This window comes from Emys orbicularis, chromosome 5 (genome assembly GCF_028017835.1).
Source record: "Emys orbicularis isolate rEmyOrb1 chromosome 5, rEmyOrb1.hap1, whole genome shotgun sequence".
Taxonomy (NCBI): domain Eukaryota; kingdom Metazoa; phylum Chordata; order Testudines; family Emydidae; genus Emys; species Emys orbicularis.
In genome coordinates, this window is record NC_088687.1 from 54,860,309 (window position 1) to 55,148,666 (window position 288,358).

Sequence of the window (288,358 nt, forward strand, 5' to 3'; positions counted from 1 at the left end):
TACCCTTTTCTGCATTGCTCCTGCTGAGCACATCCCCAAAAGTTACTGCAGCACCTTGCCTTGCATAGAACAAGAAGCCCATGTCATGCCTCTACATAGGTTACCTATGAAAAGTGAATCACTCTGCTGATGTACATTTGTCTCAGCTGAACAGCCTCAAAGAAGAGCTGGTGTTGAGTTGAGGGAGTGGCGGGGGGAGGAAAATAGCATCATTTTATCTCCTTCCTCCCTGGCGTAGATTAGTTTGCTCTCGGGTGCCTCTGCTGCCATGCATTCCTATAGATGTTGATACCCATGTGGTCTGTAATACAATCTAATCTTTGAACAACTGCCATAGAAGAACCCAGTCTTGTGAGATGTTGGGTTTCTCCTACAAGGTGCTGAGCACCCAGAACTCCGATCAGCCACAATAAGAGCTGAAGGTGCTCCAGGCCTTTCAAGAATCAGGTCCCAAGTTCCTATGATTATTTAAAACAAACAAACAAACCACCCTATTTACTTGTTCTTTTAATAGTATGTTAAGACAAGAATCTATCTGGTCCTTTGTGTGGTGGCAGGGGCATGCTGGTATCGAGGCGGAATCTTGTGTGGCAGAATTGGTATTTGCATTATTCTGCACTATGGGCTGCCCACCTAAACCCCTTATTGCCTGGCTCCCATACTCTAAGGCAATTGTCTTACCAGCCTGTGAGTAGGCATCCTAGCAGATGGCCCTGAATGTAGACATCCAAGATACTATGTATGTTCATCAAGAGTTGTTTGTAAGGCCAGAACTCCCACCCTCCAGCCTCTGAAGAGCCAACTACTGTATATCTGAACAGCCAGTAGTTTTGGGTATGCACTAGCATGGGGGAGAGGGGGAGGCGCAGCAAACTTTTTGATCCCAGGGCCACATCTGGGTATGGAAATTGTATAGTGGGCCATGAATGCTCACAAAATTGGGGGTTTTGGTGCAGGAGGGCTCCAGCTGGGGGTGTGGGCTCTGGGGTGGGGCTGCGGCTGCAAGAGGGTGCTCCAGGCTGGGACCGAGGGGTTCAGAGGGCAGGAGGGGGAATCAGGGCTGGGGCAGAGGGTTGGGGCATGGGAGGGAGTCAGGGGTGCAGGCTCTGTGCGGCGCTTACCTCAAGCAGCTCCCAGAAACAGCAGCATGTCCCCACTCTGGCTCCTATGCAAAGGCGCGGCCAGGCGGCTCCGCGCGCTGTCCTTGGCTGTGGTTCCTGGCCATTGGGAGCTGCAGGGGCAGCGCTTGGGGTGGGGACAGCATGCGGAGCCCCCTGGGTGCCCCTACACATAGGAGCTGGAGAGGGGACGTGCTGCTGCTTCTGGGAGCTGTGCGGAGTGGGGCAAGACCCCAACCCCCGGCTGGAGCTCAAGGGCCAGATTAAAATATCTGGAGGGCCGGATGTGGCCCCCAGGCTGTAGTTTGCCCATCTCTGCACTAGCAGCCATCTGTCTGTGAGCATGAAAAATAAAAGCTTTTATAATTGCAAAGGTAGTTTGGAGTCAGCATGAATCAGGGCATTACGTTTGGGATGATAGACCATATTAAAATTCAGACCACCCCACCCCCCTTTTTAGTTCTCTTTGGGAGGCCCCTGTGGAACTGTTCAAAAACAACCTTCCCAAGGGGGAAGTTTCTGATTTGAAAACATCATGCCCTAGAAGGCAGTTTACCAAATGTCTGGGCGCATAAAGGGCTCTACTGGAGCCATTAGGTACATGAGCTACTAACATGACTGGAAAGTGGAGTGATCGAACTGTAGACTTGCATCCAGCTGTGTGAAATTTAGAGCAATTTAAGGATTATCTATACTTCCACCGACCAGTGATTTTCAAGAGAAATTAGAAGTAACTTTGAATCATTAAGGAGCTGCTTCTGTGTGGTGCTGATTATCCTCTACTCCTTCAGAAGCCAATGGGATGTGAGGGTGTTCAGCACCTCCCAGGACTGAGGCCTGACTTTATACTTGGGGCATATTTGAGAGGAAAATTCTTCGCTATGAATTCTAATGATTGGGGAAAGGTAATTTTAAACTGAATTGCCGTTTCTGCTATTAAGGAATTGTTTAACATTTGAATTATTTTTGGTTGAATAATGTGTCACTCACAGTCCTGTAGCTTTTTAGTGATGCAAATATTGCTTGGCAAATCGTATTAAGGATCCGCAGTTCCATGTTGGTATCAAAAGCACTTCCCCAGGACAGCATAGAACTAAGTACATTGATTTATTGCTTCTTGGTAAGTTTTAACATCATCTGTTAAATTCATTCAGATTTCCTATAGGTTGGCATGGCTATGTCAACCTATATATTCATAACAACTCTCAAGCCAGTACTGTAGTTAAGCAACTGAAATCCAGCACATTCAAGAGACGCAGGGTATGTGTGCGTTTTACTATAGCTACTCTAATATTCTCACGTCGCTGCCTCAGGCTGTGTGGGTTCAACATGTGGGGAAGGAAGGTGTAGGGAGCCTCTTCTGCTGCCTTCTCCCACTTGGGAGCCAGGCATAAAGGAAATCAGAGCTGAATTCAGTGCTGGGCAGGAGCCCTGGCTAACACATCTTGTGGCTCAAGGCATGTCCAGCCCTGCTCCCTCCTGTGCGTCTGTGGGCAAGCACTGGGTGTAGCACACACTGCTGCTTGTTAGATCAGCAATAAGAGGTACTGTGGAGTGTGTTGCCCACCATACAGGCAGAATTGCGCAGAGTGCTGCACAGGCACAAATGCTGAGGACACCTGCAGCTCTGCGCCAACCATAGTATCGCTCTAGCAACAAAGGCCAAAATGTAGCTCTCTGAGTGGGGTTTTTAATCCATGCTGTCAATGGTTATAATAGAGGAATTCAAGCTAGATGGGTGATGTTGTAGTTTTAAGTACAGTATACTTGCCTCATCCCCAAAGGTCCCACAGTCTGCATAATGTGAGAACTGGGTGTTCGTGCTGATGGTCCTGAATGCAAAGAAGAAAAAGGTGGTAGTAACATATCCTAGTGACTCCACCTGTGAGGTGGCTGTGAAGATGGGGGGGGGGGGGGAGGACCCTAACTTTTTGCTGCTGAAGCACAACAGGGAATGGTCACTGGACTGAAAGAATCCAGCCAACTGTTCTAAGGCCTCTGAGGCACTGACTGGGGAAAAGAGGAGGTAGGGTGGACAGAGTCTGTCAATTAACATTAAAAGTGCAATTATAGAAGTTTTATGAAAGACAGACAGACACTTAAGCTCTATCAGCTGGGATATTTTTCTCCACAGCAGGAAGCAAGAGAAAAATACCAGCTTTAGTGCTAATATTCTAAACTTATTTTAAAAATTCACATTAACATGTACAGGATTAGAAAAAGTTGAAATACCCAAAATAATCTTCAGTGCCAACTGATTAATACAAAAACCATTCTATAGTTTATTTTTTCCATCTGCTTTAAATAGTCTGAAGAGAAAAATACTAGGAATTAATATTTTATGTATGGATCTCAAAGCAGCTTTACAAAGGGGGATTAGCATAATCACTTCTGTTTATAGATGGAAGAACTGAAGTACAGGAATTATACCAGTACAAAGCCTGTGAATGTGAGGTCTGAATCAGGTCCAATGATTCTGGTCTACAAATATGAAAATCCCCTCCTCTCCCTCCCCCCCCCCCCCCCCAAAAACAAATAAAAAAAAAAAAAAGAAAAAGTTTTCTGCAATGAATCTATTTTTTGTTTTGGTTAATAACTAAAAAGTTAAATTGCCTGGTGCTTGAGCTAGAGAACAGCAAAACAGAGTGTTTTCTAATATCAAGGAAGAGTTGATTGTAGCTAGGAAAATGTCTGGCTTCACAATGAAAAGCCAAACAAAAGCAAATTGATGACGGCTGCCTTGATGTACAGATACAATTACATTTTTGTCCCACAGACTGTTTACACTTAATATGCCTCGTGTGTAGTTAGTCAGCAGACCCTGGAGCCACTGAAATGTATCTTTAAATTGCTCTGTTTTAACATGTGATAGGTTTGGACAGTACAAGTCTGATGTACATTTTCTCTTGTTAGTGGAGCGTAGCTCTAATAATTTCATGAAGCTGTGATATCATCTCCCTTCGAGATTAGCATCAATGCAGAAGAGAAACTTGTTGGCTAGAAGGAGACTGCTTTGTTGTCTGGGAAGTCTACCTGCTAGCATAACACAAATACCATAGTTAAATAATAACTATGGCAATACTCTAGGCAAATGATTTTTGGTCTCTGATCTCTGGAATGTCACTCTTCTGATTCATATACCTTTAAGGGCTACCATCTCTTATGCAAGACAACATTATCTTGTATCTAATAAATTATCATGCTGCACTTGCTCATACAAGCACTGTACCCAGGATTTTATAAGATCCATAGCACAATATTCCCACCTATCAGAGGGAAAAGGACCAAGGGGGTAGATATTAATTAATGTATGTTTTCATTGGTCATAGTCTGAAGGCAGGTGGGGGAGACTGACATGAGAATAAACTTGTATGCCTCTCTCAAAACATGGGGGATTTTCTGTGGGTAACTCCTGTTAATGCGAATAGGAATTACTCTTGCAAACCCTCTGCCCCACCCCTGCATTGGCAGCAAAATAGACCCTTTAGTCATAGTTCTTTCACTGCTGCAGACTGTGCAACAGTGGAACGTAGCACTTCAAAACAGACATACCAAATAGCGTGCATTAGGTGCATTGGAGGAACATTCGGTCATAACTCAGGTAAACTACTCAGCAATCAAACAGCTAATTAGCTCAGGGAAAACAGCATTTCACTTACCCTTCCGGTCATTTGCCTTCCAAATATCCACAAATGCACGTGCTGGGCATTTATTTCATACCTAGCAAGTATATGGGAAAAATAGCTGTTGTGGGGTTCTGTTAAGTGTTGTCTTCTAAGCCAGCGGCACCACTTCCATGGCAAGAGGGAAGAGAAAGCACTGCAGCATGAGGAGTGTGATGAGCAAGTTGAAGCAGTTGGTTGGTTAAACCTGTCAGATTACAAATGGCTCTAACTCATGCCTGCATCCTTTCAGGAGCACTATTTCGGATTTCTTGTTTCTTTAACGTGCTGTGGAGTCCCCTTCCCAAACTTCTATATAAAGAAACTGCCACATGTCAGTTCATGCAGGTGGATCACCAATGGCACATTGGGTGTTTCAGCAGCTGGTGCTATCTAGAACTTCACACAGCTTAACACAAATAGAAGAGCTGTTCCCTGGAACTAACAATAATGGTCCATGGCCTGGAAGGAGCCACTCTGAAAATCCACTCCAAAGTTCTGTGAAAATAAATTTTAAAAACAGAGAGAGCGCAAAGTGTGAACGTTACTAAGAGTATCTCACGTATACACAACCCCTTTCATTCAGTGACCCCAAATGCTTTAGGAGTTTGACCCCCCATATCCCAGCCACATTCTGCCTCTCCAGAGTACTTCCTGGGTCTATCAGATGTAATAATCTTTATAATTTCATGTCTTAAAAACTACTGGGTAGTATTGCTGTGGCTGTTAAGCAGCTGCCATATTTCACTGTAAAGATGATGTGATTCCTATGTTAAAGCTATACTTTTTCATTTGCATGTTGCATCAGAGAGTCAGAACTTGGCTTGGATTCATCAAGAGAGCAGTTAAGTATCTTGAACCCGAGTGAAGCAGGGTCTTTTTTCAAGTGAGCCTGGTATGATTATTGGTCTTGCATTGAAATCATACACAAGGGGGTTTCCTCACAGTTTGGTCTGGATACCAGGTGAAATCCAACATACGCAACTGAGCTTCACTTTGGGGTTTTTCCAACTCCAAATTCAATTCAAACTCATATTCAAACACAATTCCATTCCACATGGAGAAAAACACAAGCTGATTCCTAATCAATTTTAGCTAAACATAAATGAGCCACTTTTAAACCAGAATAAGAGGGTCCACACAAGAGGTTGCCTGATTTAAAATAATATCTGTAACTGGTGCTATTTTCTCATGCAATCAAGACCTATACAAGACCATCTTTTTGGTTTCCTCTCAGATACAGTTAACAGGCACTTTTCTCTTTACTCTCAGACAGTAGGAAACTCCAAAGAGTTTAGAAACTTACCCCATAACATTGCTTTTGGGCACTGCAGTGGTGATAGTGAGGGGCTGATGCTTCAAGCCCTCTGCTCTCAAAACTTCAATCAAACAAAGTTGTAGGTGACGAGGATGTGCAGACTCACACCCCAAATAAGTAGCTTGTTTTCCATTCTCAATAGGACAAGTGCACCCAGGTGGTCTAATTCTAGTCCTAAAACAATGCAAAGACACTCAGCTGCTAATTCATTAGCTCCCCAACACAAACACTAAAGTGAATGTGAAAAGTTAAACTTACAGGCTTCCTGGCAGTCCTCCCTGGATAACATGACTGTGGGAGCTTTGCAAATTAATACACAAATTGTTTACATTAAAGGAGTATCAGCATTAATAAGCACATTCACTCCAGTTGGGCACAACCACCAGTACCTAAAAACTTCTTAAGTCCTGTTGCAACATGCACTGGGTCCTGTGTAAAACCTGAAATGGACCATTTAGGGGTAGAGTCTACCTTGCATTTTCCAAAATCCTGGTCAGAAAGATGGAGGGGATTTTTCCAGATCATCACAATAATCATAGGGGGAAAACATGTCCCAGCACTTTGTGTGAGGAATTGGCTGAGGGTGAAATCTTGGCTCAACTGAAGTAAATGGTAAAACTCCAGTTCATTTCAATAGCAATTCACTGTGGTAATTCACTCTACTTTCTATTTCAAAAAATATTTCCCAGTTAGTTTCTTTTGGTGTCACACATATTTTCTGTGGTGGTTAGAGAACACCAAAAACAAGAACTGAACACAAACTTTTACTGAAGTGGAACTGGGATTTTACAGTCAGAAAACTTGTATAGCTCCTAGTAAATGGCCAGCGTACCCCATGCAAACAGGACATGCAATGTAATTGCTCTGTCAGATAAAACATGCACACATTTCCTGTCTCATGGAGTAACAGCAAGTCAGCCTGGGTATACAAAAGTCATTTTCTACCCTCCCAATCCTGAAGCCAGCCAGGGGCTGTTTCAGCTCTCAGCGTAATTTACAGCAGCTTCAGGGCTGCTCCTAGAATCTCATAAACATCTTCTAGAGCAGAGGTTCTCAAACTGTGGTCCGCAGACCACTGGCTCCATTCAGGTGGTCCGTGGATAGTTCCCTCTAAGGTGCGCGCCTGGATGGCCGCACACAAGAATGAAGGGCCACCCACCTAATTAATGGAGCTGTGCAGGCATGGTTCCACTAATTAGGTGCCTGGACTCTGGAGAAGACGGACATGTAAGGTGAGGTGGTGGCCTTGGGGGGATGAGGGAGTAGGTGGGAGGGGCAGTGGGGTGTGAAGAAGGAGTGGGGGGAATTTGGGATGTGAAGGGCTGCGGTGCCCAGAGAAAGAGACAACTTTCTCCAAGTCCAGAGCTGCAGCTGCCGGGGAGAGATGGCCCTCCTTCCCACCCTCAGCTCTGTGGCTGCTGTGGCGGGGGAGAGAGGGAGAGACCCCCCTCCTTCCCAGCCCCAGATCGGGGGCTGCCGCGGCAGGGGAGAGATCCCCCTCCTTCCCAGCCCCAGACAGGGAACATCCATCACATTAGAAAGGTAAGACTACTGATATTAAAATATGAGTTGTGCGCTTTTATTTGTAGAACAAAAAAAAGTTAGTTATTACATTTTTTTTATATAGCACTTTTATCCAAAGTGCTTTACAATAGTTAGCTAACGGTACAAACAACATTTTGAAAGATCATTAAGTGGTCCGCCGAGACCCTCAGCAATTTTCAAGTGGTCCACACAAAAAAACCCACCCAAGTTTGAGAACCATTGTCCTAGAGGCCTTTGTATTGGCTGTTAAGACATTATTAGGGTCCCCTTTGTGGTGCTGGAGTTTGACAGTGAGTCTGTGGCAAGTCATGTGCTGGGATGCAAAGCATAAACCTGCAATTGTCAATGTCAGCCACTAGATGTCAGTTTATATTAAACACATTAATTTTGCAACATACATGCTGTGATATCCTTATAGCAGGATAACTGTACTAAGAGTAACCTTGTTTCTTTCATATATATGAGTGTGATATCCTTAATAAAAAGCATTACCTTTTACAGTGCATAGTATTTCTAATTTTACTTTTTTTCTAATAAAAATAGATTGGTGCCTCTGAGTTTTTTTCTACACTACTATGCCTACGTGTTTGTGGGGAGGAAGGGAAAGACTAGACGCAGACACCCAGGTGAGTACGAGTCATATCTGCTGTACACTGAGGGAGAACCTGCATTCTAGAGCATTATGTTGTCTTAGGAGGGGGGACTAACTGAGCTCTTGATGGTTTGGTGGAGTGGGTGGGGAGTAGAAGAAATTAATACAGTTCCTGGCACAACTGACACGTTTGTATGTCAACATCAGGAGCGGGTTGGAAAGAAATCTCTTAGAGGCCCTCTCAGGCCTAGCACTAGAATAAAAATATTCCTTGTTGACTGGCCTGTAACAGCACACTCTGAGCCTTCACACAGTATGTTGTGGTGTCACCGGAGCAGGGAGAGCGAGTTCTGACAAGTTATGCATCTGTGGCTGGACGGAACCCGAGGTTAGGGCCCCAAACAAGGGAATGGCTGTTTTTTAAATTCTCCGCAAGAGAGAGCCAATCTAATAGCTTTGCAGAGGAGCCCGGAGTTACTTGTACCAGCTCTGGCATCAGGTAACCAGATTTTGTTTATTTAAGGCAGATTTCATAGAACATTCACAAACTGGTTTTTAGTATAGCCATCCAGAGGAATATTAATAGCTATTTCCCCCCCCTGCCCATATTTTCCATTTTTGGTCTCCCTCACTATGGCCTCATCTCATTCTTTCTCCACATCTGTCCCGTTCCCCCACGCAATCACCTGTATCATTCTTTGGTTTTTCACAACTAATTTTTTTCTCCATATCTGCTCCTTTTCCTCACCCTGTCTTATTTCAGCCAATCACTTTGCTTATTATTACCAAATAGGGAAACACAGCTGTTAAAAGAGAAACGGGGGGAGGGGGGGGGGACAATGGGTTGACCAAAGTAGTCTGTAAAAATACATTGCCATCAGGCATACCCATGTTTGGAAACCCATTACCCTTAGTTTCCTGTTCTCAGAATCTGCAATGTAAATATAATAAATATAATAAATATAATAAGTTTTAGCCCTGTGTGGTGCACTCTATGCTGAAGCAACTGTGCTTGGCAGAGTTGATTTCAATGACTTGCACTGATCAGCCTAAAAACTGAGTGAATTCAATTCCTATTTGCCTGCAGCATGGCTCTGTGTTTAGCTTTTTATGGAAATCTTTTGATCTGAAGGGCAAGAGAGCCCTCTGTTGGTGAAATTCTTACATATCGTGATAGTAAAACTAAATATAGCAGGTATTTCCTCATCTATAGGGAAACTGTTTAGTGACCTCTACAGCTACCAGCTTTGGGGTAATTGCTGTGCATCTCCTTTAACATAACTCAGCAATATATTGAAAAAAAGTTTCTTCTCCTTTACTGCTTTCTACTCACTTTTCTGAGGAGAGTCTTGTCCATATTAACATGGGGCAGTAGGTTAGGACGAGCTTACTGTTTAACAGCTGATTTTGTGACCTTCTCTAAAATACAGTTGTAATGGAAATGCTCCAGACTGAGCAACAAGTTTCACCTGAGTACTTTTAAAAATGTTTTTGTTTCTTAAATACCTTGGGTTCGCAGTGTGTAGTGCCCCTTATGCGAGCGAGCGTGACTTCCACTGCCCTGGGCTGGACGCAGGGCCCTCCATGGAGCCCAGCTGTGGAACTCACTCTCTGAGGAGGTCAGCAAGGGTCCACATGAGGCCTTTCAGTTTGGGTCAATTGGTCTTACTCATTTTGTCTTCCAGTGAGTTGCACTAACTCATTCTGGTTTTGTCATTTTATTTTGTTTTATTGCTTTGCCCTCCTTTTGGCCAAGGGGCTGTTGCTCACTGGGTTTTTGGGGCCCAGTTTCATTAGAATTGTTGTGACTTTTATACTTTTAAACAAATGTGCTCATGCTAGAGATGGGTCTGAACCAAATCACGGCATCTGGACTTCCCCAGTGAGTGCCAACCCCAAATGTTCAAAAATCTTGAATAAGGCCATGAAGTATCATGAGCTTTTAAAAAATAATAATAAATGTGGGGGTTCTTTTTATTTGCCTTCTATTTTTTGCACCTTCAGGAGCACTCAGTACACATTTTTAACATTTTCTCTGCAACCATAATGGGTAGAAACTTATTTTTAAAAAATGAAACCTGAGCTTCTCTCAATCACTTGCCTCCAGGCCCCGGGCTATAAGCAAAACCAGGGCCGGCTCTGGCTTTTTTGCCGCCCCAGGCAAAAAAGCCTCCGGCCGCCCCCCCAGCGGGGGGGGGGGGGGGAGGGTGGCCGGAGCCCCGGTGGGGGCTCCGCTCTCCCCCCGGCGGCCGGGGGCAGGGCGGCGAGCCGCGGCCGGGGCTCCGCTCTCCCCCCGGTGGCCAGAGCGCCGGGGGCAGGGCAGCGAGCCCCGGCTGGGGCTCCGCTCTCCCCCCGGCGGCCAGAGCGCAGGGGGCAGGGCGGCGAGCCCCGGCCGGGGGGAGGGCGCCGGGAGGGAGGGTGGCCAGAGCGCCGGGGGAAGGGCGGCGAGCCCGGCCGTGGCCCCGCTCTCCCCGGCGGCCGGAGCGCCGCGCCGCCCCCCTCCAGGTGCCACCCCAAGCACAAGCTTGGTGGGCTGGTGCCTGGAGCCGGCCCTGAGCAAAACATCAAATATTGTGAGACTTGCAATAAAATGACACGAGTTGATCATGCTACTTTCCTGAACTTTGGGGTAGGTTATATTTGGCTCTGAGCTCTTTGGCTCCTGTTCAGGGCTAATTCATGTTTGCACTTCAAAGTGCTTACACAGGTCACAGGCTCTTCTCAAAAGTTACGTGGGGGAGGAAGCCGAGGGCTTCAACCTGCAAACGTTTGCTACTAACTGTAATAAGTGGGTTTGTGGGGCTACCTCGCAGTGAGTGTGTCCAGGATTGGGCCCCCCAAGACTGGCTAAAACAGTGGAATCCAACAAGTCCATACTTCACCTAGGCCCTCCTCCCTTGTTTCTTTTGGCAAAGACATTTCCTATCTTTCTCCCATGTCACACAAAAGGAAGCACCAATCTGCTTTGCAGTCGTCTCTCAATACACGCATGCTATACAGCAAGCAAACCCATCCTTCCTCCTGCGCTGCAGGCTGGGATCCAAGTCTGACAAGAAGTAATGAAGAGACTGAAATGCTACACAGTCCATGCACCGTGTAGCCAGAAGCTCTGAAAGGCAGAGGTCATTGTACAGCATTCGGATGTTTGATTATTTGCTGTTACAGAAAGCATTCACTTCACAAATATTATCAAGCAGGTACGTATGCTGAGTCACAACTTTTGACCCTCAGTTTTGCATGACAGTCTTATGTTGTGTGGTGCTAATGTCCTCCCCATTGTTCCTTTTTAATTAGTGGACTGTTAATGATAAGGTTGTACGGAGGGAGAGTATTCCTTTTAACTCATGAAAAAAGATTATTTCATTAGTTGTTAAAGTTCCCTAAGTGCTTTAAGGCCCCAGTTCAGCAAATCACTTAGGCACATGCTTGACTTTAGCATGTGCTTCAATGAATTGGGGGTCTATAAGAAATTATATGTGTATAGTGACTGTGGGATATTTCTCTTCGTATTACAGGGCCTATAGTTCACAGTCTGTTCCAGAGAGATCCTTGCTTTGCTCTTATCTTTTGGTGCTTTTCATGAGACTCTCTATCAAGCAAACAGTAGCCCCTTTGGGGCACTATATGAATGTATAACACAAAGCTTTCTTTCTTTAATTACATATTCAGTATGTCATGTGAAAACAATGGGCCAAATCCTGCTCTCAGCTACACTGGTGTAAATTAGGAGTAAGTCTCTTTGGGCCTGATCCAAAGCCCATTTTCCATTGACTTCAATGGGCATTGGAGGCCCTTTTACATCATAAGGAGTCATAGCAGTGCAAATGTGAGCAGAATTTGGTCTATCACTTTCAGAAGAGACAATCAGAGAGGGAAGAGGTACATTTTTATGGTCATATTTTGAAAAAGGACTAAGGCCATATACCACAGATAAAACGTGATATAATCTAAGACCTACAGTATGTGCTTACAGCCTGGAATTAACAGCTCCACTCTCCTAGTTATTTTTAGATAATGCCATTCCCAGCGGCTTCAAATTGTATTGCTTCTCGAAGATATTTGAGATCGTCACCACCATAAGATCTATAATATCAATGACAGCTGTGTTGTGCGTGCAGCTCACATAGCAACTGAGCACAGCTGTCTGCCAAGGAAAGTTGGCTCTGGTTTCTCCCATGACCATTTATTAAATCAATGTTAAAAACAAAAGGAGTGAGGTGGGAGGGGACAGTGCGAGAAAGAGTGAGACCAGATTCTGTAGCGATAATACATATAAACTCTCTTAATTGACAGCGCTGGGTTTATTGTTATGATTATTGCGTCCATCCTTGGATTAGGAATCCAGAGTCTGTTACCCACAGTGGATGCAGTACCAGAGCTCTTGGGGAACTCCAGTGCTGTATCTACCAACTGGCCTACAACTGTAACAGTGATAGAAATAATTCCCAGCATTGTTGATAAAACCATATTAAATCATATGTGGCTTCCCGTTCTGCATCAACTCCTGCTTCATCACGTGAACAGTAACTGTAGGAGCTACTACTGTACAGTGGAATTTTCTTCCATTCTGACTGCGAACAAACAAGTATTTCTTTCCCCTGTTTTCCTGCCGTTTGCAAAGGCAAAGGTTTTATGATCACTTACAGCTAGACTGGCACCTCACAGGCTGCCCTGAATATTTATAGTTGCGCTGCCCTAGAAGTCACACTTTGGTTCCCACTTCTTCCAGCTTCCTGGCGCAACTCAGCTGTGCTGACTGGTGTGTTAAGGAAGCAGAGCCACGGGTGCACCCATTCCCTTCCAGCCTGTCAGTTCTTTGGCCTCTGTGCAGGAGGTGGAGCAGCTCACCTAGGGAGGCTGCTCCGCCATCCAGGTTCCAACCTGTGACATGGGTAGCCCTTACAGGGAAGTAAAGGGACACCTTGTGCTGCCGACTTCCCTGCCCAAATAGGCTGATTCACAACTGAGCCCCTAGGAAGAAATTTAGGCAGCCTGCTTTGTGCAGCATTTTGATTCTTATAGACTGAGGGACCAGGTGACTCAAGGCCAGTAATAAGAAATGGAGATGTTAATGTTTAGGGTACTGGTCCAGGGAAATTCACCACCTGGTGGTGTTCTGGAGGTCTGGGCGAAATGACCTCCATCCAATTTACGTGTGTTTATATCTCTAACTCACCACCACAACTGGAAGTAACTGGAATCTTTATTGGCAATCTCAGGAGAGACGCACAGAAAACGAGCAGCCTCTAAATTACTGCAGATGAACAGTCCAGGATAGGTGTGGTTAGGCAAGATGAAGCTTGGACTACCATTGATTGGGCAGTATCTTTTTGCTGGCTAAGCAGTGCTTCCCCTCCAGAGATTTCAATCTAGCTCTTTTCATATGTGCTAAAATCTCTTTAAGAAAATTAAAAGTGTAAGTAGTTTCTGCTCATGCCATGATTCTGTATGTAGCCAATATAACCCCTGTTAAGCTCTCCCACAGCTTTGCAGCCTTGAATCATGGGGGCACTGATCAAGGCTTCATGTCCATGGCTGTGCAAGAGAGGAAAATGATAACCAGGGCATCAAGCCAATTCTTCACTTTGAACAGACACATCACATCTTTTACTTCCAGACGGAAAGCATCTGGGGAGGAGAAAGTTCCTCAGTTTAACATCTTCTCCATCTGTGCATTAGCAGCATCGAGCCAGTCTGCTGAGCATAAACATGCTTTGATTATTTTAAAAATAAAAGCAGGGGCTAATTAGTGCAGTAGATTGCTGAATAACCCTTTCCCTCTGGAAAACCTGAGTTCAGATCTTACCTGTGTCACAAGTAACATGAATTCAAACTTCTCCCTAGTGGATGTATTTATCTGGTGCACAATTTGTAGTCTCATCAGAAGAATCCAAAGGACTGCAATAGCAGCAGTCGAGTTTAATCAGCAGAACTATTTATTTACTTTTGCCTAGTTGTAGGCTGTGCTACTGATTTCTCTGAACTCCAAACTCAGTTGAAGAAGAACTCAACAAGAAAGCATTAGAAATTTTCATATATCAACAAAAGCTGGTTTTACAGTTCTGTTTAGAAATATGAATGACACAGTAATCAGATCCACTTTTATTAAAAAAGTTGCAATAAAATTTCTTAGTATTCACAATCTTAACTTTTATAGCTGCAATATTTAACTAGTACATAACAGAGTCTCACATATTTACATTATAACCCTCTCACAAAAATAGCCAGGTGGTACTACTGAATGTTTCCAAATATCAGCCTTAACACTTCAGCATTTCCCCCAACTGTCTATGCTCTTAAGCATTTACAGTATATACTAAAGCAAAATAAAAGTTTGTGCCTCTTGATTTCAGGCAAATCCCTTTAAAGATGATAGTTCTCTGACTCCCATATTTTTCAAGAGATATAAAGTGCATTGAAGGGGGAGATGTATGCATAATAAAATAACAGCGAAGACTTAACTAAAAATTAAAATACATTTGCAATACTGTACAGAAAATAAAGCTTAGAAAAATGTCTTGCTTCACAAACCACTACTGCATTGTTTAGGCAGACAATTCACAGCTAGCAAAGAATGCGTAATTAAAAATTGTCTATGCAAATATCACCATGTAATTCCTTCATGGTTTTTCATTAGATGTTTCACATATCAAAGTGAGGTTGTTTGGATGATAGAAAAATTTCTTAATGCAGAGGTGAAGGGGTAACTTCCATTACAGCAAACATTGTAGGCTCTGCAGAAATGGATTGTAAAGCCAGCTAAGGAGGCTCACTGCAAAATACACCTTAATCATAGCAGGTCTTCAGCAAAACAAAACATACATTTTGCGTGTAGGAACAACAGCCCCTGCGTCAGCTTTTAGGAAGATATGAGAAGCAGGATTATGCTCTAATTTTTAATATTTCACTATTATAATACAGTTTTCTAACTGGAAATAATTTCAGTAAGATATGCAGGTCTTTCTCTGAAACACAAAATAAAATACACCAAGGAGTTAAATATTTTATTCTTTCCTTTTATTTTATTTTTTTTATTGGCATTTGCTGGTACTGGTCTGCTGGAATATACATCACTAGATAAAACTGTGGAGCCATTGCTGGAGACCGGAATATTTTTGCTCTGTTCATGAACTGCATGCTAAGTGGATGCCACATTTTTTTTTGTTTTTGTTTAAAAACTATTTTAAATAAAAATAATTATTTTCTGGAAATGGATGGAATGTATATTTTGACAAGTACAAAATCATTTTCAATGTTCACTAAATACAAGGAACATCTTGCTAAAAAAATAACAACCCCTCCCAACCCCTGTCCCCTCTTTATATTTCTAATTATAAAATGGTACAGCCATTTCAGGTAACTAACATAAAACAGGAAGTAAGGATGGGAGTATGTACACATACAAAACACTTGGATATTTCACAACTGTAATAACCTTTTACATTCATAGCAAAGAAGTATGTTGATTCTGATGCCTTTTTAAAAATTGTAAGCAAAAATGTTCTTTCTTCCTTTTTTTCTGCATTCACTCCACCGAATCACAAAGAACATATTTGAGAAACACTGAGTTTTTTTCAGGTGAAAAGTTCTTTCATTGGCTTTTCAATGAAACTTCACGGCATCCTTAATGCACCTTCCCCTTTTACATTGCTAAATATGGATCACGTTTTCAGTTGCTGAAGAACTAGTATTTTTATTGGTGACAAAAATTCCCAGTTGTTGAAGAATTATTGGTTGTAATGAGTAAGTCCTTTGAAAACTCTAGCTGGCAGATTAGAAGAGCTGCAGAGGGCGCTCTTCTCCCTAACTATCCACTTCATCAATCAATAAGTACCATCTGGTACATGAACAAATTCCAGACTAAAAAGTCCATCTGGTGTTCTTTTTTCAACTGCAAAAGTATCAATTAGTTCAGGCAACAATGTGCTAAACTAAAAGAACTAGTTGTGTTGGATCAACTGCTGCTATTAGAAAAAAGTCCACTAAAGTAACAGTGTCACCCTGTCCTTCCTATCGCTTATAAAATATTTCATTATTTAAATTATTACTCTAAGCAAATCAATTAAATTCTTTGACACTAATTGACCAATATATGGTTAAATTCTTTGGCTCTCTAAAATAAATTAGTCAATGCTCAGTTTTCCTTAACAATCCAGCTGTTAAGACTGTTTGCCTCATTAGTGTTGATATGAGTGCTTAGGTTACCCTGAAACCCTCAAACAACAAGGGCACTATCTTTTACTAAGCATTTAAACTTCATTATGTTGTAGACAAAGAAGACGCTCTCATTCTTGTTTACACTGAGGCCTCTATGCACTGCCAAAGTGGTATAAAGCAGCCTTAGTGTAAATAAAAATCAGGCCCTATATGCAATACAGGCCAGATCCAGGGGTGTGGGTAAACTTCATATAGCACATATCAGGGGTGCTATACAAAGTTGGCATAAAGCTCACATTTCCACTCTCATAATCTTGTTGCTATTCTGGGAAGATTAGGGCTCTTGTGATGAGTTAGAGCAACCTAATGGCTGCTCTAAATTATGCTGGCAACATCCACCAGGGCAAAAAATGCAGCTGAGAATTGGTGTTATCCTGGCCTTGCCCCCTTCCCTCTGCAACACAGAAAGCAGAGAGTGGGGTGGGCTAAGAGCCCCTATATCATCTGTGTGACGCTGGAAGAACAGTCTTACACTAGAGTGATTCCCTGTGGACTGGTTAAGATGCTGTAGGGCCAAAAATACACTTGGGGTATGGTGCAAAGTGGATGCATCATACCAGAAAATCTGGTGTTAAAATTTCAGTATGTAAAGTCAGAACAACTTGGATAAGGCATATATTCATGATGCCATGGCATCCCTATTGGATTTGCAACCTTCTCTTTTATAGATATCTGCAGAAACATCCCTATCAGGGGGAAAAAAACACTACTAATAAAAGAGAAACAAAAATCAGTAAATGATCATTTTCCAGTGCCGACCTTTATATGCCCAGACCACATGGCCATATCCTTATAGCTCATTCTGACCTATTTGCTTAGCCCTAAATTTTCCTAGGGACAGTTACTGGATAGGAACAAGCCACCTATAAATAATATCTGGGCAATTCACAGCTGCTCAGCTGAAATGCATTTGCGTTGGCTGTACATAACATGCATTGTCATTGCAACACTGACCAATTGTCAAGACCAGGATTTGCATCCTGTGTTATATAAAAGCCTGTGCCCTGATCATTGCCTTTTAATCACAAATTTTCCTGGCAGAAGTAATGCAACGTACATTAAACAGAGAAAATTCATAGGGATGTAGGTCTGAAAATCTATACAAATAAATTACTGCACTCTAAGGTTTCTACATTGAACAGAAACTGCAAATAAAATCCATATTCTGGAAAATCAGTAGCTGACGTTTGCTAATTAAGGGCACACATACATGTGTAAAGGAGTCTGCAAATGCCTGTCAGGGAAATTCAGCTCTGTTTGAATAATTGAAGAATTCATAATTAGACAAGATGGTTTTGATTCAGGAGAGGAGAAGGAGGGTGAATAAAACAACAGAAACCTGAGATGGCCCTAAACCAAATCTTGGTTCCTGACACCTTCAAATTTTGGGATAGTTCAAATTCCGATCTGGATCTAAAGTCTGTTACTTGGGCCCACCTCTATCAGAAATGAGAATATATCACTAACTATTCATGTAACAAGTGACAAGTTCCTATTAAAATACTAACCTCTTAAAGCCGCTTCCTGTGGGCCGGATCCATATCTCACTGAAGTCCATGGAAAACCTCTTATAAAGGTCCTAGGTCCACTTCCTAACAACACTATCACCTTGGTGATAGAACCAAGCCCTCCTCCTTGCTTTCACCATATACGAATTCAGTAGTTTTCAATTAAATTATTAAACAATTAAAAAGCTATTAAACTAGCTTTTTTGTGTCACTATCTCCAAATCAAAAACTGACTAAATTTCTATCTCCCTCTGTTTTCATTACAATTCATTCTTAAAAAAATCATATCATTCTGTCTGTGCACATACACATGTGGATTCAATACTGTAGAGACCAGGAAGATGAAATCAATTTATTCTGTCTACAAATTATTGACCTATGATTGTCCCAGTGCTCCCCCAAGTTCTAAAACTACTGTAAATCAGAAAAAAAGTAAAGTAACATTTCATGTCAATTTTTCAGCCCCTTGCAGAATGGGTGAGCCAGGAAGAATTGATGCACAGCTGGCACATGGCACAAACCCCATATTTGTGTTCACAAACTAGTATTTGCATGTGTAAATCGGGTAACCTGTGAGTGCATTTTTCCCCCCAAGTGCGGGGTTTTGTCCATGCACATTTTACATGGTTCATGCACTCAACTGGTCTTTTGGAATGTAGCTTAATTAAACCCACAAAAACCATGAGATATTCACAGTGTGGGCTCTGTCTGCCCAAATTGACATCTTCAGCTGCTGGTCCCTGAAGAGTCTTCAGGCTTCCTAAGTTACACAGCTGCAGAGGTTGCTGCTTATCCAAAGGAGAAACTACCCCCTCAGTAACAATCTCTGCATTGCATGGCTGCCCAAGCCTGGGCCTTCCCCAGAGGTGAAGTTACAGTCTCTGATCAGCTCAATGGCTTTTGGGAATGGTGCTGCAGAATACTGAACAAGGTCAGCAACTGGAAGACATTTTAAAGGGTTGTGTTAAAGGTATTATTCGGTATGAAATTCATCCAGGGAGAAGCTAAAGATTTCTCACCATTTACCCACATTGTGAATGGGAAATCAGAGAAACGCTCATGTGGATGAAAAGAACAGCAAGAGAGGGGAGAAGCAAGAGGATTCTCTTCCCACAATAGGGATTTTCTTTTCTTTGGTCTGGTCTACACCTAAAATTTAGGTTGATCTAGATATGCTGCTCAGCAGTGTGAACAGTTTATGCTCCTGAGAGATGTAGTTAAGCCGACCTAAGCCTCAGTGTAGACAGCACTAGGTCGGTGGAAGAATTCTTTCGTTGACCTAGCTACCGCCTCTCAGGGAGGTGGATTAACTACAGTGATGGAAGAACCCCTTCCATTGCTGTACCGAGTGTCTACACTACAGCTCAACAGTGGCACAATTGCAGTGCTGCATTTGTAGCGTTTCTATTGTAGACATATCCTTAAAGCATTGATCTGTCTCCCCAGCCAGTGACACTGTGCAGGAGGTTACTCTAGCCCTAGGAGTAGCTAGTAACTCCTATGGGCTTTGCAGCGCCAGCAGGTATGGTGGTGGTGGTGGTGAAGAGAAACAGACAGTAGACAGAGCATTACAATCTGATGGAGGAGGATTATTTCCATGAACATGCCACTTCCCTAGGGCAGGCTGACTGGTTTTCTGGATAGGAGGTAGGCTGGCTGTACAGCCAACATTTGAGGCCCAGAAGTCAATTGATATCCAATGCTGGACTGAGCCTTTAATACTGAACCCCAATATTAAACATAACGCTATGCAGGAATTACAGGGAGGTCCAAACAGAGGGTAATCTTACATAATATTCCCCAATCTTGCAAATTCTTATGTACATGTTAGTTTTACTCATGTGAATAGCCTCATTGAAGTTAATGGGCTATTCCTATGAGTAAAGTTAATTATCTCTATAAATATTTGTAGGATTGGGGCCTATATGTATTACAGTATACCACTGCACAGTACGCTGAGTTATGCAGAGTTAGTCTTAACACTAACTTCCCTGATTTTGTGGGTTTAATAACGTAATGTAATAATCTTTCAGCCAAAGATTCCCAAGGTGCTTGACAAATTTCAAATACAAAGAACACTTTATCAATCAGGTCCTGATTTAGGAAAGCATCCCCATTCACGACATGTGCTTAGCTTTAAACATATGCCTAAGTCCCAACCAGATCAAGGGGTTAGGGTTTTCTTTCATCCCTCACTGAAGTACTGACCTCGCCTGCCTTACTGTTTGGATCATCCCAATATGAGATGACTAGAGATAACTGGTAATGCTCACCCTTGACATTAGTTTAACAAAAGTTTTGTAATAAAATAAATGCTTTGAGTCAGCTAAACTGCAATCCATGCGCTGGCTTTAAGGATGATTCTAATTGTTCTGTCTATTCATAGTCTGCAAATATTTGATGTTAAGGGTCACAGTCAACTTAAACATCATGTTTCTGACAGAACATTTTTTTAACTTACTCTTGATCCAAGTAACTCCTAAGATGACTATAACTGGGAGAGATGAGTGAATTTTCTCTCTCTCTACTTCATCAGTTTGTTTACTTTGTGTATTGAGAGCTCTTTGTGTATATCAGTTTCCTTATTTCCCCTGTATAGCCAATTTAGGTGAATTTCATCCCTGTGCAGAAGGCCTATACATCACTTACATCCCATTTCAGTATTATTTCTAGGGCTTAAGTGGGGATTATGTGCTACCTTGTGCCCAGGGGTGCACTTCACTATGTCAGTCAGTCAGTCACATTCCCCTGAGGTTAGTGTGAATCTTTCACAGAGAAACAGCGAACAGAAAAAGTTAAAAAAATCTGATTATAAAACCACAAATATTGGCAATGGTGACCCGAAGCAGGTGAAGAGTCTGACATTATCTTTAACTTGCTTTTCAAACTGACTAGATTTCCAATTGACTATGTCCCTTTAATAAAACAAAAAGATATATTTTAAAAACTGTTTATAAAAAGGTAACGGTGTGTGCACCGGCCCACAGTTTTGAATTGTCATTAGCTTGGGTTATTTTGCTGAAAGCTCCTAGTTCACTTGTGTGGACTAAGAACACTCAAAATTTCATCTACAAAACGAAGTGAGTCATAACTGGACAAAAAGAGTCCAGCAAACTCTCTTTCTCCCTCCTCCTCACCCATCCTGTAATTTAAGAAAGAATCAACTAGCTTTAAAAAAAATTGTTAAACAAATTCCTCCTACTGTAAGACCTCACGTGCCATGTTTCAGCAGGGAGTAAATTTTTATAGTTAAAGTATAAATGCCTGAAAAGAGGAGATTAAAATGGCAATGCTGAAAGAACATAGTGGCATTTTGAGATTCTGCTATAATACAGTTAGGTGAAAATAGTTTTCCTTTCCTTGCAATTTGTATATGAGCCATGTGCTGTTGATTCTACTGACCTGCTCAAGAGGGGGTAATGTGATTTAAATCATTTGACTGTCAAAAGAAAATGTTCACTCTCTTATAAACAACAAGCTGAAAGTCCTCCTTTGCACTTGAATATTTTGACTGAAACATAAAATTGCCCCCTGAATAATTAGCAATAAGTGGTGCATTTCTGTAAGTTACAGTTAAAGACAGGCTAGTAATAGTTAAAGACTTCGGTTTTGGCATTCATACGATGCCTTAATTTTTAATCTATCAGCCAGAAAAAACCTGAATTCTTCTGTTTAAATTTTTTTCAGGTTCAAATACACCAGTAGCTCATCTGACTCCTATTGCCACATTCAGAGGTCTCTAGAAAGCAGTGAACTGAAGATTCACCTAAATCCTTGTGTTTGCTAACAATTATGTGCAAAAACTGCACTTAAAAATATGAAGGTAAACAATTTGTCCAACTGCTCTTGGTTTAACTATTTATTCTGGAAATTGACATTGTAATCGTCTTTACAGTTCAGACCTTTTCTGAAAGTATTTCCATCAGCTACAAATACCCACATGAGGATTACCAAGCGCCCTCTTGAAACTGCTCAGACACTCATTGGTCTGCTGATTTTTGTTTTTAAATTTAAGGAAGTACCTGATTTTAAACTAGATCCTGTTTTCCAGCTACTGAACAAGGATGTCACAAGGAAGGCCATTAATACCAGAGGCTGTCAATGGCAGAAAATATAGCAAGTACAGGATGAAGTTTAGTGCCATTATTTTTCTCTCTTACACATGTTACTGTCTGTGCATTTAATCGAGCTCTGTAAGTGGAAGCCAACATAATGCTGTTTGAAACAACAATACACCAATGTCAATTAATTGAGGGCTTCAACTCACATGGATAAAGGCCTCTTGAAGATATAATCTCCAAGACCCACTTTAAAGGTTTTAAAATCTTAAAGAAAATAGGCTTCATATTAATACAGAGTGCTGAAGCACTATTTCTTTTCAAAGCCATGCATACTTCATGCAGAAATGTCAAGGCAATAATAAATCCTGGAGACAGATCATGAAATGATCAGAGAAGAGGAATTCAAACTTCCAGACTGAACTCTTGGAAAAGCTGGGGTCAGTCAACGAAAAAAAAAAAACCCAGTGTCCATCGATAATCAACTATAAATAAACATCATCTTCTTTTAAAAAAACAATGAACAAGAGTAGAAAACACTCAAGCTGTCATTTCAGTTGTACACTTACGAGCCACTGAAGAGGTACAGGATTGCTTTTAAGCGTGTGGGAAAACAATAAGCTTACATCTTCCATGTGAACAAAATAGACACATGTAGATGATGAAACTGCATCCAGGTAGACACAACTGTTGCTATTGCTTTTTCATGACCATCTCAGAATGGAGTGCACTGGATTGATAGTGTTCTAGAGGGGTGTATGTGTGTATGTGTGTGTGAGAGTGTGTATGTGTGACTGGTGCAAATTCTAGAAAGCTGACTCTGTCCCTGCCCCTCATGCATACCCTTTAGTTTAGTAGGGTTTTCTGCTTGTTTTTCATGATTTCACCTCTTCGCAGTCTTGGTCAGTGGAAAGCTCCACATCAGACAGTCCCACCTCCATCGCCATAATCAATGATATATCAGAATCACTGCTGACTGCTGGCTCCTGTTCACCTGGAAGAAGACAAGAAAAGGGACTAATGTTCAAGTCTTTATGTCAGTTTACCACAGATATTTAAATCCAGAGAGAAGCCCACGATCTAGATCCAAACTTCCCCAATGTTTGGATCCTGGAGTCTCGTTCTATTCAATCTCTGTCTAAGATGTTTTAGAAATCAACAAACTCCGGCCAAGAGTGAAGTAAGGCTAAAAAGGGCCTTGATAACAAAAACTTCTGCCAGACTCTTCCACTTCTGAAAAGGTTCCCATAGAGCTGCTAGTCTCCATGACCTTCCTGGTATTCTACTGACACTTCCTCCGAATACATATCAGCTACCCCACATCTCTCTCCTGCTCAGTCTTTCAGGTGTACTCTGGCAGCTCCTGACTCATCGGTCCCAGGGTTTCTACCTTAATTCACCTTGATCCCAACTAAATTTAGAAGCAGATCAATTAACCTTCACCTGACTGCAAGTCACCTTATGCTCTATGTTTAGGAAGAACACCACCTTTTTGGTATGATCTTGCAGCCCATATTGTATGTGTATTTCAACACTGATGAAGCCAATGGGAGATCTGCACACCAAAAGACTGCAGGATAAAGCTAATATTTTGAGGACAAATAAGAAAACCATCATGTCCTGGTCGTTAGGAGGGGACGGAGGGGACAAGGGAAGAGGGACTTCCAGAGGCAAAAGGTCACTTGGTGGCCAACTCCGATCGACAGTGTGGATCTTTCGCAAGGCTGCTGTTTCATAATTGTGACTATAATTAAACAGATTTGACAGTGTTTCACTGTTATGATACAGTGTAGTTAAAGTTGTGGTAGTTCTTCCTTTCTAAACTTCATTTCTAGAGCTGATGACTGAACCACAGAATCTGAGCTAGACTGAAATTGAAAACAAAAAGTCTAAAGGTGGATGTGAGATTGTCATGAGGTCATGAAATGATACCTCAATCAAACCACAAAAGCAAAAAATACAGTATTATTTACCCTAAAGTAAACAAGTACGATCCCTTTTCATCCTCCTCACAATAAGTGCAAGCTTCTAACTGTGATTATTAAAGAAAAGGGGTGTCTATTGTTGCTTGTACCACCATCAGACTTGATAAATTGGCAAGAAAAATAAAGAACAGCTGGGTTAGTGCATACTCAAACAGTTACTGCATGCCATTTCCTTCCTGCAACTTTTCACCTTCGATGTTTATACACGTTGTAATTGTAAGACAAATAGTCTGACACACAAGTATATCTATCCATATAAACTCATCTCCATCAATATCACGGTAGCCAAAAGCTTAAAACTATTGCCTTGGCTATAAATATTACTACCGGAGGGAAAAGGAGTACTTACTGAATGAATAATCTAGAATGCAAACATTAATGGACTTTAATTACATTAGATTGTTGGATTATTTGTTAGATCAAACAGTGAAAAAGTATAAAGGTATATTTCACTGAGACCGCAAACATCATCTTTATTAATAAAAACTGCCTAAGCCTGAAAGAAACTTTCCAGACTACTGGTATATTAATGTATGTTTCAAAGTTTAGGATTTTTTAAAAATAAAATGATAATCAAAACAAACTGATATAATATATTACATTTTACATTTAATTGACAATATATTCCATTGTTCATATGGTTTAACCACATTAAAAGTCAGCTGGAGGATTCTCAAGACAAAAGTAATTTTAATCTGAACTAGATGTGAGGTAAAGATGAACTAGCTGATTTACACCACCTATACACAGGTATTCTGAACAACCATGCTGACCCTTCCATAGAGATGTCACATCATCATCTAATAAGTATTTCTGGTGCTGTTTTTTCCAGGGAGAGATGGTAGGACCTTGGCAGTGTCCAGAGCAGGAAGACAGAGCAGTGATGATGGTAGCGCTATGACTTACCTACAGACTTCCTAACATCCTCATGTTCAGAAGTGTGAGAAATCTTTTCAAACCTGTTCACTTCTATTCTGTAATAAAAGACTTATTTTCCTTTGGCAAAAAAATCACAGTAGGAATTGAAACACACTGGGTAAAATTAATCGTTGTTTAAAAAACAATAAGCTGCTGTCCAAGTACAGTCATTTTACAATGACCTTCCTATTATAATTAGAAATAGAATCCAATCAGACTAGTGACGCAAGGGGTCATAATAATTAGCACTTGGATAGCACTTCAAAGATGTAAAGTGCTACGTAAGTGCTGTGTAGCATTAATATTTCCTTTTTCATTCTTTCAGGGGATTAGCTCATCTGCGATCAAAGCAGAAGTTAAAAAACCTAAAGCCGTAGCCGCCCATTTCAATACAGTGAGAAGAAGGTGGCAAGGAAGAAATTAAGGTTGTGGACAGCCAAGATTTTTGTCTAGTTTCTTCACAGTGACACTGCATTCCACTTAATGGGCTCAGTGCTGAACTTCCTTTGACAGGTGAGAACAATGCAAAAGAGCAGATGTATCTCTAAGCATTTAGTGCCTGCTCCTGCTCCTGCTCCACTAAAGCAAAGAGGGTTGCAGCCATTGACTGCAATAGGCATTGGCTCAAACCCTATAAAGTCAGCATAAGATACACCAGACACCGCTTAGTTTTGGCTTCTCTCTCTGTACAGATCTGGCTGTGAGCAGGGTTTCTGCATTGATGCTTTCTATGCCAATATGGTCAGTGCTCCACTCAGATCTGTGACCATGTATAAGTGTCTCCGGAAATATTTGTTGTCTACCAATTGCATCATTTGGGCTCCCCAATGAAGCATGGACTTCCTAGCCATTTCTTTACCAGATGTGCAATAGCACTGCCAGTGAGTTTTGCAGAATGAGGGAGTAAACAACTTTTGCCTTAACTGCATGCTCCAAACAGCTTAGTAGCATTTGTGTGTCCCCATTTCTCATGTCCTATTTGTGACTACCGTGATCCTAAGTCACACATAGCCCAATTTACTAAGAGTATTTTTGCATTAACACAACATTATTAGCACAGCTTTATGTGCCTGACGCAGTGTTGCCAACTTTCATGATTTTATTGCAAGTTTGTCATATTTAATACATTTTCTTAAAGCCCCAGCTCCTAGAGTCAGGTGAGAATCTTAACTTTCATTTAAAAAAACAAGTAAGTTTCTATCCTTATGGTAGCAGAGAAAAACTTGAAAATGTGAATGCTAAAGGCTCAAAAACAGAAGGCAAGTAAAAAGAACCCCAATTTATTATTTGTAGGCAATCTCATATTTGGGAGGCTTGCCTCATGATTTTTGCCTGCTTAGGGTTGACAATTTTGCTTGCCAATGTGCACTGTAACATTTTACACTTTAAACTGCAGCGTTTTGTGACTGAGGCATGCTGCTGTGTGAAGCAAAAGGCACCTCACAAGCTGATTTTACCACCTACAGTGGGTAATGGTAGACCTCATTCAGAACACCAGTGTCACTTTCCTTTCACTTCCAAGAGAAGTAAAGCTACATGTCACAGCATGCTGCCTTTCCCTGCCTAATTCTGTATAGGCAATTTCCATTCAGTTGTGTTCTCTGACACATGATGCTATGAAAAAGAGGAAATAAAACCAAAGAATGTTTCTAACCTATACTGCACCTGACTTCACTTTGCTGTTGCCCTAATGATATTGCTATGTATGATTGCATATGGCATGGCTGGCCAAACTAATTGACCCACTGAGCGGCATATGACAATCTTCAGAAGTTTGAGAGCTGGGGCGTGCCTGCTGGGGCTTGAGGCTTCAGCCCTGGGGGGAGGGAAGTCTTGGAGCTTCAGCCCCGTGGGAGGTGTCTGCCCAGGCTCGGGCTTCAGCTGCTTTTGCCGCTGCTTCTCCCCAATGAGCTAAAGCAGAGGCCCCTCCCTGCAGCACCCAGCTGTTGGTCACTGCTTACACCAGGGAGCTGAAGGGAGAAGCTGCTGAGGGAAAGAGGGGAGGGTGCCTGGGGTCATGTGACTCAAGCTGTTGGGAGGGCTGAACCTTTAAATTGTGCCCCCGTCTCTTAGCAGGCAGGAGTCATCTCTGGCAGAAGTCCCTAGCCCCATGACTCCGCTGCAGGGCAGAAGCCCTGAGCTCCCGCCCCCTTCCCCAGTCTGTGAGCCGGGAATGATGAGGTGTGGGGGGCTCCAGAAGCCACGGTTTGGCCACCCCGGTATATGGCTTAGTTAATATAATAGTGATGCAGCCTTCATCTGTTTGCAAAATTATTAATAAAAATAGTGGTTACATTTGTTAGTACTAATTGCAAGCAAACTATGAACCGATAATATTTACTTTGGTGGTTTAAAAACAGGAAAATTGCAGATTTTGCAGTCTATTCTAACCCTATGGTTAACAATGCTTAGCCATTGTTAAAGATTTGCCTAATACTTTGAATATTTGTATAGATTTTGAGGGAAAAACTATTAGTAAAAAGAAAGTTAGAAATATGGGTTTTTAAGGATCTGTCATAGCTCATAACATTCTGGGATGGAACGGGACAAACAGTCAATTGTGGGCATAAGGGTGCATTTACAAAAAAGACCACATGTCCACTGCCAAGGAAGAATCTCATGTGCTTGCAAACAGACATTCATAGTCACAGATCTGGGACTTGTGTAATTATCCAATCCATGATCAAAACCAAATGTTTTAGTCATGCAAACGTGGTAGTTTTTGCACAAACGAAGGTAGATAGGTCCCTTTTGGTTAGCTCCAGTTGATACGAAGGGGACAGAGAACGACCCTAATAAGGCAGCTGGGAATCCCTGACTGGTTTAAAGCTGTTGTAGCTAACTCTACACCACCCATTCCTGACCCCCTCGCATAGTAGCTATTCATGGAGTCTGGCTGGAGCATTCCACTCAGGCAGTCCTGGATCTCTGAAATAGGCCTTAAGGCAGGGGTTCTCAGACTTTTGTACTGGTGACCCCTTTCACACAGCAAGCCTCTGAGTGTGACCCCCCTTATACATTAAAAACACTTTTTTATATATTTAACACCATTATAAATGCTGGAGGCAAAGCGGGGTTTGGGGTGGAGGCTGACAGTTCGCAACCCCCCGTGTAATAACCTCGCGACCCCCTGAGGGGTCCCAACCCCCAGTTTGAGAACCCCTGCCTTAAGGGATCCTTCTAACCAGTGCAAGCTAGGGCAGCCTACAGGCTACTCCTACATATACCAGGGGCTATGCCATCCCCAGCTGCCCCTAAGTTCGGTGGGGTGGAAAGGTAGCAGAACCTGAGTTTTGGACCCAGTGGGAGCATGCACATTTTTTGCCATTATGACCAGTGAGTCCACACACTGGAAAAATGGCCCCAAATACTATATACCAGAAAACTTAACTACTATAGGTTGTTCTCTATGCTAAAGGTTAGATAGATAAATCTTAAGATTTTTGCCATTTTCCCTTCTCCAGGCTTTCAGGTAGCACTCTGTTATTATACCCTCTCTTGAGGAAGCAGGGGAAGTATTGTTTATTACACTTTAAATGAAAGTTGTCACCAAGGGTATAATTCATCTGCCAAATGAGTAACTCAAGCCAAACTGATTTTTTTCTTGTGGATTAAAAGCTTGGGCCACAGCAGTAAACTATTCAGTAGGAAGTTGATCTCCATTCCCTTATATTTTAGTAATGGTCCATGAACTAATTCAGCTTACTAAGGAGTCCAATCTTTCATGCACACAATTAAACTGATGGCACAAAACCTACTGGGGGCTAATGATTTTTTTTTATCGTATGACAGTCACATGAATTAGAAAGTAAGAAAAAACGTGTAGGAGGCAACTTACTTCTAAAATTATGTGCAGGCAATGCTGCCTACCATAAAATGTAGGCTTTTATTTGTGCTAAATACACTTTTCTTGGGTTGTCCTCTGATGTTTTAATTAATGTTGCAATTCCTGACAGAGGATAATAAATGTTTGACTTTGAAGGCATATTATATATATATATATATATATATATATATATATATATATATATATATATATATATATATATATATATAAACACATTGATTTCATCATCCAGTCAGACATTTTACAACTACAGAGTTTATTGCATTATTTAGGCCAGGTCTTCAGCTGTATACATTGATCACTGAAGTCAATGGAGCCCTCATCTAAAAATCTAAAAATACACTGTATCTGACAGGATCTCATACTGCCATCTCATGAAACCTCATCCAATTTCAGAACTGTTTATTTTATACAGGGGTGGAATTAAGCCTGCACCCAGACACTCTCCAACTATGGGGAAGTTTGGATTCAGAGCTAGACAGAGATCCCAACTTTGCAGCTTCTGCCCATTTCTAATTTGCGGCTCAAATTTAGCTTTAAGGCATTACCTCAGGTTAGGTGACGTATGGAAGCACCCTGCCCCAAAGGGAAATTGTAGACAGAATTGCCTCCTGGAGTCCTGGGGGCCAGAAAATATGGCTGCTACACCAACCTTTGTCCACTGTTCTCCGTGTCTGGCCAGCTTTTCTGGCTGGCGTAAGGAAGAGTGGATGTTGACCTGCCCTCTTTCCAGAGGTTAGCTCTAATAGCATTGCTAACTCTGCAGTCTCCTTGGCCTCACTGAGCCACATTCTGCTCAGTATAAATCCATATTAACTCTGCTGATTTCAATGGTATTATTCTGGTGAAAATCTGAGTAATCTTGATGAAAATCTGATCTATTGTGTTTGGCCACCAAGCAGAGAGGTAGGACTGGGAAAGGAAAAAAATACTCAAGTCCTCTCCCTCCTTTTCATACCCAGAGAGGGGCCAAGCCCAAATTAGTCCTTTATGTATATTACTGTCACTCCTCTGCTGAGAAGGCGTAGATATTGGGGTCTTGCATGTTGGTTTCCTGTTGCAGAAGATTGTCAGTCCCATGGAGTTAAGGTATTTTCTTAGTGTACATTATATACTCTTACAATATATACTCCAGTCCTGCAACAGAGGTGGTCACAAATGGCACACAGGCAATCCCATCTTTCAGAAATCTTAACCAAGGCAGCAATGTCCAGTTCCCAGGAGGAAATTATGTCTCAAGAACTGATTTTTGTTAGTGAGATTAAAATGAGAGTTTATTGTTCACCACTCTCAATGCAACTGCATCACAAAACTAACAACTATACCAGACTGTACCCTGCACACATGCTAAGAAAAAAAATTTGTAAGAGTATGCTTAACAGTGCCATCTGGTGACTCCTCCACAACAGTAGCAATAATGAATTTAATAAAACTGCATGTTAATGAGCTGTTGGTAAAGGTCTCGGTTACAAACTTGCCCTGGGGTATGTGTGAGGGGGAAGTATTATAAAACTTCAAACAACATGTTTCTGTACACTGGAGCTAACAATGTTGATGGAGACATTTAGATGTCTATAAAAGGAGAGCAAAGGAGTGGGGGAAATGCTTCAGAATCCAAGATACTGAGGAAAATGCTGAAGCTGCTATACAACCTCTGAGATAGGGGATATCAAAAGAATCTTTTCGATGGTAGGGAAAATATCAGGAAAATTAGCAAGAGATATTGAGGTGGAGACTAGAATCTTTTCCATACAGAATGAGACTGAGATCTAATTGAATGTAACTACCCACAACAAGGCTCTGGCGCAGGGGTGGCCAACCTGTGGCTCCGGAGCCACATGCGGCTCTTCAGAAGTTAATATGCGGCTCTTTGTATAGGCACTGACTCCTGGGCTGGAGCTATAGGCGCCAACTTTCCAGTGTGCCGGGGGGTGCTCACTGCTCAACCCTTGACTCTGCCACAGGCCCTGCCCCCGCTCAACCCCTTCCCACTCCCTTCCCTGAGCCTGCCGCACCCTCGCTCCTCCCTCTCCCCCCCAGAGCCTCCTGCATGCCATGAAACAGCTGATCGGGAGGTACGGGGAGGGAGAGGGAGGTGCTGATTGGTGGGGCTGCCGGTGGGCGGGAGGCACTGGGAGCAGCGGGGTGGGGGGGTGGTGGTGACGTATTACTGTGGCTCTTTGGCAATGTACATTGGTAAATTTTGGCTCCTTCTCATGCTCAGGTTGGCCACCCCTGCTCTGGAGGATAAAATGACCTGTATAGATGACTGAAAATAGAGGGTGCAAAAAATAAAATATAAAATTGTGGGCATTCCTGAAGGAATGGAACATAATGACCTGAAACAATTCATACTAGGTACAATCTCATACTACCATCAACTCTTTATGTTTGACTCGAGTAAATTTCTGGGAAATTGGGAGAGTCCATAGATGGGCCTGGTGAGTTTCCATAAAGAGATCAAATATGTGAGTGAGCCCTCAATACAACCAGGGAGCAAAAATATACCGAATGAGAAGAGACAAGACTATTTCTTCCACAAATCCTTGCTATATATGAATCCTTGATATAATTTCTCTCTCTCTCTTTTAACTAATATAGTCTATATCCAAGACATACAGCCTGATCCCAACTATGATATACCAGTTTTATGCCAGTATGATTCCACTGAAATCAGTGTTGTCAATGCTGTCGTGGGCACAGACTGTTAATTAAAATACTTCCTTCTAAGTGTAGTAGACACCTGAAAGACACTTTCACTTTCAGTGTGTCCGATGTAAACTTGATAAGGAGTCATAATACAGGAGTAATAATTTCCTAGTAAAATCAATATGCTGTATATGGAACCATTCTGGCAATTTTTGATTAAGTTGAAAAACATCTGTTGAATCCCTGGAAGAAACATCTAAAGGCAAAAAAGTTTAGGAAGTGTTCTCTTAGAGTTTAATTTACATTGGAAATTAAGCTCTAGGGATTCAGAATGCTCCAGAAGTGCTGTATAATATGTTACTGTGCAGCAACCATTTATATGCATGCAATATTCTAAGGATTTGGATTAAGGGTCCCAGAACCAATTTCTCACTGTTTTAATACTGGATTAAGGCCTGATTTTTTTCTCTGTTCTTAAACTTAGTTTCAGCTATCTCCATTTTGGGTTCCAAATCCAATATCTGTAAAGGAAAACAAATCAATTTTCTTCTACAAGGGTTAGATTACCACATACTGCAATTCTCAGAGGAATTATGTCCACGGGTTATAGCTGTGATTACCGCATGAAGTACATTCTACACTATCAAAAGAGCAATGTATTGATGCCAGACACCACACAATCATGTCTTTCCTGTTGTCCCATCAGAATTTGTGACTGAAAATGTGCCCATATTGTCTTTGTATGTTCAGTTTTACACCTAGGGTGAAATCCTGGTCCCAATGAAGTCAATGGCAAAACTCCTACTGATTTCACCCTTAGTCTTTATTTACTAATAACATGATGATGACGCAATAACACTCCTTCCCCTGCAATAAACTATGTTCAACCTGCAGAATTGGAGGTAAGTGAACCTAAAGAACTTTAGTTCTACTGTTCTCCACAAAGATCCATAATCCTGACCAGGAATTCATCCCACAGCTATTCTATCTGAAAGGGCTAGTGGAGCATAGGGATATTTTCTTCTGGCTGGCCACAGGGGGAGATGGCTGTCTTCTTCCCACTGTCCACACTCCAGCAATGGGCTCCCAGAATGCGGGGTACTGTGATGTGGAGACAATGATGATGCCTGTGCTATGACAAAAGTGTTTATCTCAAATTCAATGTTGGGTTCATTTTGAGGGATGTAAATACAAATGAGTTGGACAGATTCATGTTTACACCCTAATCTTTCACTCAGTCCTGGTAACACTATGGGATAATCTTATCAAATGATGGTGCTACGTCTAGAAGAATGGTGTTGAGGAAGGGTACGTGGAATAGGGGGAAGCCAGGACTGTTCCCCAACCCATCTTCCCTCTATTCCACCTAACCTTTCTCAACACCATTCTTCTAGGATTCATCAAATCCTGCACACTGTGGCCAAAATTTTCATATCTAAAGTTAGGTTCAAAAATCCATATATAGGCCTGTGTTTTATCTGCGGCTCCCAAAGGGATTTGTGGGTGCTTAGCATTCATGAACCTAAGGCTACTTATATTTAGGACCCTAACTTTAGACTTTAAACTATTAGGCCATGTGTTACATTGACTCTACCCCATTGCCCACCCAGATTGATATATTCCGCACAAATTTAGTGACCCACCCTAAATATTTAAATAAATGAATGTATTTTCCTCGATAAGAAATGTCTAACAGTACAAAAGGATAATCTTTTACACAGATGCTTAATAACTCAGGCAAGCATGTTTCTAGGTCAATTGCCAGAACAGTCCTGATGTACTACTGTGTGCTGCCATCTCTAACAATAAACATCAGCATTACTGGTCCTATTTTAAGACAGTCTCTCAACAGTGAAATACTTTTTGTTATTATTTTCAGCTATGGTTGAAAGATAGTGTCAAAACTGGATCCCTTACTCATGGAAATAGTCACATCTGATAACCATGGGACCTCTCAAGTGTGTAAAGGAAGCAGGCTTTAGTTTAAAATCCACCCCTTCCTCAGGAAAAAGAAGTTCTGCAAAAGTCCTACTGAGACAGAAGTCAGGTGCAACACTGGGAAAAGTTACATACATTTGTTCCCCACGTTGTCCACAAAAGACTTCAAGAATAATTGCACGGGAACGCATTTTATTGTGGAGAGAGGATCAGTCCGGCCCTTCCTGAGCATACCGAATTATGGAATATATTTGGCATCAACTATCACCTACCAGCTGCTAAAGGGTATTGTACAGATCTCTTTCATGTATGCTTTCTTCTCCCTCAGCCATCACAATGCCTTCTCCCATGCTGTGTCCTATGCCTGGAATGTCTTCTCTGATCATTGATGCCACACTATTCTCTTCCCTCTTTTCTTGTTCAAGTTGTGCTTCAAACTCACTTCTTTCCAAAAATTAGTCACTTTCCCACCTTCCTAAGACATTCCCCTTTCTCATATATGTGTGTGTATGTGTGCGCACAATATCCTAGGTTTTAAAAAAATATCTTAAAAACCAGAAATTCCATCACATGGCATCATATTGACACCCATATGGGTTGTTAACAAGGTTGGAAACTTTAGATCCACCACACCCCCCCTGCCACTTGAGCTAATGGAGTAATTGATACCAGTAGTATGGCATCCTCTATGTGGACCAGCACTAGAAGGGGATGGGACACTTTGGCAGTAGGTTTCAAAGATATTTGCTGACAGCAGAGGAATGGCGAGACCTAGTGGGCACACACTCTTCTGCCCCTTTTCCCCATGTTTTATCCCTTTTGCCCCATAACCTCCAAACTGTCCCTGTCCCAGTCCTGTCTCTTCCCCACCCCAGCTCCTTGTTCCAGCCCCATTCTCCTAACCAATCCCAGTTTCCACTCCTCAGACTTCTTTTCCTAATCCCTATCTCCTTGGCCAGCCAGTCCTAGTATTCCCATCCAAGTCCCCTGTCCCAAGTCCCAATCTTCCCCCCTCCACATTTAGTGTCTTCCCCTCCCCACATCCAGTCCCAATCTCCTTGCCCAGCTAGTCTCAGTTCCCGGCCCCTTCTCCAATCGGTCTCTCCTCTCCTTGCTGCTCTGGCTCCCAGTCCTGGTCTTCCTTCCCGGGCTCCTCATTCAATCTCCCCCCTGCCACTCCCTCGCAGGTTCTCTTGCCCAGCCCAATCTCTTTGCCTACCTAGCCAGTCCCAGTTCTCCCCCCCGCATCACAGCTCCTTGTCAGATCTGTCTCCCCTCCCACTGTTCCCACCCACTCCAGTTCCTAGTCTCCATGTCCTTCTCCAGCAAGTCCCAGTCTCCCCTTCTCCCCCAGTTCCTCATCCAATCTCAGTGTCCCCCCAGCCAACTGGCTCCCAGTCTCCCCTTGATTCCAGTTTCTCTTCTCTCTCCAATCCCAGTATCACCACATTGAATGTTCCACTCTACTCCCTTCCCTCCCCACTGCTCCACTTTTTGTTCTCTCAGCGTTTGTCTAAGGCAGCTTTCTCATCCATTCTGCCAAGGTACCAGCAGGGGTGGGGTCTCTGAGCACACAGAAGAGATAGGCTGCCTGTTCTCAGTTCCACTGCCCAGCCTCACCCTGGCCCAGAACAGTTACTACAGCTGGCTTTGTCCCTGTAGCCTTGGGCTGTATTGTGCTCAGTTGCTCTGTGCAAATGGCACATGTGCAGTCTGGTCACCTAGGTTACCGAAGGAGGTGGTGGAATCTCCTTCCTTAGCATTTTTTTAAGGTCAGGCTTGACAAAGCCCTGGCTGGGATGATTTAGTTGGGGATTGGTCCTGCTTTGAGCAGGGAGTTGGACTAGATGACCTCCTGAGGTCCCTTCCAACCCTGATATTTTATGATTCTATGACATGTAGGATCTGTGAGGGGATGGAGCATGTTCTCTGAGGATGGAATCCTAGGAAATTTTAGCTGTTAAACTCTAAGAAGTTTCTACTGAGCATATGCAAATTGTGATTCTTCAAAGTGTTATTTCTAGGCCAGGGGTAGGCAACCTATGGCATGCGTGCCGAAGGCGGCACGCAAGCTGATTTTCAGTGGCATTCACACTGCCCGGGTCCTGGCCACCAGTCCGGGGGGCTCTGCATTTTAATTTAATTTTAAATGAAGCTTCTTAAACATTTTAAAAACCTTATTTACTTTACAATAGTTTAGTTATTTATTATAGACTTATAGAAAGAGACCTTCTAAAAACATTAAAATGTAATACTGACACGCGAAACCTTAAATTAAAGTGAATAAATGAAGACTCGGCACACCACTTCTGAAAGGTTGCCGACCTCTGTACTAGGCCAAATTCAGGCACATTTTCATAGGGATGGCAAAGAGGCTGCTCATTGCCAAATTTCCAGTCCCTGCTCCAAAGCCTGGGGGTGCTATAAATGCTGAAAGAAAAGGTCACCAGACTTTTTTAGCATGGGAAAAACAAACAGCTGAACCATTTGGGCTGAAATTTTCAAAAAAATTCAACCTGAGGCAGATACCTGGCATGTAACATTTCATCCCAAATGGTTGAAGTTTGGCAAAGTTTAAGCAACTGACAACAGGGTCTTATAATAGGAAGTGTTGGGCAATCTTAACAATCGGAGATGCTACCAGCCCCACATATAAAATCAGGAACATACATAATGTGCAACATGTGATACAAGAAAACCTGCTTTCTTTATTCTGTGTATATTTCCATCCTTCCTTTCCCTTTGCCAAATGTATTTTTTCCCTGTGGCATGGCAACATCCCAGATCCTGCAAACACTTTACATATCTTTGTAATGTTGCTGAGACGCATAGTTCCATTGAAGTTAATGGGATTACTCATGTGCATGAAATTATCCACGTGCTTAAGTGTTTGGAGGACTGAGGCCCTAGAGCAGGACTGTGCCTAACCTCTCTATACAGTACACCCAGGCACACACATTGCATGGCCATAGACAGAAATGTCAAATGTTAACGGTTACAGGTTGGGCATGAACACCAACCGTTTTGTCAAGAAAGACTGGTGCCTTATTTGCCATTTTTTTAAATGAATGGCCGGATCAGCTAGGTGGGTCTCCTGAACACAGAGTGCATGTCTGGAAATGCCATCTTGGAAACAGAGCACAGCTGGTCCACTTAGCAAGCTGACAGGCTGCCACGACGGTTCATCCCTAAGTACTATATAATTCACTTTCAGCTACTGCACTGGTGTAAAAACCTTCAAGATATTGACCTATTTAGGCTTATCTAACTATTGCTGTGTCATGTTCTAACATTTCATCGACAGCTTTGTCAACAGTAATTTCAGTACATTTATATACATATTATATACACGCATGCACACCACCAACCGCATGGAGAGAATCAAACAGATGCTATTGAAATCAGACCATTTTAATACACAACTTTGCAATTACCTAAGAAAGCTGAGGGATGGGGATCTGAGGGCCCAAGAGGGAGGGACTTCTCAAACACTGAGTGTGTCGTAAGAAGCAGCTGCTGAGTTACACCCATAAGCTGGGATGTGGGAAGCAAAATGCCATGGGCGAGAGGATCCTGCAGGAGCAATGGCAGGGAAAGAAAGGAGCACCTTTTATCCCCCACTCTCTTTTCTGCTGCCCCCTCCTGGTCCCCTCCCACACTCTTATCAGCTCTACTGTAGCTCCTCAACTCTCTCCTCCTCCTCCACTCAACACAGTGATCAGCTCAAGCAGCTCTTCCAGTGGGTAGGTGCCCAGCTACACAGCCTCCTGGGGAGGCAGTGCCCCCAGAGTTGAGTGTTGGGTCAGCAGAAGCTCCATCGCCAACATACCTGGCAGCTAGGCCCAGCCCCCCACCCAGAAAGAGCCTCCAGCAATAGCCAAACAAGCCACAGCACCCTATCCAGTCACAAGAAACAGCCATCTAGCTCATTCTCCTAGCCCACTGCTTGGACCATGTCACCTTTCTCCTTTCGTCCCTCCACTGGCTCCCATTTCTCTGTTGCATTGAATATAAACTGCTTGTCTTCACTTTCACGTTGCCCATCTGATCCTATCATCTCTCATTCCCTGACGAGAGGTCAACTCCTGCCTCCAGTTGGACCAAGATGCCAGCCTCCATTGCTGGCTTAAATATTAAACAAGCACCTTCGTGCTTTCTCCCAGGCTGTGCCTCACACTTGGGAGGAGCTCCTCAAACATCCACAACACTACCTCATTATTCTCCTTAACACTCTCCTTTGTCAGGATGCCCACAACAACCTTGACAATGGTTATGTCACTGGTGTGCCTACACCACTGCCCACCGTGCTGACCAAAATGGTCTCCTTGTTTCCTAGTATTCCCTGTCAGTCTGTCTATGTATCTGTTGACTTGTGTCTTGTGCTTAGATCGTAAGCTCTTTCGGGCAGGGACCATCTTTTTTGTTCTGTGTTTGTACGACACCTAGCACAACGGGGTACTGGTCCATCGTTAGTGCTCGTAGGGGTTATGGCAATACAAATTAAAAATAATAATAAACCTATGTGTAGTGGTTGGTCATAGATTATGAATCATTCATCACTATATTACAAACAGTGCAAGGATTACTACAATAACTAAGTTAAGAAATGAGTACATGTGTATGCCCTGTAGAAAGGGAGTAGAAATCTCTAATTGTGATGCATGCCACTTAAAAAATATCAGTGATAGGAAGAGCGAAATAAAGGTAGTGATTAATATACATATTCCCATATGAACTACTAGTATATAATATATGCTACATAATCTATAGTCTACTGCTAGACTATTATAGAAAAGATTTTTTTAAATCCAAAAGTATAAGGTTCCAATCACAGTTTAATATGTGTTTCCCAAGATCAGAAAGATGAATGCTAATTGCTACTGTGGCTATTTTATTTTATTTATCCTTCTGCAAACACGAGGGGAGAAGGTTCCTGATCAAACAAGTTTACAGTCTTGTTCAGACACAGCATACATTGCATATTGGACTGAGTTTAGGGTGGCAAAGGAAATTTTTTTTTTAAAGGCTTCATGGAAGAAGCGCTTTTATAGGAGGCTTGGGAGAATGAGAAAAGAGGCGCTAGGTGCACAGGTAGGTGGACACCAAGCACATAGATGAGACAAAAGGAAGGATACATACAGGGCTGTAAGGAGGGAATCTTGGGTGAACAGTAAAAGGGTGAAAGTAATGTGATACGTCTGTGAAAATGTGATGGAAATGTCTCCTGCATTACATTCTGGCTATGGATCACGAATGGTATCTTTTTTCAAAAAGAGGGCCACCACCAGCAATAGTCTATAGAATGTCAATTTTAATTTAAAAATTAAATTTTGACTACGTTATAGTTCATGTATGGTGAGAAGTCATTTTTATCATGTAAACTTTAAGATTGCTGTGGCAAGTGAAAACAGAGCCCTTTTTGTTTAACCTCTGTGATTTGTCACCTTGCCACCCCCCAGAAAATGAATAGCTTGTTTTGAGGGCAATTCTTATTAATTCTTAAACTATGAATGACTATAAGAACTGTTAAATCTGGTCATGTAAGCTTCTCTTGGCAACGTGCCAGTGATTTTCAAATCTGCCTCAGTGAGTATATTTTACTGCATAAACTCTCAACAGCTAAGGTCACTAGCAAAGTATTATCCAGGAAAATAATGTACCGGCTTTTCAAGAGCAAGTACAGAGAAGGTCTCACGCACAAACACATAATGGAAGCATGTGTGGATCATGGGATTTAGTGTGGTAATATGTACGAGCAGAGAATAATATTACCATTGGTGGTGATGCTGAATTGTTCCTGATTCAAGCAAACAGAATGGAAAGAAAAAAAATAATTTATGAGGAAATATATCTATGTTGTCTGAAACATGGCATGAGTGTCATCTCGTTCCCAGTATTGATCCCACATACCATCTCCTGTATTACTAACAAGAAAATAAGGTAATTCCAATATATATTAACTTAGGGGCAAGTTCTGCCCCTTTCTTTACAGTGTAAAAGGCCTAACATGCAATGGAACTGACCAGGTCCTGCTGTACAGGGAGTGTATAAAAAAATGGAAGCAGTGATGGGGATGTGGAACATCTGCAAGGTGTGCAGTCAAGAACCCTGTGTAGCTGTGCTTGGGAAGGCTAGGCAGGCTGGATATGTGGTCAGGGGGAATCCATCGGTACACAGATTCACCAGCTATTTATTACCCATGCAGCACATGTTTCAGGCAGAACAGAAATTTACTGCAGCCTGAAAGTTGTAGTAACAGCTCTGCCGCTGAGCTGCGGCCTCCTTTTCTCCCCGCCCCAACTGTGATAACCATCACACAGCCCTCTATGGGCTACAGGCTGATTTGCAAGATTAGGCCCTGGATGTAGAATGCATATATGATTCACCACATCTGACCATTTCAACTCTCTATCTTGTAAAAATGTCACTCATTAAATGCGCTTAACCCATTATACAATAGGCAGGCATAACAAAAAGAAACTGGAGTCATTTGACTAAAGTACAGTATTTAGATTAAAGGTCAAGAGTCACAAGTCCATAGAAAAAGAAAACATACAAGGGAAACCTTAATGGTAGATGAAAAAACTAAAATGAACAATAATGAACATTCAGTTTGCCATAAGGGGGGAGATTGTTTCAGCCATCAATATGTGCATTAGCAATGAACAAAAATGGTTTAACTCTCTGGTCTTTCAACTCTTATGGAAAAGTCCTGTAGACTTTAATGAGGATAAAATTAATAGAGTATAGAAATTACTTTGAAAATCTATAGTATTTCATAAAGAGTGATCTTTCTATTGTTTTTTTTTATTTCTATGGAATGACTATAATTTGCATTTAAAGGCTTTAGGATGATTCAAAAATTCTATAGAATGGTTATTATATATAAAGGAAACCTCACTTTGAAAATTATCTATGCTGGGTTTCTTGGTATTTTCAAAGCGTATAATTCCTTCTCTGCATGTGCACAGCCCACCCACTCACACCTGGAAATGCAATCTTGGCTCATGATTACAGATAGGAAAGTGAAAGAACTCCAGATCGACATGTCTAAAGCTAGCACACTGCCTCTATTGTTCATTAGCAAACACTGAAATGACACACCACCAGGCAGTGCTGAAAGTATAGTAAACACATCCCTGAAGGTAAGTGACCTGAAGTTGCTCATTTTCATATTTTTCATTTTCTCCAGGTTCCAAACAATTTTTTTAAACAAAGGAAAACTCAACTATGTTTCAAAAGTAGCTCAGAAGTTGAACAAGATTTTTAAGCTGTGAAGTATATTTCCATTCTTAAGGAGAAAAATATGGATATCTGGTAGCAACTAAAATCACCCACTGTTTATACCCAGTTTAGGGAAAAAAAATTAACTTATGTCATCCATCCCTCTGCCAGTGCAGACTGACAGCTGGGTGTCAGCTAAAAGCTACAGGAGCTTGTTCACAAAAAAGAAAGAGGAAGAAAAGGAGTTTTGGCATTCTAGAGCTGACTAATCAACCACATCTCTCTTCTGCCTTGATGTCATTCACAATCTTTCACACCATGCAATAAGTTCTACATTCCAGCTCATTCATATAGATGTAGAACAGAAATGATCCGAAATCTGAACACACTAGTAACCCACTTGATTACTTAAGGTTTTAACCACCCATATCTTGCCTGCCAACCAACTTTTAATAATGCTACCAATAGTTGTTCTAGCACTGAAACTTATGTTTTTGGGTTTGCTTCTCACTAAAGGTGAAGTTTACCCCTTTGCTGATGGCCTATGCATCACTTAAGGCCTGTATCTCTTTTGAAGTCATAAGTGGGACTTAAGTGGTGCATAGGCTTTGTGTCGGCCTTCTGCACAGGGTGAATTTCACTGAAAGGTTCTTGTTTGTTGGTGTCCTTTCAGTTTTGAATACCCCTCTTACCAATACATGTCGATTAGTTAGAGTTACTCAAACTCACTTTAGGGTTTCTATTTTTCTGTTTTGTTTTGTACGAGGGATGGTTAAGCTGCGCCAACACATAGACTAACAGGTTAGACTTTATACTGGCAGCTATGGTCTATCCAGGAATCTGGTACATGCAGGACTGATGAATAGGAAGGGTAAAGTAAGTCAACACAGCCGGCAGCACCCTTTCTTCTTAAGTATGAACATTTCCTAGAGAATTTTGTAAATACAGTACAGTGTATGTAACCAAGACCAAAGAGCACACAACATCACATAAAATCCCAGGTCAAAGGACATTTAGCAATCCTGAGGAGCTATAAAGTTTAGGCTTTGCAGGGCACAGGAGTAAAAGACAATCTACATGGCAAAGAGCTGTTTTTATTAGGACCAGGCTTCCTTTCATTAGGCCAGAAAAAGAGGCTGTATCAAAACCTTTCAGTTTTGGACAAAATAAAGCACATTAATTGTCCTCTGGGTGTTCTTTGGGGAGCTTTTAAAAGCATGTGGAAATATTTCTTGATTTAAGCAAAACACTGAGTTAACGTTATATAGGAAAAACAGGCAATTCTAAAAGTAATTATGTCCAGATGAAACTGCAAATAGAATAGGAGTTAGACAAGAGTAGAATGATGTCTAATTGGATCAGAATTCTTCAAGATTTTATTATCTCTTGCAGCAGTGCTAATGTTAGTGGACAAAATTCTAACATGTATGTATGTGTGTGCACATACATGCATGACTATTAAATAGCAGCCTAGAAAAGCACCTCCTATAAATCAAGCTCTTTCTCCCATGTCCTGTCCAAATAAAACCTTTAAAATCATTTAAAGTACATCTCTTTTGAAATGGGACATGTTCCTTAATAATGCTGAAATGATGAAATCAAACTTATTGAACTATTAAAAAAACAGCCTTTGCCTTCTAGACCATGTCTCTTGGAGTCAAAAGCTTATTTAAAGGAGTGCTTGTAAAGCTGACTTACAGAAAGAAAAATAAAGCCAGCCCTTCTGTTGTTTGATCTGAAATTGAGGTAACGAGCATTTCAAATAAAAGATTTTTCAAATGATTCAACTTTAAGGTAAAGTTAAGTTTTTAAAAGTTGAAACAAATCTATTAAGTCATTTAACTTGACCTGATCTGACGAAATGTCAGGCCAGGTTCTTTATTTTACCATCTTTAAACAAGTGATTTTTTTCTTCTTCTTTAATGAGCTTCTTTCACTTTCTTTCCCCTCTATTAACATAAATAATACAATGAAAGAAGAAAAAAATTCCACTTGCCTGCTCTAAAGGTGCTAAGGAGATGTGACAATTACAAACCGAAGGGAGGACACAGCGACAAAAAGCAGCAGGGCTAGTGCAGTGGAGATAGTTTCAGGTCACTGATCGAAACCCAGCCCAGTCCAGTAGTGATGGAAAGCTGTTACCACTTGACAGCTGTTTGGCAGCCTACTTAAAATAAGTGTACCATCTCAGTCCAAGCTTTCACATAACAAAAATATCCATTATACTTGGCACTAACTAGACTCCTTAGAAAGGCCAAGGGTTGAGGCATTGATGGATTGCTGTACCTGTGTGGAACCTCTGTGAAGTCAATGGGGCTCTGTACAGGTGCAGCACTCCGCTTGTGTGCAAGAGGTGGCTGTGCCTAGGGTTGGAATTTACCCTGTGCAGAAGACCAGCAAAAGGCCTATGCATGATTTAAGTCTTCAGAATAGGGGGCTAGTGGGACTGAAGTGGTGCATAGGTCTTGTGCATAAAGGCAAATCACAGCCATAATGAACAAGGAGATTTTACTGACTTTTGACTCTATGAGGAGGCCAGCTCAAGATCAGCTTTAAGGCTCATTGGCCAGGCAGAATGGGAAAGCCTATGTTATTTCTGTTCTATTGAGAGGATTTCAGTTTGCAGGTTTTTTTTTAATAAGCAGTATATCAAAAACAAAAACAAAACCACTGGAAAGGTGAACAAATTCTTTAAAAATGTGAGGAGGATATTCCTAGAAAACTAGATCATCTGGTCACTCAAGGTGTGCTATTAACTTGCTGCTATGCTGCACACAAACCTTCTAACAGAAGCAGCCATATTAAGTCTACTGAAGTGTTAGTATCCAATTTACACCAAGACAAAAACTCATTTTTGAACACTTCATTTGAATTGAAAAGCTTCTGGCTCTATTCCATTCATTTCAATACATCTTTAGTTATGGAAAAGGTTTTTTTCCAGATTTTTAAAGAAATACCTCTGTTCCCAATTTATCTTTACAGTTTTAAAAATCATTTTTAAGTTCTGAACCTTCACACACGTTCTTTGGGAAGAAAGAACGAAGGCGACTTGCTATCCTACCCACAGAAGGGAAGCTAAGATAGCTTTGTTATTTTATCTTTCAATGATCTGACAACCAGGAAAGTTACTCGTGAAACCTCTAAATAAATAAATTTATATATATACAAATAAATACAAGTACCTTTGCACCACTAATTTTAAATCTGTGTTAGTATGTCCATCGTTAACACTGCTATAAAAATAGTGTAGCCATTTTTAAGATATAAAATTTAAAAAATAAACTCTTAAAAATATTTTAGTTGAGCTCCACTGACCTAAAAAAAGGCTGTTTTTAAACTGAAAGTTTCCATATGGCAAAAGAATGCCTTTGGGGATCTGCAAAACATTAAAAAGTTAAAATATGGCCCAATTATTTCATTTAGAAATAATATGAACCTTCTGAATCAGAATAAACATCCTTTACATGCACAGAATTCCACCGGGAAGGCAGACTTACGTGCACGCATTAGTCCAATTCTTATTAATGGGACATAACCTGAAGTGTTTATTTGCCACATCTATTTAGCATGATAGAGAAAGAAAGAATTCCTTCAAACAAACCCAAATGCATCCAACTAGTGGGTGGAAAGTACAGTAATTAGTAGTATTCCAGGCTGACCAGTCCAAAAGATGATCTCTCCATCCCAGCTTTCCCTGGCACCTTTTCCTTTAAAATGTGTTCTCAGAATGGAAAAGGCTATCAACCTCTGAACAGCTGGGAGAACAGGCATCAGAAATTCCAGAGCAGGATTTGTTTAGGGTCGTGTTTTCTAAAAACTCTTATTATAAGAGTATTGCAGCCCTAATGGTTGCTGGCTTCTCACGTATTAGAAAGACATTTTTAAAGGTATCACTAATATTTTGAAAGGAACTTATATATTTAGGACCTTGAATGTCTCTTGAAGCAGAATTGACACAATGTTTAGCAAACATAGTTCCTAAGTAAATGCCTTAGCCTTGTTAAATATACCATGCATGTTGAACAAAATGCACCTCAAGTACTGCCTTGCATGTCTGATATGTTACTTTGAAAGGGCCATGTTCCAGTGGAATATTCAAAAAATACTGTCTCATTTTACAACTTCATCAGGAGAAATTTTTAATTTTTGTTATTTTTTTTTTAACTAACTTTGCATTTTGGTTCTTGAGATAATGCTATCTAAGAAATCTATTATAAAAGCATGTTCATCATCATCTGATAAGCTGTCCTCTCTTCATTAGTAGACTTCAGGACATTTTGGTACACAGGTGCTGACTTTTGTTTTTGCTGGTGGGTGCTTTTGAAGAAGTGTGTCTGTTTGGGGAGGGGCTCTGCCAGTTTTGGGGTGAGGCTATTTTCAGCATATTTATACACTTCTTTCATATTCTAGTTATTGAATGTGTGTCTATCATTGATATCTTAATTTAATCATTATTAAACTACATAATTACATTATCATGAATTACAGTACATTAAAATCATTGCACTCACCTACAAGCTGTCTTCACTAACGGCCCAGTTTAAAGACATTACATCTCACTGTAGCTTTCTGGATGAAACTGTCAGCAACACAGTGGCTCACAGGTGCTCGGTAACGGGTTTACAATGGCATCAATGGCGCCGCACCCACATGCAGAAGGGGCCCCAGTGTCTGGTCCAGGCCCCCACCACCACCCGCCCGCGCTCTGCCCCCACTTGTCTTCTTCCCCCTGAGGCCACGCCCTCTCTTGCTCCTCTCTGCCCCTACCCCCTCTCCTCCTGCTTGCTTCCCACCCTGTGTGAGCAGCAGGTAGGGCCTTGGGGGTGGGGGGAGGCTGAGTGGAGGGCGGAGCCTTGGGGCAGAGCAGCAGGCAGGGCCTCGGGGGAAGAGGCTGAGCGGGGGCAGGAAGAAGCAGGGGGCGGGACCACGGTCTGGGTGCCAGGGCCCACAAAAGATTAATCCAGAGCACCCCCTATTTTTTTCAGTGGGTGCTTGAGCTCCAGAGCACCTATGGAGTCAGCGCCTATGTTTTGGTATCTTGTTCTGCATCTTTTCCATACATTTTCTCTGCTTGCAGCACTTTTCTTTGTTGTCATGCAGCACCATGCTAATCAGAATGTGGCAAATATAAGAAAAACACTTCCACCACACAGATTCCCAGATATGTTTCTGTACTTGGTACAACGTGTCATAACATAGGGTCTAATTATTGTCACAACAGAGCATATCCTCTTGCTCTCTCTCCAAAGAGAAGTGCCTCAGACACATTAATCTAAGTGAAAACGAGGAGAATGTCAAATAAGCCTGTTGGCGCTATTAAAAACTATAAAGCCTAAAGTTGTGTGTATATTTCACAAATGTCTTTCTGGGCACTTTCGAGGTTGAGTGTGTTTCACGCTCTGGTCTGGAATAAGGCAATCCAGAGCCCTGAGCACAACATACTACAGGGCCCCCCTGTGGCCCCATCACTGTGCTATGGTGGTGACAGGAGTGCCCCTGGCCTCCCTGATTGATAAATAGCATGGGGTTCCCTTTTTCTGCATCCAGGAGTGACAGGAGATGCCATTCTCCCCTTTACAGAGACTTGGTTGCAGCAGAGTATTTTCCCCCCACACCCTCCGGATACTTATCCCAGCAGCTGGAGTGTGCCCGGGTGGGTGGTGTGTTGGCCTGCTGCACTCTTCTCCCCTTGCCACACACAGAGTCCTCCACTGCATGGGGCAGTCTCCCCTCACAGAGCTATACTTTCAGGCTGGCTGCAAGTTCAGGCAACCATTTTGAGATTCCTAAAACGTGTGTTACATTGGGGGGGGGGGGGGAGGAGGAGAGAAGGTCTCTCTACATGTCCTGATTTTGGCTGGAACACAAAGTGCCACGATAACTAGGGAAAAGCTGTTTTAACAGTACGCTGCAAAGTAAAATATGATCTTGTGATGAGCAGGTATTACCATGAAAAGATAAACATTACCACTTTTTTGCTGATCAGGCTGAAACTGGTAAGTATTGAAAATTTTACAAGAAAACCTGAATTCATGAGCCCAAAGTAATCTGAAAAAAGCTTCTGTTAAGCAGGGCCGGCTCTAGGCACCAGCAAAGCAAGCAGTTGCTTGGGGCGGCAAATTTGCAGGGGCGCAAGAATCCAACATAGGAGCTGAGAACCAACCGGGGTCCCTGGGGGCTGTAGTTCCTTGGTTAGCTCCCTGCCTAAAGAGCCAGCCCTGGAGCAGGGAAAGAACTACATTTCCCAGCGTTCCCTCGGCCGCAATTAACAGGAAAGGGAGGGGGAAGGAGTGTGGAACTGAAACCTCATGCTGCAGCTTGCTGTGAGTGGTAGGGACAGAGCCAGCTCTAGGTTTTTTGCCGCCCCCCACCCCAGCCCTGGGTTCCCCCTGCACCCCCGTGTTGTCCCAGCCCTGGACTGTCCCCCGCCAACACCCCCTGCTGCCCCAGCTCTGGCCCCCACCTGCATGCCCCTGCTGCCCCAGCCCTGGGCTCTACCCCCCACCCGCACCTCCTGCTGCCCCAGCTCTGGCCCCCATCCACATCTCCTGCCACCCCAGCCCTGGGCTCTTCCCCCCCCACACACACCCGCACCCTCTGCTGCCCCAGCTCTGTCCCCCACCTGCACCTCCTGCCGCCCCAGCCCTAGGTTCTCCCCCAAAGAAAGAATTGGGTGGACTAAATGGACAGTGCCCCTCTCTATCTGAAGCCTAGCAAGGGAGGTACGTGGATCCCATTAGAATTTAAAATGAAAAGTAAGGGAGGGGAGGCTCTGGACCTGGGCAGCTTTAGATACAGTACCAGGCATGTAGGAGGATTTCCACTTCTGAGCCATGGAAGCAGAAATTGACTTTTCCTTTCCAGATTTAGCTAATATTCAGAAAGGGAATCTAGCACCTGCCTTCCCGATTTGAACACCCTCAAAATTCAGGAGTGCTCAAGCGCAATTTGGGCAGCTGTTACTTCATTTCTCCCAAATTAAATATACTGATCCACTGTAACTTGCTGTAGAAAAAGTAGAATAAATTGAGCAAGAAATGCTTCCCAGTGGTTATTAGGACTGGAATTGCTATTTTCAACAGCCATTGCTTTTTTTTTAGTTTTAGTTTTATTTGTTTAAAAGGAAGACAGTGATATTGCATTGGCAAATTCCCCATAGAAACAAAGAATGGAACAAAAGAATAATAAAGGCACCTCAACTTTTCCTCATTTATGTAGGACAGTCTTATAATATGCATCCAGATATCCTTCAATCACAGAAGCTGAAAATTGTTCCACTTTACTGCAGTTCTGTAACCATATGGGAACCAATCCTGTCTGTGTTCTGTGCACATCCAAAATTCCTGCTGAATGACCCGCCCTGGGAGCGAGTTACCAGTGACCCAGGGCTGGGGCGGCAAGAGGGTGCAGTTGCGGGGGGGGGGGGGGGGGAGGAGGGAGAGAGAGAGAGAGAGACTGGGGCTGGGGGCGGGGAGCTAAAATTTTTTTTGCTTGGGGCAGCAAAAAACCTAGAGCCGGCCCTGCTGTTAAGCACATTGTGACAGGTATGATGAACGCAGGCCTATCTGGAGAGTACTGTCTTTAGCATTATGAAATTTTATCTGTATGTTAGAGCCAGGCCTTGAAAGCATGAAAACTTCAAAAACCATTATACGAAGATGAGACAGATGATATGAGCCCATGGAATATTCATAGGCATTTGTATGAATACATGTTATATACATTTGTGTGTTCCTAGCTCACAAGGCATGCGGGGAGACTTCCTGTGGAATCTGAATTCACTAGGGTATGATTAATGCAAAATCCCAAGGCTGGCTATGCAGCTATCCAGTCCTTTAAGCCTTGGGCCCCATTGGCGGTGGAGGGGGCAGGAGAAAGGGGACAGTGATTGGCTTCTACCTGTTTTCAGGAGGCTGGGAGACAAAGTCTATTGGGGACAAAGGCTGACTTTAAACACACTTTCAGGGGTCTTGTTTTTGATTCAACAAATGGATATGACCTTTTGTCCAAAGGGGGATCCCACTATGCTGAAAGGTTTAAAGGACTGAAACTTGTCAGGGTCCCGATAAGGCTGATGGACAACTTCTGGTACGTTTAGTAGATGTTTAGACCTTTATATGTTTTCTCTGTATGTTTCTGTTCTTAAATAAAGAAATTCTGCTTTGAAAGAGCTGAGTGGTTCCTGGTAAATCACTGTCCTTGTCCTTGGAGAGAAACTAAAGAGCAGGGGGCTGAATGTTTGTTAGACCTGCTTAGGGAGAATCACAAGGAGACTGCAGTGTAAAACCCCTGTTCAGAAGGGAGTGGATGAGGGTCTCTGCCCAGAGAGATGACAGTTAAGGTATATCTACACTACAATTAAATGCCCACAGCTGGCCCACGTCAGCTGACATGGGCTCAGACTACAGGGCTGTTTAATTGCGGTGTAGCTAAATCCACTGAGATTTTGCCCAGATTTGTTGTTCATGAGGCATTATTCATCTTTTTTAGACTGGTTACCAACCTGGGAACGCTGAGAGAAATCTCTTACTTTTGAAACAATGCAGCTAGCAAAATTTCCTGTAAACAGAATTAAATAGAATTTGTTGTTGTAACATGTATTTGCCATAGGGGGCTGAAGAGTACCTTGCTTTATAATAGTCCTATAACTTGAAGAAAATAGAGAACATTCAGTTCACCTACTCTGGTCCTATATCTTGTCCTCATGAACTTGTTTTGCCTTAGGTGATCCTGTTGTTGATGTCTGCATTAGACCTCCCTTCCCCATTGTCTGTTAGATTTATTTGCATGTTACATCTCGCCTTGCCTGCAAATTTTTCAGGGAAGGATCCATCTAGTGCTATGTGTACGTAGAGGGCCTAGCACATTGGCATCCTGACCCTGATGGGGCCTGTGGTGTTCAGTGATCACTTAATGCTTAAGGAGCTTGTCACTGGTCTCTCTTATTCTGTGTCCAGTTCCAAATGACTGTGCATAACAACAAGAGCTTCACAGAGCACTGCCATGGCACCTAAAATATCAATGTAAACCAATTCAGTTCTCCCTCGCCTCCTTTCTTGGTATTCCAGCCCCCTCTCCCACACGGATCCCTTGACTAGCTGAGGGGCTGCCATGATATCCAGAAGAGGTGGACAGGTCTCACAGAGGTGGCTGAGCCCTTCTGTGCAGGAAAAGAGAGATCCATGCATCAAGGGTCCGCTCCAGGCCTGGAGCTGAAGGGCCTGACCCATGCCATTGCTATACATTTTCCCTAATGTTGTCAGAGACGGCAGATTTTAGACAAATATTTGTCTCAATCTTTCCAATTTGTCTACTTTGTGCATTTGATAGCACTTTCTGTACTGTCAGTTTCATTGTCTGCCATATAGAGACAACTTGTGCTTTGTGGGTTACACACACCAACATGAAAAGAAGAAGAAAAAAATTTTTAAATAGGAAAATGTCATTGTGAAATCACAAACGTTGGCAGAGGGTCAAGGGCAGGTGTAGCAACCAACTACTTTAACTCACTTTTTGGAAACTGATGATTTCACACTGGTGGTATTCCTGTAAGAAAGTCATCAGCCTTTCAGACCAGCAGTGTTATGCTGGCACTGGTACAAGTCTTAGGGCTTTTTGACACCAAGCAATTAGTGCTCATCAACTTGAGTGTAAATTTTAGTCTGGACTAGCATATCACGCACGAAGGGACTGCATGGACCCTGCTGCCACATACTAAAAGTTCCTTCGCATGCGTTATCTTAATACCATCTGAAACAAGACTACATCAATGACACAAAGGAACTTTTAGCATGTAGAAAGGGGTCCGCCACACCAGATACTGCATGGCACGTTGCTGTGGACCAGAATTTACACCTCACCAGTCGCGCACTAATGCACTGTGTAGACAAGCCCTTAAATTAACAAATCCAGGACCTCAGACCACTGTAATTTTCAGCACCTGCTAATTGTCTAGTTTTGCATCACTTTGGAGTTTTAACAGGGCTTTAACACACATCGTATCTAAGGCACTTGGGACCCAATCCTCTCACTTTTTGAGAAAGTGGATCCCATGAGTATTCCATCTCCGGGATACAAGTTTGGTGTTTCAATGCTTTCACCGTTAGCTTGTGCAGTTGTCACATGCTTTTCTCCCCTCACATTACTCCTCAGAACAAACTACTAACTCAGAAGAATCGCCAAGTGATTACAAGACACTAGTAGATAAGATTCTTATAATATATTCTTTTTCAGCACCAGTTAAGGGTGTATCTTCCACACACACATTTAAAAATGCACAGCTCAAAATCATTTTAAGGAGTTTTTATTTTAATAAAGTAACTACCCAACTAGCGTGAAAGTGTCCTGACAATCTAAGTCTTTGGAGCTTATCCCCAAAACAACAAAACCCAGGAAAAGAAATGTACTGCAATACCTATGTGAAAGACTTCACAATTGAACGGAGGGTGAAATTGGTCAGCTGAAACTTTTTTTGGTGAAAACTGCTGATTTGGTGACATCAGAACATTTTGAGAATTTGTGTTGGTTTCACCAAATTGTTCTGTGTAAAACAAAGAAACAAAAAATCGGAAGAAGTTGGAATGTTTCATTTTGACATTTTCGAAATTGAATGCTTCAAGTTTTTGGTTTGAAATAACTTTTCATTGAGAAATTTCCTTTAATTCTATCAAAACCCTTTAAAATGGTTGAATTTGAATGAAATGTTTTGTTGAGAAGGAACTATTTTGTTTGACTTGTAGCAATTTTTCTTCTACTTTTTTGGAATTGCCAATGAACCAGAAAACACATTATTCACGTAGCCCTGCTTCACAGCTTCAGGTCCACATAAAATCTGTGGACCTCCCAGGCTACCCAGCTGTCTTCAGGCTGAGCACAGTGGTTACTCCAACTCAGGACCATCTCTTTTTCTGGAGTTGCCTTGGGAGCTTCCAGAGTTGGGGGAAAGGGGAGTTGAATTTAGTGGGCTCTTTGCAGCATGCCAATCATTCTCTTAAACAGGTGGAGTCAGTACATATGTCCCTTTGGGGCTTGTAAAGCTTGAAAGGCCAGAGTTATTTATAGGCCTGACCAAGAAATAAAATATGAACAGTGAATGAAGCCTGAAAATGCACACACATTAACTGTTACCAAAAATAGCAAACGTGTGAACTGGGAAATGTCCATATGATCATGGATGAAATAAAAGTTCATGAATGCTTTATATTTCTCCAAATGCCAGATTTCTAGTGAATACTTATACATATAGATACACACACATACACAGACTCTAGCTGCTCTTTTCATAAGAGAACTACAGTATTTTTAACCCAGACACTTAATGCTTGATTATAGACTCATAGACTTTAAGGTCAGAAGGGACCATTATGGTCATCTAGTCTGACCTCCCGCATGATGCAGGCCACAAAAGCTGACCCACCCACTTTCCCTTAACTCAGCTGTTGAAGTCTCCAGATCGTGATTTAAAGACTTCAAGTCGCAGAGAATCCTCCAGCTTGTTACCCCTGCCCCATGCTGCGGAGGAAGGCGAAAAACCTCCAGGGCCTCTGCCAATTTACCCTGGAGGAAAATTCCTTCCCGACCCCAAATATGGCGATCAGTAGAACCCCAAGCATACAGGCAAGATTCTCCCGCCGGACCCTCATTTTACCAGCGATGGCACGTTATTGCCTAATTGACTAAAATCATGTTATCCCATCAAACCATTCCCTCCATAAACTTATCTAGCCTAATCTTGAAGCCAGAGAGGTCTTTTGCCCCCACCGTTTCCCTCGGAAGGCTGTTCCAAAATTTCACCCCTCTGACGGTTAGAAACCTTCGTCTGATTTCAAGCCTAAACTTCCCCACGGCCAGTTTATATCCATTTGTTCTCGTGTCCACATTGGTACTGAGCTGAAATAATTCCTCTCCCTCCCTGGTATTTATCCCTCTGATATATTTAAAGAGAGCAATCATATCTCCCCTCAGCCTTCTTTTGGTTAGGCTAAACAAACCGAGCTCCTTGAGTCTCCTTTCATAGGAAAGGTTTTCCATTCCTCGGATCATCCTAGTGGCCCTTCTCTGTACCCGTTCCAGTTTGAGTTCATCCTTTTTAAACATAGGAGACCAGAACTGCACACAGTACTCCAAATGAGGTCTCACCAGCGCCTTGTATAACGGAAGCAGCACCTCCTTGTCCCTACTAGAAATCCCTCGCCCAAGCATGAGTGCGGGAAGGAGCCTTCTTTGGAAGGAGCTGACTTTGGGCATTCTATGTAAAGCCAGGGATAATTGCAATTTCTATGCTTGTGGAAATGCAAGTATTCCATGCTCAGAGGAACAAATTGCTCCAAAGGGGGTAAGGAGGGGAGGAGAGATGGCCTTGAACACTGTCTGCACTAACTCAAGGAGCTGGCAGTCTCCAGAAAGGGAAGCATGCTGCACCATTCAAAGGGACATTGTCATGTGTACATTCCCCACGTGCTCACCAAGGCAAAACCCTCCTGCAGCTCCCCTGGGGGCAATTCAGCTCAGCATCACCCCTTATTCGAGGCTGTGGCTAAATGCCACAATCTAACCCCTGCTGTACCATTTACATTTGCATGGAATTGCTCCTGCTCTATGGTGCTATGACATTTCCAGATATGATACACCTCTACCCTAATATAACACGACCTGATATAACACGGTAAAGCAGTGCTCCGGGGGGGGGGGCAGGGCTGCGCACTCCAGCGGATCAAAGCAAGTTCGATACAACGCAGTTTCACCTATAATGCGGTAAGATTTTTTGGCTCCCGAGGACAGCGTTGTATCGGGGTAGAGGTGTAGCACTTATTGCAGAATAGCCCACTAATAAAAAACAATGCAGTGTGACCATTACTACAGGTGAGGGAATGGGAAAAGAGATTTGACACTTTGCAGACCTTAAGATTAACAGGGTCGCTGATTCTTGAAACAGAAAATCCATAGCTGAGCTGAATATAAAACTAAAGAAATTCTCTCTCTCTCTCTCTCTCTCTCTGTCTAATCTTAAAATGCGATATCAGCTGATACATGCAGATATTGAAAAAGGATTTAGCATACAAATCCTATTATTAACAACACCTAACAAACATTTCCTTGAAGACTGGGGCCCCACTGTGCTGGGTGTTGTAATGAGATTGGTTGAGCATATCTCCTGGTCCTTTACTTAGTGCTCTGAGCTACCATGCAAAAAATCTGACCTTGATTTTTAATAAGGGGTGGTAAAGGTAGATTCTACAATGAGTTCCATCTAGCTCTTCATGGCCAGGAAAGTTACTAAGGTTCTTGAGGAAGAAATTCTCCATTCAGAAGAAGAGGAAAATGTCCTCTGAGCACATTCACAAAAATAAAGTAATAGTACCGGCAAAATAGCATGGATGAAATCTTGGCCCCAATGAAGTCAATGGGAGTTTTGCCATTAACTTCAGTGGATACAGGATTTCGTCCCATATATGCAGCACTATGAAAATGTCCTTCCTCCAGGCCCACTTTGGGAGGGTCCCTGCCTCTGGATCCTGTCAGGAAATAAAGAAACCCCCAACCAGTAACAGAAAGAAAAACCAACAGCACTGTGGGATAAGCACAACAATCCACAGCAGCTACAACAGTGGCAGCAAGTGCAGGGTTTGGATGCAGCGTACTCTGTACACACTGCATGGCTGCAGCTTGCACAGCTTCAATCATAAGAAGAAACCACGCAAATCTCCAGTGCAGACTCAGCCCAGGAGCATTCTCCTGTCATTAACGGGGAGTGGGGGTAGAGGGGAAGAGAGAATCGAATATCTCTGCAAAGATTCCTAGCAGCAGCCAGAGACATTATTTGTAAAATCAAAAGACAAACCAAGCTCACGTTGGGGTGGGAAGGGGGGAAGTGGGGAAAAGCTCTGTGGTTCTAGGTCTTTGACCACACTGGAACTATTCAATACAATTAGTGAATCCAATTCTGACATAATTCTTGTTGTTTAAAGCCATATCTATAATACAGCAATAACCAAGTCAGTTAAACCGTGGTTGCCCTCTGACCCCTTATACCTTGGTTTAAGTAGGGTTACCATCCGTCCGTATTTCCCCGGACATGTCCGGCTTTTGCATCTCTAAATAGCCGTCCGGGAGGAATTGGTAACAAGGTTAAAATGTCCGGGGGTTTTTTCTCCCTCGCCTCCCTCCCTCCCTCCCATGCAGAGTGTGGCTGCTGATTGGGCGGCTGGGCCGATTGACCCACTCCCATTGGCCTCCAGCAGCCAGAGCCCTCCCCTGCTCCCCCCTTCCTCTGTCTGCAGCCCTGTGTAACACACAAACCGACCCACCAGGCAGCGTGTTTTGCAAACACGTGGAGCCAGAATGGTAAGGGGAGTCCGGGGGGGGGGGCAGTCAGGGAGCGGGGGAGTGTTGGATGGGTCCCCGGCCTCCACCTGCCACCCCCTCTCCTCACGTCGTCCCCCCCCCCGTGCCCTCTCCCCCGCCTGCCTCTCCCTTGTCTGCTGCCCCTGGGTCCTAGTGTCCCCCATCTACTAATGGGAAGACAGGCTGCCCTTACCCTGCCCTTCCACCCTAGCCCTGAGCCTCTCCAACGCCCCAAACTCCTCAGCCCCAGCCCTCATCCCCCCACACCCTAATCCTCTGCTCCATCCCTGAGCCCCCTCCTGAATCATGAACCTCAGACCCACAGCCCTCACCCCTGCATCCCCTCCTATCCCCAAACTCCCTCCCAAACCCTCTCCCCACTTCCCACACACCCCCTCCTGCCCTCAAACTCCCTCCCAAAGCCTGCACCCCCTCCCTTTGCACCGCCTCCCACCCCCAAACTCCATCCCAGAGCCTGCACCCCTCACCCCCTCCTGCACACTCACCCCCTGCCCCAGCCCAGAGCCTGCACCCAGCACCCAAACTCTATCCCAAACCTGCACCCTGCACCCCTCCTGCACCCTAATCCCCAGCCCAGAACCTGCACCCCAGACCTCCTCCCCCCACCCAGCCCCCCTCCCAGAGCCTTAGGCAGGGTGGGGGTTGGGGGGTTCTGGGCACCACCAAAATTTCTACAACCCTGCCACCCATGCGAGTGGATAAGGGTCGGGGCAGTCAGGGGACAAGAAGCAGGGGGGCTTAGGGTTCTGAGGGGGGCAGTCAGGGGGTGAGAAGAGGGAGGGAGTGGATGGGGCAGGGGCGGGGCTAGGGCGCGGCTCCTCCCCCCCCCCGTGTCCTCTTTTTTGATTGTGGAAATATGGTAACCCTAGTTTAAGTTGTAGTGTGTATTGGCTGTAACTGTCCCCCCCCACCTGGGTTAAAACTGTGTTCTGTTTGAGAACTCTAGGGCTTAATTTCAGAGGGGCGGAACACTTGCAGCTCCCACTGAAGTCAATTGGAGTTGTGCATTCTCATCACCTTCGAAACTCAGGCCCCTAACTCCCAAACGAACACGAAAGGGTTAGTTTACTGCCAGCCCTTTGCAGAATGTACAACAAGGTCCAGTTGCTGAATACTATTGTGAATCAGACCATATGGATGCGTTCTTGAGATGATGTAAGTTTGCGCACCCGACCATGCCAAAAAATTGTCAAGCATTAAATGTAATCCTGAAAAGAACAAAGTCTAATAATCATGTATAACTAATAAATAATATTGCTGCTCAACCATTATTAACTGAAAAACCAAGCACCAAATCAGAATACCATGGATGAGATTGTGTGCTAAGTGCAGGACATACATATTCAGCCCAGGGCGTTGAAGCTGGCTAAGGCGGCTTTAAGCTTCCAGTATGCCTTCCTGATTCTGGTAGTTCTGAGGGTTGATGCAACTGCTCGATGCACTTAGGAGCTGCTTAAGTTACACAGCCAATAGCTGCCAATAGGCTGCAGCACCATCCAGAATCTCCACAGTGCTATAGGCAGTTATCCTATCAATGCAGGTGCTTATGAAGGGGAGATTTCCCGCTGCCCAGTTCAGGGCCTATTCTGGTTCTTTTCAAAAGTCGCAGCAGCACTTCCTTCCAGTGCCTTGCAACCAGCCCCGGGCTCTAGACCAGGAGGGAGAATCTCTCCCCTTAGCTTTGTTTTCTGGCTTTGCCATTTTCAGTAGGATTCTCTGATAGGGATACATTGCCTCTGCTGCTATTAGAATGATGGAAAGCAACATCAATAGATTCATGCTGTATAGTTATCCTGTGCTGGGTTTTTTTGTTAATGAGGGATAAGGAACTGACTCCCTAATATGAGAACCGCAGAATCTAAATAGGGTGGATGAGTGGGTACTAGAGACCCAAAGCACACTTCCATGCTGCTTTAGTCAGTTGAAGAGTTCCTTTTGTGTAGTGGAATCCCCCAGTGGTGTAGATCCAGTGTAGCTGCGCTGACATCAGTTCCCTCCAAATCCTTACAGGATACTTATTGAGAGCAAGATGGGAGGAAAAGGGGAGTGGCTGGCGCACTGCTACACTCTCTGGCTGGTGTAATGGCCCCTTAGCAGCTGTCACAGCTGAATGCAAAGTAGAGTAGCTGTGAAAATGCTCTATATTGTGTTGGGGGCCAACATGGCCCTTGGACAGCCACAGAACTGAGGGACACAAATGTAACATATCCCTGTGTTGAGTCCTGTGCCTGATCTGTGTATCTAGCCCACTGTTTGTAGTACAACCAAGTAGGTCAGTGAAGTAGACCAACAGAACAGAACTGAAGAAATTCTGCACTCCTCTCAAATGGGTATCTGACATCCCATATTATTTTATGATAAAATGAAGAACAGTGGGGGTAATTCAATTACATACAATGATATACATCTGGAGTAACTACTGGCTTGAGTGGTGTTACTCTGGTCTTAAACCAGCAAAACTGACATCAGAATACTGCTTAACATCCTTAGTAAAATTCCAAATAAAAATCTTAATGTCACCAATGAAATCAATCACGAGAAGCACAACAACATTTAACAGGGGCACTGTCAAGATACAAGGGAACAAAATGTTACTAATAAAATTTTACTAACTTAAAACTAACCACTCATCTAAAATATCTCTCATTGATTAAAACTGATCAGCCCAACAAAACGAGGCCAGAGCAAGTCTTCACACACGAGCTCTTGGGCTGGTACCATGCATGTGGGAGTCTGTGTATGCACATAACGTTGTCTCTGCTCTCCTGCTGGTTCCATGATTTTGATCATGCAAAGAACCAAAACTAAGGTGAGTCCTTTTCTTTCAGAAAGACTAGGACTTCTTCTCCAGAAAGAAGGAAAGTTGTCATTTTAAATCCCTTACTGGATCACAAGAATGGAGCCAACAGAGACCTGAGGGCCAGTATGAAAGGCCATGGTGAGACCATTTTTCTCCTCCACCCTGAATATTGCGCCACTTCCCCTAAATCCTCTGTTTCCTTGCTATGATGCCGTGCTCAGGTGAAAATGACTAACAGCTCACTCCATGAAGTAATAAAAGTCAGCACTTAGGAGATCAGAAAGTTAGTTTCATTGGCATTCCAAGCTGACACAACAGAGCAGTGTAGCTGACTCATGCAGAGTGGTAATAAGAGAAAGAACTAAAGGAATTAAGACAACAAAAAGGAAGAAGAATCTCTGGGAAGGCCATTTAGAAACAGTCCTCTCCACGCTCATCTTATCTTGTCTCTCTCCCTTCATGTTGTTACTTTCCTTTCTTTTTCACTTACAGAAAAGTGATAAAGTTCAACGACCATATCCCACTGGAGCAGCATATAGCAATGTTAAGTAAACATAGTTAAATATCCAAAATTTCTTAGGACCTAGGCAAGTTTCACACCCAAACCAATGTTTTGTCATATTATTCTATCCCATATCAAGTACACATGCGGGTGTTACTTTTCTGTTCATATGCCCAACAACGTGCATATACATGCTTCAGTCATGTATATACAAACTTTCCAGTTGTCTGTTATTTTTGCCTACAAGTGGCATTTGCAGACTGAGACAGCCCTCATTTTGGAGAGCTGACAATCATTTTCTTAAACTGTCAGAGGAAGATTCTGAAAACAAAATGTTACTTTTAGTGACAGGGTAGGGATGACATTTTGGGATTGTCAGCATGAACGGTGTCCATTAAAGTAGTAAAAAAGGACCAACACTCCTTTTGAAAAACTAAGAATAGTTTTCAAGAAATAAAAAGTAAAGCTTCCAGTGATGTAAAGAAGACAATGAAAAAGCACAAAAGGAATCCAAATATACTTTTTTTTTCTTGATTTCAAGGAAGTGTCCTACAGTAAGGCAAGTGACTATAGCTTTACCTTTTATTTATAAAAATATACATTGAGGAACAAAATATGTAGGCCATATTTATCGGATGGGGACTCTCTTCTGAGAAGCAGTGACTCTGAAAAAGATTTGGGAGTTTTGGTGGATAATCAGATGAACATGAAGTCCCAGTGTGATGTTATGGCCAAAAGAGCTAATGTGATCCTTGGATGCATAAACAGGGGAACCTTGAGTAGGAGTAGAGAGGTTATTTTAGCTCTGTTCTTGGCACAAGTGTGACTGTTGCTGCATAATTCAAGAAGGATATTAAAAAATTGAAGAGGATTCAGAGAAGAGCCATGAGAATGATTCAAGGATTAGAAAACATGGATTAGAAAATAGTGACAGACACATGGAGCACAATCTATTTAGCTAAACAAAAAGAAGGGTAGGGAATAACTTAATTGCAGTCTACATGCACCTACATGGGGAATAAATATTCAAAAATGGGCTCTCCAATCTAACAGAGAAAAGTATAATATATTTCAAAGGCTGGAAGTTGAAGCTAGACAAAGTCAGAATGGAAATAAGGCGTAGATTTTTATAACAGCGAGGTAATTAACCATTGGAACAATTTACCAAGGGTTGTGGTGAATTCTCCATCTTTGGCAATTTTAATATCAAGATCGGATGCTTTTCTAAAAAATATGCTCTAGCAATTATTTTGGGGAAGTTCTCTGGACTGTTTTATACAGGAGGTCAGACTAGATGATCACAATGGTCTCCTTTGGCCTTGGAATCTGTTAATCTATTTTATGTTCTTGAAGCAAGAGTGAAACTCTGCATGTATAACAATAAATAGTACATCGAAGAAAGGCAGACCAGGGGATAAGGACTAGCCAAACTCGGCAGACAAGGGCATCCAACAAATGAATTTAACAAAGGAGCTGGGTTATAGGTGGAGATTATCAAGGAAGGCCTTGGTAAAAGGATTCACTGTCAAACAACATGTGAGGATGTCTATAACTCTAGTCTACTTTGTGTTAATAGAAAGGGCCTATTTCTACTTAGTCTAGAGTATTCTTCCATGCATTTCACTTTGCTATTCTATCAGATTCAATCCATTTATTTGCACATTGGGTTCAGAGTATCTGTGATACAGTAATACTCCATGATAATTCAAAGGTGCCATTTTAAGCCAAGTTACTTATCCTCTAGATTTCAGTGAAATTTAAAGTAGTAAAAACAATATTCCAAGCCCCACACATCTATACATTTCTTTGTGATTCAGGTTTCTGCATACTATTTTCAGGGCAAACTCTGCCAGAAGGAGAAACTTACTACTTGTTGTGAAGTTACCCTCCCCAACCTGGGGAAGAGGATCTGCATCCTGGATGACTTGTAGTACTCCCACAGTCCGGACAGGAGGATCCAGAGCTACAGAGCTTTCATTCACGGTTATATCACTAGCTCCTGTAATCTGATTAGTTGGCGGTCCTCCTATGGAAGCTTCAAAATCTGGAGGTATATCATCTATGCAATCCGCATTTGGCTAATGGAAACAAAAAGAAAAGTCTTTGAGCTTCTATTCTACAGAGAAAATATTAAGTACTATAGTTACAAGAAAGAAGCTGGGTAAAATTTTCAAAATCTCTTAAATGATTTACCATTCATCTTCATTGAGACATTGGCTGCTAAGTGCCTAAATCACTTAAAAATGGGACTCAGGCTTCTGAAAATTTTAGCCACCTTACTTTAGGAGCAAACTCTGCCTTCAAATATTTGTTTGGCTCCTAGTGATCTAGTTGGAATTATGCATATATTATATATGACCAGAAATGGACCTCTTAACTTTAAACATAAGCAAAAAAACCTTAGTGTTCTTTATTTTCATATTAACATAAGAACATAACATAAGAACAGCCATACTGGGTCAGACCAAAGGTCCATCTATCCCAGTATCCTGTCTTCTAACAGTGGCCAATGCCAGGTGCCCCAGAGGGAATGAACAGAACAGGTAATCAAGTGATCTGTCCCCTGTCGCCCATTCCCAGCTTCTGGCAAACAGAGGCTAGGAACACCATCCCTGTCCATCCTGGCTAATATCCATAGATGGACCAATCCTCCATGAATGTATCTAGCTCTTTTTTGAACCCTGTTATAATTTTGGCCTTCACAACATCCTCTGTCAAGGAGTTCACAGGCTGACTGTGCATTGTGTGAAAAAAATACTTCCTTTTGTTTGTTTTAAATCTGTTGCCTATTAATTTCATTCGGTGACCCCTAGTTCTTGTGTTATGAGAAGGAGTAAATAACACTTCCTTATTTACTTTCTCCACATGAGTCATGATTTTATAAACCTCTATCTGTCTTCCCCCCTTAGGTGTCTCTTTTCCAAGCTGAAAAGTCCCTGTCTTATTAATCTCTCCTCATATGGCAACCGTTCCATAACCCTAATAATTTTTGTTGCCCTTTTCTGAACCTTTTCCAATCCCTATACATCTTTTTTGAGATGGGGTGACCACATCTGCATGCAGTATTCAAGATGTGGGCGTACCATGGATTTATATAGAGGTAATATGGTATATTCTGTTTTATTATCTATCCCTTTCTTAATGATTCCCAACATTCTGTTCACTTTTTTGACAGCCACTGCACATTGAGCAGATGTTTTCATTCTCTGAAAACAATGACTCCAAGATCGCTTTCTCGAGTGGTAACAGCTAATTTAGACCCCATAATTTTATACGTATAGCTGGGATTATGTTTTCCAATGTGCATCACTTTGCATTTATCAATATTGAATTTCATCTGCCATTTTATTGCCCAGTCACCCAGTTTTGAGAGATCCTTTTGTAGTTCTTCACAGTCTGCCTGGGACTTAACTATCTTGAGTAGTTTTGTATCACCTGCAAATTTGCCACCTCACTATTTACCCCTTTTTCCAGATCATTTATGAATATGTTGAATAGGACCGGGCCCCGTACAGACCCTTGGGGGACACCACTATTTACCTCTCTCCATTCTGAAAACTGATCATTTATTCCTACCCTTTGTTTCCTATCTTTTAATCAGTCTTAAAGGAAATAACTGCTCTAGATTTTCTTCCTGAATTTATACATAAGTGGTTCCAGTTAATTAATTTAGATTTTTTCCCTCTCACCCACTCCTTTTAGGGCCCTATCCTGCAATCACTTACTATTATGTCTTGTGCTTATTACGGATGCTTCACTGATTTAAATGGGACTACGATAAATATTGCAATATTGGGCCCTTAAATGGTAATATCCAATAAATACACAGTTTATTTGTTTTCTATATACCTGGATCCTCTTAATAGTATTTGTAGGAAGACTATCTTGAAGTATGCAGAGGAAATGAAAAAGTCTTGCCCAGAAAATTGATGTTTGCTTCCTCACAGAAAAACAAAAAGTTTGGGGGAGTGTGTCATGGAGTAAATGAGCACATATATTGATATGATCTGCCTGAGGTAGGCACACTGCTGAGTCAGATTATGAACATAAACACAGGCAATAACTGCAGGGGATTTTGTACCTTTTAAGTCTTAAAATATACATACTATAGAGCTGATATCAGAGACTTAAGTGAAGGCGGGGAACTGATAAGAACTGCATGTGTGCACATTTGTATGAGGGGTGGAAAAGGGGTGTATATAGCTATTGCTAAGAGAAGGAAAATGTTTTCAATATTAAAAGACTTACATTTTGCCTATACTGTACTTCATTTCTTATAGCTGAAAATAATGAGAAAGAATAAAGAATTCATTGTAATGGGAATTTCAGGAGTCTTCCCTGTATTGTGGTCCCAGAGAAACCAAATGAATTAAAAAACAAAAGCAAAGGCAAAATGACTGTTTAGCTCAGAATTAAAACTCATGCCTATAAATGCACATACTCAGTAAATTCAGGGCTACTGGAAAAGTGATTCAGATGCATTTAAAGCAGATGGTTACAGAGCTTGTGTGTTTTGGTGCCAAGACCTCTTAATATCCTCTAGATAGCAACTCACTGGTCAAGCTGAGATGACCAAATTGCAGTAGAATTTACTGATCTTTCAAGTATTTCTGTATTGGTTTATTTCCTGACTGTCAGACTGATTATTTCTGGAGAGTTCCCCTCTGAACACTAATGGCAATTGTGTGAGTAAATTCCCTTTGCTGTACATGAGAATGCAGACTCCCCTAAGCCTTTCAGCAAAGGTGTCAGGTCTGCTTTCTCCATAGCAGGGAGAGGTTGAGCTTGCACAGCCATTTCAGAAATAACGCCTTAAGGTTAGGCCATAAAATAATAAAAACAAGGAAAATTCAAAGATTAGGGTACCGTGTGCAAGGTGTTCAACAGCACCTGTAAGCATAAAGGGGCATATTCAGATAGAACTGCAGTTACACAAATATCCTGTTAGGCCTAAAAAAGTTAGCAGACACTATAGGGCAGATTTTCAAATGTATTTAGGCGCCTAATCTGCTTAGACACTTTTGAAAATTCCACTAGCTGAGCATCTGCATCTATAGTCGCCTAAATACTTTTGAAAATCTGATTCAGAGGCCCTGATCTAGCGAAGCATTTAAACATTGTTAACTTCAAGTATCTGAGTAGTCCCACTGAAGAAAATGAGACAGCGTATGTTTTTAAAGCTAAACCTGTGCCCAAGTGCTTTACTTGATCAGTCCTTTAGCCTGTTTCACCCTTTCCTGTGAATTTCCTGTCTTTTGTTGTTTCATGCCAGCATAATGGACTTTAAAAAAGTGCAGACTTTAACAAACTCAGACAGCTGACAGGTAAGGTCCCATGATAAAAAAATCTAAGGGAAAAAAGTTCAGGAAAGCTGCCAGTTTCTCAAAATGACACTATTAAAAGCACAGCAGCAATCTACCCCGATGCAAAAGAAAGATAAGAGTAGCAGTAAGAAGCCAACATGGCTCAATCAGGAGCTCTTTCATGGCCTGAAATAAATCTAAAAAAGTAACCTACAAAAAGTGGAAACATGGATAAATTGCTAAGGATGAATAGCAAAGAACAGCACAAGCACATAGGGACAAAATCAGAAAGGCTGAGGCACAAAATGTGTTACTCCTAGTAAGGGATATAAAAGGCAATAAGAAGAACTTCTATAAATACATTAGGAGAAAGAAAAAGATGGAGTGTATAGGTCCAGTACTTAGTGGGAAGGAGAGCTAATAACAGATGACATCAAGCAGGCTGTAGCATTTAATGCCTATTTCGCTTCAGTCTTCACTAAAAAGATTAATTGTGACCAGATGCTTTACACAATTAATATTAACTAGGGGGAAAGAACACAAGCCAGAATAGGGAAAGAGCAGGCTAACGAATATTTAGATAAGTTAGATATATTCAAGCCAGCAGGCCCTGACGAAATTCACTCTTAAGGTACTTAAAAGAACTAGCTGCAGCAATCTCAGCTCCATTAACAATTATCTTTGAGAACTCATGGAGGATGGGTGAGGTCCTAGAGGACTGGAGGAGGGCAAACATAGTACCTATCTTTAAAAAGAGGAACAAAAAGGACTCAGGGAATTATAGACCAGTCAGCTGAACTTTGATACCTGCAAAGATACTGGAACAAGTTATTAAACAATCAATTTGTATTGCCCAATTAGTGGATAATAGAGTAATAGATAATAACCAACATAGATTTGTCAAGAACAAGGGGAAAACAGTAGATGTGATACATCATGATTTTAGTGAGGCTTTTGATAAAGTCCCACGTGACATTCTCATAAACAAACCAGGGAAACGTGGTCTAGATGAAATTTTTATAAGGTGGGTGCATAACTGGCTGAAAGATCGTACTCAAGAGTAGTTATCAATAGTTTGCTGTCAAACTGGGAAGATGTATCTAGTGTGGTCCCACAGGGTCTGTCCTGGATCCAGTACTATTCAACATTTTCCATTAATGATTTTGATAATGGAGTGGAGACTAGGCTTATAAAATCTGTAGATGATGCTAAAGTGGGAGGGGTTGCAAGCTTTTTGGAGGGTAGGATTATAATTCAAAATGACTGTGACAAATTGGAGAATTGGTCTGATATCAACAAGATGAAATTCAATAGAGACAAATGTAAAGTTCTTCACTTAGAAGGAAATGTCATATGTACAAATAGAAAATGGGGAATAACTGGCGAGGTTGTAGTACTGTACTGCTGAGGAGGATCTGGAGGTTGTAGTCAATCACAAATTGAACATGAGCCAACAATGTGAAACAGTTGCAAAATAAATAAATAAGGGAGCTAATATTCTGGGGCATATTAACAGGTTTCATATATAAAATACAGGAGGTAATTGTCCAACTCAGCACTAGTGAGGCCTCAGCTGGAGTATTGTGTCCAGTTTTGGGGACCACATTTTAGGAAAGATGTGGACAAACTGGAGACAGTCCAGAGGAGACTACAGTAATGAACACCTAACCTATGAGGAAAGGTTAAAAAACGGGGCATTTTAGTCTTGAGAAAAGAAGACTTAGAGGGATCCTGACAGTCTTCAAATATGTTAAAGGCTATTGTAAAGAAGATGGTGATCAATTGCTCTCCATGTCCACTGAAGAAAGGACAAGAAAGAATTGGCTTAATCTGCAGCAAGAAAGATTTATGTTGGATATTAGGAAAAGCTTTCTAATTATAAGGATAATTAAGTATTGGAATAGGCTTCTAAGGGAGGTTGTGAAATTTGTGTTAGTAGAGGTTTTTAAAAACAGGTTAGGTCTAGGCATACTTGGTCCTGCCTCAGTGGAGGGGACTGGACTAGATCACTTCGAGGCTCTTTCCAGCTCTACATTTTAAGATTCTATGTTACAAACTTAGCATTATTTTAAAATGGTTCATAATAAAAGAATATATTCATTTAAACAATCCTCAGATGATTTTGTGTTCACAGACTAAAGTATAGAATGTAATCAGACAACAAAAAACCTAAACCACAGTTTGGGGGCTTTAGAGTTGGGGAAGAGACTAAATAATAGTTGGCATGAAGACAGTGCATCTGCAAGCATAAAAAATTCTAAGCAACTTTGAGCAAAGAAAAGGCTTTATCCTGCAAAGTCATGAGTCCCATTGAACTGGGAGTATGCATGTGTGAAAGCTATGCATATGTTTACTTACAGGACAGGACCGGGGACAAAAATTGCTGGGCACAAACATCAACATATTTTTCCATTAGATTTCTTTTCAAACAGTTGTTGGAAGCCTTTGAAAGTTCATTTTAAAATCAAATTTGGTTTTGAGGGTTATACAACAGTCTTATAACCATTATATAACTAAGCAAATGTTTAAATGTTTTCCCCCCCAGTTAGCCATTCGCTCTTCTCGTCCCTTTTGTTTGCAGTTTTTGCTAGAATGAGCTTTTGACCAATTTTTAAACCCTTAAAAATAGGAGATAATGGAAAGCCCAACAAAATATTAACTAAAGCAGCACAAATGTCATGGTTCAATTTAATTGATCCCTTTTTACATGCAGGTTTAATATCATTTTACTTGGAAAAAAACTAAACAGTAGACTTCAATCCTAATGATATCAAATATTGCTTTTTTTAAATTACTATTTATACCTTTTACTGTCAGAGTGACACAAATATATTTTGATAAATTTTGTTATTTACCCGGTATATTAGTTTCTCTAGTTCTCTGTACATATGTGCTTTTAGGGCCCGATTCTAAAAATGGGAGTCTTTCCACTGACTTGAGTGGCCTTTCCACCAGGTTCTTAATGAAAGACTCCAACTCAACCAATCTAGTAAAAAAAAGTGCAGTTGTTTGCATGTTCAGACCATGTTTCTAGAGAAGGGGTAAGAACGGAAGGGAGATTATTTTACTTGATATGATCATCCCAACAATGATGTAGCTCTTTGAAACTGAAAGAAAAAAAGTTTTCCCTTTAGACACCAAGACCAGAAGAAGCTAAGCTTTGTGGGCTCAATTCACCATTAGTGTGCCAGTGGAAGGACTGAGGCCAGACATTTGCTTCTGTAAATGGTGGCGGAATTGGGTGGAACGCTTCCAGGGGACCAGGCTGCCTCAGCAGAAAGGAGATACATCTTAATGGGAGCTTCTGGGCACTCACCACTTTTGAAAATCAGGCTAGTTATTTACATGCCTAAATAGGCTTTAGTTCTAGGCAGCCATTTTTAAAAATCTTGACTATGAAGTAAACTCTGTGACGAAATTGCCAAATTGGCATGCACTGACTTGAACATTTAGATCTAGTTCTTTTAGAACAATATCAATTAAAAACTATTATACATTCCTCTTAAAATGGAAATGTAATGCCACATTCATAATCACACAAACCAACTTTTTAATGTACACCACTAAGGTAAGCATACAGCTGGCATGAAGACATTCTATATTATAAATGGAGCCAGTTGCACTGTCTATAAGCCAAGATTTCCCGACACTTTCCATTATAAGACTGTTTTCAGTTGCTTATAACTTTGCCAGACTGCAACCATTTGAGCTGAAGTTTTCCAAGATGGGTGTTTGCCACAGACTGATTTTTTTTTTTTTTTTTTTTTTAAGAGCGGTGGGGGTAGTTTCAGTTGCAATGGTTCAGCAAGAATTGAGAATGAGGTTAGGGAGGGAAAATATGTTTTGCCCATGTTAACAACATTCATACAACTGTTTCATTGAGAAGCTGTAGTGGCTTCATGCTTTGGAGCAGGACTTGAAATTGGGAAGGAGGGTGACCTTTGTGTCATAGATTGTGCTTTTTCCAGTCGCTGTGAAATTCCGCTCAAATTTGGCCAAGTTTGAGCCTCTGAAAATATCAGTTCACACATGCTCAGTTAAGAGTTTGGCAGCTACGTTCTCTGAAGATTCCATCAGTACCAAGTGTGCTCCAGCTCAGCGGACACAGGAGCTGAGCAGCACTTTCCTGCAATTGTTCCCCCTGGCAGCCAAGGTCTGCTGCGGCATAGGAAGCCAACTGAGAGGAGGGAGACTGTCTCTCCTGTGCTCTTTTTATGCTCCTCGTGCTGGGGCACAGGCAGCAAGGAGGAATCAGCCTGACTTGAATGCAGAGGGGTGAAAAGCAGTGGGACGGGAGGAGATGTTGGGGAGGGGTGATAAGTTCCTGTCCCCCATAATCCTAAGGGGAAAAGGGATAAAGGGGCTGGATCTTGGGGGGCAGGGAGTTAGGGAGCAGAGGGGACAGAGACAGGCTAAGGGCAAAAGAGCACACTCCCCTCCGGAACCTGGAACTGAATGCAGGAGTTCTGAGTGGTTTCTTTGCTGTCAGCAATAGCTGTGAAACCCACTGGGAAAGTGTGTGTCTCATCCCCCTCTAATGGCTGGTCTGCATGCAGCGTAACAGCCTACTACTGCTGCAAGTTACTTGGAGATCTGTGGTAGGGGTGGATCTTAAGGTCCTAACCCTGCTGAGGACCCACGTGGAGGTCAGTGGAAAAATAGTATGTGATGATGGAATTAAACACAGTATTGTAATGCATACTAGGGGGCTGAATGAAGGTTGAACACACACACACACACACACACACACACACACACACACACACACACACACACACACTATCAATCAAGAAGCCTAATTATAATATATCATTAGAATTATATTATTTGCTTCCTTTTGGCTTTATAATTGTACTAAGTTAACGGACACACCTGCATGATTATTTTATTATTGTGCTATTTCCTAGAATAATAATGTCAGCACTTGTATCAGACTCTTTTTTCATTTCAGTAATTTGTTTGGATTATATGTCCCCATGTCATTTCACTGCTCTTGGGGGTAACTACATTAGCTGTCCTCATTTGTTCATCTGGTTGGTTTTTGTCTCATCTCTCTTGTGTAGCGCTCAGATATGTAATGCTGGCATGCTGCTGCCTCAGCTTGGGGACAGTGTATTTACAGCAGCTGTTGGCATACCAACCACCACTGGCTGTGTTGAACTTGACAGTCAGGAGATACTTTTTCACATAGCATAAACCTTGATTAATTTCTTGGTGGAGAAGACACTGAACTGTGAGATACCTGTAATTTAGGGAAATTCATTGCTGGTCGAACATGTACTAAGTATATTTGACAATACAATCCAAAGAGTTAATTGGCAAGTTTTGGCAGGTTTCTAAACAGAGCTGAATTTACCAAGTGACTAACAATCTAACATTTTCTTATACTGTAATCACATGAATCTCATGTTTAATCATTTGGGGAAAATGTTATGTTTCATGACTAGAATTATGAGCGCATGGCCTGCTGACATGCAATGATGCTTTAAGAGAGGGGACGGAACCCGACAGAAAAGGCAATGACTTTTGCAATCAGAATCAGAGGCAAGTTGCCTTAGAATGATACACCAGGAGAGTTTTTATTTGTACACCCTTTGCTTTGAGGCAACAAGGAGGAATGTAGTTAAAAAAAATCCATCCCTGATGTAAAAGAGTAAATAGAAAAGGTTTGTATGTGAATGTACAACCCTGCCACAATTACTTAAAAAAATCCAACCCCTCAATAAACCAACCAAGCAACACAGACACACACACATACACCCTCCTAGCCAAAGGGGAGGGGGGGGGGGAAAGAGAAAAATAGACAGATGTCTGCTTGTGTTCCTGTTAATAAATCAGTGTACCATGGTGATGAATGTGGTATGAGAATCTAAATAGCAAACAGATGGGCATGTATACAGGATGGAGGTGTTCTCACTCTACTTTGACTAGCCTGTTGCATGACATGCTTACCGGAATCCCTAGAGCTTTTAGAATGTTCATTTTACACATAGGGCAGGTGCGATGGTCTAGCAGCCACGGGTCTACGCAAGATTTATGAAAAAGATGCCTGCAATAAAAAGCAAGATATTTTAATTCAAATCCATCCCAGTGTAGCTTAGAGCTGTTCAGTCATTCCCAAGAGTTGCTTCTGAATGTAGTAAAATCGGGAGTTTTGAAAGTGTTGTTTTCTGGTATATGATAAGGATTATAAAAGTGCATAGACAGGAGTATAAAATCACTGTACTAAATCTTATTCAGATAAGCCACCGTTCCCTGCCTGTTAGAGTTCACTGACAAGGGGCAGAAAGTGAGACGTACAAAATTAGACACCAACAATCAGAAAGCCAAATGTACGTGTAGCAGCAAAGCCAACTTTCTTAAAATGCTATAGACTGCCAGCTGTAACACAGATCAATGAAACTCAGCTTTTGGTAAAGGTCAGATCATGTATATATCTATTGTTGGTTCCATAACACAAAGCTGACCCCACCACAGTGACCCAGAACTTAAAAAAACTGTAACATGAAGCCATTTTGCAGCTGTTATTATTTTGTAGGATCATGACAGAGTGTAGGCAGAAAAAAAAATTCCCTCCCCCCCCCTTTTTTTTTGAGAGAGAGAGAGAGAGAGAGAGAGAGAGAGGGTGGCCTTCTGGGTGAGGCTCCCCCCCCCATTTTCCTGCCCCTCAAAAGCCACCCATGAGAATGAGCGTCTCTAGACAAACATTTCTCACTCTGGAACTGGTTGATACTACCCCTTCAGCCAATGTGAAGTGATCATTAGCAAGATAGTGAAGGTATTCTGCCTACATATTTATCCAGTTATGGGAAATACAGTTTCCTAGCCACAAGTGTCAGTTGTCTAAAGTTGCTTGAACAAACTGGAGGTTGCATACTCAAACATTTAATTTATGCACCTCATTCATTCTTGCGAGGATGTTCTGTTATGTTGCATTTGACAGGATAAGCACCTCAGCAGACTCAGAGTACAGAGAAAAGTCCTGCAGTTCTGCAGGGTGAAGAATTTAAGACATGCTGGGAGAGGAAATTAAGAGAATTTCTCAGGGGGCTCAGTTAAGAGACAGGGAAGTTGTTTGCTGTCTTTGTGCCTCAGCTGGAGCGTCCCTACAGAAAACAGCTCCCAATTTCTTTTAATCACTGTAGTATATGGAGAATTATGGCCAGATTTTTTTAGTTATTTGTGAGTACTTCAACTGAGGAGAGGGGATATACCCAGGTGCATAGACTGCTGTGAGGAAGAGCATTCTGGAAGCCTGACTGCAGCTGAATGGAGTATTGTTGGTACAAAGAGTTGGTCTCCAGTGAGACACTGGAGCAGAGATTTCCTCTCCTCTATCCCATGGATTTTGTGAAAGCTTGTGGTTTTTCATTATTCATCTGTGGATTATTATTAGAATAATTGTTGGTTTGTTTCCTGTTAATAAACAGTCAATTTTGCAACATCTTGGACTTTTAATTCATTTAGCCAAGTGTAAGATTAATTGACTTATATCACATACATGTTTGTCGTCCCCTTGAACATGCCCTGTGGCTCTATCCGCTCTGTAACATTTTGTACGTACACCTTTGGTCCAGCTACATTGTTTCTGAAAAACAGGTACAAAGTTTTCTCATGTAACCATAGCCTCAGCACCTAAATCTTTGTGTAGAAGCCTGAAAATACACTCACCCACCTACAAGCATGATTTAAGCAAAAACCAGAGGGCGCTTTTATTCTGAAATAAGAGTGTCCATACTCAGATTTGCATCAAAATAACAAAAGCTGTGAATTAAACATATTTTGGTTATTTCAATGCAAATTTATGTGTAGAGCAGTCCTAAATTCCTTTTCTCTAGCACATAACAGATGTGCAACATTGTGTGTGTCAAATTTCAGCTGAACATTTACAGTTGAGGTATTATAAAAAAGCCCTGCCAACTGGAGTGTTGATAAGTCTTTTACTGTATGTAGGTCTATATTTCCCTGTGCCTTCACTAGCCCTTCCCCATTTGCATTTCCTTTATATGAATGCATACAAAGCCACCAACTAACAGCAGTAGGGCATGTCTACAAACTGCCTTAATGCTAGGTACTGAGCTAGTAGATCAATAGTATAAATTCTCTCTCCACAGCAGATGTTATCTCTGTGAGAAATGCAGAATCACCTTACATACCCAAATAGTTATGTTTAAATATTTAAGAGCACTGCATGCAAAGAATAATTTTGCTTTGCTATTCCATCACAATATTTAAAAAACAGCATCCCACACATAAAGATATATCCATCCTTCCAGTTAGTTGGAAGAGACAGAGGTACATTCTCATGAATGTTAATTTTTAACGTATGTTCCATTGAACTGTCTTTCTAAGTGGCATCATCCCATTCACTAGCTGGATTTAACACTAAACAGTATTAGAAATACAAATCTAAAAATGTCTGAAATCTCATCAGACCTTATTACTCACTCCACTTGGCTCCCTTTCCTACTACTTCTACAGGAAATTGATTGCTGGGAATAAGAGTTACAAGGAAATTACAGTATTCCATTTTAAACCGACACTGACTTCGCACAGCTGTGGCACAGAAAATCTGTTCTTGGAATCTGAAACTAGTCTAATTATATCACTTGGCTGTAATACCAAAGTTTGTCAGACCTCATCCGATACTGTATGTCAACATGATTAATGTAAATGAAGCACCATGATACTTAAAGTTAAAACCACCACTTTACTAAGGTTACTAAGGTTCACAACTCCACTTCCAAAACAACATTTACGTTGTTGGGTAAAGAACACAATGCATCAAATTTCCATCTCTGCACTATATTAACCTCCTTCCTTCCCCTTCTCCCAAGAGATATGTATTCAGCATATCATCGCCAGACAAACATTTTGAGTAAGCAAGCGATATACAGATTACACATAATCCCAAGTAGCTAGTTTGTGAAACAATGACTAAGAAATATTTTACATTTAAAATGTGTAAATAAAATACCTTGAATGTGTTGATTTATGCAGAATATTGAACTGAAAGTCAATATCTTACTTTTCAGCTATTTGAAGAAACAATTTCAAATATTCTTATAGTGTTGATTTTTTTTTTTTTAATAGTGTGCCCATGCTCATAGGCTAGTATACGTTTAACTGCCAACATTTAGGGTTGATTTGGGCCAAAATAATCAGTGCAAGCTTTCAAAAAGCTCAGATATTAGCTATGCTCTTGAATAATGGACAAAAAAAATCTGTTTCTGATCAAGAATATATAACCCGAGTGATGTGTAAAATCAGATCAAGTCATTCAGGCATAGATGAGAAAGGCCCCCTTTGTGTTCAAGTTCAAGCTTTGCAAGCCTTAATCAGGCTGCAGATCACATTGCAACATTTCATAGTGTTTGTTAGTCAGATAGAGTGTGGAATTTTCATGCTTTACAGACATTTACCTCAAGTTTGGCTGTTCCTAAAAATCAATTGGTTTGGAGGAAAAATATTCTAAAAGGAATGCTATCAATGTTGAGAAATTTAAATCCATTACCATGACAGGTTAAGTCTCCTTGCACTTCAAAATATTATATTAACAGTGTATTATGGTTTTAATTTAGTATGTCTGAGTTAGTTTGAAGGATCTTTTTTATAAAATAGAAAACCACAGAAGAATGAATGCCAAAATTAGATAATCTAAGGACTAAAATTACCTGTTTGTGAGTATGTACATATTTTGTAGGGGCATGTGGTAAATCCATTTTTGCCAATTTGAATTTGAAGGTTTGTTTTATTCGCTGTTATTTATATAGCACCATAACATGCATGGTGCTTTATAAGAATTAACCAGGAATCCCTGCTCTGAAGCATTTACAATCTAAGTTAAGACAAGAACAGGAGGACAAGATGACAGAGTGGGGCAGGAGGACAACAACAGGATCATGCAGTCACTTGGGGAAAAGATGTAGATATCTTTAGGATTAAAAAAAATCATCCACACTTCAGTTTATATACCTCCATGGGGAATTGAGTTTTTAAAAGGGATGCAAAGAAGGAAGAAATGAAGGTGCTGTGGGGGAGTTCAGAAGCACGGCGGGCAGTGAGAAGGAAGGCACACAGATGGTCTTAGAAGGAGGATATGAAGACTGAAGTGTGAAGAGAAGTTTGAGCTAAGAGAAGAGGACAGGTGGGGGAAAGGAGACAAGAGCAGACAGAGTGGGGCAGGAGGACAACAACAGGATCATGCAGTCACTTGGGGAAAAGATGTAGATATCTTTAGGATTAAAAAAAATCATCCACACTTCAGTTTATATACCTCCATGGGGAATTGAGTTTTTAAAAGGGATGCAAAGAAGGAAGAAATGAAGGTGCTGTGGGGGAGTTCAGAAGCACAGCGGGCAGTGAGAAGGAAGGCACACAGATGGTCTTAGAAGGAGGATATGAAGACTGAAGTGTGAAGAGAAGTTTGAGCTAAGAGAAGAGGACAGGTGGGGGAAAAGGAGACAAGAGCAGACAGAGAAGTAGATTGTAGATGGCCTCAGTATAAGAACATACTGCTAGAATTTGATGATAGAAGCAATAAGAAGCTAGTGAGAAGATTTTAAGAGGGACTCAGAGTTACAGCATCTAGCAAGGTGCTTTTTTCTTTTTTTGAAGAAGTCTGGATAGGAGGAGAAGGAGGTATGCAGACATGCAGGAGGCAGTCAAAGGCAAAGAAGAGGTGTTGAGAGTTGTAGTTACGAGACAGAGTGGAGGAGTACAGTTGCTTTTCAAGGAAGACTTCTATACTGAATAAAGAGGATGGACCTGTAGTGCAGTAAATCTGAATGGTCTCTGGATTTTTTTCCTCTCCAGAGCCATTCATCAGTCCTGGAGTCAGTACAGAAAAAAGGGTGGGCACGGAGAAGTGATGGAGATGATGGTTTCCTCATAGGAGACTAACACAAGGAAAGGAAGGAGGAGTTGGAGAGCACCAGTGAAGTCAGAGTTGTTAATAGATTGGAGATTATGGAAGGAATGTGATACAGGAAGAGGTACCAGAGCATGGTACAGACAAGGTTGAGAGAATGACCCTGACAATGAGTCTGGAAGGTGACACAGAACAGGAAGATGAATGGAGAGGCTAGTCAGAGGAAGACAAAGCTAGCAATATCAGCAGTCTAGGAAGAGAAAACAAGACAGATGAGGGGTTGTAGAGTAAGGATTTGAAGATGGAGATGACAGAGGAAGGTGAAAGTGGGAGGAGGACAGGTGAAAACACACTGGGAACACTGGAACATCGTTACATTCAACCTTGTGTCAACGCCCTAGAAACCAATTTTAATTATATTTGCTATTGTCAACGTTTAAAGCTGGGTATGAAACTAGGACTTATTTCCGTCAAGAGAAAAATGAGCACAAGATGCAGCATCAAAAGGCACACTACTTTAGACCTCAGCCTGATCATTTAAATTCTGAGCTTTTCAGAATGAAATTTAAAAACACAGGAGGATGGTGAAGGGAATTCTAAAACTCAGGGCCTCATGAAGAACATCCTGCCAGCAGTTCCTCCTTTTTTCAACTAAGGAGGCTTTTGACTGGGTGCCACCACTGATCAAAGCTGTGGCAATATCGTGTGGAGAGGGAGAGGCAGTTTCTCAAATATGCTGACCCTAAGGCATACATGGCTTTACAGGTCAAAAGAAACATCAATCTTCACCTGCATACCAACAGGCAACCAGTTCAGATCACTGAGCACTGATGTCATGATGATACTGACTTTTAGACAACTGAGAAATTAGAAGTTTCAATAAGGTTTGGTGAGAATCCAATGTCTTCCCTGAACTGCAGGCTGCTATGCCAATGCCCTTCGTGTACAAGGTATATACAGTGGGCATACACTGGGGATGACAAAGAACAAAATATGTATTTGCAGGTCTGTCTCTTCCTTTTGCTAATCATGAGTGCAAAGAGTGCTTTTCCATCTTAAGAGTATAAGGTTTCCCTATTAACTTGAAACTGATAAGAATTTATCATCAATATTCTTTATTTCCTCTCAGCTGCCCAGTGCATCCTATCTTGTTGGTGTTTCTTTATAGATTGTAAACTCTCAGTGGCAGGAACTGTCTTTATTTTTGTTTCTTGTATAGCATTTGGCAAACTGTTGGCATTTAACCAACAATAATAGTAATAATAATAAACACCAGCACCTATAGTGGTGTACAAAAACTTACAAATCTGTAAAATGTTACCCTTCATAACTTGTACAGTAGGGAAGATAGTTTCAGTAAAGTAGCTACTTGGGAGGGAACCCCTCAGCTCTCATAATTCAACAGTGCCAAAGTTCAAAATGTGCACTTTACAAGACAGATCTGTTGCTAACCTTTCACTTGAGCCATTTCCAAGTAACCTTTTAAGTCAGCCAAGAGCTGATCACCTGCTAACTATGTGTTTCCGATTCAGTAGGCCTTATTTAATACTACACACTCTCATTTAACCTTGTGAACAACACTGAGGGTACGTCTTCACTACCCGCCGTATCGGCGGGCAGCAATCGATTTATCCGGGATCGATATATCGCGTCTCGTTAAGACGCGATATATCGATCCCCGAAAGCGCTCACCGTCGACTCCGGAACTTCACCAGAGCGAGCGGCGGTAGCGCAGTCGACGGGGGAGCCGCGGCCATTGATCCCGCGCCGTCTGGACCCCAGGTAATTCGATCCAAGATACTTCGACTATAGCGTAGCTGAAGTTGCGTATCTTGGATCGATTCCCCCCCCCCAGTGTAGACCAGCCCTAAGCATGACTCTGTGCTGGGTCATTTGTGAGAATGATACAAGTGAAAGTTGGGGTTTAGATGTATGTGTTCCATATAATTACCTCAAAGAAATATCTGTACCTTTAACACAAAATTTCCAAACTTTGGCTAGGGCTCCACAGGAACATACTAGGAATTAAGCCCAGTTCTAAACTGTATACATTTCCCATTTTCTACACTCTTAGCTGATGAAGCATTGTGCTTGTGTCTGAGTTTGACGAGAGTACATGTGCTGTGTGTCAGAGTTGGGGGTTCTATAGCTGGCCCAATTTATGATTAAAGTATTGCTTTGTGTTTGCCTTTTAATGATGGCAGTAAGCATACAGATCCAATGGCTCACAAGAATGATCAGAGATGGCGAGCACTTAACATTTAAAATATCTACCAGGGAAGCCTATTATTTATTAAATAGCCAAAAAGGAACAAATATTTCAGTTCTTCATGTCAAGTAAAGATGACACTTTACGTGTACATGCTTTTGCTATTCCTGTTCCCAAGGAAAGCAAGTTGAGAAATGAAATATCTAGCTATCTTTGATGGAAGCCATCCCAGATATGATTTGTGTAAGGTTTCCTTCCCACTTTATTTACACAGCAATTAAAAAGAAATTAAAGTGAAGTTAAAGTTCATGAAAGGTGCTGAATTTCAGATAGCTGTTCTGTGGACAACTAACAGTATAGGAAATGGCAATGCAAGTGTCCCCACGCTACCCTGCCAATGGACCGCAACCCTGTCCTAGAATCATTATTTCTATTCCTCATACCGCTTTAAATCAGGAGTAACTCCTTTGAAATCAATGGAGTTAAACTGGTGGAAGAGACAGCAGAATCGGTCCCCCCCAAACACACACTCCCTCCCTCCCCCCCGCCGCTTTTTACTGAAGATTTTGTAATATTTCCAAATTCCACAGACTTAGCAACTGGGCTCTTACATAAAGTATTACCCCCCAACACTCTGCCTCCCTGCCCAAACCTTCTGAACACTAGGCTACCCTAAAACATAGCCTAAATCCCACAACCATTCTTGTTACTAGAAAATATCGTCAGCCAAACTGCCCTTTCCTGGTCAGGCCAATATTAATGGTTAACCAAAAAGCCTGACCAAGTAAGATTCCCTTATACCATGCCAAGCACGAACATAGCTAGACTCAGGCTCTGATGCTAAATGGCTCATCACCCACTGCAGGTATTATTTTAACTTCAAATACATCAGAGTAACATTTCAAATCTTTATGGAATAGTTTTTGAGTACAGAAAAAAAAAATCCAAAAACTTAACGGTCTCAGATAATCTCATTTCAGGAATTTGACAATTCCAATTTTGCAGTTTTACACTAAAGGACAGAGACTTTAAAAACCAAGAACACATTAGTAAATGCCTCCATACATTGTATTAACTTACCTGCATGGTAAGATCCTGACAACATCATTGGGCTTGTAACCTTCAATACAAACTGCACAGTTATCAAAATCTGGCTCAGTTTCCTATGGTAAAGAGAACATTACATTACATTTTTATTTTATTTTGTGGGTTAATCACTTCAAACAAGAACCTAAGTAGCAGAGTGAAGTTCAAATGGTTAATGACATGTTTAAGCATGACAATGTATCTTAGGAAAAATGTGAGAGGCGTTCATTAGGGATCCAGTCCTGCAATTCCTATGCTCAGGCAGCAAAGGTATGTGCATGCGTGGCGTATATCTACACTTGAAACTGGGGTTGTGAATCCCAGCTCACAGAGACATACTTTAGCTCAAAATAGAATGTAGCTGTGGCAGTACAAGTGGTGGGAAGGGCTAGCTGCCTCAAATACGTGCCTAGGGTCTCTCATGGGCATGTCCTCGGTCAGCTAGCCTGTCCCACTGCTGCAGCTACATTAGCGCTCTAGCTTGACGAGACCTAGTACAAGCATGTCTCTTTGAACTGGGAATTACTCTATATACAGTAGTACTCCCACTACTGACAGTGAGAGTTTTGCCTGAATGAGGACTAGAGAATTTGGCCACAAAATTTGGTTTGCAAACTCTAACAGTAGCTACTTTAATAGTCAGATTAAAATAACTTTACTGTATCTTTATTTAAATTTCCCTTCCCTTCCTGTTCCATTTCATCCTTAAGTTGCTTACCAGCACCTTTCCCCTGGCTGTGGGGTATTTACTAGTATAAAAAGCAACTGCCACTCCCCTCCTATTTCCCTCTCCTTGGCAGTCTGAGAGGATCCTCACTGCAAGGTCTAGTTTGAAAGGAAAAAAATTACCTTGTCACCTTTCCTGATTGTTCTGACCTGCAGCTTGCTGATTGCTTTCTTTGCAGCATCTCCAAGACGGCGCTGAAAATGCAAAATTGTCCTTTAGTAAAGAGTATATCTTTATGCAGAAGCCATCACCTTGTTTTTCTATAGCTAGTTAATAATCTGAAGCAGTTTTACATGAAAGAGAGTAAGGTTCTGTGTAAATGTAAACGGACAGGGTTGCTGTGGGAAATAGCATGCCATCCTTTTTTAAAACAAAAATGCTGCATGGATTAAAGGCTCCTCAGTTATCTAAGTTTCATTAGGCAAAGCAGCTATAATGCTAATCCAGTGAAGAATGGACACTGGCCTATGACAACACTAAACTATTGCATTACGGGCATTACATGAAAGTAGAAATAGATATGCATTAAGTCTGCCTGTATGCTCTCAATTGTAGGATCAGTGTTTAAGCTTTGCAGTTATATGTCATGAACAGCAAATGAGTCCTACAGTCATGGCTTGGTCATCTACTTTCATTTGCGTTTTTCTTGTTCCTTGTCACCTTTCCCTCCACACTATATACTGAACTTCTTTCCCGGTGAAATTTCATAGTGTTTTTCTATTTCTTCTGATACCTAGCCCATTTCTGATCTCACTTACACTGGTTTTACAATAGTTTATTGATTTCAATGAAGTTTATTGATCTCATTCCTGATTTACACCAGTGTAAATGAACTCAGCCTCTGTGTATGCACATATGACAGCTACTTCCAGAAGAAGTGCAGTGTAGGGATGGGGATTTAAGAATGGTGGTGACTGTGAGGACATTGCACTTTTAAGGTCTGGAACATTCTGTGTGTCAGAGTCAGGGCCGGCTCTGGCTTTTTTGCTGCCCCAGGCAAAAAAGCCGCCCCCCGCCCCCTGGCGGGGAGTGCGGCAGGGGAGGGCGCCGAGCCCGAACGCGGCCCAGCTCTCCCCGGCCGGCCGGAGCGCCAGGAGGAGGGCGGCGAGCCCGGCCGGGGCTCCGCTCTCCCTGACCGGCCGGAGCGCCGGGGGGAGGGCGGAGAGCCCGGCCGGGGCCCGGCTCTCCCCGACCGGCCGGAGCGCCGGGGGGAGGGCGGCGAGCCCGCCGCGGCTCCGCTCTCCCCGACCGGCCGGAGCGCCGGGAGGAGGGCGGTGAGCCCGGCCGGGGCCCCGCTCTCCCCGACCGGCCGGAGCGCCGGGAGGAGGGCGGAGAGCCCGGCCGCGGCTCCGCTCTCCCTGGCCGGCCGGAGCGCCGGGGGAGGGCGGCGAGCCCACTGTGCCTCCGCTCTCCCCGGGGGCCGGAGCGCCGCGGGGAGGGCGGCGAGCCCAGTCGCGGCCCCGCTCTCGAGCCTGAGCGCCGCCCCCCTCCAGGTGCCGCCCCAAGCACATGCTTGGTAGGCTGGTGCCTGGAGCTGGCCCTGGTCAGAGTTCTAAGAGACATGCCAATTGGAAGCAAACTCCAGCTGGAGTTGGTTAGAAAATGAACCCAAAAATGACGTGAGTCTCTATGTAGCTTGTAAATAGGGACCCACTCACGAAGCAAACTTGATCAATATGTTTCCTTTTTTCCTTTGTTGTTATTCTGGTCTATGGCACATACTTCTCATAGCTTTCCTTGAACAAAAGAATCTGACAAGGAGTTGAAAACGTTACTTGCAAACTATTTGTTTCTTTAATGTAAATCAAAGGCAGACAGCTAATGTCAAATAAAAAACGAGACATTATGTAGTGCTTCTGGAATTTTTTTTTATTATTTATGTTAATGAAATGTCTTCTCTTTTTTTGTATATTCTTCAAGAGAAGAGGACAAGATTAAAGACTGGTTTAAAACTTTGATCTGTTTGTTTTCATGTTTGCCTTTTCTTATCTAACTTAAATGCTGACAACGTTTTTGCTTTCAATGAAAATTTGATCAGGGTGTTTTGTTTCTTTTTGTTAAGGAATCCTGTTTCATTGGTATATGCTGGAGGAAAAACCATACTTTTGAAGAATCCTTTCTTTAAGAGAAATGCGTGCTATCAATAACCCAACACTGCCCCCAAAGAGAAGTGCTAACATTATAGTGTTTATATGTTTGAAGTGGATCTTCGGGATTTATGGTTATAAATCTCATAATCTAATTAACACTAGGACATTCAATCTTGTGCTAGTCAGAGTTACCACTCCTTTGGTGTGGAGGTCCTGCCAGTAAGGGAGGTCTAGGGTGGCTAAACAGAAGGAGTGGCACTGTGGCAAAGAGCCTCGTGCCAGTCCTGGAGAGAGAGTGCTAGCCGATGGTGAGTAAGAGGGGTAAAGGGACACCTGTTCTCTCTCAAATTTATTTCCTCCCAAATTTCCTAGTGTATCCTGTTTTCTCCATGTGTGCCTTTGAGGCTCTCTTTTAGCTTTCCAGGGCAGCGATTGTCTTGATCTTTGTGCCTTGCACAGCACCGAGCATATCATCAGTGCTGAACAAATTATTTGTGAGTTCAAAGACAAGACGGGGGCATACTTTAACATACTTAAAATTTCCCAGACAAGCTAAGAGAAACGCCATCTGACGTGGTGACGAAGTTCACAAAGCTCATTGTCTTGGGAGACTACCACATTACAAAGAGGATACCTTTCATGCGATGGCCCAAAGCTTTGTATTCAAGCTTTCTGCTTTAGGTCTCTCACAGGTAACATACACACGGACAGCATGATGGACTGGATCCTCATACTGAATGTGGACACAGGAAATAGAAATTCTCCTCATTTGTGAACAGAGCAGTCCCTACTGCAGGCAGAAGTCAGAACTTGCTCCAGCGTCTCCTTGCCTGATGATATCTCATCATGGTCCAGCCATTCCCCAAAATATCATGGAGCCCACAAAGTATCAAAACTTACTTACAGCCAACTCCTCCCTAACAAGAAAGCAGGGAGAAGAGGAATGAGTAACAGACAACTTCTGCTATATACTGCTATCAGCTGTCTGGCACTGAAGCACCCTCTCGTATCCCACATGACACAGAGCAAACTCTAGAGATGATGGTGGAAAATGTAGTTTGCCAGACTGACACAGGAATTTTTATTAACCTATGTCATTGCTGTGAAGGAGGCAAAGAGAGCTGCAGCAGCAGAAGTAACTCTGCAGAATATTTCCATAACATAGTTTTGTAATCCCAAATTGTTTCTACTCAGCCCTACAACCTAATGTCTCTTGATGCAAACAATTCTCACTGCTTTTCACAGAGAAGATCTCTTGCATACAGGATGTCCATTCAGGACAACAAGTTGAGCAAAGAACCAAAAGCTACAATGACTTCCTTCTAAGAATTCAGTTCATTTGCACAAGCGGCAGCATGGAAGTACAAACAGGTATCAGGACAGCCACCTGGTTCCTGCCCTTGCTGGCTGATAAAGAGTAGAGCTTGGACACTTTACCAGGAGGACTGTCAACACCTATATTTTACCATAAACCATGCCACAGTCCAACAAGTACCAAGGACAACAGTTAAACCTGTTCTTTTCTTCTGGGGTAAGCATGACTTTACATTTTGGGAGCCTGAAATTTAAACTAGAGGCCCAAATTTTCAAACAGATTTATGAAAATGTGATTGCAAATATGATTGTCACACATAGTTGTATGCGCAAAAGCCCACACTGGCAGATGTTTACATGCACACATGGATAACTGCCTGGATAACTGCCAATCTACATACACAGTTACCCATTGGTAAACACACAAAATAGTAATGTGCACATATTTTGTGGGACATGTAAGAAACTGTAAATTTCAACCAGAAATGTAATTCACAACAGAGAGGCCATGAGGGAAGAGCCCTCCATTTTTCTGACTGTTGATCATGACATGGACTTGTTGCTCTCTGGATAGATCACAGTCAGTTCCTTCTAGAATCTGAGCTCAATCCCACCAAGGCAGAGCTACCAACTACCCTGCATGTAGGAAGAGGGTGGGCCTGGGAAAGAAGGCCACAATGAAAGGAAAGGGGAGACTCCTGAGAAGTAGACATGAGGTGGAGCACATTTGTCAGGGAGCGAAGATCTAGTGCAATGGGAAGAGGATTTAGTGCAGGTGGATCTGTGGGGAAGGTAAGGAACAGGGGGAGGGGACCAACCGGGATAGTGGATTGGTGCAATCAAGCGAAGCAATTCAGAAACCCTCTCTTCCTACAACAATATCACAGCCTTCATACTTAGAAGGTAATGTCACATCCTTCAACTTAATGGTCAGTTGCTTCATCCCATTCCTGCTATGCAGTGCCTGAATTGCCAATTATAAAGGCTCCTCCTACAGAGAGGAGGTCTGAGCTGCTCTGGGTAGCCTAGCTAGTGAGTTGGCAGCTAACCCTAGAAACAGCAAATATGAAAGATCTCAGCACGGATAGTTGGCCTCGGTAGGTCTAGGATTTTCTGTGACACAGAAAATGTGCACAGCCCCTGGTTTAAATGCACTGGATTTTAAAGGCTTCAAATCTGTTTTATCAAACCCTAGTTAAATGAATCTCAGTCACAGCTCTTGGCATTTTCAAAGATAGCCAGCCAGTCTGTAAAGCCAGCCTTTATTGTACTCTGAGAATACTGCCTTTTCTAAACTGGCCAACTGGTTGGTTCCCCCTTCATTTGAAACTCTATTTATCCAAAAGGTTATGGTTGTGACCCTAGCTCTTTGGATAAATGGGACTGTACTTTATTGGACTAAACGAAATACAAATAGAAAAAGCATACTTCTCAAACTTGGCTGATGATGCATGTGCTACAGGATATACAAGGCTTTCTACAAGTAAGCACAGTATCTTTGTACAAAGACACGGACACACACAATGATTATAATGGGAAAAGCCTTTGAGCACCACGACAAAAAGGAGTCAGATTTAAACTCTACCCGAGCAAAGAAAAACAAGCTGCTGCTCTATCGTACACGTAAGAAGATACAGTATCTCAGGACATGAGTGTTGCTAGCATATCCCTGTACCACAAACAAAAATGTCAAAGATAAGAAAAATAGAACATTAGAAAAACTGAGATAACCCTCACAGAAAGGGCAAGTCTGAGTTGTGCTCTTTTGTCAACTCCTTACATTAATGATCGCAGGAGGCATGAAAGAGAAAAACAATGAAGCAGGCATGTTGCTATGGTTTCCTCTGCCCAAGTGCCAATGATGTAAAAACTTTTCTCTCTCCCCATCTGTGCTCTCTCTTTCCCTATCTTCCTGAGGATTTTCCACATTTTTGAAAACCTGCAGCCTCTTCTATCTCAGCTGACCAACATCTCACTTGCTACAGGCATGCTTTGGCTGCTGCCAGCATGCATGGACTCCCCTCTCTTGCTACGGAGTGTGACATTATTCCATGTCCAAATCCCCAGTCCGAGAAGGAGAAAGAAATTGGAGGAAGAAAGGCAAAATAGTCAGAGAGTAAAATAGAGATGAGAGAGTAAGAGATCAGTTGCCTGAGGAAACTTTGCTTCTGGGCCTCAACCAAATACATTGACATGCCATGTTTATGTTATACCTTAATGAGATATTGATTTATAAATTAAAAAAACTCACTTAATCTGATCTGCCTAGGATTAAATAACAATCACAGACCCAATTTGAGGCTTTTGAGACTGGAGGCATGCTACACACTTCTGCGCCGGCAGACCCTGTACTATGTTGAATCAATATATGTTGCTGCAATAGTGGTTGCTGAGAAGAAATCAACCTATATGCCACTGTCCAAGTAGCAACATTAGCACTTCTTCTCTTTACTTCAAAACCTTTTTGGTGTACTGCTATCATCATCCTAGCATACCAGCTGGTACTGCTTGCCTAAAACTCCAGCCCTGTTAGCAGTATTTGATTGTTGGGAAAGGGTTAAGTGGGTTCTGCTGACTTATTACCCCACTTGGATAAAAGGGAGATTGGCCTAGCCCTGTCCAGAGGGAATAGTCCTTAGATAGGACCATTAGAAGCAGTCAAGCCTGGAAAGTAGTTTTGAGCCAACCTTTGATAGCTTATTGTTAATTTCTATGCTAATCAAACTAAAGCTCAGTAAGTGGGTGAGTTTGGACTCTCCATAGTGTGTGGGCTATGGGGAGGGATATTTCACCTACCTCTGACATGAAGTCCCCTGAGATGGAACATGGCAGTTATCTTACAAACAATGCACAATGGTTTACAGCAGAACTCGAAGAATACTGTATCCTATTAAAATTGCAGGGAGAATTTATTTAGGCAGAGGGTAATTATTTCAGTTGGTACTAGGCCACAGCTCCCAGGATAATCAACTCCTTATCTTGTAAACAAAATGTCATGGGATCTTTAATGACCACAAACGGTCAGACTTAGTTTTACTTCTCTTATGAAAGATGGTAGCAGTAAATAAGAACTACTAAAGGGATATAGCGTATGTCCAGCATAATATGGTAAAGCAAGCTCTTAAAAACAAATTCCCTGACAATAGGAAATAGGTGGATCTTGCCTTTGGTTCAATGACTATCCATTGTCATCATGAATGTCAAAATGTTTTGATTTGAAGCTTTTCCAATACTTCCATTCACTGAAAGTTTTCAAAAAATGCCATTTTAAGTTTGACCCCAAAATGAACATTTGTTTTAACTTTTTACAACTTCCAGCAAACCAAAAAACCCACTATTTGCCCAGCTCTAGACAAGAGCTGTTTGTAATACCTCAAATGCTTGGTTCCCAAGAACGGTGACAGTTTTAGTGGATCAAATTCGTAAAATGAATTTTTACTTTGTGCATAGCAACCTCACAAAACCCTTGAAAAGTGTTTATTGAAATGAAAATCTGTGTTATAGTTCAAAATTGATAGGTTTGTGGGATGGAGAGCAGCTTCTACTTAGAAATGCAAAGAATAAATTCTCCACTGAAAATACAGTATGGAATTTTGGGCAGTAAGAATGTAATTATCTCAGCTGGAATTTAGACAGCACACCAAAGACAATGGGTTCAATATAGGCATAACATGTCTGTTTTTCAGAAGTTTGGGCATACTAGTGAATATGCTCCTAGTTTATGCATGTGGGTACCATCACTGTGCATGCAATCAAATAATTACACATGGAATCCCATTCATTTCAATACCATACCTGCAGACAATGATTTACTAATAACCAACATTACTTCATTTACATGTTCAGTAGTCAGTGTCAACGGCTTGAGAGGGGAATAGATGTCTTTATGCAAAGACCCTTATGGAGAGGTTTTAGTATTTTTTAATAAAATATGTTAAAATTAAAACACTTTTCCATTCTTTTTCCCCTCTTCAGTTAAGGCACACCCTTTTTTTGTGCACAAACTTACTGTTCTGAAGTCACCTTTGACTAGGGCTTAAATTCATTTATATGCATTTCTAGGTCACTTAGATAAATGTACTAAGGGAATCTTTCCCCTTAGATATAATATTATCTTTCTGATTATTTCTTGGTGTGTGTGTGTGTGTGTGTGTAAGTAAATGCCAAATGTACACAAATATTTAATTCTCTTTTCATTATTTAACATCAGTTGTAGCGATGGTGAGAAGAAATGAAAACTCATGGCCTTTAAACATCTTGCTTCCTACCCCACTGTCTATGCAAAGAACATATTTATATAGGTTTCTCTTCCTTGAGTACTGTCTACCCTTCTGGAAGTCTTTTGATTTCCCAAAGATATTGGCACCTCTACCACAACCCATTTCCCTTTTTGTTCTTTGCTACCTCATATTAGTGCTTCCCCCAAGAGCACATTTTTATTTAAACTTTAAATCACATGGTGATGCTCTGGGGAAGATAAATGGCCATTTTAAGCAATGCAGGACAAACCCCAAAGCCCATTCACATGTTCCTCACCTGGTTTCTGTCTCTGGCATTTGCATATCGGAATCTCTGGATATAATAGAAGACCAGCCATGCCAGGGAGATGATCATCAACACGATGAAGGAGATGGAGACAAACACCACTGAGGTACGGCTGACGTACTTCTGCAAGTTGCGTGTTCCAATTGTTATATACATCATCACAGTAACATTCCTCTCCAGCAGACTCACTATCTCTTTTCCTTTAGGCTCAGGAATCATTATTGCTACAACATCTTCTACACCTGTGAGATAGGAGGGGGAGAGGGAGAAACAATAAGAAAAAACAGGAACAGCAGCAGCCACAAAAGAAAATGAGTCAGCCATGGCACAGTGAAAAGAGCTCAACAGTGACAAAATAAACCCTTCCCCTCATTCTGCTGCATGCTGTTTTTTATTGCGAGGTAATCCAGACAAAATCCAGCAGAAGACTTTGGTTTCAGCTGTAACCAGTTACACAATATGGTCCAGCATACTGAGCCTCAAGGGTGGTTGTGTGACTAAGGGAAGTTCCATGGGTCGGCACAAACACAGGTTTTCCACCGCTATTGAGGCTTATACAGAAGATATAGCCATGGTATAAATACAAATAGGAGTAGTTGTGTGCTACAAGCACAAATACATGTATTGTGCTCTGCCTGCATGCTGCACACTTTATGGGTCTGTAAAAGGAAACAATTAAAATGTTTTCCCTCTACATCCAAGAACTCAAACAGGAATTCTTAAAACATATGTTCAGGTCCTGGGATCTGATCTTTCTGCCTCTGGTGTAGCTCAGGATGGCATAATGTGTGTGAGAAAAAAGTACGCAGAAGAAAACTGTTTAAGCGACCAACGGAGCAAAATCTGCTCTTACACTAGTTTAAAATTTAGATTAACTCTACTGAATGGAGTTACTCTGGATTTCCAATGATGTAACTGAGACCTAATGTTGTCCAAAGGCATCTGATGCTTTTGGAGAAAGCAAAACAGTATTGTCAGGATGATAGCCAGGTGACGTTAAATGTTCCACATTCATTCTCAGCAACATTTCCAGCACACCGTCAATGTAAAGCTTGAAAATGAGTGAGAGATTAGGAGGATAAGGGACAAAGGAAACAAGCATGGTAAGATTCACTACAGGTCCCTTTTACCAGGTGATTTAAAGATGGATCCAATTACATCTTTTCTTTCAAAAATATTACAGGTTAGTAAATTAACTATCAACTTTACTCTCTTTCCATCTGAAATACATTTTTGTTTTATTACTCTACTTTAGTTAGAGGTGTCAGACCGTTGGTCTACTTGATGTATTAATTCAGTGCCCATGATAGATTCAGATTCTAGCAAATACAAGCTTTCATAAATAAATAACAAAATAAAAAATTTCTAGCCCCTGTGGTTGCAATGATAACCTTCTGAATGTGATCTGTTGTGGTGTAGGCAGCCCGAAACAACAGCTCAGGGGGTGTGAACTGATTCCATTCATCTTAATGGGGAATTTATCTAATAAGTGGTATAATTGAAAGTGTAATTTGGCCTTTCCCACAGAATGCATTTGACATGTTTGCTCTAGTGGCAAAGGGCTCTTTGAAATAGAAGGGACACTGTGTAAAGGTTTGTAATGGGAAAAAAAAGAGACTCATTAATTAACTTTTGCCTTATCTCGCCAAATGGAAAAAGGCAGCAGTCAAATGCATTTGGAAAATGGTATATACATCTCATCAAGGGTTCAATTGTTCACAATATATTGCTGATGACCCTCAACTTTGCTGCTCAAACTCATCTCTTCAAATGTTTCCTGTGCGCTTTGGATTCACCAGTCAGAGCACTGACAACACCACAGGAGACTGGACTCCAGGCCCATGCCTTTGACAGAGAACCTAAGCTGCACATGTGGGCTCAGTGCTCCCCACCCACTTCTCTCATCTCTCAGGGGCTAATCAATAGTTTAGCTCTCTTTGGAATGTACCTTAGTAAATTATCCCAAGAACCGTGTAAAATTTGACAGATTGCAAAAAACAGTAAAGCAGCATATTAGGAAACTGAGATTAAACAACAGGTAAATAATTCCAAATACTCCTCAGCGTGAACTCAGTTTCACCTAAATAGGTGAAAACCTTGGAATTTTATCAGGCAAAGAGACTGAAATGCTCACCTCTTTAGAGATCACTGGTTATGTCAGTCACTCCAGGCTGTTAAATTCTTGCTATTTCTCTCTCACCACCAGCTATGTTTCACCCTTTCAGGTCAGCATGCCCATATTTCTGTCAGCCCTTTTTCCCTCCTCAGGCCTCTACTATGAATGCCTTCCATTACTGAATCAGCCATGAAGCCCATGTTTTATTGGCATAAATATAACGTCTGTGCAGATGTCATATTTTAGGAAAAGTAGTATTTTCAGTCCCTTTGCTCTCAAGCCCCCTAACATCTCAAAAAACTCCTTTGATCCTCTTCATATACAGTTATCTGCCTTCTGTGCACAATAGTCTTTTCTCCAACTGACAATGGACCATTGATTTAGAAATATTTCTTTCAGATCACATTAATATTCCCTTTTCTGCAACAAAGAATTGGTTCATCTCCTGCTCATGCACAGTAATGGGAACCACAAGCAGTATATACATTGCTTCACATTTTCAAAGCACCATAGAAATATTAATTAATCAATTCCCACAATACCCTAGGTAAGTACTGTCTCCATTATACTGATGGGGAAAATGAGGCATAGAGAAGTTAAATAATTTAGCGTCACAATGTCAGACCTAGCATAAGGTCTCAGGAAATCCTGGTTCCTATGCCTGGACTAAGACCACTAAGCTAGTGGGAAGAGGCGTGATCTAGTGGTCTTAGTCCAGGCATAAGCTAAGACCACTAGATCACGTTTCTTCAGAAACAGCTTCTCTGATCAAACAAAATGAAGCACTAGAATGCATAAACCACAAGTAGCTCATTGTGTAAAATGCACGCAGCTCTTAGGAAGGGACAGAGCTGAGATGTACCACTCCTGCAGAAGTTTAGGGTATGTCAGGACTACAGGTGCAACGGAGGCACAGATGCAGTGCTGTAGCTAGGCTGCTGTAGCATAGACACTTACTTCAGTGATAGAAGGGGTCTTTCTGTCTCTGTAGTAAATTGAGCCTCTCAGGAGGTAGCAACTAGGTCAACACAGCTGCATCTACAGAGGGGAATGGGTCAACTAACTACGTCCACACAGGGCATGACATTTTTCACAGCCCTGAGCGATGTACACTAAGTTTTAAGTGTAGACCAGGCCTCAGAAATGAACTCTGCCTTGCTGAGGCAGAATGCCTTCTGGAATTTTCCAGAGTGCAGTGGGAGTGCCAATTCTGCTCTATGGAGCAGCACAAAGATATTAGAGGGGAGTCAGGGCGGAGGGGAGGAGACAGGAACTGCATTAGAGGACAAGGCTCTATGATTTCTCCAGCTGCGTAAAGTCCTGTTAGAAGCTGTCCCTAAATTAGCAAAATAAAGGAAGAGCTTTAAAAAAGCCAAGAAAAGATGGCTAGAGAAGAATCAACCTGAGAAGAAAGGCAGGCACAGAAACACTTTTGGCCATAATGGACCAGATCCTTAGGACCAGCCATTTGGAGACTATGAAAGCTAGCTGATTGTTGGGCCACTGCACCAGTCTTGAAGAGCAACTTACAGCAGCCTCAGGATATACCTTGAGCTCTTTCGAGCAATTTTCAGGCTCTCTGCACAGGTAGTACGGTGGAGAATGGTTTGGAAAAGTCATCTGAGGGAAGGGATCAGAAGGAGACCCCATCGACCAGAAGGCATGGGATGCATTGTCCTAGGGATGGGGGTTCCACGACCACCACTCCCAAGAGAAGGAGATGGGTGGTGGTGGTCAGGGACTCCCTCCTAAGGGTGACGGAATCATCCATCTGCCATCCAGACCGGGAAACTCGAGAAGTGTGTGCTTGCCTGGAACTAGAATTCAGGATATGACAGACTGTGTGCTGAGACTGATCAAGCCCTCGGACCGCTACCCCTTCCTACTTCTCCATCTGGGCACCAGTGATACTGCCAAGAATTATCTTGAGCGGGTCACTGCAGACTATGTGGCTCTGGGAAAAAGGATAAAGGCGTTTGAGGCACAAGTTGTGTTCTTGTCCATCCTTCCTGTTGAAGGAACAGGCCCAGGTAGGGACCACTGAATTGTGGAAGTAAATGCGTGGTCACACAGGTGGTGTCGGAGAGAGGGCTTTGGATTCTTCGACCAAGGGATGATGTTCCAGGAAGGAGGATTGTAGGAAGAGATGGAATCCACCTAACAAAGAGAGGAAAGAGCATCTTCGGAGGCAGGCTTGCTAACCGAGTGAGGAACTAGGTTCGCCGGGGGATGGAGACCTAAGCCCTAAGGTAAGTGGGATACTGGAAGGAAACACGAGAAGGGTGCAACATACTCAGAAAGCAGGGCAATCAGCCAGTTATCTTAGGTGCCTGTACACAAATGCAAGAAACCTGGGAAACAAGCAGGAAGAATTGGAAGTCCTGGCACAGACTAGGAACTATGATGTGACTGGAATAACAGAGGGTAACTCACACGACTGGAGCATTTTCATGGATGGATGGGTATAAACTGTTCAGGAAGGACAGGCAGGGGAGAAAAGGTGGAGGAGTTGCACTGTATGTAAGAGAGCAGTACGACTGTTCAGAGCTCCAGTACGAAACTGGAGAAAAGCCTGTTGAGAGTCTTTGGGTTAAGTTTAGAGGTGCCAGCAACAAGGGTGATGTCATGGTGGGCGTCTGCTATAGCCCACCAGACCAGGAGGATGAGGTAGACGAGGCTTTCTTCAGATAGCTAACAGAAGTTTCCAGATCGCAGGCCCTGGTTCTCATGGGGGACTTCAATCACCCTGACATCTGCTGGGAGAGCAATACAGCAGTGCACAGACAATCCAGGAAGTTTTTGGAGAGTGTTGGGGACAACTTCCTGGTGCAAGTGCTGGAGGAACCAACTAGGGGCCATGCTCCTCTTGACCTGCTGCTCACAGAGAAGAATTGGTAGGGAAAGTAGAAGTGGGTGGCAACCTGGGCAGCAGTGACCATGAGATGGTCAAGTTCAGGATCCTGACAAAAAGAAGAAAGGAGAGCAACACAATACAGACTCTGGATTTCAGATAAGCAGACTTTGACTCCCTCAGAGAACTGATGGACAGGATCCCCTGGGAGTCTAATATGAGGGGGAAAGGAGTCCAGGAGAGCTGGCTGTATTTTAAAGAAGCCTTATTTAGGGTGCAGGAACAAACGATCCCGCTGTGCAGAAAGAATAGCAAATATGGCAGGCGACCAGCTTGGCTTAACAGAGAAATCTTCGGTGAGCTTAAACACAAAAAGGAAGCTTACAAGAAGTGGAAACTTGAACAGATGACTAGGCAGGAGTATAAAAATATTGCTCGAGCATGCCAGGGTGTAATCAGGAAGACCAAAGCACAATTGGAGTTGCAGCTAGCAAGGGATGTGACGGGTAACAAGAAGAGTTTCTACAGGTATGTTAGCAATAAGGTGGTGGTCAGGGAAAAAGTGTGGGACCCTTACTGAATGGGGGAGGCAACCCAGTGACAGATGATGTGGAAAAAGCTGAAGTACTCAATGCTTTTTTTGCCTTGGTCTTCAGACAAGGTCAGCTCCAAGACTGCTGCACTGGGCAGCACAGTATGGGGAGAAAGTGAGCAGCCCTCAGTGGTGAAAGAACAGGTTAAGGACTATTTAGAAAATATGGATTGGACAATGGACCAGAAGGTGGATAGAAAGCTGGCTAGATCGTTGGGCTCAATGGGTAGCGACCAATGGCTCGATGTCTAGTTGGCAGCCGGTATCAAGCGGAGTCCCCCAGGGGTCGGTCCTGGGGCCGGTTTTGTTCAACATCTTCATTAATGATCTGGATGTTGGGATGGACCGCACCCTCAGTAAATCACGGATAACACTAAGCTGGGGGGAGAAGTAGATATGCTGGAGGGTAGGGATAGGGTCCAGAGTGACCTGGACAAATTGGAGGATTGGGCCAAAAGAAATCATATGAGGTTCAACAAGGACAAGCGCAGAGTCCTGCACTTAGGATGGAAGAATCCCATGCACCACTACAGGCTGGGAACCGACTGGCTAAATGGCAGTTCTGCAGAAAAGAACCTGGGGATTACAGTGGACAAGAAGCTGGGTATGAGTCAGTGTGCCCTCGTTGCCAAGAAGGCTAATGGCATATTGGGTGGCATTAGTAGAGGCATTGCCAGCAGATCGAGGGAAGTGATTATTCCCCTCAATTCGGCACTGGTGAGGCCACATCTGGAATATTATGTCCAGTTTTGGGCCCCCCACTACAGAAAGGATATGGACAAATTGGAGAGAGTCCAGTGGAGGGAAAATGATTAGGGGGCTGGGGCACATGACTTATGAGGAGAGGCTGAGGGAACTGGGATTGTTTAGTCTGCAGAAGAGAAGAGTGAGGGGGGATTTGATAGCAGCCTTCAACTACCTGAAGGGGGGTTCCAAAGAGGATGGAGCTCGGCTGTTCACAGTGGTGGCGGATGACAGAACAAGGAGCAATGGTCTCAAGTTACAGTGGGGGAGGTCTAGGTTGGATATTAGGAAAAACTATTTCACTAGGAGGGTGGTGAAGCACTGGAATGGGTTACCTAGGGAGGTGGTGGAATCTTCATCCTTAGAGGTTTTTAAGGCCTGTCTTGACAAAGCTCTGGCTGGGAAGATTTAGTTGGGGTTGGTCCTGCTTTGAGCAGGAGGTTGGACTAGATGACCTCCTGAGGTCTCTTCCAACCCTAATCTTCTATGATTCAATTGATTAGGAAGGTTTCTGGAACATTTGCATGCCCCAGGGCTAAATTCTGCCCTCAAAGATACCCAAAGAACACTGTTCAAATCCATGGGAGCTCTGCACCTGTTCCTAAGGCCCTTAATCCTGAGGGCATTCTGTACCAAAAAATTAAAAATTATGCACATATTTTAAAATTCTGCAAGTTTTATTTGTCAATAAATAAATGCAAAGGCTCCAGCATGGCGGGGGGAGCACAGGCCATTGGCTGCATGATGGTGGGATATCACCTGCACCACCCGCCCCCCCAGGCCATGGACTCAGCAGTGAGGCTGCACCCGACCCTGACACAGGACAAGGCCTGGGCCTGCCCCAGAAACACCCTGGGGCCCTGCCCCTCTGCGCCAGGCACACCAGGTGTGGGGCAGGCACGCTCAACCAGGCAGGATCCAAGTGTGGAGGGGCTCAGTGGGGAGGGATCCAGGTGTGAGGTGAGAGGATTCTGTGTGGGACAATCTGGGTGCAGGCAGCTCAGTAGGGGGGTCTAGGTGTGGGGGGATCTGGATGCACAGAGGCTTGTTGGGGAGGGGGGGTTCCAGGTGCAATGGGACTCTGCAGGGGCTTCAAGGTGAAGTGTTGGAGCTCAGCAGAGAGGTCTGGGTGTGGGGGTCTCAGCATGGGGTTCTGGGTGCTGGGGGAGTGGGGCTTGGTGGGGTGGGGGTCTGGGTGCAGTTAGTTGGGGGTCAGTGACATGGGGTCGATGAGAGGGCTCAGGGTGGGGCAAGGGCATCAGGGTGGGGGTTTGAGTGCAGAGAGCTCAGTGGGGGGTGGTCTGGGTGCACGGGTGGTCTGGGTGCACGGCTGGGGCTCTGGGTGCAGGGGTTGAGGTTCAGTGCGGTGGGGTTTGGGTATGGAGGACTAGGGGTGTTCTGGATGTACTGGGTGAGGCTTGGCAGGGGTGTCCCGATATGGGAGTTCTGGATGCACAGAGGTTGGGTGGATGGGGGAGCAGCTCCCCGTACAGTGACCCCTCCCCCTCACAACTGAGGAGCGATGGGGGCAGAAAGCAGAGGAGGATGCTGAGCTTCCTGCAGCTGGGGGAGGTTTCTGGGGGTGGGTCTGACACAGCCCCAGACACTCCTTGCAGGAGGAGAGGAAGTCCCATCCTCCCCCGCCTCCAACCCAGCCAGGACTAGCAACTGATCCTGGCTCAGGATAGGAGCCAATGGCTGGGGTGTCCCCAGCCCTGCGGTGATTTGCCTCTCCGTCGACTGCCTGAAATGATGTTACTGTGCTGCTAGGGAGTGGTGCATGACTGATCTTGCAGCTTCCCTTTGCTTCCCTGTCAGAAAGTTATTTTTCTGCGTGGAAGCAAAGAAATCTGTGGAGACATGAATTCTGTGCATGCGCAATGCTGCACAATTTTAGGCGTATACAGGCAGAATAGCACTTACAATTTTGTATACTTTTAATCCAGAGGTGGGGAAGCTACAGCCCGCGAGCTGGATCCGGCCCGCTGCTTCATTTCATCTGGCCCGCAGCAAGTCTCAGTGCCGTGGGCCAGAAGCTCCAAGCCTCAGTGCCCCCAACCACGGACTGGAGCTGCAAGCCCTGCTGTGGGGGAAAGCTAGGGCTGCCAGGCTATTCCAGCTCCTGGAAGTGACCAGCATGTCCCTGCAGCCCCTAGGAGCAGGGGCAATCAGGGAAGCTCTGTGTGCTGCCCCCGACGCCGGCACCCCAGCTCCCACTGGCCGGGAGCCGCGACCAATGGGAGCCGTGGGAGCGGTGCCTGCAGGCATGGGTAGCACAAACCACGCAGAGCCCCCTGGCCCCTCCACCTAGGGGCCGGACATGCCGGCCACTTCCGGGAGCAGTGTGGAGCCAGGGTTGGCAGGGAGCCTGCCTGAGCCCTGCTGACCGGAAGCCACCTGCGGTAAGCGCTGCCCGGCCAGAGCCCGGACCCCGAACACTCAGCCCCAGGTCAGAACCCTCTCCTGCACCCTAACACCCTTCCAGACCCTGTACCCCGAGCCCCCTGCCCCAGGTCAGAACCCCTTCCCGCACCCTAACACCCTCCCAACCCCCACCCCCTGCCCGAGCCCTAAGCTCCCTCCCACTCCCAAACTCCCTCACGGAGCTTACACCCCAAACCTCCTCCAGCACCCCAACCCCCTGCTCTAGCCCTGCCCACTCCTGCACTCCAAACCCCAGCCTGGACCCCCCTCCTGCACCCGAAACCCCTACCTCAGCCCAGAGCCCTCCCACACCCTGAAACCCTCATTTGTTGCCCCACCCAGGAGCCATGGGGACACCCTGAGCCTCTGTGCCAACTCATCCCAGTGCCAGGGGAAGCCCCGAGCCTCCGTGCCCCATTGCGGGGCTGTGTGTGGCCTGCGACTCATTTTTTCCATGGGTCAATGGCCCCTGATAGAAAAAAGGTTCCCCACCCCGTTTTAATCAACAGCATACTTATGCTTGAGCACTTCTGTAGTTTATTTAGTCCCCTGAATTTCATATTAAGGGCATTCATGTGCTTTTTGTCCTTGAAATGGCGTATTTTATAAATGCAATGGGCATCTGTGGTCTGACATTTTGTGAGGAATTACAGCTGTTGGGTAGACTACGAGTCACACATGTTATGATTTCCCTTGTGCATTATCTTGAGACAATCACTCACCTTGATTGTGTATTAGTTTCTCTCTTTACACAGTGTGTATTATTCTGATTTTTTCATTTCCTTTACATGATGCTCTTTTGTTGTTCTTGTATTATCTGTAACTTATGTACAGAGGTCTAATAATGGGCTTGTCTAATGTATAGGGGCTTTGTAGTTAAATTCCCTTCTAATCAATTTGGCTCTACAGTTAAGCTGTATTGCCATTGGCAATCACTATTAATGATTTTTTTTTTTAAAAGATTTTCTTTCCTATTGTTCCATTACAGGGGGCATAGATAATCTTAAGATTTCACAATGGCATGTTATGCAGTGGCATGTATCCTGAATTATATGAAGTGGGTAAAAAGTAACAAAGCTCAGTTGAATTTGAAAACAGGCTATGTAAAAATATTATATAAAATTAGCATAAATTGAAGTTTAAAACGGGTGAAACAAACTCAATGTGTTTAAACTAAAAGAACTTTGATTAGGAAGTTTCAAAGTTTCCAGTCAGGCCACAAATCATTTTTAGTAATAGACCAACATTGTACTGGAATAAGAGCAAGTATCCACAACTGGGGGAGATATGTGTTTTGATCAATTTATTTTAATATGACAAGTTTGCCACCTGGGTTTGGACACTTTTTCTGGGGTTACTTAGCAACTTGTGGAGGAGAGAGGGGAAGAAGGACTCAATCAAACCCCTTCCGGTCCCTGCAGCATAGCATCTGAACACCTCACAATCTTCAATGTATTTATTCATTAACACCACTGTGAGGTAGTTGTCTCCAGATCAATAAATTAAACAGTAATAAGTCACCAGGACCAGATGGGATTCACCCAAGAGTTCTGAAGGAACTCAAATATAAAATTGCAGAACTACTAACTTTGTACCTAACCTATCACTCAAATCAGCCTCTGTACCAGATGACTGGAGAATAGCTAATGTAACACCAATTTTTAAAAAAGGCTCAAGAGGCAACTGTGGCAATTACTGGCCAGTAAGCCTAACTTCAGTACTAGGCAAATTGGTTGAAACTATAGTAGTAAACAGAATTACTAGACACTTAGATGAACATTGTATGATGGGGAAGAGTCAACATGACTTTTGTAAATGGAAATCATGCCTCACCCCTCTATTAGAATTCTTTGGGCATGCGGATGTGTGTGATCCAGTTGATACACTGTACTTGGACTTTCAGAAAGCCTTTGACAAGGCTGCACACCAAAGGTTCTTAAGCAAAGTAAGTAATTATGGGATAAGAGAGAAGGTCCTCCCATGGATCATAACTGGTTGAGAGATAGCAAACCAAGGGTAGGAATAAATGGCCAGCTTTCACAATGGAAAGTGTTAATAGTGGGGTCCCCCCAAGGAACCATACTGGGATCTGTGCTGTTCAACATATTCATAAATGATCTGGAAAAAGAGGTAAACAGTGAGGTGGCAAAGTTTGCAGACAATACTAAATTACTCAAGATAGTTAAGTCCAAAGCTGACTGCGAAGAGATACAAAGAGATCTCACTAAACTGGGTGACTGGGCAACAAAATAGCAAATGAAATTCAACATTTATAAGTGCAAAGTAAAGCATATTGGAAAAAATAATCCCAACTATACATACAGAATGCTGGGGTTTAAATTAGCTGTCATCACTCAAGAATGAGATCTTGGCATTATCATGGATAGTTCTCTGAAAACATCTACTCAGTGTGCATTGGAAGAATGTTAGGAACCATTAGGAAAGAGATGCAAGACAGAAAATATAATGCCACTATAGAAATCCATGGTACACACCTCACACCTTAAATACTGCACGCAATTCTCGTCACCCCATCCTGAAAAAGATATATTAGAATTGGAAAAGGTACAGAGAAGGGCAGCAAAAATGATTAGGGATATGGAACAGCTTCCATATGAGCAGAGATTAAAAAGACTGGGCCTGTTCATCTTAGATAAGAGAAGACTAAGAGGGGATATGAAAGAGGTCTATAAAATCAAGAATTGTGTGCAGAAAGTGAATAGGGAAATGTTATTTACCTCTTCACATAACACAAGAACCAGGGGTCACCCAATGAAATTAATAGGCAGCAGGGTTAAGGAAATACTTCTTCACATAGTGCATAGTCAACCTGTGGAACTCGTTGCCAGGGAATGCTGTGAACACCAAAAGTATAACTGGGTTCAAAAAAGAATCTGGTAAGTTCAAGGAAAACAGGTCCATGAATGACTATTAGCCAAGATGGTCAGGGACATAACCCCATGCTCTGTGTCCCCCTAAACCTCTGACTGTCAGATGCTGGGAATGGATCACTTGATAATTATCCTGTTTTGTTAATTCCCTCTGAAGCATCCCTCAGCACCTAAATACCTTTCAAAATTTGGCACTAAGGGACTTGCCTTCAAAGGTCACACAGGAAGTCTATTGCAAAGCAGGAAATTGAACCCAGGGCTCCCATTCTTCCTCTAAAAAGATTTACCATCACATTGCTCTCTAGATCTTGAAGTGTCCTAACTAAAGCAGGAAAGGAAAGGGAATCACGTGACATCAGTACCTCTATTAGGTCAGGTTACTGCTGTTACCCCTCCATAGAATATTGCTTTCTTTCCCCAGCTTAATTCTTCTACTTCTTTCCTATTTTTCCCTTTTTGCCTTCTGACTAATAAGAGCCCATCTTAACCAGATAGGACATGTTTATCCTTGGAGCATTCCTGTGACCTAAGAAAGGTAGGGTTACCATATTCAAACATTTAAAAAAGAGGACACTCCACGGGGCCCCGGTCCCGCTCCCGCCCCAACCCCGCCCCTTCCCTGCCCCCATTCCAACCCCTTCCCCAAAGTCCCTGCCCCAACTCTGCCCCCTCCTCTGAGCATCCCGCATTCCCCCTCCTCCCTCCCGCTCTGATCTTGGTTGGGGGTTGCTAAGTGCTTCCCTGCTCCCCACTCGCCCTGCAGCCCCTGCACCCCCCCGCCCCTGCAGCCTCTGTGCCCCCTGCGCCTGCAGCCTCTATGCCCCTGCCTGCCCTGCTCCTCGTCGCCCTGCAGCCTCTGCACCCCCCCGCCTGCTCTGCCCCTGCAGCCTCTATGCCCCTGCCTGCCCTGCTCCTCCTCGCCCTGCAGCCCCTGCACCCCCCGCCCCTGCAGCCTCTGTGCCCCCTGCTCCCCACTCGCCCTGCAGCCCCTGCACCCCCCCGCCCCTGCAGCCTCTGCGCCCCCCGCCTGCCCTGCCCCTGCAGCCTCTATGCCCCTGCCTGCCCTGCTCCTGCTCACCCAGCAGCCTCTGCACCCCCCCGTCTGCCCTGCTCCCCCCTCACCTGGCAGAGGGAGAGCTGCGGGCTCCACGTGGACCCAAACACTGTGCCGCGCTGCTCTGCAGGGGAGGAGGGAGCGGGAGAGGGGGAGGGACTCTAGCTGCTAGAGGCCCCAGTGGCTGCAAGCAGCTTTCAATCAGGCCCAGCCGTCCAATCAGCCGCGCCGCACTCTGCATGAGGGGAAGGGGGAAATCCCGGACATTTCTACTTTATTAGAAATCCCCCCCAGACGGCCATTTAAAGCTGAAAAAGCCGGACATGTCCCGGGAAACCCGGATGGATGGTAACCCTAAAGAAAGGTATACTGAAAAGAAAGACCTACCAGTCTCGTCAGTTTGCTAGGGTTCAAGGTGGATAACGAGGGCATGGATCACATGCCATACCTGTAATTTTCCAAGCCAACATGTAAGTAAGAAAGACAGATAGAAGTTTCACTTTTATCTTTTGCTGTTCCTTTCTTGCTGCCCTGTGTGCCTTCATCTTGTTTTTATTTAAAAACAAAACAAAACCACTGCTCAAAATGAAGACACCTCCCGCTCAGAACTGGACTTCAAAAACTACCCCCCAAGAGCTACCATTATAACTAACTGTCTCATTTCTCCAATAAGGGCATTTAACATAGTCTTTAATACCACCTGGAACACTATGAGAAATAACTTTTCCTTTTAAAGGCCTCTATAAAACCAATGGGAAAGGTAATAAGAAAGACTTAAAAAAAAGATTAAATTTCTAAGTGTAAATACTTTAACTGATTCTTATCTTTTTCTGTATTTATTAAAAGTTAAAATGTATTTTATGGTGGCTGTACACAATGGAAGTAGGCCAGATATAATGCTATACACACTCCGGACCACACTTAGGTGTTTAATTCTGCATCAGTAAAACAAGAGTTCTCCCACAAGATTCTCTCTCCATTTATAAGTACAATGGGCATTCTATGCTTTGTGTATTCTTATAACAATAAAATACTTGAAGACGGCACAGAGAACATCTCCTAATTCAAAATCTCTGTAATTATTATTTTTTAAAAGGGCATTTTCAGAAAAATTTGGCTGTTTTATTTCTTTATTCTAGGGTGGAGGGAGGAGAAACTATTTTCAGGGTCTTGTCCCAACTTCCTCCACCTAACTCTCTGATCTCAGTTCCACGCACCAGCCCTCAACACTTCCAAATTTTATGCCCACTGCTAATCATAGCTGAGCATCACTTTTTCATTTGTGTTGCCTCCACCTGTCAGAAGATGGCACTTGCATTTCCTCCCACAAGCCTCTCTGCAATTTCCCCCCTTCATATCTTGCTTCAAAACTCCTTGTGTCTGATTGCACCTACACGTTTTCTTTCTTCATTCTTGCATCCTCCCCTTTTTCTCTGTGTGATGGTACATGCTATCACAAACTCTTGCCATTACAAAGCACTCTGATATTTTGCAGCAAAGATGCTACATAAATACACTGCAGGAAAAATATACTGAACACACCTACACTGTGTAAAAATGGAAAGTCAGAAAACAGCTGTAGCAAAACATGAGCATATAGAGTTTTCTGAGACAAATAACCTGAATGCCTGGCTTAACATTCAAGGTTTGTTTAAAATTCCACCGAGTTACTGATCAGAGCTCAAAGGCACAGTAAGGATTATTGTTCAATTGATTGGATCACTATACCTGGATTTTTATTCTCAAATATCATATTGCAAAGAAAAGAGAAATAATGAGAGCTTTATGTTCACATTCCCCCCTTCTCTGCTTAGAAAAATATTTGTTTTCTTTTAGTTTCATATCAAATTACACATGGCGGGGCCCAGCCAGTGGGAAACCCATTCAAAGCAGAGGAAAAGAGAATAGTCACAACTAATTAATGTAGGTATTCTATTGATATGTTCCAGTGTAGTTTAACCATTATGTTTAAAAGCATATCAGATAATATACAAAGATGTTTCTCTTGAGAATTTGCATGTGCATTAAATGTAAAAAGACATCTCTCATTGCCATATCTTTAACAACAACTGCAATGCCCTAGAGGCAGTTTATTACCTACGTATTTTTTTCTATTTCTGTCCAACATCAGTGTGGAGTTTGCCATGAATTTTTAAGCAGTTGTCAGGGTGAATCACAGTGAATCATGAATCAAAACGATTGCAGGCTGCAATGAATGGATTTTTTTTTGAGGGGGGCCCCTTAGGAAACATTTAACATGTCAATGCTCCCCTCTTTGTGTATCAATCATAAAACAAGTTAGGTAGAACTTGTAGGGCTTTGAGTTGGTTTAAATCACTTTAATTTGCTGAAACACACTTATCTAATCAAATGTGTTTGGGTTGAGTGAATTGTGTGATGTGTGGCCAACCTTTCAGCAACTTTTCTGTTTCAAAGCAGACTTGACTTTAGGATTACACAGGAGTGCCAATCACATTGTGTCAGTGGGTAATCGATGGAACTGGGCATTGTGATTGGACAGTGGCAATACAGAAAAGATGTGTTCTGGCTTAGCCTCCAAAGAGACTCTTTTCTAATCAGTGGTCCAAATACATCCCTGGTACATCTTCATTAATGTTAATACAGTTACACCAAGTGGTACTGACTCCATTCATTCAGCAGAGTTAACCAAAGATGAATTTGGCCCAAAATATTGAGAGTTACTCTTTCTTCTCCATCCCAATCTGCAGGAGAAGGGGTCCTTCTCATGCAGAGCTTCTCTTTGCTACTTGGAAAGTGGGCTCAAAGCCTCTGCAGCATGTCCTCCTTATGGCGATGCTCTTCATCCAGTCCTGGGTCTGTGTGGAGGAGAGGATAGAGTTGAGGAGGAGGAAGAAAGCCAGGGAAAGAGTGAGTGAGGTGGGTGCAGGGCTCAGGATGAGGGAAAGGTTCTCTCCCTCTGGCCTCATGGAAATTAGCTGGAAAAAGTTAATACAGCCTTAAAGGCAGGCAGCGTAACTTTATTACTATCCAAACAATTTTTCCAAATCTGGCCATGAACTTACTCCTCAGGTACAGTCAGTAGCTCAGGCCCTCAGGCAGAGGCTGAGCAAACGGTTGAACAGCAAACCCCAGGCTCCTGGCTTTGAGCAGCCGGGGAGAGGGGGAGACTGTCACCTGCGAGGTGGGTGGCAGGGTGGGGGACACAGGCCCACACACTCCACTGCGTCCCAGCCCGGGGTCCTAACAGTGGCAGACGGCCAACTGCTGTGTTAGTGGGGATCCTGACAGCAACACACGGACATTGGCTCTGGCAGTGTTGCAGCCAGACTCGGGTCGGCTGCCCCCAGGCTACTTCCTACCTCCCCCTCTAGAGGTACCTGGGTCCGGACGGCATTCTCCACGGGGTCACACACCATGAGCTCCTTGGGGTAGCTGGCGAGCGGTTGGTTTGGCAGCTCCTCGGGGTAACTGGCAAACGGTAGGCGTGGCAGTTCCTAGGGGTAACGGGCAAGCAGTAGGCTTGGCAGCGTCTCTGGGCTCGGGCTAGCATCAGGCGTTGGCTGGTCTGGCCAGCCCTCAGGTCAGCCGCCCATCGCCGTGGTCTCCCCACCGGGAGCTACGCCACAGGCGTCTGGTTGCTCCGGTGGCTGAGTTCCAAGTGAGCTCTGGGGTCGGGCTTTTATAGTTCCTGTCCTGCACCTTGACCTCTGAGGGGCGGGTGCAGGGTTTGCTGGCGCCGCCCACTTTGGTGTCCAGAGAGGCTCGTCCCCCTCCGGGACGGCGGGGAGCCAGACTGCCTTGCTACAGAGACATTAAAATGTGACATACCAGATCTGTGCGAGACTTAGGGCCTGGCCCACACTACCAAGTAAGGTTGATGCAAGTCATCTTGAGTCGACCTATTTCTGTATGCATCTACACAAGTTTGTCTCTCACTGACACAAGTGCACTGTTACAGACACACAGTAAAGCCACCTGCCTGAACAGCACTGGGCCATAGCCAACCTACTGAGGTTGACACAGTGCGAGTGTAGACACTATGTGAGCTATGTCGATCCTAACAGTCCTCCAGTAGCTGTCCCACAATGTCGCATTCCCTGAGACTGTGACCACTCTGGTCACAATTTTAAAAGTCAACTGCACAGGGATCACACAGACCAGAAGCTACTCCCCATCCCCTTTAACATTCCCCCCGTACTCCCGTGTATTTTTAAATAACTTTTCCTGATTGCCCAGCTTGGCAAGCACACCTAGCAGCTCTCCCTTGTTGCATACAACTGCCCATGCCAGCTCCACACATGCTAGACCAGGGCCGGGCAAACTTTTTCGCCCGAGGACCGCATCAGGTTTCATAAATTGTATGGAGGTCCGGTTAGGGGAGGGGGTTGTGGCCCGGCCCCTACCTCCTATCTGTCCCGTCCCCCGCCCGGGACTCCTGCCTCATCCAACCTCCCCTTTCCCCCAACGGCCCCTCTGGGAACCCGGCCCCATCCACACACCCCCGCTCCCTGTCCCCTGACTGCCCCCGGACCCCCGCCGCCCCTCCTCTCATTCCTGACGGCCCCCCAGGACCCCTGCCCCATCCAACCCCCCCGCTCCCTGTCCCCTGAGTGCCTCCAGAACTCCTGTCCCTGACTGCCCCCTGCCGCCCCATCCAACCCCCCCTCCTTCCTGACTGCCCCCAGGACCCCTGCCCGCATTCAACCCCCTGTTTCCCCCCCAACCACCATCCACACCCCCGCTCCCGACCACCACCCTGAACTCCCCTGCCCTCTATCCAACCCCCCCGCTCCCTGCCCCCTTAGCACGCTGCTTGGAGCACCAGTGGCTGGCAGCACTACAGCCACCACCGCTGCCACCACCACGCACCTCAGAGCACCGGGTCAGGCCTGGCTCTGCAGCTGCGCTGCCCCAGGAGCTAACAGCCCCGCCACCCAGAGCATTGTGCTGATGGCGGAGCGAGCAAGCTGAGGCTGCGGGGGGGGGACAGCAGGGGAGGGGCCGGGGGCTAGCCTCTCGGGCCAGGAGCTCGGGGGCCGGGCAGGACGGTCCTGTGGGCCAGATGTGGCCTGCGGGCCGTAGTTTGCCCATCCCTGTGCTAGACGCACTTCTGCCTGGAGTAGATAGGAAGTATTGGATCTCCTGGGCCTGTGGGGAGAAGAGGCTGTGCAAGCACAGCTATGGACCAGCCATAGAAATGTGGACATCTATAAATATATTGGATGGGGATGCAGGCAAACTGGTACAGACTGGGATCAGCAGGAGTGGTGTGTGAAAGCAAAGGAACTGCAAGAGGATGCCCTGTAAATCTGCTGCTTTTACAACATGCGCCATACCATACTTGGCAGAGACCTCACCAGCACCACAAAGGCCACTGTGAACCAATTAGAGGAGCCCAAGACAGAGATCCCTGCTATGAAGTGTGTGTGGGAGGAGGAGGGAGAGTGGCTTCAGCCATGTCATGAGCCAGGACCTGTTCAAGATTCTGCCACAGCGTAGCCAGCCTTGCCAGATGAGCATGGATGACTCAAATGAAGGGGAAGGGACATCCAGTAAGTGTATGCATGCAGTTTTCCTTACATTTAAGTTGTAAGGGTGCCTTGCCCATTCCCAATTAACACAACACAGAAATCGACTTTTGCTTGTTTTACTCATACAAAACGAGGTGGAGATACAACAAACAGAGGTTGACCTGGCATCTGATTTTTATTCCCCTGTTGGGTTAGGTAGGAGGGCCATGAGGAGCAGTTTATGTACATAGGGTTGTCCCTTTTAGGGTGACAAGATGTCCCGATTTTATAGGGACAGTCCCAATTTTTGGGTCTTTTTCTTATATAGGCTCCTATTACCCCCAACCCCCATCCCAAATTTTCAAAATTGCTGTCTGGTCACCCTATTCCCTTTTATCCTCCTGAGAGATATGGATGAAAAACCTCCATGGAAATACTCTGCAATCTTCTCCCAAAGGTTTCTAGAGATGGCTGCTTTATTTTCTCCTTTGCCGTAGGACATTTTTGCACGGTACTCTGCAGTGAGTTTGGCTGACACCATTGCAGTCAACAAGCTACTGGCATTTGGGCCTGGCAGCTTTGAGATAGTAGTAGCAGCTGTGTGCTCTGTGCCTGTTACCCTCAGGAGTGAGATATCAGCTAAAACCACCACCGCTTGTGGAAACAGTGCCAATATTCAGTACCACTGCCCTATACTTGTACCCATGAATAAGGATCAAAGTCACCCCACCCTACCCTAAACTCATATGGGAAGAAGGGAAGGAGTTTTGAAAGCCTACTCTCCTTTTCCATTGTGACTGTGAATCCAGTGGTACCTCTGCCTCTTTTTATCAGCAGCATTTGACATGGTAGCCTAAACGGGTGCCCTCTCCCCACTAGTGGAATGCCTGACCCTGATGAGGAGAAGAAAGAAGAGGAGTAGGAAAGACATGCTCACCAAGATCTTGCAAGGCAGTGCTGCATCCAACTGCAAACAAAAGGCTTGGAGGGCCAATATGACTGATAGCACGGAGAAGGAAAGAGAGGACAAGAGCAAGGATGAGGAGTCCCAGCAGAACAAAGAGAGAAATGCATCAGGACATAATGGGGCTTCTCAGGCAGTAACTGAAATGCTCCAGACCCTGGTTGACCTAGGTCCAGGAATCCCAGACTCTCCACCCTTAGCAGTCCTTGGAGAACTCTCTAGTCATTGCTCCCTACCAGTGTTCCCTCTAGTTTTTCCCACCCATGTGCGGTATGAATTTTGTTATGTGCACCAATAATGAGGTGATGTGTCACACATCACCTTCAAATTGGTGCACATAACAAAATTCATGGGGTGGGGCCGAGGGGTTCGGCGTGTGGGAGGGTGTTCAGGGCTGGGGCAGAGAGTTGGGGAGCAGGGGTGTCAGGACTCTGTCTGGGGGTGCGGGCTCTGGGATGGGGCCAGGGATGTGGGGCTCAGGACTGGGGCAGAGGGCTGGGTGCAGGGGTGTGAGGGCTCCGGCTGGGGGTGTGAGCTCTGGGGTGGGGCCACAGATGAGGGGCTCAGGGCTGGGGCAGAGGGTTGGGGTGCAGGGGGTGAAGGCTCTGGGGTGGGGCCAGGGATGAGGGATTTGGGGTGCAGGAGGGTGCTCAGGGGATACAGCAGGGAGAGAGGACTCTGCCCAGCTCTCTTTCCCCGCAGCAGCAGCACCTGCGCTGGCGGTGGAGAAGCACCTCTACACGCTGTGGCAGCTCTGAGGTTGGGGCTGCAGGATAGGCGCCCCTCCCCCAGCCCCAGCAGGTCCGGGCTGCTCTGGCCGGGCTGCCCTGGCCACGCCTGGGGCCGTGCCACTCCGGCCACGTCACCTTGGCCTCGCCTGGGTCTGGGCCGCTCCGGCTGCGCTGCCCCAGCAGGGAGAGGCGCCCCGGCAGGTTTGGGGCCAGGCTAGGTGGGGGTCAGGGGAGGAGTGCCCCTCCCTCGGCCATGGCAGGTCCATGGGCGAGTTCCTTCAGTGTCCTAAATAGGCTACTGCATGGCCATGCAACTTAAAAGGGAACTTAGCTCCTTATATCCCCCAACATACCATGTGGTATCATGGGCTGCATCCTTACCCACACCACTCCACATTGGGAGACAGCAAGGAAAACCACAGCTTCACACACACTGACCTGTGAGAACTATGCCTGGTGTACGTGTAACCACAACAGGCTACATTTGTGCACTGAAATGGAGAGAAACGTTTGCTGCCTTTCCAATTTTAAAGTTCCACTCTGTTAATTTATATGTTAAAAATTTGTATTACGTTGCCTGCAGTTCTCTGCAAATTGTTTTTCTGCACTGTTTTTCCCACTCAATAAATTTCTATTTTTGGAAAATACAATTATCTTTATTAGTTCACAATATATTTCAGAATGCATTGTGGTACTCAAAGCACACAGTACTTGAAAATGTACAGCAAGCACCACATAATCCATAAAGTCAGAAAAATAACCAGTCATATTTATAAATGTCCTGCAAGCACTATACAATTCTTTGCAGCACCCAAAGCTCTGGGTCCAGAGCACAGTCCAGCACAGAACAATACTGTGGCTGACTGCTAGAGTGCTCTTTCAAAGTCTCCCTCAAATACATAGCTCCATGTTGGGGTACTGCAATGGAATTGTGTCTGCCTGTTCAAAGTCAGCACACAGGTCGCTCCCCCTCTGACCTCCACCCTAGTGGCAGGTTTTCCTCCCTTGCCTCACAGATATTATGCCAGACACAACAGGCAGCTATAACCATTGGGATATTTTTCTCCCTGGGATCCAGTTTAGTGAGCATCCCTTCAATCTATCAAAAGCACATTCAGCTGTCATTCTGCATCTGCTGTACTGGTAGTTGAATCTTTCCTTGGTGCTGTCAAAGTGGCCAGTGTATGGCTTCATCAACTAGGGGAGCAAGGAGTAGGCTGGGTTCCCCAGAATCACTACAGTTATTTCAATATCACCCATAGAATCAGCTGATTGGGAAAGTCCCGGCTTGCAGCTTTCTGAACAGTCTTGTGTTCTTAAAGATTCAAGCATCATTCATCTTCCCTGATCAGCCCACACTGATGTCAGTGAAGCATCCCTGATGAGTCACTAGTGCTTGAATAACCATAGAAAAGTAGCCTTTTCTGTTGATGTACTCTGTAGCAAGGTGGGCTGATGCCAAAATAGGGATATATATGTCATCTATTGCCTCACCGCACTTTGGGAACCCCACTGCTGCAAATCCATCCAGTATGCCCTGCACTCCGTTGAGAGTCACAGTCCTGCATAGCGGGAGGTGATTAATGGCTCTGCATGACAATGGCCTCCACTGTTGATCTTCCAACTCCAAAATGATTTCTCATGGACTGGTAGCCCGTTGCAACCTTCCAGAGTGTGATTAACAGTGGAGAAGCAAATGGCAATGCAGCTCTTGTTCTGGTGTCCCTGTGCTGAAGGACTGGGGCAAGCCTGGCACACAGATCCAGGATGTGGCGTTTTGCATCCAAATGTTCTCCTGTCACCACTTTACAATGCAGTCCCAGGAGTCAATGCTCATTTCTCAGGCCCAGAAGCGGCCCTCTGTCTGGACCTGCTCTGTGAATACCACGAACAAGTTTGAATTGTTTTTCACTATGTCCCTTAGCAAATGGTCCTTGAAGAAGTAGTCATGTCCCTCATTGTTGTACTTCCTGAGACTTTGCCAATACAGGAGAACAGTGTATCCTATATTGCAATGTTCATGAGGTTAGTACAGAGCTCTGCAGGCTCCATGATTCTCTCAGAGAAGGTGAACACCAAAAAGTGCCATGTGGGTTTGCGGGATTTAAAAAAATAATGTATGAAAAGTTTGGGATATGGATAACATTATGGGATGGAGAAGGCTGCATGCTGGGAACTTGACTCCTAGCTCCCAGAGATCCCCTATCCCATAGCAAAAGTTTCCCAAAAGGTATTTTGCTGGACAGTGGCACTTGGGGACACCTGCCCATGGCGCACTGCACGTTGCATCAACACAAGCACAATGAATGAGTACGCACAGCATTGACACAAGCAGTTAAACATACACGTGCTTGAGTAATGTACAAACTTCGGTGGCTGAATGCAGACTTAACTTGCACTGACCAAAGTCTGTGGTATAGATATGGCACTAATGTTATGAGAACAGGAACTTTTTTCTATTTAAATCCACAGTCTTTGTCTTGCAGTGATGGAGGAGTTCTCCATTTAAATTTTTTTGTTTTTTAAAAAACTAAAAGAAAAATCCCTTCACTTATGCTCTCTCCCCCTCATTCCTCTTTGACCCTCCTTTCAGCTTTTATCTCCTTGGTCCCTTGCCCCTCTTCCAGTGCTTTCTCCTGAAAATGCAGGAACCAGTGCACAGTTAGGTGATACATTCTTAGGAAGTTAGTCCTTTAAGGGGGAAAATCTATTACTTACTTTATTAATTTGCTATAGGTTTCGATCCTTTTGCCATGAACCACTTTTCACTCCAGCAGCATAAGTGTTTAATAGGATAATTCATATCAATGGAGCTCTTCTTTACTGGTCATTTAATGACTGGCTACAATATTAAGCAACTGAAATGACATTTTTCTACTTGGTCATTAAATGAACAATAAAAACCTCCAGTGGGCCCATTGTTGGCTAATTAGATTTCTTTCAATGTTATGATTAGACAGAGACAAGATGTGCTGGCTGTGATCTTTCCAATGAGGCACAGTCTAAGCCACTGTTTAGAAGGACAAAGACATTTCTGCATGTGTTGCTTTAATCAATGTCAGTCTTGCCAAAGGCCCGAATAAACTGTGGCAAAACAACAAAACAAAACCAGTGCCCAGTGGAAGAAGTACATTTTTCCTGGACTTTGTTTTCCACAAAGAACTTCAATCCTTTAGTTAGTTCAACTAACTACCATACCAATGAACTGTAATTCTGTTATTTATTTTTTATCAGATTACAAATGCCATAAAAGGTGCTGTAAACATCTAGGAGTTAAAGGTTCCATCAGACTCCATTAAAATCTTTCCATAGTTGCTATCATAGCCAGTGAAGTGCTAGTAATTTACCCTGATGATCACTCTAGAACTCTCCTTTGTTTTCTAATCTATACACACCTTTAATGGAACAATTTACTACCACTATAAATTCTTTTGCTATTCTACTCCCAGCTTAAATTCTGAGACTCAAGTTTGACTTTGAGAAAAGTCTTCAGATTGCAATCTATACAGTTTGATCTTGCCATTGATAGCACCCTTTATAGAGACTTTACAACGATGGCATGCTCAACATAATAGTAAAACACAAAATTGCTAAAAGAATAATGTATAATTTATTATTAAAATATATCTATTCAACATGACGGGTCATAATCAGCTCTAGTCTAAGCAGAAACAACTCGATTGACTTCAATGTAGCTATGCTGAGGCTGAGGGAAATTTAACTTTACATCTTCATAGTACAGTAAACACACACAGCACTGTTATACTAGATAAATATTTTTATCCCCATTTCGCAAACAGGAAAATTAAGGCAGAGGGGTTAAGTGACTTGCCCAAGGCCACACAGAGAAGAGTGGCACAGCTAGGAATATAACACAGGAATATCTGATTCCAAGGCATGTCTTGGACTCCATGCAGGTCCACATAAGCAGCAAAACATGTGGGGCAGGAGGCGGGTATGGAATGGCCCCAACCAGGAGGCAGAGGTATGCATTCTCAAGTGCGGAGATGGAGGCAAGGAGCAAGCACTGCTGCTCCTCTAACAGAATGGGAGAAGAGAGTGAGAGACATGAGTGGCTAGAGCTTCTGCTATTTTCATAGAATGGGAGGGGGAGCCACTGCTCCTTTAAGAGTGAGAGAAGGAGTGAGAAGCAGAGGGTCATCCCAGAGGAACTGGGGTGCTCAGGACTGAGGCTAGCAGCAGCAGTGAAGCCCTGCCCCCCAAAAGGAGATGGCGGAGTGCAGGAGAACAGAGCTGATTTTGCTGATGGGGCAAGAATTGCTAGTAAGAACTGAGTAGAGAAGGAAGTGATTTATTCAGTTGATTTTGGGGATAAGAACGGACTGGGCCAGAGATGATTTCTGACAGAGTGAACAATTACCAATGTAGTAAAATGTGTGGATGTGGGGGTGTGGTTTTGGGAGAGTGACAGTGCAGGCATTTTTCACTTGTGCAAGTGGATGTTGGGGAAGTTATTCAAGTTCTGTTCTTACTCTTACCCAAGACCATATGAGCAGTGGACAGAAACAAGCTGTGCCTCATCAGCAATGGAGAAACCCAACACCTGATTCTGCTAGATCCAACCCAGACAGTTTGGGGTTGCTTGCTGGCCCTCATTCCTTGCAGGGACAAAAAGGTGGGGGGGAGAGAAGTGGTGATATTTGATGTTCAGTTTTTTTCTGGTGACGGTGATAGGGTCTGGATCCTATTTTCTAAGCCCTTATCTACATTGGCAATTTTTGGGGAAATCCCTCATTGTTGCATTACCATGGTGCAGGTTCACCAATGGAAGTAAGATCAAGAGCCCTAACATAGACAGATCTCTGGCATTTTTACATCTAGACCTGCAGATTCCATGACTTTCTGTGACCTCTGTAACTTTTGCAGTGGTCGGTGCTGGCTCACCTGGGCCAGCAGCAGAAATGTGGGTGTGTGGGAGGGGGCTCAGGACTGGGGCAGGGGGTTGGGGTACAGTACTTACCTTGGGGGAGGGACAGCTCCCCGGCTCCCACTGGCATGTCCCTGCAGCTCCTAGGTGGAGGGGCCAGGGGCTCCGCACACTGCCTGTGCCCACAGGTGCCGCCCCTGAAGCTCCCATTGGCTGTGGTTCCCGGCCAGTGGGAGCTGCGAAGCCAGCACTTGTGGCAGGAGCAGCGCGCAGAGCCCCCCCGGATGGCCTGCTCCCCCAGAGCACCCATGGCCCCCTAGGCCCACATGTTAGCTAAGGGTATATAGCAGGGGTCGGCAACGTTCGCCAGCACATCGCTCGCCCGCGCCGCTTCTCGCCGCCCCCATTGGCCCGGGATGGCGAACCGCGGCCAGTGGGGGCCGCGATCGGCCGAACCTGCCGCGTCAGCAGGTAAATAAAACTGGCCCGGCCCGCCAGGGTGCTTACCCTGGTGAGCCGCACGCCGAACGTTGCCGACCCCTGGTATATAGTAAAAGTCATGGACAGGTCACGGGCCATGAATTTTTGTGTACTGCCTGTGACCTGTCCATGACTTTCACTAAAAATACCTGTGACTAAAACATAGCTTTAATCATGAGAGATGGAGTCAGGCCAACGATTCCGGCCCATAGGAGAAAATGAGGGCAGGAGATACCCAAACTACAACTCCAATGAGGCACTGCAGCACTTTAGGCAGATGAAGTTTCATGATGAACTGACTTGGAATTAAATACTTTGTTTTGACTTTTTTTGTAAAATTGAAATTTTCTCATGGAAAATTTTGATTTGTGGAAACTGTATTTTCCATCAAAAAGTCATTTCAAAACACCCAACCAGCTCTAATGGACATTCAGTCTTGCTGTGGCACACTTCACTCTTTGGAGTTTTGCTTTCATTGCTATTTTATGGCACTTTTAATACAGGTTTTATCTTATTGAAATAAATGCTTGGGAGTATGGAAGAATCCTAAAGATGGAATCCTCACAAAAGGCCTCATGCTAATCAGTTTTCAGAGATAAACATGTATGGATCTAGGGTTACCATTCGTCCGGATTCCCCCAGACATGTCTGGCTTTTAGAGTTAAAAATAGCGTCCGGGGGGAATCTGTAAATGTCCGGACTTCCCCCCCATGCAGAGCGCGCGTGGCTGACAGGGCAGCCAGCCGGATGGTGCCACTTACATGGGGCTCCAACAGCCAGAGAGAGCCCCTCCTCCGCTTCCCCCTCCTCTCCCCTGCAGCTGAGAGCACTCCCTCCGGCCGTTTGCACCGGCAGTCTGGAGCTCCACCCCCTGCTCCTCCTCCCCGGCACACTGGTCTGAGCGGCAGGGTAAGGGGGCCAGGGGGTCGGAGAAGGGGCAGGGAGGTTCTGGAGGGGGCAGTCAAGAGACGGGGGGGGGTCGGGAGTTCGGGGGGGGGGCTTTCTGGAGGTGGGGGGGTGGATAAGGTTTTGGGCAGTCAGGGTACAGGTAGAGGGTAGGGTCTCAGGAGGGGGCAGTTAGGGGACAAAGAACAGGGAGGCTTAATGGCTCTCTTAATGGCTCTCCATGCGTCTCTGGACCCTCTCAGCTGTCGGGCTTGGACGGAAACATTGCCTGAGGGTAGTGAGAGAATGGGTTATCGGTGAGGTGGGGGTGGGCGTGAGCCCGGTCAATAGGGGCAACCCCTACCAAGATCTGAGCCTTTTCTCACACGCCCATTAGAGCTCGACATTATGCTGTTTGGGACCCCTCTTCGAGGAAAGCCTCTGGATTGCAAGTCCAACCGCTACCTCCTCGTGGTGAGAGTCGGTAACTGGCTTGGATAGCCAGGCGGATTGCGGAGGACGAACCCACATCCCACATTCAGTGGGGTGTGGGACGGGGTTGGGCAGCCCCATATGGTGCCACATGGATGCCCCCCTGGTAAGGGTAGCCTCCCCCAGGTACGGGTTGACTCCCCCTGGTAAGGGTTAGATTCCCCCTGGTAAGGGTAGTTTCCCCCAGGCACGGGTTAGTTTCCCCCTGGAAAGGGTAAGTTTCCCCCAGGTACGGGTTAGTTTCCCCCTGGAAAGGGTTAGTTTCCCCCTGAGAAGGGTAAATCTTTTAGCTATGGAAAAAAGTAATTTATATTTTTATACCGGATTGGCGCTGGACCGGGTTAATAACGCCCCCGCTGTTGGCTTTGATGCCCCGGCTGACAGTGTTAAATATATTAGGGGTGTGATTAGGGTCGCTGGACCAATGGATAAAATGGTGTGGACTATAATGAAGTCTCATGAGCATGAGAGTGAGAATCAAGTCCTCCCAGTGGAGCATGGAGAGGAGGTAGAGGAGACTGTTTGTGATGATCATGGTGAGGAGATTTTATCTATCTTACCGATGGTTTTTACAAGGGACACTTTTAATGATTTAACTATGGAAAGTTTTAATCCAGATTTTAAGTATTTAAGTACATTTGATGATCCATATGTTAGTGAATCGGGATATCTTAATGCTCATTTAGTTAATGGGTCTAGTTTATTAAATAGTTTTAGACCAAGTACTGATTTTAATAGGGATCGTAATAAGGATCTTAACAGTACTGGTAGTAATATAAATATATTAGAAAGTAGTTCGTGGAAGGATGGGGTTTTTTATTTAGAGTATCCCATTGATAGTTTTAATTGTCCAATATGTCCCCAGATATTACAAACATTTGGTAAATGGGCCAAACACATTAATGTGGTTCATAAAAGTAAAGCCATACGAGTTGTATGTAGTAAATGTGGAAAATCTTCTCAATATCATAATATAGCTTGCCACTACCCCAAGTGCATACCCAAGAAGGAGGATACCCCAATGAAGAGCCATACGTGCTCGGTCTGTGGGCTTGGTTTTCATACTAGATCTGGATTGAGCCAACACTGTAGACATAGACACCCTGCTGTGAGGAATGAGCAAAGAAAAGAAGATATGGCTGCTAAAAGTAAGATCAAAGAGGGATCGACTAGATCTCGTATATGGACCAAAGATGAGGTTGCGCAGCTTATACAGTTGGAAAGGAAATATATTGGGGAAAGGAATATAAATAAATGTATTGAGAGCGAGATGAGGACCAAAACGAATAAACAAATATCAGATAAAAGACGAGAATTAGCAAAGAAGAAGTTTGTGGTAACAGGAGATAGGGAGGAAGTGACTGAGGTAGAGGACATTAGAGTAAATATATTAGAAATTCCGCCCCCAAGAGAGAGGATTTTCCCACTAAAAGGACATCCAGAAGTGGATTTAGTGGAGAAAATATGTAAACGGGGAAAACAAAGTAGGGAGGGAAGAGAAATAATAAATAGTTTAGGGGAAATTGAAGGATTATTAAAGGAGGATTTAACAAAAGCTCTCGGATGGGCAATGTTGGAAAAATTATGTTATTCATTAGTAGAGGGAAAGGACCCTAGAAATGAAAGTCAAATAGAGTTGAGGAATAAAGGAAAAGGGAAGATGAGAAAGGAGGGGAGAAGGAAGCAATTTAATGCAATTAGAAGATATGCTACAAAGAAAGCTAAGTATAAATTCTATCAACAATTATTTGATAAGGATAGAAGAAGATTGACTCGCATTATAATGGGAGAGCCAGATAAGGCTAAGTGTGCTATCCCTATGAAAGAAATTGAGGAATACTATGTGAATATTTTGGGAACAATTGGACATGGTAATATGATAGGGTGGCCATCATCCACAGAGAATGCGGATAATGATATATTAATGAGTCCGATCTCTGTGGATGAGATTAGAATAGCTTTAAGAGAAATAAGAAAAGATAGTGCTCCTGGCCCAGATAAAGTAAAAGTGAGCAATTTGTGGGATATTTTTAATTTAGACTCCTTAATACTTACAAAAATTTTTAATATATGGTTTCTAAATAGACAGGTACCAGATGAATTTAAGAAAAATAGAACGATTTTAATACCAAAGACACAAGATGAGGAGGAAATGAAGAAGTTAACATCTTGGAGACCATTGACAATTAGGTCAGTTTGGATTAGAATCTATACCAAAATATTAGCAAAAAGACTGGTGGAAACAGTTAAGATATGTAGTAGACAAAAAGGGTTTATATCCGCCCCTGGGTGTGAGGAAAATATTGCTATATTAGATAATTTGATTAAAGGGGCTAAACGAAATGGGAATGAAATTGCAATAGTGTTCGTAGATCTGGCTAAAGCTTTTGATTCTGTGGGACACGGACATATAATAGCCGGGTTGAGAAGATTTGGTATAGATGAACATTTTATAGATATTATTAGGGACCTTTATGATAATTGCACAACTAGGGTATGGGTGGGTGATGAAGTTACTGAGTCTATTTTAATTAGGAGGGGGGTCAAGCAGGGTGACCCGTTGTCCCCAATTTTGTTTAATATTGCTATGGATCCCCTTTTAACTAGATTAGAAGTAGAAGGAAGTGGTTTTTATGTTAAGGGCAATGGTGTCACGTCATTGGCTTTTGCCGATGATGTGGCAATTTTAAGTAGCTCATATAAAGGAATGATTAAAAATTTGGGTATCTTAGAGGAGTTTTGTAAAAATACTAATCTCTCTGTTAATGTGAAGAAAACGAAAGGCTTTCATATTTTAACTAAACATAAAACCTATGTAGTTAATCCTAAGGATAATTGGCAGATAGGGTCAGAGGAGATTGAATATGTTCAACCAGGGGATTTTGAAAAATATTTAGGAGCTAGAATAGATCCCTGGATAGGTGTAGGGGGACCGGTACTTAAAGAAAAATTGAAAGATTGGAGTGAGAATTTAATTAAGGCCCCATTAAAACCGGCCCAAAAATATTAATTTTACAGACATATATTTTACCGAAGCTATTTTATAATCTTCTTTTAATAGAACCCCCTTTTAATCTTTTAGACGATCTTGATGTGTTAGTTAGAAAAATAGTTAAAGAGATTTTACATTTACCTCAGTGTACCACAGATGGGATATTTTATTCTAGAGGTAGGGATGGTGGTTTAGCTCTCACTAAGTTTAGTGTGCAAATCCCAAATATGTTAATTCGTAAATGGAGGAGACATATTGTCTCGAGAGATGATTGGATGGACCTATCTTATCTATATGCAGGAGAAAATCTTGTGGATAAAATATTGTCATTTAGTGCAGTAACATCTCATCCCAAGAAATGGAGGGAAGAGGAATTTTTAAGATGGTCGGAACTGAGATGTCAGGGAATAGGGATAAAATATTTTAAAAATGATTTAATTAGTAATTCGATTTTTAGAAACTCTAGTAAAGTTAAATCGTCAGCGTATATCGCAGCATTGCAGCTTAGGGCAAATATTTATCCTACTAGGGAGACATTAGCAAGAGGAAGAGGAGGTGTGAATGCTCTTTGTAGATGGTGCGGTAAAGTGCGGGAGACTGTTCCCCATATCTCAGGACAATGTTATAAGACTAAGAATGCTAGGATAAAAAGGCATAATAGAGTAGTGTCTGCAGTTGTAGATAAGGTTGGTAAATTAGGGTGGAAGGCAATGATAGAGCCCCATTTGAGAAATAGTAAGGGTGAGTTAAGAAAGCCGGATATTATATTTATAAAAGGAGATACAGCAGTGGTGGTTGATGTTACAGTGCGATGGGAGGATAATGCCGGAAGTTTGGAACAAGCCCACAGTGAGAAGGTGGCTTATTATCTTGAGTTAGAGGAAGAAATTAAAAACTTAACGGGAGGTAAAAATATTCACTTCTTTGGTTTTGTGCTTGGGGCGCGTGGCAAGTGGAGTGAAGGTAATAATGATTTGTTACAATTATTGGGAATGGACAGAAGTAAAAATTTTAAGGAGAGTATATGTAGACTTGTTTTATATTCCACTATTGGTATGATGGCTATATTCAGTGACAGGTAAAGATCCCGGAGTTTCCATTCCGTGTATCTTGCCAAAACTAAATTTTAGCTATTTTGGTTTCCATGTTCTAAATTTTCAAATTTTTAATATTGTTTTGAACATTAATTTATTTAGTGTTATTTAATATCTGTCCTTCAATAGAATGGTTTTAATTATATAATAAATACTTATTAATGGATGAAATTCCAATTTAAATTATTAGTTTATTTAATTACTGGATGTGGATGCGGACTGGCCACGTATAATAACCAGGAAAGGGCAGGTAGTCACGCCTGTACATAAATAGGGGGTGGGGTTCTGGAGGACAGTTAAGAGCAGGGGTCCCAGGAGGGGGTAGTCAGGGGACAAGGAGCGGGGGGAGGGTTGGGGGTTCTGAGGGGGGCGGGAAGTGGGAGGGAGTGGAAGGGGCAGGGGCGGGGGCGGGGCTAGGCAGGACGGGGGCGGGGCTAGGGCGGGGCTCCTCCCGTCCTCTTTTTTGCTTGCTGAAATATGGTAACCCTAATGGATCTGACAGTAAAATTTCACTATAAAAATAATCCAAACACATTTAATTCTAGAGTTGCATGTCTACTGCATTTTCTGATGGTGGTTTGGCCCAGAGAGGGCATTTTTAGCACAGCATCTCACTTGTTCACTTTGTCTTGTCTGAAAATCACTTAACTGAAGTCCATGTGATATTCAACATCTAAGGTACAATAAATTGCCCTCCACATCCTTTTCTAATGAAAGTAATCTGGACACATTTCTCCATTAAGTGAAAATGTTCAAATGCAAATACCTGCAGCCAGGGAGTTCTGGATAATCTTAGTCATGCATTAGGCTCTATACATTAGGCTCTATATGCCAGCTCCTATATGCATTGTGCTACGCAACATGAATCTATAGCTGTATGCCTTAGCCAAACACACAAGCTTCCAAAGATAAGAAGTGACTGACCTCATGAACGCAATCAGGTCTTGAGTAAGAATATTTTTTTATATATTGTATTGGGAACTGTCAACTAGGATTAGAAAAAAATAAATAAAAAAAAAGAGTAAAATTTCCCTTGAAGTATTGATTGTGTGTTACTTCGAACACTAGGCTAGCTATTGGTTGAGCACTAACCACGCACCTGCAAATCCCTCCACCTTCAAATCCACACACTGGAAATATGTATACGATAGGGCTGAATTTGGTAAAAATGCAACCCTTATGAGTGCAACAAGCTACTGAAAATTCAGAAGCAAAATCAGTACTGGCAATGTTCAGCTTTATTGTGTTGTTTCATTAACAAATCTGTTATACAAAATTATATCTTGTTTATTATGATTAAATTTGTCTTTTTCCATTTGATTTTAATGAAAAAAATTATTGACAATGAAAAAAAACAAGGAAACAGGAATTAAGGATGAGAAAAATTCAAATATAAAAATTTATCCCTTAGTATGCAAATTAATATTGGCTTTGCAGCTCAATATGTAGTCAGAAACAACATATTTTTACTAGGAGGCCACATCCTGTTTACTTTACTCATGCCACTCAGAGGAGATAAAAGATGACACTAAAATCAGTGAGGCTGCTAGCATGAGCAAAGCAAATAAGATTTGGCCCTAGGGTGCTACAGTCATTAGGAACTTTCTGAGCAATACAAAGTTGATTCATGTGCAGAAATCTTATTTAAAAATTAAATAATTCAGTTTTTAAACAACATTTTCAATCTAGTTAATGCAGGTCAGACTACCTCTAAAACCCTTCTGGCCACCATGGCTGCAACCTCAACTTCCCCTTTCTTCTTGTTGCTTCACTCCCACTCCGTATGCTCCTTCCCCTCCCCCCCGCAGGCAGGGCCACCCGGAACACAGGGGCTTTAGGGGCTGCAGGGCCCTGGGCTAAGGGGGCTCCGGGGCCCTGGCCTGTAGCTCTAAAGCGCCTTTCGGAATGCAGCCCTGGGAGCACGGGCTGGAGGACTCAGGAGGAGCAGGGCAGCCGCGCAGCCAGTGGCCGGAGAGAAGCGTCACTTTCCCCTTCAAAGCACCGCTTCTCTCCGGCCAGCTTTGAAGGGGAAAGCGTTGTGGGTGGAGCATACCAAAGCCCCATGGGGTGGTGCCTGGGGATCCCTCAGCTGGGCAGGAGGCCCAACCCCAGGGTAAAATCCCCGGACGAGGAAAGCGAGGCCGAGGAAGACCAGGCCTGGCACCAGCTTAAGGGGGGAGGTGTGTACCAGGGTGCTGGTGCAGAGGCACCTAATTAGCCCCTGCTCAGCCAGCCCCAATCAGGGGAAATAGATTGGGGCTGAGGAGAAGTCTAGTGCCTGGCCTTTAGAACTGGCTGCACCTGTGGGCCTGAGGGTTCAAGGGCTATAAAGGCTGTCTGGCAGCCAGAAGGAAGGGGGAATGGCCAGGGGAAGGTCAGTCTCCGGGCTGGCTCTGGGTGGAAGTGGAGATTGTAAGGCCTGCAAACTGTATATAGTATGTCACTGGTGGTGGGAGAAGTCTGTAAATAAAGCCACGGGTGCTGTAGAAGGAGAAGCCTCTCTGTGCGTTATTGGGGCAGCCAGTGGGCCCCAGGAAGAAGGCCAGGCAGGGGACCTGTTACAGCCAGCTACAAAAATGCCATGCAAATGCCTGTTCTCACTTTCTGGTGACACTGTAAATAAGAACAGGGCAGCATTATCTTGTGTAAATATAAACAAACTTGTTTGTCTTAGCGATTGGCTAAACAAGAAGTAGGACTGAGTGGACTTGTAGACTCTGAAGTTTTACACTGTTCTGTTTTTGAGTGCAGTTATGTAACAAAACAAAAAAAATCTACATTTGTAAGTTGCACTTTCACGACAAAGAGATTGCATTACAGTACTTGTATGAGGTGAATTGAAAAATACTATTTCTTTTGCTTATTTTTACAGTGTAAATATTTGTAATCAAAAATAATACACACTTCAATTTAAATTACAACACAGAATACAATATTTATGAAAATGTAGAAAAAAATCCAAAACATTTAATAAATTTCAATTGGTATTCTATTGTTCAACAGTGCAGTTAAAACTGCGATTAATCGTGATTAATTTTGAGTTAATCGCATGAGTTAATTGCGATTAATCGACAGCCCTAAAAATTATACATATAGGAAGAAAGAATGAAGGCCATATCTACAGAATGGGAGACTATATCCTGTAAAGCAATGACCGAAGTATTTAAGTGGTCATAATGAACCAAAAACTCAGCATTGCATTGGGAGCTCATGGTGTGCCAAGAAGGGCTAATGCAATCTCCAGATTTTGCCTTTGTATATGGCACTGGTGAGACCAATACTGGAATACTGCATACAGACCAGGCGTCCATTTTAGAAAGGATGTTGAAAAACTGGAGATGGTGCAGAAGAAGAGCCACAAAAGTCTGAGGGCTGGACACATGCCTTTCAGTGAGGGACACAGCACTCAGTCTGTTTAGCCTATCCACAAGAAAACAGATTACAGTGTACAGATTACTGATTATAGTGTATAGTATTTTTATGGGAAGAAAATGCCAGGTTCTAAAGGGCTCTTTAAGCTAGCAGAGAAAGGCATAACAAGAACCAGTGGTTGGAAGCTGAAGCCAGACAAATTCAAAATTAGAAATAAGGCACTTTTAAAACAAAAGAAAAAAGTGAGGGTGAAAAACCACCGGTACATACTACCAAGGGAAGAGATGGATTCCCCATCTCTTGGAGCCTTCAAATCAAAACTGGACACCTTTCTGGAAGATAGCCTAACACAAGTTACTGGGCTCAGTACAGGGGAAAAAGCACAGGAGGGCAGACTAGATGATCTAATGTTCCCTTCTAGCTTTAAAAATCTTATTTGTCCACGATTCATCAATTTTCACAATGTGCATCCTGACTTTAAAAAAAAAAAAAAATCTGAAAACTAGGGATGATAAATTCATTTTGCCCAATTTCAAACCCACTTGCATACAATGGCATTGAAATTTGACTCAAACGTGCAAATTAATCTTTTTTTCACCCTTTAGGTGAAAAAAGGAGCAGTGTATGTGTAGTGTAGTTAGTAGTACTTTCCACAGCAGCAGTAACTTCCAGCTGGGATTCAATTTAATATAACCCACATTGGTGATACTTGGAAGGTAGCCTGCAAACAACAGTGCCAGCGAGAAACAGATATTATTGTTGGTGTCAGTCTCACCAAAGAGCCCCTTTAATATTCATTATAGTGCTTTCGCCATAAGGACAAGACAAGGAGAGAGAATGACTGCAATGTAAAACTACAAACCACCTGTAGACAAGCCTCTCACCTCCAGAGCACTTCCAAGTGCTCAGGCGCAGTGTTTCAGGATTTCTCTTTTCAGTTTAGCATCCCCATTAGCTGATCTGTTGTTTTTTCTGGCCTAGCCCTCCTGCAAGGTCACTACTGAATCCATTCCTCCTCCAAGAGGGAAAGAAAAGGTCATCTCCCAACATCTATCTGGAACACGGAATTTTTTCCTCAACACCCATGTACACCCTTCTTGGTCTGGGGAAGAGATAAAGAAACCCAGGACTGCCCTCTCCTTTGGGTTACAGTCCAGGGACCCTATGGCAGATAAAGAGAGTGTTCCTTTGATCCCTCTGCCACTTCTGAGATGCACCTACCTGTATCCTGTTTGTCAATGTTTTCATCAGGTCTTCAATGCTATCCCCATGTGCATCTATGGTTCCTCACAGCTTCTCCTTAGACAGCTATGGAGGAGCCTTCTTGAGCACTGTTCCCAGCCCTTTTCTGAAGCAGCTGAGTTCTATTACAAGACGTTCTCTGTCTATCACCTTTAGAGCAGTCAATATGTCCCTCCTCCAACCAGTTCTCCCTCAGCCCTCTTCTTGGAGCTGGGGGTTTGTGTCTCAGGCCTTTTGCCTTGGAATAGTCAGCTGCAAGACTTCTGCCAGCTCCCTTCATCTGAACAGCCTCGCCAATTAACCTTCCAGTTTAGAGGCTTCAGCAGGCCAGCCTTCTCCTGCAAGCATCTGCCCTTGCTCTGAGGGAGAACGCAGCCTTTATGCTGGCCTCTTTCTCCCAGTTCATCTCCCAATTGGTTGGGGAAGAAAGGAGCCTTGCACTGCGCACTCTGCAATATATTCCTGAGGTACAGTACTGGGAGGGGGAGAGAAATTTGGCTGGTGCCTTTCTCTGTGTGATTCATGAGTGGCTCTGGGAGCATTCATGCAATATAGCTGAGTGTGGGGCTCCACATGCTGTTGTGCTGAGTGATCACAGCACCTGGAGGGGCTTGCGGCTAGTCACTAGCAAGGCATTGTAAGAGACAGCCCAGGCTGGAGAGAGTTAAGGGAGCACAGAAGTCCCACAGTCCCAAACTGCACGCTGGGGGGGATCCCGTCACAGTATGTTTCATGACTGAATGGTGCAGAGAATACATTAATTTTTTTTAAGATTATGTACAATGCTTCTAAACCTTTCAGACACTTGAATTGGAAATGCAGATTATAGAAAACACAATCCAACTTGAGTTACTGCTCTTTTTACAGTAAGAATTTCAGAATAGCTATACATGACTAAGTTTGTGTTAGTATATAATAATGCTAAATTAAGATGTTATGACATCACATAAAAAGAAAGAACAACTATTTATAACAGCAAACGAACCAGAATAAACCCCTTTTAGTGCAAATGGCAGGCAAATTACTTTGTCATTTAAGGCATTTTCAGCTTCCCTGAAAATGTGTTTTGTATATTTCTCCTAACACTGTCTATATTCAAATGCTTCTGAGGCTATCCTCATTTTTGTCTAAATGTTCTTAGAGATTTAAATAAAACCAAATAAAAAAAGCCAAACAAACAAACAAACCACCACCTTGCTAGACCCTCCCATGAGGAGGTGCCCTGGACTATCAGGCAACTAATACTTGTTACCTTTTGATTAGCTCGCTTTCATGAAAACAGTCAGCTGTGTGACTTGGTTCAATTACACGCACTGAAGACATATTCATTATCCAGTATTCAATAGATAGAGGGCTTCTAGAAGAAGGTAAATGCTCCTTTCTTTGTCCATTTGGTAAGATAAAATAAAGTCCTGGGGATCATTGTGCAATATCAATGTAACACAGATATATCCCTTAAATACACAAACATTCTGAGCCTGTCAAACCCTTGAGGTTCTTTTACTGTTGAAGAGCTAATGCTCAAAAATATGGTGCCAAGACCTTTTATGACAGTAATAATATGTTTTTTCTGTTACCTAAAGCAGAACAAAGAAACTGATCTACTATCAAAGAGATTGAGGGAGACAAGGACGGGGGGAAACAGAAGAGGTGATGAAAAAGGAGAGCACGCCTGCATGTGTTATAGCAGTAATGGATTTCCATTCAAACCCGATCTGCCTGCTCCATATTCTCTCATTGTCCTGGAAGTACACGTGCCAGAGATCTTTATATTTCAGAGTATTCATTGCTGCTGACTTTAACAAAATGCTATTTGTTTCAAGCCATAGAAGCCTATTGTTACTGCTTTACCTTGATTCCAAATCAGCAAAGCACAATCACGGAGTATAGGAAGTTTCTATTTAAATAATAAAATATAACAAAAGTAAGTAATAAATACTTAGTACTGGTTTGTAAACAATTATTCTGTACAACATCCCTGTATGATAAGTATTATTGGGCCAAACACTCTGCTTGTGTAATTCAACTGGCTTTAACGGCCCAAACTCTCTGCTGGTGTGACTCAAACTTTAAGGCCAGAAGGGACCATCACAACCATCAAGTCTGACCTCTTGCACCTTGCACGCCACAGAACCTCACCTGCCCACCTCTGTAATAGACCCCTAATCTCTGTCTGAGTTACTGAAGTCCTCAAATCATGGTTTAAAGACTTCAAGTTACAGAGAATCCACCATTTATACTAGTTTAAACCCACAAGTGACCCATACCCCACATTGCAGAGGAAGGCGAAAAACCCTTAAGGTCTCTGCCAATCTGACCCAGGGGGAAATTCCTTCCCGAACCCAAATATGACAATCAGTTAGACCCTGAGCATGTGGGCAAGACCCCCTAGCCAGACACGTATGGAAAGAATTCTCTGTAGTAATGCAGAGCCCTCCCCATCTAATGTCTCATCAGCAGCCCATTGAAGAATCTGCTACTAGCAGTCGCAGATCGGCTACATGCCATTGTAGGCAGTTTCATCATAACATCCTCTATAAATTTATTGAGCTCAGTCTTGAAGCTAGGGTTACCATTCGTCCGGATTCCCCTGGACATGTCCGGCTTTTTGAGCTAAAAATAGCGTCCGGGGGGAATTTGTAAATGTCCGGACTTCCCCCCCATGCAGAGCGCGCGCGGCTAACAGGGCAGCCGGCCGGATGGTGCCACTTACATGGGGCTCCGACAGCCAGAGAGAGCCCCTCCTCCGCTTCCCCTGTAGCAGAGATCACTCCCTCCCTCCCTGCATTCGCAGATCGCCTCCGGCAGTCTGGAGCTCCTCCCCTGCTCCTCCTCCACTGCTGCCCAGCGTGCCGGGACGAGCGGCAGGGTAAGGGGGCCAGGGGGTCAGAGGAGGGGCAGGGAGGTTCTGGAAGAGGCAGTCAAGAGACGGGGGGGGTCAGGAGTTCGGGGGGAGGCTTTCTGGGGGTGTGTGGATAAGGTTTTGGACAGTCAGGGTACAGGTAGGGGGTAGGGTCCTGGGGGGCAGTTGGGTGGGGGGGGGGTCTTAGGAGGGGGCAGTTAGGGGACAAGGAACAGGGGGGGTTGGGAGTTCTGGGGGTGGGGCTGTCAGGGGGCAGGAGTGGGGAGAGGGATCGGAGGAGTCAGGGGACAGGGAGCAGAGGGGTTTAGATGGGTTGGGAGTTCTGGGGGGGGCTGTCAGGGGGTGGAGAGTGGTTGGATGGGGCGTGGGAGTCCCAGGGGTCTGTCTGGGGGTGGGGGTGTGGATAAGGGTTGGGGCAGTCAGGGTACAGGTAGGGGGTAGGGTCCTAGGGGGCCAGTTAGGATGGGGGCAGGGGTCCCAGGAGGGGGCAGTCAGGGGACAAGAGGCAGGGAGGCTTAGGTAGGGGGTGGAGTCCTGGGGGGCAGTTAGGGGCAGGGGTCCCAGGAGGGGGCAGTCAGGGGACAAGGAGCGGGGGGAGGGTTGGGAGTTCTGAGGGGGGCGGGAAGTGGGAAGGGCAGGGGCGGGGCTAGGGCAGGACAGGGGCGGGGATCCTCCCGTCCTCTTTTTTGCTTGCTGAAATATGGTAACCCTATTGAAGCCAGTTAGGTTTTTTGCCCCCACCTGTCCCCTCTGACATGTGAGAAAACTGAAATAAAGAGTACAATCCTTAAATTCTGAAGCAAGTAGCAGTTCCTCATCTGAATAGTGCCACTGTCTTTAGTCATTTGTTGTGTGACTAAGGCTTTCCAAGACTGGGCCCAAATAGATTGATGCTAGAATTTTCAAAAGCTTACACAGGTACAAGAAACCTGCTGCTAACTGCCAACAGGGTTCAGTGTACTTTTGGTCATATGGGATTTTCAGAACAGCTTGTTAGTTGTGCTCAAGTCCTTGGCGTAATCTAGGAGTGAGCTTCAATAGGGCAGGTCTGAGAAGTGGCTAAGGGACCAAAAGGCTGCTATGCCCTCAGCCGTCTGCTTCTTAGTCATGTGAAGGACATGATAGTTTGTGTCCACTGGCTTCAAGTCACCAGGCACCAGCTGTTCATTGGTTAGAGCAGTGTCTACTTTAAAAAAAAAAAAAAAGAAAAAGGATTTTTTAAAACAGAAAGCAAGCTAAACTTGAGAGATTTATCTCACTGTGAAATCCTAGTAGAGACAAGGCAGATGCAGGTTTTTTACCTCGCGGTAGCAAAACTCAACTACACACCTAACACGAGGCCCTGATCCTTGACTGGGGAGGTGACAGACATTGCAATTCTATGCAATATCTTTGGTGACCGCATTGTATTAAGTTTATGTATCATGGCGGGCCAGGGATTGTATGCAAGTCCAGCAGGGAAGATTATCACAGTTCCCCCAAGAACCAAAATCAGCGGTGGGTAATTAAAGTGAATCACTTGGGATTTAAACACCTGAAGAGGTACCACCACTCCCTGGGGAGGCTTGCAGATACTGGTTCAACTGGATTTCCAAGATACCAACAGACCAAAACCAAAAATAATTTTAAAAAAGGACTTTTGCTATCACACAGCTGGGTTTAAACTGACTCAGGGCCTTCTTTATGATCCAGCAAATGGACAGGACCTTCCGTCCAAGGGGGAGCCCCAACTGTTGCAGAAGGGTTGGAAAAACTTTGGCCTATGACCCCATAAGACTGGTGAGTGACCTCTGGTGTGTTTAGTAGGTGTTTAAACTGGTTTATTGTTTATCTCAGGGGTTCTCAAACTTCATTGCACCGCAACCCCCTTCTGACAACAACAATTACTACAGGACCCCAGGAGGGAAGAACGAAGCCTGAGCCCAAGCCCCACCACCCGGTGGAGGAGGAGAGAGCAAAGCCAAAGCCCCACTGTACCAGGCTGGGGGTACAAAGCCAAAGCCCAAGGGTTTCAGCCCCAGGCAGGGGACCTGTAACCTTAGCCCTGCCGCCCAGGGCTGAAGCCCTGGGACTTGGGCTTTGGCCCTGGGCCCCAGCAAGTCTAAGTCAGCCCTGGCATCCCCATTAAAATGAGGTTGCGACCTACTTTGGGATCCCGACTGACAGTTTGAGAACCACTAGTTTATCTGTTTTCTCTATAATGCTTTTATCTTAATAAAGAAAGTGCTTACTTAGAAAGAGTGGTTGTGGTAACTGGTAACCGCTAGCAATACAGTAGTCACAGCCCTCACATCACCATCTAGACCTGGCATGACCAGCAGTGGGACCAGAACTTTTGCATGAAGAAGCAGCTACATTTCTGGAGCTTTGTGAGCAGCTTGTCCTGGCCCATCAGCATAAAGACACATGCATGAGGCCACCCCTGCCAGTCTAGAAGCTTACATAGCCGCCTGGAAGCTGGCTACCCCAGACTGCTACAGGTCTGTTGCAAACCAGATTGGTGTTGGAAAGTTGACTTTGAGGAAAGTGGTGGCAGAGATTTCTGGGGCAGTCAGGTGTGTGGTTTACCCCAAAGTGGCAGGCGTAGAAGTAGCTGAAGCAACTGCTGGCTTTGAGAGAAGGGGGTTTCCAAACTCTGCTGGGCCATTGACGGGACTCACGGGCTCACAGATCGCCCTCTCAAGGAGCCCATAAACTGCAAAGGGTACTACTGCGTTGTTATGTAGGCTCTCGTGTTTACAGACCCATTTTGATTCAAATGTCATCAATACTGTCTGCATTACTGTGGCTTGCTGTGCTCTTCACAATCTTTGTGAAGCCAGAGGTGAGCCATTTCCCCCTGTATGGACCTATGATGGCGAGGGGCCACTGAATCAGAACCCTCAGCCAGAAAGTGCACCTATCACAGCTGGAGCTGGATGCACCTGGGGCAACAGAAGTCAGGGATGCTTTGTGCTCCCACATTATGGGCTTGCCTGGGCCAACGGAAGAGGGGGAATAGTACCTCTAGGAATGTGCTTGGGGGTGTGTGTGTGTGGGGGGGGGGATGGTATAGGGGCTCAATTATTGGGGGCTCAGTGCTTGGGGAGGGGTGTGGAATTTTAGTGCCATACAATGTACTTATGAATGACATGACCACCTATGAAATGGGAAAGAGAGGCGGAGGGGTTATTCACAGTATGGATTGATGTAAGGAAGTGACTGAAGTATAAATTGCTAAATAACTATACTGAGGGATAGTCTTTGCATATTAATTCCTAATTGTCCCTGATGTCGCGTTTACCTTTATTTTGAATACATATCTTATGATGCAAAGCAGTGATAGAAAAAGTTTATTTAATCAAGAAAGCTTATTTATAAATATGTATTAGAATAGAACAACATTCACCAATTCCCAGGCAGGATAGATGCCAGTACCATGCCAAAACACAGGTAACAACACAACCTTACAGAAAAAAATAAATAAAAACAAAATGCATGAACAAGTTCAAACAGTGAAACCACATACAATACAGAAACACCCTACCATGGGCACATCCCCTGGCCACCTGTTCTCCTTTCCCCATTTGCCATATACGTGGCACTGGGGGAGGGAGGTGGAGGCATCCACAGGGGAAGGGATCAATACGGAGGTCTGAATGGGTAAGGTTGCCCTGCCCAGACACTCCTGGGGCCCAACTGCAGGTACCACCCAGCCATGGAGTCTTCCAAGCTGCTTCTGGACTGCAGCATGGGGTGCCGCACAGGGGACTCAGGCTGTGGTGCAGGGGATGCAGCAGAAGCCAGTACTTTTACTGATATGAACCACTCAAACAGCTCTTTCTGCTGAGCTCTGTCCTCCTCCCTTAGCTGCCATTCCTGTTCCAGGAATTGTGAAGCAAGTGCCTGCTCTCATGCTGAAACCATGTTCTCACACTTCTCAGCCAGCCTCAGCCTTTTCTCTTGCCTTATGGCATGCCTCTCCTCTAGCCGCAAGTCCCTCTGTCTTTGGTCCTGGACTTGCTTGTTGGTCCTCTCCAGAACTTCAACCATAAGCTCATAACGGAAACGCTTCCTCTCAGAACGATCCATGAAAGTACATTGGCCCAAGCTTCTGCTGTGGTGGGGGTGAGCTGTGGAGGTACTGCAGCCAGCAGAGGCCAAGGGACCTGGAGCAGGATAAGACACAGAAGGTTATTAGCTCACTGCTGGAGCACAGAAAAAATTCTTGTGGAATTTCAAGGACATAAAATGATACTTTTCAAGCTGAACTTCTGTGCTCAGAAGTATCATTCTCACAATATACTGCAGCTCCCTGGACACAGCCTGGTTAATCGCAGTGAAAGAACTGCTGGCACAATGGCAAGTTAAAAATGCAACGATACTTTTTTGATGGTAGAAAATTGCAGAATTACTTGGGTTTGGGGGGAGGCAGGGACTGCCATCAATGGCTGTGCTACAAATGCTTTTTTAGGATTTCAAGCCTTCCACATTTTCGAGGGCGTAATGGTTCTTGTAGTGCCCAACAGGCAAAGGGAGATGTTAGTCCAAGCAGCTGGTGAGAAACATGCAGTTTATGCAACAAAAGTATTCAAACATACAGTGACTGAACAGCATGTCTATGAGTGGCGTGGGCTGATCAGCTACTGAGGCGGCCCTGGAAAATATGCCCTCCCCTGAAATGTGGCTACTTGTCTGCAGTTCCTGATTCAGGAAAAGTCTGCAGCTATCAGCACCGTGTTGGGACAGAATTCATGAGGCAAACAACAAGATGCTGTGTTAGCTCCCCTGTGACTTACCTATTATGACTGCATGCAAACACACAGAACCCCACAGCCTTCCCCCTCCCCACCCTGGCACATTTCTGGACAAAATTTCAAATTGCAGGCATATTTGGGGCAAATGATTTTGTCACCTATGGACTGCCTCTAACTGAAATGGACTAGATTTGTGAATGGAACACATTTCCTCAAACAGAGTTCACTGTTTCCAGGCGGTTTGATAGATCATAGATTGGTTACAGAGTGGCATACTTACAGGCATGGCAATGTAAGGTTATTATTTTTAAGTAACAGGAATGGCCTTAGCAAAATCTGTGCCTTTCTCATAAAAAATACACTTTGAAGGTGTTTTTATTGTTTGCAGGTCCTGGTCACCTGTTTGAACTTCATGTGGCAGGGCAGGGGGAAGCTATGCTGCTGGAATGCAGTCCACCATTAGCAGATACACACTGCTAACTGGGGCTTCTCGTAACTCTTGCATTGGTTCACAGAGTGGAAATCCCTCCTATTACTGTATTATCAACATTCAAATGGCGCCACAAACTTACCGGGCTTAGGGGCAGCTTCTGTCCCATCTGTGTCTGCTGAGGCTCCGCAGTGGGCTGTTCCTCGGGAGATGCATCAGCTCCCCTGCCTATGGCCCCAGAATGTGCTTCTGATGCTCCTGCTCCAAAGCCTACTCTGGAACCAGTTTCAGCAACAGAGTGACTTCACTGTCCTCACTCAGGGCCTCCTGCTGGCTCCCATCAGTCCCCCTGCTGGATTCTGGGACCAGTAGGGCACCATCCCAGCAACCCCGTCATCATACACTACAGTTGGCTCCATGCTGGGTGCATTGTCTAGCACCCAGTCAAACTCTTCATAAAACGGGCATGATTTTGGCAAGTTGTTTAAGGTGCAGTTCTGGTCCCTTGTTTTTCAGTACCCGCTCTTGAGCTGCTTAATCTGCTCCCTGCACTGGTTGCTAGCCCGGTAAATTTGCAAAGTATGTGTGGTCTTCCTGGTACTCTTACTAAAGTCCATAGTTTTGCTGGCCTCGCACCAGAGATTTACAACACCAGTCTGTGCTCCCATGACTGTGAAGCAGCATGCTTTGCAAAAGGCTTGTTCTGTTCAGTCTCCATTGCAAACCTGGAAGGCTCTCAGACGGTGTGTTTGCAGTTCAGTCATCCGAAAACAATGGAAGGATTAACGCTGATTTACTGAGCTGCTGCACCACACCAAGGATGGTTACTTCCATTTTCAATAGAGTAGATTGAAGATTCATGGGATAAAGAGGACAAAGGAAGTTGGCCCATGGGATTGTGGGATACTTTTTGGAAGACTCCCAGGATGAGAGTCAAGTGGGGCTGGGGCTGCATCTACACTATAAAGCAATAGGGTTTGAACCCTGAGTCAAGGCTTGACCTGGGCTCAGACCCTGCACCCTCACAGAGTCCTGAGACCCTAGGTTTGAGTCCTGGGTTAGTGCAATGTGTGTGTCAACAGAAGGAGGTTAGGCCTGAGCTTACATTTATTTACATTGCAGTGTAGATACATCCTGATAGAAAGCAGAGCACATGCCTTTAGGGAGACTGGCTTGCTGGGGATATCACATTGCAAGGCAGGGAGCTATGCAACCTGAACATCCAGGTCAGGAGGGAGAGACACAGGTCTCCAGCTGGAACAAGTCATGGCTGGGAGCCAGAAACCTTAAGTGGGTGCCCTTGAGAGACTATGGAGGAGGAATACAGGTGCAGTTACCCTGAAACTGATGGCCCCCTAGATGCTACTGCAATAAAAAATAATAAATAAAATGGGGGAGGAGAGACTAATAGCATTTAGACCATTACAGGTTCACGCAACATCAACTATACCCATCCCTTGAGTCTTCCTTGTCCTCTATTTTGGTAACAATAGATGTCTACAACAAACTTGCATTATTCATTCACTGGTACTGACATTCAAACCAACATGTGCTTTGTGGATGTTATATCGTATCATGATCTACCACTTATTGCAACAAGCGATAGGAATGGACTTGACTGAAATAAGAGGAAGACAATGCAATGAACAGTGCTAAACTGAAGTTTGGTATTCCCCTTTTATTTGGGATGGATTTGCTTTGTGGCCTGAATTTGCACTGTTAGAAGTAATTATTTGTTTTTTATTTTCTTAAAGCAGGAAGCTAAAAGCAACATTTATGAGCACCAGCTCATTTCGGAATTATCTAGTATGCAGTAAGAGGGAAAACTCATAAGAGAGGGTTGTTTTTTTAAAGTCATACATACAAGGGTTGGACATTACTGAAAAGGTGGTGAGGGGTAATCGCAGAACCACAGTTTATCAAAAGCAGCCTACCTAGGTTATTTTTCAATTCGGTTTTCTTTTCAAAAGGGAATTTGAGGAGAAGAGCTAGCGAATGTGATGAAGGCATCACCTGTTAATGCCAGGTTCCATAGGCAACCATCTGAAATTTAATCCTACAAATCAGTAAAAGGAAGGCATTTGATTGAAACAGCTTGCTCTCAAAAGTGATTTCCACCCCCCTCAGAATCTGTTCCTGAATGAGCTGCTGCAGCTCAGCGCCCTTCCTGAACACACCAACAAAACAGATTAACTGTTAGGTAATCTGATTTAAAAAACAACCTCCCCCACCAGCCATACTTTATTCTGATAAAAGCACACACCAATAAGAGTCATGAATGGGAAGGCTGAATATTAAGTTCTTCCTGTTGTTTTCCGAACCTGCATACTAAAGCTCTTCTCAAACTCCACCTCCCCATAAAAAATGCAAACAGGTTTCATATGCTATCACCATGCTTTTCAAAAAGATGCAAAGAGCACACAGAAGAATATACTGTACCTTAAATTGGGATGAGATTAAAAAAAAAATAGTAAATCAAAATGGAAGGTACTACTCTAGTTTATTTTAACAGAAGAACAAAATAATGTTGGTTGTTTAAGACAATGATACAGACTCCAATATACCCCCAGAATTTTTCATTTTGCTAACTGGAGTAGCTATACATCAGTTAACCTTATTCTCCCTTTTTTTGGTCTTTTAAAGGAGTTTATTTAATTTCTTGGCATTCAGTCTATATAAATGGCAGCTGTGGACTTAAAAAGATCTTTTCTTTAAAAGAAGCCATTTAAATTATAAAGCACCTTCTAGTAAAGAGGCAGGAAACAATGCCTACAGCAGCTGCTCCTTTTCCAGAGCTGCTGGAGAGGGCCATGCTGAAAAGACATAGGATTACACTAGCCTTTCAAAAACTAGGTACTAAATTTGCTCCTCCTCAATTTCTCTTTGTTAATTTGTAAAGGTATTAAAATCTTTGTTTTATTCAACCTTTAGAAAAAAGATGATTATCATGACACTTCAATATTTTATAACCATATATAAAGTACTCCTAAAGATAATGCTGGCATATCAACTACATTCATGCACGTAAAAAAGAAAGTCAATCCATACAAGAATATTTGGAAGGTTTATTATAAAAGTAACATCTTGGACTCCATACTACATTTCAGACCTTATGGAGGATTTATTGGTTTAGACTGGGCATGAGGGGGCATCACCTCCTCAAATGGCACCAAAGTTCCCTTGTGAATCTAGCCAAATTTAAAAAAAAAAAAATTATTTTTGGCAGGAATTATTTAGTGAATTTATGTCAAATTTGCAAACAGTTGCGGTCAACCTGAAAGTGAATTTTTCAGCAAATAAACTATTCATCTGAAAAAAAAAAATCTGCCCATCTCTTAGTACATCGTGGTATATAGTCTCCGAAATGCTTGCACATTTTTATTTGACAATGTTAACTAGCACAGAACAGTAAACACAACCAGGCAGTTTTAGGTAAGGTTTAGAGAATTGATTTACAGCATATGTGGGGCCACTAGCCTACTGACTGATACAATGTTGACATCCTGCTCTGTACATCATGTACACAGCATTGAGAAACAAGGATTGAAAAATAGGCTGCAGGATAAATCATACACTGTCCTGGAATCTGTGCAATTGTCCATCAAAACATCACTGATGGAATGTGAAAAAAAGACTAACAGGCACACATTTGGTATTCATTAGTGGTTGGTATTAGTCAGAATCCTTGACCACTAATCCAGGATATTCATGGCTAAAATGGTGTTCAGTCATTTAGCCAGATGTTTCTTATACTGCTTTAAGAAAATTGCTATATGCTTGTCTCAAAAATATTTGAATGGTTTAGTCAGTCAACCAATGCTACTTGATTTAGCCAACAGATTATCACTAAAAGACAAAAAAACCAAACAAGCATACCCACCTCACTTACTTGGCAAATGTTGGCCTTTTGCCACAATTATTACAGACAATACTCAGTGAAGTTACACTGTTTCAGAGCTTGTACTTAAAGGAGACATTAATTATACTGTCACAAATATAGCACTGAAAACAGTAATTTTTTTTGTACTGGCAACGTACTGCCAAAGGTCTCCTTTTATAAGCAAGTTTTGTCTGGGATTCTGTAAATCATTTTCACTGTAAAGCCTTTTAGTATTTAGAAATACAGTCTTAGTACTACTGGGATTATTGCAGACAATAAAATGGTACTTTAAATTTAAACACACTACAACCCCCCCCCTCCCCCCCATTATCCCAGGTCACCTTACCCCATTTCATATTTTTTCTAGCAGTGACAATACATCATCCCAAGTAAAGAAGGTTGATTATTTTAAGCAAAGCTCATATACTAATAGAAAACTATCAATTTAATATGCTAATCTTTAACACAAATATTTATTTCCAAAGTTAGTGGGGAAATTGGTTCTATACAGCATTGGGCCAGATCTTGCTCCTCTTGGAATAAAATGATGGACTTTGGAGGGAGAAGAATCAGACTCACTGACTACAGTGTTTCTTCCAATACAGAATATTTTTTTGTCTGACGGATTTGCTCATGTATATAGTCTTTCATACCTGCCTGCAAAACTCCCTCAGATATCCAATGAGTTTGGAACCTGTAACAACTTACAAGTAGATTTAGATCTGAACAAAACCTTGTAGCTGAACACTGCTAAACTTTGCAGTTTGATCCATCTCAAGTAGAAAGAACAGACTATACTCAACGGAACCAAATGTACAAGAGGGGCCTAGACTAGATTTTAAAAGTGAGTTCAAAATAACGTCATTGTTTGGAGAAGAGAAAAAAAACCCAAAACAACCACCTTCAATTTTGGCTCAAGGTCCTCAAGGTTTACTATGGTTGCTCATCTTTAAATATCAGCACACAAACTTCAAAATCTCTCAAATATACTCAAGACAAAGCCTTTTCTTCTTCTTTTTTTTTTTTACTGCGCACAAAAAGTGATTTATAAAACGAAGGATACACCAAATATAGGGCAACCCCCCTTGCTCTCCTACTGCATATAACTCTTCACTTCCTACACAGTAAAGTGCCTTTTTGTTTACACCACACTATAACAATCAGTTAATTGCTGAGGCTCCGAATATCTTTTTCTTTGCAAATAGCCATTAAAACGTCTTTTAATTACTATACAAGACATGACAAAGAATTGTTATTTTTAACACCATCTCAAATAAATAGTAGTCTGAAAGGTACCAGATTGCCAGCCAAAAAGAATTAGGTCTTCTGTTTAGATGCAGAACAGGAACAGCATGGACAGTAACAGTTTAAGATCAACACTGCCCTGACAATCTGAAGAAATGGCAGTGATTGACAATTTGCAAAATGGAGTACCAAAACTACATATAGTTTAACACACTAAAAATATACAGATTTTAAATATAATTCTATGCCCAGTAACGGATTTTGAGACTGACTCATTGCATCAGTTATAAGTGGTACACTGGCACAGCAAAATGTTGAGTGCCACTATCACAGGAAAGGAAAAACAAAATGGGGGTCTTGCCAGAAAGTGTGAGGGGGTGGGGACCAGCAACAAAGTAACAGACTGCTACTCTAAGACAATATTTTAGCTGTGAATGAAGGATTTTATGTTTTACCTTCAGTTGTTACTAGACAAGTTAATAAAAAAAAAGGGAATACAAAATCCATTTATGACCCAATATTAGATGCAGAGGATACTAAAAAAACAGATCACTTCACTTTCCCTCATATTTTACTTGTGGCAACTAAAATGAAGTAGTGCATGGATCTTAAACCAGACACCGGTAGCTGGTACAAATTATTTCCCATCTTCTTTCATATCCTGTATAATAAATAATGACAGATGGGGTGAGAGAAAAAAGTGAGGTGTGCACATAAACTTTGGTTAAGATGATCAATGAAGCTTTGTTAATCTCAGATATTAATAGATACCATGGTAATGGAGGCCGGCTATATAAATATAACATCGGTTTGTGAAGGCGTTTGAGAGATACGAAGTGATGAAAACTCTATTCCACTGTTGTGTATTATTTTATATTAAACTTTCTAAAAATGCTCCATTTAAAATATGATTTTTTTATTTTACTTTTTAATCCTCTTACAATAAAGTTTGGGGATTTTGATTAAAGGTATGAATTAGTCGAGAAAGAATTTGTATCTAACATTAGGAGCCAAAGCACATACCCGGCAGAAAAAAAATTTCCCTAGATTTGTAATTTGATTATGCATTTGATGGATGACCTTGATGTCATCATAATTTAGCCATTGTCAATATACCTGTTCTTTGAACAGGTTCCTCAACCAGTACCAACATATTTGATGTACCTCTCTTCAGTAAGATTGTATTTGAATAGATGGCCTAATTATCTTTTTCAGAAACAAATGCTATTCGTGCAAAAGCCTTTGATGTAGGATGAAAGATTATCAAATGATTAGTCTCCATTTTAAATTATAAGGTTACATCCAGAGAGAACATAGATTTCAATTCAAAGCCCAGGCCTGATTCTGCCTCATGTATTCATGCTGAGTAGTCCCTTGCTCTGTGAGCAGGTTTGCAGAGTAAGGTGCTACTCAGCATGAAATGTGGCAGAATCAGGCCTTCCATGACCAGGGTGGATAAAAATCAATGATTTAAAAAAAAAAAAAAAAACAATAAAAATAAATCTGATTTTTTTGATAAAAACTTATCTAAAGATAGTTTTAATTAAGTTGGTAAACTTTTTTATTTCATACTTCTTTCTTAAGGACTGCCTGTCTTCCTTCTGGACTATTCTTGAATTCTCATGTTTGAGAAAAAAATATAGTTGTTACTCTATGGTACTATCATTTTAGATGCGGTTGGGATCAAAAATGAATAGCTGAAATAGGCAGATCTTCCTTTAACAATTTCACCTTTAAAGTAGTACTGAGTGTCAGTGAATGCAATGAGTAATACTAAATGAGCACTATGGTAATAATAATTAAATAACTGCATTAACTTATTTTGTTTAGGAGAATCCATCCTCAACATACAGGATTCTGAAGACTATCCACCTTCAAGATCACCATCATTTTCTATAGTTTGGAGTTCTGCCAATGATAATGTTTCAGTCACATCATGTATGTCACATAGCCACAGTATATCACCTGTAGCAAAAAGAACAAAAAAATCTCCATCATCCAGAAACAACCATAGATAAGTTTGTGATAAGAACCAGCAGATTATAAAAAGAGGTAATTGATGAAAAAAGTGCTTGGTTTGTTTATGCAACAAACTCTCCTTTCCGTATGATTGAGAACCTACACTTCATTAATATGGTTCAGTCATTAAGGCCAGACTACAGTCCACCCAGAGCAGATGTCGCAGGCAAATTGCCGGATAAAGCGTATGAAAGAGAAATCGAGCCATGTGCAAAAGGTCTAGAGGGTGAAATAGTTAATCTGAGTCTTAATGGGTGGAGCAATGTTCACAATGATCCTGTTGTATGTGCTTGTGTGACAACAGAAGAAGGGAATGTCTTCCTGACAGAAACAACTGATACATCAGGAAATGCACACACAGCAGAATACTTACAAGAAGTAACAGTAAAAGTTATAACAAACTGTGAAAAAAATATTCAAATGTCTAGTACGCAGCTTGGTCACAGACAATGCTGCAAATGTATCCAAAATGAGAAGAAATTATTTAGAAGAGAGTCCCAAGCTAATAACATACGGCTGCAGTGCTCATTTGATGCACCTCCTAGCCAAAGACTTCAGTGTTCCAGAAATAAAGGCTAATGTTGTTGAAATTGCAAAATACTTCCGTAACAACCACTTTGCAGCAGCTGATCTGAAAAAAAGTGGGAGGAACCAGGCTAACTCTCCCACAAGGTGAGCGATGGAACTCAGGAGTGGACTGTTTTGAGCACTATATCAAGAACTGGCCTAATCTGATGACAGTTTGTGAACAAAATCATGAAAAAATAGATGGCATTGTCACAGCCAAAGTTCTCAGCATTGGGTTTAAGAGAAATGTTGAATACATGATGAGTACCCTGAAGCCTATTTCTGTAGCCTTGCACAAAATGCAGGGAAATAGCTGTTTTATTGCTGACGCTGTTGAAATTTGGAAGGAACTGAGTGAGATCTTAAAAAGAGAAATATGCATGACAGAGTTAAATTACAAGTATTAAGAAAATGAATGGGACAAGCTCATCTCCAGCTCATTTTCTTGCAAATATTCTCAATACTCGGTACCAGGGTCAAACCTTACATGCTGAAGAGGAGGAGTTGGCTATGACATGGACATCCAGCAATCATCCCTCCATAACGCCAACTATAATAAACTTCAGATCTAAGGGTGAACCATTCAAGAAATATATGTTTGCTGATGTTTTAAAGAAAGTCAGACCAGTGAACTGGTGGAAAGTCACTTAAGCACTTGGATTCAGAGACTGTTGAAGTGATAATCTCACTTTTAACAGCAGTAGCTACTTCTGCCAGTGTAGAAAAAATATTTTCTTCCATTAGACTAATTCATTCCAAATTGAGAAATCGTTTGGGACCTGAAAAAGCAGGAAAGCTTGTTTTTCTTTTCCAGGTTATGAACAAACAGGAAAATGAAGGTGAAGATGACTGAGTTAGCTGCAGAAGCCAATATTTTAAGTTTCTCCTGTTGACTTGGCTGACACAGTCGATTTAATTTTTTTTTTAAATATTTCATTTAAATATTTTAGTTAAAAACAATTTTAACAAAAACAAGCCTGATTTTAAAAAACTTGAATGTTAAGCATATGAATTTTTGAATTTAGTTAGTTTTGCTAAAATATTATATGTTTGCTGTTGAAGAAAAAAAAATACAGAATACATAATGTTGTTGTTTTAGTTAAATACAACAATTTAAATGTCTGTTTGGTGATGTTCTCCGCCTAATACAGCATGGCAAGAAAATCCTCCAAGTATTAACGATTAACCTGTTGAATTGGAGATAGTTCACCTCCCAATGATTTCATAACAGGAAATTTTTCTACTGAACATGATCTGCAGTTATCAAAGATTTGTCATGTTGGTAAAGTAAAACCTTTCCTCCCCTCTTCCCTCCCTGACCAAACAATGGCTTAGTTCTCATTGGTGACCAGGTACATGACATTTCAAACATTAGCAATTTTTCTCTAGCCCTGCTCAGAAGAACTATTAGAAATTATTATTGTTGGTTTTATGCTGGGAAAAGTACTTTTCAGTTTTCGACATCTAAAAAATGGCTAAAAGGGACATTGTTCAAATTTTCCAAAATCAATTAGTCTCTGAACTGAGAGAAAGCATGGGTAATGTCAGCTCAAGAAGTACCCCCTTTGGAAACTCATGATCATGTAAACACAGAACTCCATTGGAAGCTGTTCTGCAGCCTTTACTATGATGGCCACCACCTGCAACTGATACAATAAGAAATGCAACACACACACTAGGATTGCCAGTTCTGGTTGGATGTATTCCTGGAAGTCTCTCATCACATGACAATCCTGGAGGATTGGCAACCCTAACACACACAGGGAAGGAGTGAGTGTTACAATGTTTCATTACTTTATGTTCTAGTTGCAGGGAAATAAATATTTGCATCTGGTATCTAGTATGAACTGAGACTATTGAGCAAGCATGAACCATAAATCAACAAAGAAGAAAGGACAGTTTAGAGTAAGCTCCTCCACCAGTATATTTGTAAACATCAGAGAGCACATAATATGAGTAAGAAATAACCTTCTTCAGCAGGAAAAAATAAAACCCAAAGCAATGCGTAATGGGATATAACCATAACTTGATTGTAGCTTACTTGTATTAGAAATTCCAACCACTTTTCCTAGAAATTACAATTACTGACCTTAAAAACTGAATGGCTGCATGTGACTTAAGAGAAATAAAAATCCCCAGTGGAATCATCTTCAATTCTGAAGTGAGTCACAAAAACCCAGGATTTGGGGAGATTGTGCGGAAGAAGACAAGACTTCAAAACCTTATTTTGGAACCTTGAAGTTAGTTTATACCAGGGTGCACAAAAAGTTTTCATCAAAATAAATCTCACAATCTATTTTATTTGTAGTTTTGATTTTTCTTCCAAAATAATTCTTTAGAGTAATAGAATCTGGACTCCTGTCAGGCTTAATACTTGGAGGGGGGTGGTGAGGCATCTCAGTGTTCTCTTTTGTCAGGTTTCCAAAGTGTTCTTGGTTAAGACAAACTAAATTAAAACATCAGAACACCTGTATCAGACAGACAGGCACAAAGCCAATACTGTTACAGACTTCTCCCCCATAATTAGGTCCTCTCTTCTTAGAAACTAATACCAGACTGAACAAAACTAGCAGGTCAGTCCCCAAAAGCAGAAAGGAGATTTCAAGTATGCATAGCCAGTGGATTTCTCCAACATTGTTACCTATCATAATGTGTTCAGATGCAGAAGCCTATTAGTTTATTTCTTTAAGAAGGGGACAGGCAAAAAAAATAAGGCAAATAAAGGAACAGGTGAGGAGAAGAAACAGTTACAGGTTAGTAAAACAAAAGAAAGCAGCTACCACGCATGGAACTCAATCCTTAAATACTACCAAGCATATGTTTACTGCCATGAGCAGAGCCATTAAAATCAATGGGACTATCATGAAATTACAATTAAGCATGTGTATGAAATCTTTCCAGGATCAGGGCCTACATGTGGTAGTATCTGTTGCAGGATTGGACATACAGTGAAACCCCGCTATAACGCGATAATTGGTGTCCAAAAAATTAGATCGCGATAAATGCGGGGTTGCGAACAATTTACCATTTCAAGCCGGTCAATTTCTCTTGGGCAGAGAGCAGGGGAGATGTGCAAGGGGCAGAGGAAGAGTGAGGAGCAGCTGGGGAGAAGAATGGCTCTTCCCGCCAAAAGGAGAAGCAGGGGTAATGGGGGAGAGGCAGTGGGGAAGGCACGTTCCTTTTTTTGTTTTGTGTTTTTTGATTTGGCGGCGCTCCGGCCAGGTTTTTTTTTTTTTTTTTTGTGCTTCGGCGGCGCTCTGGCTTTTTTTTTTGAGTGCTTTGGCGGTGCTCCGACAGCTTTTTTGTTTGTTTGTTTGTTTTGTGCTTTGGTGGCGCTCCGGCCGGTTTTTTGTTTGTTTGTTTGCTTGCAGCGAGCAGGGGAGATGTGCAAGGGGCAGAGGAAGAGTGAGGAGCAGCTGGGGAGGAGAATGGCTCTTCCTGCTAAAAGGAAAAGCAGAGGTAAGGGGGAAGAGGCAGTGGGGAAGGCACGTTCCTTTTTTTTTTTTGGTGCTTTGGCGGCGCTCCGGCCGGTGTGGGTTTTTTTTTTTTTTTTTTTTGCGCGCTTGGGGTGGCGGGAGCCACCTTATGATCGCGTTATATCCGAATTCGCATTATCGCGGGGCGCGTTATAGCGGGGTTTCCCTGTATTTGCAATTTTAGGATCTCTTCTCTGGGAAAAGCAATACAAGAACTAAAGCCATAGGACAACCTATGCATCTATTTTTTGTTGGTGTGTTTGATTTCTGAGGCTTTTAGCTGAAAGTTTCTAATCAGTTCTGAAACAATTAAAAAAATGCCAAAACTCTTCCTTATGCTGTCTGCTTTGAAAATGGAGTTTCTCTGGTAGATGAGCTCTTAAAGAGGATCGCTTCATCTTACAAGGGACCTGTACATTTGTAAAGCCTGCAGGATTTCACTAAATTGTTTGTTGACAAAGAGCCTTACCCCCAAGGACAAGAGGCTATTTCCATATTTAATTTGGAAACTTAGCTTCTTCTTCAATAGATGACGTGGTTTAGAATAGAATGATTTCAAAGAAACATGAAACAACACAAGGAAAAAGGCAGGTTGAAGACATACTGTAGTTACCAATGACATGGGGAAGGGTAGGAGAGAAGTCCTGGAGGCCAAATTTAGACTGCTAGGGAAGAGACTGAAATCCAAGACCTCTATGGTGGCATTCTCAGAAATGCTTCCAGTTCCATGCACAGGGCCAAGTAGGCAGGCGGAGCTTCAGAGTCTCAATGCATGGATGAGACGATGGTGTAGAGAGGAGGGGTTTAGATTCATTAGGAACTGGGGAAACTTTTGGGATGGGGGAGCCTATACACGAGGGATAGTCTCCACCTAAACCAAAGCGGAACCAGACTGCTGGCACTTAACATTAAAAAGGTTGCAGAGCAGTTTTTAAACAAAGAGATGGGGGAAAGCCGAGTGCTGCAGAGGAGCACGTGGATCGGACAGAGACTTCTCTTAGAGGAGAGTCTATTGATAGAGATTCTCTAGGTTATAGTCAGGGGGAGAGGACGGAAAAGGATAAAGTAGGGGCCAGATCAGACAAGAAAAACATCAGAAAAGGGCAGACAAATAAACAGTGACAAGTTTTTAAAGTTCTTGTACACAAATGCTAGAAGTCTAAATAATAAGATGGGTGAACTAGAGTGCCTCGTGTTAAAGGAGGATATTGATATAATAGGCATCACAGAAACCTGGTGGAATGAGGACAATCAATGGGACACAATCATTCCTGGGTACAAAATATATCAGAAGGACAGAACAGGTCGTGGGGGGGGGGGGGGGGGAGAGAGAAGAGGAGTGGCACTATATGTGAAAGAAAATGTAGAATCAAATTAAGTAAAAATCTTAAGTGAATCCACATGTTCCATAGAATCTCTATGGATAGTAATTTCATGCTCTAATAAGAATCTAACATTAGGGATCTATTATCGACCACCTGACCAGGACAGTGATAGTGACAATGAAATGCTAAGGGAGATTAGAGAGACTATCAAAATAAAGAACTCCATAATAGTGGGGGATTTCAATTATCCCCATATTGACTGGGAACATGACACCTCAGGACGAAATGCAGAGACAAAATTTCTCGATACTTTAAATGACTGCTTCTTGGAGCAGCTGGTACAGGAACCCACAAAGGGAGAGGCAATTCTTGATTTAGTCCTGAGTGGAGTGCAGGATCTGGTCCAAGAGGTAACTATAACAGGACCGCTTGAAAATAGTGACCATAATATAATAACTTAACATTCCTGTGGTGGGAAGCACACCTCAACAGCCCAACACTGTGGCATTTAACTTCAGAAAGGGGAACTATGCAAAAATGAGGGGGTTAGTTAAACAGAAATTAAAAGGTACAGTGACTAGAGTGAAATCCCTGCAAGCTGCATGGACACTTTTCAAAGACACCATAATAGAGGCCCAACTTAAATGTATACCCCAAATTAAAAAACACAGTAAAAGAACTAAAAAAGAGCCACAGTGGCTTAACAACCATGTAAAAGAAGCAATGAGAGATAAAAAGGCATCTTTTAAAAAGTGGAAGCCAAACTCTAGTGAGGTAAACAGAAAGGAGCATAAACACTGCCAAATTAAGTGTAAAAATGTAATAAGAAAAGCCAAAAAGGAGTTTGAAGAACAGTTAAACATTTTATTACCTTTTGAGTTTTTGGCTAAGTACATCAGAAGCAGGAAGCCTGCTAAACAACCAGTGGGGCCCCTGGACGATCGAGATACAAAAGGAGCACTTAAAGACGATAAAGTCGTTGCGGAGAAACAAAATGAATTCTTTGCTTCAGTCTTCACGGCTAAGGATGTTAGGGAGATTCCCAAACCTGAGCCAGCTTTTGTAGGTGACAAATCTGAGGAATTGTCACAGATTGAGGTGCCACTAGAGGAGGTTTTGGAATTAATTGATAAAATTAACAGTAACAAGTCACCGAGACCAGATGGCATTCACCCAAGAGTTCTGAAAGAACTCAAATGTGAAGTTGCGGAACTAACAACTATGGTTTGTAACCTGTCCTTTAAATTGGCTTCTGTACCCCAATGACTAGAAGATAGCTAATGTGACGCCAATATTTAAAAAGGGCTCTAGAGGTGATCCCGGCAATTACAGACTGGTAAGTCTAACGTCAGTACTGGGAAAATTAGTTGAAACAATCATAAAGAATAAAATTGTCAGACACATAGAAGAACAAATTATTGGACAAAAGTCAACATGGTTTCTCTAAAGGGAAATCATGTCTTACTAATCTATTAGAGTTCTTTGAAGGAGTCAACAAACACATGGACAAGGGGGATCCAGTGGACATAGTGTACTTGGATTTCCAGAAAGCCTTTGACAAGGTCCCTCACCAAAGGCTCTTACGTAAATTAAGTTGTCATGGGATAAGAGGGAAGATCCTTTCATGGATTGAGAACTGGTTAAAAGACAGGGAACAAAGGGTAGGAATAAATGGTAAATTTTCAGAATGGAGAGGGGTAACTAGTGGTGTTCCCCAAGGGTCATTCCTCGGACCAATCCTATTCAATTTATTCATAAATGATCTGGAGAAAGGGGTAAAAAGTGAGATGGCACAGTTTGCAGATGATACTAAACTGCTCAAGATAGTTAAGACCAAAGCAGACTGTGAAGAACTTCAAAAAGATCTCACAAAACTAAGTGACTGGGCAACAAAATGGCAAATGAAATGTAATGTGGATAAATGTAAAGTAATGCACATTGGAAAAAATAACCCCAACTATACATATAATCTGATGGGGGCTAATTTAGCTACAACTAATCAGGGAAAATCATTGGAGTCATCGTGGATAGTTCTCTGAAGACGTCCATGCAGTGTGCAGCGGCAGTCAAAAAAGCAAACAGGATGTTAGGAATCATTAAAAAAGGGGATAGAGAATAAGACGGAGAATATCTTATTGCCCTTATATAAATCCATGGTACACCCACATCTTGAATACTGCGTACAGATTCGGTCTCCTCATCTCAAAAAAGATATACTGGCATTAGAAAAGGTTCAGAGAATGGCAACTAAAATGATTAGGGGTTTGGAACGGGTCCCATACAAGGAGAGATTAAAGAGGCTAGGACTTTTCAGCTCGGAAAAGAGGAGACTAAGGGGGGATATGATAGAGGTATATAAAATCATGAGTGATGGGGAGAAAGTGAATAAGGAAAAGTTACTTACCAGTACTTGTTCCCATAATATAAGAACTAGGGGCCACCAAATGAAATTAATGGGCAGCAGGTTTAAAACAAATAAAAGGAAGTTCTTCTTCACACAGTGCACAGTCAACCTGTGGAACTCCTTGCCTGAGGCAGTTGTGAAGGCTAGGACTATAACAGGGTTTAAAAGAGAACTGGATAAATTCATGGAGGTTAAGTCCATTAATGGCTATTAGCCAGAATGAGTAAGGAATGGTGTCCCTAGACTCTGTTTGTCAGAGGGTTGAGATGGATGGCAGGAGAGAGATCACTTGATCATTACCTGTTAGGTTCACTCCCTCTGGGGCACCTGGCATTGGCCACTGTCAGTAGACAGGATACTGGGCTGGATGGACCTTTGGTCTGACCCAATATGGCCATTCTTATGTTCTTATACTAAGGTTACATCCCTATAAATTCAAGTAATGACTTTCAGGATTATGTAACTACTGCAGATAATCCTCCTGCCTGAAATATTGACAAAGAATAATGAATAAAATGAACATAAAAGCATGACAGTATTCTAGGTCTGACTCAGTTATAATAGTGGTAAAGATCAAGGGAAACTCTTAGAATAATGAGGTCTCACTACGACTGGCCAAACTGATGAAAATGTTTAGCAAAAATTCTTGCAAAATTTTAACTTGGTTTGCAATTTCCCCTTGAGAGACTGAACAGTTTTTTTTTTTTTTTTTTTTTTTTTTAAAACAGTGATGTATGTGAACACACACAAAAAGTACCTTTTGCATGAAAGAAATTTTTTTTACAAAAAAACAAAACAAAAAAGAAAAAAACAAAACACACACCACATTTTCATTACATTTGAAAGAGGAGAATTAGTTGAGTTTGCAAGAACAAACTAACAAAAATTCAACAAGAAGGCAATGTCCTTAAAAGGCAGGTGGTCTGGTGAAATTATATAGGTGGGCATCCAAAGAGTTTACAAGCATTACATTTACATGCAATTAACAGCGACAAGCACTGTAGTAGGGAAATATCACTATCTCCATTTTACAAATGAGAAAATGGAGGTTCAGTGACGTCATTACCTTTCCTGGGTGACACTGGGCGTCAGTGTTAGGGCCAGGATTGGACCTCTATATACAGTACTTTAACTTGCACATTGAGCAGCTGGAAAATGTACGGTACACCACTTTAGACTGCAGTACATATTGGTACAGAGTGGACTAATTTACACCACTTTATTTAACACCTCTTAATTTGGCCCCATGTTTGCTTGTTTTTTTGGGGGTAGCGAGAGTAAAGTGGTATTGCCATCTTCTCCACTGGTAGTTTTTTCTAAATTTACACTTGTGAATTTAATTAAAAAACTTTTGCAATGAATACTTTGTCCCACTGTAGTCCTTACAATATTAGAAAGACAGGGTGGGTGAGGTAATATCTTTTATTGGACCCACTTCTGTTGGTGAGAGAGACAAGCTCTCAGTATCTGAGGGGTAGCAGTGTTAGTCTGGATCTGTAAAAGGCAACAGAGAGTCCTGCATGCATCCGACGAAGTGGGCATTCACCCACGAAAGCTTATGCTCCAATACATCTGGTAGTCTTAAAGCTCTCAAGCTTGTACAGAGCTCCTCTTCAGGTCTGGGAAATCTAGTAGTTTCCCAGACCTGAAGAAGAGCTCTATGTAAGCTTGAAAGCTTGTCTCTCTCACCAACAGAAGTTAGTCCACTAAAAAAATATTACTTTACTCTCCTTGTCTCTCAAATATCCGGGGACCAACATAGATACACCACCACTCCTCACAATATATCAGTTTCCCATAGCAAGGATATCTGATGAAGGAAAGTGCTTCTGTATACTACTCAAAAGGAAAGCCTGAGAATTAGTGTGAATTGAACAAAAAGGGCTCTTTTTTCAAAAAGTGACCTCGAAGGTTGCACATAAAATCCCCACGTGCAAAGCTCATATTGATTTAAGTGGAAGTTGGGTAGTTAAATGCTCATTTATGTGTTCTGCATGCACAAATGCCTATTTCCACATTTGCATGCAGATTTTTTTCATCCCCAAATTGCTAGGAAGCCTTCCCAAAGATATGTGAATTGAGTTAGGTTTCTTATCAGAACTCAGACTTACACTAACAGGATCTGCGTGTATAAATTCTCAATTGCTGGGATGGGAATATGTATCACAGGACATGCTCACCTGACAACAATAATCAGCAGCAAGGAGACAGCTGAACTAACACATTTGCAGTGCTAGACTCTATCCCCAGACAGCACCTCTTATGGCCTGTAAACAAATCTCAAGGAAGGTACATAATCTTCAAGTAACACTAATCCATTATTGTAACTTTAGCCAATAAACCAAACTTGAATATTGCTTCACAGACTATTTGGCAGGAGAGGAGCAGCTCCAGCTTGGGAATTCTTCCTACAGGGCTAGAGCCCCTCTTAAAACCATCTTGGAGAAGACAGGAAGTGAATGTATCCTTTTTTTTTTTTAAAGGGACAAAATGAGGACATTCAGATCAGTGAGTACAGATCAGCAGTTAGTAAATGCAAACAATTGATTCAGGAAACTAACTAATACTGTTACCAGTGAAATATCTATGGCCAGTAAGGTTAAGGACAAAAAGAAGGAATTCTTTAAATATATCAGGAACAAACAAAATCCTAACCATATAGGTCCAATACTAGGCAAAGACTGTAAAATTTTCAATCTGATGCAGAAAAGGCAGAAGTATTCAGTAAATATTTCTGTTCCGTATTTGGAGGGCAGCAGGATGATGTATTCTTGTCTTACAGCATGGTTTTCAACCTGTGGTCCATAGACCCCTGAGGGTCCTCAGACTATGTCTAAAGGGGTCTGCAAAAGGCAGGTGTTAACATAGAACAGTGGTTTTCAAACATGTAGTCCATGGACCCAGGGACCCATGGATGCTGGGGGATCTGCAGACTATGTCAAGATTTCCAGAGGGATCTGCACCTCCATTTGAAATTTTGTAGGGGTCTGCAAATGGAAAAGGTTGAAAACCACTGCTTTACAGCAGTAAGGAAATACTGTCTATTTCATCAGTAATTAGGGAGGATGTTAAAACTGCAACTATTAAACATTTTTAAACCAGTAGGACTGGATAACTTGAACGGAAGAGTATTAAAAGAAAAGACTGAGGACCTCTCTGAACCACTAATGTTTATTTTTAGCAAATCTTGGAGAAGTTCCAGAGCACGGGGGGAAAAAGGCAATGTTGTGCCACTATTTAAATAGGGTGAGAGGATGACTTTAAAGCCTAACACTCATCTTGTGCAAAATCATGGAAAGGCTGATATGGGATGCAATCAATAAGGAATTAAAGAATGGTAGCATAGTTAATACCTGTCAGCATGGTTTGATAGAAAATAGGTTTTGTCAAACAAACTGGACACTGTTTATTTTTGTTTTGAATAGCATTACAAGGATGGTTAATAAAGGCAGCTGTGTGGACACAATATACCAAGCCTTCTGGAAGTCATTTGACTTAGTCCTGCATAACATTCTGATAAAAAATGAGTAAGCACTAAACAAAATGAATGTAGCCTACAGAAGTAGTTCTCAGCCTGGGGTACACCTCCCGCTGGGGGTACGCAAAGGTCTTCCAAAGGGTACATCAACTCATCTAGGTATTTGCCCAGTTTTACCACAGGCTACATCAAAAGCACTAGTGAAGTCACTACAAATTAAAGTGTCATACAGACAAAATGAGAAAGTAAGCAATTTTTCAGTAACAGTGTGCTGTGATACTTTTCTATTTTTATGTCCGATTTTGTCAGCAAGTAGTTTTTAAGTGAGGTAAACTTGGGGTACACAAGACAAATCAGACTCTTGAAAGGGGTTCAGTAACCTGGAAAGGTTGAGAACCAGTGGTTAACTGAAGTCAGACTGCCCTCAGAACAGTGAAAGGCTTGGTTCTTGGTCACATGCTTCCAGTCATAGACTCTTGCATTTATTCCCTCCACCTGGGGAGGTGGGCAAAGGCAGGCAGAGCCAGCTAACCTATTCCCTGTAGTAAGTAATCTTTCCTTTTATCTTTAAAGTCAGATTCTCCCTTCTTAAATTTTGCATAACACTGTAATTAGAAGTGTGAAGAGATGAGGAAGAAAGAATCTTTTGTCTTGTGCTGAAGGAACAGGAAACATGACGACACTATATATCCAGCTGTTTTATCCAGTAAAAAGAGTTCAAAACACTGACTCAGATGGAGTAGCAGCAGCAATTTCAGCTGTTCATTCCATAGATAAAACAATCTGCAGTTTTGTTCCTGTGATCTATTCAACAAATAGAAATTGTGCTGCAACAAATCAGAAATTGTGCTGACATATACCTCAGTGGATACCAATTGGATTTAAGATTTGATGTGCTAATTGGCTAATCTGCTTAATTGCAAGAGTTTTAATCAACCACACTTCCCTTCCTGGCAAAGGCTTACCAATCACTGTAGAGACATGACATCTTGTTTATGTAAATATTGGCATTTCACAAAACTCCTTTCAGTGTGTTAGTATCCTATGCATCTATCTTATTTAGATATAGGAAATGAAAGACTCCATGGCCTGACATCCAACAGGATTCTGCACAAACAGACAACTGTATTAATATATTAACAAAAGCTGTCAAAGGGGATGGTGACAGAGCGTTGAACTATTGAAAGGGAAGAGTATGCATGGAATAAATAAATGACAAAGGGAAGAACACCCGATGGGAGAGAAAGGAACTTGAGACATGTGAATGGAATTGCAAATACACATTATTTTTCAGAAAGAGCGGGATTGGGCCCCATGTGTTCTTACTGTAGTCCAGGGGTAGGCAACCTTTCAGAAGTGGTGTGCCGAGTCTTCATTTATTCACTTTAATTTAAAGGTTTCGCATGCCGGTAATACATTTTAACGTTTTTTAGAAGGTTTCTCTCTATAAGTCTGTATTATATAACTCAACTATTGTTGAATGTAAAGTAAACAAGGTTTTCAAAATGTTTAAGAAGCTTCATTTAAAATGAAATTAAAATGCTGATCTTACGCCGCCAGCCTGCTCAGCTCGCTGCCAGCCTGGGGTTCTGTTCACCTAGGCCGGCAGCAGGCTGAGTGGGGCCTGCGGCCGGGACGCCGGCTGGCAAGGGGCCGGCAGCCGGGATGCCGGCTGGCAAGGGGCCGGCAGCCGGGACGCCAGACCTGGGGGGTGGTTCAGGGGTCAGGGCAGAAGGCTGGTGTGTGGGGGGGTTCAGGGGTCAGGGCAGAGGGCTGGGTGTGGGGGGGGGGAGTTCAGGGGTCAGGGCAGGGGGCTGGGGGATGTGGGGGTGCAGGGCAGAAGGCTGGGGGATGTGGGGCAGAAGGCTGGGTGTGGGGGGGGAGTTAAGGGCAGAGGGCTGGGGGATGTGGGGGGTGCGGGGCAGAAGGCTGGGTGTGGGGGGGGAGTTCAGGGCAGAGGGCTGGGGTGCTCGGCTCATGGGGGTGCTCCCAGTACCCTGCCCTGAGCAGCTCATGGCAGGGGGCTGGAAGGGATATGCCCTGTTCCACCCCCCTGCCCTGAGCAGCTCATGGCAGGGGGCTGGAAGGGATATGCCCTGTTCCACCCCCCTGCCCTGAGCAGCTCATGGCAGGGGGCTGGAAGGGATATGCCCTGTTCCACCCCCTTCCCCAAGGTCCCGAACCTACCTCTTCTCTGCCTCCTCTACGGAGCAGCAAGCACACTGCCACTCCTCCTCCTCCCCCTCGCAAGGGCCATCAGCTGATTGGCCAGGGACAGAGGAGGAGGGGCAGGAAAGCACTGCTGGGGGAAGAAGCGGGGGAGGGGGAAAGCTTGGCTGCTGCAGGACCAAGCGTCTGCCTCCTGCCCCTGCAGGGGAGAGCGGTGGGCGGGGGGGCTGAGTGGGGCTAGGGGCCAGACCGCGGCAGGCAGCAGCGTGCCACTCAAAATCGGCTTGCGTGCTGGGTTTGGCACGCGTGCCATAGGATGCCGACCCCTGCTGTAGTCCAACAGTAAAACTACCACTGACTTCACTGGTGCAAAATCAGGCCCACTGGAGGATTAAAAGTTACCAATTAGCTGGATCTAGTTGCTAACCAACAAGCATGCTGAAGCTGCTTCCTCACTTCAGTAGCATCTCCAATAAGCTATTAAGTTTCCTGCTTACAGTTTGTGAGTAACGGATCCTTTCACCAAAAGGTCCATCTGTACTAGGAATCTGATCCATCATGTTATATTTTTTAAAAAGCCACACCCCACTCCAGAACACTATAAATAAATAAACATTTTGCAAATTGCTAATGGGAACAGACCTATGGAAGATTAAAAACAGATTTTGCTACCACAAAAGTAATGTCCCCAACAAAACAGAGGCACTCTTAATATTGTTTCTTTATATAATGCCAAAACAATAATTCTGACTTATTGACTAGTATAGCTGTGTGAATGAATAACTGATTTTTCAAGTCACCGTTTTAAAAAACAAACAAACAAAAAAAAAACACCTAAGGTCACCTGAAATGAAATTTTAAAAAATATTTGGCAAAGCGAAAAGTCAGAAAAACGTTCATTTCAGGTTGAACAAACATTTTGTTTAACTTGAGCTTCTTAATTTTTTTTTCCAAATAAAATTGCAGTAAACTTCTAAACAAAGTCATTTCAAATAAAACAATCAGTATTTTGTTTACAAAAAATGCTGAAGTGAAACATTGATTTTTTTCTTCTCTATTTTTGACCAAAACAATTCTGGAAAAATCTAGTGTGTGTGTGGGGGGGAGGGAGTATTGGTCAAAAACTCCCCCCCGGCTACCCTAACTATATACTGTTGGCAAAAATCCATGTTAACAGAATTCTTAAGGACTCATTAATTCCATGTCTTTGCCTAAAATACATGGACAATTATTCCCTTTTGAACACTTCTCACAAGAGTCACCTACTGATCATTCAAGAGGTCAGCTCCTCTGACCATTTAGTTTATATTTACTTTTTAAAATTTGAAAGCATCATTCAGTACAAAAATCGGTCACTTGCTGCTCTACAGTACGTGTACATTGGATCTTTTATTTTTTAAACATGGCCTAGTTGTTGGCAGAATAGTTTATAACAATCCTGACTATTCCTAACGTATTTTTAACTCATCTCCCTGACTTTAGACTTTCTTTCAATCCCCCTTTATGCTCAGATCCGCCTCCTTTCAGACAATTTTGAATGTTCAGTCTGTTTTATTCAGTGTCCTAGCAATGAGAAACAATGATGCTGAGGAGTGTCAGTTCTGTATAGCACAGTACTATATGGTACCTAATTGTGTGGTTAGATTGTAAACTCTTTGGATATTAATTTTCATTTGTTTGGCACATCTTACCTATTGCACAGAGCCATATACAAGGATGAAACAAATATAACTGAGGACGGGAATGCACTGTTGAAGGATATAGATAATTATTTTCTCTCTTGTTGCAATAATAGTCAAGATTCTTAAAGTGAACTTCAGTTTTTCTAATGTCATGCTGTACATAGTATAGTTTATTGTTTGAGTGTTTCTACTCATCCCGACTGTGGCACAGGCACCCGCCTCCCAAGAGCCCCCTGATATCCAAAGGTCACTCTACAGCACCCTGCCTGTTTTCTTCCCCTCTTCAGAGTCCTTTAAGAACTCAGTTCAAAAATAGTGCAAACAGTCCTCCTCTTGGAATCCAACTGTCCAGTCCTGTGGTGCATACAGGCCCTGAGAGAGATGATGTCTGGCCATTAGTCTTTCACATGCTTGTGCAGTGGTCTCTCCCAGTCCCCCCTGCCTGGAGAACTTTCTTCAGCTTCCCCCTGTTGACTCAGGGGCCTACAGGAGCTTTCTTGCTGCCAACAGTGCCTCCAAATATAGCTGAGGCTAGGTCTACACTACAGCGGGGGTCCGACCTAAGATACGCAACTTCAGCTACGTGAATACCGTAGCTGAAGTTGCGTATTTTAGGTCGGCTTACCTGGCGGTGAGGACGCGGGAAAGTCGACCGCTGCCGCGCTGCCGCCGACTCCGCTGCCGCCTCTTGCCGAGGTGGATTTCCGGAGTCGACGGCAGAGCGATCAGGGATCGATTTTACCGCGTCTTCACTAGACGCGGTAAGTCGATCCCCGATAGACCGATTGCTACCCGCCGGATCGGCGGGTAGTGAAGACATAGCCTCAGTCTCCTGGGCTCCCCACTACAAAATTGCAGGGCTGCCAAGAGGGGGGGGGCAAGTGGGGCAATTTGCCCCGGGCCCCACAGGGGCCCCGCGAGCCCTGGCTGAGAATCCCTTCCCTGGCTAGAGGCGCCTTTTTAATTTTTACTTACCCGGCGGCGGTCCGCGTCTTCGGCAGCACTTCAGCGGCGGGCCCTTCAGTTGCTCCGGGTCTTCGGCGGCGGGTCCTTCAGTGCTGCCGAAGACGCGGAGCGAGTGAAGGACCCACTGCCGCCGCAGACTCGGAGCACTGCCTGGTGAGTACAAGCGCCGCAGCGGGTGGCGCCTTTTTTTAATGTCCGCTCCCCCGCTTTGCCCAGGCCCCCTGAATCCTCTGGGTGGCCCTGCAAAATTGTGATCTTTTAAAAGGGGGTGGGAAGGCAGTAATCACCCCGATTCACCCAGATGTGGCTCATCCTGTAATCAGGGCTGGCTTAGCCCCTCGGCTCTCAAGCCCACAGGCAAGCCGCACTGAAATATGGATGTTTCTTATTTCTTCCTCTTCTCTCCCACTCCAACTTTCTGTTTCCATATCCGCATCAATCACGCATCCCTTTGCATTTATACAACTCTTGTCATATGTTTTCAATGGCCAATATGGAACCTTCCCCGGCTGCTTCTTCCATTAATTCTGATAGCATTCCTCCTTTTGGGGGCAGAGGGGAAGGGCGTACCAAAAGTCTCACATTACTGGCCTGGAGAATGAACACATAAAATCACCTCAGAAATACGCTCCGCCTGAGATATTGAGTGCAATCCACAACAATGTCTACTTTATAAAGGCAGCACAATGTGCTTTTCATTGGCCTTGTCACCATCAATCTCTCATAGATATGTCTGTCTTATCAAAGCTAAAAGAAATGTATTTCCAGAATGAGCTTTAAATGTCAACTTTGAGTTAGAAGTGCTGAAGACAGCTGTGAACATATGCTGTTGAGACTCTCTATGTTAAAAGCCCCTTACACTTTCCAGATTTGTATCAGGAGGATTTACTCTGTGCATGTTCCAATAGCTAATCTAAGCACAAAAGGACAGGTATGGTTATTTACAACACTAAACTAGCCATTGAAAATAAGAAATACCCATTGTCAAAATTCCACATAAAAGTATGACATCACTCAAAAAAAATTCACAAATCCTCTAGAATGCCTACAACATTTTCGGATCAAATCTGGTTCTTTAAGTACAACAGTCAGCCAGTAGAGGTCAGATTTTCAGTTATTTGAGTATCTAGTGGGAGTCACAAGAGTGCCTAGGCACCTAACTCCCATTTAAAAATCAAAGGGAGTTAGGCATTTAGGTGCCTTTGTAAATCTTAGGAGACACCTATCTGCATCTTTAGGTGTCTAGAAACCTTTATAAATCTGGCTTTAGGTGTCTCTTAGCCTAAGTTTTAGGTAAATAATTTTGGTTCAAATATCTGTCTCCCCAAGACTTGTACATGGTTTTCTGTCCTATCCATTGTTCCCAATTTCATCTAAATGATCCTCTGCAATATATTATAAAACCAGTATTCGCTTTACATCGTCTTTCAGTGAGGAAAAGGTACTTGGCATATGCTCTACTTTAACCATAATAATTTCAAACATTTCACAGTGTGGTGTATTTTACTCTTTAGACAACAATAATATTAAGAAACAGGGATGGCTGGTTTCCACACAATCATGTTTATTAAGTCTATATAGACATTCCAGGCTTCACTAATTATGTAGTGCAGCTCTGTCTGGTTTCTAAAACATGGAACTGAGTGAGTACCACTACAGTGCTCACAACTATTTAAAGGAATGATATCCTATTGCTATACACTACTCATGTCAGAATTAATCACTGAAGAGGAGTTAGGAGATAGCAGTTCTATGTCAGAAGATGGTGCTGTTAAGTGGTTTACCAGGCCTGAAAAATCTGGTTGGTGACTTTACTTTTGTTTGTGGGCCTTTATTGGGCCACACAATTTTTTTTAACTTTAAAACTTATCTTGCATATCCTTCTTTTTGACATGTGACAACTGCATTATATTTTTGTTACTTCAATGACTTACAATAAAGTAGTGTTCTCAAATCCGGAGCCTGTTGACTCCTTACTGTCAGAGTACATAACAGTAAGTTGGAAAACAAACATGCAGTGAGTTGAAGGATACAATATGTGGAAATTAGGTCAGATTAGAGTCCTGTTATTAACTTATTGTAACTGTCTTAAGAACTTCAGAAAGAAAAGCCTCATAAAAAAAAAAATATATGAAGGACCAGGGACCATTGTGGGGGCATCACACTTCACTCAGGTGAGCAGCTCTATGGAGGGCTGACTCCCCCAAACAGTTGCTTTGTGCTGATTGCCCCTGAGGTAACTGTGATTGTGATCACTTATTCTGAGTCAAGAGCTAGGGGTTCTATCATATGGGACCCTTAAGGGTGGAAATGAGAAAAATAAAAGTTTAGGAATGGGGGAAGGGGAGGGAACAGACTAAGGATTCCCTCCTTCCCCACTTCAAAATAAATGTTTGAATACTGGAATTTTCAAAAAAACATTATATTTTCTTTTCCTATATGAAGAGTGAATGAGGGTGAAGCAAAAAGTCACAATTTTTACCAGGGAAATGAAGAAGACATAAAAGTAAAAGTAGGAGTTCAGTGATTAATGGGGGAAGGGGAGAAGAACACAAAGATGTCTGATTTAACTTTAGATTAAATAAAATAGTAAAAGCAATTTTCTGACAGTGCCGTTGAACATAGATGACATCTTTCAACTTAGGGTGCTTCAAAGCATCATCTCTTTGGCATAGAACAGCAGCTAGAGGGCCTGCACAGACTATGGCCCTGATCCTGCATACTAATCTGAGTAGAAAGATCTCTGAACCTGCTGCACATAACCTGACAGACTTTAGTGGATCTCTATGCAGGTACAGCAATCTGCCTGTAGGATCAGGGCACATTTTAGCACACAATGAAGGGTATAATTAATTTACTAAAGCACGGCACAGTGACAGATCAGTTAAAGAAATAGGCAGGAAAATATACATCATATCTCTGTTTACATTCATCTGAAATGGGTTAGAGAATCTCCATATTTTCAGCATATTTCACTTTCTTGATTTATATTAGTCACCTTTACCCAGTGCCATCCTTCCCTTTTGGGGAGAGAGGGGTCTGAGGCCCAAAAGTCAATAAAAAGGCCAAAAAAAAAAAAAAGATTCAGAATTGTTATACTTCATTTCCAGCAGGCTACAGATGTGTTCCTTAAAAAACTGTCTGAAGCATAAGTATGGAACAGAAGCGCCAAACCCATATCATTAGGAGCCACACAGGAATCCTCATTAGCAAATCTATTAAACAGTAGCAAAAGAAGCCCTACTATATGTCAATTATACAATTATCCCACTGACAGTCTCCTTTAAGTGAACTGGAAATAAATATATGAAAATAAACATTTCCTTTGTATGTACCTGTGCATCTCTTAAGCATAAACATTCCTCTAATCTCATGTGATAGCTTTTGCTTTCTCTTCCCCCATTATTTCTGTGTTTTAAAAATAATTATATTTATTTCAAAATTATTTACAGAATACTCAAAGAAAAACATCTATTTATAGCCAGGAAGAAATTACCATACATGCCAAACACAGTGCAGTAACATAAAGGAGAAAAATTATCAGTATTCCTACTTGCTTGTAACTTTTGTCTATCTAGTGAGAAGGGACAACTATAATGTAAGAGATATTCTAATCACGACATCCAGTTACAAACAAGGGTAATCACCTTTCCAATGAGATTTAAGTGTCTTAAATAAAACAATAAAACAGATTTTTCCATATCTGCTGATTTTCCCCGGGGTCTAATTGGATCAAAATGGACCATAGATTTCTCCAAATAGATAAGCCACTGGAATATTTTTCATTTCCTCTGGCCACTCTTCTCCTTTCCATTTCCTCCTCCTCCTCTCACCTCAGGAGAGCTTCCATAGCTTAAAAAGACATATAGCCTGGATTCTCTAGCTTGATTAGATCTCTTTCTGCCTGCAAAACTAGCCTGATGTCCCCTGCTGGAGTTTCCCCCATTGTCTGGGAGATCCCAGTGTGCGCAGCCAGCTTCTATCCTACCCTCTTCCTCTATTTGTGTGTGGCCTACAGGGGCAGGGAGGCATGTCTGGAATGCGCTGTGCTTAGCAATCCCTGACTGGCAGATAGCCCTCTGGAGGCACTAGCCAGCTTGAATCAATTAGAGCCCCCTCCAACGTGTTCTAATTTATGCTAGGATAACATAGAACTGGCTCCCCTGTACTCCCCCTTCCCCATTATGCTGCACCCAATGAATTCAGTAGAGAACCTAACCTTAATAGTCTATTCTATTCAGTCTGTAGCAGTGTCTCCATGTTCTTTCTTTGTAACACCCCTTCTGGTAGGTACTAATGCTGGTTCGCCCAGTCTACAGGAAGCATATTAGCAGATAAGCAAAAAGTTGACTGTATTTGGCAAGGAGTTGGATACAGAGGAGGGCTACTGCTTGGGGAAGAGGAAAGAAGGCAGTTTGGAAAACTGTAATATAGGTTCTGGTAAGTTATGTTATTGTCATATTTGGGTCAACAACTTTTTATTTTCAAAACGAGCTAGAATCACACACACACACACACACACTTTGTTTACACAGTCCACGTCTCATTACATAGACTGAAACTACAGCTCATATTTTATATTGCATTCATCCAGTTTGGCTTAAAAAAAAACCAAGTGCATGCTATTATGCTTTTTTAGACAACCAATCCACCTTTGTTCTCAAAAGTTGTGTTAAATGGGCCCTGCTTCCACACATCACCTAAAACAAAAATGTGCATCTTGTAAGGAACACATTTATGACAGACGCAGCATACATCTTCCTTGTCCAGATGAAATATTTCCTTGGGAAGATGGAATATTTTGTGGGGAATAAAATCCAGATTTTTTTTTTAAAGTCTGTTACAGAGACCTTCCAGTAACCATCCTATTTTATTGCTGCGGTAGATAATTCATTTAAATGATCCCATGTTGCATTGCTAATAACATTCTACCTTTGTGATTGACAAAGTTAGGTCTAAACTATTATTAAATGCAGACTATTTTAGCTTTAATAGGAACCCTCTGTGTGACAGGTAATTATGTATGGTTGTTGCCAGAGTTGATCTAATCAGTATGATGTAGCTATTAGCTCCTTTATAGTCAGGCCTGAAACAAAATGGACACACAGATAATAAAAGTAATTGCTCATCAATATATTCACACAAGCAAACTCACCTGCATATAAATCGCATGACTATGAAGAGAACTGAAATCACAAGTAACACTGCTGTGCTCTTATACCAGCATTAAATAAGTTACACCTAGAGTAGTCCACACTTTTATAGACATAGAAGCAGCCATTTAATTACCCCCAGAATATACAGTCAGCTTCTTGCTGCACTTATTAACAAAATTTCTTTCTAGTTCATGTGTAAGGCTTTTAAACTTGAAAATTACCTTCATAAAATTTATGTGCTTACTTGATTTATAAACTCTGAAAATTACCCTGATTCAGAATGGCTACCACAGCCAGGCTGATAGGACTCATTCATTTCTATGATGCTATCAGATTGGTTGCCTCACTATGCATCATCATTATGACATACAGGGGTTTTTAATTGCTACCTTTTAATAATTTAATGTATTTCTGGGAGGGGTATTTTCATTGGCTTTTGTATATTGTATTTACTTCTGTTTGGGTTCTTTGGGGAGGGTGGCAGCAGATTTTAAATGGACTCTTTGAAATGAATCCCCTCCCCAGTCAAAGATGGCACTAGCAGGCTTTGGGGGTGGGGGGAGGGACCAAAATGTAGACTGGAGACAGAATCCTCCCCTAACCTGAAGCCAAGGGACAGAGAAGTCACAGAGCCATTCCATGGACAGTACTACCTCAGGATCTGCCAGTGCAAGACCCTGCCATCATGAGGAGTTCCACTGAGATCTCTGACTCTCCACACAGGAGCAGGAATCTATACTAGGAGATCCTAATGTAGGAATGGGTCCTAAACTGGATTTTTGGGCAGTGGATCAGTGTGTTCACAGACCCACTGGTCATAGGCCTTTCCCAGAGGTGAAAGTAAGCTGGTACGGTGTACTGGCAAGAGCCAGTATTCCGTGCCGGACCGGCTTCCCCAGGCTGGTGATTTAAAGGGCCCAGGGCTCCCTGCAGCAGCTGGAGCCCCAGGCCCTTTAAATCGCCGCCCAAGCCCGGCTGCTGGAGCCCTCGGGTAGTGGCGCCAGGGCTCCGTCAGTGATTTAAAGCGCCCGGAGCTCCGCTGCGGTATCGGCGGCCGGAGCCCCGGGCCCTTTAAATCGCCCCTGAGCTCCCAGTCGCCTCTGCAGCTGGTAGCTCAGGGGGTGATTTAAAGGCCCCGGGGCTCCCAGCCACAGCCAGAGCCCCTGGGCCTTTAAATCTTGATTTAAAGAGCCTGGGTAGTTAAAGGCCCCGCCTCTTCCAATTGAGGCTAGACCTCTTCCGGTTGAGGCCACGCCCCCTGCTCAGGACTCCGGCGTACCGGTAAGTCCTTTAAGTTACTTTCACCCCAGCCTTTCCCCAATAACTTTGCTGCCTTGAAATAAGCAGGAAGTAGAGTCCCTCTGTAGCTCCTAAACGTAGCCCGTTTCCCTACAACACAGGTAACAAAATGACTTCTTTAGCTCAAGCGGTAGAGACCTTTTCCTGCTTATGGTCCCACATGCAGTTGCCATTGATGATCCATGGTGGAGTTTGTTACATTGTCACTGCAGATGGAAAAGTGTAGAGCATAGTAAAACAAGAAAAAACAAACAAACAGAAAACAGTCCTTAAACTATTTTGTAACAACCCATTTAAAAACCAGGAATTTTAACTCCCTTGAATGCAATATTAGTTCTTGTTTCCCTGGGTAAGTGTTTGTGACATGGAGGCTACTACTCTCAGTTTACTATTGATGCAATACTACCCCTTGTCTTGTGGTCAAAACATCAGTGTGTAAAATGGTTGCTTGAAGTGCCATCACCACCACGACATAGGGACACACTATCCACCAGCAAAGCCTCCTGGTGGGTTTCTGTCCTTTGGACTTTGTGGACAAGAGGTAAATGGCAAGATTCTTTTTCCCCTCTCTTCTACCTATTTCTCTGTTCACCAAGTCCCTTTAAAAAGTCACTTAAGTATTTATCAATGCAAGTCCCTAATGAACCCAGGATAGTATCCCTGGATTCTCATAAGCTTTTGTAAGTCTTGGGTTATTTCTGGTCTTTTTCGCTTTAAATATTAAATGGCATCACATCCTGAGGATCATCCCAATATCCTTCACTTGATATTAGTTTCCCAAACTATGGGATTTCTTTTTTTAAAGAGGTCAAACTTATGGAGTTTTAATTTTATTTTAATTCCACAGTTTTGCAGTTAAGCACTTTCTTTATATTTTCCATATGCAGTCAAATCCTTGCTATGCAACAGGATGTTGTTTAAACATGGGATGCACATGTAATCCAGGAGACTCCTCAGACCTTAGTCAATACAACACTAGAAAGCTGTTGGTGCATGCTCCATCCTGAGAGGAATGTAGACCAAGACACACAATCATCATGTTACAAATCTGGTCTGTTTCTGAACATCCACATTTATGAACCCATCTCATCCATAAACCTCACCTCTGCAAAGCAAACACTGGGAAAAAGAACAGGTTGGTAGTGGCAACACTGCCCAGAGAAGTTCCATCTGTATTAAATGACAACAGAGGGATAGTCCAGAAAATATGGTATAGACAGGACCATATATGAACAATTGTAATTATGGACATTCTTCCAACAAGAATATAAAAACATTTATTTTCTACTTTTCTTTCATATTAAATCTCTCGCCTTTTAATTGCACGCCCTTTATTTTCTTCTGTGGAGCGGACTCTAATGAGTAATTTAAAAGAAAAACTGTTCCTACCATAATCCTTTGCATATCCTCCAGTCCATTTGGACCTTTAGGTTTTAAACTCCTCTGCACTGTTAGATGAAAAGAGTTAATTTGCTTATCCACAGTAATGGTGGCCTTTTCTGAGTAGCTCGGGTGAAAATTATTCTATCGTGGTAATACGCCATTATTTCACCAATGCCACCAAGCACATTCATCATGAATGAATAGCATTAAGGAAAATGTGCTTTGGGAGAGGAGGGAGGCCGGGAGGGAGTTCATTCCAACTGTTGTTGAGAGCTTACTAGAAAGAATTCCATTTTAAAAGTTTTTATTGTTTAATATGATATTATTAAACTTAAAATTGGAGCGAAAGGAATTTGTTGGGTAGAAAGGCCAGCCTGGCGGGGCTTCCACTCTTTGCAGAAAAATCATGTACATTTAAAAACACAAAACTGTAAGCTCCCCATTGTAAACTGGAGTTCTTAAGCTTACATATTTAAGCTTTTATTTTTTGTTAATTTGAAATGCTGTCAAGAAATGGACTTTTAAAGATCATGTAGCTAATTTACAGTACGTTGGCGGTCTCATTTTCTCAGGTACTGGGCATGCACTTTCCATTAAAGTCAATGGAAATTGTACATTAATGGCCTATTTTCACAGACAATTCAACTATTAAAGGATTTTACTGTCAAATATCTGCAACATTTCATGCCAAATTAAACAGATTACACATAAGCCTGTAAATTCTTCAAATGAAAACCATGTGAAGTAATTATGTTTAAAAGGACATGTTACAACTTACAAATTGCTGAGAGTAGCTAAAGAAAAACAAATGAAGACTTATACCCACTCTAAAGCCATAATTATGACAAACAATGATATAACAAATTTCCTGCAATTACACTAAATACATCTAAAAAAATTCAAGATACAAATGTTATTTTTAATATTGTGTGTTCTAAAAAAGATATTCAAAAAAACAAACTAAATTAAAAAACGTATACATATGCAGAACTAAAGAAGTGAAGAAATGTGCAGTTAAGCATTAAAGATCTGACATCATTTTAGGTGCTATACAACCACTTGTAATGGTATCTTACTATGCACTCTTGGGGTTTGCCTCAACCACTTTAAGAACAAAAGCTACACTCCATCAACATTTTTAAAAAGCACTGATGGCATCAGAATTTGCAATACAATTATATACTAATTTAATGGCATTTGTGTGAAAGACCTGGTATTTTTAAAGGCTGTATGAGTGTTTCAGGGATCCCTTACCGATACAGTAATGCATCTGAATTTAGTCTAATTTTGTGGCACATTCATTTTTCTTTAGGTCATCACTGAAAGCAAGTCTCTAGCCCTATAGTTCTGGCTCTTAGATCAGATTAGATCAAAACTAAATAAAAACAAAAATCAAAGAAAGGTTCTTATTACTACATCTTTCTGATATTGTTTCAGAGAACAAAGCTGTTGAAGAAACAAAGATAACCACTCCTGTTTATTCAATTCAAAGTAACAGATAAACACTGAATAGAAATGGTACCCATAACCGGCATAAACTGGTTAAACCCTAGAAATGTTGCAATTTGACTCCTGTAGATACAGGCTGTGCCGCACGCGTGCTACAGTGATTTTGCCTTTCCCCATCTTCAGTTATCCATGAAGAAGACTGTAGCAACCACTGCAGAAAGCATGCCTCATCTGCCCTTCCCCAGTCGGAGCCAGGTCAGCTTCGACAGCAGTTTCCTGCCTCAGTGGAGGAAATGAGGAACAGTATGAATAAAACATAAAGGAGGATAATTAGAAAAAAAACCACCAAAACTATATTATACAACAAAAATATTACTGCACGTGAACCTCTTTTAACCAAAGATCTGTGGATCTAGCACAGCTTTTATTTCCTGAAGCTACCCAGGCTGAAAGAGTTCACTATGGCCTGGTCTACACTAGGAGTTTATGTCGAATTTAGCGCCGTTACATCGAATTAACCCTGCACCCGTCCACACCACGAAGCTATTTAGTTCGACATAGAGCTCTCTTAAATTCGACTTCTGTACTCCTCGAAAACGAGAGGAGTAGCGCTAAATTCGAAATGGCAATATCGAATTAGGCTAGGTGTGGATGGAAATCGACGGTAATAGCTCCGGGAGCTATCCCACAGTGCACCACTCTATTGACGCTCTGGACAGCAGTTCGAGCTCGGATGCTCTGACCAGCCACACAGGAAAAGCCCCGGGAAAATTTGAATTCCTTTTCCTGTCTGGGCAGTTTGAATCTCATTTTCTGTTTGGACAGCGTGGCGAGCTCAGCAGCACTGGCAACGATGCAGAGCTCTCCAGCAGAGATGGCCGTGCAATGTAATAGAAAGAGGGCCCCAGCATGGACTGATCGGGAAGTCTTGGATCTCATCGCTGTGTGGGGCGATGAGTCCGTGCTTTCAGAGCTGCGCTCCAAAAGAAGGAATGCAAAGATCTACGAGAAGATCTCTAAAGCCATGGCAGAGAGAGGATACAGCCGGGATGCAACGCAGTGCCGCGTGAAAATCAAGGAGCTGAGACAAGGCTACCAAAAAACCAAAGAGGCAAACGGACGCTCCGGATCCCAGCCCCACACATCCCGTTTCTACGAGGCACTGCATTCCATCCTAGGTGCGGCCGCCACCACTACCCCACTACTGACCGTGGACTCTGAGGATGGGATATTGTCCACGGCCGGTTCCTCGTCGGAAATGTTAGCGGACGGGGACGATGAGGAAGGAGATGAGGAGGACGAGGCAGTCGACAGCGCTTGCACCGCTGATTTCCCCGACAGCCAGGAGCTCTTCATCACCCTTACCGAGATCCCCTACCAACCGTCCCCATCCGTTACCCCAGACACCGAATCAGGGGAAGGATCAAGCAGTGAGTGCTTTAAACATCTAAACATTTATTTTTAACATAACTGGAATATTTATATTGTTAACAATGGGGTTTTCATTCACTCATTTAAACATAGAAACTTTTATTTATAAGACAACAGGAATATTAATAATATCAGCAATTGGGTGTTCATGATTTCTTTGCCTTAGGCAACTATTTAGTCCCAACTATGTAAAAAAAAATCAAATAATGTCCGGATTTTCATGATTAGGCAACCACAGGACGCTCCACTCTGTAGTCCCTTCCAGTGCAGTTACACCAAAATACGGTCTATATGTCCGGGAATTGACACAAAGTCCTCCTGGGAGAGCTCAGCATAGCTCTCCTGGAGGTACTGCTCAAGCCTGCGCATCAGGTTCCTTGGCAGGGCGATCTTGTTAGGTCCACCATGGTAGGACACGTTCCCACGCCATGACTCTATCAAGTAGTCCGGGATCATAGCACGGCAGAGCATGGCGGCATACGGCCCGGGCTTCTGCATGCTCTCCCGAAGCATCCATCCCCTGTCGCTCTCCGAGATCCTCATCAGCGTGATATCGCACATGACGCCCTGCTTTGAATTAAGGAGGGGAATGTTAGTATTGGGACTGCTTTACAGCCACGCGGTGGAGGCGGCAGAGGGGCAGCATACAGGGACCTTTCCCTGGGACAGCCGCGAGGTGGTGGGACAGGGGCAGAGCTCATGCTTCCCTGATTGCTGCCAGCAGAGAGTGGCATTGCTTTCAGTGCGAAAGGAGCCCAGTGCTACTATTAAAGTTTTAAGCTGCCACAAGTCTACGGCTTACCATGTTTTCCTGCTACAAAAGTAGAGGTGTCCTGCCACGCTTCTCAGATCGCAACTGCAAGACCCCAGGCACTGAAGGCGAGGGCCGAAAATTCGACCTTGTCCTGAGTGCGCATGTGAAAGGTGCAGTGCATGGTGTTGTTCACAGAGAAAGACTATGTTCTTTGTTAGCAACTTCATTTATCTGTCTCAGGAATTCACTCCCTTTTTCCCATTCCCACAGACACATCTGCGACTGTCTCCCAACCCAGCCTGGCATCACACTCCCAGAGGCTAGCGCAGATTAGGAGGAGGAAGAAGACGACGCGTGAGGACATGTTCTATGAACTTATGGACTGCTCACGAGCGCAGGCAGCCCAGACGACACAGTGGAGGGAGAACTTGTCACAAATGCACCGAGCAGTCATGGAACGGGAGGAGAGGTGGCGCCAGGAAGACCAGCAGGCTACTCAAACCCTGCTTGGACTAATGAGGGAGCAAACGGAGACGCTCCGGCGCCTTGTGGATGTTCTGCAAGACCGGAGGCAGGAGGACAGAGCCCCGCTGCAGTCTATCTCTAACCGCCCTCCCCCACCACAAAGTCCCACACCCCCCTCACCAAAAGTCCAAAGAAGGAGGGGCGGCAAGGGCCGTTAAAACTTTCAGTCAACCCCTGCAGACTGCTGTTGCACTAGAAGGCTCTCGTTCTACAAAGTTTGAAATGTCCTTTCCTACCCATCTCACACAAGCCCCCGTCCAAGTTTTCTCCCCCCCCTTTTCATGTGCGGTTCATAATAAAATATTTTTTTCTGTTAAGTACTGTTTCCAAGATTTTCTTTTAGAGGAGATTCTGTCTGAAGGGGGGGAAGGGGTTTGGTAATTGGACAGGACAGTCACCTTAAGGAGGCTACAGAGGCGGGGGCAGGTCCAGCATCAGGACACATACACAGTGCAGTCACCAGTTACCCTGGTGAGTCTGGGAGGTGGTTTTCATGTTCTGGGGGGCGGGGGGGTTGATCTGTGACTTTGTGGCGGGGGAGGGCAGTTAGAGAACTTATGCCGCGGTCCTTATCCTGGATCACAGAGCCACGCAGCAAGGGGTCTGTAACCCTCCGCCCCCTGCCAGAAAGTCACTTGGCCGACACATACACGCAGTCCAGGGCAGGACTGCTGGCAGGCTCCGTTGAAACAACCAATCCACCACTGCGGAGCCTGTCATTCCCGGAGTTTTGAAGCATCATTTGCATCAGAACACTAAACCCGCCCCCCGCCACAGTCTGCGTCCCCGGTTTAAAACATTCCCGTGAAAACAGTAAGAAAGAGAACGTTGTTCATTAACAAAACGGAACAGATTTTATTTGTTGGGAAGGTGGTGAAGGGGGTATGTAACTTGGAAGGATAGTCAACAGTAACTGGGTAAAGAAACGGGGGCAGGTTCAGCATCTGTGTCCACAAACTAAACAGTCACTGGAGACCCTGCTCAGTCAGGAACCTAGCTTTCAAAGCCTCCCTGATGCACAGCGCGTCCCGCTGGGATCTTCTAATCGCCCGGCTGTCTGGCTGGGCGTAATCAGCAGCCAGGCTACTTGCCTCAACCTCCCATCCCGCCTTAAAGGTCTCCCCCTTGCTCTCACACAGATTGTGGAGCACACAGCAAGCAGCTATCACAATGGGGATATTGGTTTCGCTGAGATCACAGCGAGTAAGCTTCTCCATCTCCCCTTGAGACGGCCAAAGGCACACTCCACCACCATTCTGCACTTGCTCAAACGGTAGTTGAAAAGTTCTTTTTCTGAGTCCAGGGCGCCTGTATAGGGCTTCATGAGCCAGGGCATGAGCGGGTATGCAGGGTCCCCGAGGATCACTGTAGGCATCTCCACATCCCCAAGACTTATTTTGTGCTCCGGGAAGTAAAGACCTTCCTGCAGCCGTCTAAACAGACCAGAGTTCCTGAAAACACGAGCGTCATGAACCTTGCCCGGCCATCCGACGTTGATGTTCGTAAAACGTCCCCTGTGGTCCACCAGTGCTTGCAGCACCATAGAAAAGTAGCCCTTTCTGTTAATGTACTGGCTGGCCTGGTGGTCCGGTCCCAGGATAGGGATGCGAGTCCCATCTATAGCCCCACCGCAGTTTGGGAATCCCATCTCGGCAAAGCCATCTATGATGAGCTCCACGTTTCCCAGGGTCACTACCTTTGATAGCAGTACCTTGATGATTGCCTTGGCTACTTGCATGACAGCAACCCCCACGGTAGACTTGCCCACACCAAAGTGGTTCGCGACTGACCGGTAGCTGTCTGGCGTTGCAAGCTTCCAGAGGGCTATGGCCACTCGCTTCTGGACAGTCAGGGCTGCTCGCATCCGGGTGTCCTTTCGCTTCAGGGCAGGGGACAGCAACTCACACAGTTCGAGGAAAGTCCCCTTCCGCATGCGAAAGTTTCGCAGCCACTGGGATTCATCCCAGACCTGCAGCACTATGCGGTCCCACCAGTCCGTACTTGTTTCCAGGGCCCAGAATTGCCGTTCCACAGTATCCACAAGACCCAGTGACACCGAGATGTCCTGGGCGCAGGGTCTCGTGGTTTCTGAGAGCTCTGAGCTACTCTCCGAATTCATGCCCTCACGGTGGTGCCGTAGCCTCCTCTCCTGATTTCTCTGCAGCTGCCTCTGGTAAAGGTGGATGAGAAGCTGCGAGGCGTTGAGAACTGCCACAACTGCAGCGATGGTCGCAGCGGGATCCATGCTCGCACTGCTGTGGCGTCCGCGCTGTCACTGATCAGAAAAGTGCGCGAACTGATTTCCCGCCGGCGCTTTCAGGGAGGGAGGGAGGGAGGGCGGGAGTGACGGACGGATGACGACAGGCACCCAAAAGCACCCTCGACACATTTTTTTACCCAGAAGGCATTTGGGGCTCGACCCAGAATTCCAATGGGCAGCGGGGACTGCGGGAACTGTGGGATAGCTGCCCACAGTGCACCGCTTCCAATGTCGACGCTTGCCCCGTTAGTGTGGACTCACAAAGTCTCACAAAGTCGAATTACTGTCCTTAGTGTGGACACACACGTTCGACTTTGTAATATCGATTCCACATATTCGATTTAACTAAAATCGAACTACTCTCGTAGTGTAGACATACCCTATGATTAGCTGTTCCACATAGATAGCTTCAACTCCCACAACTTATTCTTTTTGGCACATTCAATTTCATTCAGCTTTTTTCTTATTATTTTTTATTTATATCACCCAAGTGCATCCATCCCTTAACTCAAGAGACCCAGTTGTGGAGGAACAAATCAGCATGAGCTTCCTCTTGCAGCTAACCTTCCATTCTTCATGACAACTTCAGCACGGACTTGAAACAAAGTTGAATGAAACATTCAATTACTGGAGGACAAGCCAAACATCCATCTACTGAATCACCCTGCTTTCAAGCATATTCCTCTATTAAAATAAAGAATGATCTTGTTACACAATTAAAAGAAAAGAAACCTCAATGCCCTGTGCACCATTTTAATGCATTAAAATTGGAATTAATTTATCACAAGCACCTATCTGCATATACTATAAACTCAGAATGCTCTAATCTCTCTCTCAGCAAGCTTTCCTCTACATTCTGGCAATCAACTAAAGTGAAGAGATAGGCAGGATCTTTTTATGGTGAGGAAGTGAGTGCACTGGCATTCAGACAGCACATGCTTAATCTGGAATTAAAGCCTGTGTGTGTGTGTCCCTTAAATGCCACTTCCTCTTTTAGGTTAGGATATTTTTCTAAAGCTTTTTTCTCTGGAGCAAATATAACAGATTTTGACAATCAAGAAATTACTGCGCTCAAAGCTGAACTACTTTGTTTTAGTATCAGAGGGGTAGCTGTGTTTTAGACCAGTTTTTTGTTCTTGTTAAAATATGCTCTGAACACTGAAGCTACATAGATAAACTACCTAAAATAGTAGCGGTCATAGCAACTGTAATGTCTTACAAGGGCAGAATGCTGTCTTTCCAGTAAGAAGTTCCTGTTGAAAAACATTTATGATTGAAATAGACTCCAAGACGTTTATGGCTTGATTTGGAGCTACAGGTGCTCAGCACACCTGAAAATCAGACTATTTAAACATAAAACGAAGAATGAAAAGATGATTCTACCCATTTAATTTCTAGATTAAAATAAATTTTTAAAAATGTACTGAGGCTGTTCATAGAGAGTGTTAAAATTCTTTATCAGCATATCTCACTCAGTATTTTCATAAGGCATAGATGCGGATTATTTGTTCAGGTCAAAATTTGAGAAAAGCTCTGGTTAAAGTATATAAGATCAAAACAGCAATAGTATTATAGTATACAGCACTTATGAGATATGTATGTATCTCAGTATATTTTTTTAAAAGTTAGTAGAAGACTAGGACTGTAGTACACAATATTTAAGTGTTTTTAACTTTGTATACCACATTTAAAAAAAACACAAAAATGTCAGAGACTTTTCTTCAAAACCCAAGTCCATAGGAGGACAGAAGCTCTTTAAAAACAAGGTTGGGTTTTTTGTTTTTAGTTCTGAGGAAAAAGAAAATAACTGTCACAGTTCAAAGCAATTGAGCTCTGAGTATTTCCCCTCAGTGGTCCGGCAAGGTCACCGACACTGGCTTCTGGATCCCCAGCCATTGCTTCTTTTGGGTGGAGACCCATGTGTCTCTCCCTTCTGACTGGAGTATTTCCAAGCAGAACAGTCCCCTGGCTTCACTGTGTTATATCCCCAGCGAAGGACAGTCTGCCTAAACAGGTCTGCACCACTTCTCTCCTCAGAGATGGTACAGGATGCAATTGTAATTGTGGTTATAAGCTACCACACAGCTCTTTCTAAGCAAGTATTTTTTTTATTCTGAAGGTAAAAGCACTACAGAGAAAACATATTAAAAACAATTAAAAGAATCTACACATATGCTCACAAGCTTACCAGAGCTCATCCCCTCCAATATGGGCTTTGGCAGGAGCAGTCCTTCAAAACCCCGCCAAGAGGTTTCAGGTTCATCACACACACTGCTCAGAACATTAACAACCCATGACTCTGTGAGTCACTCATTTATCCAATTTGGTTCTTTGAAGATACTGTGAATAGGTCATCAGTCAAACAGTAGGTCTCTGCTCAAAGTGCAGCTTCAAAAAGATGGATCTGAGGCAGGTTATTTGCATTTCCTTCACACACATCCCTCCCAAGTATTAATAATAAACCTACTCCCCAAAAGTATTGTACTGTCCCCAAAAGTCCTTTGAAGTTTCTAATATCGCCCAGAGATTGCATTAGTCATGCCCTCCTCCCAAAGAAGTTCCACACAATCCCACAAATATCTACATTTTCAATAAGATGAACTCCCAAAATACCCAAACTCAACTCAGTAAGATTTAGCCTAATTCCATAAGGTTTGTCCAGGATATTGCAAGATATTGTAATATCTGTCACAGTAATAATAGCTTGTGAGTATTTTTAAGGTGCAGCTCTGTTCTGAAAACTGATGTTAGAAAAATGGCATGGTGGGGTTCCAATGTTTTATGCTTCTCAATACTTTCCATATTAAATTTACAACTTGTAAGTAAAAAGATGTTTTTCCAACTAGTATTGATGCAAATGTAGCCTCAGAGTCAGTCTTAGTTCTTTCTATCTCTCTCATGACTACCAGAGGCCAAATTATGTACTCAGTTATAGCTGCACAACCCCCTTGTCTTCACATTAGGCTCTTAATGACCTGTAAAACCCCATGGCTTTCAATGGGTTTATATAGGTGCAACTGATTAGATAAATTTTTTGTTAATGATGGATAATATGGAAGAGATTCTGTCTCCCTTAATATTAACTATGTTGGCTATTCAAAGCCAACAGGAGTAAAATTCAGTAGAAAGCTGATTTTTCTTCACTCAGATGAATAGATGTGACTTTGAATACACACAAGTAGCTGATTTGTGGAGTGAGAAAATGCCATGTTTACAGTCACTTTTCAGAGTAGAAAGTAACAATGCATAGGGGGAAATGGCACCCTTTTTCTTCAGCCTAACTGTATAGGCTCCACTCCTGCAAACAAACACTTAATTTTATGCAAGTGTATAAATCTTTCCAGGATTGGGTCTGCATTCACAAGATAAGGTGAACTGGTCACCAGGAATAAATGGAGAAATATAGCTTTTTTAAAATTAACTAGAGTTGGCATTTCTGAGACCATTACTGAAGATATCCATATTACTAAAAAAATATGGGTTTGTGGGTTTTTGTTTATTTTTGACAGTTATCATGGGAGCACCAGATAAGTGACTGGAAACTAAAGTTTCAAATCAGCTTTAATCATGATTCAAAACAAGCATAAAAAATTCTAATTTAAAATGTTTAATTTTAAAAGCTGTAATAATTTATAATATGTAAATCATGATTAAGTATGTGAGGTGAGCCACGTGGCCAGACCCCTCTGCCTAGACAGAGCCCATTAATTTCAATGGAAATATGTACAGGCCTGAGGGTTCACCTGCACTAGGATCAATCTGAAGAACAAAAGGCAAGGTAGAAGGTTGTTTATAGCATCTTCCAACAGACTCTGTGTCACAAATTACATCACTTTGCAGCAAAACAAGTACCTCCAGAACTAGGATCAAAAATGCCAACTGAAATTGAAAACTTATGTATTTCACAGTTCATTCACGGTGATAAGGGCTTTATGTCTTGCAAACTCCAAGACTGTTGGGTTGAGAAAAATAGCTGTATTCTTCCTTTAGCTGGTGAAAAAAATTCCATTCTTAAAAAAAAACCTCTCATAGTTCAAAAATCGTCAGATAGAATTTTTAAATCAAACTTTCACAACAAATTCACCTCTGGGCTAAAAATAAGCATGATAAATTTAACCCTAAAAAGGTAAAAAAAATTTAGAAAGTTATAAGAAGCATAAAACTGGAAGTACCTTCTCTACCATAACTATACCTGAAGCATGATGTTATAATTAGCACTGAAATTCTAATCAACATGTAAGAGGCTAATTTTTTCCCTTGTACACTGAATTGCCATCCAACACATTTACCCAGAGTACAGTAATTGGAATTGAAATAGATTATAATTGAAGCTCTTGTTCATCCAGAATGAAAACCGATTCCACACTACTAAAATCTGACAGTATGATATTGGCATGTACAGGGAGGCTGACAGCTGAAGCATTAGAGTGCATTTCAGATCACTGCATTACTGAGCTATTGTGTATTTTTTTCATAATTCAGTGACATTTAAACTCATTTTCTAGTATTAAACAAATGTACTGTATTTACAAATATGCAGTCTTCAAAAGCATGTTTTCTTCCCCTTCTCTTGTGGATGGTACAGAGTCTAATATGACATGTGTCAAAATACTGTGAAAGGTGCATACACTGCCTTACACCCAGAGAAGATAGACAGAACAAAAAAAGAAAAAAGATGTCTGCCTAAGCGGTTCTCAAATTGCAGATTGAGAAAAAAAAGTGTCTTCTTACAGAAACCTCAGCCTCAAATGAAGGACTAAAAAGGTGTCCCTTTATGGGACTGAGATGAATTCAGGGTAACAGCTTACATGGAGCCAAGATGGCTGGCAGTACTTATTCACTACTGTATTTTTGTAAAATGTATTTTATTTCTTCCTTCTGGGGAAAATATGCTTTGATGAAACATCTCTTCTTACAGGGACCTCCCAAGGGGAATGCAAGTAATATTGCATTACGTGATTGAAGCTACAATGCTACATATAAAGCCCTGTTGTTACAGACCCCATTAGTATCAAATAAAACAACAAGTCAATCATATGTTACAACAAATGGCAATCACGTTTCAAGACAACCATCAGTTTAAACAAAACACACTGTGACATGCTTTAATTTAAGGAGACAAGGTATCCCAGGAAGCTATGCCCTTATCGAAAAGTGTCTCCTACCTATTCAAGCACAAATGTCAACAAGATAAGAACTAGTTCTTTAGAAAATGTACTATAGACATTATGTTACTTACTATTTTTGAAAAACCTTCACTTTACATGTCTGTCTTTAGGCTGCCTACTGTTATCTCCAAACAAAAGCAGCATCATACAACTCTCTTCTAGAGACTGCAGTGTTAACTGGTCTACAGTACCATTTTGTGTGTATTCAAAAGCATAAAAGACAAAAGTAAGCTGGAAACTATAATGGATATTTTTAAAATTAAAGAAAGTATACATCTGGCACTGGCATCCCCTGATTCAATGCTAGCATTACTGCATGACATAATTGTTGATTATTCTTGTAGTTCAAAAAATAAAATAATAATAATAATGCCTTAATGCTATATGAAGAAGATAGCTCAATGGTTTGCAAATTTAGGACATGATCCTGCTAACGTTTACTTACCCACTGAAGTCAACATGTTTATTCACAAAAAGTAAGCACTGTGGCCCAAATCCATAAAAAGGACTTAGGTGTTGCTGAGTGTTACAATGCCTAACTTAGGCACAGAAAGCTGCCTAAGCTAGCCAATGGGAGATGCTGATGAGAGAGAGAGAGATGTGTCCTAAACCACACACATTTCTCAGAGACAGGTGCCTATCTCTGCTAGCGATTCACAAACAGGGGAAGATAGACTCATTATTTACGTCATGTGCAGGGCCTGATCTGGTAGGTTTGCTCAGAAGCTAACTGAGCAAATGGGGGCAGGGAGGAGAAGGAGGAGGATGACAAAGATCTCCCTTATCACCTTTAGCCCATTTGTTAGAGCACTCACCCAGAATGTGGGCGAGCAGCAGTTCAAGTGCTTCCTCCTCCTGAGGAGAAGAATGGATTTGAACAGGGATCAGCCACCAACCAGCAGAGTGCCCTCACCACTAGATTATGGAATATTCTGATGTGGGTCTTCTTCCATCTCTCCTATTGACTATGTTCCACTTTGATTAAACAATTGAATAATTAAATATCATCTGGGCCAGTGAAAGAGTTAAAATGACTTTGTAGCCCAGGGGTTGGAGCTCTCACTTGAGAGGTAGCAGATCCCTGTTCAAATCTCTTCTCCACATGAGATGAGGCGTGTCTCTCCTCTAATAACTGCTCTAAAAGGTTATCAGGGAGGTCTCCTCTTTTCCCAGCCCCACCCATTCTGCATGAATTTAGGTTGTCTCTAAGCATGCCTACCAGATTGGGTACCAGATGAACACCTGTCTCTCCCCCAGTTTGTGGATCACTCTGGGGGCAAGGGCAGGGGGATAGGTGCCCAGATGCCTAGAGGAAGGCTGCAGTGCGCATGTCAGAAAGTCAGGTGCCTAGGGAATTTGTACTGCAAAAACATCAGTGGCAGCTAGGGTGATCTGATGAGAGGAAGAAAATATCGGGACACCGGGGGGGGGGGGGGTGTCCGTCCGCCAGCGGAGCAAAAAAAAAAACCTGCCGACAGAGCGAAATATCGGACAAATTGCATCCCGATCAAATCCTGATCGGTCGGGACGCAGGACAAACACCTACAAATCGGGACGGTCCCGATTTTATCAGGATGTCTGGTCACCCTAGTGGCAGCTGAGTGCGGTTTTATGGATTGCAGTGGTGCCTAAAAATGGGATTTAGGCATGTAAGTACATCTGTGGATCTGGGTCTACAAGCATGAGCCAAATATCCATTACCATCAACTGGCTTTGGATAAGGCCCCAAAACTGGTACTAAATGCAGGAGTAGGCCATAGTGACAAAAATAATGAGGGTAATATCCTCAGCCCCATTACTTTTGTTTTTCCCTGGTCTGGGTTAAGTGGGAATTGATTGATAAAATTAACTATTAAATAAACAACCATACACAGTAAGAAAGCGAAACACCTGCAGTAGCAAGACAGAATGTTCCAACAGCTATCATGGGCCGTAAGAAGGAACTAAGAGTAGGTCTCTACTGCAATCACAAACTTGCAGCTGGCTCATGCCAGCTGACTTGGACTTGTGGGGCTCAGATTAAAGGGCTGTTGCCACCGGACTCCTTGTTGTTTTTGTGGATACAGACTAACTACCAGGGCCGACGAGGGGGGGGGGGAAGCCGGTACAAATTACTGGGGCCCAGAAGGGGGCCCGGGGCCTGGCTTCCCCTCCTCTCGTCGGCCCTGTTTAGCCGGTCCGCCCTTGCTGGGGGGCCCGAAAAAAAGTTTTCACCAGGGCCCAAACCCGCTCTTGGCAGCCCTGACTGCTACCCCCTGATAATTGTGGTATAGACATTCAACGTCTACCCGACAATTAAACAGCACCTTTTCCAGAGCCTTGTGAGCTCGAGTCAGCTGGCATGGGCCAGCCACGGAGTCTACTTCCAGCGTAGATATACACTAAGAAGAAGCAGGGTGGCTCTGCCCTTTACTGTATAGCATCATGCAGCAGCATGAAGCAGCAGAGGGCACACATAAACCAGGCCATATCAATTGATATAGCAATATCAGCAGACAGAGCCATAAAAAAGAAACAATAAGGAAAGACAGCAAAGTATGATGAACTATGCCACAAAGTGGAATGATTATTGAAAACAAGAGCAAAGACTATCCCAGGGATTACTGGACCACTTGGAGAGATCCCTAAGGGTACAAATGAGCAGCTCAGGAACAAGTTAAGAATCATAGGACTGGAAGAGACCTCGAGAGGTCATCTAGTCCAGTCATCTGCACTCATGGCAGGACTGTTATCTAAGTCATCCCTGACAGGTGTTTGTCTAACCTGCTCTTAAAAATCTCCAATGATGGAGATTCCACAACCTCCCTAGGCAATTTATTCCAGTGCTTAACCATCCTGACAGTTGGGCATTAGGAAAAGCTTCCTAATCTAAACCTCCCTTGCTGCAATTTAAACCCATTGCTTCTTGTCCTATCCTCAGAGGATAACAACAACAATTTTTCTCCCTTCAATACTATAAACATTCAGTTTCTAAATTTTGGTGGTGATGGGGAAGGAAATTGTTGGAGAGCTGGCTCTATGTCACTTGGCATGTCTCCATAGAGGAATTGGCACAAAAAGATAGCAGGGATCAGGATGTGACCCAGGATTTTTATCTTGACAGCATCCCTTTATTTTTACACCCATTTTCCTTTTGTGACAGCTATTAGTTTATTACTTTTTCTTTCTCTAACAGTTCACGTTTTAGTCTTCTGGCTCTCTGAAGATCTTCCTCTGTAGGTTGTCATTCCTGTAACAGTTCTTCTAGGGTTGCCAACTTCCTAAATCGCACAAAACCGAACACCCTAGCCCCACCCCTTTCGAGGCCCTGCCCCCTCCCCACACCTTCCCTGAAGCCCCGCCCCCCACTCACTACATTCCCCCTCCCTCAGTGGCTCGCTCTCCCCCACCCTCACTCACTTTCACTGGACTGAGGCAGGGGCTTGGGGTGCAGGCTCTGGGGTGGGGCTAGGGATGAGGGGTTTGGGGTGCAGGAGGGGGCTCCAGGTTTGGGGGGGCTGGGGCAGGAGGTTGGGATGTGGGCTTACCTCAGGCAGCTCTCCATCAGTGGTGCAGCGGGTGGGGTGGCTAAGGCAGGTTGCCTGCCTGTCCTGACACGGCGTGCGTGCGAGCTGGAAGCGGCAAGCAGGTCCAGCGCTAGTAGGTGGGGGGGAGCGGGTGGAGAAGATTCTGCGCGTGCTGCTCTAGCCAGTGCTCGGGGTGGGGGCAGCACATAGAACCCTGTGGCCCCCCCGCCTAGGAGCCAGAGCTGCTGGCCGCTTCCGGGGCGCAGCACGGTACCCCAGGATAGGTAGGGACTAGCCTGCCTTAGCCCTGCAGCACCGCCGACCAGACTTTTAATGGCCCGGTCGGCGGTGCTGACCAGAGCCACCAGAGTCCCTTTTCAACTGGGTGTTCCGGAGAAAGAAAGAAAGAAAGAAAGAAAGAAAGAAAGAAAGAAAGAAAGAAAGAAAGAAAGAAAGAAAGAAAGAAAGAAAGAAAGAAAGAAAGAAAGAAAGAAAGAAAGAAAGAAAGAAAGAAAGAAAGAAAGAAAGAAAGAAAGAAAGAAAGAAAGAAAGAAAGAAAGAAAGAAACAAACAAACAAACAAACAAACAAACAAACAAACAAACAAACAAACAAACAAACAAACAAACAAACAAACAAACAAACAAACAAACACCTGGTCACCTTACGTTCTTCACTTCCCTCTTCGTCTCTATTCACCCTATTTGGAGTTCAGAATAGCTCTGCAACATGTGCACATGCTTTTTCATTAGATTATTCGCCTGGCAGTAACAGATGAAGTACAATGTTGGCAAAAAGCCTCCAATGAGTCAATGAAACTGTGAAATGATGGCATAGCACACGCAATTTTGTTCTACACAACAAGGAAAGCCAGCAACTTGCTATTATGCTTTTTCATAGGGCTTCCTAGCACAGACCCTAATTTAACAAGGTACTTGAGCATATACCTAACTTTAGGCACATGAGTAGTCTTAGTGACTTCAACTGGAACGACTGCATATGGAATGAGGCATATGCTTAAGTAACTTGCGGAATTGGGCCTTTAACATGGGACTTAACACACAGTAGTCAGCTTTACTGATCAATTTGCACACAGATGTGAAAAATAAATTACTGGATCAAGAAAAACAGTACGAATATCATCATACAAATAGCTAAGAGCATTGTGGAGCATTATACATAACATATTCTGTGGAAATGGCAACAAGAAACTACAGTAGCATTACTGAAAGCAAAAGGGGAATAAGGTCATATGATAAGATTTAGTAATGCTCACTCCTTGCCTTCTTAATTTAGCATTATTCTTCCTTTTTTTCCTTGACCCAATGCCAATTAATGCATTTTTCTTGCATTAAGATTAATTGCAAGAAACTATGTGGTTTTGACCATATTGAGATTCTGTGATAATAGATATTTTTCTATGACAAACTGACAGTAAACCTAAAGTGCCACTCCATAGGCTTTTTTTTGTTTACCCCGTCACTCATCCTCTTTAACCTATGACGTTAAATATTGTTCTAGTCTACATGATTAACATTTGATATTATGAATAGCAATATTTAATAAAGGCAGCTGTCATTCTTTGTAATATCAGAAACTGACAGAAAATAAAAAATCCACTTGATATAAATTATGTCCAGCATTCTGTACCATGGAAGATCAAAAGAGCCACAAAACCAGAATGTGTGTGTTTATGTAGCACAGAAGCCAAACACATTGATGCTGCAGTTATCTTGCTTTGCTGTTGCCTACCCAAGTGAAATGTGGAAGAAAACACAGCAGCATTTCTCACCCTTCTAAATTCATTGAACTTAAAATCAAAAACTAACCTTTCATTGCCCTTTTTTCTTCCAGATAAGAAATGTTTATTCTAATTTTATTGTGGTAAATATTTTCAAGATTTCCCTCTTTTTATAAGAGAGCTGAATCTCTCACTAAAATGTTAAACTCTGCCAGGCCTGCTAGCAAAATTATAGAGGAAATATGTTAACAAATCTGTGATAAAGAAACAGCATAGGATTAATGATGCAGTCTATAAATGGATTTTATCACTTCAAATGTATTGAAAAAAATAACCAGAATCCACTCAAATGCTCACACATTGATTATTATCCGTTGGATATTGCTTTATAATTATACAGTGTTTGTTTCCAACCTTTTTTAAAAATTGATTTATGTCAAGTTATAACAAGATTCACTTGTTATAAGTTAGAGATGCCTAACTGAATGTGAAAAGAGATACGGAAAAAGGTTAGATAGCATTAATTTTCAGTGTGGGGCATAGGGGAAATTTAGTCATACAGCTCATTAATGTTTGTTGAAGTTGTGTAGCTGGATACCCACATGCTGGGCTGAAGAGTACCTCGCTCTGTGACCCTATATAAAAAGGTCTAACATGATTTTAGTGCTATATTGAGTCAGAGTTGTATTAATTTAGATATAGTCAGACTAACAGAACTCTATTAGTTCCTATTAGAATGAATACAACTAATAGTGAGTATGAGTTTGGGATCACTTTTCAAGAGTGCAGGCATGGTTTACAGTGTGCAAAGGTCAGTTACAGAAGTGGGCCCTCATTGGTCTAATTTGTATCCATACAAAGGAGACTGATGAAAATGGGAGGCTGGAGAGAGCAAAATGAAATTGTTCCCTGAACCTAAGGGTATGTCTACACTACGAGAGTAGTTCGATTTTACTTAAATCGAATTAGTGGAACCGATATTACAAAGTCGAACGTGTGTATCCACACTAAGAACAGTAATTCGACTTTGTGAGTCCACACTAATGGGGCAAGCGTCGACATTGGAAGCAGTGCACTGTGGGCAGCTATCCCACAGTTCCCGCAGTCCCCGCTGCCCATTGGAATTCTGGGTCGAGCTCCCAATGCCTGCTGGGGAAAAAAAATGTGTCAAGGGTGGTTTTGGGTAACTGCCATCATTCAACCATCACTCCCGCCCTCCCTCCCTGAAAGCGCCGGCGGGCAATCAGTTCGCGCACTTTTCTGGTGAGTGACAGTGCGGACGCCACAGCACTGCGAGCATGGAGCCCGCTGCGACCATCGCTGCAGTTATGGCCATTGTCAACACCTCGCACCTTATCATCCACCTTTTTCAGAGGCAGATGCTGAGAAATCGGGCGAGGAGGCTACGGCAGCGCGGTGAGGACATTAAGTCTGAGAGTGGCACAGACCTCTTGCAAAGCACGGGACCCCGCGCCGTGGATATCATGGTGGCAATGGGTCATGTTGATGCTGTGGAATGGCGATTCTGGGCCCGGGAAACAAGCACGGACTGGTGGGACCGCATAGTGCTGCAGGTCTGGGATGAATCACAGTGGCTGCAAAACTTTCGCATGCGTAAGGGAACTTTCCTGGAACTTTGTGAGTTGCTGTCCCCTGCCCTGAAGCGCAAGGACACCCGGATGCGAGGAGCCCTGACTGTCCAGAAGCGAGTGGCCATAGCCCTCTGGAAGCTTGCAATGCCAGACAGCTACCGGTCAGTCGCAAACCACTTTGGCGTGGGCAAATCTACCATGGGGGTTTTGCTGTGATGCAAGTAGCCAACGCAATCGTTGAGCTACTGCTCTCAAAGGTAGTGACCCTGGGAAACGTGCAGGTCATCATAGATAGCTTCGCCGCGATGGGATTCCCAAACTGCGGTGGGGCTATAGATGGAACTCACATCCCTATCCTGGGACCGGAGCACCAGGCCAGCCAGTACATTAACAGAAAGGGCTACTTTTCAATGGTCCTGCAAACACTGGTGGACCATAGGGGACGTTTCACCAACATCAACGTCGGATGGCCGGGCAAGGTTCATGACGCTCGTGTTTTCAGGAACTCTGTCCTGTTTAGACGGCTGCAGGAAGGTATTTACTTCCCGGACCACAAAATAACTCTTGGGGATGTGGAGATGCCTATAGTGATCCTCGGGGATCCTGCCTACCCGCTAATGCCCTGGCTCATGAAGCCCTATACAGGCGCCCTGGACACTGAAAAAGAACTCTTCAACTACCGGCTGAGCAAGTGCAGAATGGTGGTGGAGTGTGCTTTTGGACGTCTCAAGGGGAGATGGAGAAGCTTACTGACTCGCTCTGATCTCAGCAAAACCAATATCCCCATTGTTATTGCAGCTTGCTCTGTGCTCCACAATCTCTGAGAGAGTAAGGGGGAGACGTTTATGGCGGGGTGGGAGGTTGAGGCACATCGCCTGGCTGCTGATTACGCCCAGCCAGACAGCCGTGCGATTAGAAGAGCCCCGCGGGATGCGCTGTGCATTCGGGAGGCTTTGAAAGCTAGGTTCCACAGTGAGCAGGGTACCCTGTGACTATTAAGTTTGTTTAAAGAGAAGCTGAACCTGCCCCCGTTTCTTCACCCAGTTAATGTTGACAATCCTCTCCAGTTACATACCCCCTTCACCTCGTTGCCCCCCTTCCAACACACCTTTAAAAATAAAATAAATGGAACTTTGTTCGTTAACACCGTTTTCTTTATTAAGGGTTTCGTGGTAAAGGGTTGAAACTGGGACGCAGACTGTGGTGGGGAGCGGGTGTAGTGATGGAAAGGACGCTTCTAATCTCGAGGAATGACAGGCTCCTGCTCCTAGAGCGGTCCGCAGTGGTGGACTGGTTGTTTCAATGGAGCCTGCCACCCCTCCTTTTCGGGACTCTGTGTGTGGGGGCTATGTGACTTTGTGGCGGGGTAGGACGGTTACAGATCCCCTGCTGCGTGGCTCTGTCATCCAGGCTAAGGACCGCTGCATAAGATCTGTAACCGCCCTCCCCCGCCACAAACTCACATAGCCCCCCCACACAGAACATGAAAACCACCTTCCAGACTGACCAGGGTGCCTAGTGACTGCAATGTGTGTGTGACCTGCTGCTGAACCTGCCCCCGTGTCTGTACCCTGGTAAAGGTGACTGTCCTCTCCAATTACCAACCCCCTTTCCCCCCTTCAAACACACTCTCCTCTAAAAGAACCTGACGGACACAGTAATTAAAAGAAACGTATTTTTTATTAACAACTACACAGGTAGGGGATGACATTGGGACGGGGGCTTGGGTGAGGTGCTTTTGGAGTGAAGGAAAGGACTTATCAAAACTTTGGGAATGAGAGCCGTCTGGTACTTGAGCAGTCTGCAGGGGTGGAGTGACTGTTTTCACGGCCCCTGCCGCCCCTCCTTCTTGGGACTTTGGGTGAGGGGGGATGGGACTTTGTGGCGGGGGAGGGCGGTTAGAGGTAGACTGCAGCGGGGCTCTGTCCTCTTGCCTCCGGTCCTGCAGAACATCTACAAGGCGCCGGAGCGTGTCCGTTTGCTCCCTCATTAGTCCAAGCAGCGTTTGAGTCGCCTGCTGGTCTTCCTGCCGCCACCTGTCCTCCCGTTCGCTGTGTGATCGCTGGTATTGAGACATGTTCTCCCTCCACTGGGTCTGCTGTGCCACCTCGGCTCGGGAGCAGCCCATAAGTTCGGAGAACATCTCGTCCCGTGTCCTTCTCTTTCGGCGCCTACTCTGCGCCAGCCTCTGGGAGGGGGATGCCGGGGTAGGTCGGGAGACACTCGCAGCTGTGGGATGGGAAAAAGGGACTGAATTCCTCACAAAGATACATTTTTGTGAACAATGAACATAGTCTTTCTCTGTGAACAAGACCATGCACAGCACTTATCACATGCGCACTCAGGACAAGGTCGAATTTTCGGCCTTCCCATTCAGTGCCTGGGGTCTTGGAGCACAGATCACACAAGCGGGGCAGGACAGCGGAATTCGGGTAGCAGGCGGACATGGTAAGCCGTAGACTTTTGGCTGCTGAAAGCTTAATTTATAGCAGTGCCCTCCTTTCACGTTGAAAGCAATGCCCCTAGCGTTGGCCAGTTCCTGCTGCCGGCAATCCGGCCAGCATGAACTCTGCCCCGTCCCACCCCCGTCGCAGCTGTCCCCGGGAAAGATCCCTGTATGCTGCACCTGTCCCACCTCCACCGCATGGCTGTAAACCGCCGGTTACAGTTCTGTAAAGGAACAGGCAATCAGTCCCAATACTAACATTCCCCTAATTTAAAGCAGGTCACCATGAGTGATATCACTCTGATGAAGATTTCGGACACTGAGAAAGACCGCATGCTGCGTGAATGCCAACAAAAACCAGGGCCGTATGCGGCCATGCTGTGCGAGGCACTGATCCCAGAGTACTTGCTGATAGCCTGGAGCGGAAAAGTTTCCTACCATGGAGGACGCAATAAGGCCGCACCTAGAATGGAATGCAGTGCCTCGTAGAAACGGCATGTCTGGGGCTGGGATCCGGAGCGTCCATTTGCTGCTTTGGTCTTCTGGTAGCCTTGTCTCAGGTCCTTGATTTTCACGCGGCACTGCGTTGCATTCCGGCTGTATCCTCTCTCCGTCATGGCTTTTGAGATCTTCTCGTAGATCTTCGCATTCCGTTTTTTCGATCGCAGCTCCGAAAGCACGGACTCAACGCCCCACACAGCGATCAGATCCAAGACTTCCCGATCAGTCCATGCTGGGGCCCTCTTTCTATTCTGCGATTGCATGGTCACCTCTGCTGGAGAGCTCTGCATCGTTGCCAGTGCTGCTGAGCTCGCCACGATGTCCAAACAGGAAGTGAGATTCAAACTGGCTAGACAGGAAAAGGAATTCAAATTTTCCCGGGGCATTTTCTGTGTGGCTGGTCAGAGCATCCGAGCTCGGACTGCTGTCCAGAGCGTCAACAGAGTGGTGCACTGTGGGAAAGCTCCCGGAGCTATTAGCGTCGAATTCCATCCACACCTACCCAAATTCGACCTGGCCATGTCGAATTTAGCGCTACTCCCCTTGTCGGGGAGGAGTACAGAAATCGATTTAAAGAGACCTCTATGTCGAACTAAATAGCTTCATTGTGTGGACGGGTGCAGGGTTAATTCGATTTAACGCTGCTAAATTCGACATAACCTCCTAGTGTAGACCAGGCCTAAGAGAAGTAAGTAGAATTGATACGGTATGTAAAAGAGGTCCTAGGGCATGTATCCTCAAAATATTTTTTCAGATTCTTTATTGAAGTCTCATGGTACAAAAAGAAATCCAGGAGCCTCTTATGACTTATATTTTGATATTAAAAACATACACACCCTGGGGAAAGGGTTTTGATATGTGTGAAGTTTATCTTCTTAGTACCAGTAAGTTGTTATAACTTTTCCTCTGGTTTAGCAGTGCATGCTCAGATTGGAAATGGGGCTTTTCAAATCAGGGTGGGCAGAATGGAAAAGTAGAAACTACACTCTAAATAGTGCTACTAAAACCTAACCAGGAAAGACAAGAAATGTGGCATAAATAAAATGTTATGGTGCAGTATAAAAGATTATGGGCCAGATCTTCAGCTAGTATAAGTGATCTATGACTTCAATGAAGCTATGCTCATTTACAGATGAAGATCTGGATATTCATTTTAATCTGATTAGGAAGACCTGTCTAGTTTATTTGTGGCTCCACCCGCCACCATTTGTGCTGATTTTCCAAAACAAGAAGAAAAAACATGGAGTTTTAAAAACATTATTATTCTAATATTTGTTTTTAGAATAGAAAGGCATAAGCTCAGAGTGGCACTATTGTATGTTAGAGTCCTGTTAGGTATTTCAGCAAGCCAGAGCTATCGAATCTGTACAACGAGATTAAAGATCACTTTAGGAAAAAGTATTAAAAATGATCATGCAGGCAAGAAAGGGTAAAACATGCTCAGTAGCAGTGGCGCACACGCTGTAATGGAAAATCAACTATTGTTTGAGGTGGAGGAAAGAGGCTGAAAGAGAGGATGAAGTGCTGGATGGGTATGAGGTGATTGAGGATAATGAGATGGGTCACGTGGATGTCCTAGAGGAAGAGTCGGATGGGCCAGGACAGCAGATATCACTGTGGCAGCCAAACAGCAGGGCAATCTAAGATCTGTATCGAGGAAGATACAGCTGGCATGAGAGGAAATGTGTCTGAAAGAGCAGGATGAGAAGTGTGTAAAGAAACCACAGTGCAAGGAGATGTCAGCAACCTGACCCTGGGGAGCTAAGTGGTGGGGAGATAATTGTTACTCCCACATGCAAATTCGAAGTCATTTCCCCAGTGACAAGGATCTGACAATGTGAGTGTCTGACTAACAGATAGATCAGCCATTTCTGTAGTCCAATCCACTGGGTTACATGACAAACAAATCAATAGCAGGCCTATGCACAGGGAGAGGATAGTATAGGAGAGAGTGTGCCAGTAGGGTAGCAGGTGCCCAACATGGGTGCCTGCTGCTCTAATCATAAGAGAAACTATTTCCACCAGTCTTACTTTAAGATGGAAATGGGCATCAGAATCTGTTTCAGACAGAAACTGGGGAATCTCCTTCATAAGTGCCCCCAGAATAGGAAGCAGAGCCAAGGGTTCTGGATTGTGCCTGCACTGATCCTCTGTTTTGTGAGCAGTAACAGACATAACAGAACCAGACATTGCACAAGTCCTACGCTTTGCCAGCTTGACTCCTGAAGTGAAGCTGTGGGCATCCCACATAGCTTCAAGCTGCCTTATGTAGATGACCACTGGACATACAGGGCAGCATATATGGAAAGTAGACAATGCCCAAACACCACAACACCAGTGCTTAGCATCACAGATGATGTATCTGGCACATGCAAATATACCCTGGTGCTAAATTCTGGTATCAGTGCAATTAGAGACACTTCCAGAAATTTGCATTACACACCAGTGTCATGTGCTGTACAGTAAACAACTAAATGTATAAACTATGGAAAACGGTAGCGTGACGTCAGCAAGCTATTGCTATTGAAACAGAACAATAAGGAAATCTGAATAGATATAAAACTTCTAACACTCTGGTTAACCAAGGAAAAGTCTTTTAAGTGACTGAAAAGTCCATTAAAATTCTCTTCCAAAAAACTTTAAATTTCAAACCTGTTTTCCATTTGAATTTTGCCTTTTCAGAATGATCTCAAAAGATTGTTTTCTATAAATAAACTAACCCCTGCCACCCAAGCTCCTTTATATTGACAAATACATAGAAACAATGGGAAAGTTAGATCCTACTATTTACGAGTGGAGAATGGTGAGCTACTGCTGTGACTAAAGAGAGATTTTATTTTTCCATCAGTTAACTGTTATTTCTCAAATGCTGTGGCTAATGACTCACCATTTCTTTATAACTGGGATGCAACACCTCATAATACACAGTAGCCTACAAGTTAAGTCATACACAGCATATGAAAGGCCTCCAACAGAACCTGAGAATGGGCTTCTCTCATGACCAGCTAGTCTCTTTCAGAAATAAATTCCACCTAAGCTAGGGTTACCATATTTAAGGTTTTAAAAAAAGAGAGCACACTCCACGGGGCCCCGTCCCGCCCCAACTCCACCCCTTCCCCAACTCCACCCATTCCCCGTTCCAACTCTGCCCCTTCCCCAAAGTCCCCGCCCCAACTCCGCCTCCTCCCCTGAGCACCCCGCACTCCCCCTCTTCCCTCCCAGCCACACGGAACAGCTGCCCGAGTGCTACTGGCTTCATGGTTTGCCGGACAGCCCCCAGACCTCCAGACCCGCTGCGCCCCCAGCCAGGGGCTTCCCCAGTGCAGCCGGAGCCCGGGAGGGGAAGCACCCGGCCGGGGGGCGCAGGGTCTGGAGGTCTGGGGGCTGCCCGGCAAACAGTGAAGCCGGTAGCGCTCGGGGCAGCTCCGCTCTTCAGCTGCACAGAGCTGAGGTGTCTGGGGGGAGCAGCAGCAGCAGCCGCCGCCGCAGCGGGGAATCCGCCTGCAGCTCGCAGCCTGCGGGAGCCGCAAGGTAAGCAGGGGACTGGGGCAGGGATGCCGGCAAAGCTATTTTCCCGAACATGTTCGGCTTTTTGGCAATTCCCCCCGGACGGGGATTTGAGGACCAAAAATCCGGACATGTCCGGGAAAATCCGGACGTATGGTAAGCCTACCTAAGCACCTTTTAATTCTACGTGAAAGATCCTTGCTCCTCTCAAGGAACCGACTGAAAATATTGGAATGTTAATAATTAATGTAGTTCTTTCAATAAAAAACTTAATCCAGACCTTTTCACTGTTAAAGAGCTGCAATATAATTTAATATTAAATCTCTATTTCTAATTACAAAGAAGCCTAAACTATTAAACAATTTTTTAAAATTGTTCTAAACATAATTAGCTAACTATAAAAAAAAGAAGAAGCCAACATCCTAACAGTCTGATGACGTAGGCTAAGACACATTTTCACCCAGGTTTTTATCTAGCTTCCATTTGTGCACATGCCTATACTTTTAAGGTGCAAACACCCCAAAATGCACATGTAGATGTTAAAATTATTCAAATGCAAGTGTTAGAATTAGCAGGTGCGATTTTTCACGTATCCAAGCAGAGATCAAGGGCTGAAATGCATGCAGGCCCATGAAATGCAGCTCAGCAAATGAATGCATTTGCGGGGGGGGACTGGACCAACAAACCAACCAATCCCCCCCTCCCTTTAGGAGAATTTCAAAAGTCAACTTCTATTTTTTGAGAGGGGAATACGTAACGGAACAATAGTTTCCTGTAAACACTGACACCTGGAGTATGTATTTGTTTCTTAGATACTGAATTTCAAGGGTATCACCAGAATATGCTAAATTGGTGTACCCCTGACCTCCGACTGGTTTTGGAGCAAGATTCTCGAAGGAGAGAGAGTGATCCCCAGCCATTACCACCTAGTAAATCCAAACTTAAAACCCTAGTAAAGTTACACACCACATGAGGAAAAAAGTCCTTTTTCACGGAATTACAAGACTAGTGAATAAAGGGAATACAGCAGAGGCAATATAGATGCATTTTAGCTAAGCATTCAAGTAAGTCTTGTGAAATCTCACTTGGCAAATGAATCCAATCTAGCTTTGATAGGAATACAGTCACATGGAAACAATACTAACAAGGGAAGAATAATAAATATAAAGAAGATAACAACAATGGCAAAGTATTGAGTTAGAGGAGAAGTAGGGTACTGCAGGCATCAGGGTTAGGGCTGATGTTAATGGGCTCTTCAGCTAAGAGAATGGGAATCAGGAGACTTGGGTTCTATTCCTGACTTATGTTGGCTCATACACCCATCCACTCCTACCTTTTAACGATCATAGCAGCCTGTGTACTGAAGATATATTGATCAACTAATGAAACACAAAATATCAAAATAGAAAAAGACTATCGTCCATCTACAGCTACACCTCCTGCAGAGCTGAGCCCTCACTCTCTGGCCACCCAGCTCTGAAGACAGCAGCGCAGACGTAACGGTGGCATGGTACGATATAGCCACCCTTACTTCTGCACTGCTGCTGGCGGGGCGATGCTTCGGAGCTGGGTGCCCAGTCAACATCTGCCGCTCTCCAGCTGCCCAGCTCTGAAGGCAATGCAGAAGAAAGGGTAGCAATACTGTGACCCCCCTGAAGCTCCCTTTTCGGTCAGGACCCCTAATTTGAGATATGCTGGTGTCCCCCGTGAAATCTATATAGTATAGGGTAAAAGCGCACAAAAGACCAGATTTCATGAGGGGGAGACCAGATTTCACGGTCCGTGACACGTTTTTCATGGCCGTGAATTTGGTAGGGCCCTACTCATAGTATATTATTAATTAGTTCCAAGTTACCTTGTTTTTAATATTCAAATGAGTATAGTTTTCAGATCTTTTGATAGTATCTACCGACAAGTGAGATTTTTCCTCAATGAAAATCCCCTATGAATAGCCCATGTATATAGCCTAGGTTGCATTTCCCACTGAAACCTGATCATCTGAAGTAGACATATACCTGAACCAAAAAGCCCAGATCTGATGAGAATTTCATAACTCTATAATGGTCCAAAACAAGACCTTGGATTTTCCATCTAAAATATAGATGTTCAGAAACTTGATCTTAATGCAAAACTTCCCAAATGTCAGTGTTAAGATTAAGATATTACAAAGTTAAATTCAAACTGCAAACCTGATTTTAAATTTACTCCCTGAATGTGTCCTCCTGACACTAGTCAGGCCATGTCTTATCCCTTAAGGAAGGACTAATGTTATTTAAAGGTTTTGAAGTCTTTCCTTAACACCCTCAAATAGGAATACTAATGTTAAGATTTCATCTGTAGCTCAGTAGGTAGAACTACCACTCGGGAATGTAAATATTCCTAGTGTTATCCCTTGTAACTGACCTGCCTTCTCCCAGGCACCCCCTCATGGCCTCAGGGCAGCCCCTCGCCTCAGTTTCCCTTCTGAGTCTCCGGTAACTCCATGGAAGCATGTACTCAAGTCCATCAACATAATTTATTAAACAAACAGTGCAAAAGTCCCAAAGCATAGTTGATATCACCCCAGTGCAAATAGTTCTTAGAAATCACATAGCTTCTTGGCTATTTACATAACATATATCACTTTCCGGTGCCTTCCACCACACCCGGTCTCTGTCAGTCATCCTCTGTTCTTCCAGGACAGCCAACTCAGCCCTTCTTTCCAGGGTGCAACCTCAGTCTTCCCTGTGGGAACTCCTACAGCCTCTCCGCTGGGAGCCGCTCATGGTTCTTCTGGGGCCCAGCTCTTTGGCAAGGAGATGTCAGGGGATAAGCCCCTCCACTGCTCCCCATCCTTCAGCCCTCGGCTCAGACTCTCCGGCTTAGAGCCAGAAGGCATCTCCCTCTGCTGCTGCTCCTCCTGCCTTCAGCCCTCTCCAGCCCTGGCTTGGGGATGTCAGCCAGCAAATCCCTTGCTGCTCTCCTCCCTTCAGCACTCTCTCAAAAACCACACACTCTCTGGCAGCTCTCACCTCCTGACTGACTCAGTCTGCTCGGATACATTGGATCTCACCAGGCCTCATACAGCCCCTAGGTGCTGCCCTGCCCTCTCAATTGGCCCAACTGGGAGCACCAGGACTGGAACAGGAGTGCTGAACCCAGTTGAATTTAATGGGCTAGCTACCACGTTATATGAAGAAACATCAAAAGGAAGGTAATTCTATCTTGCTTCTTATACGGGTGTTTACCAGCATGCTGTCTTCATTTGGCTTTTAGCCACCTAAACTACTCATATGCACAAGTGTTCGCAGGCTCAGAGCCTTCATTACCATCCTAAATACTGAACTCCAGCAACTATACCCTATTCTGTTCTGACTAATCTAATCTATTCTCGGCAGGATGTAAACTTCAACATCTGTTATTTTTATATAATTATAACAGGTCCAATATGTGTTATATCTAGGTTTATCCTTCTGTGATTAATTGGACCATAGAAGATATATTTTTAATGAACCTAAGCTCAAAAGATAAAATGTTCATGGGTTTCAGCAAAGCGTGTATTGACACCGAGGCAAGGGTTCTCTCAATGCACATCTCTTTGCCATGCAAAGCTATATCATAACAACAGGTGCCAAGGACTTACGAAGGAGTTATTTGGTAGTATCTATCATATCAGAATCCAAGCCACTTATACAGCAGGAAATCTAATAAAGATAGCAGTGAGGCTCAATCGATCCTTTTTAGTTTGTAGTCAGGAGACCAAGCAAAAGAGATTATTTCTCAGTATTCCAAAGTAGTTTCGGTAGTTACATTTTCAATATGTCCTGCTGAAATATGGCATTAATGTTTAAAACAGAGTAAGTTTTAAAGATGTCTGTACTGCTGCCCTATTGCCTGAACTAATCATTACTGAGGTGACAGAATTATTATTTAAAAAAAGATCTTCAAAACACAAAACACATCACTCAATAATGGCAGCTTAACATTTAAAATGTAAGTTCAGAGATTCCAAGGCCAGAAGGGACCACTGCATCTTTTTAAAATCTGTTAATTATGAGCTTAGGCAGCTCTGCTGGCAACAAGAAGCACTGCATGTTTTTCCATGAAGCATTCACAGTGCCCAGTCAGTATGCTGCTTATATGGTTTCTCAGTTTTAATTTATGCATGATACCTCACACGATGCTTCTGAAAATATTTAAAATTTGATTTTCCAGCACTGCTGGAGCTACCAGTTTTAACTGACTTGTCTGCTATACAATAGTGATACGTTTCCATTGCCACTGACTCTCAAAGGCCAGCAGGAGAGTAAAGAATAGTTTACAGGATCACAGAAGAGATGGAAAAGGCCTGTTACATTATCCAGTCCATTTCCCTGCCAATGCAGGGTTTTTCCCTACAGCACATTTTTAGTGCTTTGTTGAGTCTAATTTTAAACTTACACAGAGATGGGGCAGTCGCTACATCCCATGGGAAATTTTTAACAGCTTAGCATCTCAGACGGGATATTTTCCAGATATTCAGCCTACAAAGGAAATACGGAGGCTATTGTGTTCCCCATAGTTATTATGTAGCCAAACTCTACCAAGATATGTCTGTCATGATTTTTTAAATGCTTCTCAATCCATATTTAGGTGCCTAAATAGGAGTCTTGAATTTCAAAAGACATCGAGCACCCAGTAGTTCCATTAATGTTAGGTCTCTAAATAGGACTTTAGGCGCTTAAATCAAGGCCTCTATTTTTATTCTTGGCCCAGACAGTTAGATCTTTTAGTCTTTCCCTATAAGACAGTCCTTCCATTTCAGCCTCTTTACTCACTTTATCTGGTCTTCTCTAAACTCATTCTAGTTTAATATATTTTCTGGTGGTAATAAACATAGGACGTTCATAAATATGTCCAGCAATAAACAGGAGATTGCAAACAGGAATGTTACTGAAGCAGCAACATACCTCTATTTATCAGTGCCTCTGATTACCACTCAAACCATTTTTCCTTCTTAGGGCATATTTACACTACAATCTTACGTCGACCTATGTTAGGTCATCTTTCAGCCATCGCAGTCCACTGACTGAAGAGGGGCAGTATGGGGGGGCTGAGTCAGGGTGCTCAGCTCCACATAGCTTCTCGCCTGGAGCCATGAAATTGACAAGACAACCAACAGCTGATATAAGATATACAGACGCTGCATCACCCTAAATACACCGACATAAGCCCTACGCCTCTCATGGAGGTAGAATTATTATGTCGGTGTAGTAGGGCACTTACAACAGTGAGACACGGCTGTAGTGTGTCCACTGATATAATTACATCAACGTAATCTGTTTTACGTTTACCTGTGTAGTGTAGACCAGATGTTAGCTCTGAAAAGACACCTGTACAGACAGAAACTTTGTTTCTATTTAAGAGGTATAACCATGTTTGATGGGCCATCGTTCTCAACTATCTCAAAGAGTAGCCAGTTCACAGAAGCATAAGTAAGGAGGATTATTTGGTCTACCTCTGTATATTTTCTAGTGCTTTCAAATGTCTCAAATGACAAGACTTTCAATTTCCTCATGAGAATTTCTGGGTACTCAAAGTAAAATAGCTTCAAACTCTATTTATTTTTTAAACTCTAACCTGGTTGCAATCTTACAATAAGTGTACAATGTTTCTCCACAGGTGCATGCTTATCATACTATTCCCTGCTGGACTTCTCCCCCTCCATTCTTCTACCTAAGAAATAAAATGAAATACTCCCCCCGAAGTACTCAGAAAGTGTTGTGTGCTGAACACATGTCTAAACCTGTCTGACGGCAGGCTACTGTAATGCCTTGCAGACAGTTGCCCTGTCCGGGAAAGGTACTTAACACTTCATTGAAGGACTATCCTGAGAGGCCATCAAGACTGCAATCTGGAGGCTTCGATTTTGATGGTCTCTCAACTAACTGCCCACCCCCATGGCACAATGTATTTTGTACACAAGGGCCTGCGGGGAGAATGATGGGAAGAGGTGGGGAGTGTCATACTTAACAGATGGGTGCTGGTCTGAGCAGAGGAGCCTGAGGAGGGAGCAGTCACTGCCACATATAAGCAGGACTGGCAGGAAGGATTCTGCCCAGCCTGAAACAGTGACAAACCGCGAACTCACAGCAAGGGTGAAATCAACAGAAGGCCTGAGATCCCCTGGTCAGTTTTCAAACATCTGTGACTCGAGGGCTTTAATAGTAAAGTTTCTGTGATTAGGAAATTCCTCTGCTAAGCCTATGCTCCCTGCTTTCCTGCTGTGTTGTCCCTAAAGGGAAGCCCACAGCCTAGGTGAAGCTCTGGAAGAACAAATATAAGAGATTGGGGGGTGGATGAGAGGTTTCAGATGTTGATTTCAGGTAATGTGACTCTGAAAAGGATTTAGCGGCCATGGTACGTAACATATTCAACATGGCTCTCAGGGTGACACTGTAGCTAAGAGGGCAAATGCAGTTCTTGGATTCATAAGCAAGGGAATATCAGGTAGGAGTAGGGAGGTGGTATTACCGCTACATACGGCATTAGTGATAACATTACTGGAAAATGGTGTCCAGTTTTGGTGTCTACATCTCAAAAAGGATGTTTAAAAAACAGGAAGGGTTCAGAAAAGAGCTACATGAATGCTTCAAAGTTTGGACAACATGCCCTATAGTGAGAGGCTAAAGAAGCTCAATCTATTAGTTTATTGAAGGGAAGGTTAAGAAGTGACTTGATCATGGCCTACAAGTACCTACTGGGGCAAAGATTTCTGATAGTTGATAGCTCTTGAATTTAGCAGAAAAAGGCATAACAAGACCCAATGGAAGCAAGCTGAAGCTAGACAAATTCAGACTAGAAACAATGCACACATTTTTAACAGTGAGGGCAATTAACCACTGGAACAACTTACTTAGGGATGTGGTAGCTTCTCCATCAGCTTTCAGTGTTTAAATCAAAACTGGATGCATTTAGAAGGGATATATTATAGTTTAAACTGAAATTATGGATGTGTGTCAAATTACTGGGTGAGGTTCTTTGGCCTGTGTTATGCAGGAGGTCACACTGGATGATCATAATGGCCCCTTCTGCCCTAAAAAAAAAAAAACTCTCTGAAATGCAGCACTGGATAGGGTGACTGAAAACTACTGATACAAATAGACTGACTAGATTAGGCACTACCATAGATTACAGACTTGGACAATAATGATATCCCTTGCCAAAGCAGTCCATAATCCCTTATGATGCATTTTTTGAGGTTTTACAGCTATTGTAAGTCAAGATGAATGAAAGCTTTATATTTAGTGGTATATAAAATAATCAGTGCTTAATTTAATTTGTTTATGGCTTATATTTCCCATTCTGGATCTCTGTTTTTCCTCTCACTGCCAGCTTCTAAGTGAAATGTTAACATACTCTAATCTTCCTTTTAGATGATTAATTTCTTCTTTTTTAAGAGACATTGCAGCATCCAGCCAAAGAGGATGCTGGGCATATGCAAGAAGAGGAGAAAGAACTAGCCGCCAGGGCTAGTTTGCAGTTTGGAGGATGAGAATCTATCAATTGACTGAAACAGCCATTCCCACACCTTGTTTCTTTCATGCCATGAGGGAAAGGACTAAAGGATCTGAGCTGAAGCAGATCACCTGTCCTTGCTACTTCACCATGCCATAGGGGCCTATCCCCAGTGTTGCACTGGTTCTGCTGTTCGGCTACCTTCAATGGTCATGAGGGCAGGATTTATCCCAGAGAAGACGTCTACTAAATGTGAAGATGTTTTAAGTGTTGGAAAATTCCTTTATTTATTTTTTAAATAATGTTTCACTGTCCATTTTGGCTTGAAGTATAGTTCTCAGTGATGAGGTCAGGGCTTTACAATCTAATACAGACCATCCTTCGATAAGTAATATGTTAAGATTCTAGGCTGCTGATATATATTGGCTGAAATAACTGCAAATAATTGTGATCACACGGCTTCAAAGGGCCATCTTAATGACAGTCACTCACTCAAATTATTTTTTAAAAATTTCAAATGAATAGAGGCAATTTCCCATTCCATTCATTCAGAACACTCTCAGTACCTACTGTTGGTTCTATTGTCTCTGGGGGAAATATTGCTTCCTTTCACAGTACATAGAACTGTATTTACTTGAGATAGAATCAGGGCCGGCTCCAGCTTTTTTGCCACCCGAAGCGGTGAAGACAAAAAAAAGAAAAGAAAAGAAAAACCTGATTGAGCTGCCACCGAAATGCCACCAAAGAGGAAGAGAGGGAGTGAAGAATCCCTCACCAAAGACCTGGATGTGCTGCCCCAATAACAGACGGAATGCCGCCCCTTTCTATTGGCCGCCCCAGGCACCTGCTTTCTTCGCTGGTGCCTGGAGCTGGCCCTGGGTAGAATAGACTTCTTAAAGTAAATCACTGAGCCTGTTCCTCTGCAAGTACCCTTTTATAGGATGTATCAGTTATTAAACGGACTTAAATTATTAAAGATTTTAGATTAATGATCTAAAAAACACAGATTAATGAAAAAGTTTCTATTCATCTGGGTATAACACTTAAATTATACAAAAGTTGCAAGTTTGGTTAAAAAAACATATAATGTACATAATCTGCAATATCCCAAATTAGGGTTAATAAATTTTACATCTTAATGCTACATTTAAGCTTAGTCAAAATGCCAAGAACTTTGAAATTACAGTATATCCACTTTCTTGGGAATACATACACACACACACACACACACACACACACACACACACACACAATGAATAATGACTTGAGTGTACTTAGATCTGGACTCCAGAGTTTGACAAGAACTACAGCACTTAATAGAAAATATGTAAAACATTCTTAATAATAAAAAGGTACAGTTCTGTAAACACTACCAAATGAAATGGTTGCTGGTATGAGTAGCCCCAGGAAAGTCAAGAGGTTTCAGTATGGCTGGAAAGAATTTTGTCTTATGTGTTTACTAGTAGAAAAATGCTTAACTTTTTGACTTTGGTGGAACTACTCAAAGTCGTAAGCACAATAGCTGAAAGTGTTTGCATAATCAAGCCCCAAGATGACAAATTATGTATTTCTCACTAAGTCTGGGAGCCATAATTAGTAAACATATAGGGGAAAATTACCTCTAATTCACAAGATCTCCTATCCACATTGTGGATCTCTGTTACAAACTCTACACACATTTTGCTACAGTATTTTGAATATGCAAATCATTACCTAAAAGTTAAGTATTATTATTATTATTATTATTCTGTACAGAATTTCCATTGCCACCAGTAGTAGTTCCATGGGAAGAACAGCTATAGGATATCCAATAGGTATCCACAATGTGCATAAGGGATCTTATGGACTACAGTACAATATTTTGCCCATAGTATTTATGATAGTAGAAACATAAAATGTGTTATTGTACATTATACTATTTAAACATTTACAAAAACTTGTGAAAATTAAAAATATTTTTTCCACTATAAAAAGACATACCCAGCAGCAATTTGGTAGAAACAAGTTACTAACTTACAATACCAGAAGAAAAGTGAAACATTTCAGTTCTCTAAAAGCTAATTAAAAAACTGTGAGGCTTCATGTCTAATTTTTACATTCAGATCTTTTTATCCATTCACAATGACGGACTGCTGGGTATATGAGGCATGGAAATGACACTGCTCTATCCTCCCTTTAGCCCTCAGCAAATTTGCTGTAACAACTGAACAGTACTGCTTCTTTCTCTTACTTAGTGAACAGCTAAAACGAAAGTTCAAACTCTACTCCTGCAACCAAATTCATTCTGCACAGTCATTTATAGTAGACTTTTGGCTTTCCGACAAACTAGGTAAAATTCTGCCCACCTCCATCCAAAGGCAGAATTTGTCCCATTGTATAGAGCATGAAACAATGCCAAACAGATTCAAACAATCCAAAGCATCAGTTGTAGTGGGAAATGAAAATACATGAACTTTTAATTGATCAGGCCATTCAATGTTTGTCATGGGGCACCAACAAATGAGTGACACCAAGTCTGTTACAGGGAGCCAAATGACAACAACAGGGTATGGGTTTTGAGAAGTCCACAACTTCTCAAACAGTTCAACATCACCCACCAGAGTGGTCAGCATATCCATGTTAAAACAAAGGCATTTAAATTGCTGTGTAGCACAGCTACAGTACTGCTTTCCTTCCACTTGAACAGGGCTTACAGGAAAATTGAGAAAAGCAAACAAACAATGTATGTTTCAAAGTCTACCAGCTACTGTAACCACCTGTTTGAAATATGTTTAGACTGTACTAAATGCCATTTTAATTTGGTCAGATTGGAAGCAGGTAATTAATCACCTCCAGTCTAATTATTATAGTTATACCCCTTTTCTATTACTCTCTCTTCAAGTTGAAGGCATTGAAACAATGGTTCATATTAATTCAGACAATACCGAATTTAGATTCCAAATTTTCATTGTGTTCCACTACTATTAATTTGTAGCCATTCCTCTGACAGTTACATCAAAGGAGAAATACTTCTGAGAAGGGTGTCCTTGCAATTTCTTCTTAGTAGATCAGTCAGTGAGGAATGGTGTAAAAGTTACACTGCTCGCTCGCTCCAAATATAGCATACATCATCTCTGTAGTGTACTCAGCTAGCGCCTGCTTGAGATTTGGAAACTTTTTTCTGAACTATGACTTTTGGCTGACAGCAGTGTTTCTTCCAGCTGTTGTGTGGCTGTCTGCTCACTGTTCATAATGGTCACCTGGCAGACTTGTACATCTCCCAAACGTGGCTTTTTCAGATTCTCCCTGCAGTAATGCTTGAATCCAATCCATTTGATGCAATAGCCATGGATCTCTTGCAAACAAGATGTTAGCTATACAAGAAATTCCAAAAACCAGAACACTGTTTCACAAACCAGTGGCAGCAGTGTACTTACTTATGTCACCTACAAAACTCAAGTAGTCACATGGGAAGAAAATTAACAGTGACGTAATTGTGATGCTGGCAAACTAGGTGCCAGGTCATGCCAAGGCCTCAGGCCTCACTGATAGGGTTACCATATTTCCACAAGCAAAAAAGAGGACACTGGGGGGGGGGGGGGGGAGGAGCCCTGCTCTAGCCCCGCCCCTGCCCCACCCCCATCCACTCCCTCCCACTTCCCACCCCCTGATTGCCCCCCTCAGAACCCCCAACCCCCCCCGCTCCTTGTCCCCTGACTGCCCCCTCCTGGGACCCCTGCCACTAACTGTCCCCTAGGACCCCACCGCTTATCTAAGCCGCCCTGCTTCTTGTCCCCTGACTGCTCCCTCCTGAGAACGCCCTACAACCCTACCTGTCCCCTGACCGCCCCGACCCTTATCCACACCCCCACCCCATATTCACCCCCCCGCCCCCAGACCGACCCCCGGGGACTCCCATGCCCTATCCAACTGCTCCCCGCCCCCGACAGGACCCCCAGAACTCGACCCATCCAACCCCCTCTGCTACCTGCCTGCCTCGACCCCTCTCCACACCCCTGCTCCCCTGACAGCCCCCCCAGAACCCCAGACCCATCTAACCCCCCCGCTCCCTGTCCCTGACTGTCCCAACCCCTCTCCACACCCTTACCCCCCTGACAGCCCCCCCCCAAACTCCCAACCCATCCAACCCCCCCTCCCTGTCCCCTGACCAGGGCCGGCTTTAAAGAGCCCAGGAATCGGGCTGCGCTCCGGCCGGAGTTGCGGGGCTTGGGCCCGGGCCGGGGGGAACCGGGGCCCGGCCCGGGGGGAGCCGGGGCCCGGCCCGGGCCGGGGGGAGCCGCTCGGCCCGGCCCGGGCCGGGGGGAGCCGCTCGGCCCGGCCCGGGCCGGGGGGAGCCGCTCGGCCCAGGCCGCGCCTCCCCGGAGCTCTCCTCCTCGCGCCCCCCCGCCCCAGCTTACCTGCTGCTGCCTCCCGCTTGCCCCTGCTTCTTTTCAGACTTCCCGCAAAGATCTGATTCGCGGGAAGCAGGGGAGGGGGAGGCGGAGCGTTCAGGGGAGGGGAGGAGGGGGAAGACAGCTGCGGGGCCGGACAGCATGGTAAGGCTGCAGAGGATGGGGGGAGCCGGGAAGGGGCTTTGGGTGCCCAGCGGCACTTGGCCGCCGCTTTTCTATCTATAAATAGCCGTCCGGGGGGGATTTTTAAAAATCTAAAAATGTCCGGGATTTCCCCCCGGTCGGCTATTTATAGATCGAAAAACCGGACATGTCTGGGGAAATCCAGACATATGGTAGCCCTACTCACTGAACACTTACAAATACATAGCTGGAAGCCAGTCTTGCTTACCTGTGTGTTGGCATTATCAAAATAAATATTAGATGTTCAGTTCATCAGAATGTGTTCAGTGTTTTATAACATGCTTGTAGGATGCTGCATGTATTATTCTCACTCAACTATGCCCCATGTTATAGTGCAACAGCAAACATTTGCATTGTATATATTCCTGCAACTAAGTAACCCATCAAACAGAAAGAAGGACTATAGCAGGAAGGTGCTAATTCCTGCACATTGAAAAGCAACTGGTCATTTTGTATGATGATCAGAGATCATTCCTCTCTCTCCATCATCAAAGAAAGAACCCACGTGGGTAGCCAAAGTATCAACTTGTTTTTCTGTGAAAAGCAGCTATAAGTATGGACACAAGTTAAAAATTCTTCATCTCTGGACTGTTGGATTCTAACAGGGCAGAATAACTGAACAAGAAAACTGAGACCCCCAGAGTTACTCCGGGTAGTCCAAAAATAATTTTGGTAAACTGGCAGATTACTATATCACTGCTACCTTTTGAAATTATAGACTAATATGCACCTGTACATATATTTTACCTGCTTTTACCTCTCAATAACTCTTATTCCTTTTTCTTAGCTAATAAACCTTTAGTTAGTTTACTATAGAATTGGCTACCAGCGTTGTCTTTGGTGCGAGATTTAGGATGCAGGTTGACCTGGGTGAGTGATTGGTCTCTTGGGACTGGGAGTAACCTGAATATTGTTGTGATTTTTGGTGTAAGTGGCCATTTACCACATGGCCCATCTTCGCCTGGGTTGCAAGATAGACTGCAGTGCCTAAGGTGACTGACTGTGACTCCATTGTAAGACTATTTTAATACTTTGGGAATACATATTTAGCACTAGGTTGGTGACATCTAATTATAGAACATACCATCAGTTGGGGTGTCTGCCCTGAGGGTGGCAGTCACGATTGTGAGCCACTCCAGACAGCGAGACAGTCATAAACAGTCATTACACTGGCCACATAATGAATATAATCACTTTGGGCCAGATTGTGAACCCCTTCTTCCAACTGGTGAATGGCTACAAGTAGTCACACTCATGACATTCATGGAACTTCCTGTAAAGCTCTGTAGCAGTTTGCTTGTGCTCCTCTTCAAAGCAGTTGTGACAATGGGGCACCAAAACTATCTCCTCAGTTAAAACTTCATGACATCATGGACATTCCAAAAAGACAAGCCTGTACAATGAAACTTTATCACAAGTGCAAGGCATAATCCATTTGTTGTTTATCCAGGGCACTTAAGCACTGCCTATTTTATCTTCTTTTCTGATAGAGACATTAAAATATTAATGACTGAAAACAAAAGAAGTTACAATTACTTTTTGCAGTCAACAAAATATTATTCATTTGAATAAAGACTTACTATGCAATCATAAATAGTGGAATCTATTAAAAACAAGTTTTTCTATTGCTTTAGGGTAACAGCATGAACTCCAGGTTAATCTTCAAATTAATCAAAACTGTAGTAATTCTCTGACGGGTGGGTTCTAATTAGGTTTTATTAAAGGAGACACATTGGGGTCCAAGCCTGCAAGGGGCTGAGCACCCGCAGAAAGGTTCTGAAGTTACTTTGCATTGAGGGGGACGAGCATTTCTTAGAATTGGGCTTTTGCTGATGCATACATGTCTCCAGGGCATTGGAGGTACAAGACATAAGCCACCTAAGGTGTTCATTAATCAGCACTATTGGCTGGATTGGCATGTCTTCCTGTGATTATAAAATTCTTATGTGGACAAATTTAAAATACCAGAATAGCAAATATAACCTTGTGCCCTGTAACTTAGCTCCAGATTAATTTCTGTAAGTAAATATGGTAATTAAACAATGAATATGAATATTTAATATATGACTGTCAATTTTCCTTCCCTCACTCTTGGCTGAGGTTTTCCTTCCTCATCATACACCAATCAGCATCCTCTGTTCACATGCCTGTGAGTCTCCCAACTACAACATCCACTGCCAAATCAGAGAGTTAGTGCCGTTTAGAATTGATGTATACAATCAGGCACATTAAGCAGTCTCCACTTGAATTTCTCAATACAAAGTGAAACTGACATGCTGATGGAGCCACAAGGGAAGGGTGAGGGTTGTAAACAGTAAAGCAAAAATCAGCAAAAAATTAAAATTATACTGAAAACGGAATTAGTTCAACCATTCAAGGAGTAGGGATACTGTACAGTTGATAAGCCTTAAATACATGTATATTTCTCAATTATGCAATTCCCTTATTAGTAAGAGTAGATGATCACTGTATGGTTATTTTTTAATTATGCAAACTTCTCCATTCTGACTGGCTACTGTGAATTACTCTGATTTGGTTGGGCACTGCCCTCAAAACCATTTGCGCACAACACCTGGTCTACCCCTTCTTTCCTCATCTACCATTGACACTTTGTGCACCTCTGGCCCCAGATCTTAAATGCAACTTAATTTTAAAAATAAAGTGTGTGAGTGTGTGTGAGAGAGAGAGCGCGCGCAGAGGTCTGTTAAGTTAAGCATTCCTCAAGGGTAAGGAGGAGCAGTGACAGGCATTGAAAAGACTGCAGTGTAGGGCCAGGAAGAAGTTGAGGCAGCCATATTTATCATTGGAATGCGGAAAGGGAGGGAGTTCTGAAAGCATCAGCCAGATCAGATCAGTGACATGGTCCCACACGACATTCTCACAAGCAAGCTGGAGAAATGCAGGCTCGGTAGAACTACCATTAAATGGATATACAATTGGTCAAAGAGTAACTATTAAGGAATGATATCAGATTTGAAGGAGGGCTCAATTGGGGTTCCATGGGGATCTGTTCTGGGTCAAGTGTTATTTAACATCTTTATTAATGACCTGGATGTAGGAATAGAGAGCATACTGATCAAATTTGCAGATGACACAAAGCTGGGGTGGAGTGTAGGGTTGCAAACACTTAGGAGGACAGAGCTAAAATTCAAAAGGGATCTTTATCAACTGAAAAACTGGCTATAGACAACAAAATGAAATTCAGCAAAGACATGTAAGGTATGAAAGAAAAAACAAATCCACAAATACAAAATGGGATACAACTGGGTTGGCAGCAGCACTGCTGAGAAAGATGTGGGTGTTGTGATGAATCACCACCTTAACATGAGTCAACAGTGAGATGCTGTTGCAAAGAAAGTGCAAATACAATTTCGGGTTGCATTAATAGAGGCATAGCATGCAAGTCACAGGATGTGATCGTAGCAATCTACTCGCTGTGTCCAATTTTGGTTACCGCTGTACAGAAAGGATGTAGAGAAACCTGGAAAGAATCCAGAGGTGAGCGACAAAGATGATCACAGGGATGGAATGCAAGCCATTCGAGCAAAGGCTGAAGGAACTGGGTATATTTAGTTTGGAAAAGAGGAGATTTAAGGGAGAACGTGATAGCAGTCTTTAATACTTAAATGGCTGCCATAAAAAATATGGAGAAAAATTGTTCTCTCTTGCCACAGAGGACAGGACAAGAGGCAATGGGTTCAAACTACAGCATAGCAGATTTAGATTAAATCTCAGGGAAAACTGTAAGAACAGTAGGACAATGGAACAAACTGCCTAGGGAAGTCATGGAAGCTCCTTCACTGGAGGTTTTCAAAGAGAGACTGAATAGCCATCTGACTTGGATGATTTAGACACAACAAATCATGCATCTTGGCAGGGGGGTAGACTAGATGACCCCTGCAGTCCCTTCTAGCCCTAAGATTTAAAGTAGTCAAGGAGATCACCAGACAGAGAGTATGTTGACCACATTACAGCAACAACGTAAGGATGCTCCCATGTTTACATTGGTAATAACAATGCTCTGGGCTAATAGACACTTTTGCTTCTTGCCTTAGAGTAATATTTTTTCATGAAAACCATCTTTAACCACTTAGGTTCCAATTCAGGAAAATAGCACATACTTAAAGTATGTGCTTACTTAATGGGAACTAAGCATGTGCTTGAAGTTAAGCATGTGTGCAAGAGCTTTCCTGAACAGCAAGATGTTCCTGAATTGGGGCTTTAAGCAAGAAGCACCCCCAAGTTACCTAATCAACATTAAATATAATATTCACATTAAATTTTTAAATATCTAAAATGCATAAAGTGCCATAGAAACTCACTAACACGGCACCAAAAAACGTGAGTCAATTTTAATATTTATTTTTAAGATACCTGTTTCATAATGACAATAAGACTTTGGACTCTGTCATAGTGAAATACCATGTATGTTGTATCTCATTGCACAAATCAGCACTACTGGACAGCCCAGTGTGTTTATTGCTGTATGTGCGTCTAGTAACTTCTGCTTTGCAGGCTAGTTCATGTACGGGTCTAATTAGCGTACACACACACACACACACACACCCCTACTTTACTGGGTCACAGACAACAACTTTGCAATAAAAAGTTAAAACTTAGCACTGTTATCTTTAAATATACCTGAACAGTTAGAAAATATACTTGGACTAGGACCACAGGATAATCACCTTGAATTGGCTAACAGCACAATCCACTATACTGATTAAGCAACATATTGGCCAAAACCTAAATAATAAATTCACAAACCTTCATGTCAGTTGTGTAAAAGAATCACTAAATGACATTAGATGCTAAAATTCAGCACTCACAGTATTATTTTTATGACTCTACTAACATGAAGTCTAAAGGAGCAGGATATATAGTTACACAGACTATAATTACACAGGATAATAGAAATAAAAGCCCTTTGACTATCAGAAAGACAAGAAAGGAGAGGTCATGCCCGTTTTAGAAGCCAGGTAATACCTATTCCATCTTACAGAACAATGTCCTTCACCAGTTCACCCTCCTCCATTCAACACAGTGAAAATAATCCAACTCTTCTTAAAAACTGGCTATTAGCCACGTTATGTACTGCATCTCAATCATTTCTGGTTGTAAGAACTACGGTTGCAAAAGAAGACTTTTGGGTAGCATGGTTGGATAGCAGTAAAGTATGAATAAATAATAATAATAAGCAGTAATGAATAGCAGCAGATTGGTGTTCTTGTAATAAAAGAAGAGAATCACTGGATATTAAGAGATTTACTGATGGCGCACACACTAGTTTTAGTCTAAGAAGCAAGGCTGCTAGATCATGATGGTGGGAGGAGCAAATAAGTATAATTGCTGGACAAGGGTCTATAAACTTTTGAGGTCCTTGACTGCCACATGACAAGATAGATTATTGTTTTCCCTTCTAGTTACATCGTGTAGAAACATCCCTTACCACAATGGTGGGAGCATGTCTACTCATTCCATACTCTTTGATCAATACAATTTCCCCACTGCACAGGCCAACCAAAGAGACAGAGTTTCAGCAGCAGACCGAATACTGCCAAAGAAAATTTACAACTCTAGGCAGAAAATCAGACAGGCACCCTACACCAATAGTGATATCGCCCCTCAGTTTGTAAAATTATTTGGTAAGAGGGACAAGAGCAGGAGGAAGGTATATGGGGATAGGAACAGAGCAATGGCGTTGAGGCAAGGAACAAGAGCCAGGAGGAAAGTGGAAAGAGGAAGGGATGACATATGGATTGGTTGAGAGGTTTTATATCTCCCCAATCCAAATATTATGTATGCACTCCTCCTGTAGGTATGTTAGAGATTACAAGATATTTTAACAGCTTCCCTCTCCCTACAGTCTCATCTCTACAAGATTCAGCTTTATGCAGTTGCGCCTCATCTATTAATTATCTTAGCCAGACCTTTGAACAACTTGGAGATGGTGCTATTTGCATTTGATAGAAGGTGATTCAGAACTGAGTGTGATATCTCCAGCATTTTATGCTGAACTGTATAACAATTTCCTCTATTGGCTTTATATAGATTTTGAACAAGATAGAGGCCGACATGGATCCTTGTGGGCCTAGACAGGTAAGAGTTCTAGCAATGGAGGAGCAGGGAGCGGTGATAGACATCCGAGCATAGCCTGAAAGGAATGACTGAAGTAATCTTAGCATGATCCCACTAACCACTACCACATTTCTAAGATGAGGCATCAGAATTCCATGGCTGACCATATCAGATGCTAAGGAAACATTCAGTAACTACTCCTGGGGGAATTTGGCACCAAAAAATTAAAAATTCTGCAAAATTCTGCATATTTTATTTGTCAAAATAACAATATAATCACTTCAGTTTCAATTATTTATTTTAATAAATTATTTCAAAATACCTGTTAACAAGTATGTCAACAATACAGACAACTGCAAAAAAGATTCCCCCAGGAGTAGAGAGAGTTAAAGAAACTCCTACAACAACCCAGTTCCAGTTGGGGGTTGCTGGAGGGATCTGTGTGGTGCCCCCCGAGCCCAGACACCTACATTCCCTTCCCCCCAGAGGCAAGCCACCACCCCTGGTCCAAGACACCAGCATCCTCCCTCCGCCCAGAGCCCAGCTGTGGGGCAGCCCCCAGACACCAGCCCTCCCTCCCCACAGAGCCCAGCTGTGAGGCAGCTCCCAGACACCAGCACGCCCAGAGCCTTTATTCCACCCAGCTTCTTTACAGTCCTGCCAGGGGACATGGTGTGGCGCAGCCCCGCCCTTCCAGCCAGCTCTGGCACAGGGTGAGGGTCTCCCAGGTCCTCGTCCATCCCCGGGAGAATAAGGATCAAAGAGCAGGCAGCCTCCAGCCCCATCAGGTTGGGCACTCCGCTCACTGTTAGCTGGGCTCTGCAGCGTCCAGCTGGCCCTAGTGGAGGCCAGAAGTTCTGCGGTGAAACAGGGAATTCTGCAAAATTCTGCACACCACAGTGGCGCAGAATTCCCCCAGGAGTAACTAACATGAATATGGATGTATGGCTCATGTCCATGGCCAAGAGAAAATCATCAATCAGTATCACCACCAGCAGCAAACAGAAGCTCTTTAAACTTAGAATCAGCTGCAAAGGGAAACTGACTAAGATTAGGCTCACACAATCTTACAGACAGCTCCACGTATAAAGCATTAGCCTTTGGTTGTTGATGTTAACCTGGCTGGAGGGATGGGGGGGGGGGGGGAGAAAGAGAGAGAGAGAACAAGAAGAGAGGAAATGGAAGTACAGAGCTCACAGTTAAATGAATGAGGAAAAGAAAGATGTAGGACAGATGAGAGCAATGAAGAAATTACAGAAGTAAAAAAGGGAGAAAAAGAAAAACTGCAGAGCACATAGAGTGACTACAGAAGGAGGAAGAAAAAAAATGAGACTGAGAAAAAGACCAAAAAGGAGAGAGAGAAAATGACACGGTAGATAAACAATAAAGACAAACACAGAATATATGGACATGTCAAGATTCACTTAAAGGGAGATGAGAGATTACTTATAGATGTGGGAAGGAGAGGATTAGTGGGAAAGGAGACTGCCTAGCTTATGAAGTCAGATATAATTGAGTAAAACTGTGAGACAGTGAGAATGCATCAAACTTTTTAAAAAGGTATGAGAGGGGAAAGCTAAACATTCTATATAAACCCAAGGAGTGTACATAATGAGACAGCTGTATCCGATCTTCATGGTTTAAAGGTATTGTTGTAAAAAAGACACAGTTGCAATAGAAAAATGGTCAGAGATTTAAAGTGCCATTGTTCACAGTCTACTGAAGGGATTATTAAAAAAAAAAACCACACAACCCACACAGAAGGATAATATATTGCTAACATGTAGTACTGCAAGACACTGCAAGAGAAAAAGAAATAGTGTCTGGGTAGCAGACAGTTGGGATAGACAATGGCAATAAAAGCATTGAGATCTTTCCTGGATGTTCCTATAGACCACCTGCAGAGTCAGAGAAATCAGGAAATGTTTTTGGGGGTTGTTTGGTTTTTTTTAAAACAGGTAAGTGAAGCCTGTAAGGGTATGTCTATGCCTGTAAGAGTAGGTCTCCCAGTCTGGGCAGACAGACTTGTGCTACTGGGGCTCAAGCTAGAGTGCTAAAAATAGCTGTGTGGATGCTGCAGCTCCGGCAGAGACTGGGGGCTGGTCCACACTACTCGCCCAATTCGGCGGGTAGAGATCGATCCCAGAAGCGCTCCCCCGTCGACTGCGGAACTCCTGCTCGCCGAGAGGAGGAAGCGCTGTCGACGGGGGAGCCTGCCTGCGCCGCGTGGACCCGCAGTAAGTAAATTTAGTTCGATCTAGGAAACGTCGACTTCAGCTACGCTATTCTCGTAGCTGAAGTTGCGTTTCCTAGATCGATCCCCCGCCCCAGTGTGGACCTGCCCTAAGGTTAGCCACCCAAGCTGGAACTTTGATCATGGAGAATTTTAATTAATTACTCAGGTATTGATTGGAACAACAACTAGATGCAAAATCTTAAAGGGAGAACATGTCTCTAGTGTTTCACACATTGATTTTTTTTTTAAATCAGTTTATTGAATAAATATTTTATTCCTAATCTCAATTGAGCCAAGTACATAAGGATGAAATTAGAAAGAGCACCGACTGTAGGCTTTTGAGCCCAATCTTGCGCCAACTAGGAAGAAGGATTGGGCCCCAGGTGTAATCACAGACACATTCAACATGATCATGATGGTAAATATTAGAACAAGCAATACAAAGTGTTTTGACCAGGATTGTAAAAAAAATCAAGCAATAAATAAAACAAACACAGTTTAAAGATATATAATGCACAAGGTTGAAAGTCTAGGCATCAAATGGCACGTGCTTCTTTTAAAATATCTATAGTACTTGGTGGGATTTTGGTGCAATGACCTGCAAAAGAAATATGTTTTAGGAGACACTTGAATGAAAATAGGAAAGTCAACAAGAACACAAAGATAGGGAGGAAGTTCAAGGTGTAAGGAGAATGATGGGAAATAATGCTACACCACAAACGAGTCAAATGTTCAAAACCAAATTATGGCTGGGCCTATAAAGATGTGCTAAAGGAGTAGGGCAATGTGGGGGATGCAGGGAACCCTTTTGCCTCCGTTAGCACATCAACATCAGAGAAAGCCATAACAGAGCTGAAGGCACCATGGAATGCAAGCATGAAGGGAGGTGGCTAGTACTGCCATCAGTGCCAACTGCCCCAGAATGGTTATGACTGTGTGTTGTGTGGCATAGTTCAGTCTCTCCTCCAGCACACAAGCAAATGCTGACTGGTCTGCATAGGAGGGAAAAGAAAGTGAAACCTCTATTTCAAAGATAGGCTAGGAGAATAATCACTTTGACCATGTCACACCTCCACTGGCTCCCCCCTTCTTCAGCACATCCAACATAAGCTGCTTGTCTTCACTTTCAAGGCCCTTCACAGCCTATCCCTACCCTACCTATCACACTCTCATTTGTTATCCAGATGTTGACATTTAATCCCTGCTTCCATCACCCATGTGTTAAATTTTGAAACAAGCACCTTCATGCTTTCTCCCATGCTGCCGTTCACACTTAGGAAGAGCTCCCCATAAATATCTCCAGAACTCATTTTCCTCCTTTAAAACCCTCCTTGCTGTGACGCCTGCATAAAACTTGACAAGGGTTAGGATGCCGATGCACTGGTGATACCGTTGCCTATCATTCTGATCAATGTCTCACTGTTTCCTTGTATTTCCCAGCCTGACTCTTGTCTTATACTTCTATTGTAAGCTTGCTTGGGCAGAGACCATCTTTTTGATCTGTGTTTGTCTAGCACAATGGGGTCCTGATCCATGATAGGGCTCTCAGCCACTATGGTAATACAAATAGCAAACAACAAGACCACACTTTTTAAAAGGTGTAGCAAGAGCCACTGCTCACCCAGTTCACTCTAGTCATGGAGGCATCATGTTTTATGCAGACATAATGCTTCCTTCCATGTAACAGTGCAACAGATGCCCTCCTACACTGACTCTCCGGACCACAGTTTAACCCTTCATGACTTTGCACTTCTATTATTTCTAACTGAAAAGTGATTTTTTTTTTTTTTAATTTCGCTTAGGCTGAGAGTTTAGAGACCATTTTTGGAGATAGAGAATCAAAAGACTTTTTTCAAATGTAAATGCAAAACAGCAATAAATCAACAAACTGGTTAATTCTTTTCACCATTTCCCTTCAGTTCTTCAATAAAGTTTTCAAAAGCCTAACTAAAGGAATTTTCTGAAGAGAAGCCAAAATATAAACAATGCAATCGCAAAGCCTCTTTTGTAAAATATAGTTGCATAATATAGTCATCTCACAGAAAACTGATCCTTTATAAAGTTTTTCCAATCTACTGTAACTGGGGCAAGAGGGTTGCTCCCAGATATCCCCACCCAGCATACTGAATAGAAGACCACCATTTCCCCCAAAACACCACTACTATCATCAAATGTGAGGCAACCAAAGAATGGACTAAGCATCAGCCAAAAGAAAACGAAAGTTGTGATTGTTGAAAGAGGAGATAGCAATGATGCAGCATATGTGATCAACAGTGAAGAATACATCTTGGTTAACTTAGGATATATGTTGGAAGCACAATTAGTGCCAATGACCAACTCCAATGGGAGGTGAAAGCAAGAGCTGGGAAGAGAAATAGAGCCTTTTTGTGATGGACAAATACCTGGAAAAATAAGGAGATTCACACAAGAACCAAGACAAAGTTATTCAAGGCCACTGTGATACCAACATTGTTATATGCTTCTGAAACTAGGCAAATGCTAGAAACTCACAACAGGATTCTTAATGCATTCTATCTATTTGGTATCCATTAGTGGGATAAAGTAACCAACACCAATGCTTTATAAAGGATGGACTAGCACACTGCAAATACAATGATTTGAGAAATAAGGCTGAAGTGGGTTGGAGACATGTTGTACAAATGCCCGAAAACAATATTCCTAGACAAGCCCTTGATTGGATACCAGCTGGTGGAAGACAACAGAGGACATAAGAAACCACTGAGAAAGATGTCGCTGTCATGGAAACAGACTATAATGGAGCAAGAAACGTGGCAATAAACAGATGGAGGTGGAAAGATGGGGTTGCCTCATGTGTCACACTGAGACGAGAGCACCTAATAAAATAATATCCCGAAGGCAGAGGATAATACGTTAAGCTAAATATAGGGTCCAGGAAGAGCTCAACAGAAAATTTTCCAATGGAATATTTCCCCCCCCATCAGAAAATGCAGATCTGTCAAAAGCCAAACATTTCACAGAAACATGTTGATTTCAACAAAATTTCACCGTTAAAGAATTTTTTATAAGGTTGAAACAATGTTTTGGAATGGAATAGTTTGATTTTCTGTTTCAAAATGACATTTCAATCAAGCTAATTGATTTTATCAAAAATATTTAACCTGAAATTAATTTTATTTCAGAATTTTCTTTCATGGAGTATTTTGAAACCTTTTGGTTTTGTTCTGTTTCACAAAAGAATTTGTTTTGAAATAGTAGATTTTTCCACTAAATGAAAAATCTGGTTCCCACCCAGCAACAGTTCCAGAGTGATCATATCCCATTTTATTTCTTCTGTTTTACGCAATTTGCCTTATTAAGCCCCCAATCTCCCCTGAAATTGCACAACAGTGATTTTGTTGGATCTTTGTACCCTACTTCAGTTTTCCCACTGCCTGTATCTGCCAAGAGCATTCATATGTGGATGTTACCACAATGAAATATTATTCCTACACACATTACTTCTGGCTTACTTGCCTCTTACTTTTAATATCTCTTGTTTCAGTATCATCCAGGTGTATATATAGACTGTAACTGGCTCTGAAGAGTCCTGTGATACTTTTCTATAGAAGATGCTATATAAAAAATAAGCTGTAAAAGCACTAGACTATATACTCTAAGGAACAATCCTGCATTAGCAAGGGGACAGATTACATGAACTAATGGGTCTTTTCTACGATTCAATGATTTTATTGTACCCCTCCTTCTGTACCAAATAAGCAGCCAAGTACCCAGCACTTGGATACAGCTGAGAGGTCAGAAATAGGCCTTGTCTGAAATGAATACTGTTTCTGTGCAGGTAAGTGGAAGGTATTGGAATGTGGAAAAGCATTAAACAGGGCTATCCCTCATAATGAGTCTTCACAAGGCTGGCTCAGGGTATAAGGAGATAGAGGTCATTTGAAACTCAGGCTTCTTGCATGACAATGCACTACATTGTCTGGCAAACCAACTGGGCAAAATAATGGACTCATTCAGTCCTTTTGTGACATTTGAAAATGGTGTCCCTTTTCTATTATAAGGAAAGCAACCCCCCCCCCCCCCCCCCGAGTGCCAACTTTTACGCAGCTTCATTTTTGTTTCTTCTGTTAAAGCATTCCAGTGGTAACGCACGGAGATGTACTGCAAATGGGAGGCGGTGGGGGGAGTCACTGCAGACATATATCTGCATGAGTTAATGAGCTGCATCTGTGTTAACACAATAGTGACAGACTGCATTGCCATAATATCATAACAACTCTAATTAGCAAATATCATTTTAATGCCAAAATACCAATGGGACTAGAACAAACAAACAATAATGAACTACTGCTGTAATTGTAAGCCATCCTCTCAAGGCCAGTATACCAAAATGGAGTACTAGATTAATGACAAGAGGTTAGAACAAATGCTAATGTAGTTTCATTTAAAAGGAAGCGATTTCTCTTGGCTAAACTATATATAATACACAGAACCTAGCGACTGTGCAAGTACGATTCTGAACAACAGCTAGCACAGTGCCTCAGATAACGGGAGGGTGAAAAGGAGGAAAGAAGTCAATCAGTTAGTAAAGTTTGGTCAATAAAAGTTACAAACTATACCTCAGTGAACCTACTGCTTTAATGAACTGACCAGATGCTCTCTCAAGGCCTAATCCAAAGCCCATTGAACTCAGTGAGAATCTTCTCATTGAGTTCAATGGGTTTTGGATCAGGTGCTCACAACATAAGTGTAAGATAAAAGATTCAAATTAAAATGAGAGGCAAGTTTTCAATAAGTCAGAAAAAAAATCCATTTTCTTGGGAAATTCATGGAGGATAGGTCCATCAATGGCTATTAGCCAGGATGGGCAGGGATGGTGTCCCTAGCCTCTGTTTGCCAGAAGCTGGGAATGGGTGACGGGATGGATCACTTGATGATTACCTGTTCTGTTCATTCCCTCTGGGGCACCGGGCATTGGCCACTGTCGGAAGACAGGATACTTGGCTAGATGGATCTTTGGTCTGACCCAGTACGGCCGTTCTTATGGAAAAACTGGGAAAAATGTTTGAGCAACTTGGAGCAATGAATTTTATCCATAGTGGGCCGAGGATGCAGTAGATTAAAGGAGTAGTTTTTTCACCTCAGGGAACATAGAGTAGTGATTAAAGTTAGTCTGGTGTTCTCTTCCTAGTCTCCATAGTCAAAACTCATCCCTGTTCGAACCCCTTTGAGTTACACAAAGATGAATTTGGCACTAGCTGTCTACATCACAAAGACACCTCACAATTAGACATAACTGACAGTCTCTGCTAAAGAGAAACCCAAAACTGGAATACTAGCAGAGTTGTAAGTCAGGAGTGAGGTTCACTGGCGGAACTGAGTAGGAAAGGTTGTACAGTGCCTATTTGCACTATGCTTAGCTCAAGCCAGGCATTATGGACCCCACTTTTAGTGCTCATTAAAGTAAGTATTTTCTAACGTCCCTAAGTGACTTAGGAGCACAATTCCCACAGAAAGCCAATGGAACTTATCCCCCTAACTCAGGCGCTTTTGAAAATCCAACCCTAAATACATTAAATATATATAAAATGTTGAGTGTGACTATTCTCACAAATAATTGTACTGAGTTCAATAGACTATCTAAAATCCAGCAGAAGCTTTAAAATCCAGACCCAAAACACATAGAGCATAAATAACTATCTTACTGCAATGTTTAAGGTCAGTTGTAAAAACAACAAATAAAAATAAATACAATATTGAATTAAATCTCAAACTCAGTAAAGGGATACATTTTCAACTGCAGTCTCTCTGTTTGTGTCCCCTGAAATAGGTCCATAAATGTTTGCACTCACAAAAAATGTGAATGCCATTATCTGAATGTGAAAATGGGCATTTGTGCATACAAATCAGGTAGTTGGGACATCACTTAATTGGCATGCAGGAATGGATATTTGCACCAAAGATGCACATGATTTTTTTTTTGAACAGGCATCACAGACTGACTGAAGCTGGCTGAAAATTTGACCCTACACACAGTATACATTATTATATGTGCTGAATATATTTTACTTTGCTGGTTTAAGCACAGCCTTCATAGGAGTTAAAAACATAGTTTGCGTGTTTGATTCTGTTTTTTTAAATAATAAATACAAATAACCTTCTCTTCAGCATTCAGTGCATCTAAAGACAAGAAAATTCTGTTTATAGTAAGAAGACTGAGAATTTCAAATACTTATTCCAGGCTTTTAACTACAGTATTGAGAAAAATATTCACAAAAATTCTTTGAAGTATGGTATACCGAGCCATAGTTTTCCCTGTTAGTATGCTAATGATAGTACAAAAGGTATTTTTGTATATAGTATTTGGATTACAGTACTTTTGTTCTACAGATCATGTATGTGAAATCTAATTTGCATATCGGTGCAAGCCCTAAAATTTAGTTTTAATACAATACAGGATTATAGGTGGAAGCAGGAGAAAGTGTATTACTAGTCCAAAATAACTCAACCTGTATGTTCTAAAACACGTTAAAAGAAATAGCTGGGTAGAGACCTTGATAGAGTGTGGGACAGAAGCACTTTTGCTTCCAAAGAGTGATCTAGAAAAAATGACTCCAGAACAGAAGACCAGAGATTACATCTTGCTTCCATTGAAGTCACTGCCAGTTTTGCTATTGACTTCAATGGAACAAGGATTTCACCCCAGGTTCTTAATGAAAATAATCATAATACTCTGCTTTTATTATAAGACAGAATATTTTTGACAATCATTACTAACACAGGACAGCCATTTCAAAAATCCAAAAAGCACTTCCTTCTTATTGAGAGTTGGATGTCGCTTTCCACTTACAACATGCCACTAAAAATTAGTGATGACATGTACCATAAATGCTGAATACAGTGGAATTCAGACTACTTGACTCATGTACTGTATATGTGCTGTTCAGAACAATTACAACATTCTAAATAAATGTGATGATTGGATCAAAATTTGTGAGGCATTCAGATGCAATATCACAATGTTGAGGGCACCAGAGAACCCATTGTGACATTTGTTCAATACTGTAAATTATGCTGATTTCAGTTGGATTTATTTTATTCATACTAGGTATAGAATATGAATTATCTATATAGACTGCCATATATTATAATATTTTATTAAAATTATGCACAGCAGCTAGCTACTTTTCAAACCTAAACAACTGCTATTTCGTTTTAAATGGGGGGCGGGGCAGACACTCAAAGGCCTAGTTGACATTATGGATTACCATCCTGGAAAAATCTCTTTTAATGAACACATTTTTTCATACAAGTTCATTATTTAGAAGTGATAAAAGCTTCTGAACCTAGCAGAAATTCTAGATGTTTTGCTCTCCCATAATTAAAAAAACTATTTAAATGAAAAGTAAGCACATTCCAGCTAATAGCTTCTATACTGCACTTCAGACCAATATAAATTAAAAGACAATTAATAAAATCTTCATAATTTACAACGCAAATACTGAGAGTCTCGCTAGCACCAGTACTGACATTTTTTCAAGAAAGTTTGTATTTCCGCAAGTAAACATGAAAAAGCTACCTTGTTTCTCTGAGGTTTGGTTTATGGACATGTAGCCAATGACCCAAGAACATATGAACGAAATTCAAATTACATTTTAATACAGGTTAAAAATCTTGAGATTTACACATCAAAATGTACTAAAAGCTCATCACCACCTGTGTCTTTCAGATTCTAGAGATGGGCACAAAACAAAACCCCAAAGCTACATTCCGATCAGAATTTGTAGCTCAACCTAGTCGTTAAGGGCCAAACCTAAACACTCCTTAGGTCTGGGAAAGTTCAGATTTGGATGCAAATTTTGAACACGCAAGTTCAAGATGGTTTGAATTTAGGGTTTTGGTTTGGCCCTTTATAAGCTCTATGAAGTTTGGGTCTGGGATTTTGAATCCCTCTTTTTTTTAAAAACAAATACCAAATTTTAAGGGTAAATTAAAAAGAGATCAAGTAGGTTTGCACGAGTATTACCAATTTTGTGAGTACACAGAGGACTTCACTCTCCAGGCCTATCAATCTGGCACTTTTCATTAACTACATTTACTTGAAAAATATAAGAAATATAAGAACAAGCATTAACTTGACACCTTTTGCTAAAATATATACCTGACTTTCACTAAACAGCATTTTAAGTTTTGTCCCTCATTTCTAAGTATCAGCCACATATCAGGAAATAAAAAATCATCAGCATGTCTTTCTGCACATTTCACTGGAATTAAAGTTGCCATGCCTGTGGTGTTCACTTGGTGCCTGATCCAAAGCCTACTGACGTCAGTGGGAAGACTTCCAAAGCTCAATGAAGTCACATTGAAGTCAGTGGATCAGGCCTGTGACAGTGAGGATTTCAATATAGAGTTTGAATTCAATGCAAATCTAAACTTTTGTCTGGAGCAATGGAGCACTAAAAAACTTTCAGATACAAGTCTCAGGGTTTGTGGAATAGCTCCATGATAGGCTCTGGTTTCATATTCAACACCTGTTTTCTTTCAAAGCACCTCTCTTACATACCAGAATGACCTTAACAACTATGAGTTCAAATCTGTTAGAAACTGCAAAAAGATATCAGAGAACTATTATCTTGAATTACGGAAGAGAGTGCAGGCACAGTAGACACACATTTTAGTCACTCAGTGGAAGAGGACATCAGTATGCACAGGCAGCAGCACATGCTTTTCATGTCAAGAGATTAGAGGGAGAGAAGATAGAGAGTTTTGGGTGTGGGGGGGAAGAGTTGAGAGATAATAGGGTAAAATAGTTGGGAGAAGGGGAAATAAGAGACACTGGAATGGAGAATAGACAGGCAGAAATGACCGGGGGGGGGGGGGGGAGGGAGGGTGTAAGGCAGGAGAGAAGCAGCAAGAAAAACTGATGATAGCAGAGGAAATGAGATAGAAAACAATGGGGGGAAAAGAAACCAAAACATTCCGGAGAAGAGAATGTGTTAAGAAACCAAAGCTCTTTCTTAGAAGCATTTTCTTGTTAGTGAGGGACAGGCACCACTACATTATACAGCAGGAAATGGTAACAGCTATAAGGAAAGTCAAAATTCACACTTGACCTTACATATAAAAACTGAAAAGAACAAGGGTAAAATAAAGTACAACAAAAATTGGTGTCCTATTTCTTTTGACTTTTAAAATACTTCCAGGTTGCATTTCAAAACCATCTCTGTTTCTACATTTTTCCATGGTGGAACCTTTTCATTTTCCCACTAGGGGAGTTTAGTGTTTGCAACACACACAACAGATGTGGCTGGCCTGAAAGCCCAGTTCAGCCTTGCTCTGCACCTTGTCTCATCATTGACACCAGAGTAAAGTGAGTGTAAAATGCTAACAAGTCAAATTGGTAGCAGTTATGATTTTATACTCTTTTTACACTCACTTTGCCTTGGTATTAATGATTACACCAGATGCAGGGTATGGATAAATCAGTCCCTGGGTTTCCACTAATTCCTCAGATATCAACTAGGCAGGACCTAGGAGATAGCAAAATATCCCTACAACTATGTTTAAATTATTTTTCTTCTGTTTTAATAGGCCTGGGCCTAAAATACCTCTGTGTTTCAATTGTGCAGAGGACACGGTTTTCCTAAGATAAGAGTGTGAACTGTTTTTCAGCATCACAAAACTAAAATGTTCATTGCTTTTTGAGAAAATGTGAAAAAACGAGTTTTGAATTTAATTTGAAAAATAAATTAGCTTCAAGGCCTCAATGGTCTGACTGATCATAGTTTATAAGAATGTTTTTTAAAAGTTTCTGCCATCCCAAACGCTGAAATGAAATGAATCACATGGCTGGGTATTCCTGATTAAGAAAGTAGCATTTCTAATGGAAACCAATGCAGTGCTTGAAAAAGAGTTTCTGAATAAGCTGCAAAGGTGCCAGGTAACACTAAAGAAGCTGTCCCAATGTTAACTGGTATAGTATTAGTATTTTTCTGAAAGCAGAGGGCACAAACAGTAATAAATAATATTTGTTTCATTCCTTTTGGACTTTAACCTTTAAATCGTTAGAAGACTTTTTTTACTTCCACTGTTTCTAAATAAACCACTATTTAGATGGGAAAACAGTTTAGTACAGTCTTCAAAAACAGGCAAGCCATTAATTGATCCAACATGTTGGCAGTTTTAAAGAAACTTATTAGACAGGAACAAATGGTGTATCCTATTTTGTGTTGAAATACCCTGAGCATGACTTTAAGAGTGCTTATATTTCTATATGTCAAGCTTCTATTATGTTGCCTGCTAAATAATCTTATTATTAATAATCTTATAATAATACTTAAAGTAATAGGAAGTAGAACCTAAACTGCATATGGTTTAGTTTCTGTTTATTGAGAACAGTTTTAAAACTATTAGGCGCTCTAATTTTAAAGCCATGAAAAGTCCTAAGCAATATCAAGATTTAAAAAAAAAATAAAAACCTTCCTCTGATCCAATCCACCCATCTCAAAAGCATATGAATTTGCTCCAGTAAACAGTTAATCTCTTCATAGAAGACTGAGTGCAATATGTTCAAACTGTTCTGTCCAATAGCTGCACTATTATAATGTTAGTAATGCAAGGAATTCTTTTACCTCTCATCCATCCTGGCTAGCTTATTGCAAAACGTAAAAATGTAATTAAAATATCCATGCTTTGTAACCTAATCATGTTCCAATTTACCCCCAACAACACTAAACTGGCATGAAAGAGCTGGGTATGATTAGTTACTGGATGCAAACCAGAGATTCCGCTAATAGGTGGCATTTTAGTCTGCATGGCATATGTTCTTGGCATAAGAGACTAGTGGCCCCTGGCAGAAGACTTTGTCCCTAAAAATAAATCTGATTAGCTGATCTTTAAAACAACAATTTCAAAACAAATATTTTTATAAAAACAATGTTTTCATTATATAGCAAACCCAGTGTTTGTTCTGGCTTTGCTGTTATTTCTGACGGCTATGTTTATGTTGACTCTCTCATGGCACAATTTGATTAATTCTTTGAGTCCTGAACACCCATCTCCAGGCATCAAAGGCACACATGGGAAGGATGAGAAACCAAAATTTGAGACAAATGTCTGCACCTGTATTTCATAAAATCAGATACTCCACAGTGTTTGGTCCCACAGATGAAAATAATTGCAAAAATGATGGTAGACACTGCATTCCCTACTTTGCTGAACCTCCTAGTAATTAAGAAACAATGTTATCCTTCACATCTTGAAGAGCTCAATCTCACCCACAGCCCCTGCCTGACATGGGCCACCGGATCTTAATGATCCAACAAAATGCTTACAGATGCCTAACTGCCCTCTAAAGGGACCACAGGTCCCATAAAATCCACAAAAGTGGCCAAAACTTCACAGCTTTCGAACTTTTCCATCAGATTGAATGTTATTATTTATCGGTCTTGGCAACCTGTCAATTTCTCTCCATGGCAGCAGTCAGAAGAGTATTTACAACCTGTAAAGGTGCCCAGAAAAACACTTATCTTCTGTGCAGAAATGAAACAGCTAACTTCTGGCAAGAATAACTGATATACAAACTGACCAAGAGGGTCCGTCCAGCCCACCCCAGCTATCAGCTCAGCCCAGATATTTGGGGAAGAGAATGTCCCCCACTTCCCCACCTCCACAAAGCACCAAACTCCTAGACTGGCGAGCGAAGCTGGCTGTAACACCACAAACAGGCTACCAGGTACCAGCAGGCATGGTCCCTGTTAACGAGCGGGGTGAACGAAGGGGTCCAACTGGCCTTAAAAGCGTCGGACTGGCGGGCAGCGTATCCCGCGAGCAGGGATTTCTGCGGGCAGACCTTAGGGGCTCCAAGTGAGGAGAGGCGGCTCCTCTCCTCCCCCCCCCCCGCTCCCACTCACCTGCATGCGGCATGGTGATGGTCTCGTTGGCGTTGCTGGAGCCCACGTTGAAGATCACCACGGCAGAGGCGTTCTGGGCGGCGGCGTGCCGGATCTTATCCTTGTACGTGCAGTTGCCCTTGGGGATCAGCGCGACCCAGCTCTTGCCCTGGCCCGGGGCGGCGAACCGGGTGTGGGGGTCGCAGGCCAGCCGGTCGTGGGCGGAGACGGTCATCACCACCTGGCCCCGGGCATCCTGCTTGGGCGAGTGCTCCCCGTAGCGCCCGCACTCGCTCTTCTCGCTGCGCAGCTCCAGGCTGCCGGCCGCCGGCTCGGCGTAGGTGATGTTCACGAAGGCCGTGTACCACTCCTCTTTCTCGGCCACCGTGAAGTCCAGGCAGAGCAGATGCACGAAGCAGAAGGAGAGCAGCCATGTTGAGAGGGCCAGGCTGCGGCACGCCTGGATCAGAGACATTGCCATCCTTCCTCGGCCTCCCCCCTCGCCTCCGGCCCGGCTGCGTGTGCGAGCGGGCACCGGAGCCTGCTCTGGGCTAGGCGGCGGCTGCTCCAGCTGCTGGGATCCGGCCGTGCGAGGCACGGGAGGGGGGGTGGGAGCTGGCTGGGTAACCTCAGCTGTAATGCATTTCACTGGGGGCTTTTCCGTGCCTCTTAGCGCCTTGCTCCGTAGCTCTCTCCCCCTCGTCTCCCTTTCTTCCCCTCCCCCTCGGGCTCCTTCCTGGCTTTGCGGTCGCTTCCCTCTCCCTACAGGGGCAGGGGGTGGTTGCACACACTGCACGGGAGCTTGTGGGACCCCCTTCAAAAGGGAGCTCCGGCTGGCTGAGGAGGAGGCGTTCTTGCTATAGGCAGCTGGCGGGGGGGCTGCTTCTCGCCCTCCCCCGCTCCACCCCCTCGCCGGGTAGCTGTGCAGGCGGCTCGCCAGAGGAGATGCTGGCTCTGGGGGGAGCGGGGGTAGGGGAGGCGCGTGCAGGAGGGGCTTTGGTGTGATGTCAAGAGCTCTTGCGGCTGTGCTTTAATGGCGCTCAGCCTTGGAGGGGCAGCAGCGCCACCTGCTGGGAGACAGGCGGGACAGCGGCAGAACCAGGCTGTCAGCCGGTGGAGGGGAAGATACCAGACTCTAGAGCAGTGGCTGTCAAGCTGTGGTCTGCGGACCCCTGCGAGGGGAAGGGGGAAAGGACTATGTCTGAGCCAGGCTCTGTGAAAGGTTGTTACCCTAGAGCAGGGGTTCTCAAACTGGGGGTTGTGACCCTTCAGGGGGTCACAAGATTATATGGGGGGAGGGTCGAAAGCTGTCAGCCTCCACCCCAAACCCAGCTTTGCCTCCAGCATTTATAATGGTATTAAATATATAAAAATGTGTTTTTAATTTATAAGGGGGGGTCACACTCAGAGGCTTTTTGTGTGAAAGGGGTCACCAGTACAAAAGTTTGAGAACCCCTCCCCTAGAGCAGTGGCTTTCAACTGGAGGGGGAGAGGGGTGTGTGCACACAGACTGTCTAAGATTTCCAAAGGAGTGTGCACCTTCATTTGAAATTTTTAGGGGTCCACCAATGGCAAAGGTTGAAAACCACTCTATCAAACCGTCTGAGAGAAAATTGAAGTTTAAGATTAGGGACTTTAAAAATCATCTTTTGAACCCTGCTATTTTAATTAACTTACTTGGTGTCCTGCCTGCTACCCATGAGAATTTTTCTCTATTGGCAAATTATCCATAACTACCCTCAATGGGATCACTGTCCTCTTCCTCTGAAGCATCTGCTACTAGCCCCTGCCAGAGACTGCGCACTAGATTGGATGGCCCACCGCTCTGACCTGTTATAACAGTTCTGATGTTCCTAAGAAAAGAAAGCAATAAAGGACAGTTCTCCATTGAATTTCTGTGTTATTATATGGGTCTGTAACAATAAACAAGTGTGTGCTATGCTATTAAATGAGAGAAGCATTTGTGTGTATGTATATTTATAGTGAGGTGTGTGTATGCATACATTAGGAAACAAACATTCTGTTTCAAAACAGATGTGCACAATAAACCGATTTAAACACAAAAACAAGTAGGTCAACTATTGACACAAATATAAAGAATGTTTAATGTGAAACTTAAAAAAACCCAATAGAACTTCTGAGGCAACATCTATTAAAATAGGTGAGTCAAGCATAAAGTGCGGGGCAAAAAAGGAATGGGTAAAATCCTGGAGCTGCTGTAGTCAATGTTTTGGAACTTTGATTCTTTATTATGGATAATAATTGGAATTAAAATACTCACAGGGAGTAAGTATGTGGTTAATATTCTGATTTCTTTCACGCCAATATGAAAAGTGTTAAACCACAACTGAGTCATTCTGTATCTACTCAAATGCAAATGAGATCAGAATCTGTTGCATATAAAGAGAAAAAGTTATACTTTGCAATGGCCATTTATTCTTTATTGTAAACAGATATGTTCATCATGTCAACTATATGGTCTGTTTTAATCTTCTTGTGGATAAACTCTGCTGTTGCCCTTTGACTTAATGGGACTTGTGCATGTAAACTGAAGGCAGTATTTGACTTTTAAGTTATGTTGCTACGTGGTTATGTTCAATGTGGGCAGAGGATATACCCTACCAGTAGCATATCTGTGGTGCTTCAAAAGGGCTGATTTCCTAAAATGGAGACGAGTAGATCAAAAGTGTGAATAAAAATTGGGAGTTGTTTAAGAAGAATCATAGAACTGGAAGGGACCTTGAGAGGTCATCTCGTCCAGTGGTTCTCAAACTTGGGCCACCGCTTATTCAGGGAAAGCCCCTGGCGGGTCGGGCCGGTTTGTTTACCTGCCGCGTCCGCAGGTTCGACCGATCGCGGCTCCCACTGGCCGTGGTTTGCTGCTCCAGGCCAATGGGGGCTGCAGGAAGGGCAGCCAGCATGCCCCTCGGCCTGCCCTGCTTCCTGCAGCCCCCATTGGCCTGGAGCGGCAAACCGCGGACAGTGGGAGCCGCGATCGGCCGAACCTGCGGACGCGGCAGGTAAACAAACCGGCCCGGCCCCCCAGGGCCTTTCCCTGAATAAGCGGTGGCCCAAGTTTGAGAACCACTGATCTACTCCAGTCCCCTGCATTCAAGGCAGGACTAAGTATTATCTAGACCATCCCTGACAGCTGTTTGTCCAACCTGCTCTTAAAAATCCCCAATTATGGAGATTCCACAACTTCCCTAGGCAATTTATTCCAGTGCTTAACCACTCTGACAATTAGGAAGTTTTTCCTACTGTCCAACCTAAATTGCCTTTTATTAGATGGCCAAAAATCCACAATCAAGTAACAGAACAATTTTGGGTAGAAGCCCATCATGGTTCAGTATGGAAGTGAAGGCACTAATTAGGGGGAAAGGATATAACATAGAAAAAAGGGGAAGTATATACCAACCAATATATTAGAAGTTATGAAGAACAGAAAATTGATAAGGGAAGCTAAATACATCAGTGGAAAAATCCAGACCTGGCAGAGCTAAGCACAATAAGACCGAGATTTTAAAAGTATATTTGTAAGAATTACTTTTGTTTCTATGGTATAGGCCCCCTTACTAGATCTAGATGGTAAGAATGTTAGTAATGATGCAGAAAAGGCAAAATGTAGATGATGAAGTATTTTCCCGCTCATTAATAACTAAAAAGAGGATGTTAAACATTGACTATGGATAAACATTTTTAATCCAAAAGGTCCAGACCAAGAATCCTAAAAGAGTTGGCTGAGGAGATCACTAATCCTTTGACTTTAATTTTTTAATAAATCTTGGATTACCAGGGAAATTTCAGAAGACAGAGTATGCTAGTGTTATGCCAATATTCAAGAAAGGGTAAGTGGGATGACCCATGTAATTACAGGTTGTCTCGTCTTAGAAAAAATCATGGAAAAGAATAAGAGGATGGGAATATACTTCGTGCCAGTTAACATGATTTTATAGAAAATAGGTCTTAACATACAAAATTTAATTTTTTGGTGAGATTACAATTTTGGTTGATAAAAGTAACTGCATAGCTGTAATTTACTTAAACTTCTGTAAGGCAGTTTCCTTTGTACCACATGACAGTCATTACAAATTTCACATTATACAATATCAATAAAGCAGACAGATTAATAACTGGCTAAGATTAATAAACACTTTATACAGCAGTGGTGTTCAATTCTATTTTTGAGGGGCCAGATAAAGCAATGTTCAAATCTTGGAGAAGCAAAGAGCTGTTCAGGTGTTTGCTCCCTAGAGAAAGCACACAAATTCTTCACCCATCTGACAAGGATTGGCAACTGATGGCATGCATGCCAGAGATTGTACATCGGCTGGTTTTTGAATGGCATACAGACTGATAGTCCCATCAGGGGCAAGTTTTGGGATGCACTTCGGTATATTTTCCCTCTGATTACCATCATGCCATGTTCAGTTAAAATCTATTTATCTGAATTTCAATTTACCCAAAATCCTGATTATCCAGATGAACAGTATATCCCCCATGCTCATTGGGTAATCAGCATTTTCTGTCCCAAGGGAAGAGAGGGGGGGGAGTAGCTGCAGGAGACTGGAGCCTCCTTAGTGCTGCTTGAGTGCAGGGAGCTGGGAGGAAGAGAGGACAGTGGGGGAATTGGGGGAGAGCCAGAGTAGCACGGGGGCTACTCCACCCAGAGCCTGTCCCATTCTTGCCTCCCCTGACTCCTGCTCCAATCTGGAGAATCTGTTGTAAGGACAGCCCTGTTACCTGGCTCCATCTCCAACCACGGACAGCCCTGCTACTCAGCTCAAGCTCCGCCCTCAGCTCTTAGTAGCAGACCAGGGATGGTCCCACTACTCAGCTCTGGCTGGGCCCATGGCTCCCAGCAGCTCCAGCTCCTGCACTCCCCTGGTGGTCCTGACTGCAGTGGTTCCGCCCTTACACGCATCTGAGCACCACTACTCCACCCAGGCCAGCAACTGCCAGCTCAGAGGATGCTCTGCAGCCAGGGAAGGAAAGAGGCAACCTGGCAGAAGGGTTCAGTGACTGGAGGCACCTGTTGGGCCTTTAGTTATGCCTACCAGGCATCAGCTGTTCCCCTTCCTGCTGGGGGCCCTGCTAGCCGGCTCCAGCTTGCCCCAGGTCCCTCCAGCCAGTGGGGATGCTGCAGTCAGGACCATCAGGGGAGTGTAGGGACAAGAGCCATTGACAGCCCAGAAAGGAGCTGGATCTCCCAGCAGGATGGAACAGCTAAAACCCAGTGGGCCAAATGGAAGGCCCTACCAGGATGGATCTGGCCCATGGGCCATTAATTGAAGAATATTGTTACACAGCATTGGTGAAAATGATACTGGAATACTTTGTCCGATTCTACTGTTCACATTTTAAAAAGGCTGTTGAAAAATGAAGGAGGGTGCAGAGAACAGCCACACAAAAAATTCCAGCATCAGAGAAAATGCTCTACAGTGAAAGACTTCAGGAGCTCAATCAGGAATTTGTTTAATCAGAAATACGTTTGAGATGTGAGTTGATTACACTGCTCTACAGCCAAAATGCTTCTGAAATAAATGTAGTCAAACTTTACTAATTCTGGGTCACGGAGAACAAAAATGATGCTTAAAATTGTTGATTGGTTCTAGTTTTCAAGATATGCTATTGGGTCAGTATATACGATCCTTGACTTGGGAATGGCGGAGGATAAGTGAGTTATAAAGGGAAGGGATCTCAATTTAAACCAGAAATGACTAAAATACATTTTGACTGGATCTATGAATAAATCTATGACTGGGTTTGGACAGTACTTGCTTTTTAGGCAAAATAATGAATGATGCAATCTGAAGCTGGTATTGCGTCATACATGCTATGAATTGCATCATGTTATTCCTAGAAGTCATGGATGATGCAATCCTAACGAAGCTTACATCACTCTGCTGAACAAATTGCCCTATATCAGCTCTAGAAATCATACAGTGTCATGCTCTCTTATTTGTCACTGTTTGATTTTGCAACGGGACACATTTCTGTTTAGCCAAAGTGAGCAGAGATACCTCGTACTTGTGTGAACAGTGCAGATAACTTCTGCTATGTTTGTGGTGAAGTGACTTTTGCATCACAAAAGCGCAGTATAACCACTATGGTTAAGAAAGCCTATCACCTTTATTTTGGCTGCAAAATTGGAGATCAGGACAAGAGGTGGGCCCCACACATATGCTGCAACACTTGTGCAACAAATCTTCGCCAGTGGTTGAACAGGAAAAGGAAATCTATGCCTTTTGCAGTGCCAATGATTTGGAGAGAGCCAACAGATCATACCAGCAATTGTTACTTCTGCATGGTGCCTCCAGTTGGGAAAGGTGTGTCGAAGAAGAAAAAGTGGACTGTGCATTATCCAAACATTCCATCAGCTATACGCCCAGTACCCCACGGAGAAGGACTGCCGGTTCCTGATGCACCAGAATCATTCTCACTTGAGTCAGACGAGGAAGAGGAAGAGGATGAAACTTCTGGTCCTGAACCATCAATGTCACAGGACCCACATTTTCTCCCATCCTCCTCCTCTGAACCACACCTCATAACACAAGGTGAACTGAATGACCTTGTCAGGGATTTGGAACTACCCAAGAGTAAGGCAGAGCTGTTGGGCTCCAGACTACAGCAGTGGAATCTCCTGGCAGGTGATGTTAGGGTTTCCATGTTCCGTGACCGTCAAAAGGATCTTGTCCCATTCTTCTTCATGGAAGGTGATCTTGTAGCCTGCAACAACATCGATGGTGTGATGGCAGCCCTCAACATCGTTCACGATCCAGATGAGTGGAGACTGTTCATTGATTCATCCAAGACGAGTCTTAAAGCTGTTTTACTGCATAATGGCAATGTTTTGCCATCAATTCCAGTTGGTCATGAAACAACTTTTGAGGTGCATAAACTATGACCAACATTAGTGGCAGCTTTGTGGCGATTTGAAGGTTGTTGCTCTCTTGCTTGGTCTGCAGACTGGATACACAAAGTACTGCTGTTTTCTCTGCGAATGGGATAGTCGTGCAAGAGATTCCCACTACATCATCAAGAAAGATTGGCCACTCTGACAGCCATTGGAGCCTGGGAGGAAAAGTGTTCAGCATCCACCACTTGTTGAATCAAGGAAGATTTTACCACCACCCTTACACATCAAGCTGGGTCTGATGAAGAACTTTGTCAAGGCCGTTGACAAAACACAAGCAGCTTTCAAGTACCTCCGTGGAAAATTTCCAAGGTTAAGTGAAGCTAAGATAAAGGAAGGTGTCTTTGTTGGTCCTCAGATTCGTGAACTTCTTCGAGATGATGCATTTGACCATGCACTGCGTGGCAAGGAAAAGACGGCATGGAAAGCCTTCCAGTTAGTGGCAATAAATTTTCTTGGAAACAACAAGGCAGACAACTACAGGTTGTTGGTGGAAAACCTCTTCAAGGCATACAAAAGCCTTGGTTGCAACATGTCACTAAAGATACATTTTTTGCACTCTCATCTAGATTTTTTTCCACCGAACTGTGGAGCAGTGAGCGACGAGCACGGCGAGCGATTTCACCAGGACATTGCAACAATGGAGAAATGCTATCAGGGCAAATGGAGCCCATCAATGCTTGCAGACTATTGCTGGACAGTGACAAGAGATGCTCCATTTAATGAATACAAGAGACAAGCCAAGAAGCGCCGAGTAGACACTGAATAGGACTAAACTATGTACATAATAGTTTTTTGCCTTTTGTTTCATAATAAATTTTATTTATAGAACCCTTTTGCTGATTTTTAAAGTGTTATATAAACAGGACAGGTGAAATATTATCATGTAAAGCAACCATAAACACATGAAAAGACCTAGCTTTACAATTTATGATTAAAACTCTACTATCTACACAATATACATAGACATAAAATGTAAAAACTTAAATGTCTTAGAAACAGTAGCCAATCAGTTGTTTTAATTGTCATATTTGAATTCAGCACATCAAAATACATAATAAATAGTACATTTTATCTCTGAAGCAGACGACTTCTCAAAAGTTGTAGACCAGTGTTATAGGGTATACTTGAAATAACTTCACAGAAGAAAAAAAACGCTAAACAGGTACTAAAAGGCTCTTTAATCTAGCAGAGAAAGGAACAACAAGAACCACTGGCTGGAAGCTAGAACCAGACACTTCAAGTTAGGGAAAAGGCACCTTTTTTTTTTTTTAAACCCAAACATTCAGGGTTATTAACCATTGGAACAAACTATCAAGAGAAGTGGTGAATTCTCCATCTTTTGGAGTCTTTTAAATCAAGAGTAGATGCCTTTCTGGAAGACATGCTTTAGTCAAACAAGACTCAATACAGAAGTAACTGGGTCAAGTTATTTGGTCTCTATTATATAGCAGGTCAGACTAGATCTAATGGCCCATTCTCGCCTCAAAAATCTGTCAATCTAGGAGTAAAGACAGCAAGACTTGTTTATTCCCAGAACCTTACTTTAAAATAAATAATTATTAATTTGACCTACTGTAATTCAATGTTGAATAATAGAGAAGTGAAAATGTACAGCAGTTCTACTTAACATTTTATTTTTTGTGTTGCCAAGATCATTCTGAACTCTCCTTCTGTCTAGCTCCTTAAAATTCCATTCTTGCTCTGGGATAGGAATATACACCTCTACCCCGATATAACGCGACCTGATAGAATACAAATTTGGATATAACGCGGTAAAGCAGTGCTCCGGGGGAGGGGGAAAGGAGGAGACTGCGCACTCCGGCGGATCAAAGCAAGTTCAATATAACACGGTTTCACCTATAACACAGTAAGATTTTTTGGCTCCTGAGGACAGCGTTATATCGGGGTAGAGGTGTAATACCATTAACTTGACATCCTGCCAGCCTTACCATTCCTCCCAGGCCTGCAAATTATTTTGCCACTAACCTTATGCCTCTCCTCCAAAAAAACTACTGACCTGTGTTCCACCCACCTCCTCGCAGAAATGAAAAGCAAGTGACTCTTGTCCTGCATGATCAAATGCCACTTTGCTTTGATGTGAATGAACAGCACAGGCTCAGGGCTTATCTATATAGGGGGAAAGCCTACAGTAGTTAGTGCAAAGTACTAGCCTACCTACTCCACACCAACTCAGTATATGGATACTAAAAGGGCTTGTGTACAGAGTAGCTTAATGTACTTTGGAAGTGCATTAAGCTACTGTTCACAAAGGCACTTTTAGTGAACAGTAAGAGTGTTCATCAAGCTAAGCCAGCCAAGGGCACTCTTAATGTTCAGTAAGAGAGTGTCCATACTGGGAGTTAGGGTGTAGTAGACAGTGTGCTTTAAATTCACACACTCGCTTACTGAACACTAACTTCGCTCGGTAGACAAGCCCTCCATTTTTATAATGGGGTCCTGAAAACCGGGAATGTCCCTGTTTGCATGGTCTGTACCAGTCATGTTTACAGTGTCTGGTACTTTTCTTTTTTATACTCCAGTAGACTTATGGACACCTTAAGGAGTCACTGGCCAGCTGAACTGCTGAAATTGCAGCAGAGCTTTTCATTTATCTGTCCTCAATTCAGCTCTTGAGTGGACACAGCTAATCTGGAACCCTGCAATGTGAATTATTAGTTCAAATTATTCCTTCTAACGTGTATTACTTTGCATTTGTCATCCATGAATTTCACTTGCCACTATGCTGCTAATCCACCTACCTTGTCCAGTTCCTCTGAAGGTCTTCACAGTCTTCTCTGGTCTTGACTAAATTAAATAATGTTGTTTCATCTGCAAATTTTGCCACATCACTTACCACTTTTTTATCCGTACATCATTGGTACCAATATGTACCATGACTGGGGCTCCTCCGTAACACTATCCAGAATTATTATCTATATAAAGAATTATTCTTAGTACTTTATATTAAGTGTGTGTTTGGACCTCTAGAGAACCTCCCCCACCAGACTTTTGCTGCAAGAGAAGTGGAGCACTGCTGATTGTGCTGTGTTCTTTGCATAGGTACCAACATTTAGAAAAGTTTTGCAAGAAAAGACAATTGTCTAAATAAGATGTGGGTCTGGGGACCAGTAGGTCCCCAGCCATTGTAAGGTGCTCTGTGTATTCTGGTGAGTTATAGGACTAAGGGCTTGTCTCCACTATCAGTGGGATTGACGCTGCGGTGATCGATCCACCGGGGGTTGATTTAGTGGATCTAGTGAACACCTGCTAAATCGACCACCGATTGCTCTCCCGTTGACTCCGGTACCCCACCAGCAGGGGTGAAAGTAACTTAAAGGACTTACTGGTACACTGGAGTCCTGAGCAGGGGTGTGGCCTAAACTGGAAGAGGCGGGGCCTTTCAAGATTTAAAGGTCCTGGGGCTCCGGCTGTGGCTGGGAGCCCCAGGGCCTTTAAATCACCCCGGATCTCCCAGCTGCAGAGGCGGCTGGGAGTCCTGGGGCTCAGGGGCAAATTAAAGGGCGTGGGGCTCCGGCTGCTGCGGAGCTCCAGGCCCTTTAAATCCCCACGGGAGCCCAGCTGCCAGAGCTCTGGCAGGGATTTAAAGGGCCCAGGGCTCCCTGCAGTGGCAGGAGCATCAGGCCCTTTAAATCCCCGCCCGAGCCCGGCTGCCGGAGCTCCAGCGACGCTTTAAAGGGCCCGGGGCTCCCCGCAGCGGCTGGAGCCCTGGGCCCTTTAAATCACCGCCGTGGAAGCCGGTCCAGTCTGGCACGGCATACCGGCTCTTGCCGGTACGCCAGACCGGACCGGCTTACTTTCACCTCTGCCCACCAGAATGAGAAGAGTAAGGGGAGTTGACAGGAGAAACTCTCCCGTCGACCCAGCGCGGTGTGGACCTTGTGGTAAGTGACCATGAGAGGGTCGAGTTCAGGATCCTGACAAAAAGAAGAAAGGAGAGCAGCAGAATTCGGACCCTGGACTTCAGCAAAGACTGACTCCCTCAGGGAACTTATGGGCAGGATCCCTTGGGAGGCTAATATGAAGGGGAAAGGAGTCCAGGAGAGCTGGCTGTATTTTAAAGAAGCCTTATTGAGGGCACAGGAACAAACAATCCTGATGTGCAGAAAGAATAGCAAATATGGCAGGTGACCAGCTTGGCTTAACAGAGAAATCTTTGGTGAACTTAAATGCAAAAAGGAAGCTTACAAGAAGTGGAAACTTGGACAGATGACTAGGTAGGAGTATAAAAATATTGCTCAAGCATGACAGGGTGTAATCAGGAAGGCCAAAGCACAATTGAAGTTGCAGCTAGCAAGGGATGTGAAGGGTAACAAGAAGGGTTTCTACAGGTATGTTTGCAACAAGAAGAAGGTCAGGGAAAGTGTGGGACCCTTACTAAATGGGGGAGGCAACCTAGTGACAGATGATGTGCATAAAGCTAAGGTATTCAATGTTTTTTTTTGCCTTGGTCTTCACAGACAAGGTCAGCTCCCAGACTGCTGCACTGGGCAGCACAGTATGGGGAGGAGCTGAGCAGCCCTCAATGGTGAAAGAACAGGTTAAGGACTACTTAGAAAAGCTGGACCTGCACAAGTCCATGGGTCCAGATCTAATGCATCCAAGGGTGCTGAGGGAGTTGGCTGATGTGATTGCAGAGCCATTGGCCATTATCTTTGAAAACTCGTGGTGATCAGGGAGGTCCCGGACTATTGGAAAAAAGGCAAATATAGTGCCCATCTTTAAAAAAAGGGAAGAAGGAGAATCTGGGGAGCTAGACCGGTCAACCTCACCTCAGCCCCTGGAAAAATCATGGAGCAGGTCCTCAAGGAATCCATTTTGAAGCACTTGAGAAAGAAAAGGAAGGTGATCAAGAACAGTCAGCATGGATTCACCAAGGGCAAGTCATACCTGACCAACCCGATTGCCTTCTATGATGAGATAATTGGCTCTGTGGATATGGGGAAAGTGGTGGAGGTGATATATCCTGATTTTAGCAAAGCTTTTGATATGGTCTCCCATGGTATTCTTGCCAGCAAGTTAAAAAAGTATGGATTGGATGAATGGACTATAAGGTGGATAGAAAGCTGACTAGATCATCAGGCTCAACGAGTAGTGATCAATGACTCAAAGTCTAGTTGGCAGCCAGTATCAAGCGGAGTGCCCCAGGGGTCAGTCCTGAGGCTGGTTTGGTTCAATATCTTCATTGATGATCTGGATGATGGGATGGATTGCACCCTCAGCAAGTTCACAGATGACACTAAGATGGGGGGAGAGGTAGATACGCTGGAGAGTAGGGATAGTGTCCAGAGTGACCTAGGCAAATTGAAGGATTGGGCCAAAAGAAATCTCATGAGATTCAACAAAGATAAGGGCAGAGTCCAGCACTTAGGATGGAAGAATCCCATGCACTGTTACAGGCTGGGGACTGACTGGCTAAGTGGCAGTTCTACAGAAAAGGACCTGGGGATTACAGTGGATGAGAAGCTGGATATGAGTCAACAGTGTGCCCTTGTTGCCAAAAAGCTAACGGCATATTGGGCTGCATTAGCCGCAGGGGCGGCTCTAGTTTTTTGCTGCCCCAAGCACGGCAGTCAGGCAGCTTTTGGCGGTGCGCCTGCGGGAGGTCTGCCGGTCCCGCGGCTTTGGTGTACCCGCCGCCGAATTGCCGCCGAAGCCACAGGACCGGCGAACCTCCCGCAGGCATGCCGCCGAAGGCTGCCTGACTGCTGCCCTCGACGCGAACGGCAGGCCGCCCCCCGCGGCTTGCCGCCCCAGGCACGCGCTTGGAGCTGCCGCTGATTAGCAGGAGCATTCCCGGCAGATCGAGGGAAGTGATTATTACCCTATATTCGACACTGGTGAGGTGACATCTGGAGTATTGCATCCAGTTTGGATAGCATTCCACTACAGAAAGGATGTGGACAAATTGTAGAGTTCAGCAGAGGAAAACGAAAATGATTAGGGGTCTGGGGCACATGATTTATGAGGAGAGGCTGAGGGAACTGGGGTTATTTAGTCTGCAGAAGAGAAGAGTGAGAGGGGATTTGATAACAGCCTTCAACTACCTGAAGGGGGATTCCAAAGAGGATGGAGCTACGCTGTTCTCAGTGGTGGCAGATGACAGAACAAGAAGTAACGGTCTCAAGTTGCAGTGGGGGAGGTCTATGTTGGCTATTAGGAAAAACTATTTCACTAGGAGGATGGTGAACCACTGGAATGGGTTACCTAGGGAGGTGGTGGAATCTCCATCCTTGGGGGTTTTTAAGGCCCGGCTTGACAAAGCCCTGTCTGGGATGATTTAGTTGGGGTTGGTCCTGCTTTGAGCAGGGGTTGGACTAGATGACTTCCTGAGGTCTCTTCCAACCCTAATCTTCTATGATTCTAACTCTGTCACCTTTTGGAACCACAGACTAACTCATTTGTATATATGCTTGCCTGCCTCAGTGTTGTGATAACTCTCTCATTTATTTTCTATGGGCAGGTCTACATTACAAATTTAGAGAGTGTTGTGCTTCTGGTGAAGACACTCTAGGCTGATGAGAGAGAACTCTCTTGTTGGCTTAATAACTCCACTTCCATGAGAGGTGGAAGCTATGCCGGAGGGAGAAGCTCTCCTGCCAACATAATGCTGTCTACACAAGCGCTCAGGTTGGTATAACTTCATCGCTTGGGGTGTGGACTATTCACTCCCCTGAGCAATGTAGTTATACCGAAGTAATTTTGTAGTGTAGACCAGGGCTAAGTTAATAAATCCTCATATAGTTTACTATAGGATTGGCTACACGCATTGTCTTTGGTGTGAAGTCTATGGTGAAAATTGACCTGGGGTAAGTGAATAATCCTTTGGGACTGGGAGTAACCTGAATATTGTTGTAATTTTTGGTGTAAAATTACCATCTATCACTAAGTCCAGCTTGCCTGGATAGCAAGATAAATTGGAATACCCAAGGGAACTGTCTGTGACTCTATAGTAAGACAGTTCTAGTACTTCAGGAGTTCACATTTGTTACTGGGTTGGTGAAATCTAATTATAGAACATAGGGCAGAGACCCCAAACTGGCTGTGAGGTTGGCACTCATGGTTGTGAGCCACTCCAGACAGCATGACACACGGGATTACATGGCCATGTTCTTTGCAGGTTTGCAAAATCCATCTCTGCTAGTCACCTTCTGCACCTTCCTGCAGAGATTACAAAGGTTTAAGCATTTTTCTATGCATATGGACAGTCATTAAAGTTAATTGAAACAGGAGCGGGAGATCTCAGCACACCAACTGAGGAAGATGGGGAGCTGGGAGAAGAACTGTGTCCTAAGCCAGGGAGAGAATGGGGTGCACTCTCTTGCTCTCTATCTTAGTGCTCTAATCTCTGCCAATGGATATGTTGCAGAAATTGATTCCTGTTTGTAACTGGGGTAGAATAGAGGCAGATGTTAAAAGACTGCAAAAATCACACAAAGGGTGAAACAATCCACACTCCCATCTTCATTCAATAGCAATAATATTTCAGGGATTAAAAAAAAAATTCCATTAAGAATTAATTGTGCAATAAATCTTTTCTAAATCCAAGTGACTAATTCTCAATTCACCTTTATATTCAGATCTTAATATCCATATTACCTTCCATAGACTTTAATACAGAATCCTGCTCTAGACTTAAATAGTGTGTTGATTCCTTGATAACATCTTATGAATTACTACAGTTAACCTTTAGTTCACAGCCTCTATTAAGTTCTGGTTTCATTTACTTAGTTCAATGTAATATTTTCAATAATGTTCTGATGTTAAAAAGAAATCTTCAGCTAGAATAAAATTTCAGAAAAGTCACAGTCCTGGCCAAGAGAAACTCCTAACTGTTGCTATGTGAAAGGTTCAAATACAACCCTAAATTTATGAGTAAGGTGACATTTTAATTTAAAAATTGTGAAAGGAGATTCAAGCAATATATTGATCTTTATTTTGATTTTATTAACCTTTCTTAGAAAGACAGTGCTCTTGTTTCCTCAAAGACAGAATTGCCATGACTTAATATTTACGTGGCATCTGCCATTGGTATATAGTGAAGAAGAGCTTTTGTAAACTACCAGTACTCAGGGGGATATGCAGACTGCTGGTGAACTTCTTCATTCTGTCTGTTCCTTCCTCAATTTTACATACATATTTTTATAGTATGTATATATACATACATATATAGGTACACACACACACAGAGGAAAATGAGACCTTATTACAAAGGATCAATATATATTTAAAAAAAAAAAAAAAAACACCACAAGCATGCAGGAACAAAATTAGAAGGCCAAGGCACAAAACGAGATTAAACTAGCTAGGGAAATAAAGGGTGACAAGAAAACATTTCCCCAGTACATTACAAGCAAGAAGACGACCAAGGACTGGGTAGGCCCATTACTCAATGAGGAGGGAAAGACAATAATGCAGCAATGACTTACAGTTTTCACCAAACAGGTTAGCAGTGATCAGACAACTAATATAACAAACATCAGTATTAATGGGGTGGGATCTGAGGCTAAAATAGGGAACGAACAAGTTAAGAATTACTTAGGACTTGTCTACACTTGAAATGGTACAGCAGCACAATTATAGCTGCACCATTGTATGACAAGTAGTAACTAGCCTAAATTGCACTAAGGGAGGTTTAGGTTAGACATTAGGAAAACTCCTAACTGTCAGGGTGGTTAAGCACTGGAACAAATTACCTAGGAAGGTTGTGGAATTTCCATCATTGGAGGTTTTTAAGAACAGGTGGGGTAGTCAATAGGTGGACCATGGGCCAAATCCAGACAACCAGATGCTTTTGAATGGACCCTGAAATCTTTTTATTTACCCTTTATTATCATTGTCATTTTTTTTTGTTATTATTTTCTTTGGAGTCTAGACCTTAACTGTACTTTGACCAAGAAATTTGGACCTTGACAAAAAATAATTAGTTACCTCTGGGTTAGATAAACACCTGTGAGGAATGGTCTATATAATACTTAGCCATGCCTCAGTGCAGGGGACTGGACTGGACTAGATGACCTATTGAGGTCCCTTCCAATCCTATGATTCTGGGGTATAGCAAAGTCTTTCCTTCAGCAGTCCTAGGCAGTCTTCCCAAGTGTCACTCCTTTAGTGGCTGGTAGGGGAACCTGGGCCCAACATCTACTCCAGGTTCCAGTCCAGAGACCCTCAACCAAGCAGTTCCAGGCTTTACTCTCCCAACCCTCACTGCTCCTTCCCTGGACTGCTTTCTACCAGTCCGAATTTGCCCCCTTTCTCTGGGAGTACCGGCTCCAAACCCTCCTCCATTTTCCCAGGAAGTGACTGCTGTACTTGTCTGTTGCCAGATTCCAGGCTTTATAGGCCTCACCTGTTCCTGCCCAGCTGAACCCGCTTGCAATCAATTCCCTGCCCCCTGGCTCTCCCTCCAGGTGCAGTCTGTGGAGCTAATAGGCTTACCTGGCCACCTTACCTCTTCCAGTCCTGTGTGGTGTGGACACCCCATTGCAGATTTGTGCACATATAACTGATGGCAGCATTTGGCCTTTCAGTTTCAGTTCATGTTGCTACACGGTGCATAAAAATAACTTGTGATCCAGATAAGCTTCTTCTGGTTTCCAGTAAACCACATTTCTTCGGTTCTGCTGTACATTTGCTTCGACCCCACCAGTCTCAGTTTGAGTGAGAATTTCGTGAGCGGGAACATCACATACATTGTAAGGGCTGTGAGATGGCTGATTTAAAGGTCTAACTTGCATAAATTACAACACATTTCTTAGGTCATGGGGTTTTAAAACTAATCAGGGAACAAGAAATTAATATTAAGAGAATTTCAGTAAGAGGTGATAGGGAATTCAGCTTCCGGAGGAGAGGTAGAGATCTAATTTCCATGGCCTTCCCCAAAATAGATCTGCTATACTGTACTTTCCCAGACATTACATTACACTGAGGATCTGACAGGAAAGTTCATTGGAAAGTGATATAGACATTTTCATTGTTGTGATTTGCAGCTCAGTAAGAGTAACAGCAGTAATACAGTAAATTATTCTGTAGGGTGTGTACGAATCCCTCAGTCCAGTCAGTTCATGTGCCAGTCACTCATAGCAATGATTCCAACATGGCCATGACTGTAATCTAAGGGGATGGGGTGATCAAGCACCACTAGATGATAAGTTTGAGATCCCGGGCTAGAGTCTCTGGTCTGCTAACTGTCACTAAAGTGGGCAGAGAAGGTCAGTGGAGAATTGTCCCTGCTCAGGGGAATTTCTTCCAGCATAAAGTTTGTGGAGGTGGCTCTACCATCATCTGAATCTGTGTCCCCTATCCCCCTCAATCCTGTAAGACCCACATAAGGGGAAGGATGCAGTGTGTTCCTAGGGCAGGATGTGGGCAAGAGGAGGAAGGGACAGACATGCTAGAGCAGAACTCTGCTATCTCTGGTTTTTCTCTGGTGCAAGACCGGAGAAGCAAGCCCTTACAATTCATTTGGGAGTAGGGTAGCTTTTACCTATTTAGTATATTCCTGGGTTTTCTACCATTTCATTCTAATGTCTCTCCTTGTGTTTTTCTCTTTCAGGTGGCCAGGGCCTGGCAGATTTTGCTGCAGCATCTTCCACATGAGGGTGCCAGTCCTTGGACAGAGTCATGTAACCGTCTTTATCAAACTTTCTCTCTCATTTTTATAGCAGAGGCAAAAAACAAACCACAACCACCTTTCTCCTCTTTTGTAAATATATTAAAGTTCTCTGGTACATGGTATCCAGCCACTGAAGGACTGCCTCAGCATAAGGGAGTCTTTGGATGGCATCAAATCACTGGAGCAGTTGCTACTCCAAGAGTTGATCCCTGGCTCTGGAACTGCTCCATGGGACCATTGGCTATTGGTCTAAATTAGAGCAGCCTTTGGGCTGCTAGTATATCTTAGTGGTGCTCCAATTGATGTGTAAGCCTCAACCACTATCAGACCTGTTGCGGAATTGGGGAGAAAAATAGTGCCTTACGTTCAATGCCCATAGTGTTCCACCAATGTGAACACAAATCAGGGGCATACTGTATCAGAGCAACTGGAGAAGCAGCAGAGAGTTGCTTTAAACTGATGCAATCCCACCAGTGGAAGCAATGTTTCTACAACACCAGGGTGATTATGCACTGATGATGCATTTTGGAGGTGGTTTGGGTAGAAATAGGAATGCTTTGATGTGTGAATTTTTCTACATTACTTGCTCAACCTTTTCACACAGTCACAGGAATTAGCATATATGATCAGACCTGAGGTCCATCTAGGCCAGCATTTTGTCTCTAACAGTAGCGAACACAAGATGCTTCAGAGGAAGATACAGGAAATACGGGACAGATGTAGGGTGGTCTCCTCACAATCCCTTCTAATTTGAGATTGCCTTAAACCTTGAAGCATGAGGTTTCATATCCCTTCCAATACTCTGTGCTAGCATTAACTGTTAAAAGTATGCATATTCTTGTCATTCATATAAAACATCCAATCCCTCTTTGAATCTTGCTAAGTTCTTTGCCTCAATGACAGGGCCGGCTCTGGCTTTTTTGCCGCCCCAGGGGGGGAGGGCGGCCGGAGCCCCGGGGGGAGGGTGGCGAGCCCCGCTCCGCTCTCCCCCCGGCGGCCGGGGGGAGGGCGCTGGGGAGGAGGGTGACTGGAGCCCCGGGAGGAGGGCGGCGAGCCCTGGCGGGGGCTCCGCTCTCCCCCCGGCGGCCGGGGGGAGGGCGCCGGGGAGGAGGGTGACTGGAGCCCCGGGAGGAGGGCGGCGAGCCCCGGCCGGGGCTCCGCTCTCCCCCCGGCGGCCAGAGCGCAGGGGGCAGGGCGGCGAGAGGGCGGCAAGCCCCAGCCGGGGGGAGGGTGCGGGGGGGGGAGGGCGGCCAGAGGGCCGGGGGGAGGGCGGCGAGCCCGGCCGTGTCCCCACTCTCCCCGGCAGCTGGAGCGCCGCGCCGCCCCCCTCCAGGTGCCGCCCCAAGCACAAGCTTGGTGGGCTGGTGCCTGGAGCCGGCCCTGCTCAATGACATCCTGTGGCAATGAATTTTGTACATTTCTAACCATGTCTTTCTTCAAAGTAACTGGGAATTGTAGATGTGCTCCTCAATAGCTATGTTTAGACTAGAAATTTGAATACCCACTTTCCAGCACCAATGTAGCTCATTTTACATTACTGTTTACACTGTGGCGACCACCATGTAGAAAAAATGGGAACAAACATTTTCTAGTGCACACACACCTACTCAGGACTATTTATGTGTCAAGTTTCAAAGTGTTGCCATTACTGAGTTATCCAGTAGAGGCAAAGGCTATACAAAAGTGCAGTTTTCCCTGTCTTACCCAAACACATATATAAATATCAAAACTACTTGAAAAGATTTTTTTTTAAAACATTTGGATGATGATCAAACATCCAGAAATATGAATATTTCAGAAAGTTAGGAGCATCAAAATCAGGAGGGTTATGACTAAAACTGTTTTACAACCTTAAGGGAATATTATCAGGTTAAAATATAATTTTAAAAATCCTTACCAGTGTCAACACAACCTAAGATTATTTATAATGAAATATTTTTAGAAATCAAATTTACTTTTCACCATCAATGTTGATTGGTGACTGAAATACAAACAGTAAACAAAGAACGGTGAAAACAAAGGACTCAACTTCTCTGTTTGGTTCTCCTATACTAGCACAATGCTACAATGTTTGGGTTGCAAACGTTTAGTCTGATGTGAACATTCTTCTGAAGTGTTTGTTTGCTTTTGGTTTCACTGAAAATTTTCAATTGATCTTAGGTTACAGAAATAAGCTGTAATTAAATTTGTATTGGGCAAGAGGAATCAATAGGCCAAATACTAGCAAATTTTAAATTGTAATCAAATGGCTTCTCCCCAAGATGGTTAGGCCACTCTAACTAGCACTGAAAATAGATTTTAATCTAACAAAAATTCAGACTAACTTCTTTAAATATGGAGCAGTTCTCTCAAAACAAACCAGCATTTAACCTAGCTGGCCACAGGAGGTCGCTATTGTTCCATAGTAACAAAACTCTCATACTATTTGTTAATAGAAATGTAGGGCTAGAGTCTGCTCTTGTTTACACTGGTATAAATGTCGAGTAGCTGTGAACAGGATCTTACCCCCAGTGTTTATTAAAAGCTTGTGAAATAAATGAAATCAAAGTGACTTTTAAAAACCTGTATCTCAGTCTTCAATATATTTATAACCCCCCCCCCGATTTTAATGTAGGTTTTTCTGAACCTTTCAAGTCATTTTGCTCCCTCATCTGCTCTTAGATTCCTAAGAATGAGGTTTTGGGAAGGATGCGGGAGGGAAGACTAATTGGAACATGTAGTCACACTGGGAAAAATAGGTCATTAGTTCAAAGAGAAGGAAAGATGACAGTTCCTGCCCTCCTCTAGAAAAATCCTTTGGCTGCTACAACTGAAAGTGTCCCTCTGTCCCATTCTCAACTTTGCTACAAAAAAAAAAAAAAAAAAAAAAAAAAATCATATGAAAACACTTTTGTCCCTCCCCCACTATTGATATGACATGAGGCTGTTCCACCAGCATAAAGGCAAACCAGCTTTGAAGACATTTTCATGACTCATACTTTTTCTAGGTCCTCACATCAAGGCTATGTCTAAATCTTGCTGATTCTTTCTGAATAACATCTCTAAGATAATGCCTTTCCTATCTATCTGCACAGCTAACTCTTGTCCAAGCTCTCATCATCTCATATCTTGATTGCTGCAACGGACTTTTCTCTGGCTTTGGCAAATACAAACTTGCCCTGCTCCTATCCATTCAGAATGCTGCTGTAAAGTTTATCTTCTGAGCCCCCTCTCTTTGCACCCCTCAATTGGCTGCTTCTTTTCTATTGTATCTTCACTTTCTAGGTCCTTCATGACCTATCATCTCTCCTTCACCCATGATGCCTGCCTCCATGACCCACTAGTTAAATTTTCAAACAAGCACCTTCATGCTTGGGAAGTAGTTCACATAAATGTCTGCAAAGCCACTTCATTGCTCTTCTTCAGATTCCTCCTTAAAACTCTGCTTTGCCATGCTGTCAAGTTGTTGTTGTTTTTTTTATAGGCAACAGTTAGGGCACTGGTGTGCTGACACCATAACCTATCATTGACTTGAACAGGTTTTGGATCACACCCTCAGATAGTTTACAAACTCTGCCGTTGCAGTTCTACAAAAACCAGTCGGCGAACACTTCAACTTCCCTGGTCACTCAATTACGGATCTCAAAGTCACAATACTCCAACAAAAAAAACTTCAAAAACAGACTCCAATGAGAAACTGCAGAATTGGAATTAATTTGCAAACTAGACACCATTAAGTTAGGTTTGAATAAAGACTGGGAGTGGATGGGTCATTACACAAAGTAAAAACTGTTTCCCCATGCTAATTTTCCCCCTACTGTTACTCACACCTTCTTGTCAACTGTTGGAAAGGGCCATCCTGATTATCACTACAAAAGTTTTTTTTCCCTCCTGCTGATAATATCTCACCTAATAGCTCCCCTTAATTGATTACTTTCATTACAGTTGGTATGGCAACACCCATTTTTTCATATTCTGTGTATATACATCTTCCTACTGTATTTTCCATTGCATGCATACGATTAAGTGGGTTTTAACCCATGAAAGCTTATGCTCAATAAATTTATTAGTCTCTATGGTGCCACAAGTACTCCTGGTTCTACAGCAGTGGATTTTATAAACTCAGCCAGACTCTTAGCATTTGTTTGGATTTAACAAAATCTCTCCTGTACTAGCCGGTGCTAGTGCTGTAATGAAAATACCTGACTGAAGAAACGCCCTCTTGCGGAAGGTCTTGCTTTATAGTATACAAAATTAGATTTATATAATATATAAAAATAATTTAATTCTATTATAATGATTCCCCTCATGATTTCTGTATTCTAGGATCTCCTGGGGCATGGAGAGATCTGTGGGTTCTGTCAGTTTTTCCCCAACTTTATCTCATCAACTACTTTTGATGCCCTGTATTGTGATTACCAGTCTTCTGTTTGAAAACTCGGCAAGACTTTCTTTAATCACGTGAAAAGTCCACTATTCCATGACACACAAGATGCTTTGGGTATGAGGTTAAACAAGACGCTTTGGAGAGGAGCCTGCTTTGTACAAGAGCATTCCTTAAGTGTAGCAAACTATCTACAGTACATACTTGAACTAAAGTTTTAAGATGTAGTTAATATATATATCTGCAAGGATCAGATATTCACACACTGGCCTAGAGTTTTGTGCCTGTTCTTAACTTGATTATTATGAGGTCCAAGTGTCTTAGTTCTTTGTATTCTAAAGATTCAGTGTCTGCATTTCTTTGATAAGTTACATCCTTGGCATACATTAATATAGAGTATAGATGTTAACATATGCTCAAGAACTGAACTCTCAAACTTCATCTCATATATTTACTAAGTTCCTTCATGAAATATTTGCAGTTTGTCACTCACATGCTTACATGAAGTTACCTCCTTCACCAATTGCTTCCAGTTCTCAGTCTGTCTAAGACAGAACAGACAGAACAGACAGACAGAAGTGATTCACTGCAAATGACACAAGATGCACCTCTCTCACCATTCAATATGCACAATCACCACCAGCTGCCCCCTTGATTTTACATACTTAAGCATGAATATGTTAACATGTATTTATCTTTGCTCGTCATGAAATGTTCAAAAAAGACCCAGGGAGGGACCTGGAATGCTGAATTTCCTTTTGTTTCTGCAACTTAATTAATAAATTCAGCAAGCGAAATAATTTTTTTTGACAATCCATTTATTTGATAGCCTTGATTAGGCTATTTTGGAATGACTGGAGGCTCTGGATTTTGTTTGTTCATACTTCAGCACAGAAACAGTCACTTCATGCATAGAAATCATCAGTGACTCACAAAACGACAGGCTTACTGGTGCCTAGAAATCAGCACTAACTCATGCATTGACATGCTCCTGCCTAGAAATCTATACTAACATACACAATGGCACTAGGATGACCAGACGTCCCGATTTTATCGGGACCCGATATTTGCTTGTTTGTCCCGCGTCCCGACCAATGCCCCGACTCCGCCCCTCCTTCCCCCATTGGTTCCCTCACCAAATCCCCGCCTCTTCCCCAGGCACGCCATTCCTCCTCCCTCCACAAGCGCTGGAGGGAGGCCCCGGAGCCGCAGGGGGAGTGCGGGGCCGGGGTGAGTGAGAGTCCGGCCTGGCCCCGAGGGCAGGCAGGACTCAGTCCGGCGGTACCTGGAGGGAGAGGAGGGGGGCGACCCGCGGGGCCAGGCGGTGGCTGTTCTCCCCACCTGGGCAGCGGGACTCGGGAGCAGCCGCAGCAGCAGCTCCCACTGCCGCAGAGGAAGGAAGCGGCCGCTGGCCAAGCTCTGCGGCTCTGGCCCCCACGAACCCCCCAAGCCCGGGCCTGTTGTGGGGACACAGCAGCGCGCACGCTGCGCCCAGCCCCTGGCCAGTCGCGTCTGGGCTGCTGCCCAGCTGGTGCAATCCTGCGGCGGCCCCGGGGCAGAGGCATTGGCAGCCCAGCCCCGTTCGTTCCCCTGCGGGACCCGAGCGGGACGGGGGGGCTGGGGCTTGCTGCCCCCACTCCCGGGCCGCCCACCGGATTGCACCAGCTGGGCAGCAGCCCAGACGCGACTGGCCAGGGGCTGGGCTGGGTGCATGCAGCGTGCGCGCTGCTGGGTCCCCGCAACAGGCCCGGGCTCGGGGGGGTTGCGGGCACCAGAGCTGCAGCCGCAGCCGCCGAGCTTGGCCAGCGGCCGCTTCCTCCCCCTGCAGCAGTGGGAGCTGCAGCAGCGGCTGCTCCCGAGTCCCGCTGCCCAGGTGAGGAGAACAGCCCGTGGGCTGCCCCCTTACTCTCCCTCCAGCTACCGCCCGACTGAGTCCTGCCTGCGCTCGGGGCCAGGCCGGACTCTCACTCACCCCAGCCCCGCGCTCCCCCTGCATCTCCGGGGCCTCCCTCCAGCGCTTGCGGAGGGAGGAGGGGGTTGTTTTTTTGCTCTGCCACCGTTTTTTTTTTTTTGCTCCGCCCCCCCCGCGTCCCGATATTTGACCTGGGTGATCTGGTCACCCTAAATGGCACACTGCCTCAGCAGGGCATACTTTAGAAATCTTCAGACTTCCAGAAGGGCCCAGTCTCCCTTGAAGCCAATGGCAAAACTTCCGAATGTCTTCAAATGGAGCAGGATCCAGCCCATCATGAGAAACATATTCATTCCCCTTATTCTCTTTGTTGACCCCTTTCAAACCTTAGTTTACAGCCTTTAGAAGTTAAAGGGCCCCTGAGGTCACAAATGAATTCAGAGAAAATGAGATTTCATCTCTTCATATTTGAAAGCCATAGTGTGCTGAATAGTTATCATCCTGGGTTTTTATATGGAAGTTTTATGTTAAACAAATGTAAATGACAGTCAAGGGGACAAATGGCTCAGGGAATTGGTAATGGGATGTGAAGCCTTTCTTTTCTAGGTCACTGCTTTAAAAGCATTCCAGGATATTTATTTACATACAACACTGAAAAAAAAAAAAAAAAAGAACAGCCATATGAAGGTCTGAGTACCTGGACAATAACTAGACTTACAATAGAAATCAACTAGCAACATAAATACTAACCACACACAAAGTAATTTCACCAGGTAGCACCTTTAAGTAATCAAGTGGAAATAAAACTTTACCTCAGGCAGGCAACAATAAAAATGGACAAAATTTCAGAAAAGCCTCCCCTTGACACCAAAAAAAGAATCACAGCCAGGAACATATCCTAATCCTTCTCTCAAAAGACCTGTTCAACAAATGGCTTTTGCTACATACCCAGGTGGTCGAATTCAAGCTATTTTAGACCAAAGGGAGCAAGTAGTGACCAAAAGTCATTACCATCTAACTGCTCCTCAGAGACTTGTGTGATATGTGCTGCAGTCTCATTACTTTTAGACAGGTATCTACATTACAAAAAGTCAGATCCAGAACCAGGTAAAAACAAAACAACCAAAACCACTATTACAATTGGGGTCAACACTAGTAATCTCTCCCAAGAAGCCAAAAATTGAATGCATGTGTAGAACAAGCTTCTCTGATTCTTAGAGGTGATCCCTCCAAGCACATGTTGAGACAAGTTAGAAGGGTAAAACCTGGTACTGCCCTGCCTGTGTTATAGTAATTCTATGGTTATAGGACTTCTTCAGACTCCCAGTCTATCCTTCTGGCACATCACACTACCATTAAATTCAACACACCTGTAATGCAAAACATTCTATATTACTGTATGTACATGCTGAAAGAACTTCCTTATCAAAAAAGAAAACACAGTTGTTCGAGAAATGTATTGTTAATTGATTAGGATGACGTTGAGGGTGAAATGGGATACGTGTCCAAAATATGGTTTTTGTGAAGTGTTTGCTTTTTGCTTGTTCCTATTATCTACTATAGTGTACAGTTTTGTATAATTGTTTATATAAATATAAATAATTCAACAAACCCTTGGACCCATGATTATTCTACATCAATAAATATTTTGTTCGGCTTCTTAAAAACAAAACTTAGAACATGTACAAAAATATATATATGTGTAACACCACAAGACTTATTAGGATACATTACTTATTCACACACCTCTGTTTAAAAAAGCAATACAGATTCATTACTTTGCAATAAATCTAAATAAGGAGTTTAGTGCATATTGTCAGCATAGAGCATATAGTGACATTTCAATAACATTGAGAAGTGATGGAACTGTCATTATAAACACACAGTCCAAATGAAATTTAACAAAGAAAACAGAAATGAGAATGGATACGAACTGCTGTGGGAATACCAACCAAACAGCAGTGGAATATAACCAAATAGTTTCTCGAAATGAACCAGAATTATTGAGGATTGATATCCATGACTTGGATTGCTGAAAAACTCATGAAGTGGTTCTTAGCTCTGTCATTCACACTTCCATAAGCATATGATTTTACACTCAATTACTCACATTCAGACATATTATTTGTAATATAGGTATTACATAAAATGAAATATAAAACTCCCTGTGATAAATTGCTGTGCGATTTCATTATAATCTCTGGGTATAATTCTGTTTCTTATCTATAGCCAATATTGGAGTTTAACTGCAGAGTTCTATTTTAGTGTTCCCTGCAAGTTAGAAACACCAGTGAGGGTGGGGGGAATTCTGAAAAGTTTTTATGTGTTTGAAGATAATTGGAAAAATCTCCAAGGCAATGCCTCCTACTATCAAGTAGATTCAACATCCATTGAAGCTAATGAAAAGGAATCCCATTGACATTGGGAGAGATAAGACAGAATATTAATTTTCCATCTATTTTCTTAAACAATTGCAGTAGCATATTCAGTACTTTAGCTGTTTCATATATTCCTGAACACAAAACTGCATGGCACAGTACCTTTTTCTCATTGCTTTTTAACTAGATGGTAATTTCCCCCTTTAATTATGGCTTTACCTTGCTCAATAGCATTCCATTTTAGAAGACTTATGCAAACGCATACTGAACAGTTTTCCTGTTTAATTTTAGCGCAAATTAGATGAGAGTGATACTGAAGATATTAAAATTAGAGTCTCGTTTGGCTAAAACTGATCCACCTTATCACAATTGCATTATATATACACGTTAACCAATCAAGTTGCACAAGTATTTATTGTATCAGAAAAGTATAAATCACATATTAAATAAACTTCACACCCAAACTGATTGTCTTGCCTCTGTTAAAGGAAATATATATTTCATATATGAAAGTATAGCTCATATATATTTCAAATGTGTAACCACTTTAATACAAAACTTTGTAATAGTGCTTTTCATCACTAGATCTCAAAGCACTTCACAGTCTTCAATGTATTTATTCCCACAACATCTCTATGAAGTACGGAAGTATTATTATTCCCCTTTTACAGATGGGGAACAGAGGCACAGAGAGTTTAAATGACTTGCTCAGGGTCACACAGAAAGTCTGTGGCAGATCTGGGAAATTAGCCTTGATCTCCTAAATCAGGGGTGGGGAAACTACAGCCTGCGGGCCGGATCTGTCCCATCAGGGCTTTGGATCTGGCCCACAGGATTGCCAGCCCTGCGCCGCTCCCAGAAGTGGCCGGCACGACGTCCCTGCGGCCCCGGGGGGGGGGGGGGGGGGTGGAGGCGGAAGGCTCCGCAGGCTGCCCTCGCCTGCAGACACCGCCCCCCGCAGCTCCCATTGGCTGGGAACGGAGAACTGCAGCCAATGGGAGCTTCGGGGGAGGTACCCCTGCCCTGAGCCTCCTGCTGCACCCCAACTCCCTGCCCTGAGCCCCCCCACACTCCACACCCCCTCCTGCACCCCAACCCCCTGCCCTTAGCCCCCTCCTGCACCCTGCACCCCTCCTGCACCCCAACTCCTTGCCCTGAGCCCCTTCCTGATCACACCCCCTCCCACACCCCGCACTCCCTCCCGCACCCCAACCCCCTGCCCCAGCCCTAAATCCATGACCCTGCATGCAATTTCCCCACCCCGATGTGGCCCTTGGGCCAAAAAGTTTGCCCTGGCCTAAATTCTTGGCTAGCGCCCTAACCACTGGACCATCCTTAAAAATAGTTTATATGGAAGTCATAGAAGCCTCTCGTATAACATACGTACTGATTATATTGCATTCACGTATGTGTATTTTTTCCACATGCACAAATAGGCAGATATAAAAGTTCTTCCACTATTACACTGCATGTTTTGAAGTCAAGGGGCAAAACATTGAATCATGTTGTTAACATCTTAAGCCTTGACCCTACAATAACTTACACACGTGCTTAACATGCAATGTGAGTAGTCCCATTGAAGTCCCATGAACAGTGTGTAAAGTTAAGTATGTACGTGCGTCACAGCAGGATCAAGGACTTATTTTGCAGATTGCATTGCTATCATGCTTTGGTAAGCTCCTCAGGCAAAGATGGGGCCTTGAGAAAGACAGATGAACCAGAAGAATATACGTTGCTAGATTAGAACATGATAACAGAGCCAGCACTGGAAAGCCCTGACATGCAAGACCACTATGATACCCATTTCCACATTTTAAGTCTTCAAAAGCATGAGCTGTTCTTTAAGCCCTGGCTGAATCAAATATCCAATATGAGAATCAGTAATAAATCTCAGTTAACCGCTACACTCTTTGGCTTATATTACATGGAATGGATGGTTTCACTGTTCTTCATGGACATAATGGAAGAAATGGGAAATTCTGCAATTTAAGATTCACAAAAAAGATTAATAGATTAAGGTCACAAGGGACCATTAAACATGTGCTTACGTGCTTTGCTGAATCCTAATCTCTTAGCAACAATTTTTTTTTCTGGTGTACTTCACAAACACATGATCAGATGAAATGACCAGTTAGAGATTTCTTACTGAGTTGCAGTGCATGTTATGAATAATAATTCTAAGCATCAGTTATAAAACAAAAGAAAAACATACAATCTTTCCCTCACCTAATGTAACAGGGTACATTTCAGAATATCCTATCTGAACACGATACTTTACTATACACCAGTAAATGTTTGCCTGCGGTTCCTTTCTTTATTCCCTTTTTCTTTATATAGTTAAATCAGCAGGGACAAGTGTCTTTGGACAAAATGATTTTACATCAAGCAAATATTGACATAGCTTTTAAGGTCACTTGCTGCAAGGCTATGATTTAAAAGGAAATTACATTTGATGTATGCACTTTCAAAAGTCAGTTAGAAACATATACACTGCACCCATTTTATAATACAATGCCCTGGGAGCCAGACATATTGAATGCTGTACAGAGGCATTGCAATAATGAAGGTAATTATTGGAATAGGTAGGAAGGTAACAGGGGCTTAATTAGATAGAAACAGCCAGGATACTTTAGAGAAAAAGGCAAGTGCCATGTATTTAATTAAAAATAAATTACAACAATTAGGTCCATAGTTATTTGGACGTGACAGCTAACAAGCTTTATTCTATTTTCAAAATGACTTGAGAACTTACAGTGAGATGCACTGATAATGTCTCATTATCCAATCTTGACACCATCAACCTGTGTTTCATTGCAACCTATCTCCTCTAAGGAGCAGCTTCTTTCTCTGACAGACTTCCTAAATTTGACAAAATGGAAAGCCACTTTGAGATACTTTATTGCTAGTGTATCTTAGCAAATCTGTGAAAGGCTTGGGGGAGGCATAAAAACAACTAGGCGTACCTCTCAACCTGCTAAGACTCAAATGTTTATCAAAAGACACAAAAGGAGAGACTCAGAGAACTCCTTCTCTTAGTGTAAATAACTATTTCTGTAACTTCAGCTTTATGATTTTAATTTCTGATGTTAATAATTTACAACACCAAGAGTGAAGAGACTGTAGGTAACTTTGGGATGAGCAACAGCCTCTGAACTAGCAGGTAGAGAAGCCAGGGGGCACACATACACTGCAAACAAACAAGCAAACAAAATAACCCATGGCAGAGTCATAGAGCCCAGGTCTACAGACTCAGGCTTGTGAGGTTTGTGCTACAGTGCGAAACATAGTCGTGTAGATGCTCTCACTCAGGTTATGAAACCTGGTGAGGAGGGAGGATATCAGAGCCTGAGCTCCAGCCTGAGTGGGAGGGAATGTCTACATTGCTACTTTTAGTGCCATTGCACAAACCTGAGACTATGGACCAGAGACTCTGAGACTTGCTGCTGTGGGGGGTTTTATTTTGGTTTTGCAGTGTAGACGTAACCAGGGAGGCATATTAGGCAGTAAGGAGGATAGCTGATGAACTGAGTTATGGAGTCAAGGAGGCAGGATGTGAAGAGAAGGCTTGATCAGCAGGCTCGTTGCTGCCTCACTGCACCAATACCCAGCATATCACTCTGACTCCCCAGTGCTCCTGCTCAGTCCAATTATCCAGCCCCAGAAACCTGAATTAAAAAAGAAAGAAAGATTGTTTGAGTCTCTGTTGTTCTGCACCTTACACAACACAACAATTTATACCAGTGAAGATTGGTTATAAAACACCAACATTCTGCTTTGGTAGCCATTTCCACCCACTTTTCCACATGACTACCAAAGATGCAGGGCAACATAGTATTTGAGCAGAGAAGAAAGGAACCACCATGTATACCACGGGATTTACAATTAATCTAACAATATGACAAAAAATACTGCACACAATATTACATGTATCCCTTAGCTTATCCAAGGTGACCCTCATTATCCCTCATTTCTGGTCTCGGTCTCTTGGTCCCCAGGCAGAATGGTTTAGGGCTGTAGCAGAGTCAGTGCTGCTAGGCTGACACAAGGGCATTACTCAACAGAAACCCACCTAGTCAGTTAAAGAGCAGTATTGATAGCTCCAGTGGGAGTCTTGTCCAGTTTTCCTTAGCTGGAAGGATGATGGCTGTGATACAAAGCTATTGAGGTTTCAGAGTGGTAGCTGTGTTAGTCTCTATCAGTAAAAACAACGAGGAGTCCTTGTGGCACCTTAGAGACTAACAAATTTATTTGGGCATAAGCTTTCGTGGGATATAACCCACTTCATCAGATACATGGAGTGGAAAATACAGTAAACAGGTACACAAGAGGGAGGAGGGATGAGGATTGAGCTTTGATGGAGAAATGGAGATTTCACCCCCAACTGCTTACAATGTGGTAGGTTGGTGTCATTGCAGACAATAAGCACTATTTTTGCACACTGCTTGGGAAATTCTTTGCAGAGAGGCAGATAATCCATAGTTTTCATGGGTATTATTTTACATCTTCAAAATTCTCCAGTAAATGTCTCCAATTGAAACTTTAAAAGCTAAATATTGTTTAGTACTATCTTGACCATTCTCCTCTATTTTGTTCTTAATTTGTGTTGCAGCTCTGGGACCCTTTATCTACTTGGGGAAATTGACTGTTTGCTGTCTGCTTCTAAGATTGAGGCGTCTGACTACGGTGACCTAGAGGTTGATTCCTGGAACCTAATCAATGCATATATAGCTGACAAGATCAAAATAAATATACAGTACTTGCTTCAGTCGGTGTAAGTTAGACTGACAAACAAATCTAGCCAGCTGGCCCATCTGTCCAGTTGTTATTCATTGTTTCATCTGTTTGTCTCTTTCCACTGTATAAGTAAGTTTGTGCTCTTTCAGATTATTTTCTTACATCAGATTTTTTTAGTGAGGTGATTTTCTGAGGTGAGCACAATAGTTGCTTTGCCAAGACACCTCTGCAAAGATAATATCTGTTTTGATTTAGCAGCCCCGTTGGGTTCTGAAAGTGGATTATTTGATCTATATATTTTGTCTAGAGCAGGACAGACCATTTTTGGGCAAATTCTGTTATTTATCCTGATTGCTTTCCTGCGTGTGTGGACATTGTGGGCTCAACCAGAATACAAATAGTAGGGATAACACTAACAATATGAATGATGCAGATCTAGAGGAAGCTTACAAGGACATCTGCCTTTTGTGGTGGTAGCACAGATGTACACTCTCTTCTTTAAACTATGCATAGCCCAAATTATAAGAAGTGTTTATGACATTTTACTTTTATGCTACCTTTTCTGCACCCCCCCCCCCCCAAGAGAAATATCTGGCTAGATGATTACTGCAATTATTTTGTTTAAACCAGAAACTGAGCTGTATAGGTTTCCTTTTAGTATGCTATTAAGTTTATTTCCTTGGCTTTCCCTCAAGGAAAGGATTGACAATTGAATTATTGGATACAATGGGTGAAATGTTGGCCCCAGTGAAGTCAATAGTTTTGCCACAACTCCAGTGGAGCCATGATTTCACCGAATGAGTACATAATCTTGCATTCCTCACTGAGGCCAAACTCCCATTAACTTCATTGGAAGATTAGCCTCAGTAAGAGGTCCAGGCCCAGGTCCAACATTAAATAATGCAACTATCCCACAGGTCTAATAAACAGAACTATCAAAGCACCTTGTGAATAAAACAAGTGTCCTGAAAGAAAACTTATTTAAGTGACGCAGTACTGACAACATATATAGTCTGTTAATTTGTTCTTATCCTAACCAGGCAAGGAGTATATACACCCCATCACAAAGGCTCATAATGACATCCTAGAAATACTACCAGCTTTCCTCCCTCACCTTCAGTTGTGTAGAACATATTAATTTAATAACTACACTATACATCTTCTAATGAATATTAGAACATGTGCACAAACATGGAAAAATACCAGAACATATATGAAGGATGGGGGGTTGCCTGTCATATTTTATGACTATTATATGTTCCATCTGGTTGTTTGTTATTGTGTGGTTTAATATATGATTTTAAGAAGTTAATTCAAGCAGGGGTGAGTTGCACATAAGCAGGAAAGAGGACAATAGCTTCTGACAGCCCCCATTTAGCGATACTTAAAAGACAATGCAGGTGTCATTCGCTTTGAAGTTTTACCTCCCACCATTCTGAGCTAACCAGTCTACCTTGGTGGCAGTAGGTTTTCCCAGCTTGTAACAAACAGGAAAAAATAGAACAAAGAACTTTGGGTGGATAAATGGAGAGTCCCTGAAGGTCAGGGAAGAGGGAGGCAGAGACGGTTAGGGAATAGATTGAAACTCAGGCCCCAGAGGTAAAAGGAGCTGTGAGAAGATTGACCTACCTAAGTGGTGCCGGAACAATGTTTATAGTGGGGGTGCTGAAGGTGGAAACCATATATTTGGGTTGTTATTATTACTTCAAGCCAGGGGGTGTGGCAGCACCCCCAGCACCTATGCCTAAGCCTATAGATAAGATGGATATGCAGACAGGCTTTTTATTGTGTTAAAGTCCTTTTTCTCTTTGCTATGTTTCTGATGTTAAGATTAAACAAAAAATTGTATTGGGTCATAGTTTGGGTCACAGCTTCCGAAGGGAAGATTGGAGGCACTGAGCCCAGTTGGGCCTACTGATGAATAATGGTTTATGCACAGGGTAGTGTACCTTAAGGACTGAGTCAGAGTGGGAGAATCACAGGATTTCAGCCCAGGACAGATGAAGGCAAGAGGCCTAAAACCTTAAGGGGTATTCTCTGAGAGATTAGAAGAGAGGGCCAAAGGTGTAACATACAGCCATTAATGTTAACAAGAAAGATTTTTTTCAATTATTTTTCAAGCACTGTACCAGTACCATACATTTTAAATCAGCAGAAAAATGTTCTGCTTAATTAGTACCCACACTAATGAAGATGGAGAGAGATTTCTGGCTTCTCTCCAGGACGCAGGTACCCAAAGCGTAACCCAACAGATCAAATGTAGTCCATGGTCCTTCTTTTTCTACAGAGACCAAATATGAATGTTTATTATTGCTGGTAAACTCAGACAGCAAGCGATTTCTAGTTTTCAGTCAAGGAAGATACAAGCAAATATATTACAATTATGTTTATATTATTATGAGCTGGGTGAAATCTTAGTATGGGTTGAGTTAAAATCCCATTGAGAATGATAGGTGTGAACTCACCCTTCGATTAACATAACTGTAAGCATAAGCCCTCACTTAAGAAAAGGAATATATGAACCCACCCAGGAGCTTTTGCTCAGAGGAGTCCTTGTGGCACCTTAGAGACTGAAACCTGATTATCACCAGTTTCTCCTCTTAACTGGAACAACCTATTAGATCCCAATTTTTTGGCTAACCACTTGGGCCAAAAGGGGCAAGAATATGCCAACTGTCTTAGCTTAAGAGGGTCAGTCATCATTTGGTGACCACACATTTACCATTTTCTATTGTGTTCTTTCAATCCCTGTCCAATGTATTTCAATGGAATTTAAAAGCTGTGCTCCTACACTGCGTCCTGGAAGTTCCCACACCAGCTATATATTTAACATTTGCTAGTATGTGTCATCAAAAAATCCACTTTGACTGTTGTTTTGACCTATGCTTTCAGAGCCTTTCCATTTCTGCTTGCATCTCTTTTTCTCCCCACCTTGACTCCTTCAGTCTACCCCCCACCCCAAAATGATGGAACTAAAAATAAAATGTACATCAGAATGTTCTTATGAATCACATTACATCACATCTCTCATGCTTTATTTGCACCTACTTTGGTTAGATTGTACACTCTTTCCAGTAGAGATCTTGCCTATCTTTAAATTGCCAAAGAGGTGCGCTCTCTCTCTATAATAATATATATATTAAATCAAGTTCTTACTTCTGATTTTAACATGCACATATGCACAATAGGAGCCCAAACAGCTACTGGCTTTGCTTATATTTAAAGCTTATCCCATCACTAAAAGCAAACATTACACAAACCCTGCAATCTAGTTTTATTTCCCGGGGCAATGCTGACCAGAGACGATTGCTCAGATGGGGTTATTGGGCTCACAATGTGTCTATCTACATGCATTATTTTTGTATCTTATACATGATTTATTATTTATCCAGGACTTCGCAGACATACAGGAAACAAAGTCTCGGCTTAGGAGTTGGGTGCAAGATCAAGGGTCACGGTGGCCGTCAGCACCAGCCAAGTTTGAGCACGCCTGGCTTGGTGCTGCCCCCCACGAGAAGGGGCATTTTTAGACAGCGCTTTTCCGCCGGCCGCGTGTCCGCTCAAAGTTCAGCTTCCAAGGTGCCCGTGCGCCCTGCAGAGCGATACTGCTCTCGGGCGGCCACACTAGCCCTGGAGCCCCTGGCACCGGGGAAAGGATCCGGGATACAGCCGCCGCCGCCCGGAACCTCCGAGGCTGCACAGCGAGCGGCTGTTTGTGAAGCCGAGAGCGGCTAAGTAGGGACCAGTTCCGGCTTCCGCACACTCACTCACCGCAGAGGAGAAGCCGGGCGGCTGCCGGAGGAGCAGGGCCAGGTGAGAGGCAACGGGACGCTGGGGGTGGAAGGAGGTTTGTAGGCACCGGTTGTCAGCTGTGCCTAGTTCTGGATCAGCAGGGGTGGAAAGAATGGTGGGCTCTTCAGCGTTCTACTTCTGTCCCAACGTGCGGCGGGGGGGAAGAGACCCTCAAGCTGCTTCCCCCGTAAGCGGGGGGAGAGACCCTCGAGCTCCCCGGTAGGCGGTGGCAACCCCTCGGGAGCGAGCCCCTGGTGTAGTGCCGGGGCTTATCAGCAGCCACCTCCATTCTCATTGGTTTGTCCAGTGCTCAGGTTGACTATGTCTGGGACATTGTGCGCCCCTGGCCCCGGAAGGGGGGGGATGAAGCTGGAGGCGGACGATGTTCTGTAATATTTGCTGTTAGTAGTTTAAACTACGGGCCCGACTCCAAGAGATCGTCACTGTTTGAGGACTTTGCTTTTGGGAATACCTCGCAGGCTGGATCCAAGAATCCCGCTGTGATCTGTGTTAGGGCCATTGGCATGAGGTCCTGCTTGATCTCTTCTTCTGGAAACAGGGTCACCTGAAGGGTGATTTAGGCCCCTCTCTTACTTAGAGTCCATTAAAACATAAAATCTGCCCTGGTTCTCAGTTATTTCCAAAAACATTAAAATTTATTTATTTTAGCACTTGCAATGTATGCTGGACATTAAACAACATACCCAGGTTTACAGTTTAAAGACTTACAATACTAGATATCTTGTATGAGTGGTGAAAGGTTTCCAGCACTTCTAGAAAACATGGCTATTTCTAAATCATGCTAGTAGCAGCTACAGCTTTAGGAACTCTGTTGAAGTTTAACCAGCAAGAGTTTCCAGGATGATTGACGCCAGCTTTCAAAGATGTTGCTAATATTCTGGCATAGATGAAATGTCAAGCCTAAAATAATCAGGAACAAAAATATGCTGCATTTTTGTTAGATGGAATATTAGTAACATAAATCAAGACATAAAACTACTTGAATGTATGCCTCAAATAGTTACCTGCTATTTTGATTAAATAACAATACAGAAAAGGTGGGAGTGGTAGAGAATTTTCTTTATTGATAATTAATTGCTGTGTACTGTGGTGAAATTGGCAGCAAGTGCCAGTACAAGAGGTGTGCCATTCATTTTAAAGGGGAGGCAGCAGGTAATTTGGCTGGTGTTTACAGGGCTCTTGGGAGTCTTGCCTGAGTAAAACTTAAAGGATTCAGCCTATAAAGAGCAAGACATTCAAGAAATAAAATTGGTAGGACATTACATGTTTTGTGACTAGAGAGTATAGCTAGTGTGGTAGTTAAATAATAAATGCACAGTCATTGTACTGAATAATATAAATACCAAATGATGTTAATACAGTGGAAACATTTAAAATAAAAATGTCATATCGATTCTGCTCAAAGTGATTAATAGACACCTTGATCAAATACTCCTTATAATAAAGGTTCTGGTGTGCTTTTCAGCTGCCTTCTCTGTATGGGGCATCCTACTGATGTGCATGGATAAATTGTCATGCATATGAATCTGGGTAATAAGGACAGCCTACTCCAAGTGTTAACATTTGAACTCATTAACTATGAAAACATTGATTTCTCTTGTGGGGGAAGCACGCTTTTATCTCTCAGTAACTCAGATGTGCAATTTGTTACAGCTACCCATTATAGCCATAACAATATCATGGGTTAACATTACTGTAAAGTCACTCAGGCCAATATGGAATTAACAGTAAGGGGAAATAGCGATTAGAGAATGGCACCAGGAACTAGGTTTCCTGCATTCTGCTTCCAGATGTTACATATTTCCTGTATATTTTTGGCAATACATTTAACCTCGCTGAGTCTCATCTTATCCTTCTGTAAAATGAGGGTAATACCTACCTCATAGGAATGTTGAGGATTAATTAATGGTTGTAAAGTATTTTGAGATCCTCATTTGTAAAGAACGATGTGTGTGCAAAGTGTTGTTTATTATTTATTGCATAGTGTTTGAATGGGTTGTTTGATATGGGATCTTTATTAAAAGAAACCTGCACCACATTTTTTTTTTAGTGCAGCTTTCTTTAAATTCACATCTTAAGCATTTGTCGCCATCTGTGTACCCAGTTGTTTTTGAAATGTGAAGTTTTTCATTAAAATTGCCATTTCAGTGCCTCAGAATGTGAAATCAACAATGACAAGGTTATGTATAAATAGTAAACATTAAAGTTCTTATTGTTAAATCAGTATTAAAGTAGCATGTAAATTAGTTTACAATCTGATATTGCGCTCTAAGCATCATAAATGTAACACTCCAGAATAATGACAGTTGCCAGCAGGAAGCTCAGCAATGCAATTTTGAATACAAAATATGACACTCTAATACAATTTAAACCTGGTGTGAAATGCTAAGAGGTGAACAAACTGACTTATGTGGGTTATCAAAAAGCAAATTTTAATATCTGGACTAGACAATATATTGCTTTCTCTGTTAGAGGGGAAGATAGGTATTTTTTCCCCCTTAGGAAACAACATTTTTCTTTAGCCCTCTACACAGAAATTTGTGGTAACTCTCTCCTAGAGCCTTTTCTTCAACAGAATAACTGTTTTGTCAAATAAGCTTTTTTGGTTTGTTTTTTCCTTTTTTTGAGTGAAATTTGAGATACGGATTTACACCTTGAGATATCAGAAGCCATTGGTGATGGGTTTATTTCTGTTTCAGGGCTGTGATCCTGCAGTTCATAGTACACAGGTGTAGCAGTGTAGCCACGCTAAACCCTAATGATAGAAGTAGAGAAAGGGAACAGGAAAGTATATTTATGGGTTCACATAACACAAGAATTAGGGGTCACCCTATGAAGTTAATAGGCAGCAGGTTTAAAACAAAAGGAAGTACTTCTTCACTCAATGCACAGTCAACCTGTGGAACTCATTGCCAGGGGATGTTGTGAAGACCAAAAGTATAACTGGGTTCAGAAAAGAATAACAATTTCACGGAGAATAAGTCCACCAATGGCTATTAGCTAAGATGGTCAGGGATGCAACCCTCTGCTCTGGATGTCCCCAATGCCTGGTCTGCACTAGAAAATTAGGTCAGTTTAACTATGTCAGTTGGGTTTGAAAATCCACACCCTGAGTGGCATTCTTAAGCTGACCTAAGTTTGTGTGTAGACAGCGCTAGGTTGATGGAAGACTTCTTCTGTCAACCTAGCTACTACCCCTCAGGGAGACGGATTACCTGCGCCGATGGGAGAACCCTTTCTGTCGGCGTAGAAGATAGTATCTACACTGAAGCGCAGCAGCGACACAGCTTCACTGGTGTATTTTAAGATTAGGCTGTGTCTATGGTGCCAGGTTCTGCACTAAAACTTTTGTCGTTCGGGGTGTGTGTGGAAAAACACCCCCCTGAGCGACGAAAGTTTTAGTGCTGAAAAGCGGCAGTATAGGCAGTGTGGCTCCTGGCGATATAGCTACTACCGCTTGTTCGGGGTGTTTTTTGTTTTTTTTAATCGCCGGGAGAGCTCTCCCACGTCACAGCGCTGATGTGGCCGCAGTGTAACGTGGGCAGTGTAGACATACCCTTAAACAAGCTCTTGACTGCCAGAAGCTGGGACTGGACGACAGGGGATGGATCACTCGATAATTGCCTGTTCTGTTCATTCACTCTGAAGCATCTAGCACAGTGGTTCTCAAACTTTTGTACTGGTGACCCCTTTCACATAGCAAGCCTCTGAGTGCGACCCCCTTTGTAAATTAAAAACACGTTTAAATATATTTAATACCATTATCAATGCTGGAGGCAAAGCGGGGTTTGGGGTGGAGGCTGACAGCTCATGACCCCCCATTTAATAACCTCACCACCCCAGGAGGGTTCCTGACCCCCAGTTTGAGAACCCCTGATCTAGCACCAGCCTCTGTTGGAAGACAGGATACTGGGCTAGATGGAACATAGGTCTGACTCAGCATGGTCATTATTATAATCAAGTCACATCTCTCTAATTAAAAGAACAAGGAGTATTTGTGGCACCTTAGAGACTAACAAATTTAAATCTCTCTAATTGTTTGGTAAGTGTTAAGTTTGGATTGCTGCAATACTCTGACTTTTGCCGTTGAAGAACAGTGCTCTTTGACTTAATTAACCAGATTGTGTCTAGATTTGAGGGAAGAGAGAGAGGTGAAAGAAAGAAAATAAACTTCATATGTGATTAGAGTGACCAGATGTCCCAATTTTATAGGGACAGTCCCGATCTTTGGGTCTTTTTTTCTTATATAGGCTCCTATTACCCCCCATCCCCTGTCCCGATTTTTCACACTTGCTGTCTGGTCACCCTATGTGTGATCCATTAGTAAGACATGTGGGGAAATTAAAGCAACAACAAAAAACATCACCCCTACCTTACAGATGGATTATATTGCCAAGCACAGAGTTCAGTACAGAGTAACTCCATTCAAGTCATTCGGACTACAGCTAATTCAGTGTTTTTGGGATTGGGCCCTTAAATTACATTCAAAGATGAAGGGGTGGAGCTTTCAGAGAAAGGAATGAGTGGAAGTAGATGATGCTAATATAATAGTACTGGCCTTTACAGGGCATGAACACAAAGGACTAATTAATGCTTCCATATGTGTAAAATATTTGTGTGTCTGTATTGTTTTTTGTTGTTTCTGACAGAAAGAGAAAAATGCCTAAAAAGAAGACAGGCGCACGCAAGAAGGCTGAGAATCGTCGAGAACGTGAAAAGCAGATAAGAGCTTCAAGGGGCAACATAGATTTAGCTAAACATCCTTGTAATGCTTCAATGGTAAAATAACCAAAACTACCTCTGATATCAATTTTTAAATTTCTGTGAAACCACTGATATAGTTACATTGGCTGCATTAAATTAGAAAGTTATTCTTTATACTTATATGATAATTTATTTATATCATGAGCTTTGGATTTAAAGAAGCATTTGAGTGTTTCAATATAAATATATATCTAATGGTTACCTAATCATAAATTATATCAGAATCATTACAAAAGCTGTACACTAACTGTTTTACATGGGGAAAAATAACTATTTATAATTTGCATTTCACAGGAATGTGATAAATGCCAAAGGTAAATATGCTTGTTTTTCTTCAGCATTTTAACCTATTTTTACTTTTAAAGATTTTGTTTAATGCTTTGTTTTGATTTTTTCATATGACAAGACGACAGAAGAATAGAGCCTTCTGCTACTTTTGTAGTTCTGTTCAAAAATTGCCTATTTGTGCACACTGTGGTAAGTGTAACTGACAAAGGAAAATACACTTTCCCCCCCTTACACTGCATTCCCTTTGTGTTCTTATATAAAGTCTCAGTATTTTAACTAGGTCTGTCTAGAAGCTGATCATCAGCTGGTGTAAATTCATGGGGCTATGCCAATTTGCCCAGCTGAGAATTTGCCCCTTGAGGCCTGATTGTGCAAACTCTTGTGCACTTGAATAGTCTCACTGACCCAAAAGGGTTTTGGCCATTGATTTGTGTGATTTTATTGTTTAAAAAACATGTTTAGCTATTTGTTATGACTGAGAGTGTTCTACATTCTGGCTCTCCCTTTGAATAAATGGCTGTGGGATTGCTTGATGCTGAGACCGAAGTTAAAAAGGCTGCCAAAATGCTGCTCTTTTAATCAGGAAATATTGCAGCTTTTAGCACAATGTTATTACCACTGCTTATTAGTATAAATTAAATCAGTGATAAATTGTTTGCCTTGTATGTGTATATTGTATAACTTGTTACCACAGTACTTACGTGCATTAAAGGTCTGCTCCAAAGCCCTTTCAACTCAGTGGAAAGACTCCCACTGGCAGCAGGGGGCTTTAGATCAGTTATTAAATCTTATTTGCACTGGTGCTTGCTTAAAAGGGGAGGTGAAGGGGGGCTAAATATGACGTATACTTTGAAATGAATTGTGTTGCTTTCCTGGTTTAACAAGCTTTCATGTATTTTTTACATATTTTCTACTTGCCATAAAGCATGTTGGTGATTTGTGGTTTGATTTTCAGAGGTATTGACCACCTGCAATTCCTGTTGACTTCACGGGAAGCTGCAGATGCTCAGCATTTCTGAAAAACTAGGCCATTAGTGTGTAATACTGTTCCACTGTATATCATAATTCATAAACCTTCTTTCTGTCATTAGAGACTACACTAAAGTGGTGAACGTTCATTTTCTGCTCTTCTAGTATATTACACATCTTTTAAATGAATTGAGTCTTGCTGAATTTGTCTATCTTGATGTGCAAAATGTTTACAGAGAGAAGAAAGTGTTCCTAAAAGTATCCTACAAAAAAGATGTAAGCTTCCAAGATTTCCTAGTAAAGACAATCAGAATTGTTTGGTACTTGTATCATAGGGTGAGCTGCTAGTGATTCTTATATTTAGGCTGCCTAAAATTTTCCATTAAAACATTCTAAGCTTCCATTTTTTAAGAAGTTCTAACACTTTCATTGTCTGTAGTGGGCCTCTGAAATTAGGTAGGAACAAAGCCCGAGGGCTAAAAGCATGCCTTTTGCTTTTTTGTCCCATGAAATTCTCCTGAGTTATAAAGCTGTTAAAAAATGTTCTCCCCTTTAGGTGTACCATATAGGGCACCAGCTCCCCCAAAGTGCTGAAAGGGGACAGAGAGCCATGCTGATGAGACCCCAGCCACTCTTCCATACCCAGCACATAACTCCAGCAGTCCTTCCCCACCCTTCCTGCCATTAGCTAATGTAGATTGTCATGCAGCTAAAGTACTATAAGCACCTGCTGATGCTGCATAGAGGGTTTAGTTTACAGTTCCACGTGGTAGAATTTTTAATACTTTTCCTAATTTTTCCTTAAAAAAAAAATTGCATACCATGAAAGCTGGGTTAAAAGAACATTACTAAGGTTGCAAAGTCAAACACTCAAAAGCTAGGAAATGCAAGATTTGCAGTTGCCTGTGCAATAGCCATTCAACCCTTTTGTGCATATATATTATGATAGTCTTTAGATACATGATCACACATTACTTTTTCCAGACCCCGGCCTCATCCAGTGCACAAGGTGGACACACAAGGGGGCAGAATTAAGGTTACAGAGATAACTCTAAATGTGGCATTTCTTAACTTGAAGAACATAAGAGCTGCCATACTGGGTCAGAATATAGTCCATCTTGCCTGCTATTCTGTCTCTGATAGTGGCCATACCAGAGCTTCAGGGGAGAGTACAGAAAAGGGCAATTATGGAATGATACACCACTGTCTTCCATTCCCAGCTCCTGGTAGTCAGAGGTTTAGGGTCGCCCTGGGGATGAGATTGTGTCCCTAGCCATTTTGGCTAATAGCCATTAATGGACCTATCCTCCATGAACTTATCCAGTTCCTTTTTGAACAGTTATACTTTTGGCCATCACAATATCAGGTTAGTTGTGCACGGTGCGAAATAGTACTTCCCCTTGTTTGTATTAAATCTGCCTGCTCATCGGGTGACCCCTGGTTTTTGTATTGTGGGAAAGGGTAAATAACACTTTTGTATTCACTTTTCCCACACCATTCATGATTTTATAATTTCTATCATATCCCCCCTTAGTCATCTCCTTTCCAAGCTGAACAGCCGTAATCTTTTTAGTCTCTCCTTGTACGGAAGCCATTCCGTACCCTGAATCATCTTTGTTGCTCTTCTCTTAACCTTTTCCAGTTCCATTATATCTATTTTGAGATGGGTCGACCAGAACTGAACATGGATGCACCATGGATTTACATGGTGGTATTATGATATTTTCTGTTTTATTTTTTATCCCCTTTCCAAATAGTTCCTAACATATTGCTAAGCCTTGTTGATTGCTGCTGCCCATTGAGTGGAGGTTTTCAGAGAACTCTCCACAGCATTTCCATAATAATGTTCTTGGGTGGCAAGAGCAAACTTAGAATCTGTCAGTGTATATGTAGAGTTTTATTTTTTCACTTGTGCATTACTTTGCACTTATCAACGTTGAATTACATCTGCCATTTTGGTGCCCAGTTTTGGGAGAACTCTCTAACTCCTCACAGTCTGCTTTGGCTCAGCTCTTTTGAATAATTTTGCATTGTCTACAAACTTTGCCACTTCACTGTTAACCTCCTTTTCCAGAACATTGAACAGCACAGGTCCCAATACAGATCCTTGGGGGACCCTGCTGTTCATTTCTCTCCATTATGAAAACTGACCATTTATTCCTATCCTTTGTTTCTTGTCTTTCAACGCGTGACTGATCCATGAAAAGACCATTCCTCTTATGCCATGGCTATATAGTTTCCTTAAAGAGCTTTTTGGTGAGGGACCTTGTTAAAGGCTTTCTGAAAATCCAAGTACACTATATCAATTGGATCACCCTTATCCACATGCTTTTTGACTCTTTCAAAGAATTCTGATAGATTAATGAGGCACAACTTCCCTTTACAAAAGCTCTGTTGACTTTTCCCTAACAAATCATGTTTATCTCCGTGTCTGATAATTTTGTTCTTCACTATAGTTTCTACCAATACACCAATACAGAAATTAGTCTTACCGGTCTGTAATTGCCAGCATCACCTCTGGAGCCCTTTTAAAAAATTGGCATTCATTAGTTAATTTCCAGTTATCTGGACCAGAGACTGACTTTAGTGATAGGTTACATACTACAATTAGTAGTTCTCAAAATTTCATATTTGAGTTCCTTCAGAGCTCTTAGATGACCAGCGTCTGGTTGTGGTGACTTATTACTGTGTAGGGTATCAATTTGTTCTAATTGGGGACAGTACTTCAGATTTATGCCCCAAAAGAATAGCTCTGATGTGGGTATCTTCCCCAAATCTTCTCCAGTGAAAACTGCTGCAGCGAATTCATTTAGCTTCTCTAGAATGGCCTTGATGTCCCTGAATGCTCCTTTTACACTTTTGTTATCTGTGGTTCCATTCCCTGGGTTTCCGGCTTCTGATGTACTTAAAAAAGAAAAAAAGTACTGTTAGTTTTTGTGTCTTTAGCAAGTTGCTTCTCAAATTTTTTCTAGGTCTGCCTAATTATACTTTTATGTTTTACTTGCCAGAGTTTGTGGTCCTTCCTATTTTCCACATTAGGATTTGACTTCCAGATTTTAAAGGATTCCCCACCCGACCCCCTCAATGGCCTCCATTAGTCTGAAGTTTAGCCACAGTGGTATTCTTTTGGTCCTCCTCCTGTCTTTTTTTATTAGGGGTATACATTTAGTCTGAGCCTCTGTTATGGTGTTTTTAAGTAGTCTTCATGCTGCTTGAAGGTACACCTCTACCCCGATATAACGCTGTCCTCGGGAGCCAAAAAATCTTTCCGTGTTATAGGTGAAACCACGTTATATCGAACTTGCTTTCATCCGCCGGAGCATGCAGCCCCGCCCCCCCAGAGCGCTGCTTTACTGCATTATATCCGAATTCGTGTTATATCGGGTCGCGTTATATCGGGGTAGAGGTGTATTTTACCTTTGTGAGGGCTCTTTTTGATTTTCATCTAACTAGCATCCTCATTCTTTTGTAGTCCTTTTTAAAAAAGTTAAATGTTACTGTGCTGGCATGTTTTGGTATTTTCCCACTACAAGGGTGCTAAATGTAATTATATTATGGTCACTATTACTGAGTGGTAAAAATGTTGATTGTTTGACTCTGCAATCTAAATAATGTTTTTAATTTTTTATGTGATTTTTTTGATGTGTGAAGTGCTGACAGAGTGCTCAGCAGGCTACAAAACACATTGTAAATTCTGTAGGGCTGGGCCCATGTCTTACTATCTCAGAAGTAAGGTGAGAAAGATTTAGGCCTAAATGGATAAGAAAAATAATTAATCGTTTGTTCTGGAGGATCAGAGAGGGAGGTGTGATAGCGTGTTGCATGTTGTTTGGTTGCATTTTTGTGTGTGCCTTTTATATACTGAAGTAACTGCTTAAATTCCCTATTTTTCACTGCTGTTACGTTGTCATTCACTCTAAACTGTTTTGACTCTAAATAATTTGTTGTTGTTTTGGATTAATAGGGAAAACAAAATGTATGATGAAGTCTTCAGACTGTGTTATAAAACATGCTGGTGTGTACAGTACTGGCCTTGCAATGGTGGTATGTATATAAAAGCATGTTGTCTTTCGGAGAAGTCTTCAAAAATTTTATGGTCTGTGTTACACAGAAGGTCAGACTAGATTAGTGGTTCTCAACCAGGGTGCCGCGAGCAGGTTTCAGGGGGGCTTCCAAGCAGGTCTAGCATTAGACTCGTTGGGGCCCAGGGCATAAAGCCAAAGCCCTACCACATGGGTCTGAAGCCCAGGTTCCTGAGCCTCACCACCTGGGGCGGAAGTTGAAGCCTGAGCAATACATCTTCATGGGGGCCCCAGGCAATTGTCCTGCTTCCTACCCCGTAACGCCGACTCTGGCTTTTATATGTAGAAAACCAATTATTGCAGCACAGGTGGGCTGTGGAGTTTTTATAGCATGGGGGGCTGTCGGAAAGAAAAAGGTTGAGAACCTCTGGACCAGATGATCAGAATGGTCCCTTCTGGTCTTGGACTGTGTGAATTGGGCTTTTATTTTTTATAGAATAATATCAGACTAAACCTCAGAATATTATTATTTTCAGTACACTGTAACAAAATCCATCTCCATAGGACTACAAAGCTAAATTAACACTTTAAACGCAGATCCTGCAAACCCTTATGCACTTAAGTATCTTTACATACATACCTGAGTAGCCCCCAATGAGATCTCCATTAAAATGGTGTAAATCTAGATTAATGCCATTGAAGCTAATGGAGTTATGTAGATTTTTAGAATGCAGTCACTGAGAACTATGTTTAACCATAAATAATTTTATTTACAGTGATTGTTCTGTAAATCAGTAACTTATTTTCCTTTTTCATCCCTTATATAGTTAAGTGATAAGTCCCTTTGAAATACCAAAAGTATTATTTGTAAATGTGAATATTGCCAAAGAAATTCTTAAAAATTTAAAATTTAGGGAGATGGGGCTCCTGTGTGGAAAATTTATGTAAATATATCCCTGCAGCTGCCTCCGCTAGGTAGTGGACTGTTTGCAATAACAAAATCATTCTGTGCCTTAAAATGCAACAGATTTTTCATTGAATCTTAACACTGTGGGCCTGATTCTCCACTCCAGTATGTCAGTTTTATGTTGATGTAACTCCATTAAATCCCTATGCATACAGTATATTGTGAAGTTGCTGTCATATGTGAGGTAGGAAATCTTCTGTCTGTCAAATATTAAAATTGAAGTTTGAGGTTTGTAGTTTTTGTAGTCTTGTAACTTTAACTGTAAAATTAAATTGGTTATAAACTGATTACTTAATTTTTGCCTTACTTTTCATATGTTATATGACCTTTACTGTCTTAAGAGGTCAGAGTTCTAGTGTAGAGTTTGTTATAAAATCTAAATAGTTGATTTAAGCTGTAAGAATAGCTTGAGTGGTTTTTGATTTGATAAACTGTATTTTTGCCAGAGCATTATCTCATATATGTCAACAAGGCTGCAAGATCATATCCATAAATTATAGGGGAGAAAGCTATTTTTCATGCATAAGATTCAAGACATTAATGGAAAAAATAAAACAGCAAAACCAAAGCACAGTTGATTAGATTAAGTCCTGCAGAAGGGAATGCCGAGAACATGAGCTGAATATTGAAAGGACTTGATTAGAATCTGGATACATTTCTAGCTACTGGGTGTAAAGGTGAAAGAGGTAAAATGCCTTACCTTCACCTCCCCTCAAACCACATGCCCCTAAAGTGGAATGAGCCCACTGATAGCCCGAGTGGATACATGGGCACATCCTAGAGTACAGAAGCAGAATTTCTCTTTAGATATGATAGATGTTCCAAGATGATGTCTTTCTGTGCTTGCAGGGTGCAATCTGTGATTTCTGTGAAGCTTGGGTCTGCCATGGTAGGAAGTGTCTCAGCACACATGCTTGTATCTGCCCTCTTGCAGATGCAGAATGCATTGAGTGTGAAAGAAGTGTCTGGGATCACGGTAAGTTGTTTAAGATTGAAGGAAAGAAAACTAATTTTTTGCGTATAGTGTCTAGACAGTGGTTCTCAACCCGGGGTCCGGGGCCCCCTGGGGTGGCCACGAACAGGTTTCAGGGGGGACGCCAAGCAGGGCCAGCATTAGACTTCCTGGGGCCCAGGGTAGAAAGCTGAAGCCCAGGGCCCTGAGTCCTGCCACCTGAAGTTGAAGCCTGAACAATGTAGCTTCACGAGGGCCCCTGTGGAGTGGGGCCCCAGGCAGTTGCCTGGCTTGCTAACCCCTAATGCCGGCCCTGGCTTTTATATGCAGAAAACCAGTTATTGTGGCACAGGTGGGCCATGGAGTTTTTAATAGCATGTTTGGGGGGGCCTCAGAAAGAAAAAGGTTGAGAACCCTTGGTCTAGAGTATTGTAACACTCAACACTTAATGTCGCATTTTACATCTTCAAAGCACTCCACAAATATTAGCTAATCTTCAAAACACACCTGGAAGCTCACTAAGCATCATCCCCATTTTACAATGGGTAAATGGAGACAGAATTTAAATTACGTGCCCAAGAGCATATAGGTAATCTGTCTAAAATGGGATTACAACTCAGGAGTATTTATGTAATGTACTTAGACATTTATACTGCATTCATCACTTTAGAGTCGAGAGTGTCATTATATCACTCCAATAGGTTGTGTAAACACTGGCTGTCTCTTTGGTATTCTTGCTCCTTTCCTTGCACTAGAAGAGGTGTTTTGTTTCTTTTGGTACCCAGCTCCTTGATCAAACCACACTAGTCTCCAATTGTGGAGTTCCTATTGTGTATTTCAACCAAATTTATATTTTGGAGAGGGGATGGTAAGCATGGAAAAGGAATATTTTGGCCCAAATGTCCTAACATGATCTCTTTCAGCCATAATCAAATCAAAATATTATAAGAATAAAATGACCAGTAGTGTTCCTTGGTTCATTTTTATGCTATCCTGTGTCATTATAATATGTAGTATATTTCAGCGTAATGCCAGATAGACAATGTTTAATTTAGGATTTTCTTCTTAAGTGTTTTGTGACAGAAGGGAAAATTTATTCTTAGTCAAACCCATGTAAAGCAGCCTAAATTACATGAGTAAAAGAGGTGTTTTTTTTGTTTTGTTTTTTTTAACCCATGCTTGCTCTTTTTTCTATTTGTCTTGATAAATCTTGTAGGAGGCAGAATATTCAGCTGCTCTTTTTGTCATAATTTCCTCTGCGAAGATGATCAGTTTGAGCATCAAGCCAGCTGCCAAGTTTTGGAGGCAGAGACATTTAAATGTAAGTTATCCACTTAAAACCCCTTTCACCAATGTTAAGCAGATTCACTTCTTCCTACTGTGTAATAATACCTGCTTAGGTGGTGAAAAATGGCCTGGTATTTCACTTGTCCAGTGTGATTATCCCAGCTGGTTAGGCAACAGGAGTTTTTCTTGTTCGTCCCTTAGAAATAATGTTGGCTCTGTCTAGCATGGCTGCACTTCCCCAGATTCCTTGTGGTTCAGCTGGAACTCCTTGAATAGAAGACAGGATTTTTTGGTCAATGTGGGTTAGCATCTGAAGAAGTGAGTTTTGAATCATGCACTTGGCCTATCGTGTAGAATACAGCACAGATGAAGGCATGAAAAGGAATGCGAGAAGGATGCAGAAGGTGTGGGGAAGTTTTTTTTTATCCAAAGTCAATGGGCTTTGGATCAGGACCTATAGATATAGAGAGAGACCCTTTGCTCTCTCGCTCTCTATGTATAGAGCAAAGGGTCAACATTCATATTTTAATAACACATACTTTAATACAAAGACCAAAGAACAGGAAACTACAAGCTATCAAATTTTGATTACCATAAGGGGTCTGGTACAGCCATAAAATCATGTGGGCAAAACTTAAAAACCTCAGATGGACTTGAAACCTTACAGGAACAGAGGAATTGTAATATCAGATCAGACTGGTGGTCTAGCTAGTCCAGTATCCACCCATAGCCAATTCCAGCTGTTTCAGAAGAAGATGGGGGGGGGGGGGGGGGGAAACTGGTAGTATGCATGTATGAAACATACTGTCCATAGGATAATTTTCTTCTTGTTAATTAGGGGATGGCTTATGCCCAACACATGAGGGTTTATACTGCTTTCAAAACTTGGTTGTGTTTGGTTTTGTGCCCTTTTTTTTTTTTTTTTTTTTTAAATCCTTGCTATCCTGACTACATGTTCTTGTTGTCCATATAAATGCCCAGTCCTTTTATGAATCTACTAAGCTCTTGTCCTCAATGGTAGCTCATGATTCAAAATATTCCTGTTTTAAATTTTATAATCTATTTTTCTAAGTCTCCCCTCTCCTTTTCATCTCTCATTCCTTTTTTCCCCTGCCAACTGTTGCCTGAGCCTTGATTAGCTCCCCTTTATGAACTGCCAGAATGCCTTCCTGTGAGGCACCATTGGAGCAGCAACTGCTGCTCATGCTTGTGGACATGAAAATATTAAGGCAACCTAGATTTTAAAGACACCATCAACCCAGTTCTGCTCCTTGTTACTTGTGTATTTGCTATCAATAAAATTACACTGGATTGTATATGTAAATATATGTAATGAGTATGATTTAAATAAGGACATGACAGACAATTCTTTATAAAACTACTCACAGACAGCAGCAACTGCTGCTCAAAAGGGATAATTTCCTCTTGATGGGTTGACTCTTAATTCACAGCTGTGACGTTACAGTGAGTGAAGAAGTTACTTTACAAGGTTTACACTATGTTTAATATTCTACAGCGCAGGGTAGTCCTAGTAGAGAGATGGACTGTGTGAGATAGTTTTATATTAAATTTAAATATTGTCAAACAGATATGGCCAATCCCACTCTAGCTACAAAAAATGTTTTATTTCATAAGTTTGAAATATAAAATGTAGCTGTAAAAAAAAAAAAAAAAAAAAAAAAACACACACCCCAAAACACACATTTAAAAGTGCAGACTACCTCATGGGAATACTTTAATGTACTAATTAATATTCACAGTGCCTTTGAATATGACAGATCCCCCACCTCTGCTCAGCTTCTGCAAAAGGAAGAATCCCTACTGTTCATTTCTGAAGCTTTAAAAGCTTGTTCTCACGGTTGGATGAGAGTGAGATGGTGGTTTGGTTATAAACAATGCACATGATAAAATGTTTGTAAAGATTCAAAACAAGCTGTGCATGCTCATGCATTCTTTATTCAACACGCCTCATTTAGGTATAAAATCCTATTTCATTTCATTTACGGTACTCCCTCTTGTGGAGATAAAAATAACATGAAAATATTAAGGCAACCTAGATTTTAAAGACACCATCAACCCAGTTCTGCTCCTTGTTACTTGTGTATTTGCTATCAATAAAATTACACTGGATTGTATATGTAAATATATGTAATGAGTATGATTTAAATAAGGACATGACAGACAATTCTTTATAAAACTACTCACACACAGCTCAATTTTGCAAGTTGCTAAGCATCATCAAATCCTTTTCAAATTAGGAAAATAAGGGTAATCAGCATTCTGCCCTTACTTTAAATGGAATGTTACTATACAGCTCTGGTGGGTTTTGTTTTGTTTTTTCTTTGTTTTGATACCATGAGGGGGAAAAAAGCAGTGAAACCACCTTGTGAACAAACTGTGGTTTCAATCATCTCCAACATGTTTGTAAAGATATGAGAATGCAAAAATATTTGAATCTTTTTAAAAAATTGGTTTTGGGTGGGTAAGGGACCATTTACTCTCAAACTTAAACCAAATTAATGATATTAGACTCAGTATATAAAACTCTTTAAAATAGCCCAATATAACTGTAACTACAGTGAGTATGATTGTAGCAAGATACACTTATCGTAAGGACTTCAAAAAATACAAAATCATTTACTTTTATATTTTAAGTTCAATGTATGTTCAGAACTTCAGTGGCAGACAACTCTGCAATTGGGTAGCTTTGGGAACTGTTGATCAGGAAAAGTTACTGAGAAATGAAGGGTCCTTTCAAATAATATATTTGGCTAAATATGTATTTCCCTGTATTATCTTTTCATTTTGTTTGGTGACACTGGTGATTTTAGGCTACCTATGGTACTGGAGAGCTAATCTGGATGTATAAAGTAGAAGAAAAGAGCCAAGTTACCTTTCATTTTTAAAGATTGACGTTATCCATTTTTTCATCAGGTGTTTCCTGTAATCGGCTTGGGCAGCATTCATGCCTGCGTTGTAAGGTAAAAATATAGATACTTAAAGTAACTATAATTGTAACTCCTTCTCCTTACATGTCCTTCTGGTACCAAGTCTTGTCACATCTCCCTCCACAATATATAGAAAACTCATACCTTCTGTATGAGGTAAGGGTCATTACTTTTAATGTCCCTTTTGTCCAGCACTTTTAAGTTTTTAATTTCTCATTCTTGCTTTCGAGGGCCTGCATCTCTCATCTCATTTGGCATTATTTCCCTCTCCCCCGACAAACACACCCTCTCCCCTGCCTGCATCCTTCAGTTCTGTTAGCGTAGCCAGGCTCTTCTCAGTTGTTTCCTGCTCCCATTTTCATAGTCTTCAATGCTGTTTCCTCTGCACTGAGCGTATGATTCTCCCATTCCAGTATCCCAGGCCTCCACCTTTTCCTCCTTTGGATCATTCCTAAAGTCTTACATCAAATCAAATGTACTGTCCACCCCAACATTTTTCATTAGGGGGGCAATTTAAATAAATAAAATCAATCAATCTAATTAACCCCATTCTCTCAGTCTCCTATTCTTACTGTGTGCGCCTCAGAGTTCAGAGCAGGAACTGTCTTTATTGAAGTGTCCTGGACAGTGCTGAGCACACTGTTGGTGCTTAATTAGTACTAATTCACATTGGTGTCTTCTTTTAATTACAAACCGACTGACTATGTGGCAGGGAGAGGTTCCATTTAGCAGGACAATGAACACACTGCCCTGCAAGACAGACATTTGAAGTTTAGTTTTGTTTTCTTTTAACTTGTTGGACTAACCCAATACCCATATGGCTGAGGTCTATCAGACAGTGCTCCCACTGACTGAGGCCAGCCTCCTGGCTGACAACTTCCAAGACAGGGCACTCCTTGAGGACCCTGCTTCCTCGGCCACCATCCTCTTTTCCCAGTTCCAGCATCCTCCTGGCTTCCCTTCCCTAAAAGGCAGTGGAACCTTGTCCAGCACAGAAGCAATTAGTGGATAGATTGTACATGAATTCCAGTCCCACTATAGAAAGAACTAGTTAAATTTTAATCTCAGCCAGATTACCCTGGTGCTGTTAGAAATTTAACTTTTTTTTTTTTTGCCTGCTGCTTGCTGAAGAGTATTATGTTATGACAAAACTTTTATCCTTTTCATTATCCTCTTTTTCACCCTTCAGGCTTGTTTCTGTGATGATCACACCCGAAGCAAGGTTTTTAAGCAAGAAAAGGGAAAAGAGCCTCCTTGCCCTAAATGTGGGCATGAAACTCAGGAGACAAAGGATCTGAGCATGTCAAGTAAGGACTGTCCTTGAAAGGCTAATGGAACAAATGCTGAGTCTCTAATTCAGCGAGTCAAATTTACTAGGAGTCTTATTTTCTGTGTTTGAAAACTTAATATGTTCATCTTTTTCAACTGGCAGCATGTGATACCATTGGTGGCGGTGTAGGGATGTATGGGAATATTGAAGTTCTTGAATGTTTTGGGGAGTTTGTTGCATTTATACTGAGAGTACTTTGAGTTGTTGCTGACTCTGAGCTGCAGCATCTCTTCGTTAGGACTGCTATTTGTGCCCTGGAGATTGACAAGGTTATGAATTTGAGTGCTACTTTCAAGTTGTGGTCTAAGGAAGAAGCGCCCATGATCACTGTTTACTTCTGCTCTGTCACTTCTTATTTCACCATCAAGAAATAGCATGCTGAAATTCTTTAGAAGATACCCACATGAGTCTGCTTACTCAGCACTGCTTATCCATAAAAAACACACATTATCTTAGGTGCTATATATCTATATATAAAATACATATTTATTACAGTACCAGAAATGTGCTCTACAGCCAAAGTTCTGGTCCTGAAGAGTTTATGATCTAAATACAATAATGTACCAGATATTTTATGTATGAATATCTCTGGAGAGAAGATATTTTGGATGGGGAACAGCAGAAAAAGGGTCTGTCATAGTTAGGTGCTCTGACTTTAAGGATTAAACCTGAAAACAACCAGTTAAAGTCTCTCAAGAGACTGATCATTGTAGTCCTGGGCTGTTTGCTGACAGTGTACTCTTGAGTAGGTGGTGAAGATGGATGGTAGATGGAGAAATGTCAAATGCTGCATTGATGAGTGGGTGTCTTATGATTGAGGCTGAAGAATAAGAATTTAACTATTTTTTCTATTCACAGTACGCTCTCTGAAGTTTGGCCGGCAGACAGGAGGGGAAGAGGCAGATGGAGCTTCTGGCTATGATGCCTACTGGAAGAACCTCTCATCGGGTAAGGATGGAGATGCAGGTGACCATGACGACGAATATGAAGAGGATGAAGCAGAGGATGATGATGAGGAGGGAGGGAAGGATTCTGAAACAGAGACCACAGATTTATTCAGTAACTTGAATTTAGGAAGGACCTATGCTAGTGGCTATGCCCACTATGAAGAAGCGGAAGACTAAGATTACATAGTGGGGAGCTCTATAGCATTTGGAAGGAATAAGTATAGGAGTGCTTTATGCGTGCCACTAGAATAGCTCTGCCAGGCACTTAAGCTTCAAAGCGTCTTAGGGAAAAAGGGCATGGAACTTCTGTAGAAACTCAAGGTGAAATTTGTGTGTGTATGTGTGTGTAAGGTGAGGGCGTGGAGAGGAAAACAGATAAATGTTCATATTCATGCAAGTAAGCAAAGTGGTTTTGATCTCACGATTACTGAGTGTAATAGCTTAATGTCTTCTCCCCCACCAAGTTGGGAGTGTAGGAGGGTAAAGGGATTTGTTTCCATCTGTTCATCAGAAATTAAGTTATTTTTCTTGAGTAATTTTGACTGTAATTCTGTAATCTGATTTCTTAAATTATATGTAGTGGTGTAAGTGGGTGGTTGTATTCATTTTTGGCTTACAAAATAAAAGTCAGCAGCATTCTGTAGTGAGTTTTCATAAATATTGATCTGGACTGAGTACTAGGAAAGCACTTACTGCAGGCCTATCATGAGCCAAATATAAACTGAAATTAAAATAACTTTACCATTTCATGTAGGCGAGGCAGATCAATACATTTCCCCATAACATATTTCTTGAACATTATCATTCCATGCCTTTTGAACATTATACATTAATCAGTCACCTACGGTGTCACCTATATACATAAGATCAGAAGGTTTATTTATCACAATAAAAATGTTAATGTATCCTTCCTACCCAATAAAAGCATCACTTTCTTTTAGTATAGTATCATCATTGTTTGCAAAGAGGGGTCAAAAGGGTGGTAACTAGTCTATTCTACCCCTTCACCTGCATTGCAGCAGGAAGGAATCAAAGATTCAATAAGAATCAAGCCTAGGATTTTTGTTAAAATAAGATAATAGGGTGTTTGTGTTTTGTTGGAATAGCACCCTGTTAGGTACAAGACTGTCACAACCACAGAAGAAGTGATGCATGCTTTGGAGTGTCTTGCTGACACTGATGACTTTATAATCAAAATATTAGGAATTATTTGCTGCTTTTTATGAAAGTCATGTGATTCTTCCAAGAAACAGTTCCAACTTAAATTGTTTAAAGTAAAAAATTGGAACTGGAACTTGGTGTAACTACGGATAAATCTTTTTTCCTTCCACTTTCTTCCAGTAATACTTCCCATACAGCAGCAACATGTGTGTGCGCACACAGACACATACTTTCTGCTTTGCATGCTATGTGCATCTTCCTCAGCTTTTAATAAATTGCCTTCTTCCTCTCATCACTATTCAGGTTGACCATATTGTGCCACCTTGCAGCAGAGCCAGGTGCTTTGATCTATTCAGTTGAAGTGTCATGACACTTCAAATGGAGCTAATGGATTAAAAAGAGAAGCACTGGAGATTTTCTGTGTGATGCATTTGCAATTCAGCTGAATAATTCCTTCTTGAAAGACCAGAGAAACTGGAGGTGGGAATGTGGCCCTATGCAAGTCACTTAGTTTCTCTGGCAGTGCCTAAATACCTTTGAGGATCTGGGGCTCAGTTCCCCCAATCTGTACAAAGGGGGTAATAGTGCTTCCTCACCTCCAAAAGTGTGGTGTAAGGATAAGTGTGAGGCATTCACATTCTACTGCGATGGTGGTCCATATAAACGGATGAACAGATCTTTGATATTGTTATTGACCCAGCAGAATACAGAATTTCCAAATGCCATTGTATAATTTTTAATAACACTTCATAAAATGTATTTTACATTCTCTTTATGGCAGAGGATTTCTCATTATATAGCTTTGCAAATACTATATCATTTCCTACTTACTAAAGCTCATAAGATTCATAAGATGGTGGTGCAAATGCCATAGAGCACCATATATAGTGACGCTAGAATTGCCTAATTTGGAGTTCCTAACAAAACATGACTGAGACACACAATCATGGCCTTTGCCATTTTAGTTTGAACGTGACATCCCTCTCCCAGCTAGCTGTCTAGGAAGTGGCGGTTTGCTTATTTCATCAATAGAAAGGGGTTCCAGACATTGTTTTGAAGAGCACCAGAAGAAGCATGACTGTAGCGATGGAAGAGGAGAATTCACAGCAGTGGCTTTTAGTTTGTGAGTACTATGCACATCTTAGATCAACTAGTATGGAACCTCTCCTATATGCTTTGCATCCCAAATGTTTACGAGATATGGAAATTTAAATATAGCTAAGATAAAAATAAACAGATGCACAGTGCAACTTGGTTATGACTGAATGAGATGATGTCCTAGTGTATGTGACAAACTGGGCCAATCACATCAAATGCTCCATGATCAAACTTCAGAAGGGAGACCAGGTGAAGCAGTGTTTCCCAAACTTTTGAAAGCTGAATCCCCCTTCAGAAAAATGAAACCAACTGGGGTCCTATTCAGTTGTTCATTAAAGACCTAACCATCTGAATGTATCCATTTTCCATGTCCCCATGGCTAATCTTTCACACCCTCATTGGGAAGTACATCCCATACTTTCAGAAATACTGAGGTAAGGTAAATGGGACAGTGGCAGTGCCTTCCTATTACTAATTATTAAATTGTGAAATCAGCAATAGCAGTGTAGGCTCCAGTTCAGCCCTTGCTTAACTGTTAGGCCCAGCTATTTCCACTGGTGAATCGGTCTTCCCTTGGTGATTCTACGGACAAACGCTGACTAGTTGCAGATCTTGACTGATACCTCATATGTAAAATAATTAAGTGCTAGGACAAAGTCTTGGGAGTGCTGAAAGGATGTGTGATTTCTTTCAGTTATGTTGAATACTGAAATTATGTGTGTCATCTGCAAATGTTACTTTTTTTATTATTATTTACTGGAATTAAATTCTGTTAATGTTCTTGGCTCCAGGAGCCAGATTTTCCTGTTGTGAAATCTGTTGCTGTCAATGGCTATGCCAGGGGCTGCTGACGTCAAAGCATTAATCATCATCACCAAAGTAAAGAATTATTCATGTTCTCATTGAAATGTCCTTGCAGTGGTAATCTCTTTGCAAGATAAATCCCTCTCAGCTAATTCATGTTCCTGTCTTTGCCATCACACTCTATAGTAAGATAATGCCACAACATCGGGATGTACTGCACACAGCAGCTATTAAGAACACCAAAACAAATTTACCAAGGCTCCTGATAAAGGGGTGTAGCAGAGCACGTGCACTCATGGTTCTACCACTGACTTCTGGTATGTCCAGGGGGAGGTTACTGCCTGCCTCTGTGGCTTGGTTTCCCCAAATATAAAACAGAGACACTACTTACCTACCTACCTCCAAAAGATGTTGTGAGGTTAAGAGGCTAGACAAGTTCAAAGTGCTGCTATTTGGAGTGGCTCAACCTAATCAGTTTCTAGTCAGAAAGCAGGGGACACGTCATTTCTCTCCTGAATGCCAAGTGACAATGTAATGGGTTGAGAAGTGCCTCTGGGATAATGAGTGAAGCCTGTAAGTTTTGGAAAGAGTAACAACAGTTAGAAAACAGATAGATTCTCTTTATAAATGCCTCAGTGTGCGCTGCTTTTTGTTCATTTTAAAAATCCCTGCCCTTGATGAAGGACAATGCCAGGCTCAAGCGAAACCAGGATAATTTCTGATGTGAAATTGGGGACCCTTGACAGTTATGAGTAACACTTCATAAACTTAGAACACTTTATGCTTTAACTGCTTTCATTCATGACCATTTAGTGAAAGGTCTACGTGGGGTTTGAAACAATTGCAGTAAAGATCCTTGAGTTTTCAGGTCCTCAAATTACACCTTTGTGGTAATAGCACCTACTTGTGATGAATTCATTCAGTGCTCCTGTGGACGTAATACACTGGAATACAAATGAAAGTGGAATTTAGCACCAGGGACAAAGTCATTTGATCAATCCCAGGGCAGAGCTGTTGTTTTTACTTCAGGCAAATTAATGTGAAGATCATTCTAATGTACTAACCAGTTTCAATTGTCCATTGATTGGCAATAACATTAGTGTCATAGAGAGAGAGAGCACAAGCTCAGCCCACCTCCCCCCCCCCCCCAATCCACTTTATGATAAAGATTGCAGAGGCCTCCACCCAAAGCTGAAGCTAGGGGGCAGGATTTCCTAGAAGATGAGTTTTCATTGATCACAGACAAATGGGTCAGGAAAATAGTGAGCCACAGATACTCCCTGGAGCTCAGGGCTCTACCCCGTCCATTTTTTAATCCAGTCGCCCTGTCCAACAACCCAGTAAAACAATCTGATCCAGAACGAAATATCCTCTGAATACAAGAATGATAGAGAGCTTTTCCTCAGAAGAAAGAGTAGAACCCAGAGAACCTTTCTTCCATCATTTACTAAGTGCACCAGGCAGTATCCAAGCCATTCTCGACGTCACAAGGCTTAACAAGTGGATGAAGAAAACAAAGTTTTGGATGGAGACCCTGGCCTCTAAAGTGTCATCCCTGTCCTGGGGGAGACTTCTTGACTTCATTAGATGTAGTAGATGCATTTCTCCATATTCCCACTGCAGACATCAGTATTGATGTTTCCTCCCATAGGTGAACCTCAGAACACTCCTGTTCAACCTGTCCTCGACCCCCAGGGTTTTTATAAAGATGGTGGTGGTGATGATAATTTCCAGACTCAAGTCACAGGACTCTCACCACAAGGAGAAGTTAGAGAGACAGGATGAGATTTTCATTTAGACAGAAGATGACAGGTCAGGAGTGGTGGAGAGGTAAATTTGTGAGTTCTCAGAGTCCTAGAGGATTCCCACAGAAAGTGTGGATGGGGAGGGGGAAGGGGAAGAAGAGGATTTTCTGAATAGCATGTTGGAGGAATGATTAGAGAGGAAAGAAGAGAGCGGTCATGAAAGTTGAGGAAGAAGAATTTCAGTAGAAGAGCAGAGTAGGCAGCAGTGATAGCAGCTAACAGGTTAAGGAAAATAAGGATGGAAAAACAGTTCTGAGCTTTGGTCAGGAAGAGATGATTAGAGACTTCGGTGAGAACCATTTCTTTGAAATGCAAGCAGTAAATGCTGGATTGGAGAGTGTCGTGTATGGAACTGGAGGAGAGGAACTGCAGAAAGTGATTGCAAATAGCACATTCAATAAACTTAGAGATGAAGTGGGGAAGGAAGATGGCACAAAGGGTGGGGTTTTTTTTAAAAAAAGATGGGACAGACTAAATTATGTTTGTGTTGTGAGGGGAAGGAGCCTGAAGAGAGAGATGGGGCAAAGGGAGATCACGAGAAAAATGGGAAAGGGTCATGGGAGCATGTGGAGTTGTTGGAGGAAGGCAGAAGAGAAACTTCTGCATCAGTGATGGAAGAGTAGAAGAGAGTGAACGGAAGGTGGGGTGGGGGAGGGCTTGAGGAGGGAATCAAAGGTGGCCAATAGGCATGTGATTGCAGGCATGGCAGTCAATCAAGATGAAGAAGTAAAACTGTTTAGCTCAGAAAATGGCAGAGTTCAAGCAGGAGAGAACAAATTTGTAGTGGATGAAATCAGCCAGGTTGCAGATCATCAGCTGGGCTTGCTCCATGGCAGAGAAGAGGATACTGGGGCTGAGCTACAGTTGGGGGCTAGCAGGGTAGATCTTGTGAAGGGAGAGAAGGACAAAGAAGTCAAAGTGGAGAAGAATATAGAATGGAGAGAATCAACAACTAATAAATGGAAGAGAGGAGAGGTTGAGAGCAAAAGAGAAGTTATCAACATTGATGTACTGCAAGTTATAGAAAGGCCAGATGGCAGGTCAAGAGGGTGGGGCAGATGATGTTCAGGGAGTGGGAACTCAGCGGGGGCAAGATCAAAGGGAGAAAGTGGTACTCAGTCAAGACCAAGGGTGCAAATCAAAGGAGGACATGAAGGCAAGGAGAGGGACAGCTAAAAATCTCCAAAGCTGCTCAACACAGAGAATGCTAAGGTACAGCAGGTCAATGGGTGTTGCTGAGAAAGATGTTGGTTGCTTAACATGGCTATACAACTCAATATTAAAGATATAATTGAATAAGGGTCTGAATGAGCTCTCTCCTGCCATCTATTGTTGAACTGGGAGAAAGACCTCAGGAGCAGACTGCTTGCATAGACACATCTGCTTTGCCAAAGTGATCAATGCTGGCTGTTTTGGGTTTAAAATTCACTTTAGTCTTGGATGTAGGGATCATGAAGTGTTGTCCTTCTTGTATGACTAAAGGGCAGCAGAACTAAACTTAAAATGGCTGAAATTGATGGGCCTCCCTAACTTAACATCACTCACTAAGCATGGGGCAGTGAAGTAAATCAAGTGAAAGTCAGAGGTGGTGGGAAGAGGTGTTTCTACCTGGTGGAGAGGACTCTGTTTAAGGGTCCTACATGCCATTTGACCCTTCCCCTCCAGTGCTTAAAGCTAGAGCTGGTTAGGCTCAGTTGAGTCCATGTCTCTTCTCAGTGACCTCGAGAGCTGAAATCACCAATAAGCTGGTTTAGGGGGGCTAAGCCTTAGACCAGGTGTGGAGAAGGTGTTCCGGTGAAGCATAACACAGAGGAGACTGGCAGTGGGGTTCTATGCTATCTGCTGGCATCACTGTATCTGATGTCACTAAGAACTGGGCTAGGTAATGGAACCTCAGAGTATGGTTCTTCAGTTAAAGGCCATGTGGCGAGAGACACAGCAGCAGTAAAGTCTGTATCCAGCAAATCTTAGCACTGTGACTACTAATAAACACAGCAAAACAGTAGCTGAGGCAGTAGTGAGTAGCAGCAGCAGCTAAACAGCAGCAGAGGCATCACTTGCCCCACTCCTGCTCCCCAGGGGCTGGAGGTGAACTCACCTGAATGCACATCTTGACCTCAGAATAAACCATGAGTGGGGTACAGCAGAAGAAATGGGGGAGTCTTGTGTTAAAGGGACAGTTGTCCCTTGGACTTGCATACTCCATGGCAAAGGACAGCCCAACATACTGTGGGCCAGGTTTTTTACATATTGTTTGCTTACTTTTGAGTCATTGTTGCTGCGTTTTCCCAAATTAATGGTGTGGTCTCTTCTCCCCATAATCAAGTTTTCCTTTTGGTTGTCTCTTTCTCTCACACACATACATACACAGAGCATTTGTCTGGGGAAAAAGTGCCCAGCGGTGGTATTTAATTTTCCCAGATTTCTGGGTGGAGGCTTGAGCTGGTTGTGTTTTGTAATTTTAAGAGGAATCCCTATATACTGAACCTGGGCCTTGCTGCTGTTGACACCATCTGGCAGAAGAGTTACATAAGATTGTTTGTGAGACCTTGAAATGTGGGACAGATTATATATCTTGGAGATGAGATAAATTGTATTTTTCCTTTGTTCATCACACCAAGGATCACAGCCACCAGAGAGGAAGCTGCACTAACCCTCTAGTAGGAACATCCCATATTCAGTATTAAAGACAGGGTAGATTCCTCCTGGCAAAGACAAGCATTTCCCCATGGAAACTCTGCCCTGTGGGAGAGATGCAGACACCCCCCCCCCCCAAACTGAGGGTCAGTTCTGTAATGCTTATGCTCCCATCTCCTGCCAACTTGCGGAATATAAAAGAGAAGTTAGAAATGAAATGTGACCCCTTCACTAGGCTAGTTTGGAACAGGCAGAAACCCAAATACTTCAGATTATTCCAAGCAATTCATAGTTAGAGGCAAGTAAAGTGGGGTGTCTAATCTAAAGCAGAATCCTACAATATTTATTCTGTTTATATTCCTCCAGGATGACATAGTGAATCCCAAAAGTTTATTCAGGCAAAGTATTTTCCAATTAGTTCTCATCAGACCTACAGTCAATAGATTAAAAAGTGAAGCAATGACAGAATGAAAAATAAATAGAATATAAATCAAAAGTGCGATATCTGTTACCAATCGGTGAAAACGAAAAGTGCTGCTCGATGTAACTACGTAGCAAACAATGTAGCTTTTTAAAAACAAAGGATTACTCAATAATTCTATTTTAGGGTATCTAGGATGAATTTACAGTTTATATATATTTTGTTGCCAACTCTATTCTATCATTAAAATAACACTTATTATAATGCCTTCATAATATATTAATATGACTAGCTCTAGGTTTCTGAAAACCAAAATGTAATCTCATGATCTTTTTGTATATACTATTTTTTCACTAATAGAAAATTACAGAAGATCACATTATTAACAACTAATAAAAAATGACACACACACACACACACACCACAGTGACATTTAAACATTGTTTAAGACTTTGCTCTGCTAGTTGAACATTGATAATGCTCATTTCCTCTAGAATCAAAGATTACAGATCTCCCCATTGGGCCATGGGAGTGAGACACGGGTCTTCAACCAAAGAACAGCTGGGGAGGTGAAAGCCAGAGATTGGGTGCCCTTGCTAGACCACTGAGGGGAAATACATGTGTAGTTTCCCTCAACTATAACAGCAGGCAATCCCTCTTTGCTGGGCTGAGATTCCTGAAACGACTGGTTCCTAGAAAGCAACTTTGCCCCAAGAATTAGCACTAATCAGGGACCAAGACAGAACAAACTCTCTTGCTTCTTACATAGCTTACTATGTTTTAGACCAAGACCACCGCCTCTACACAGAACCTTGCATAACCAAAGCTAACACTACCACAATGTGTCTTTCCAAAACTGAACATTTATTCACACTCTAAGAAAAAGAAAAATCAGCATAAAAAACCTGTTCATCATTTTCTTCTCTTCTAGACACGGGGATTTTTCACTTTGTGACCCAAAATAAATAAAAAATGTAAACTAAAAAGCGCTTAAAACCACTTACCAGCAGTGACCACATGGTGAGATTTCTTCAGCATTTAGTACAAGAAATAAGGAAATGATAACTTACTCCCATGTAAGTCAAAGGGAGTTTTGTGATTAATTTCAAGGGGAGCAGGTTCTATATCTCGGCTACCACGGTATGTTACTTTTTGGCAATCCTTGTTTACAGAGCCTCTGAATGCCCATACCGAACATGAACTTTATAAATAAAGCTTTGGTACAAAAAGGCCCACATTCTGTCTTACTAAATTCAAAATACACAACTACTGAACTACTTTGTTATAAATTTCTCTTTCCCTTCCTGAACAAACAACTGTAAGAGGTTTGATTAAATTCTTTGTTTTGATGATGTAGAGAACAATAACTAGGAGTGGTGAGTGGCAGAGTCTCACATCTTGAATATTCTTATACTTTTGTGCTAGTATTGTAATAGAACTCACCATAGAATTCTATGAATGAACCTGAGACCCCCCAATGCACCAAAACTCCACTCTGGTGGTGCTGTCTGAAGAGTCCTGTCCTCAGTTCTCATTTTGACCATCGATGGTCAGTCTTTGGTTTCATCCTGCTGTAACAGGCAGCATGAGATACTTCAGCATGTACAAGATGCTAAGACCTGTTCTTTCCCTCCATGCCTGCAAACCACGGAGGAAATGCTCTTGGCAAGGATAGGCTAGAATCCTCATATTCTCTGAAGATTTCCCAGTAGATCCAGGCCTCTACGGCTTTTATTAGCCATGCTAGCTCCAAATCCTCCCTCCTTTCCTGCCTTTACTCTACTCCCAAGGGTAAGATATGGCTTTAACTCTTGCAGTTTAGGACTCATGTTTTATTGTCCTTTGCGTATAACAGTGGAACAGTAGCATATAACCTATAGACCATATATGGGGCTCCCAAACACCACAAAACTTGCTTTGTACAATATTCGTTTTTCTGTTGGTCTAATTTATATGGAAAAATAAATTACTTCCTAAACAAATTATATCATTGGCTAGTTAAAAGAGATAGCATAGTATTATTTTAGGTTTCAGAAGCAGTTAGGTGATTGAACCATAATTAAGGTATTAAGCTACTTTTGCAGTTTCAATTACTTTTTATATGCCTGAAAAGTAACTTTGAAGTCTCAACATAAAATTAATAAAGCATAAAACTATGCAGGAGTGCCAAGTGAGTAATTTCAGCTGCCCCAGGCAATCTGACCTACTTCTGAACAAACTCCCGATTGTCTGAGGAAACACAAACACAGAAAACTAGAAATCAAAGGATCTAGTATTAATGTATTTGTTAACTTAGTATTGTGACAAAACTGATGAAGCTGATAGAAAAGTTTATTAAATGAAATGAAGCCGCAGGATGCGAGATAATGGTACCATTCTAGTGGTTTAGTGAATTTCAGTGGACCAAAATATGAGAAATTTTGAAGTGTATTTTTATAGTTGTGTTAACCAGACAAGTGTGTTAATTTACAGATAAGGCAAGAAATATCTTAATAAAAATGCATGTTTCTTAGTCAAGTTGTGGTCTGGTAAAATGTTGCGTCACCCATGGGGCTGTTGGGACAAATGTTTTCTTCCAGAAAAGATCCCCCACCTCAAAAGCTTTCTGTGATGTAACTCCAAGGGCAGGTTGCTGCTAGCCATATTAAATCTGAGGTACTGGAAATGATATAAAGCCTGACTCTGCCGGTCATAAACAGATAGTTAAGGGTTAATGCCTCTTTTACCTGTAAAGGGTTAAGAAGTTCACCTAGCCTAGCTGACACCTGACCAGAGGAACCAGTGGGGGAACAAGATGTTTCAAAAGGAAGGAGGGAAGTTCCCTTTGTCTTAGGTCAGTTTCAGTTTGGCCGAAGTGGAAAAGATCAAGGAATCAGCCTCTTATCAGAGTAGTGAGTATTAAGGAAGGAAATAAATAGGTTTATGTTTATTTTCTTTTGTAACTTGTCTTGGCATAAGGGGGATAATCAAATTGGGTATTCTTTTGTGTACTAAGGTTTTTGCCCAGGGGACCATCCTGTGTTTTGAATCTGTTGTCTGTGAGATCAGCTTGTATGCTATCTCCCAGAGGTTTTTTTTTAAACCTTTCTTTTCTTTAATTAAAAGCCTTCTTTTTAAGAACCTGATTGATTTTTCCTTGTTTTAAGATCCAAGGGGGTTGGATCTAGACTCACCAGGAATTGGTGGGGGAAAGATGGGGGGATGGTTAATTTCTCCTTGTTTTAAGATCCAAGGGTTTGGATCGGTGTTCACCAGGGAATTGGTGGAGGAGTCTCTCAAGGCTACCCAGGGAAGGGTTATAGTACTTGGGAGGGAAAGATTTTTGGGGAGAAGACAGAGTTTCCCAAATGACACAAATATTTGGGTAGTGGCAGCATACTGATCTAAGTTGGTAATTAAGCTTAGGGGTTCTCATGCAGGTCCCCACATCTGTACCCTAAAGTTCAGAGTGGGGGAGAAACCTATGACACTGCCCCTTACAAAAAGTGAGAAGCACTTACACCAGCAGTCTTATTAACTTCAGTTCAGTGTGACTATTCTTGTGTGTGAATGCTGCTCAAGGTGAGTAACACATACAGACTCAGGCTCACAGTATTATAGGAGTGTTCTATAAAATAGAGGGCGTGTGTACGTTTTGTTAGTTAATATGAGGTGCTAGTAGATGGCAGTCAAGAATAGGCAGCATTGTTCCTGGGTTTTGTTGGACCAATAAAGCATTTTGCTGTGTACTTACAAATGGCTTGCTTGGGCAGAATTCCTTACTTAGGCATAGTTCCTGCTGAAGTCATGGAAGTTATGCTTGAATTGAGCGTACTGTATGGGGCCCTTGGTTTACACTTGAAATTCAGCTGCATTCCAGATACAAATACACCAAATCTAGAGGTTGGGAACGAGATGTACAGGACCTGCTTAACTGCCTCTGGCTTCCTCTTATGTGGTCAACCCATTCTCCCATTGCAGCGAAACCTGAGGGCACAATGAGAAGCATTGATGGGGAGAGGGAATTTGAGGATTAAATGCCCTTGTTACAGATCCAGTTGGTTGCTCCCTGCTGGCTATCCATGGACTGCTGTGAGGGGAATCCAGCTGCTGGTCACGGTGTGTTTTAAGCCCCCAGGGCCTTAAAGGAGCCCAGACACTGTCCCACTATTTGGGGTCCCAAAGCACACTCTTGGAGTGCAGCCCGTATCCAATACTCCCTTCTGATAGCTGGAGCCCGCTGTCTAGCGGTCTAGCCCCTGGGCATAGGGCTGATCCTTCATACTCCCCCATACCTAAACATACACTCTCCCAGAATGCCACCCTAAAATATATGAGCCTCTGATTTACAGTTTAACTCTTTCAGGAGGCACGTAGCAGTTGTGAAATATCTTTATATTTAAACCTACAAAGCACAAGAGCGTACCTATCATTTAGAAAACAGCATCCTAACTGCAATGCTGCTTACTAGCTCACCCTTCCCTGGGGTGTCCTTGGGGCTCAGGAAAGCAGACAGTCCCCACCTTGTGCAGCCCCTGTGTATTGGGTTGCTTTTCTTTCCTGTTCAACTGGGGGGAAATGGCCAGAGACCCAGCCAGAGTCACTCTTTTTTTTTTTTTTATAACTTTGAGCTTCCCTTTGTCAGGAGACCCCCTTGCCAGCTTCAGCAGGCAATCACAAACCCTTGCCAAGTGACTTCATTGCCAAGGAGACCTCTCCCTGCCAAACCAGTTCTCCTGCTTGGGAGCCAGTTTATGGTTTTAGAGCGATCCTGTTTTGATGGGAGAGCACCCAACATCAATGACTTTCTTTTGCCAACAGCCTTTGAATTTCAGCCCATGATTCCAACATGAAATTAAACAGACAATAGAGAAGACTGCACCTTCAAAATGGAGTTTGCAGCTTGGTAAAGACACATGCAGAGAGTCATTCATGATACACCAGCTTTCATACTGACATTGTATAATAACTTCATAATACCAAATCAGAATGGATAAATTTATACAGACAGATTCCCAAATCATCATCAGTCTTTTTCCTTTAATGTGCTTTTGCAAGGGTCTGGCTTGCAATAACTCTTGCTGCAGCCCCTGACTGGGAGGTTCCTCTTGGCCCTTGCCCACTACAGCTGGGGACTTCCTTCAGGTTCCCTTGGTCCTTCTTCCCAACTACTCTAAGGGTATGTCTACACTACGAAATTAGGTCGAATTTATAGAAGCCGGTTTTATAGAAATCGGTTGTATACAGCCGATTGTGTGTGTCCCCACATAAAATGCTCTAAGTGCTCTAGTCGGCGGACCGCGTCCACAGTACTGAGGCTAGCGTCGACTTCCAGAGCATTGCACTATGGGTAGCTATCCCACAGTTCCCGCAGTCTCCGCCGCCCATTGGAATTCTGGGTTGAGATCCCAATGCCTGAATGATGCAAAACAGTGTCGCGGGGGGTTCTGGGTACATGTCGTCAGGCCCCTCCCCCTCCATCAGAGCAATGGCAGACAATAGATTCGCGCCTTTTTACCTGGGTTACCTGTGCAGACAGCATACCACGGCAAGCATGGAGCCCGCTCAGCTCAGCTCACCGTCACCATATGTCATCTGGGTGCCGGCAGACGTGGTACTGCATTGCTACACAGCAGCAGCAGCTAACTGCCTTTTGGCGGTAGACGGTGCAGCATGACTGGTAGCCTTCATCGGCAAACTGGGTGCTGGCAGCCGTGGGGCTGGCAGCCGTAGGGCTGCACTGCACCAGCCCCTTGCCTTTTGGTAGAAGATGGTATATTACGACTGGTATCCGTCGTCATCGTACTGCAGTGGCTGTCAATCATGGGCACCTGGGCAGACATGCTCAGTCCTATCGAACTGTCTTGATGATGATGGCTATCAGTCGTAGTATGCTATTTTCTGCCAATCGCCCAGTATTTTCTGCTAAGCACCCAGAAGAGGCCAAAGGCGATCTGGGTGCTGGCAGACGTGGGGCTGGCAGACGTGGGGCTGCATTGCTACACAGCAGCAGCCCCTTGCCTTTTGGCAGTAGATGGTGTATTAAGATTGATATCCATCGTCGTCATATTGCGGTTCGATCAGAGGCACCTGGGCAGACATGCTCAGTCCTATTGAACTGTCTTGACGATGATGGCTATCAATCTTAATACACTAACTGCCAAGCGCCCAGTATTTTCTGCCAAGCACCCAGAAGATGCCGAGGGCTATCAGTCATGCTGCACCGTCGTCTGCCAGCTTAAGATGTAAAAAATAGATTTGTTCTGTATTCATTTGCTTCCCCCTCCCTCCGTGAAATCAACGGCCTGCTAAACCCAGGCTTTTGAGTTCAATCTTTGGGGGGGGCCATTCTGTGTGACAGTTGTTTGTGTTTCTCCCTGATGCACAGCCACCTTTGTTGATTTTAATTCCCTGTACCTGTACGCCATGTCATCACTCGCCCCTCCCTCCCTCCCTCCTTCCCCTGGCCCGTCAGATACTAGTTTCGCGCCTTTTTTCAGACCAGACGCCATAGCTAGCACTGGGATCATGGAGCCCGCTCAGATCACCGCGGCAATTATGAGCACTATGAACACCACGCGCATTGTCCTGGAGTATATGCAGAGCCAGGACATGCCAAAGCAAAACCAGGACCAGCCAAGGAGGCAATTGCAGCGCGGCGACGAGAGTAATGAGGAAATTGACATGGACATAGACCTCTCACAAGGCACAGGCCCCAGCAATGTGGAAATCATGGTGTTACTGGGGCAGGTTCATGCCGTGGAACGCCGATTCTGGGCCCGGGAAACAAGCACAGACTGGTGGGACCGCATCGTGCTGCAGGTGTGGGACGATTCCCAGTGGCTGCGAAACTTTCGCATGCGTAAGGGCACTTTCATGGAACTTTGTGACTTGCTTTCCCCTGCCCTGAAGCGCCAGAATACCAGGATGAGAGCAGCCCTCACAGTTGAGAAGCGAGTGGCGATAGCCCTGTGGAAGCTTGCAACGCCAGACAGCTACCGGTCAGTCGGGAATCAATTTGGAGTGGGCAAATCTACTGTGGGGGCTGCTGTGATCCAAGTTGCCAGGGCAATGAAAGACCTGGTGATATCAAGGGTAGTGACTCTGGGAAACGTGCAGGTCATAGTGGATGGCTTTGCTGCAATGGGATTCCCAAACTGTGGTGGGGCCATAGACGGAACCCATATCCCTATCTTGGCACCGGAGCACCAAGCCACCGAGTACATAAACCGCAAGGGGTACTTTTCAATGCTGCTGCAAGCCCTGGTGGATCACAAGGGACGTTTCACCAACATCAACGTGGGATGGCCGGGAAAGGTACATGATGCTCGCGTCTTCAGGCACTCTGCTCTGTTTCGAAAGCTGGAGGAAGGGACTTTCTTTCCGGACCAGAAAGTAACCGTTGGGGATGTTGAAATGCCTATCGTGATCCTTGGGGACCCAGCCTACCCCTTAATGCCATGGCTCATGAAGCCGTACACAGGCAGCCTGGACAGGAGTCAGGACCTGTTCAACTACAGGCTGAGCAAGTGCCGAATGGTGGTGGAATGTGCATTTGGACGTTTAAAAGCGCGCTGGCGCAGCTTACTGACTCACTCAGACCTCAGCGAAAAGAATATCCCCATTGTTATTGCTGCTTGCTGTGCGCTCCACAATATCTGTGAGAGTAAGGGGGAGACATTTATGGCGGGGTGGGAGGTTGAGGCAAATCGCCTGGCCGCTGATTACACGCAGCCAGACACCAGGGCGGTTAGAGGAGCACAGCAGGGCGCGGTGCGCATCAGAGAAGCTTTGAAAACGAGTTTTGTGACTGGCCAGGCTACGGTGTGAAACTTCTGTTTGTTTCTCCTTGATGAACCCTCTGCGCCCCCCCACCCGGTTCAGTCTACTTCCCTGTAAACCAACCACCCCACCCTCCCCTCCCCCCTTTGAGCACCGCTTGCAGAGGCAATAAAGTCATTGTTACTTCACATTCATGCATTCTTTATTAATTCATCACACAACTAGGGGGATAATTGCCAAGGTAGCCCGGGAGGGGTGGGGGAGGAGGGAAGGAAAAGGACACACTGCAGTTTAAAACTTTAACTCTTATTGAAGGCCAGCCTTCTGATGCTCGGGCAATCATCTGGGGTGGAGTGACTGGGTGGCCGTAGGCCCCCCCCACCGTGTTCTTGGGCATCTGGGTGAGGAGGCTATGGAACTTGGGGAGGAGGGCTGTTGGTTACACAGGGGCTGTAGCGGCTGTCTCTGCTCCTGCTGCCTTTCCTGCAGCTCAACCATACGCTGGAGCATATCAGTTTGATGCTCCAGCAGCCGGAGCATCGACTCTTGCCTTCTGTCTGCAAGCTGACGCCACCTATCATCTTCAGCCCGCCACTTGCTCTGTTCATCCCGCGATTCAGCCCACCACCTCTCCTCTCGTTCATATTGTGCTTTTCTGTAGTCTGACATTGACTGCCTCCACGCATTCTGCTGTGCTCTGTCAGCGTGGGAGGACATCTGGAGCTCTGTGAACATATCGTCCCGCGTCCTCCGTTTTCTCCTTCTAATCTTCACTAGCCTCTGTGAAGGAGAAACATTTGCAGCTGGTGGAGGAGAAGGGAGAGGTGGTTAAAAAAGACACATTTTAGAGAACAATGGATACACTCTTTCACATTAAATTTTGCTGTTCACATTACACAGCACATGTGCTTTTGTTACAAGGTCGCATTTTTCCTCTTATATTGAGGGCCTGCCGGTTTGGTGTGAGAGATCACTCACGCAGTGCCAGGCAACAGATTTCGGCTTGCAGGCAGCCATGGTAAGACACAGTCTTTTGGCTTTTTTAACCTTCTTAACATGTAGCGCTCTCATTTCCCATACCAAGCACCCGTTGGGTTGGCCATTTAAAATGTGTTTGCAATGTAAAAGGAGGGGCTGCGGTTTCCGGGTTAACATGCAGCACAAACCCAACTAACTCCCCTCCTCCCCCCCCCAATTCTCTGGGATGATCACTTCACCCCTCCCCCCCACCGCATGGCTAACAGCGGGGAATATTTCTGTTCAGCAGAGCAGGAAGGGGCACCTCTGAATGTCCCCTTAATAAAATCGCCCCATTTCAACCAGGTGACCGTGAATGATATCACTCTCCTGAGGATAACAAAGAGCGATAAGGAATGGATATTGTCTGCATGCCAGCAAACACCGGGACCATATGCTGCCATACTTTGTTATGCAATGATTCCAGACTACGTGCTACTGGCCTGGCATGGTAAAGTGTCCTACCATGGCGGATGGGATAAGGCAGCCCTCCCCAGAAACCTTTTGCAAAGGCTTTGGGAGTACATGAAGGAGAGTTTTCTGG

The 288,358-nt window shown here is 42.9% G+C and overlaps 2 protein-coding genes across 2 annotated transcripts; one reads left to right on the forward strand and one right to left on the reverse strand.

Moving 5' to 3' along the window:
* Positions 1-22,893: 22,893 nt before the first annotated feature.
* On the reverse strand, positions 22,894-218,365 carry RNF150 (ring finger protein 150). Its single transcript, XM_065405812.1, has 7 exons — positions 217,906-218,365; positions 86,381-86,631; positions 78,563-78,634; positions 77,708-77,790; positions 69,501-69,597; positions 60,113-60,323; positions 22,894-23,012 (listed from the first exon to the last, which is right to left on the reverse strand). Exons 1-7 carry the CDS (start codon positions 218,363-218,365, stop codon positions 22,894-22,896), a joined length of 1,293 nt encoding a protein of 430 aa, XP_065261884.1.
* A 34,223-nt stretch (positions 218,366-252,588) lies between these two features.
* On the forward strand, positions 252,589-271,743 carry ZNF330 (zinc finger protein 330). Its single transcript, XM_065405389.1, has 10 exons — positions 252,589-252,636; positions 257,286-257,415; positions 257,695-257,714; positions 257,807-257,877; positions 262,622-262,701; positions 264,496-264,622; positions 265,815-265,919; positions 268,820-268,866; positions 270,023-270,140; positions 271,022-271,743. The coding sequence occupies exons 2-10, from the start codon at positions 257,296-257,298 to the stop codon at positions 271,285-271,287; spliced, it is 954 nt and encodes a 317-aa protein (XP_065261461.1). The 5' UTR covers positions 252,589-252,636; positions 257,286-257,295; the 3' UTR covers positions 271,288-271,743.
* Positions 271,744-288,358: the final 16,615 nt, after the last annotated feature.

What these genes read in the sequence shown, in the direction of transcription:
- RNF150 (XM_065405812.1), bottom strand. Translation starts at nt 218,365, where the DNA reads ATGGCAATGTCTCTGATCCAGGCGTGCCGCAGCCTGGCCCTCTCAACA. An exon ending in CAATCAGGAAAGGTGACAAG is followed by an intron (nt 77,791 to 78,562) that starts GTAATTTTTTTC and finishes TCTTTACCATAG; the next exon opens with GAAACTGAGCCAGATTTTGA. An exon ending in TAAAAGCTCTAGGGATTCCG is followed by an intron (nt 60,324 to 69,500) that starts GTAAGCATGTCA and finishes TGTTTCCATTAG; the next exon opens with CCAAATGCGGATTGCATAGA.
- ZNF330 (XM_065405389.1), top strand. Translation starts at nt 257,296, where the DNA reads ATGCCTAAAAAGAAGACAGGCGCACGCAAGAAGGCTGAGAATCGTCGA. An exon ending in GAATGTGATAAATGCCAAAG is followed by an intron (nt 257,715 to 257,806) that starts GTAAATATGCTT and finishes TCATATGACAAG; the next exon opens with ACGACAGAAGAATAGAGCCT. An exon ending in GCCTATTTGTGCACACTGTG is followed by an intron (nt 257,878 to 262,621) that starts GTAAGTGTAACT and finishes TTGGATTAATAG; the next exon opens with GGAAAACAAAATGTATGATG.